The following is a 211,627-nucleotide window of genomic DNA, read 5'->3' as shown; positions in this document are numbered from 1 at the left end:
ACCATTATTTCATGAACTCTGCCCAATCCCCACCCATCCAGAACCATCACATCGTAGACTGTGCCCAATCCCAACCCATTCTCTGCCTTGCAAGACCCACCTTAAAGTCATCCAGCCCAACCTTTAAAACTCCATAAATACTCCACCTACTTCCCATTTTGAGACACAGTTAATACTGTCAGGGAGGGGCTCTCCCTTACTGTAGTAAATCTAATAAACATAGCTTTCTTGACCTACAGTTTTCTCTGGGGGTCTTTATGGGGACTCATCAGGTACATTATGTAGAAAAACTATCACGTGCACAAAGACAAGCACAAAGATGTTCACGGGCAGGATGACTTAGAGTGGGCAAGCTTGGTAGTCACCTAGGTGTCCATCAAAAGGGGAGCAGTTAAATAGCTGATGACCACTGGGGAGCACTTCACAGGACCAAGTGCTAACCGAGCCACAGTTACTGAAGCCGAAAACATTCTACCCCATTCTGAGATGTATTCCATACAAATCACTAATTTGCAAAATACGTAGAATATGATCCTCTTTTTCAAAAATCCTCCCTCCCAGACTATCGAAATGTACATTTATTTTGAAATATAAAAACACATTGGAAAAAAGACTGGAGAGTTACCCAAACTAATTACAGTGCTCATCTTAACACAGACTTTTGCTTTCTCAGAGTTATTGGTATTGCTTTCTCTTTAATTATACAAATAATACATGAAAATGTTCTTGCTGAGTTTTTTTTACAGGTTATTTTTCTCTCCTGGTCCAACATTGGGTGTGTCCCTAGCTTGTCCTCCGTCCCAGGTGACCCTGAGCGTGAGGTATGACATGGCTGGACACCTGTTCTGTGCAAGACCCTGAGCGTGACCCTCCACTTCATCCTCACGACAGTCCTAAGGAGAGAAGTAATTGCCCCTACTTGAACATGGGAAAACAGAAATTTGGATGTTGAATTTTTTGAAGGTCACCAAGATTCTTTTTTTCCACCAAAAGAAGCATCATAGAGACAAGTGTGAACCCCCAGTGTAAACCATGGCTGAGCTCAGGCCTGAGAAGGCCCCAAGGTCATTCCAAGGTTACCGCAGTCACATCCCCCACCCAGACACCTGTCTGACCAATTACAGCTCCGACATCTTGAAGACTCCTTAGAAATGCAGGAAGGTGTTTCCTGGAGCCCAGCGGAGGGTGCAGTTCAGGGGCCCGCCTCTGACCTTGTAGCAGCTCAGGGCCAGGCAAGGAGGCTGCCAAATTCCACCGTGTTAGTCAGTAGAGCTCCCGACCAGGGCTCTAGAAAGAGCATAACCTGTTCCAGGCCCGCTTTCTGTAAACAGCGGTACCTGAAGAGGCGGCCTGGGACGGCTTGGTGTTAAGCCAGCTGCGAGGATCTCAGGCAAGATTCTCGTTCCTGTTCTCGAATGCCCAGGCCGGGGGAGGAGGGCTGCATCTAGTCACCCTTGCCCCAGGGCCCACCACGCTGTCTCGCGTGTTGGCTGAGCAGCCTGTGAAGTGATGCAACTTGGCCCGGCATCTCCCTGGCCCTGAGCCCCAAAGCCCTTGTGGGTTTAATTCAGGGACTTCTCTTGGCTGCAGGCTCGGAGCCTTGGACCTGGAGCCAAAGGCCCTTCGAACGGGCTGGGCTACAGCATCACTTCCCCGAGATTCAGAACACACAGTTCATCAGCTTCAGCATCAAAGTCTCAGTCCCAAGCTCTGGGCTTTTCATCCCAGCTGTTTTCAGTCCATCGTGTGGATGAATGAGGTTTCATGGATTGGAGGCCCAGTGCCTTCTGTAGTGTGTGCCCCCAAAAGGAATGTTTTTAAAGCATCACCATCATTCGTGATTAAGAGCATGATCTCTAGAACCAGCCTGCCGGAGTTCAAATCCAAGATTTGCCACTTGCCAGCTGTGTGACCTTGGGCAAGTTCCTGAACCTCTCTGTGCCTCCTCCCCATCTTTAAAATGGGGATGATGATAGTAGGTACCCCATAGAGTTGTTGCAAAGATGAAATGAGTGACTGATGCCAGGCCCTGCATCGTCACCTGGGTGACCCTTGTTGATAATTTGTTTTTACACTTTCTGATGTTCTTTATATTTTTAAGAATATCGGTACAACAGGAAAGGAAATTCAAAGTAAAAGTCTTTCCTCTACCACCACCCACCTCTCCCCCTTCTCTAAAAACCAGTGTTAAGAGTCCTTTCTATTCTTCTGGGGAAAAAAATTCTACTTAATAATATACCATCACGTGACTGTGACAAGCTGTTAATCCCGGAGTTTTGGAAACACAAACACCCACGCTGCTGTGAGCAGGATACAGACAGCACTGACTTAGCATTCACTCTTCACTCAGGCCCTGGGAGATGACGCTGAAATGCATTATCTGATTTAATTCTCACCAGCTGATGATCTAGCCGCTGTTATTCCATTTTAAGATGAGGAGACTGAGGATTATAGAGAAGGGGCAAATCGTACGAGACTACCCCGCTCGAATATGGGGGCAGGGGTGACAGCTGCTTTTTCAGGCTGCATCCTTCATGCTCTTGTCATTCTACATCGAAGTTTCCTGATCCACACTGTCAGACTCGCTGTAGGAGGCTGACTCTACCATCTCTGCGGCCGCCCCTGGGGGTCTGAGGTCCCCTTGACCCTCTGTTGGGTGACTGCTACATGAAGACATCCCTCCCAACAGAGTGTCTGGCAGCATGGCCGTCGTCGTGATGCCTCAGGTCTGCAGGCCCTGAGACAAGGCTCGGGTGCAAGAGATTTATGAATGGGTTGTCCCCAGGAGAAGCCTGTAAGGGACAGGGGAAGCAGGAGAAGAAAGGAGAGGCGGCCCCCAAGGATGTGATGTCAGCAAAGTCCAAGCCTGACCCTGCAGAGCGCTCTGGAGTACGAATTATGCCTCTGAATTTGTCCCGACGCAGGCAAGGGACCTGGGCTTCTATACCCCCCACCAATCAGTCGCTGCCTAAGGGCTGCCCCAGGCAAACGGAGTCCCAGATACTTCCGTCTCTCTGCCAATGATGGCAGAGCAACTCCAGTGCCCCGTGGGTAATCTCCCCCAAGAGATTCAGGCCATTAGGAGCAAAGAGAACAGACGCCCAGGCATGAGGACTCAGGCAGGGTAAAAGGATCCTATGACCTGGGGATGACCCAGGGGTGTCTACTCCACGGGACGATTCTCAATCCTGGTTCCTCCCATCCTGGGCACCTCATCCTGCCCTGTGACCATCAAAGGGACCGCAGCGTGCACCAGAGCCCCCAGGCTGTTTCCCTTCTTCTGGCCACCAGCGTCCTTGCCCCAGGGCCAGGCACTTCTCGGCTGGACCTCAGGCTCCTCCTCTGTGAAATGAGGTGGCAGCTTGACTACAATGCCACGGTTTTTATTCCCTTCTCCCTTTCAAACATGGCAGAAGGATCTTTCCTTCCAACTGCATGTTACAGAGAAGCCTTAAATCTAAAATAGGAAAGGAGAGCTGGCGGTTTTCACCCACCAGATTCATTGACGCTTGAGGGGCTCATTCCCTCCCTCTCCTTCTCTCTCAAACTCAATCTCTTTCTTTCTCTTTCTCAATCTCTCTCCCCCCCCCCCCCCCCCCCCCCCCCCCCCCCCCCACAAACACACAGTAACACTCAGGCTGTGTGGAATTGGGCACTTCAGTGGACTATTGGAGAGAGAGAATTGCTGGAAACTTTTTGGAAAGCAATCTGATAAAATCTTGTAAAATTCCAAAATTATATGGCCTTTGTCCCACTTCTGGAACTCTACCCTAGAGAAACAGAAGTAGCAGTAAGTACTCAAAGAACATGACAAAGGTTTTGATTGTAGCACATTTTATAACATCAAAAAAACTGGCAAGACCTGCATGTCCATCTGTACAGAAATGGCTAAGTAATGATGATGCATCCACTGAATGGAATATTATACAGATCCTAAAAAGAATGAGGTAGCCCACAAATTTTAACTTGAAAAACATCCAGGACAGAGGTGGTGTAGTGGTTAAGTTCACACGCTCTGCTTCAGCAGCCCAGGGTTTGCCAGTTCGGAACCCAGGCACGGACCTATGCACCACTCATCAAGCCATGCTGTGGTGGCATCCCACATACAAAATAGAGGAAGATTGGCACAGATGTTAGCTCAGGGCCAATCTTCCTCAGCAAAAAGAAAGAAAGAAAGAAAGAAATGTCCTGGACATATCTGTGAAAAATGCACATTACAGAATAACAATATGGAGCCATCCAATTTTTGCAAAAGGGGAAAATCCGATGTGTGCATATATTTGTTATCTGGAGTATGGAGAAGACGCCATAGATCACACGTCCAACGGTTACTGTTGGTTAGCTCAGGGTGATAGGATGTCACAGCCGTCTGCATTTCTTATTTTTCCTTAAAGACATATCATTATCATTATTCAAAATTAAGTATTAAAACTAAGACCTTGAAGAGCTGCTGGTTGAAGGAGGAGAGTGGGGAGCAGGCAGCACTGGCCTCCCGTCTCCCCCTGCCCTCCGTCTGTTCTCCCAGGCCCTATCGTGGATTGCAGAGCGTCGCCCCCACCTCTCCCTGCCACCCCCTGGCCCTCCACAGCAGTCCTCCTGGGATGTCTCACGTTGACAGGGTCCATGCTGCCCAGCCCACCGGCTCTCGCAGGCCTGCTGCCCCGGCCCTGACCCCAGCTCTCCGAGAGGTTGAAAGGCCACCGTGAGATAACCCAGCTCCGCGCCCCCACCCCGCAGAAGGTCAGTCAGAAAGCATCCACGTGGAGGAAGCCCTGGCTGCCTATCTAGGCTCTCTCCAGAGCCTCCGGGGCAACAGCCCCAGCTGCTGAGCGCCTACTATGTGCCAGGTGCTGTGCTGATCCGTTCAAACGCTTTCCTGGGGCTCAGCCTCAACAGCAGAACTCACGGTTAAGAGCGTAGACTCTGAAGCGAGGCCCCCAGCAGCTCTGGGACTCAGTTTGCTCATCAGTGAAATGGGAGTCATGATAACAGTACCTTCCTCAAAGGGTTGTTGAGAAGACTAAATGATTGTGTGTGCGTGTGTGTAAGATTACACGTGTGCATGCAACTATTCACGGTCTCTGATCTCTGTGTGCATACATATTAATTTTGTGTTTAAGATAGGTTGGCTCTGTTCTAGTTCATCAACCAACTTACTAAGCGCTGCTCTTTCCCATAACTCGTCTTTAGAAGAGTAGGTAAAAACTCTGCTGTTGAACTCAGACTGCACCTGGAATCAAACCCCAGCTCCGCAGATAATAACCAAGCCTCCCAAGACGCCGGCCTGGGGGAGGCTGGAAGTGTCCCCCCATTACCACCCCTCGGAGAGCTGGTGTCAGATGGGAGTTATCGCTGCCAAATCAGGGGCCACTTGCATGAATTTCTCCAACAAGGGGCGTCCGCGCGGGCAGGACTTTGAAGGGGCTTCCGCTGCGCCGAGCAGCTGGGTCGCTTCGCTGCACAACCGCAAGGGGCGCCATTTACGCCGCATTCGAGGTGGCCAGTGTGAACGGCTGGTCTTGGGGCGGCCAACGTGGCCCCATGGGGACCTTCTCAGCGATGACATTGGGAAGCGCGCTGAGGATGAGGTGGGGATGGGAATCAACTCCTGGGCTTCAAGAAGGCTCAGGTCCCCTCCGACCCGTCAAAGGCTTAGCCTAATTTGTCTCCTACCATTTTCTATAAAACGGGGACATTAGCACACAGGGACCTTACAATCATACAAAAAACAAAATTATTTACAAATGGTTAAAACGTTAAAATTCAATCAACTGAATCTCTCGGCTGGGAATATTACGTGTGCCATCTCATTTAATGCCGCCCACGATCCCCATGAGCTGGGGTCTATTTTAATGCGCATTTTTCAGGAAAGAAGAGGGCGGCAGAATCGAGATCATTATGAAGACGGGTCACATACTGAGTGCCCCCCAGGCACCAGGCACCACACTGAGCACTTTGCATGCAAGGTCACTACGGTGATTAGATAATGGGGTCAAAGGGCTGCTCTCCCCACTTCTCAGATGGGTAAACTGAGGTGCAGAGAGGCCGAATCCCCTGTCCAAAGCCTCAGGGAGAGCGAGCGGCAGAGCTGGGCTGGAACCCAGTTTCCCAGCCTCCAGATCCCCTCCTCCCCCGGCACCGGGTTGCCTCTGTTGAAAGAGTGCGGGGGACCCCTTGTGGCAAAATTTCGCCTCACTCGAAAAAACTCCGACAGGAGGGGGGAGGGGTGATGGGGAACCGGAGGGGCGGTTGGCAGAAGCGATCTTTTTCCCTCTGTGGGGAGAAAACGGGAGACGCCCATGAAAGCAACTGACATTTCATCTCAGCATTGGTACGAAGGTGAAAAATTAAAAACAACACAAATGTGCAACAACACGAGATCGGTTACACTCGTTCATTTATATCATGCGATCCAAGAGGCCATTTCAGCTGATGTCACAGAACATTGAGTGATTTGGAAGGAAAATGTTCAAAAGGCTCGTGAAAAAGCAGGCTGGAAACAATCACGTGAGACTGATCCATCTTTGAAAAACGATTATCTACGTTTTACATCTTTTCAGTCCTACATTAAAGCCATGTCCCATGGTTACACTTGAATGGTAAGATTAATCATAGGCAATTTTTTATATTCTTTGTTCTTATTTGTATTTTCCAAATTTGATAAAAATGCTTTATTTTTTCTCTGGAGAAAAGCTCTGTCCTACAAAAAAGAGTGACAATTCTTTTAATGGTTCTGTTATAGGAGAAAGCCCCTCTTGGGGACCACGGTCTACTCACCTATAAAGTGAGATTGGACTAGACCTTCAAATGGCTCAACTGTGTTCCATCTCTAGACACATGCTCACGCTGTGGAATGTCCTAGAAGTTGGGGCACACCCAGAAAGCTCTCCTAGTTGGGGTGGAGGGTCGTGTAGTCCACGGCTCATTTCTGCCCCTTCCCTCCTGACGAAGGCGGTATGGCTGCCCCCCACCCCCTTTGACGGATGGGCAAGTCACTGGCCATGTGCACTTCTGGTTCCCCAAAGCCCATTCATGAGCTGCAGCTAACATCCCCGAAAGTGGAGACTTTGCAGCCCCCGCTGAACATGGAAGGGCAGGGTGGTCTGAGGACACCCTTCCAGGGGTTTCAGTCAGTTCTCTGATCTGGGTCAGTAGCTGCTAACATGACAAGGATTTCAATCGTATGGACACAGCATGCCTCGATGTTGCTTTCTGTTAAATGGGGCAACAACTTGCGTCTTGAATCCTACCTACTGTGAAGCGGAGGGGACTGGCAAAATTACCCCGTATGTGGCTCAACGAGGGGCCAGTCCTCCTCCTAAGCCTGTTAGGTTCAGGAGAGATGGGGGTCTGTGGAGAACGTGGTCAGTGTGCAATCTGGGAGTTTGATGGCACCTAGGAGAAACGCCCCTAAGTGGATGGCAACACACCCACTGCCTGACGCTCAGTAGGGGCCCTGCAGGTGTTTCCAGGAATCCATCTCTTCCTCACGCTCCATCACCAGCCCCCATGCTCAGGCCAGGGGCCAGCCCATTGCTCCAGCCAGCAAGCCCCACAGGCTCTGGCATCTTCCTCCCTTTTTCTGGCATCTTCCTCCCTCCTGAAGGATCAGCCTTCCCAGATTGGTAGGCAAGCTTTTGGCTACTCTAGCCTGCCACCTCTTTCTGCAGGAGTATTTTAAATCAATCTGTCCATCCATCAATTGGCAGTTCACAGGACGTGTAGGCACTGTGGGTAAAGGTTGGGCTTGGGTGTTAGAAGTCTCGTCCTAACCCCGGCTCTGCCACTTGCTATTTGTCAGACCTTGGGCACTTCCTTTTCCCCATCTTACCTGGGAAGAAACTGAGGCTCAGAGAGGGGCAGTAATTCCCACAAAGTCACACAGCTGCTAAGTGGCAGAGAGGGGTTTGAACCCAGGTCTGTCTGGAAGGAGGGAATAAATTGAACCACTTTTGCCTACATTTAGCCAGGAAGCAACAAGTTCTTCCCAGTCAGTGTCTGTCTGTCTCTCTCTATATATATGTACACACACACACACACATACATAGCCTCTTTCCCTCCCCTCTCCCACCCCACCTCTCCCTCTCCCCACTCCCTCCCCCAACACACACACAAATCTTAGCTTCTGATTCTTCAACTGTAGCGCGGAGGTGCTCACACTCCCTACCCCAGAGGTGTGTGGTGAGGATTAGAGGCGTCAGTACAGGTAAACCACTTAGAAGGCACTCATCCATCGTCATCCTCAGCACCATCACTATCACCCTTAAGCGCTCAAGGATGATGCGGCAGACTGGGTGGAGCCAGGCCCCATCCCAAATCCTCCGATCCCCCCATAACGCTCTTCCCATTGGATTCCATGATTCTTCGTGACAGAGTTTCTAATGGGACATCAGCACAGAGGTGGCTGCACGCAGGAGAGGTTTGGGAGGGGGATGAGGAGAGCTTCCCAGAGGCCTTGGAAGCAGCAGGAAAGGTGAACACAGCTCCATCCCCGCCCCAGACCCCGCCTCTCCTCAGACCCCGCCCTCCCTTGGCCCGGCCCCTCCTGAGAGCCGCCCTCCTCGGGCCACGCCCCCTCCTCAGGCCCCGCCCCTCCTCGGGCCCTGTCCAACCCAGTCCTCCGCCCCTCCAGCTTCTGAGTCCTCCTCTCCACTGTCCTTTCTTGGCAGGCGATGGTTTCTGCTTCCCTGCTTCCAGGGCCATGTTTCTGCCTGAGCAGCCCAGATGTCTACATTTGCACTCCTCGCTGCAGGAGAGACGAGCAGGAGGGCATGGAAAGCTTTTACCTCTGAGAATAACTCAGAGGCCACAGCAAACGGTAAGAGGAAAAGGAGGAGGCTCCTAACAGGAGAGGATGCCCAGCTCCCGCTCTGTGCACCTAGGGATCGCGAGACTCTCGTCACGGAGAAAGACAGGGAGAGGAAGGAGCGCCTGGACGGCTCTCTCCTGAACCGGCCAGAAGTTTAGGCTGCAAACCCCACCCGCTAAGAGTTTGCTCCGTAAATAGGTCTACACCAGAGACCACCAGTGTGTAAGGCTGAATTTACACGGCGCAAGATTCATGCAGCACGGAGGCGTAAAATACAGCCTGCGAGCTCAGAGGAACGTCAGAGAGCCTTCAACCTGGGCGAGCTGTAGAGACGGCTGCACCTCCCAGGAAGAGGTGAAGTCTAATTCTGCTCCCCTTGAACCTCGGCTGGCCTGAGGGACTCAGTGGACCAGGAGGGACAAGGCTCGGACATCAGAGGCCCTGCGCCTTCCCACCTGGGGCTCCTGAACGCTTGCTACAGGTCACCCCTGGTAAGAAGCCCTACTACCCTGATGCTGCCATGCTAGGAGGAAGCCCAAACTACCCGGGGAGGCCCTGGAAAATAGACCGCAGTGGAGAGCGAGGCAGGCCAAGGGGCTGAGGCTCCAGGTATACGAAAGAGGAGCCGCCCCAGCAGACCCCACGTGAATCTGCGAAACCGCCCAGCTGAGCCCTCCCTGAATTCCTGACCCTCTAAACCATGAGCGAAATAAAATGGGTGTTTGAAGCCACCAAATTTGGGGGCAGCTGGTTACACAGCCATCGATAAAACACACCATCATTTCTCTGCCATTTTGATAATTTTGCTGTACTAGCATATTATTATTTACTTAAGATTTTCCTTTAAATTGACTTATCTCTTTATTTTATAAATGAAAAGTTAATTTTTTATCAATACCATGAAATGGAAAACTAGGACTATTAGACACGCAAAGAAGGTAAAAAGAAAAGCTTTTTCTTGTTGTGTTTTCCTTATGCTTCATGATGCCTCCAGTGGTAAGCATACCACACTTTGGAAAAACTGGATATTCTTCTCATCTATGATATGAGGGATATGCATTAGGCTGGAGACCTAGAGAGGGGCAGTGCCATTGCCAAGATCATAGAGAAGGTCAATTGATAGAATTGGGATGAAAGCCAGGGCTTCTTGACTCCTGGACCACCGACCCAAACTGGCCTCCAAGGTCCTAAGAAAGCCCTTGTGGCCCTAAATGTCTCTGCAATTGATAGAGAATTTCTAGCATCAGACCAAGAGGACAATCTCTTAATACAAAGAAATAAAAGTTCACTTAAAATTGGAAGAAAGAGAACAGGGAGCCTTATTATGGTGTCAGTCACTAACACTTTAGTAAGAACTTATTGGTTGTGTTTCCTTAGTGGGATCAAGTCTAAGGCAGCATAGAATAGCTGTAAGTGAAGAACCAAGAGCTGAAAGGATGACAAAATCCCATGAAGCCTGAGAGGCTCTGCCGCGGGGAGTCTCGGCCAATATGGACATACAATTGTGAAACTTAGGATAGGTGTGTCACCCTGCACGGTCTATAAGAGACGTGAATATAATACTATTTCTGCTGTAATAATACTTCCTGAGCCCTTAGATGCGCTAGATACTTTACATGAATTCTTTCTTGCACTTCTCGTGATAACTCTATGAAGGAAATAATATCATTGTGCCCGTTTTCCAGAGAGAGGAAAATGGCACTCTCCAGCTGTGAGACTTCCAAAAACTGAGTGTTGGAGCTGGCATGCAGACTCCAGGAAGTCTGGATCCAGAGCCCATGCTCTCAACCTCTCCATCGTGCGGCCTGGGAGATCTGGAAATCATAATTCTCCACGTGACATTCCCTGTGTCTGCACTGTCCCTTCTTTTCTTTTTCCCCGGGTATTTTTCATTTGTCCTCCAAGATTCATCTCCAACATCACCACCCCTGGGAGGCCTTCCTGGACTCCCCTTTCCAAACATCTGGGAACTGCTTCTGTCTCCAAGCCTCAAGACACAGGAGAAGGGAGTGGGGAGTGCTTATCTAGCAGCTTCTGACTCTGAGAGTCAAGCGTCGTCCCGGAGAACGTTAACCCCTGAACTCTTGCAGGTGTGTGGAGGTGTCCAAATGGTAGGAGGATTTCTCCCTGTGGTCAGAGAAGCTCAGAGCAGAAACGAAAAGATGTGAATTCCAGATGAGGTGAGGTCCCGACTGGCTATGGCTGCTTGCAGCTGGTTTCCATGGCAACGGGATGCTGGAGCAGAAAGGGAGATGGAAAGGGAAAGAGACAGGGCTAAGAAGGAGCGTACTGTAGAGGGTAGGTCAGTGGCTAATCCACACGAAATAAAGTCCTAGGTTCAAATCCTATCTTCACCTCTGGCTGGCCATATCACCTTGAGGAAGACACATCCCCAGAAAGATGCCTTAGCTTCTTCATCTGTTAAATGGGGACGTTCATGGTGCTGTTTTCATAAGCTTGTTGCAAGGATGAGATGAAATCATGTACGTGAAGGGCCTAGCAGTAAGTGTTTAATAAAAGGAAGTTCCTAATATGGAAGCAACTCAAACATGCGTGTCGAACCCCACTGTCCAGGGAAGGATCTCTGCTCCACTCGCTCTCCCTTTTAGAAATGTCTGCAAAACGGACCTCAGCTTCCTTATCTGTGAGGTGGAAATAATGATAAAACCAACCTCCCAGGGTTATAGTGAGGAGTAAGTGAGAGACGGCATGTATGCATTTAAATGGGTATCCAGCACTTAACAAGGGCCAGGTCTTGCCACTATGATAACACTTTGTGTTCATTATATTAAGGATTAGCATCAGAGAGCACAGGGACTGGTGTGAGGCCAGAATGAGCCAAAAGCAGAGAAGGGCTCTGCCCCAGACTCTGAGGTGATGGGGACATCAGTACAGAGCTGATGGGGTCCTCTCGTCTCATATCCCTAGGGGAAGCTGGAAACCCAAATGGTACCTACAGTAGTGGTCCAGCTCTGTATACCAAAGGAGACATGGGGGACCCACAGGGATGCCTCTGAAGACCAGAATGCCAGTCCCTGCTCTGCCTCCCATCGCTGTGTGACCTTGGGTGAGTCCCTTCCCCTCTCTGCAGACTGCAGAGCAGCCCAGGGCTCTCCCAGCCAGACACTCCAGGATCAGTTTTCTTCTCTCTCTCACCTCTGTTCATCTCTTCTTCTTCCAGGGATGCTTGTCTGACCCTGGGAGGTCTCTACACCAGGAGCCTCGGGACTACCAGGTCCTGGCAGAGTTTGCCCATTATTGTCATCTGGCTACCGAGTTTTCACCACGGCCTGTCCAGTTGGACGTGGTGCGCCTCGGCCCTTTCTGCCTCGCCTCTGCCCTGTCGCCGGCTCCTCCCTCTTCCTTTCCCGTCTTACCTTTTCCCAGCCCTTGGCTCCTTCTGATCTCTGGATAACCAGTGCCACCCGGGGAACCTGAGGGACATTAGAAACCTCACGAGCACTTTCAAGATAGGTGGGATTTAAGCAGACCTCCACCTGGCCTGGCGGGATGTCACCCTGCCCTCCCCTTCCTCTCTGGAAGGTTTTCTCAAGGTAGGCGTAGTAACCATCGCTTTCTATTTGCTGTATTCTCTGATGTTTTGACACCCTGGGCCTTCCTGATCCTGGAGAGACTGCTCCTCCCAGGGCTGCTGGATTCCTGGAGATAGGAAAGGACTTACCTACAAGAGTAGCTTTCACATGCAAGCTAACCCACGCAGAGCCCACGCCCACCACCTCCCATATGGGCTCTCACACTCAGGCCTCAATCCACCTGCCCTCATCCCCCGGGGCTGGGTACCAGACAGCTCCTCCAGTCAGCACCCCGCCCCAGAGCCTGCTGACATTATTCAGACTAGCCAGACCTACGCCTGCCACCCTGCCTTGCCTTTCCCACGGAAACCACAACAAAGGCTCCTGCTCCCATTTACAGCTCACCCCCTCTGCCTCCTGACCGACCCTGGTGCGTCCCCATGTGGCCCTGCATAGTGGCCCTGCCGTACCTCCTGTTTCTAGGGATCTGCGAGTACAAACTTTCTCCTTCACCACAGGCATTTCTGTGTCTGTGTGCCTCCTCATACCTGATTAAAACAAATCCTAGGTACATTTTTAAACAATAGGATATATCATCTCCCACTGACGATCCAGGGTGGGACATAACGCATGGGCACCACGTTAAATAACATTGGGAAAGTCAATTCCACACTCTCTCATTCACTGTTTATCCAATCTTTCGGATTACCTGCAGGAGAAAGCCCGGCTTGGTGCTAGTGGGTTGTAAACACCTCTTCATCAGTTCATTGTCTCTGTTTAAACACAAACAAACTTAAAGACTTTGGCAGAAGGGCATCTGGTTAAAAATAAATAACATTATTTTCATTGCTTTATGAAGCAGGCATCTCCACAGTCATCCCAAGACAACCTCCCAGGGAGGGAGCCACACGAGTCCACACCCCCACCTCAATGTCCTTCTTTTTTCCTGGCACGGCTCCCTGTCGGCCAGAGCCAGCCAGAAGCCAAGGGCAGGGAAGCCCATTGGTGGGCCATACAGGTCAGCCGTGCAGGACACAGAGCAGGATGGAGAAGGATGGAGAGAAGATCTGGGGGTGGAGAGTGGGGGAAACAGAAGAGATCATGTGGAGAAGCATGGGGGGCGGGGGTGCCGGGACACAACCCGCAGAAACCAGATTTCCTGTGCCGGAATAGAAGGCAAGAACCCCCCCTCTCCTCCAGCGTATCCCTTAGAGAAGAGTCATTTGCCTAATATTTGAATAATTACAAAGTCTCTGTATTACAGGAGGCTTCTCAATGATTTTCCTTTGAACCACAAAGTATTATTTGGGAAACACATTAGTCTCAAAAAGGGTTTCTTACTCTTTGGCTACCCCTTGGAATCACCTGGGGAGCTTTGAAAAATCCTGATGCTCAGGCCCCACCCCCAGGGAAGCTGACGTCATTGGTCCGGGGTGGGACCCGGCATCAGGATGTCTCAGAGCTCCCCCAGGAGCCTAATGTACACCCAAGGTTGAGAACAACGGGCTTATAACCATCACGATCCCTGTGTACGATGCTCATGGAGCCACCCAGCATGTATACCTCCTCATTTACCTAAATCCCTAATTCTAACAGGGATTTAGTAAGTATTCCTAAGGGGATGGCCTCACCATGGCATGAACTGGATGTCACAGTCCAGAAGCTTCTTTAAAAATCACTTAATGAAATATAGAAAATGGTTGCATTTTAGACACTGAATATATCTCCAGGGACAAACCAAAGACTCAATCATCCTGAATTAGGCAAAAGGGTTCCTGTGGCTTCCAACACAATTTCCAGTGTCAATATCCATTACGGGTGGAATCGTGTCCCCCCAAAACTCATATGTGAAACTCCTAACCCCCAAAACCTCAGGATGTGCTGGTTTTTGGAGATAGGGTCTTTAAAGAAGTAATGAAGTGAAAATGAGGTCATTAGGGTGGGCCCTGATCCAATATGACTGTGTCCTTATGAGAAGAGGAAATTTAGACACAGACACAAACAGAGGGAAGACCATGTGAGGACACAGGGAGAAGACGGCCATCGGCAGGCCAGGGAGCGAGGCCTCAGAAGAAACCAACCCTGCCGACACCTTGATCTTGGACGTCCAGCCTCCAGGACTGCGAGACAATAACTTTGTGTTCACACCCAGTCTGTAGCCCTTTGTCATAGCAGCCTGAGCAAACTATGTAATCTCATACACGTATTTAGAAAATGCTGCACTTGAGGACACTTAGTTTTGTTAACACAGGGCTGCCCAGTCACCGAATCAAGGCTTTTCACACTGGGAAAGGAGGAGGAAAGGGGTGCTGGAGCCTCAGGCTTGATTCTCACTCTGACCAGCCGCATCTCCCATCTCAACGCCCCACCCTGCACCCAGAGCTCCCTGGCCTCACCTCCCGAACAAACCACTTCCATTCAATTTCTTGGCTCAGGGTCTGCTTCGGGGGGAGCCCAGCCCAAGACACCTCCCGACCTCAGGATCTGAGTCTTTGATCCGTCCTACCTCGGGGCTGAGGTTGTTTTTATGTGTGTGATATGCTTGGCTGGGCTTGCCTCAGCCGTGGCAGCTAATATTAGGAGAGGACGGTTGCCCAGCTTCCATCCTGAGCTGCGCCATATTGCAACCTTCCTCTGCAGCCAGAGGCTCCTCCCTTGCTCCTGTCCCACTTTAAAGAGGCCAAGCTCCTGTATTGCAGCCTTGACACTTCCCAGGTCACCGCCCCCCCCCCGACCCCCACAACATGCTACATCCTGTGCGAGAGTCCTATTCAAATTCCACTCAAACGAGAGTGACCATTAGCCTAGAGAGAGACTTATGGAGGAGAGGGGGTACACAGGATAGTTCCAGGATCTAGAGACCTGGAGATTACTGAAGCGACTTATTGGAAAAAGCTCTTACCTAAAAGTTGAGAAAGGAAAACCAAGTTGCCGTCAAGTTTCTTAAAGCACCAGGAAGAAAGGGAAAAAAAAATCGCTCTCCATCTGCCTCCCCAGGCAGGGCGGTTCCCAACCAAGGTGCACTTCCTTTGGCTGTAAGATTGTTTTATGGGTTGTTTTTGGAAAAGAAGTAAAATAAGGTTTTTGAAAATCGTCATTAGATGCCTCCAAAAAAACTCAGACCTCTAACCAGTGAGGGAGGCGGTATGGCTTTCCCTGAGCAGGAGCCACTGGGAGCCTGGGAGAGTCTGGCCAGCTCCGGGGGGGGCTGCCGGATCCCAGGGCAGAGGAGGTCACACTCATGGAGATGCCAATGACCACCTTGGGCAGGGCGGCCCTGCAGGACCCACAAGTGGCTCATTCTCTCTGAGATGGCTGGGCACCGGGCTGAGGAGGATGGGTGGAGACTGTGTATCTTGGCAAATCAGAGAAGAGGGCCTGGGAGATGGTCATTTCACAAGAAAGGCATCTGCATCAGCCGTGCTTGTAGGAGAAGAGGACATTTTGGAGTATATTAACCTGTTGTCGGATACATGATTTGCAAGTATTTTCTCGCAGTTGGTGGGTTGTCTTTTCATTTTGTTCCTTGTTTCCTTTGCTGTACAGAAGCTTTTTAGTCTGATGTAGTCCCATTTGTTACAGATGGTGAACAGGCACATGAAAAGATGTTCAACATCACTAATTATGAGGGAAACGCAAACCAAAGCTACAATGAGATATCTCCTCACACCCGTCAGACTGGCTGTAATTAACAAGACAAGAAGTAACAAATGTTGGAGAGGATGTGGAGGAAAGAGAACACTCATACAGTGCTGGTGGGAATGCAAACTGGCGCAGCCACCGTGGAAAACAGTACGGGGATTTCTCAAAAAATTAAAAATAGAAATACCATACAATCCAGCTATGTCATTACTGGGTATTTATCCAAAGAACACGAAATGAACAATTCAAAAATATTTATGCACCCCTATGTTCATCGCAGCATTATTCACTATAGCAAGACGTGGAAGCAACCTAAGTGCCCATTGACTGATGAATGGATAAAGAAGATGTGGTATATATATGATGGAATACTACTCAGCCATAAAAAAGACAAAGTGTGTCATTTGCAACAATATAGATGCACTTTAAGGGTATTATGCTGAGTGAAATAAGTCAGACAGAGAAAGACAAACACCGTATGATGTCGCTCATATGTGGAAGATAAACAAACACACGGACAAAGAGAACAGATCAGTGGTTACCAGGGGAAGGGGATGGGAGGAGGGCGAAAGGGGTCAAGGGGCACACATATGTATGGGGACAGATAATAACTGGACTATGGGTGGTGAGCACGGTGCAGTCTATACTGAAACTGACAAATAAAGCACACCTGAAATTACACAATGTTATAGGCCAACATGACCTCAATAAAATAATGTAAAAAAAGAAAAGGAAAAGTCAGTTCAAGGTACTCCTCTGTGAATCCTTCTGGGAATTAAACACCCTTTCGTGAAAAAGCAATAAAAAACACTCAATAAATTAGGAATATGAGGGAACTTTCCTCAATTCGATAAGAAACCCACAGCGAGCATCAGACTTCATGAGGAACGACTGAGGCGTCCCCTAAGATCAGGAGCGAGACGAGGGGGGCCACTCTTGCCACATCTATTCAATGTCGTCCATCTCTGACTGTCACTCACAGTGTCTGGAACAAAGTAGATGTCTACAAAACATATGTAGAATGCATTGGTGAGGGGGGGACCCAACGCTTCTGTGACTTCCCATTGCTCTTAAGTTAAAACCTGAAGCCTCTCCTGTGGCCCACGGGGCCCCGCGTGACTGGCCCTTGCCCGCCTGCCCAGCATCATCTCACACCATTCTCCCCACGCTCACTGCACTCAGCCACATTATCCTTCCTTCTCTTCCTCCAATGTCCCAAGTTCTGCCACCTCAGGGCCTTTGCACACGCTGTTTCTGCTCCCAGAATGCTGCCTTCTCTTGGCTAAGTCTTACTCATCACTCAGGCCTTGGTTTAATGCAGCGATTCTCAACCGGGGGGCATTTGCCAACGTCTGGAGGCATTTTTAGTTGTGACAACTGGAGGGCTGCTACTAGCATCGAGCGGGTCGAGGCTCTACATCCTACAGTGCCCAGGACAGCCGCCTGCCACAAAGAATTATCCCGCCCCCAAATGTCAATAGCGCCAAGATGGAGGAGCTCTGGCCTAACGTCTGAGTGCTCACCCTGATCCCCTTATTAACTGGAAGAGGTCTTCCCTGCATCATCCTCGCTCCTAACATGCCCCGCTATTCTCTCTCCTCATCTCATTGGAGCACAAGTGGGACCAGACCCATGGTAGATATCCCAGGATATTTGGGATGCTCAGAAGGGACTAAACGGTCCTGCTTATGTCAGGTTTGCAGAAGCAGGAACTGACACAAGACTCTTATGCAATTGATTTATGAGCAAGTGCTTGGGAGAAACCATCAGGCGATGAGGGGAAGAGCCAAGCCAGGGTGAGGTTTCAGCAGCACTTCGGCACAGCCTGATCCTGTGGGGAGCTCCGGAGTGTAAATTATACCTCGGGAGTGTAACTGAGTCCATGCAAAGAAGCTGAACTTTCACACTCCTGTCCCCATCGGTCATCAGCTAAGGGCCACTCCAGAGTGGTGCCTGGGGCGTGTTCTGTCTCCTGGCCCCTCTGCCCTCTGGGCTTGTAGGCAGAACAGCCAGTAGCCTGGCGCAGACTCAGAGACAGCCACAGGGGCAGAGGCAAGAGGCGAAAGGTCACAGAAGCCAGAGGACGTTCACAGAGATGCTCCAAAGAAAAGGAAGCTGGATGGAGCACTGACAGTGCGAATCTGCCAAAAACCTGGGCGACTGGTTAAAATGAATAGCCCCATGTAGCATTTTCTAGTCTGCAAGTGCCAGATCCTGTTGATATGTCCCTCTTTCCCAGGGGCTAGCAGAAAGGGGCAAGCATTGGTGAGCACCTCCCATGAGCCGGAAGCCGTGACATGACTCATGGGGCATTACTGGTACCAAAGCCTCGCTCACGGTTTCTGCCGCTCTCGCCCCTCCGTCATAAAGGTTACAGACTTCTCTCCCTTCTCATGATTTATGTTCCTACAAAGGTTGCTCATAAAAAGAACATCTGTAGGTCAAATCCACTTGACATAATCAGCTCGGAGATGCATCTCTACTCGTGCATGAAAATGCTCGCCTCTGTGAGGCATTAACCATCTCCAGGATGTCTCTAAAGCCAAGGATGCATTTGGGGATATTTGAGAACTTCCGAATGTTGTTTCCAGAATTTGATATGGATATGAGCTTTTTTGTACAGAGGGTCTGTTGTTTCATTTGATTATCCAAGTGGCCCGTGACCCAAAACATGTCCGAAGAAAGGAGTTCCTCTCTTTGGCAGCACTGAATTTTCTATTTTAGGGTGTTTGTTAGTTTGCTAAGTTTGCCGTAACAAAGTACCGCCAACTTGGTGGCGTATGCAACGGAGATTCATTCTGACAGTTCTGGAGGCTAGAGCTCTGAGACCAAGGTGTGGGCAGGGGTGGTTCCTTCTGAGGGCTGTGAGGGAGAACCTGTTCCTTGCCTCTCCCTGGCTTCTGGTGGTATCTTTGGCATGCCTTGGCTTGTGGACGCATCTCCTCGATCTCTGCCTTCATCTCCACATGCTGTTCGCTCGATGCGCACGTCTGTGTCTGACTTCCCATTTTCATAAGGACACCAGTCATACTGATTAGGGGCCCACCCTATCACAGTGTGACCTCATCTTGACTACTTATATATGCAACGACCCTATTTCCAAATAAGGCCATCACAGTTGGAGGCCCTAAGGGTTAGGACTTCTCTATACGAATATTTGGGAAACACAATTTAAGGATGTCTTAAAGTAGGGCAGGCCCCGTGTTGCATTGTCAGAGCAAAGGGTGGAAGGACAGTGTTCACCAGGGACGGGGGAGGGACGAGTGGGTGGGGGTGACCGGTTACTGTGGGGAGAGTGAGCCGGCCCACAGACTCTGAGAAGCATTCCCAGAGGCCTCGAGTGTCTCAGACTCCTTCGTGCGCATCTTCCATCTTCTCAGTCCCGCCTCTTCCCTCCACCACTGATGCTGTGACCAGTTCCAGGCCAGCCGTGACCAGCTTGGTGCAGGTGAAAACTGGACAGTGCCACAAGCCACTCAGTGGTACCTCTGTCCTGGGGCTTGTGGGTGCCCTGGGCAATGTGACACCCTCACCAATGCACAGCTTAGAAGGGAGCGGGGGTTAACAGCCATGGGACCGCCTTGACCAATGGGGGAAGGGAGCCAATGGAGAAATGCTTCCCGCCTTGATGCCCTGGACATACGCCTCTGAGGTGCATTCCACGAGGTCCCACAGAAGGCACCCCAGCTGCCAAGTCAGTAACACCTGCCCTCTTGGGCTTTCCCTCCTTCCCTGTCCCTTTTCCTGCTTCCCAGGGTTATTTCCCACATCAACCTCCTGCGCGTGAACCCTTGCCTCAAGCTCTGCTTTCGGACCCAGGCTAAGATATTCTTCAGGCTAAGACTACAAGGAAAGGGGAGTGGGCTCTCCCTGATGCCATCGGCATGTCCCCTGGAAGGACTGATGGAGCTCTGGGAGGGAGAGAATTGGGAGGATGAGAGGAAAGCCACGCAGGCAGGTGCAGGGGCCTGGTATCCAGTTCCCAAGGGCAAGCCACTGGCCGCTGCTTATCAGGAGCTCAGGGGCATCATAGAAGCCCCCTGGGCCATGGCACAGCGCTATTCCTAAAAGCCCTGAGGCGTTACACGACTATTATTTGTAGGCCTGCTTCTCTAACACGCCCACCCCTCCAAAAATTACAAACACTCCACCCACTCACTCCCAAGAGCACCAGCCCTACAACAGCAAGAGCTCGCAGTCCCGCAGCCAGGGCTTGAGGCGCTGCAGCCTCCCCGACCAACGCCTGACCTTGGGCAAGTTACTTGGACTCTGCACCGCAGTTTTCTCATCTGTAAAATGGGGATCATGACCCTGCCAGCCTCATAGCAGCGTTGCTGCAAGGTTTATGCGAGGCCAATGCCTGCAAGGCATGCAGTAAATAAAAACAAAGTTGAGCGGTGTCCATGGAGGGAGAATGACCGGAAGGGAGCACGAGGGAGTTTCCGGGGCTGGAAATGTTCTGTTTCTCCGTCTGGCTGCTGGTTCCAAGGGGTGAGTTCGGTTTGTGACAGTTCAGTGTGCGGATATGCGCAGGACTTCCTGTCTGGAGAACTTCGTTTCTCATGGGTCCAATAGAAATAATCTTTGCCTACTTCCGAAGTCAGGTTATGGATCTCCATTTTACTGATGGGGAAACCGAGGCCCAAAATGGTTCCGGAAAAAAAAAGTAGGCACTAAAGCTTTTGGAAAGATGCACTCTGTCATTCGCTCCCAGACCTGGCTCTAGGATTAAGAATGGCCACGCAGCCCAGCAACAACACCTGGCATTTGTGAGCTCTCCCTGGGAACCAGCGACTGTTCTGAGCGCCTTTCATTTCTTAGCTCATTCTGTCCCCACTTTATTATCCCCATTTTGCAGAGGAGGAAACTGAGGCACAGAGAGATGGGGTCACAGAAGCAAAGCTCCAGCTCCTAACAGCTGCCCTGCGTGCCAGGTCCCCGCAGTTGGGTGGGTTGCTCCCCGCTCTCTGTCCCCACCTCCATCCCCTCTCCTTCCCTTCCCCCACCCATGCATTTAGCTGGGCTGGGTCCCTGCCAAGTCTCGGCTGTCACAGCGTTCCCACCTTTGATCACCAGGCAGCGTTCTTGAAGTGCCGAGTCTCCCAGATGTTGGGCTGATCAAAGGCAGCTGTTGCCCGGACCCTCCCCAGAGCACACGCTTATAGACGCGCACGTAGGAGAAAGGCTGGAGGGTGGGAGGGAGGGACACGTGACGATGGAGCCGCGCAGCCAGCGGGGCGGGGCCTGGCTGGGCGAGGGGGGAGCACCTCTGGGAGGCCCTCGCCTGTCACAGCAGGTCTCAGAAGGACCAGGGTCCGCCAGCTCTGGGCAGAGAAGATGATGCCCAGGACAGATATAGAATGGGCTTCACTTTGAAAATACTGCAGCTGGATCCAGGGGCCTGAGCCAGGAAACGAGATCAGAGGCAAAATCTCGGCGATTAATGAGGAAGTTGCCAGTAGCTTTAATAATAACAATAATTCCCTTTGCTTATGTGACTCGAGCCATTGACTCCATCTTTTCTTGCTTCTTGCGTCGAGAGCTGAATTTTATGTTTACCATTAATTAAAGAATATAAAACAGCCGGTACAAGATCCTCTTGTGAGTTTTGATTTTTTAATACAATTGTAGGAACAGAGAGCCCACCCTTTTGTCTAGTGGTTAAGATTGGGCGCTCTCAGTGCCTGGGCCCAGATTCATTTTCTGGTGAGGGAACCGCACCACCCGTCTGCCGGTTGTCATTCTGTGGCAGCTATGTGTTGTCATGATGCTGAAAGCTATGTCCATGGGTATTTTAAATACCAGCAGGGTCACGCACGGTGGGCAGGTTTCAGCGGAGCTTCCAGACTAAGACAGACTAGGAAGAAGGACCTGGCCACCTGCTTCTGAAAAAACTGGCCATGACAACCCTGTGAATGGCAGCAGAGCACTGCCTGATACAGCGCTGGAAGGGGAGAGGATGGCGCAAAAAGGCCACTCTGCTGTCCACAGGGCCGCTAGGAGTCAGAATCTACTCCACTGGCACTGACAACTGAAAACTGGCAGGGTATACACCAGAAAATCTGTAATGGTCGCATCTGGGCTGGGAGAAAGTATTTCCTTTTTCTTTGTGTCTCCATATACTAATTTCACCAAGTTCATGGGCATGTCCTCAAATAACAGCACCTAAGATTGATTAAATGTTTGCTGGAGGGGCCGGCCTGGCAGCACAGCGGTTAAGTGTGCATGTTCCGCTTCGATGGCCCAGGGTTCGCCGGTTCAGATCCCAGGTGTGGACATGGCACCGCTTGGCAAGCCATGCTGTGATAGGCATCCCACATATAAAGTAGAGGAAGATGGGCACAGATGTTAGCTCAGGGCCAGTCTTCTTCAGCAAAAAAGAGGAGGATTGGCAGCGGATGTTAGCTCAGGGCTAATCTTCCTCAAAAAAAAAAATGTTTGCTGGATTCCAGAAACTGGCTTATCTTTATTTTTCACAGTTAATACATGCTGTTTTTCTAATACGAATTTTAAAATTTAACCAAAATACAAAATGGTGTATATCCCTAAACCCTCACTGACCACAGACAGCTCCCTTTTCCGAGTGTGGGACCTGTGCCGAGTGCCCTGCATACGTTATTTTTAACCTTCACAGCCACTGTTTTAGCCAGTGGTGCCATCCTGGTGTTACCAGCTGCAGCACTGAGCCACGGACGGGCCGGAAACAGAGGCGTGCAGGGCTGGCTATCCGGCTCTTGAGAGCTGATGGTTCAATTTTCAGGAATTTTGCAAATCGGTTGTTAAACACGGCCATTATTAAAAATTCAATTATATACACTTGCAATGAAACAAATTATATTAAAAACAAAGGAAATACTTGAAACTCATCACTTCCTAATTACCTTACTACGTTTTGCTGCTGTCTTTGCCCTTGAGCTTACTCTGGCTGGTGGAAATATTACATAACGGGGTGCGAGTGTGGATCTCCTCCCACCCCCACACTCAGTGACATCACCTCCACAGAAACCAGCCGTGGTAGGTGTATTTACACCATGGAAATTGGCAAATGCTACGTATGAGGATTTTGTTTTTTCCAGAGAGCGAGGATTTTGTTTTTTCCACAGAGCGACAGTTAAACATTTACCAGCACACTCCATAGTCAGTGGGAGAGGCAGGATTTGAAATATCTAAGAACAGAACCTGTGCTCTCAGCATCTACACGGCATTGCAGTCACCCCAGCCCCAGACAGCCCGCTGTCATCTAAGCCTGGCCTCAGAGCCACCAGGTGCCAAGTCTCCCAGGTACACGAAGAAATAAAATGCAAGTCTCAGGTCAGCAGAGATGAGTCATTCTGTTTGAAATGAAAAGGACACAAATCGAATCCTGCTCTGTTGATGCTACAAGCTTTCAACAAACAGCCCTCACTCTAGCCCTGTCTGCGGGATGGATAGTGGCTTCACTGGGCACATAGCTGAGAGCTACACGATGTTGATGAGAGCCATGGCTCTCTTTATTGAGCACTTACTGTATGCCAGAGGGTGTGCAGAGCCCTTTAAGGGAATGGTCTCATATCTTCCCCATAACAGATGTTTGGGTATTGAGATATGCTTAGGAAATGCCATCCACTTATTTTTCTTGTTCGCCTAGTCAAGGCCCAAACCTGCCATGAGTCACTAGCCTGGGGAACAGAAGGGCAACCTGAAGACATGTCCTCACTGCTCCTCTCTCACCTGGTGCGGTATCTGTCTTCAGTCCCCACATATGCTGATTCCTAAGACATCAGCGCAGCGGTAGAAAAGTTACATCCTGGGGCAGGCGGCTGCCTTCTCAGGTCCTGGGAACTGTGCACAGTCAAGGGGCTTGAAGTTAGATCTGCCACACCCGTCCCCTGCCCCAAGTCTGGATGTGGCAGCCCAAAGCTCTTTGGTGAATGTCCAAACTCCTCATCAAGGTCAAGGTCCAATATGGTTGGACCGAGGTTTGTGTGCCCAGGCTAATCTCTCGCAGTTCCCTTTGCCGTCCCTTATGACTCCAGCACACCAAGCATCTCAGGCCGTCGAATGCCAAGTCCTCCCACCTCTGCCCTGCACACACAGGTTGTTGTTCGTCCTAGAATCTTCTTCTCACTCCCCTCCTCAGCTGCCTCCTTCTCCCGCTTCCAGCCTCAAATCTGGTGTCTCCTTTCTCTCTCTTTTTCTCTCTCTCTCTCTTTTTTTTTTTTTTTTTGGTGAGGAAGATTGTCCCTCAGCTGACATCTGTTGCCAGTCTTCTTCTTTTTACTTGAGGAGGATTGTCCCTGAGTTGACATCCATGCCAATCCTCCTCTATGTTGTATGTGGAACGCTGCCACAGCATGGCTTGTCAAGCAGTGCATAGGTCCATGCCCAGGATCCAAATCTGCAAACTCTGGGCCACCAAAGCGGAACATGCAAACTTAACCACTACGCCCCCTGGTGTCCTCTTTCTACTTCCTCTCCATTTATCTTAACTGGCTGACCTGGAGAGGTAATGGCCTCCTCTGTGGTCTTCAGGCTCTCGTATAAACTGCCAAGAGTGAGTGATACTCGAAATATCTAACAGCCCGTAAGGCCAGGGTAATAACCCATCAAGATGGACTTTGAGTCACTCAGAGGGAACTGTTCCTAGGCAACAGCTGGTCCACCCACGCTGCCATGCGATGGCTGAGCATCATCTCTGCTTCGTCCTGCCTTAGCCCCCCTGGTCACGCTGCATCTCTGTCTGTCTCCCCTTCTGACCGTGAACAGCCGGAGGGTAGGAACTGTATCCCGCTATCTTGATCAATCAGTACTTGCTGAGTGCCAAACGGAATCCAGCTTCCCTGGTGACTAGCTCTGTGCTCCTAGCCTCGTCTGTAAAATGGATCAATAAAAATACAAGCCTTGTGGTTTGGTTTAAAAGGGACAGTGCCTATAAAGGGTTTAGCGTAATTAGCATGATCATTCAATGAATGGTAGTTGTTTAGTAGTATTTTGCGTGGATTGGTTTTAGGGCCTTGTCGGCTGAAAGGGGAGGTCTCTCCGGGATGGAAGGAGAGATGAACTGGACAGTCTGGAGGTACCAGCTCGGTAGCCCGCTGCTCTGCCTCGATGCCCCAGAGCTGGAGTCTCCTCGCCCCGCCCCCCTCGGCCCCCTAAGAGCATGAGACCCAAGAGGGGGCCGATCAGTCACCAGGACATTAAAGGCCAGTCGGCTTTCATACGCCGCGTCCCTCCCGATGTTTCTCTTAGCTACATGCTAACACCCGTTTGTTTAGAACTCACAGCAAATACATCTTGGAGGGGACTTTGATCCCTGGCAGCTGTGTACGTGTGAGTGACGCAGAGTCCCAAGGGCAGAGAGAGCCTGGAAAGGAGGCGGGCTGGACTTGTCTCTCTCATGCCCTCTGGGCTTGGCACTCCATCCCCCAAGCCCCACCCCAGCATGCTGCCCCCGGAGACAGATTCAAGAGCAAAGCCGAAGCTCCAAAGTGAAAAACCCCTTGATTCAAATTCAGCTCTAACGCTTTCCAGCTGTCTGACCTTGTGCAAGTCACTCAACCTCTCTGGGCATCATTTTCCTCATCTGTTAAATGGGCACAATAATAGTTCTTGAAGTTCTTGAGTAGTTTGCACAGGAATAAATAAGATCATGCACAAAAAGCGTTTGGAATAAGGTAAGAACTTAACAAATGTTTGAGCAAATGTTTTGGCTGTGCTTAAGAGAAAGGCAACACAACACTGTAATTAAAAGCACAGGGTCAGGTGCCAGATGGCGCCACTATTGACCAGCTGTGTGACCTTGGGCAAGTCACTTCCCCTCTCTGAGCCTCAGCCTCCTCATCTATAAAATGGAAATCACAGAGGTTAACATGGAAATTAACTAAGGCAGTACTCTAAAGTGCTTAGAACCTCCTCAGCATATTTTACACACTCAATAAATATGACCATCGTCGTCGTCATCATGTGTAGCAGTGGCATCATGTGATGCTGTGTGGCCACAGGCATTGCCCCCACCTCTCTGAGCAGATTCCTATCAGAAAAGGATAATCATTGTCATCATCATCATCATCATAAAGAAGAACTCACGAGTTGGGGAGGGCACTAAGCGAGACCACATTGGGGAGATCTCATTGTGGTGATCCCACGAAGACAGATGGCGTGATGGGTCGGGGGGTCATTCCACTTAACTTTTCCTCAGCTTCCCCGTTATGGAACATAGGAAGAAGTCCCCTCCCAGCCCTGCCCAATAACTCAGACAAGGCATGAGGTGTGGCCCTCTGCATGGTGGGTCCTTTCTCCACCCTGGTTGAGAACGTGCCCATTTCGCGGAGTGGAGAACTTCATCACGACCGTGTGGGGTGGCGGAGGGCAAGGAAGCTTTGATCTCATTCCTGCCCCTCCCTGTTCAGCATCAGGAGCAGGAAGCCAGGGGAGGTCTCCTGGACACTCAGACTCTGACACAGGGAGGACCCCACCTGCTCCTCCCCCTCCCCACTGCCACCATCCCAGTCAAGCTGCTGTCACCTCACTGGACAATTGTGGCAGCCACCTCCGTGGTCTTCTTGCACAGAAAGGACCCAACACCCATCCTTGTCTCTTTCTTCATTGATAGGACTCTGAGTTTGTCAGGAGTGGCAACATTTCCACCTAAAAGACTCCATTTCCCAGCATCCCTTGCAGCTAGAGAGAGCGGTGCGCCTGAGTTCTGGCTAATGGTAAGGTAGGTGGAAGCTGTGGGGGGACTTCTGGGAAGACCTTTAAAGCTATCTATCTCTGCTATCTATCTCTTCCCTCTTCCTTCCTGTGGGGATGTGGATATGATAGCTGGAGCTGCATAGCAACTTCTTCCACACTGCCCTTCCGTTTTCAATAAATATAGCCTCCACCTCATGGTCCATAATGGCTCCCCCAGCTCCTGCCTTCACATCTCCATTCCAAGCAGATGGAAAGGGAAGGAGAGAGCACTTTCTTTCTCTTTAAGATAAAACCTAGAAGGTGCAAGCCTGACTTCTGTTCACACTCCATTGGCCAAAACTAAGTCACATGGCCATACCTAGCTGCAAGGGGTCCTGGGAAATGTAGTCTTTAGCTGAGGAGGCATGTACCCATTGTTGAGCTTGGGGTTCCTCTGCCATGCCACCAAAGAGGAAGCCAAGTCCCCTTTGGTGAGCTTCCCAGACCAACTTTCACCCCTCCTTACATTAGTCTCAGCACCTTGGCCTGGTCCTGCACTCTGGTCCCAGGACATCATTCCAAATCTCCTTTGGAGGTTACTCCAAAATCTTATTTTGTCACCTTCCTGATGTTCCATGAAGACAGCCAAGCTCTCACTACCTTCTCCCTCCCTTCCCAATAAGTGTCACTGTCCCTTCAGTTTTCTTCCCTCCCCACTCCCCACTACCAGCTCTTCCCTAATGCCTGACACCTCAAGGGTGACCAGAAAACAAACCATTCTGTTCTCCCTTCCTACTAGTGGGTGGTGAGATCTTCAATTCCTTCTCCACACCTGAGAACTTAGAGTTTGGGCTCTAGGGGCAACAAAAACAGCAACAACAACCACAATAATAGTGATAATTATAACCGTAGATGACCCCTATTGAGGGCTTTCTGTAGACCTATTTCCAAATGCCTTTATGGGTTTATCCATTTAATCTGTCCAACAGCCTTGAGGCAGGCCTCTTACTACTTCATTTTAAGATGAGAAATGGGAGAAGGGTTAAAAGTCACTGCCTTAGGTCATTGATTCCAGAGCATTCTCCCCAGTGCAATCGCCTGCCTCTCCAGGGATAACCAACTGCCCTCTCCACCTGCAGCTTCAAAATGGCAGACTGAGCACACACCACCTTCCCCTCCCTCCACCCGTGTCTAGAAATGACAGGAGCCCATCAGCAGGCTAGAAAACAAAACAAAACAAAACAGAAAAGGGAACTATTGTGGGACCAGGGACTGGGGAATCCGTGAAAGATTGAGAGTGAAGAGGACAGGATTGGAGAAAAAAGCCACATTCAAAACCCACAGAGGAGAACAGTGCTGCAAAAAGTGAGAGGGACACCAAGGTCACCCCACGCCTGGAGGTGAAAGGGGCTGAATGTTGGAAGCCCCAGGGCCGCCAAGAGTGAACACACCACGGCCGTATTGCTCGTGTGATGAAACGAGGTCCCAGGTGCCGTCTGGCCACCTTGCAAGCCGTCCTTACCCCGGGGGGTGTACACAGACCACGGAGAAGAGTGGGATTTCATTGTTGGGCTTGGGAGAAAAAGAGAAGAGACTCGGACGATAGGAGATATAATGAAAAAATGGGAATTCTTGTGAATGGTATGTAATGTTACTCCTTATCTTCTCATAAACTTCCAGTAAAGTCTGTTAGCCATTTATGTTTGGGAGTTAGGGCTGCATTTTAGGGAGATGCCACCGAGTTCTGAGACTGGCCTCTCTGGACCTCGACGGAGCATCCATCAGCCTCCTCATCTTCTGGCTTCCGGTTGAGTTTGGCACCAGTGGGAGATCTGAAGTGAGGAGAAGAGGTCGGGGTGGGGGTGGGGGTTGATTCCCGGCTCCCTCCCTGCGGGGTGCAGGATGGAGGTGACTGCCTTCCTCTGCTGAAGGCCACACTTCGTGCTGGAATGCCGTCTCCTACAGCTGAGGTTCCATCTAGATTTGGACAATCACTTGTGTCAGCTTGGGGCCTCCAGGAAAATGATGCCAAGACAGAATGAGATAGTCAAGAGATTCCTTGAAGAAACGTCTATGAAGGACAAAGGGGAGAGAGTGGAGGAGGCAGGGAGAAACTTCAGACCAGCGTGCAGGTCTGACCCCTGGGAGAGGAGAGAGGGAAGGAAGGGGAACTGGGTGGGAGGAGCCTGCACACAGCTCTGAGAAAGTCTTGGCCTGGCCACCAGAGGAGCCCAGAGCAAAGACTGTCCATTAGAAGCATCCCACAGTGGGTAGAAATGGCGTGGCTCTAGGACCCCACCATGCTCAGTCGTCAGTGGGAGCAGCCAGAGGGGAGCGTGGCCGTGGCATGAAGGCTGCCGCAGACCCACAGGTGTGGCACCCGCAGGCGGTCCGACAACTGCAGCCCTCCAGCAGGCTCTCAAGGGAGGAGGTCTGAGGGCCTCCCCTCGGTGGCTGCCACCTCACTCTCTCCCCATACCTTTTCACACTTAAAGGAGGTAACAGCTGCCACTGTGGCTAAGGTTTCAGAGTGCCTGGCTCCAGAATTTGTTCTCTTGGCCACCACACTCCTCTGCCTGGAGTTATCCAGATTTAAAGAAAAGCACTCATGGCATCTAGGGAGAAGTCCCGGCATAAGCAAAGCCCTGAGGTGTGTGGAGACCTCTAACCAGACTGACATTGTTCACGTAATCTGTGAGGCAGGAAGCAGCAGGAGAGACAGGAAGGGGCAGAAGGGCACTTTGTATTTTCCAGCATCCAATAAGAGCCTGCCTGTCTGCAAGCAGCCCCTAGTAGGTTTTCTCCAGCAAGGCGACTCCTGCTGAGAAGAAAAGATGAAGCGCCAGGACCATAGCAACAGCAGGGAGCTGTTACCTTGTCAAGAAGCCTGATGCTTCTTTTTTTTTAATTTTTTTTTTTTTTGAGGAAGATTAGCCCTGAGCTAACTACTGCCAGTTCTTCTCTTTTTGCTGAGGAAGCCTGGCCCTGAGCTAAAATTGTGCCCATCTTCCTCTACTTTTTTTTATATGTGGGACGCCTACCACAGCATGGCGTGCCAAGCGGTGCCACGTCCACACCCAGGATCGGAACCCGCGAGCCCCGGGCCGCTGAGAAGCGGAACGTGCGAACTTAACCGCTGCACCACCGGGCCGGCCCCTGATGCTTCTTTAGAGCCTTGTCATTCATGGTCCAGCCATGGGTTGGTCACAGGAGGAGCCAATGGGCTTGTTGTTTTTGCAGCAGTGTGGTATTCCGTGGTACTGATGGACTGTCACCATCATTATCAGCATCATTACCATCACTACATCACTATCATCACCATCATCATCATCATTACCATCATCATCATCAGTATCACCATCACGGTTATCACCATCATCATCATCACAATCATCATCATCATCACCATCATCATCATCATCATCACCATCATCATCATCAGTATCACCATCACGGTTATCACCATCATCATCATGACCATCGCCATCATCACCATTACCATCATCACTGTCATCATCATTGTTATCATCACCATCATCATCGCCATCATCATCATCAGTTTCACCATCACCTTTATCACCATCATCATGATGTTTACTATCGTATGGAAACTCTCCTCAGAAAGGACAATCTTTCCACATCATACTGAGGAAGCTGAAGCCATCCCAGAGGGGACTATTCAGAAAGGTCTCTGGATTGTGACTCAGAACTGAGTTCAAATCGTGCCTCTCTATCAACTGAATGTGTGGCCTCAGGACAAGTCATTTCACCCTTTGGGCCTTAGAATCATGGACCACTGAAGCTCAAAGGGACCTTTGTTTCTCCTGTATGTTGAGAATGATTGACTTTGAGATCAGAGACAACAAACAGGCAGCCTACAAGCCAAAGCTAACCCATGGACTTGAATGATCAATTAAGGGATTGACTAATTGATTTGGTCCACAGAATTTTTTTCTTAGTTTCCAACACTGAAAAACTAGGACAGGTCATGTAAAAAATATCTAAATTTCTGGCTTCTCTTAAGAAACCCAGAAGATCTCCCAATATTGGGCCTGCCTTTCCACACGCCAGCACCTGCAGGAGCGGAGCAGTGGCTGCCCCCACCACGTGCCCATCGATGCCTGTGAAGCCACCTTAGCCCTCATGCAAATTACCATAAAAGAAGCGTGTGTGGGAAGGGGAGGTGTTGACCAATTTTATACGCTAGAAGTATCCTGAGCCACAGCTTTTAATTAATATCACATACACACACACTTTAGAAAATTCTTACGCAGTTATACTTGAATAAGTCGTATTTGCAAAGACTACGAAATTTTAAGGTCCCCAAAAGATTAATAAGAAATATGTCTCTCCCCACCTCAGTTCCCTCCCTGGAGAGAGAATCTTGGGCTGATGCCCGAGACACAGACTCTGAGACAAAGATTTGAGCGGAAGTCATTTACTCAGTAGTTGATCCCCGGAAGCGCTGGTTGAGGAGCGGGGAGGTGAGACGGGGAAGAGCAGGAAGATGGTACCCGGATGGAATGGGCTGGTTGGTCACTGCCGGCAACGCCCTCGCCACGTGGCACAGCAGCTACGGCGCCTGGGGCCCAGGATACTTTTAGGGGCTTGCAAAAATGTTTTAGTTTTGCTTTCCTTTAAAATCAGGGGAACAAAATGAACATCATAATAATGAACATAAAGTAGTGAGTCCAGCCTGGATTATATTTATCTTTATACCAACACAGTCATAGAACAGGTAGATGACTATTATAATAGTTATGCAACTATGTATAGTGTTACACGTAAAAGATGTATAACTATATGGCATACGTACATTATGCATGTATATATATAAAATAAATGTATATTTATAAAATAAGATATATGTATACCATATATAACTGCATGGTGTACAGCGATCTGCCACATAATGACGTTTCCATCAATGATGGACCCCAAATATGATGGCGGTCCCCTAAGATTAGTGCCGTACGGCCTAGGTGTGCAGTAGGCTACACGTCTAGGTTTATATAAGCACACTGTGATGTTCACACAACGAAGAAATTGCCTAACAACGCATTTCTCAGAACGCATCCCTGTCGTTAAGTGACGTATGACTATGCATACATTATGTATATATGTAAATATGACTATATGTATACATGTATGTGTGGTTAATTTACATATATACAACATATAGTTATACATATATATGTAAAATATATGTATACTTTATCCGCAGGACGTATTATATGTATGTTTCCACACACAAACACAGACACATATAATTTCATCTTTAACAGAGGAAGAAGTCCTTGAAGAGAGACGTGGCTATGGCCTGAGGCGTCGGGAGTCCCGATGTGGCCCTGTGACTCTGGGCAGCTGGGGCTCAGGCCAGCTGGAAGCATCTGGGGGACTGTGGCGATCTCCCCTCTCATCAAGGGATGAGGAATCTGGGATATTTATCCCTCAGCTTCACCGGGTGAGGGTGATGCTGAGGTCCTGCCTGGTGGCGGGGTGGCTGGGCCTGCAGCGTGGGAAGCCCTCGCGAAGGGAGACGCAGGGCTGCAGAAGGAGTCTGCCTGCCGAGCATCGAATGGGGCGGGCGTCGACGCCTCCGTTATAAATATCAGCTTTGCCCGATTCTTAGCTAGCCTTCCAGAAGTAATCTAAGCACATACAAGCATATGTGTGTGTATTTCATATATTTTACACAAGTGGGAGCCTACCATCAAAAATGTACACATTTATGGAGCCACCATGAAGATACATTGTTATAATAAAAATAAAAACGTACAGAACAGTTTTTAAACCAAAATGGAATCATACTCTACATAATGTTTTGAACACGCTCTTGCCCCCCCAATTAATGTATATCGAACAACTTTTTTCATGGCACAATTTTTATGAGTTCAGTGAATTCCATTGTGAAGATAAGCCATAGTTTTTAAAAAGTTAAAGTTTTAAACAATTCTTGATTGTTGGACATTTCTATCACTTTGATTTCTCACTGTTATAAACAACACATGCTCGAAGGTTTCATACATGTGTTCAATTATTTCCTTAAAATAAACCCCAAGAAATGCAATGGCTGTAAAAATAAAAAAAAAGAAAAGAAATAGTCTCCTGACATGGTTTCCAAATAATGTTTCTAGAAAATTGTATCATTTTGCACATCTTTTTCAGAGTATTACAGAATGCCCATTTCCCAACACCTTCACCAACACTGATTATTATTTTCTTTTTTCTTTTTGCCAAGTGAGAAATTATATCCTAATCTGAAAAAGTGTCTTCAGGAAAGTGTTCCCAAAGCACCAGTGTGATGGACATAAGGTGTCCTCTTGGAAGAGAGGAAAATCCACCGAAATATGGGGCTGTCCTGGAAAGTGGGAGATCTTGGCTGGGGACACCCCCACGCTGGGCACAGAGGGATGTGCTGGTTCTGGTCCACTGTTCTCCCAAAGGCCGCCCAGCTGTGTGCCCAGGAGTGGACCGTGTGGACCCCATCCCCCCGGGCTCCCTTATCTATCCTTCACCCACCAATGGGGTTCAGCCATCGGGAGGCACCATCAGCCATTGGAGGCCGGAGAAGAGGCAGTTAGATCTCCCCCACGCCCAGCTGTAGTGACAGTGTCACCAGACAGTGGCTGTGTCTCTATGCCCACAGCTCCTCTCCATGGATCCCTGTTAACTCCCTCCCTCCCTCCCGCTGCCTCTCCAGGGCTGGGGTAGCAAAGACTCTGTATTCATTTCCTGTAGCTGCTCTAACGAATCACCACAAACTTGATGATTAAAAACAACACAAAGTTGTTTTCTCACTGTTCTGGAGGCCAGAGGGTGAGATCAGCTTCACTGGGCCACCTATGCAGGTGTCAGTGGGACTTTGCTCCCTCCCGAGGCTCTGGGGAGAATCCGGTCCTTCCCTCTTCCAGCTTCCGGTGGCTGCTGGCCTTCCTGGGCTTGTGACCAGGCCACCCCAATCTGCAAGACCAGCGTCTTGAAATCTCTCTCTGCTCCGTTTCACTTGGCCTTCCCCTCTGTGCGTGTCAGATGTCCCTCTGCCTCCGTCTTGTGAGGACACGTGTGACAGCATGTAAATTCCACCCAGATCATCCAGGATAATCCCATCTGAAAATCGATAATCTAATCACGTCTGCAAAGACACTCCCCCCCCCCCCACCCCCCCCACCCCCGTAAGATTCTCGGGTTGCAGGGGCATGTAGAGGCGCCCCTTCTGCAGCAGCGGGCTCCCATAGCCACAGGTCCGGGTGCCCCACGTCCTTTCCTGGCCACGTCTCTGTCGATCGCCCCTCCGTCAAAGCATCTTCAAAACCCCAGGGGTCTGTGGGCTGCCTGGCACCCTCACCAGCACAGGGTCCTTGCACCCCGCGCACACAGAGCTCTCCCTCCTGCTGTCTGCATTTGGACACCTCTGGCTTTAACTTCCTCCGGGTTCAATCCATTTATTTATCCAGAAATATGTACCGACCAACCACGGCCAGGCGCTCAGTGGAGCAGGGTTCTGCGGGCAAGGAGGCAGCGTGTGTCTCCCTAAGGGGCAGAGTGAGGAATAAGCCCCATCCACTGCCTCCAGGCCGGGCCGGCACAATTCCGGGGCGTTTGCATCCCTTGAATCTTCCAGCCGCGCGGTCCACACGCGATCCTCTGGCGCCCCCTCCCGGCCGCGCTCCGGGACTGCAGGGCAGCGCGCAGCCGCCCCTCACCCGGGAAGGACCAGGACGGGGGGCCGGAGGGCGGTGGGGCCCCCGGCGGGCGGTTCAAAGCGCTAGGAGACAGACGTCCAAAACCAGGCGTCCGGCTGCCCCTCACCATTCCAGGGGCGGCTTCTGTCCGCGTGGCACAGTGGATGGAGCGTCTCTGAGTCCTCGCCTGCTGCTTCCTGGCTGGTGAGCTCCGTTGACTCATTGCACCTCTCTGTGCTCTGGTTTCCTCATCTGTAACATGGGGTTAATAACTGTACCTGCATCGCTGGGTCATAATGAGCTCGTCCATCCGAAGCTCTTCACCAAGGTAGGCACAGCAAAGTATGATTGTCGTTATTGCAATTGGCACCATGCTAGGCACCACGAATATGTTATCCCGGATCCTCATGATCACCCTGGAAATGGGCATTAGTGATCCTATTTCACAAATGAAGGATAAGGTTCAGAAAGGGTGATTGACTTACCCAAGGTCACACAGCAAAAAGTGTCGGAGATGGAATTAGAGGCTGGGTCTCTCCACCTCCGACGTCCAGGGTCCTTCCCAGGCTCCACGTCATCATCTCAGGATGGGTTAGTTCATGCTGCGATTTTCCAGGGCTCACCTCGGCAGCAGAAGGGAAGATGACAGGAGGGTAGAAGGTGGCACTGTTTCCTCCAAAAGGAAAGCCAGGAGGGGCAGGCGGGCACAGCTTCTGGTTTGGCTGGGGACTCTGTGCTCATCCAGAAGCAGAGAAATCAGACGTAGACCTTTGACCTGGGGAAATAAGGCCCCCTTCTCCTCCAAGATGGCACCTATGATGGTAAAGCGCTTGTTCCGCAAGGAATGGATCATTCGTGGGGCGATGACCATGATGGCAATGACGTAGCATGCCCATCACTGTCAGCCTCTTGCCCTAGACGGTAAGCTCCATGAGAGCAGGGAACATGTCACTGCCGTGGCCTCGGTGCCTGGAACAGTGCCTGACACAAAGCAGGTCCTCATTAAACTCATGAACTCGTTAACTGTGGGAAGGAAGGAAGGTAGGGAGGAATGCACATGCATGCTTCTGTCCAGCAGAGCTCCCTGTCTAGTTGAACCATGACCAAGTTCAGTAGCTGACTTGGGGCTGCATTTCCCACTAACACATGTTCCATGATAGAAGGACTTGGGGCTCAGATAAATTTGGGACATGCTGTGAAAAACTTGGCCGAAGGACTTTTCTGGGACATTAATGTCCTGAGGCACATTGAGAGGTTGTAGCAGTGAGTGAGGATGCACAGCATTTTCTCACCCTATGGACCCACCATTTCCCTCCTCCCCTCACAGGAGAGTGAGGGACATCTCACTGCACGCTGTTCCACAAAACACGATGTGGGAAGCGCTTTTCTAAGCCCACGGCGAGAGCACGGCTCCGAAGGTGAATCAGAAGGAGCCTTGTTTTCCTGGCCCTTTGGGATGACAACCTGAGCAGAGGGAACAGAATTAAGACACATGGAGGCCAGGGGGTGGCAAGCTGGCCCACGGCCTGACTTTGTCGATAAAGTTTTATTGGCATAGGGCAATGCTCATTCAGGGACGCACCGTCTGGGGCTGCTCAAAACGGCCACGTTGACTGATTGTAACGGAGACTGTGTGGCTCATGAAGCCTAAAATAAACACCATCTGGCCCTTTGCAGAGAGAGTTTGCTGGCTATTGCTGGACAAGATCCTTGCAAAACAAACCCGGCGAGGCTGAGCATCCCACGAAGGCTCTTGGAGGCAGACGAGGGGGCCTGGCCCAGCCCCCGGGGAGGCAGGTGTTTGGAGGCGCTGGGACCACAGCAGCTTGTGTTGCACGCCTGCCACGCGCCCAGCATTGGCACACTCTGGTGTGTGCCCCAGGGGGTTCTTGGGAGCCAGCTCAGAGGTGGAGCTGAGCACGCAGAGTTCATTTCGGGGGTGCCCCTGGGATCAAGGGACCCCTAAGGAAGGGCAGGGAAGGAAGCAGAGGAGAAGCGGGGCTGAGCCGTGTCAAAGGACACCTCGGCTGACCTGATGGAAAATCCTGAAGATGGGCTGAGCCTTCAGCATGGCCCCTGATTAGGGCAAGGAGGCTGGGCCTTTCTGACCCCCCACTTCCTGCAGTCATTGGATTGGGGCCACCCAGGATGGTGGTGCCCAGGCCGAGGCAGGTCTCTGAGCTGAGGAGAGCCTCTGCTAACTGTCCTCCAGGAGGGGCAGCTGGGCGCCCTTCCCCTGGTCTGCCACAGTGAGCAAAAGAGACCCAGCCCTTGCCAGGGGAAGCTGACCTCCTAGGGGGGCAACAGTCATCACACATGTGGACGACCAAATGCCTGTGTAATTACAGATGGCAGGGGAAGGGGGGTAGTTCAGAGGCAAAATCAGTGTGGACCTAATGTAGACTGGGGGGCCCTCTCTGAGGATGAGGTGTTGAAGCTGAGGCCCAAGGTTAGAGCCAGATGTGGTCAGATGAAAAGCTGAAGGACGAGCTCAGGATGTGCAAAGGCCCTGAGGCCATATGTCAGCTTCCTCGGGCTGCTGTAACAAATTACCACAATCTGAGGGGCTTAGAACAACTGAAATTCATCCTCTGACAGTTCTGGGGCCTAGAAGCCCAAAATCCAGGTGTCACAGGGCTGTGCTCCCTCGGAGGCTCCAGGGGAGATTACTTCCTTGCCTCTTCCAGCTTCTGGGGGTTGCTGGCAATCCTTGGCTTGCGAGTGCATTGCTCCAGTACTGCCTCCATCATCACGTAGAGTTCTCCCTGTGTGTCTGTGTCTCTACACGACCTTTTTATAAGGACACCAGCCACTGGAATTAGGGTCCCCCCTACATCCAGGATGACCTCATCTCAAGGTCTTCAACTTAAAGACATCTGCAAAGACCCTATTTCCAAATACATTCCCAGGTTCCAGGGGCTATTAAGGGACACGGTTCAACCCACAGCAGGTGAGGACGAGGGCTGCACAGTCGGGAAGCAGGAAGCGGCCAGTGTGGCCGGAGCTGAGCCGGTGGGGAGTGGGGGTCAGTGGTGCCTTTGCAGGATCCGGAGCCCAAAGTCAGAAAATGAGCTCACTTTTCAAAGCAGGCCTCGGCGATCCTCTGTACGTGCGAAGGAGGCATCTGCCTGCAGCACAGCTGAAAAGAAAAGGAAGGATGGGTCTGGGTTTACCCCCAGCCCATCCCCAGATCACCTGCCTGGCCCCTGGCCAGCATGGCAGCCAGCCCGGATTAGACAGACGCTGGAACTCGGAGCCCGCAGAACCCGGGAGAAGACCCCCTTTGGCTCGTCTTCTTAGCACATGGTCAGCCTTTCCCAGCCACAGGCTGTTTGACAAATGACTTGTGATGTGTGCTGTGTCTCCAGGAGAAAATTTATGGTCCACTCTGACAGCAGGAGGGGCCCCCATAGCCCTGGCACTGGGCCCCCAGCAGGGCCGATGGGGTGGGGGGGGCCGGGCTCGGCTGCCACCTGTCACAGGTGAGCTGCCTGACGTGCAGGGGTGGCTGAGGCTGGTGCACACCTGGCCTCCTGTCTCGAGTCACCCTGGCACCTGCGTCCCTCAAGGCTGCTCTTCCCAGGGGCTTCTGGGTGATGGGCAGTGGACTGCTGGGGCCACATTGAAGGTGCCAGGTGGCGACACCCAGGGCAACGGTCTCCCGCACCCCCTTGCTGCCCCCACTTCCTGACCCCTGGGGGTGATCACAGGTAGGGAGGAGCAAGAGGCACCCACTCCAACCTGACCTTGGTCCCTACTGTGTGATCTTGAGCGAGTGTCTCCTTCTTCTGAGCCTCAGTTTCCCTGTGTGTCAATGGATAGGAAGACAGGATGTGTGCGTCCCGATAAAAACTAAAGTTGACTATTTCTGAGCCTTTCTACACACTGGCAAAATTGCTAAAAATTAAAACTCTACAGAAGATGACGTGGCAGACAGCCCCTTAACCCGGCGACTGGTTACCATCCCTCAGTGCCCCACTCTGGGACAAATCAACATGACAGCCCGAATCCAGCCATAAGGAAATAGCATTCTAACCCCAGGAGAGACATCCTACAACACGGCCTGCCTGGAGCCTTCAGAAGCTCATGGTCCTGAAGGAAGGCTGAGGAAATTCTGCAAATAAAACAGTGCAGATTAAGGGAGTCTAAAGACATGTGACAGGAGATTGCAATGTGTCAGACTGAATCATTAGTCAGGAAAAAAAATGATTGGGGCATTCGTTGAAATTTGGGTATGCATTATTGGATACGTATTGGATTGATATCAGATCTCCCGAATTGATGATTGCACTGTGGTGATGTATCAGATACACACTGGAGTGTTTCTGGGTGAATGGCCTTGGTGTCTGCCATGTATCTGCAGATGGTTTTGTAATAACAATCATATATAAAGAGCCACGTCAATCAAATGACATGAATGAATGTTAATATTCAGTGAACCTGGGTGAGGATACATAGGTGTTGGTTGAGCTGTTTTTTGATAAAATGTTTTTAAAATTATAGTGAAAATATACTTACAGGTAATCCTGAATGCTGTTTTTTATGCATATTATCATATTTTATTTTTACCACATGCCTGGAAGCTGGATACTACTGCTACTCAATTTTATAGAAAAGAAAACAAGCTTAGAGATGAAAAGTTTGCCAGGATCACGCAGCCTGAATGTGATGAGCTAGGATTTGAGCCCAGGGCCATCCCCTGGCTGAGTTATGGGGTTTCACAAACCTTCCGTGGACCACTCAACATGCTGTTTCTTGCCTCCAGGCTTTTCACACGCTGTTCCCTCTGCTGGAAAGTACCCTCTCCTCCCCACCCCTTGCCTTTGCCTGAGAGCACAGCTGTCAAACCCCCTCCTCTGAGAGGCCTTCTTGGACCCCCAGCCTAAATCAGGCCCCATAGGGCCTGTAGCCCACTTCTCACAATGCTCACTGCACTTGTAACTATTTGTCTAACGTCGGCTTCCCATGAGCAGAAAGTTCCAAGAGACAGCAGCAGAAAGTTTCATATTTACTGCTATAGCCCCTGTACCTGGCAGCAGAGTCACTCAAATATTTGTTGAATTGTATTAAACTAAAAAGTGTCAGGAGCCCTAGAAAAGCTGCTGTTTGAAGAAACCTGTCCTGTGAGAAAGGTCCACAGAGCACTGAAGGCGATGGGGCAGCTCCAAGGCCACAGGCAGATACAGTGTATCAGTTAGCTATTGCCGCATAACAAGCCAGCCCATGGCCCAGGGGCCTAAAACAGTTAGCACCTGTTATTACTCATGAGTCTACAGTCAGCCAATTATCCTGGGTTCTCCAGAGAAACAGAACCAATAGGAGACAGATAGGAGAGAGAGAGAGATGTATTATAGGAATTGGCTCAGGCAGTGACCCAAGCTGAGAGGTCCCACGATCTGCAGGTGACAAGCTGGCCATCAGGAGAGGGGAGGGGCAAGTCCCAGTCAGAGCCCGCAGGCAGGAGGAGACCCATGTCCCAGCTTAAAGACAAGCAGAGAAAGAGAATTCTCCCTCATTTCACCTTTTGTTCTCCTAAGGCTTCCAACGGGATGGCTGAGCCCCACCCACGCTGGGATGGCCATCTGCTTTCCTCAGTTTACCAATTCACATGCTACTCTCTTCCGGGAACACCCTCACAGACACACCCAGCATGACGGTTAACCAAACAGCTGGGCAGCCACGGCCCTGTCAAGTTGACTCATAAAATTCACCGCCACAGCCAGCCGGTTGGTGCTGCTTGAGTGCGCTGGGGCTCCGCGGATCTGGGCTGGGCTCCAGAGATGTCTCTGGTCAGCGGGCCGAAGAGCAAGGGGCTGGGTGGTCTAGCATGGCCCCACCCACACATTCCGTGGTTGGCCAGCTGTCGCCGTGGGCGAGGGAGTGACCAGACCAGGAGCCTCTCGTCACCCAGATGATCAACCTGGGTCTGTTGTCAGGAGGTGCATGCTCCTCGTGGCCTAGGCTTCTGCCCCATTCTGCTGCTCCAGACAGGTCACACGGCCAGCCCCGATGCCAGAGGGTTGCCAGGGCAGGGTCTCTGTTGCAGTTTCTCCTCTCTGCCGTTGCAACACAAAAGCAGCCGCAGACCAGACATAAAAGAATGGGCGTGGCTGTGTGCCAATAACATTTTATTGATGGACATGGAAATGTGAATTTTGTATCATTTTTATGAGTCACAAAATGTTATTGTTCTTTCGATATTTTTTTCCAACCATTTAAAAATGTGAAAACCATTCTTCGCTGTCAGGCCATATAAAATCGGGCGGTGGGCCCAATTTGGCCCAGGGCGTAGTTTGCTTGCTGGATAGAGAAGCAAGGAGGCGGAGAGAGTCTTTTCTGCACCAAAGGGAGCTGCTTCTGCCCTTGGTTTTGCCCTTTATAACGTACTTGGCGATAATTCCACATCTAGACATACTGACCTCTCAAATCCTTTTAATTTTCAAAATATCTTTTTTTAAAAGTATTTCACTAACCCTTTTCGAGATCTTCCCCCACCGCTGGCCTGTCCCTGGTTGGAAGTTAATTCCTTGGGATCCAGGCACAACTTCCCACAGCTTCCCCCCAACACACTCGTGAAGGCGGCCGTGGATGGAGGTGACTTACACCTGCCTGTTTTTTAATCCTTGGGCGTAATCAGAGAGGCCAGCCAGGCGGGGTCCAGGTGCCCCCGGATTATATTTGCTGGGAAAGACAGAGGCAGAGACAAAACCAGGAGGAAGCAGAGCAGGAAGACGAATAATAATGTTACCACGTGGCTGTTTATTGAATGCACGGTGAACGCAGCCCAGGAACGGTCCGTCCTTCCCCGCCCGACATGTGGCGACCATATTTTACTGGGACGGGCCGATTGGCAAAGAGCATTCCACTTTCTTTTAATACCTTTGAAAGACCTTCTGATTTGTGAATTTCTTTCAGGAAGCCTACGTTAAGTTGCGCATTTTAATAAAGGCAGTTCATAAAAATAATAAAATAAAAGTATACGAAGCCAAGACAGGCTGGGCAGCCCACATGCCCTCTCATAAAAGGCTAATATCTCAGAGCTGCCTTGTAAAGCCTGCTCCAGCCCGCCTGACCAGGGTCACAGTGTGCAGAGAACAACCCTCTAATTGTCACTTAATTAAGAGCGCTTTCATACATATCAATAAATATCTGTTGAGTAAACGAATGACTTTGAAACACAGCGACCCCTTAAGTCCTCTACTCTCGGCTTGAGGGCACATGTTTGCGTGTGTGTGTGTGTGTGTGTGTGTGTCTTTTTGTTGCAGTCTACCTAAGACGTGGAGAGGGTGAAATGTGATCTTCAAAGGAACCTACTACAAAGCAGTAAATTCTCATGCAGTGGGTTGAACAGCGGCCCCCTAAACAGGTATGCCCACGTCCTAATCGCTGGCACCTATGAACGTGACCTTATTTGGACACCTAAAAATTAAGGATCTCAAGATGAGATCATCCTGGATTTTAGATGGGTTCTAAACCCACTAGCAGGTGTCCTAATTAGAGAGAGGAGAGAGGACAGATTTGACTCAGACACTAGAGGGGAGGTGGCCACGTGAAGACAGAGGCAGAGCCTGGAGCGATGCAGCCACAAGCCAAGGACACCTGGAGCCACCAGCAGCCGGAAGAGGTAAGGACGGACCCTCCCCCGCAGACTCCTGGGGCAGCGCAGACCCGCCGACACCCTGATTTTGGATTTCTGGCCTCCAGAACCGTGAAAGAACACCTTTCTGTTGTCTTAAGCCACTAAATTTCTGGTTATTGGTTACAGTAGCCCTAGGAAAGCCATACACCCCGTAATCCTACCACTTAAAACTATCCAATACTTAATACTACTTAATAGCTAGACGACTTTGAGCAAGCTGCTTCACTCGCCTGCTTCCCAGTTTGCCCGCCTTTCCACCCTACACGTTCTAATAAGCACGGGTGATGCTCAGTAATTGATTCACGGTGCCTGGCAGCCTCTCGGAGCCTCAGTTTCCCCATCTCTAAAAGGGAGGCAAGAACCCCTAATCTTCCCTCCATTCTCAGGGCCGTTTTAGGACTCAAAAGTAAAATAAAATAGTAAAGGAAAGGATATGGCAGTCTGCGAAGCACTCGCCGAGCCGGCCACGCGCAGCCCGCGCCGACGTCAGCATCCAGCGCCCTCTGCCGACTCAGCCCCTGCATTGGTCTCTCCGGGCGCCGCCCAATAGCCTGCGCCTGCGCAGAATGCAAGCGCTCAGGCCCGCCCCCTGGGGGGAGTGATTTCCTCGGGTCGCTCCTGTTTGGCCACGCCTATTTCCGGAAAGGGCAGGCCTACGTGCAGAGCACGTGACTTAGTTTCGCCTGGCCAAAGATGGCGGCGCCCAGAGAGGTGGCGTGAAAGTTGTTGGCGGAAGACGCTGTCCGTTCGTGCGGAAATTTAAACATCGGTCACCGTGCGCCATGTCGCGACTGATCGTGAAGAACCTCCCGAACGGGGTGAGTGCAGGGCCTGGACTTGGGGGTCTGAAATTGGGACCAGCCGGGAGCTGGGGTTGAGACGGAGGTTGCTGGGGAGAATCGAGGGGCTTTGGCTCTGGGGCAGCATTGCGGGCGGATTCGGAACGCAAAAGGGGCAGGATCTTCGGCAAGTCCCCTTGTGACAGTTGGGAGAGAGGGATAGTGAGTGCTCAAGGTTTCACAGCCGGCCCGTGGGTATCTGACTCCCAACCAGACAACTTTTTTCTCAGGGAGACCTCCCCCACTCCCTTGTGCTGGATGCTCTCTCCCACAGCCCCTCTCGTCCGACCCCTTTTTTGTTGTTGACACGTGGCTGGATCAGACACTGTATTTATATTTCTCTGCCACTCAGGAGACTGTGGGGGAGGCGTGTGGGGAGCGTTAGGCTGAGGACCTGCATTCCAATTTCCAGTCCCGCCTTTAGGGTAGGGAGCAATTGTTTAAGAAAACTGAGTGGGTGTGAAGGGCTTTAAACCATTTATCCAGTAAGTAGGGAGACGTGACTCACTCATGCTTGTCTCTCTTCCCCGAGAGCCCAGCACAGAGCCTGGTACGTGGTAGGCATTCAGTAGAAACATGCCGAATGAGTGAGTGAAGAAATAGATGAATATGTGTGGTACCAGCTGACTGAACGCAGTGCGCCCGAGTGGTCCATCCTTACCTGTTTCGCTATGCCTTTTTTTGGGTGGAGAGCTCCCACACCACTGGGGTGGCCAGTAAGCTCATTCCCAAAATACAGCATGTGCCCTTGGATGGCATGAGGGATCTTCTGTGCTCTTGACTCTGCCCCCCGGGAGCCTCCCTCCTTAGAAAGAGTGAGAACACAAGACCATTTATGCTTTCTTGTGTTTCTTTAACTTTATTTTTTTACCCCCAGCAGGTTGTGGGGGACCTATAACATGATTTAAAAAATTCAAACAGTACAGTGTGTAGAAAACGAGAAGCAAAGTCTTTGGTTCCATGCTACCCCCCATCTCTCTCCAGGTGTAACCATCTCAATAGTTAGTTTTTAGGATTCCTCATAGTCATCTCTATGTCCAAACAGTGTGCTCTCTCCATTTCTTGGTTTATATACCTCAGTGATTATCTGCTGACCGCCCACTATGAAAGATGAACCTAGCTTCTCTATTCCTCCCTTCCCGTCTCTATTATATGATTGTTTTTAATTCTTCCATTGTTTACCCTCAGCAGTATACTTTTACCAAATATATGTCATTGATCCATCCATCCTCTTAGGCGGGGTCTCTTGATGCCTGACTTTGGTGGATGAGGATTTTAGCCTGGCTGCCCTTCCTTCTTCGCCTCCCAACTTCCGTCTCATTGTGCTTCTCATTCTGTCTCATTGGCTGGTTCTCTTACCATTGGCTGTCCTGTCCGATGAATGAGAGAATTAATAAAAACAATATTAAATTAATAAATACCAATTAACTAGTTAATATTAAAATTAAATTAATAAAGACAATAGTAGCTAACACTTGGAAAGCTTAGTATGTGCCAGGCACTGTTCCAGGTGCTTTAGGTAAAGTAACTGAGTTAATCGTCACCCTAACCCTAGGAGGTAGGTTCCCTTATTATGCCCATTTTAAAGATGAAGAAACTGAGCTACAGCAAGGTAAAGTGATTTGCCGGAGGTCACACAGAGCTGGTGATTCGTAGAGCAGGGGTTGAATTGAGCGATGTGGTTCTAGAATTTGTATTCCTGACCACTACACCATCCTCTCTCTCTCAGCTGATTGCATGCCCTTTTCTTAGCTCTTTTCCGACGGACGTTTAGTAGCAAGGGCTTGTTCTGTTGCTGACATTGTAGATAGCGATGGGTAAGACGCAGTCCCCACTTTTACGGTACTTGCGGTCCAGCGGCAGAGACAGACACTGGATCACTGTGATGTGAGGTGCAGGGACTGAGGTACGAACTGGTGCTCGTGAGCACAGACGGGTTGGGTACCTAGCCCACCTGAGGAATCTGGGAGAGCTTTACTGGGGGAGCTGATGATTGAGCTGAGGAGGAGGAGGAGCTAGCCGGGGTCTGTCAGGGTGATTTCACCCAGAGGAAACAACGGTAGAAAAACCTCAGAGGTGGGAAGCAGAGAAGCCTGCGACGAATTTGTCAAGAGATGCTGCTGAAGAGCTGGGTCGAGGCCAGATCGTGGAAAATCTCCTGTGTTACCTTGAGTGCTTGTTCTTGAGCCTTTGTTGTTAGAAAGTCACCAGAAGGTCTTTGACAGAGGACTGATGGGGTCACACTCGAGTGTGGTCCCTCCCAGTAATGGGGAAGGTGAAGCCACTGCCTTTTCCATACCTGAGCTGAGTCACAAACCCTGATTCTGCAGACCCTGAGCAGAGCGCTGATCCTCTGTGAGCTCCATTTTCTCTACAAAATGCACGTCATAATTCCCAACTCACAGAGTGACTGTGAGATTTCAGTAAGGTCAGAGTCCTTAAGAACCTGCCTCAGAAAATGTCTTTTTCCTTTCTACTGGGCTGCCAAGGACTCTAGCTTCTTGACTTTTAGAGCTTGTTTTGGCCGTTTGTGGGGTGCTGGGTGCCCCGTCAACCCCACTGCCACACACACACAAATCTCCCCATATCTGCTTAGGAAACTCACTGAGTTCTGAGGGGAGCCAGGCTGGAGAGAGGATGGTGGAAGCCAGGAGCCAGTTTTACATAGTGTGGGGCTCCTTGACCAAATAATAGTAATAATAATGTTAGTGTATTAGTTTTCTATTGCTGCTGTAACAAATTACCACCAACTTCATGGGTTAAACAATACTAATTTATTATCTTAGAGTTTTGAAGGTCAGAAATCCTGAAATCACGGGGTTGGCAGGGTTGTGGTCCCTTCAGAGACTGTAGGGGAGGGTCTGACTCGTCTAGAGACCACCCGCATTCTTTGGCTCTTTGTCACATCCCACATCTTCAAAGCCAGTAGCAGAGCATCTTCCATTCTCTTGGTGCTTCCATCTTCACGATGCCTTTTCCAGCTCTGACCCTCCTGTCTCCCTCTTACAAAGATCTTGTGATCACATTGGGCCCACCTGGCTAACCCCAGCTTATCTCCCCATCTCAAGATCTGTAACGTAACCACATCTGCAAAATCCCTTTGGCCAAGTAGGGTCACATATTCACAGGTCCCAGCGTTTAGGACGTGGACGTCTTTTGGGGGCCTCCATCACTCTGTCTACCACAATTAGCAAACACTTGTACACCTTACCACGTTCATTTATTCTGACCTACTACTGTGTAGCAGCCACCATGCTGGGCTCCTTTTATAAGTGGTCTCCTTATCCTCCTGACAGCCCAGAGGGTAGGAAGATTTCATTGCAGCCGCTCGGAGTCTTGATTTCCTCATTGGTGACATGAATAAGGGACTTCCTCTAGGCCACGAGCTAGCAGGTGTTCCAGCCAGACAAAGCACACTCCGCCACCGCCTCGTCTGAGGTCACCCTGGGGAATCCCAGGGCCTCGGGTTTCCAGCTCGCTCTGTCCCTTAGGCTCTGAGGACTCCCCGGCTCCTCCCTCATTGCGCCTCTTCTGTCTTAGATGAAGGAGGAGCGTTTCAGACAGCTGTTCTCCGCCTTTGGCACGCTGACGGACTGCAGCCTGAAGTTCACCAAAGATGGCAAGTTCCGCAAGTTTGGCTTCATCGGCTTCAAGTCCGAGGAAGAAGCCCAAACAGCACTGAACCATTTCAACAAGAGTTTTATCGACACCTCCCGGATCACAGTGAGTCAGCACGAATCTCGCCCCTGCCTGCCCATTGAAAGTGACGCCACTTAATTTTTCCTTCTACCCCCAAGTCCAGAGGCTGTCCTCTTTCCGGCTGTGACGTCTTTGGTCTTCCTCACTGGTTCTCAAACTTCCATGCATATGAATGCCCTGAAGAGCTTGTTAAAGCTCTGGGCCCCTGCGCCTGGAGTTCCTGATTCAGTATGTGGGGGCCCCAAAACCTTGCATGCCTAACAAGCTCACACGTGATGCGATGCTGCTGGTCCCAAACCCACGCTTTGAGAACCACTGGTCTACATCATTTATTCACTCACCCGTTAGCAAGCCCTCAGTGAGCACCCACTCGATGCTGGGAATTTAGAGCAATGTTGTACCCCAGGTCCCCGTCCTCACTCACGGAGCTAGCAGCCCACAGGCAGGCAGGGGCCGTCAGGTAAACAGACTGCTCACAGGCAGGGTCATCAGTGCGTGACGGGGGAAGCACTAGGGACTGATGGAGGACAGAGGAGGCCCCTTCTCTTGCCAGGGAGGGGTCAGGAAAGCTCCCTGGAGGAGGAGGTCACTCACGTGCATTTAACAGCTTGGTAAAACACCTGTAACACTTTCTTGAGAAGAAAAAGATGTTGGACAAGTACATATCACGTGATCCCATTTATACACAGTCGTGTCCCTAAATCTATATGTGTGTGATGTGTGCAGAGAGAGCCATGGAAGGATTGTTACTAAAATAGTAATTCTTCTCTCTGGGTGATAGGAAGTGGGGACAAAACAAATTTTTTTCCCCTTTCCTCTGTTGTTTGAATTTTGTACAGCGAGCACATGTCATTATTACAGAAACAGCAGAACTGTTCTGAGAGTCCACACAGAGGGGTATGATGAGATGGCAGCCCCTTCCCCAGGGGTCGAGGTGGCCAGCCAGCATCCCCCTTGACTGGCAGGATGTGCCCATGCCCACTGCGGCCCCAGCAGGACCAGGTCTCACAAAGCCACCCTGGGGAGTGGGCCTGGCCTTAGCTGTCAGCACTCTGCCACGCTCCAAACAGGCCACCCCTTTCCTCACGTTCTCTGGAGCCAGGCGGGCTCGCTTCACGGTGATGACAGTGATGCTGGCAGCTGGCAGCTCAGCACTGCCTTCGCCAGCCCTCTGTCATCTCATTCCATCCTCTCAGCTGCCCGGTGGAGTGGGTGGCTACGAACTCAGGCTCCAGAGCCTGGCCCCTGTGTTCCAGTCTCTGCTCTGTCACTTTCTAGCTGGGTGACCCGGGGCTACTTCCTGAACTTCTCTGTGCTTGTTTCCTGATCTGAGAAGTGGGGAGAGGAATGGCTCCCACGGCCACGTTGGGAGGCTGTGTGTGCTTGCAAAGCTCTTAAGACAGTACCTGATGTGTGGAATTCTCTGGTAAATGTTAATGACTATAATGACTTTAAGGAGGAGTAAGCCGGAATTAGGAGAGGGTAAGTCATTTGCTTTAACCAACTTAGCCAGTAAGTGGCAGCTGCCTTTTAAAAAGCCCAAGCTCCCAGATGCTGAAGGGCGGCATCCGTGCTGGCACCGTGGCAGGTGTCACCATCACCGCCTCCTTCTCTCTCTCCCATGCAGGTGGAGTTCTGCAAGTCCTTTGGGGACCCAACAAAGCCCCGAGCCTGGAGCAGACATGCCCAGAAACCCAGCCAGTCCAAGCAGCCTTCAAAAGACAAAGACTCCGTCCCCCCAGAAACTAAGAAAGTACGTGAAGGCCACTCCTGCCTGCGTCCCCAGTGTCAGCAGGGCAGTCATCCCCGGGAGGGCAGGGCAGTGGCAGTGGAATGACTGGAGAATCCCTCTCGGATGGTTCCTGAAGGCGGGCCTCCCAAGGCAGTCTGGTTCCGTCTCCCTGCCCGTCACCTGGGACCCTCACTGTCTGCACCTTCTGTTTTCAGGATGACAAGAAGACAAAGGCAGCAGGTGAACTGGAGAAGGTGAGTCTGTGCTGTTGACCCAGAGGGGGGCACCCGGGGTGGTCCTGGGAGGGCTGTAGCAGGCCGGCCCAGCAGGCAGAGCCATCCTCTCATCTCCCCTTGCCACGTCTCTGTGGCTTCACTGTCTTCGTGTCTGAGGAAGAGGCCACTCTGCCCTCCCAGGACTGACCCAGCTGACCCCAGGGCTCCTCTAGAGACAGGGGGAACGAGTTCAGAAGATGCTCTTGCCTCCTGGGAGTCAGGAAGGGTGAGCCCTACTGTAACGTTCTCTGCCTCTTCTCTCCTCTCTCTGCTCCCCTGCTGCCCGCTCCCGTGCCACCAGCTGAAGGAAGACGGCGAGTTCCAGGAGTTCCTGTCAGTTCACCAGAAGCGGACGCAGACAGCCACCTGGGCCAACGACGCCCTGGACACCGAGCCCTCGAAAGGGAAGAGCAAGCCGGCCGACGACTACCTGAACTTCGACTCCGATTCGGGGCAGGAGAGTGAGGAGGAGGGAGCCGGGGAGGACCCGGAAGGTAAGGGCGTCCGCGCGCACGTGAGTGCTCCGTGCTGCAGTGCGTGCCCCCGCATGCACCCGGGCTGTGTGTGTGTGTGACAGGGGGCCCCTCGGTGCCAGACGCAGGAGATGGCGAGTCAGACACTGCCTCTGCTGGGGTCATGAGCCCACTGGCAGGTACTTAGGCCTTGACCGGCCCTGGTCACTCAGTCAGTCCATCAGTCAGATATTTACAGGGCACCTTCTGTATGCCAGGTGTTGCTTTAGGCATTGGAGATAAAGCAGTGAGCAAGAGAGAAGAACCTTTTCCTGTGGAGCTGTCGTCCCCATCAGGGGAGAGAAAGAACAAAGAGAGGAGTCCACTGTTAGTGTGTTACATGAAGACCTGTCCTCAGAGGGAAAGCTGAAAAGGGGACCGGAGAGTTCTCGGGGGAGACCTCAGAGTCGGGGAGGGAGTGAGCCTGTGTCCTCAGAAGGGCTCCTGGTATAGTGGGGGACACATGGGGATGTGAGCAATTGCAGTCCAGAATGGCAAGTGCGGAAGTGGAGGTCGGGAATAGATTGTAGTTTAAAGCGAGAGAATGGATTTAATGTGAATTTTATGCCTGGTCAAGTTTCTGTGCAAAGCTGGGGTCCGAAGGACTCACGGGGAGGTGGTGGGACACAGTAGGGAAGCAGACAGGAAGGGGGTTGCAGGCCGAGGGAACAGCGTAGCAAAGGCACGGAGGAAGGCAAGTGCAGGAGCTTGAGGGGGCTCTGTGGGTTCAGGATGGCTGGAGCGGAGGAGATGGGGCTGGGGGCAGAGGCCAGGCAGCTCCCGCACGCTGGAGCAGAACAAGTTTGGGTTTCCTCCTGAGAGCACCTGGAAAGCATGGGGGCTTCATCAAGGAGCGATAATCCTGCAGGTGCTCCCGAGCGGGCCGCATTTGAGAGAATGGATTCTCGAGAGCAGGGCTGGTGCGGGGAGCCACGGAGCTCTCAGCCTGCGGCCCGTGAAATATCAAAACTCTGGCGGTTTCACCCCATGTGACATTACTTCTCAGAGGACCCACTGGGGCTGCGTGGCGCAGGACCCCTGGTTGCCGTGGGCTCAGTGCTCATGCCGCTCGCAAGTGACACCACCGTGCTGTCTGCCGTCCTGGGCTTCTGGTTTGCTCACGACTGTCACTGACTCGCAGCCTCCCTGTCTTCCCAGAGGAAGATGGCAGCCTTGAACCGAAGGCAGCTGTGCAGAAGGAGCTGTCGGACATGGATTACCTGAAATCCAAGATGGTGAAGGTGGAATCGTCGTCCTCCGAGGAGGAGGAGAGTGAAGATGAGGCCGTGAACTGTGATGAAGGGAGCGAGGCCGAGGACGAGGACTCCTGCGCCATCACTGCCCAGCAGGACGGAGAGGGGCCGGGGTCTGGCCGACAGCAAGGGATCCCGTCTAGGAGTAGGAAACCACCGGAGGCCAGGGCCGAGGTGTGTGGGGATTTGGGTGTGCCTGGGAGGCTGGGGGGCAGAGGGAAGATGTCCACCCTCGCACTCACCCACGTTCCCTGCACACCAAAGACCTGGCTTCAGACCTTGGCCCTGCCACTTGCTTGCTGTGTGACCTTGGGCAGTCACTTCCCCTCTCTGAATTTATGTCCTGTACTGACGTGGAGAGGTTGCCTGCTTTCTGGAGTTGGGGGGCGTAAATGAGCTGCTGATGGATGTGAGCGTATGGTACTTGGTATTCAGTGGCAGTGTAGATAGATGTGAGCCCAAAATCGACAATAATAGATAACATTAATTGAGCACTTACTACATGCTAGGTACAATACCTGCTGTGTCATTTGTCGTTGGAGCTCATGACAATCTTGTCCTGTTTTATAGACGAGAAACTGAGGCCCAGAGGAGGAAAGTGTCTTGCCCTGGCTCATGGCTGGGAAATGGTGGGCTCGGATCTCAGACCCAGGGCTGCCGGGCCCTGGAGCCTAGATCATAAACGTGGCTGCTTCCCTTGGGGCAGCCACCTCGTGTCCACCTGGAGTCCTCTCTCCTTAGAGACAGTTTGTCACGGTGTTTTGGTCCCCATCGCCTCATCCCCCTGAGACCCCAGTGAAGCATCAGCTCGTCCCCTGCCTGGCCCTTTCTTTTCAAAGCCCCAGCTTCATCTCCCTCTTGTTTTTTCTCTTTCCCCATCCCCCTCCCTCCTTTCATTTTCTGCCCCTCTAATTGCCACACCCTGTCCTCTTCTCCTAAAAAGATATATTTGAGAGAGAATGTCAAGTGTGGTGATGTCAGAGAGCCGTGGGTTCAAATCTCAGCTCTGACATGGCCTAGCTGTGGGACCGGGGTGAGGCACTTCTCCTCCAGAGGCCTCTGACTCCCACACAGGATGGTGCTCAGAGAGCACTGGCTCTGTGGCCAATTTCCACAACCCCGTGCCTTGGTGTGTGCTGGAACTCAGAAAGTTTCTGGTTTCAGGAAGATACGCCTATACCTTATGCAGTGTAGCGCCCCAGTGGGGTCTGGCTAGCGCTCGCTGATCAACCACATGACTGTTTCTGCAGTGACACAGAAGCGGCGACTCCTGCTGCGTGGGACAAATGTAAACCCTAGTTTGCCACACGTCAGCTCAGAGCAGGCTCTGCTGGCAAATGAGTTCAAGTCAGGGCAGCTTTTATTGCCAAAAGAGTAACAAAAAATTTAGGTTTTTCAGAGCTGTTTATTTCAATTCCAAAATTAAAGAAAACGTCCTGAACCTGTAATCCCTCTAAGATTGTTTTAAGCATTCAGTAGGACAGTGGTGTCTACAGAGTGCTTTGCACAGAGTCTGGCACAGAGTAAGGCCTGAATCAGTGGTCACAAATATCAATATACCTCAGTCTCCTTCCTGTGTCCTCTGGCCCCCCTGGGAGCCTGGGGCCCCTGTTGGCACACCCGCGGTGTGCCAGGCTCTGGTTCCAGCCCTCATTTCAGGGGCGCACATGGGGTCTGGCACCTCCTGCCTCAGGCTCTGGCCGGTCTCCACATCCACGGCAGGCACAGTACTTTCCAGCATTCTCCGGCTTGCCCTGGCCGCAGGCGCCTCCCTGAGCTCTCCCCGAGGCGTCCAGGTCTGTAGCAGGGAACTCACTGTGGCCCTTCTGTTCTTCACCATCCCCCAGACAGAGAAGCCAGCACACCAGAAGGAGCCCACCACCCCCCACACGGTGAAGCTGCGGGGAGCCCCCTTCAACGTCACAGAGGTATGTGCCAGTAACTGGGACCAGGGCAAGGAGCCCTGGGGGAGCAGGAGACGAGAGCGGGGATGCCAGAGCTCTGCTGCCTGGGAGCTTTATGATGAGCTGAGGACTTGAGCTGGGAGGAATTGGGCCACAAAGGCTGATTAATAAGATCTTAGGCATTGATAGGGTCAGGAAACAGGGCCCACCATACCAAGAGGGAGAAAGACTGGTTTTACTCACTGATCACCTACACTAGGGATGGGCAAACTTCTTCTGTTAAAAAGTAAAAAAAAAAGATGAGCTGATAAATATTTAAGGCCTTGCGATCAATGTGGTCTCTGTTGTGGCTGCTCAGCCCTGCTGTTGTAGCAGAGGCAGCCTGACAGGACAGGTGATGAATGGGCACGGCTGGTGCCAATAAAACTTTATTTACAAACACAGGCAGGGGGCCACATTTGGCCTGCATACCGTAGTTTACTGTCTACACGGCAGAGAACACATTTTTAATTGGCCTCCTTATGACAGTAACAGAAGTTCCGTAGAGGAAATGTTTTAAATGTAGCTAAATAAAAAGAAGAAAGTAGAAATCCCCTTTAACTAGGATGGCTATCTGAAGAGTCATCCGAGCTGAGCTGAGCGTGTGAGAGGCTTGCTAACCAGATGGGGGCCAGGATGCAGGTCTCATTCCTGTGGGTGTAATTCCTGTCGGTCCCAGGCAAAGTGGGGCACCCCACCCGACACCTACATCCCACTCACTGACAACCGCTAATAAATTTCGAATATGTCTTCTTAGACATGTTTTTCTTTGTGTGCAAACATTAACTTCTGTCTTTTATTTTTAAAAGCAGTCCTACAGTAGGAACTATTTTGAAACATCTCCCCATCACAATATGTCATAAGTATCTTTGAATATTGAATACTCTGCTACGAGAGCAGTTTTTGTGTTGCAGAGGCAACATGTCCTTACTCTGGACACGCTGTGATATACTCACCCAATCCCCTAAATTGGGACCTGGCGGTTGTTTCCAGTCTTTTGGTCTTATAAACAGTAGTGCAGTCAGCTTTCCTTGAAGATCAGAGGTCAGCAGATTTTTTTCTCTAAAGGTCAGATGGTATGTATTTAGGCTCTATCGGCCATATGCTCTCTGTTGCACATTCTTCTTCTTTTTAGTTTATTATAATGTTATGAAATTTCAGTTGTGCATTATTGTCAGCCTATAAATGTGCCCCTTCACCCCTTGTGCCCAGCCCCCAGGCCCCTTCCCCTCTGGTAACCACTAAACTGTTCTCTTTGTCCACATGAGTGACACCATGTGGTGTTTGTCTTTATCTGGCTTATTTTGCTTAACATAATACCCTGAAGGTCCATGCATGTTGTTGCAAATGGGACGACTTTGTTCTTTTTTATGGCTGAGTAGTATTCCATTATATATATATACCACATCTTCTTTATCCAATCATCAGTGGATGGGCACTTGGCTTGCTTCCACTTCTTGGCTATTGTGAATAATGCTGCAATGAACATAGGGGGGCATGGGTCTCTTTGAATTGCTGATTTCAAGTTCTTTGGATAAATACCCAGTAGTAGGATAGCTGGGTCATACTGTATTTCTATTTTTAATTTTTTGAGAAATCTCCATACTGTTTTCCATAGTGTCTGCACCAGTTTGCATTCCCACCAGCAGTGTATGAGGGTTCCCTTTTCTCCACACCCTCTCCAACATTTGTTATTTTTTGTCTTGGTGATTATAGCCATTCTAACAGGCAAAAGGTGATATCTTCGTGTAGTTTTGATTTGCATTTCCCTGATGATTAGTGATGTTGAGCATTTTTTCATGTGCCTATGGGCCATCTGTGTATTTTCTTTGGAAAAATGTCTGTTCATATCCTCTGCCCACTTTTTGATCATGTTGTTTTTTTTGTTGTTGAGTTGTGTGAATTCTCTATATATTTTGGAGATTAACCCCTTGTCGGATGTATTATTTGCCAAGATTTTCTCCCAGTTGGTGGGGTGTCTTTTCATTTTGTTTCTGGTTTCCTTTGCCCTGCAGAAGCTCTTTAGCCTCAAGCCCCACTTGTTTATTTTTTCTTTTGTTTCCCTTGTTCAAGTAGACATGGTATCTGAAAAGATCCTTCTAAGACCAATGTCAGAGAGCATACTGCCTGTATTTTCTTCAAGGAGTTTTATGGTTTCAGGTGTTACCTTCAAGTCTTTGATGCATTTTTGAGTTAATTTTTGTGTATGGCGAAAGTTACTGGTCTGCTTTCATTCTTTTGCATGTGGCTGTCTGGTTTTCCCAGCACCATTTAATGAAGAGACTTTCCTTTCTCCGTTGAATGTTGTTAGCTCCTTTGTCGAAGGACAAGCTGTCCATAGATGTGTGGTTTTGTTTCTGGGCTCTCAATTCTGTTCCATTGATCTGTGTGTCTGTTTTTGTACCAGTACCATGCTGTTTTGATTACTATAGCTCTGTAGTACATTTTGAAGTTGGGGATTGTGATGCCTCCAGCTTTCTTCTTTTTTCTCGGTATTGCTTTAGCTATTCTGGGTCTTTCATTGCCATACATGAATTTTAGGATTCTTTGTTCTATTTCTGTGAAGAATGTCATTGGGATTCTGATTGGGATTGCATTGAATCTGTAGATTACTTTAGGTAGTATGGACATTTTAACTATATTTATTCTTACAATCCATGTGCATGGAATATCTTTCCATTTCTTTATGTTATCATCAATTTCTTTCAATAACGTCTTATAGTTTTCATTGTATAGGTCTTTCACCTCCTTGGTTAAATTTATCCCTAGATATTTGTAAATGGGCTTGTATTCTTGAGTTCTCTTGCTGTTAGTTTGTTATTAGAGTATAGAAATGCAACTGACTTTTGTAAGTTGATTTGGTACCCTGCAACTTTGCTGTAGTTGTTGATTATTTCTAATAGTTTTCCGATGGATTCTTTAGGGTTTTCTACATATAAAATCATGTCATCCACAAACAGTGAGAGTTTCACTTCTTCGTTGCCTTTTTGGATTCCTTTTATTTCTTTTTCTTGCCTAATTGTTCTGGCCAAAACCTCCAGTACTATGTTGAATAGGAGTGGTGAAAGTGGGCACCCTTGTCTTGTTCCTGTCCTCAGAGGGATGGCTTTCAGTTTTTGCCCATTGAGTATGATGTTGGCTGTGGGTTTGTCGTATGATCTTTATTATGTTGAGGTACTTTCCTTCTATACCCATCTTATTGAGAGTTTTTATCATAAATGGATATTAAATCTTGTCAAATGTTTTCTCTGTGTCTGTTGAGATGATCATGTGGTTTTTATTCCTAATTTTCTTAATGTGGTGTATCACATTGATTGATTTGTGGATGTTGAACCATTCCTGTGTCCCTGGAATAAATCCCACTTGATCATGGTGGGTGATCTTTTTAATGTGTTGCTGTATTTAGTGCCAATATTTTGTTGAAGATTTTTGCATCTGTGTTCTTCAGCAATATTGGCCTGTAATTTTCCTTCTTTGTGTTGTCCTTGTCTGGCTTTGGTATCATGGTGATGTTGGCCTCATAGGATGTGTTAGGAAGTGTTCTGTCTTCCTCAATTGTTTGGAATAGATTGAGAAGGATAGGTATTAAATCTTCTTTGAATGTTTGGTAGAATTCTCCTGAGAAGCCATCTCTTCCTGGACTTTTATTTTTGGGGAGGTTTTTGATTATGGTTTCAATCTCTTTACTTGTGTTTGGTCTATTCAGATTCTGTATTCTTCTTGATTCAGTTTTTGGAGGTTGTATGAATTTAAGAATTTATCCATTTCTTCTAGATTATTCAGTTTGTTGGCATGTAGTTTTTCATAGTATTCTCTTATAATTCTTTGTGTTTCTGTGGTATCCATTGTAATTTCTCTTCTTTCATTTCTAATTTTATTTATTTGAGCCTTCTCTCTATTTTTCTTAGTGAATCTGGCTAAGGGTTTCCCAGTTTTGTTTGTCTTCTCAAAGAACCAGCTCTTTGTTTCATTGATCCTTTCTACTGTTTTTTTTGTTTGTTTGTTTCAGTTTCATTTATTTCAGCTCTAATTTTATTATTTCCTTCCTTCTGCTGACTTTGGGCTTTGTTTGTTCTTTTTCTAATCTGTTAGGTGTAGTTTAAGATTGCTTATTTGAGATTTTTCTTGTTTGTTAAGGTGGGCCTATATTGCTATGAATTTCCCTCTTAGGACCACTTTTGCTGCATCCTGTATGAGTTGGTATGGTGTGTTTTTATTATCATTTGTCTCCAGATAGTTGTTGATTTCTCCTTTAATTTCTCCAGTGATCCATTGGTTGTTCAGTACCATGTTGTTTAGTCTCCACATATTTGTCACTTTCCCAGCTTTTTCCTTGTAGTTGATTTCTAGTTTCATAGTATTGTGGTTGGAAAAGATGCTTGATATGATTTCCGTCTTCTTAAATTTGTTGAGGCTTGCCTTGTGTCCCAGCATATGGTCTATCTTTGGGAATGTTCCATGGACACTTGAGAAGATGTGTATTCTGTTCTTTTTGGATGAAGTGTTCTATATATTTCTATTAAGTCCACCTGGTCTAGTTTTTCATTTAAATCCACTATTTCCATGTTGACTTTCTGTCTTGATGATTGATCCATTGATGTAAGTGGGGTGTTATGGTCCCCTACTGTTATTGGGTTGTTAATATCTCTGTTTAGGTTTGTTAATAGTTGCTCTGTGTACTTTGGTGCTCCTCTGTTGGATACATATATGTTTATAAGTGTTATGTCCTCTTGGTGGAGTGTCCCTTTTATCATTAACACTGTCCTTCTTTGTCTCACATTCTCTTTTTTATCTTGAAGTCTACTTTGATATAAGTATGGCGACACCGGCTTTCTTTTGTTTGCCATTAGCTTGGAGTATTGTCTTCCATCACTTCACTCTGAGCCTGTGTTAGTTTTTAGAGCTGGGATGTGTTTCCTGGAAGCAGCATATTGTTGGGTCTTGCTTTTTTTATCCATCCCGCCGCTCTGTCTTTTGATTGGAAAACTCAATCCATTTACATTTAGAGTGATTATTGATATATGAGAGCTTAATATTGCCATTTTATCACTCGTTTTCCAGTTCTTCTGTATTTCCCTTGTTTCTCATGCCATGTATTTCAGACTACCAATTCAGTTTGGTAGTTCTCTTTGATGATTTTTTAAATTTTCTCTTTATTTATCATTTATGTCTCTGTCTGAGTATTTGTTTAGTGGTAACCATGAGGCTTGTATAAAAAATCTTGTAGATGAGATAGTTCATTTTCTGGTCCCATCTTATTTCCTTAGACTAAGCCGATTCCATCCCTTTGCTTTTCCTCTTCCAAGTAATTGTCATATCTTATTCCATCGTGTGTTGTGAGTTTGTGGTTAAAATGATGACATTATATGTATTTTTGATGTTTTCTTTCCCTTTATCTTTAATGTTATAATTAAGTGGTTGCTAACTTGTTCTGATAGAAAGCTGCAATTTTCTGATTTTATCTACCTATTTATCTTCTTGCTCAAGGCCTTATACCCTCCCCCCCCCCCCGCCTTTTTTTTTTAGGTATTAGGGTCTTCTTGAGCATTTCTTGTACGGGGGATGTTGTGGCAATGAACTCCCTTAGCTTTTGTCTATCTGGGAAAGTTTTTATTTCTCCACCATATCTGAAGGATATTTTTGCTGGATAGAGTATTCTTGACTGAAAATTTTTGTCTATCAGAATTCTGAATATATGATTCCACTCTCTCCTAGCCTGTAAGGTTTCTTCTGAGAAGTCCACTGGAAGTCTGACAGGGGTTCCTTTGTAAGTTATTTTCTTCTGCCTTGCTGCCCTTAATATTTTTTCTTTGTCATTGACTTTGCCAGTTTTACTACTAAATGCCTTGGAGAAAGTCTTTTCATGTTGACGTAATTAGGAGACATATTAGCTTCTTTCACTTGTATTTCCAACTCCTTCCCCAGGTTTGGGAAGTTCTCTGCTATTATTTCTTTGAACAAGCTTTCTACTTCATTCTCTTTCTCTTCTCCCCCTGGAATACCTGTATTCCATATGTTGCATTTCCTCAATGAGTCAGACCTTTCTCAGAGAAGTACTTCATTTCTTTTTGGTCTTAGTTGTCTCTCCTCTTCCGTCTGAAGCATTTCTATATTTTTGTCTTCCTGACTGCTAATTCTCTCCTCCATAATATCAGCTCTGCTATTCAGGGAGTCCAGATTTTTCTTTATCTCATCCATTGTGAGTTTCATCTCCAACCTTTCTGATTGGTTTTTCTTTATAGGTTCAATCTCTTTTGTAAAGAATTCCCTCTGTTCATTAATTTTGTTCCTGATTTCATTGAACTATCTTATTTTCTTGTAACTCATTGAGCTGTTTTATGATAGCTAGATTATAAATTTCTGTGCTTCAGGAGTGATTTCTGGTTGCTTATCATTTTCCTTCTGGTCTGGAATATTAATATATTTTTTCATACTGTTTGACAGCTTGGATTTATGCCTCCGTGTAGTGATAGTATCTGGTTGCAGCTTCTACCTCCCACCACTGTGTGGGTGCCAAGAGCTGTGTATTCTGAGCCCGCCGCAACCCTGGCTCGCTTGCACACAGCTGCTGCTTTTCTGTCATGTGTGTGAGTGCTCTGGGCGCTCTGGCCAACCGGCTGAGCTGGAACACCAGGCAGCGGGAGGGGGGCCGTCTTTCCCCTGCGTGATCCTGGAGGCGTTCTTGCTCTGCCCTCACTATCTGCCCTCCTGGGGTGTTGGCTCAATGAAGACACCCCCGCAGTAGCTTAGCTACCTCTGTGTGGGGCTTTCCCATGGGGTGTAGGGGACTTGGAGAAAGAAGGTGTTCCCGCAGATCACCGCCTCGCCCCCTTCTCTCAGAGCTACGCGTCCTGGGTTGCTGCCGCTGGGGAAGGAGAGGAGATCTCCTTATCTCCTTCCACTTCCTTCAGGGGGTCCAGTACATGCACCTTCAGTGTCTGGCTGCCTGGGTCTTTCACACGTCATTTGTGTTATGTGAATGTTCTCTGTTAGTTTATGAGTGTCCTTTTCATTGTATCTTAGTGGGGAGAGTCTAAGGGAAGAGCTGACTCTGCCGTGATGCTAATGTCATTCCTTCTTTTTTTTTCTTTCATGCATTTATTTTTTTAGTAACCCTTCAAAAATGTAAAAACCATTCTCAGCTTGCAGGCCATACAAAAGTAGGCCGTGGGTGATATTTGGTCTGTGGGCCATAATTTGCCAACTCTTGCTCCAGATAAATATCTAACACAGACAAGCGTCTACATTTTTCAGGCTTTGACGTGGAATGTCAGTTGCCCGCTGAAAGCATTGCTCATTTATACTCCCTTTGGCAGAGTGTGTGTGTGCCCATTTCTCTGCACCCCGGATAGCAATCTTTATCAATATGACAGGTGATAATGGCATCTCATCTTAATTTATATTTTAAATTATTAGTGAGATCACTAATTCTTTGACATTTGTGAATCACATGTGTATCCTCTTTAGCAAAATGCTTTATCATGTCTTTTACCCTTTTTTCTCTTGAAGTGTTAATCTCTTTTTAATTTTTATTTATTTTTTGCTGAAGAAGATGGGACCTGAGCTAACACCCATGCCAGTCTTCCTCTACTTTGTATAAGGGTCGCCACCACAGCATGGCCACTGATGGGTGGTGTAGGTCCATGCCCAGGAACCACACCCGGGCCACTGAAGCAGAGCATGCTGAACTTGACCACTAGGCCACAGGGCCGGCTCCTAAGTGTTCATGTCTTTTGATAGTCTGTATCTTTACTAATGTTTAAAAAATTTATGAAACTTCTGAGTAACAAACACTTGGGTTATACAAGATTATCTGAGTTGTCTGATAATTTAGAGTTACAATTTTTTCAATACCAACATGCAGAAAATCACATGCTTTAATCAAGAAAGTAAGTAACCACTACACAGCTTTTTTGCAAAATTAATACACAGAAGATAGTCACTTCTTTTCCTTTCCACAAACAATAACAGAAACTATAATGGAAGAAAAGCCTCTTTTTGTATATCAACAAAAAAGAAATCTCTAGGTAGTCTAATGAATGTTATGTTATGTGTGTGTGGAGGGAGACTGCAGATGTTCTAATGAAAGTTTTATAGGTTCTATATAAAGAAACTGTTAAATTCTACTGAGAGATTTAAAAGAATACTTACTTAAACAGAAAACCATAGAGTCTTAGAATGTAAAAATGCCATTTTTTCCTGACTAGTGAATAAATGAATAAATTCAATTAGATCACAGTTTTAGTTTCCTATGATTGCGGAGGGGGTGGAATGTGAAAACAGCAGGAAGAGCCTGTGAGAGTAGGCCCGCGTAAGATACTGAAGCATGTTTTGGAGCTACAGTGATTAAAACAGTTTGGTTCAGGTAAAGTTGTTGACAGGTTAATAGAATAGAAGAGAATTCAGAAATAGTCTCATATGTATATAAGCATTTAGTTTAGGATAGGGCGTTTCATATGAATGAAGAGGAGAGATTTTTTCTTTAGATAGTAATTGGACAACCAGTTAACGTTTTTGAGGAAAAAATAAATATAGACCCTGTCTTACTCTGTATCAAGATAAATTTCAGATGCATCAAGGATTTAAGCTTAAAAAAATGAGACAAAATTATTAGGAGAAAGCATTGATGAAGTTACTTGTAATCTTGGAATGAAGAATGTCTTTGTAAGCAATTTGCAAAACTGTGTAGCCATAAGAAAAAGGTGGATTAAGTGGCTGCATAACAATTAAAACTTCTATAAAGTCAAAAAGTTACAGACGTGTAACACAAGCAACAGGCAAAATCTAGTTTCTTTAATTAACAAATAGATAAATAGGTATTGGGACCTATGACTGAATAAAAAAAGGGACAAAGGATAGGAGGTCTTCTAAGAAAAAAAATCCAAATGACCAGTGAAGACACTTGAGTCCACTCCTAATTAAAGAAATACAAGTCAAACCTGGAAGGTTACGTTCTGGAAAAACTTTTAAAGTTCAATCGTAAGTCACTGCCATGCACCGTTGGTAGACGTGTGCAGAGCAGCCTTTTGGAGGCAGCTTGGAAGTGTCAGTCAAAATTAAGAGCCTGCATGCCTTTGACCGAGCAGTTACCTTGCTAGGAATTTGAACCACAGGCGGATGGCCTAAGTACATGCACATTTCAATGCAAGAATGTTCATTGTAGCATTCTTCTATTACTGCTTTTAACTGTATTCTATTAATAGCTTGATGTGTTGATTTGTGTCATTTTATTTATAAAAACAAAGAACTGGAAACAGCTTTTGAGCTCTGTCACTAGGGAAGTGCCTAATTTAGTGAGTCTCAACTGGGGACCATTCCACGTCTGCCCTTGGCCCCCTGCTCTTGGCAATACCTGGAGATGCTTTTGATTTTTGCCACTGGACAGAGAGCGGGTGTTACTGTAGCGGGTAGAGGGCAGAGATGCTGCCAAACATCCCATAGTGCATGGGACAGGCCCCTGAGAGAATTATCAGTCCTGCAATTTCAGTAGTACCAAGGTTGAAAAACTCCAGGTCTCGTTAACTTGAGGTTCACTAAAGTGTGACACACTGAAACAGTAGACAGTGATGTGTCACTGAAAAGGCTGTGCTGGTGTGGAAGGTCCCCAGGCTGTATTATCCAGGGAGAGTGCCAGGCGTGGGACCGGGTGGACAGGTGGATTTTACTTTTTTTCCAGAAGGAGACACAGACACCCACACATGTTCTGCAGTATGCTGGATTTCCCAATAGCCACCTAAAAATGAGGGAAAAAAGTTTTTCTGGAAGAATTTGATAAATTGGCTTTTTTAAGAAAATTGAGGTACTAGTGGGAAAAACTCAGAACTTCGGTGTTTCTTCCTTTATTTTGTAGTGCTTTGATTTATGCGGTTGCCTGGGCGTTATGAGCTTCTTCCTGCTTGTTCTCTAAAGGGTTTGCCCCAGGACACAAATGAAGATGGTTTCACTGCTTTCACTTTTTAGTAAGAAGCCCACGAGAGTGGTCTGCCTTGGCGTTGTAGGCCATTTTTGTTTTCTTGTTTGTACTCTTCGTTATTTGCTAAAATTTCATACTCTGTGTGTTCGTGCATTTTTAAAAATGTGTTTAAATCGCTCTCTTGTCCAAACTAGAGAAATAATGAAGAAAATGGGGGACCATCTTCAGCAGCTCCTTAAGTTGATGTGCACCGTCACCGGGAAGTAACGCATATTCAGGCTTTAATGAGAAGGGAAAAAGCCAGACTTAACCCCAGTTATGTATAAAAAGGTAGTTAGGAAAAAAAGATCAGAAACAATGCCTCAAAATGCTGCTGCTGCTGATTTTGTATTTATATTCTTCAGTTCTTTTATTTAAAAAAATTTTTTTCCAGGGTAGTTTCATTTTAGGATGGAGGAAAGGTGTATAATTTAAAGGAGAGAAACCATAAAGGAGGAAACACTTTGGTAGCCTTTGTGAATTCAGAAATTCAGCCCACGTTTCTTTATTGGGTTGCGCTTTTGTTATTGGACTGATAACGGAGGAGAAAACTTTCCTGCTCCTTACAGAAAAACGTTGTGGAATTCCTGGCACCCCTGAAGCCGGTGGCCATTCGAATAGTGAGAAATGCTCACGGGAACAAGACAGGTGAGGGCTGGGGTGTTCCGTGTGCGCTGGAGCGGCCGGTGGTGAAGGTGGAAGGTCTGGGCGGCTGGACCGGGGAGAGGTGTTAAGGGTGGCTTTTGTTTTTCCTGTTTGTGGTCCCCAGTTCTGTGGATGTGGTTAAACTGCTCAGGACAGGGGGCTGCCTCTTGTCGCCTGCCTCTGGCAGCCTGGTGTGCAGTTTTCACTTCTCTCTTCTCTCACCTCCTCCCCCTCAGCCTGCATTTACACCAGTGGGCTCACCTGTCCTGTTTAAGCCGATGTCCCCGGTGCTGGGTTTGCAGGGCGAAGGCCGTGCACAGCTCTGCTGACACACAGTGCTCTGAGAATGTGTGGTTTCGTCCCCATGTCACCCTTTCCTCAGGTTGCCCTCTGGGCAGCCAGCCCACTCCCTGGGCTTCCGAGCCCTGGGTTCTGGCTATGCTGGGGCCGGGAACATGCTGGAAGGAAGGGTCTGAGCCTGGACGGGTGGGAGGCTGCCTGTGCCTACTCGTTGGCCAGGCCGGGAGGCTGCAGCACACGCAGCAGCAGAGTTCTTGCTCCTCAGAGAACCACACTGAGGCCCCCTGGCCACAAGGAGGCTGGGCTGTGCTGGGCGTGCAGGCTTCCTTGGCGGGAAGACACTGGCATGGGCAGAGCGCTTGGGATCTGCTGGGTTTGGAGTCTGTGTTAGGGGTGGTCTCTCCTTCGAGGGTCTACACTGCCTGCCCAGCTCTCCTCTCAGCACCAAAGCCCTGCCAACCAGGCACATCCGCTTAGTGGGTCATCCCTCTCTCCTTGCAAACCTCCCCGAGGGCCATACGGGGAGGAGTGAAGAGCCCCTGCTCGGGCTCACATCCCAGCCCGGCCCCTTACCATCACTTCCTGTGACCTTGGCCCGGCAGTTTAGCCTCAGTTTCTTCATCTGTGCGATGGGCAGTCCTGTCTCCTTAAGTTGCGAGGATTCATGAGTTAATACGTGTGCAGCATTAGAACAGTGCTGAACGCCTGTTGCACATTCTGTGAGAGCCGTCGTTAACATCATTGGTGGCCGTGGTGGCACCCCTGCCTTCATGGCACTTCAGAGACCAGAAGGGTGAGCAGGGGTTGGCGAGCGAGACCAGGAAGGAGCATGTTGGAGCTGTCAGGGCTGAGAGAAAACCATCTTGGAGGCCCCAGAGTTGGGAGAGCTGACATCTGAGCGTGACACTTTTGAGGAGCTGCAGAATTCTGTCCCCACAGAAGAGCTGGAGAGGAGGCAGGGCCTGCCCTCTGGCCTGGGCGCTCAGTAATGACTGCAGCCCGGGGCAGGGGCCCACTGGGGGCTTAAAGCAAGGGGAGGCGTGATGGGATTCAGAACGGTCCCCTGGCTGGGGAGGCACGGGTCCTGGGACAGAACCTAAATATCCTTCTGATGGAGGCCAAAACCCCGAGAGCCGTTTTACAGCCGTGACGCCTGCCCTGCTGCCTCATGGGGTGGGGGCCCGGTGAGGCTGGGGATGTGAGGCCTCCTGTGCTCTGGGAGAGACTCCCCATGTTGTTCCTGTGTCAGTCAGGCCCTCAGGCAGTCCGTGGCGGAGTCCCTGTGGAGATGGCCCCTCTGGTGCTGATCTGGGTCACAGTACGGCCACCACGGGCACATCTCCTCCAGGGAAGGCCGTGGAGCAGGCCCTGGTCATGGTGGGGTGGGCTGGGAGGTAGGCCTCCTGTGTTTGTGACTCCTGTCGTCCAGCATCTTCATCCATAAAACCGGCCCACGGGGTCTAAAGGCTCCCTGTAAGGGGAACTTTGGCCAGGCGGGTGGGAGGGAGTCTGTATTTTAGAGATGTGGCAAAAATAGAGGTTTTCCCCCACTTTCGCTCAGATTCCCGCAAACGGCTCGCACAGTGTGGGTGTTCCTCGGGGGCTTCCACGAGTGTCTGCGGGGCCTGCAGATTTCACCTTTGTCATTGTCTTTTCTCAGGGTACGTCTTTGTGGATTTCAGCAGTGAAGAGGAGGTGAAGAAAGCTCTGAAATGCAACAGAGAATACATGGGTGAGAACCGGGATGGCGCCGTCTGCACGGTGGAGGGCTCCGTTCAGTCGGTTGTTGACCCCGCAGGGTGTTCCTGAGGGTCCGCTGTGTGCCAGGCACTGTTCTGGGCACTGGGGATACCGTGGTGAGTGGAATAGCCAAGATCCTGGCTGCCCGAGAGCCAGCACGGAGGAAACTTCCGTGGAGCGGGGAGAGATGGGCAGTAATTGAGTGGGCCAGACTGTGGGAAGACACAGAGCAGAGAGGGCCGGGCTGGAGGGGGCGTGTTTTTGAACAGGACTGTGTCTGCTTGGGCCTCATGGAGAAGCTGATGTTGGAGCAAAACCCAAAGGAACAGAGAGTGCAAACTCTGGCCTTGTGGGGCAGGCTGTTCCAGTCCAGGAACAGCAAGTGCAAGTTCCTGGAGTCAGGAGGCTACCTGAATGACATCCAAAGAAGTGATCTTTGGTCCATCGCTGGCATGGACAAGTGATTCAGATCGAGCTGTTGATCACTAGTGAAGGCATGAATTCCGTTAGGGAAGGTGGGACACCTAAGGAGTCTTGTTACCAAGTCAGGAGGTAGATATTTATTGAGCACCTACTGTGTGCATGTGGCGACGGTGGTGGTCATGGTCTAATCAGGCACCCATGGCAGTGCATGTAAACAGTCATCAACAGTACAAGGTGACTCTGCAGTGTTGGGTCGTCACATGACACCCTTCCTAGGGCACAGCAGCGAGCACTGCCAGGGAATGTGCCGTGCCATTTAGAGGATGTGGCACTGTGGATTCGGATGGCCCAGGCAGGCTGCCCCCAGGGTTGAAACTGAACTTGTGGGAGAGTGAGAGTCTGAGAAAGGGCCTTTGGTTCCGGCATCGGCTCAGGCCGCCACCCCGGTTAACAGGGCCTCGTGTCGGCTGTAATCAGCCACTGTTGCCATGGCATCTGGCAGGCAGCAAAGAAGAGTTTGGAATTGCCAGGCTGGAGTCCCTGGCAGGTTCCGGGCCTCGCCCAGGAGCCCTGACTCCTCTCCTCCTACAGGTGGGCGCTACATCGAGGTGTTCAGGGAAAAGAACATCCCCACGGCCGAGGGGACCCCGAAGAACAGCGCCAAACCCTGGCAGGGCCGGACACTCGGGGAAAACGAGGAGGAAGAGGACCTGGCCGACTCAGGGAGGCTCTTTGTGCGAAACCTGCCCTACACCAGCACCGAGGAGGAGCTGGAGCAGCTCTTCTCCAGATACGGTGAGGGTGTAGCCCCGCTCGCCGCACACGCCGCAGCGCAGTGGCCTAGAGCAGGCAACCTGGGCTCGAGTCCCGTCTGCCTCCCGTCAGCTCTTGACCCTGGGCTAAGGACTTCACCTCTTGCCTCAGTTTTCTCATCCATAAAATGGGGCCAGCAATCCCTGAGCTGCTTGAGGATGCGACAGCAGAGCTCGTTGTAATCGGCCGCATTACCGGCACCTTCTGCTGTCTGAACCCAGCCTCTTAGCTTTCGCTCTCTGAACTCAGAACTAACAAGATGTGGATCCACTTTTCTGAGATATCTCTTGCTGTTTGAACTCTCGCCACTCAGTGTTGGAAATCCAACAACTATGTAGGTGTGAATGTGCGAGTGCCCCTCCATCTGAGCTCTCTGCCGGGTAAATAGCCTTGCCGTCAGAGCAGAGCATCCAGACAGATGAGCGTGAGGGTTATTTTTATTGTTGTCATCGTTGCATTCTTATTTTGCAGGACGTGAACTGGGGGCCCATAGTTCAGTTTGGCACACAGGCTGTGTATGTTTGTGAAGTCATGGTTGTTGAAGGGAAGGAAGTTGGGGTTCAGAATGGGGGTGAGATCTTGATGCTTTTGAGATCCCTGGAGTGTCTCCCCACTTCTTTCGGGAGGCCGGCTCTGGGTTGTGGATCAGAGCTCAGTTGAGTGCCTGTCGTGGGGACAGGGAAGCCTTGAGTAGGACTCTGCCATCAGGCAGGTGGGGTAGCCTCCCAGCCTGTGTCCACTGCTTGCCAGCCCCTTCCGCCCAGGTCAGTGCCTGGTTTATGTAGCAGGGCCGGGCTGCACAGGAGATGGGGTTGTTAAGAGACTGTAAGTGTTGGTTTGGGAAGACAAAGACCGGGGTGGAGGTGGGCGCACCCTGCTGTGCAGAGTGGAAACCGATTCAGAAAAAGTGCGTGTGAGTGTGATAATCATCTCATTACAAACGCTCCTCTGGCACTGGCATTGTTGAAGGCACTGCTTAGCACACTGTGCCTATCCGTGCGGCTGCCCTCCCAGCTGCCCCAAGAGCTCGGGGCCCTGTTAGGCCGTGTTACAGATGAGGAGGCTGAGGCGCGTAGGAGCTAGTGCTCACCCGAGGCCACAGAGGTACTTGGTCGGGGAGGGAGGATCCAGCCCGGGTGCGTCTGTTTTTAGGATAGATGCGTGAAGGATTGTGAAAGGACACCCTTAACCTCTGAGGCAGTCTCAGGGCACCCTCTTGCCACATCTTCCTGGGGCCGAGTGAGCGGCTGTGACCCAGAGCAGCAGTGCAACGTGCACACCAGTTAAAACCCATCGCCTGACGAGTGCCCAGCATGTTTCTTGCCCGGCATGCAGGCCCGGCCCTGGTCCGCAGGACACTGACACCTCTCCTGTCCGCAGGACCCCTGTCTGAGCTCCATTACCCCATCGACGGCCTGACCAAGAAACCCAAGGGCTTTGCCTTCGTCACTTTCATGTTCCCTGAGCACGCCGTGAGGGCCTATGCGGAGGTGGACGGGCAGGTGTTCCAGGTGAGTGCTCACGGCGGGCGGGGCTGCTGGGCCCAGGTGATGGGGAAAAGTGTGTGTGGGCGCGTGTGTGCGTGTGCACGTATGAGCACGTGTACCCACGTTTTGGGCCTAAGAAGATGCACCCAATGGTGTGCCAACCACCTCCTCACGCGAGCTCCTGGAGGGTGGTGCCCTGGAGCAGGGCTTCAGTCATGCTGTTCACCGATCTGTCATTGGCACCTAGAGCAGCCCCTGGCACATAGTAGGCACTCAGGAAGTGTTTGTGGAATGAAGAAGTATGCTCTCCATCTCCAGAAAGGCCACATGGAAGAGGAGTCAGGAAGGAGAGAGTTGTGATGTGGTCATATTAAATGGCCGCAATAGAATGTAGGAAACTCTTCTCTTTTGTCCCAGTGTGACCACATAACGTGCTTGGTGCACGTGGTCAGGCCCCACCTGTCTCATCTCCCATTCCCTTTTTTTCACTTGTTCGTGATTTCTGGATCTCCTTGTGGTCGCCAGGCCAGACCTGGCTCCCACCTGCATGGAGCTCACATGCAGAGACTTCTGTGTGCAGAGAAAGATGGGGCCCGGGCTTGAGGGGGTGGAGGTGCTGCAGGTGTCCCTTATAAACTGATCAGCTTCCCCTGTGATGCTCTGTCACCTGGCCCCCATCACAGTATCAGATGCCTGTGTCATGTGGCCACGGGGTCGTTCTGCCCAAGGCCCTGTCTTCCATGAGGGTTTCAGCACTGGGTCCAGCCTGCTGGCAGAGAGGCTGACGTCTTGGGGCAGGTTGTAGAAGCGCCCTCCCCCTTCCCTTTACCTGCTTGCCCTGCACCCCTCCAGGGCAGGATGCTCCATGTGCTACCATCCACCATCAAGAAGGAAGCCAGCGAGGACACCGACACCCCAGGATCGTCGTCTTACAAGAAGAAGAAAGAGTCTAAAGACAAAGCCAGCAGCTCCAGGTCCTTACCCACTCCTGGCCTCTGGGCCCTGACCCAGCTCTGCCGCCTTCGCCCCGCCCTCTCCCGGCCACCTGGGTGCTTTGGCTCCTTGGGGTGGGCTCAGCCTCTGATCCATAACCTCGCTGAGCCTCAGTTTCCCCATCTGCGAAGTGGGGAGAATCTCAGTGGTGCTTTACTTTTGCAGTGTTGTAAGGCTTCAGTGAGGTCAGTGTGCTCAGTCCCTGGCAGAGAGGGACTGTTGATAGCCTTGTAGGTGTCATCGTCACTTTCCCTCGGGTCTGGGGGGCATGGCCCGCAGAAGGTGACTGGGAGGAGGAGGAGGCTTGGGGGCTTAGAAGGCAGGCCGATGAGCTTCTCCTTAGAGGTTTTGCTTCTGAAAGAGCATTCCGCTCCAGCCGCGAGCTGACCTCCCTCTTCCGCCTCTGCCTCTCAGCGCTCACAACTGGAACACGCTGTTCATGGGCCCCAATGCAGTGGCCGACGCCATCGCACAGAAGTACAGCGCCACCAAGAGCCAAGTGTTTGACCACGTGAGTGAGGGGCCCGTGTGATAGACCCAGCTCGGGGCCAGACACAAGGGGAGAAGGGCAGGGGAGGGGGCGTTGTGCTGGGGGCATCTGTGAGCTCGGGGCCTCTGATGCTGACGTCACGGGCATCCTCTGGGGCCTCCCCTCTGGAACATCCCATCCACCCTCTGGCCCCAGCTCCTCGTGGGGTTGTGTGGAGCAGGCCAGAGAGCATGGTTGAGGATGATGTCTTCAGCCCACTTTCTTGAGCACTTGGCTGTGGGGTACTCCTCACCATGGCCCCCTGAGCTGGGTGCTCCTACCATCCCCACTGCCAGATGAGGAAACCGAGGCTCAGGAACACAGAGTAACTTGCCCAGGGTCACACTCCTGGGAAGAGGCAGAGCTGGGATGACGTCAGGTCTGCCTGACCCTATGCCCTTGCTCTGAGCCAGGGTGCACACCCCTCCAGGGGTTGTCCCCCACTTCCTCGGCCTGCCGGCCCGCATCTTTAACACAAAGAAAGGGGGAGTCATTGGTCTCTGTCCCTTCTCCTCTCCCGGATCTAACCTTGTTCCTCCTGACTTTTCCCGGTCCATCTCTCTGGCCCCTCAGATCACATACTTTCCTTCAAATGCATGTGTCTCCAGTTAGACCACGGCTAAGTCTGTCTTAGGCAAAACTGGTTTTTCAGCCAGTCAGCAAAGGATGGCCATGGATCTGGCCCATAAACTTCTCAACCCCCTGTCGTTCACCCTTCTGCCCGACACTCCAGGTCAGCGCTGTCGTTGAGAATAAATGTGAGCCCTATATGTGATTGTAAATTTCCTGGTGGCCACATTTTAAAAAAGCAAAAAGAAACAGGCACAGTTAAATTTCATCTGTTCTATTTAATTTAGTGCAGCAAAGATATTATCATCCAACATATGTGCAGTGTAAAAAATGACAAGATATTTTGCATTCCTTTTTCTCACTAAATATTTAAAATCCGGTGAACGTTTACACTTGCATACTTCTCGATTTGGACACGCTGTGTTTCATGTGCTCAGTGGCTGTATGTGGCTTGTGGCCACCCTGTGGGGCCGCGCAGCTCTAGGCCTGAGCCCTTTGGGAGGGCGGCGGTCAGTTCCGATCCCACAGCACCAGCAGAGCACTGGGAATGCAGCAGGGCCCTAAAGAGAGACGGTCCTGCTCTTCTAGTGCCTTCTAGTGGAGGAAGACACAAAAATAAGCAAAGGGGTGGCGTGTTGGTGTGATGGCCACGGGGAACAGTTAAGCCAAGCAGGGGGACAGGGGATGAGGGTGAGGACGGGCGGGGCAGCGAAGTGACAGTTCAGCAGAAATTAACGGGACGAAAGAGTGTGGCTAAGAGCCGTGTAGGCAGGCAGACTCATTCCTAAGGTGGGGATGAGCTTGGCATGTGGGAGGAACAACGAAGAGACCCGTATGACTGGTGGAGGGAGTGACGGGGAGAGGGAAGCTGAGGCTGGAGAGGCCGGCCTGGGGTCCTTGCTCTGCTGTGGGAGACGCAGACGCCAGAGCCATTGAGTCAGTGAGTAGACAGACAGGGGTGTCGCCGGCCCGTCTCCAGCCAAGCCTCCTTCCCAGGCTGTTGGGAGGTGGGAGGGCCGACTGTCACCTGCCCGATGGCCGATGGGGCCTCTTCCTCTCCCTGCTCCCACAGGAGACCAAGGGCAGTGTGGCTGTGCGCGTGGCCCTGGGGGAGACGCAGCTCGTCCAAGAAGTACGCCGCTTCCTCATCGACAACGGGGTCAGCCTGGATTCCTTCAGCCAGGTGGGTTCTTGCTCCGGGCTCAGCGAGCCACTTGACTGCTCAGCCAGCAGCTGTGGTGAGCTGGGAGCTGACCTTCAGATCAGGAGATGCTGCTGGGTCTGAGGGCCTGGCCTCTCAAGGATGGTTATCATTAACTTTTAAATTGTCTCTAAAGAAAATAAGAAATGTCGTATGGGCTCAGACAAGGGGCCTGTCGGGGGCCACATGCAAGAGGATCACTTTGCAACCCCCAGTTTCTCCACACAGATCAGAGGGGCCCAGGCATCCTGTTCCCCCACCCAGCGCCTTACTGGGAGCACCTCTGGCCTGTGTGGGGCTTCAGACCTTTCTGGGACCCGATAGGAACGCGTTCAGCACCTCCATGTGCTTCTCCACCAGGGAGGAATTCTTAGGTTTGAGGACGCTTCACTTTAGAGGGTCCAGTGAGGCCACCCAGCATCCTCCCCTTCATTTTACAGACTGGGAAACTGAGGCCCAGAGAGGGCAGAGGTGACTTAAATGTCAAACAATGAGTGTGTGGCAGGAGCCTGGATTCTATCTCAGGGCTTCTGACCCCCAAACAGCTCTTTGCTCAGCTTGACCAGGCCTCGGACGTGACCTTAAGATGATGGGTAGGAGGGGGGGATGGGCAGGTGGACGGAAGGTAAGTAAGTAGATGGAGGGATGCGTGGATGGGTAAATTAAAAATATATATGAATGGCTAACATTTGCTAGCAGAACACTCTTAGAAGCTTCTGTGTTTTGTTAACTCGTTTCACTCTCCTAACAGCCCTGGGAAAGCAGCACTTCTGTGCTCTTGTTGTTCAAAAGGGACCACAGTGACAGAGGTGAGGTCACTGGTCCTGGGTCACACAGCTCGTCACTGGTGGAGCTGGATTTGAGTGCAGGCCCTAGAGTCTGTGCCCCTACCCATTACACTTGCAGTGGGTGACCCGTGACAAGCCCACTCGTGCGCAGCCCTCCCTGCCTGCAGACGGCTTCCGCCCTGCTCGCCTCACTCGGCCCTCAGGACAGCGCCATAGGGCCGACAGCATGGGCATCACCCTGAGCCCACTTTGCAGATGAGAAAGCAAGGCCACGGGGAGAGAGTTGCCCCCGGGTTTGAGGTTAGATTTCTGGCTGAGCTGAGCTCGTCCCAGACGCTCCATGTGCTGGGAGGTCTCCCTGAGATGTTTTGGGCTCTTTTATGCCTCTCCAACGCTGTTTTTTAGTAAAGTAATTGCTGCTGTTTCCCAAGTGTTTATACTATACACGCATTGCTTTTAGTAACCCATCTAATTAGATCCTTTCCTGGAGTGACCATGAAATAAGTGCTGCGTCCTTCTGTGAGGGGCGGGCACTCAGGCACAGCTCAGGACATTTCTCAGGGCCATCTGTCTGTCCGGCATCTTAGTTTGGATTTTTTCCAAAAGCCGACCCTGAGACAAAGGTCCAAGAGCAGGCGGTTTGCTGGGCAGGGCCGACAGCACTGGCGAGAACGGCCAGGGGAGGCGGGGGCCCCGTACAGGGCGTGCTGATTAGGTCCTGCTGGTACAGCAGCGGGGGGAGGTTTATCGGGGGACACTGCAGAACTGACACCGCAGAACTGTCCCACCCAAAGGACAGGGGATGTGCCAACTCCTGAGAGCCAGGGCCTGCTCCCGGAGGTGTGAACGCTCGGCACTTCACTCTTGCCACCCGTGAGGCAGCAGGCGGCCTGCGGTTCCAGGGAAGGGCTCTCGGCACGGAGATGTGGATGCTGGACATGGGCAGACTGGGCTGGAATGCTCTGGAAGGTCCAGCGAGGGCTGTGGTTGGGCACTGCAGAATCTGCCACAGCTCAGAAGTGGCAGGGTCGGGCTTTGGCCCAGGGGTCCAGCTCTGGAGCCCTCACCCTTATCCATTCCTTGGAGCCGCCTCTCATCCACGGGGCAGCGTGCCCGCTTCCTAAGTGCCTGGTACCTGTTCCCAAGGGGCACCTGGTCTGGAATCCACCACGCAGCAGTGCTCATGTCAGGGGCCAAGGACCAGGGACCCTCCCTCCTGTGGACCCATGTGCATCCGTTTCCTCCCTGCAGGCTGCAACGGAGCGGAGCAAGACCGTGATTCTTGTGAAGAACCTGCCGGCGGGCACCCTGGCGGCCGAGCTGCAGGAGACCTTCGGCCGTTTTGGCAGCCTGGGCCGCGTGCTCCTGCCTGAGGGGGGCGTCACTGCCATTGTGGAGTTCCTGGAGCCCCTGGAGGCCCGCAAGGCCTTCAGACACCTGGCCTATTCCAAGGTGGGCTGCCCAGGACCAGCCTCAGGGGGAGGTTGACGGGGGCTGAGGTGTGGACAGTTTTAGCACAGACCTGGCACACGGGAGCTCTGCCAAAATCCACCTGTCTCTCTCAGGCTTGTGAATATCATCCCACCCCTGAGACTCTTCAGAAGGGGAGGATGCGGGGGGAGCCCTAACCACCCTCCAGAAAGCCCACCTCCGTTCCTTGCCCGGCTCTGGCTTTCCTTGGCTTGCTGTTCCCATGGGAATTTCAACTGTCATTTGTGGTCCTTTTGCTATCCTGTACCTGTGATAACTTGAAAGTCATTCTGTGGGTGAGCCGTCTCCTGTTTCTATATATATGTACACACACGTATATTTTAACATTAGTGTATTAGTTTCTCATGGCCGCCATAACAAGTTATCCCAAGCTTGCTGGCGTAAATCAGCAGAAACTTAGCGTCTCATGGTCTGGAGGTCAGACGTTTGAGATCAAGGTGGTCACCAGGGCCGCACTCCCTGTGAAGGCTCTAGGGGTGGGTCCTTCCTTTCCTCTTCCAGCTTCCGTTCGCGCCAGGTATCCTTGGCTTGTGGCTGCATTGTGCCAGTCTCTGCCTCTGTCTCATGTGGCCGTCTCCTTTTCTCCATCTCCACTCTCCCTCTGCCTTTCTCTTACGAGGACACTCGTCGCTGGATTTAGGGCCCACCCAGATAATCCAGGATGATCTCACCTTAAGATCTTTCAGTTAATGACATTTGCGAAGACCTTTCTTTTAATAAGGTCACATTCGCAGGTTCTGGGGGTCAGGCCGTGGACACATCTTTTGGGGGGGGGACTGCCATTCAACCTGCTACAAGTAGCTTTTGTTTATCAGGCACTATAACGCTGCTCTGCAGACTATTTATCAGTATCTTGTTTATCTTTTTTAAAAAAACTTATGTTTTTTTTTTGCACACATTTGAGCGTGCCCTGCCTGTGAGTATGTGTATGTGGCGAGAGAGGGAGCGCGTTCTTCCTCCGGGAGAGCTGCCCGTTGTCGGTGATTCTGCTCCCCGTCCCTCCTGCTCCCCATTCATACTCTAATGAGAGAAAACACGGGACACAAATGTGTCCAATGACGGCACATGCTCAGGCCTCTCCCCTGAGCCCCAAGCTGCAGCGGGGCCCCCGTGTGTTCTTAGGGATCAGGGAGCAGGCAGAGTTCTGGGCTGTGCTCCGCCTCCTGCCTCCCTTCCCTGGGGTGAGTCAGCCAACCTCTCTGAGCCTCGGGCTCTTCATCGACATCAGGGACTGAGTCCCTACCCTGCCCCTGTCTCCACAGTTTCACCACATCCCCCTCTATCTGGAGTGGGCTCCAGCGGGCGTCTTCTCCAGCTCAGCCCCGCAGAAGAAGGAACCCCAAGATACACCAGCGGATCCTGCGGAAAAGGCCAGGGCGGTGCCAGAACCAGGTAAGAGCTGAGTCTGAGATGAGGGCGTCCTGAGACGGGGGACGAGGGAAGGAAGGAGAGCAAGGGACAGCAGCGAATTGTTTATCAGGTGTTCGGCTTAAAGTCCTTATTCATCCTGGAGACCAGGGCATCTCAGACTCTTGGATTTTATAGGCATATAAAATGTCCTTAAAAAAAGAGCATAAACGTTATGGCTAGAATATAAGGTAGTCAGCTTTTTAGCTTGTCAGTTAAAGGATTTTAAAAAACTAGCGTCTGTCAACAGCAATTCAGAACAGAGCATGTGAAAACAACAGCATGCCTGGTGACTGGGGGTGGCTGGTGGAGGAGTGTTTATTCTCCAGGGTCCGTGGATGGCACAGCGCCCTCTGGTGTCCAGCAGCTGCAAAGGCAGGACAGGGAAGGGACAGTGGCCCCACCTGTGAGTTAATGCTTCGCAGTCAGAGCAGAGGGGGCGCCGTTGACCCTTGGCCATTGGCACAGTTCTTCCTTCTCGGGACTGTTCTGCAAATTGTGAGACATTCTGCATCCCTGGACCTTGTCTGCTGAATGTCAGGAGTGTCCCCAGCGAGCGTGATAAATTCCCAGATGCCCTCTAGGGGGCGGTGCAGCCCCTAGTTGAGAACCACTCCTTCTGGGGACCATGACCGCATCTTAGAATCAAAGACCTTTAGAGAAGTTTTGAAAAGGACCCTGGTAGTCCTTTACCCAGGCATTAAGATTTTGCACAACGGTAACACCCCTCTCCCCTACCGTACCGTTGGGTTACCAGTTTATTAAAATAAGGATTAAAAAAATAAGTCTCCCATATACCATCTCCGTTGTCCTCGTAAAAGAATGGGTGTGTTTTACAGGAAAAAGAAATATGAGGGGAGCAAAATTCTCAGATTGAAGAGCAGTCCTTTAATCAGCTAGACCCGTTGTCTGTAAACCTCCGGAGGCCGTCTGCATTTCTCATCTCCTCATGGTTAGCAGACTTTCAGGACTGGCCCTGACGTGCAAGGTGCTTGGGAACCACTGGTCTCGAAGCCTTTTTCTAGTTGGGAGGGAGGATGCTTCAATCTTTGAGGCTCTGAAGGTGTCCTGGTCGTTGGGGTTACTGATTATTGGTCTAACCCTTGCAGAGCCCCTCACTAGCCCCTGCCTGTGAGTTAGCTTGTCCCCAGATGGAGTTCTGCTTCCATCAGGAGGAAGGTTCCTGTCCTCTCTGTACCTGTGGAGGTTGGGGCGGGCCACACTTGTCTTTGTGCTCAGGCATCTGCACACAGTAGGAGCTTGGCCATGTTGGAAGTGAGCCAGTGTCAGAGCAGGAGTGGTGATGGTGATGTCACAGTCGCAGTAACAGTCACGGCTCCCACTATGGGTACCTGTTTATACCACCCCTCAACTTGCCCTTCAGTTCGTTTCATACACTTATCGCTTCCCAGGACTGCATCATAGGTGGGTTTTTTCCTTGGCGTCTGTCTGTCTGACTCCCCCACTGGAGTGTCTGTTTCACAAGGCAGGTACCTTGGCTGCCTGCTCACTGCTGCACCCCAGCACCCGTGAAGGGCCTGCACCTGGTGGGAGAGCAGCGAGTGGGTGCTGGGTGAAGCCCAGGGCAAAAGCGGCATTTGCTCCGAGCCAGGCCCTGCGCGAAGCACTTCGGGTTCCTCAGAATGTGGGGCTTATGGCTCCTGGAGGATTACCATCTTCCTTGTCCTCTGCTAGCTCTGCGACTGGGCAAGCCGCCGTCTCCTCTGGGCTCAGTGTCTGCGTCTGTAAAATGGGCGTGATAACCGCACCGACCTCTTGGGGCTTTTGTGAGAGTGCTGAGGTGCTGCCCGGCTGTCCCCACCGCTCTGACCCCGTTGTCGATGCAGCAGCCTAAGCCGGAGCGCACGGCCTTTAGTACAGCCCTGAATACCAGCCGCTGAGCTGGCGTGACCACGCTGGGCACAACACGGACCTTCTTCCCCAGGAGCTCCGGGCTGGTGGGGGACAGCTGAGATGTCACACTAGCAATGGACGTGGGCCCTGGAACAGATATGTTCTAGAGCGCGAGGGAGGCATTGCAGAGATAGTGTACCCGGGTCTGAAGTTGGAGCCCTGCCCGCCCCCGGGGCCCGTGCTCCCCGAGCCTGGCTGCAGTGTTGGGAGCATCCCAGACAGACTGTCCCCCAAGCCCTGCTTCTTAGAGGGCTGGTTTCCAGGGTCTGACCAGGACTCACAGAGGAGCCAGCTGACTTTGGCCCAGGAAGTTGTGTGAGTCTGTGCTGATTTCAAGCCCTGCTGAGTCCCAGGTCGCTGGGTGGAACCCCAGAGCTGCTCTGCCAGCTCTTTTTGCCCTTTCTGTTCCTTTCCTTACACGTATCACATAGACAGTCCCCTCCCCGTCCCCGTGCTGACCCTTTCCACCCACTCCTCCCCCCACGCCCGCCCTCTCCACATTGTTCCTGAAGCTTCCGCAGGCCCCATCCCCATTGCGCGGGGCCTCAGCCAGCCCCCCAGCCCTGGATTCAGAGGCTCCGAGGCAGGCGGGCAGGAGGGGAGTGGACGGAGCTTTCCCACCCCTTGCTCTCCACCCAGCCCTCCGTTCCCAGTGCCGGCCTCGAGGGAGGGGGCAGCGTGTTTTATCTCCCCACAACCAAGACCCTCACCTCCGGATGAAGGGCTCCGAGCTGGGGGAGGTCCTGGAAAGCTGCTCGCCGCTGATAACAGTCTGTACTGCCAGCGCACCGAGAGTGGGCAGGGAGGGAGCCTCCGCAAATTCGGCGGCCTGATTATAATAAAGCCCCATGTGACGCCGCGTGACCGGATTTTATTGTGCTCACTACAGATGGAAGCACATTCTCCCCGCCTCTCCCAGCCCGCCAGCCCACCTTGCTTTAAATCCTGCCTCCCCCGCCCTGCTCCTTTCTTACTTCTTCCCTCTTTTCTGCTTCCTGGTGATTTTGTTGGCAAACATCTGTTTGAGTTTCACAATACTGTGTTTTTTCTTTCTAGCCTTTCTTTGTCTCCCCACTCGGGCCAGGGACAGAAGTGCTTTTAAAAATGACCTTTGGCTTCGTCACTGTGGCTCTTGGTCATATCCATGCCTCTCTGGACGCGGGCATGGCCCCAGCAGGGCTTGACCTTGCCACTCGGGGAACAGGAGCTCCTCCTGGGCATGTGGCTGGCAGGGACGCCATCTCCTGGACTCAGGTGTGACGCTGGCTGCGCTGCTCAGAGCAGGCAAGCCACCCTGCAGCGGGGCGGGAGGAGGGCTGTGGGCTCCCAGCAGCCGCTGTCTTACTCTCATGGCTTCGGGCCTGCAGGGTTAGGGATGGACAATGTTTTCCCCTGGATTTCTCGTCGAGGCCTGGCTGGCCAGTGTGACAGCAGGGGTGGTGTGAAGACTGATGAAACTTGTGGGTGACTACAGGCCCAGCACTGTTCTGACAGGCTTCTGCATATTAATTCTCGTGATCGTCCTGCAAGTGAGCTCTGTTCCCATTGTCCCCTTTTCTAGATGGAAAGAAGGAAGCACAGAGAGGTTGAGTGACTTATGCAAGGTTGCACCTCTGGAGTGAGCCGGGATGTGACCCAAAGCCTCCAGCTCCCAGGTCCGTGCTCTTAGCTGTGACCCACAGCTCCTCTCAGTCCCACCAAGTGCCTGTTGCTGAGCACTGCCGGTGTTCCAGGCGCATGCCGAGGGCTGGACGTAGCATCACCCACATATATTTTTGGAGCGTGCACCCTGGGCCCAGAGCTGGGGATGCAGTGGTGCCTGAGGCGGATGTGGTCCCAACCTCAAGGAGCTCCCCTTCTACTTGAGCACACAGACAGAGAAGTGAACCAGTATGGTGATTTCAGAACGGGAAGGGCCTTGAGGAGAGGCACCCAGGGGAATGTGATGGACAGTGGCTGGACCTGGGCTGGGGACCCGTGGAGCTAGAGTGGACAGGAAGGGCTCTGAGGGGAGGACATTCGAGCTGAGACCTGGTGAGAAGCGGCCGGGCCTGGGAAGGTGGGAGACGAGGGGAAGGGGCAGAGGACAGCGAGCACACACGCCCTGCACTGGGGAGGGGTGGCAGGCTGGGCGAGCAGAACAGAGGCCAGTGTAGCTGGAAAGAGGGATAAGGGACAGGGTCGGGGGAGCTGGCAGGCCAGGGACCCGGCTGAGTGAGGAGGCTGCTTACTCGTGCAGACGAGAGGCAGTGGAGCCGTGGACCAGGGCCCACCACATGGGGACGCTCCCATTTCCAGACGACCCACAGAGTCCAGGTGTGTGTTCTAGCTGAGATGCTGAGGCACATGGTGAGCCGGTTGCCCAGCACAGCCAGGAGTGGTGTGGCCACCACTCCGACCCGCATTCCCCTCCTCTCTAAGGCCAGTGCTCCCCAGCTCTGTGCTGCCTCCTCACTCGGTCTCTGGGCCCCCTCCTCATTTTTTCCAGCAGATTTCAAGACCATGATGCCCTTGTTAGTCAGTCTCGTTAGTTCTCCCAGCATCCCGGGAAGAGTTAGAAAAGTGCGCGGAGGGCGTTGCTGTGGGAGCAAAGGTTTAAGGAAACAGTGGACATCTCTGTGCTGTTGGAGGAAGAAGGCCAGGCTGCATTTGGTCACATCTTTTATTGATGTTCCTCCTGGATTTCGGGGGTCAGGGATGTAGGTTGACTGATGAGAAGGGGGAGCAGCCAGGTGAGCCAGGCCAGCCGCCCACCCGGGCAGGTGATAGGTCCTGGCCGTCCTCACAGTCCCCCTGGCTCTAACTGGGCTGGGGTGAGGGCAGCTTACCTACCAGGGAAGGGATCCATCTATTCCCCGGCTGCCAGCCCTGACTGTCAGCTCAGCCCAGCTCTGTCGCTAAACCCAAGCACCACGCTCTCCTGGGCAGGTGCCTGTGATGCTTAAACAAGCCCCTTGAAGCGGGCTGGCCACTGCTCATGGGCAGGGAGGCGGAGTGGGGTGCACTCTGGCCATGCTCAGCCACTGGCTCCCCTGAGCTGTTGTCTTTTGGGGTTTCGAACCCCCAGAATGCTATGCTGGGAACTGGCTGGATTCCAGCCCTTGGGGGAGGCAGGGGGAAGGGTCTTCAATCTTGGCCGGCGGTCTGTGTGCAGGTTGGGTGTGGGGAACAGAGCACGAAGCTCTGATGCGCTGGTTTCTCTGTTGACACTGCCTGGTACAGAGGCCACATGCCATTGAGTTAGTTGCCAAGATTTAAACCCTGGGGGTTTTCCAGTAAAAACTGGATTTTCAGCTTCATACGAAGGGTCTGAGCATTTGACCACTCTGGGTTGACGTTCCCACATGGCAGCAGTTGGCCAGTGCCACAAAGGGACTCCCTGTTGAACTGGCCAGTAAGCCCTACTGGTCACCATCATCCCCACCGTTGTTTTCTTGATAAGAAATTTTTTTAGTCTCCCAGGAACCTCTCTACCAACCTGAAGTTGCCTGAGACGTGTTAGGGTTTGGATGCAGCAGCCCCCAGAAGGTTCTTTGGAACCCCCACTTGTGATGTGACTCCCGTGGTCATTAGTGAGACAGTACACTGACAGCGTCTAGCTGAGTGCCTGGCTCGTGGTGGGGTCTCATCAGCGTCCTTCCTTTCTCCTTTCATCTCCCAGATGTCAGATGCGAGGGGAGCCACTGCGGGGGAACGTCATTCCCAGCTGCAGATCGTGGTTTTCCTTTCCACTGAAGTTCTCCGTCAGAACCTCAAGTCTTAGCTCCTTTGCCTGGCTTTGCTTCCCCATCGTTAGTAACGCTTGTTCCTCCTGCTTTGCTTTGAAAGTTGAGTTTTGAGTACAAGTGGCCACCCCATGGAGTCCCTTGTTGGGTAAATTGTGTTAATTTCCTAGGCCGGGGGAGGCGCCTTTATGTAGATTTCTTCTTTTTGTCCTGGAGTGAGAGTCTGGGTTCTGGGGTCACCTCCGAGGGGCGAAGGCTGCCTGTTCAATGACGTTAAACAGACAACATTATCGCTGTGGCCGGTTCCATTAGAGCTTAAAAGGGTTGTTTCCTGACACAGTGGTTGAAGCTTAATTAGGACTTGCAAGTGCTAGGCTTGTGTGAGAAAGGGCAGAGGAGACAGAGGGCTTTGGTGCTTGGCCTGAGAGTGTGGGGGATGGATTTGAACCCCACAAAGCCTCCTTGGGTCATGCAGCAGTTTGACCTACTTGAGTGCGGGGGACAGCAGGTGTGTGCAGGTGTGTGCGGGGGAGGAAAGGCTTGTCTTCATCAGCGCCCGGCTGGCGCGCAGAACCACCTTGCTGGGCCCATGCCCTCCAGGTGTCGGGGCTTGGATCTTCCGGGAGGGCGGGCCCCCGCTCGCAGCCGTGAGGGCACAGTCTGATGACGGCTTTGGAGAGTGCTGGGGTGGGGTTGACTTCAGAAGCTCGCCTCTGGAGGGGGAGCTGGGAGTTTGACCCCAGGCCCCCATCTGGTGCCTGGGGGGAAAAAGGGGGAGGTTGAACCAAATCGAACACAAACCTGGCAGCAGGATTTCTCAAGAGGTCATGCCACCGTGACCAACCTTGGGAGGCTCCCGTCACCCTTGGGTGACATCTGCATTCGTCACTAAGGCTGACCGGCTCCCTCGTCTCCTCGTGACACACACATACACACGTGTACACACTGCCAGCTCACATCAGTACATTGCTCTTCCCTCCTCCTGAAATGCTGTTTTCTCAGAGTGGGACTGGAATAGAGGGTGGAGCGGGAGGACGAGACAACAAGCCTTTGTCATCCCATTTTTCCAGAAATAACCAGAGCGCCTCATGCATTGCCTTCCACTTTTCTCGTCTTGTGTGTGTTCCTCAGAAACTGTGTGTCTAGACTGCGATTGGGTTACTTTATATATTGTTTTATATCCTAACTTTTCTCTTAATTTTTATGTTGTAAGCGTCATTCCATGTTGTTAAACATTCTTTGGAAGCATCATTTTTATCAACTACATATTATTCTAGCCTTTGATGGCACTGTAGCTTTCCTAATCTCTTGTTTGTAAATATAGTGGGTTTTTAAAATTTTTTCACTATTATGCATAACTGAATTTAATGTGTCACGTATAGATAAAACCACACTCTTCTGCATATATGTTCCCTGAAGTAATGTATATTGGCAACTTCGATTGAATGTAACACTGCTTAGGTTCAAGAGGTATTTAGAATGTTCTGAGTTTTTCTTCCATTCTGTAATTTTTGAAGTTTTAAGTTGCATTTTAGTTTGAAAGTTTAGTAAGTGCTGTTTTTTTGAGGGAAAATATCATGTTTGTGGTTCAGTAAAACAGCTGATACACTGATTTATTTTGAGGTTCAGGTTGGTGTGGGGTAGTCCAATCCAAGGTTTTTGATCGGTGTTTCGTATTCCTTTCCCTTTAAAGCAGAGGCAGGAGGCGGGGCAGTGTCTGTGTCTCTCTCCTCTCCCCTCGCCCCCCTTGTCCTCCAACTCTCTCCAGCTCTCTCCAGAGTTGCTAAAACCTGAAACCCAGCACAAGCTAGGAATGTATCCCTTCCTGCCGCTGACTACACAGGCAGAACCCCCTCACCTAGCAGGTTCCGCGCTTTAGGCCCTGGGTCCTGGGCAGATTCGACGGCATTTAATGGATTTGTTTTTGGGGGGTGCCCGGTGCCAGATGGCAAGACCCCGGAAGGTGAGAAGCCGACAGAGGGAGGAGCAGACGACTCTTCAACAAAGATGGAAGAGGAGGAGGAGGAGGAGGAGAAGGAAGAAGAGAGCCTCCCTGGGTGTACTCTGTTCATTAAAAATCTCAACTTCGACACCACCGAGGAGACGCTGAAGGGGGTGAGTGATGTCTTGGAAGGGGAAGAAGGGGGCGTGGGCTGGGAACCCGGTCTGCTGATGGAGTCACCGTGTTATTCTGCCTGTAAACGCGACTTGTGTCAATGTGTAGTTTAACAACCAACGACTGCTCGCCTGACATCTCTGCTGGGCTGTCCGGTAGGCGTCTCACCCGGAGACTTGAGCCTGGGGCTGGGAGGGGCGCCCACATCCACGTGAGGGGACACGTCAGGGCGTCCAGGGAGGCGTATGGAATGAGAAGCTGCGCTCAGTGTTTGCATTGTATATTCACGGTGTTTCTGTGACATAAAATTACCCAAAAGCAAGTGTCAGCACGACCTCCTGGCCTGGCGTGACCACCAGGAGACACTGAGTGCGTGAGTCTGGAGGAAGTCCCTGGTGGGGTGAGGGTTTTGCGTTCATGGGAAGGCGGCAGAGGGTGAGCAGATGGAGAACTCCAAGTGAGTGTTTGGGAAATTCCAAATGAGTGCTGCACTGTGGGGTTGCGGGGCTTCTGGAAGGAAGTGGGCCAGAGATCAGGAAATGGGGTCTTGGTGCCTAAGGATTGGGGTCTGCAGGCTCCCGCACTGGCCTGAGAGCTGCCTTTGGGGAGACTCTTCATTTCTGAAAACTGGGCTTGGCACAGAGTAAACACTCGATGCTTTTTTTTAATGAATGAATCAGTGATGGTCAGGCTGACGGCCATGAGCTGGTTCTGGAAAGGAAGACGGCCATAGGGATTGAACTGATTGGTTTCTAAAAGTTCTTTGGAGTTCTGAAATTCCATAGTTGGTCTCCAGAGGAGAGGCGGTGTGCCCGGAGTCCCAGAGCAGGAAGGTGGCGGGGAGTGGGGAGGCCAGCCTGCGTGTGCAGGAAGGGTTGGGGTGGGGAGATGACGGTCTCACTCCGAGACCCTCTGGCTGAGTCCCCGTGCTGCGACTGTCCGCTTACCACTTACACAAGCCCCCAGAGCAGTGGAGACACCTGCCTACGTGGCAGCATCTTAAGGGCGAAGGCTCACCCTGCTGACCAGTGGGAGACGCACCCTTCTTGGTGACTTTCTGAGTCGGTTCTGGTTTGGTTTGGGTTTGCTTTTGAAATAAACAGGCACACACTGGTATCATCCAAAGGGTAGATGGCTTTGAGGAGGTCGAACCAGCTTGTAGTTCGTTTGTTTTTTATTTCTGGAGTACCAGCTCTCCCGGGTCTGGCATGGGAATGCCATCATCAGGAACCATTTTTTCCTGGAAAATGTGCCCAAGCTTCAGCCTAAGGCATCCTCAGAAGTAAAGAATTCTGGGGCTAGAAGGTGCAGCCAAGATGATCTAGTCCGGGTTTCTTCCTATTACAGGTGTGGAGACTGAGGTTCAGAGAGGTCAGTTCACTGACCTGAGGTCTCACAGCCCACTAGAGGCACTGTGGGGAGCCGTGCCCAGCTCACAGGGCTCCTGTCTCAGTGCCCTGTCTGATGTGGAGCCATGCTGAGGGGTCAGACTGCCTGGACTTGGATCCCGGCTTCACTCCTTACTAATGATGCCACTCTGGGCAAGTCCTTTATCCTCTCTGTGCCTCGGTTTCCCCCTCTGTAAAAGGGGGATGTTGGTAGAATTGTCTCGTGAAGTAGTTTTGAAGGTCTGATTGGGACACATGAGATGCTCAGAGAAGCATTTGACACATGGAATGAGAAGTGGTCATTGTCTCTGCCTGCAGTGCTCGGGCTGAGCGGGGTCTGCCCCTCCCCTCTGCTTTCCCTTTGCTCAGTCGGTCAGCACTTACTGGCGCCTGCCGTTCCCTGGGCCTGTGTGTGGTGTTCAAGACACAGCAGTGAAACAGAAGGATGTGAATTTGCCCTGTTGGGTTCAAATTCTGAGACAAAAAGTAAAGGGCAAAATAGAGTCAAATCTGACTTTACATGTTTTTAAAAATTAGTTGGCATTGAGTGCAGGGGCGGTTAAATGGGTCAAGGCTGGGGTCAGTAGACTCCAGGCTTCCAAACGTAGGCCCGGCTCCCCCACTGCGTGACCCTCAGTGACTCTGGACTGTTCGCTGCCCAGGGCCTTCCTGGATCCTGGAGCCAGAGCAGCCCCGCAGCGCTTGTGGGGAGCTCCAGGGGACCATGCACGTTGCTTCAAGTAGGCCGGGATCCAGCACCTGGGCGTGTTTTTTGGACCCTGAGATGGTATTCTGGCAAATTCGGGGAACCTAGTGTCTGCCCAGGGCACCTGCCTGCTTAGTGGTTTAGAGTCCAGCCATGGGGCACAGATGCCCTGGTCCAAAACGCAGCCCAGCGCCTCCCAGCTCTGTGACCCTGGGTGCCGTCTCCAACCCCTCTGAGCCTCAGTTTTGTCATCTGTAAAATGGGGCAGTAACACTACCTACCTCCCAGGGTCCCTGCAAGGACCAAATGAGTTCAGGCAGCACAGGGCTCGGGACAGGGCCGGCCCCACTCAGCACAGTCCAGGTGTGAGCTCTGCTTTCCTTCTTGTCCCTCTGCTGCCCATGGTTGCGGGCCTGCGTGGGCCTCCGGATTAGCCTAGAAATGCTGACAGTACGTGTTGATGTTCTTTTCCAGGTGTTTTCCAAAGTGGGCACGGTGAAGAGCTGCTCGATTTCCAGGAAGAAGAACAAAGCAGGTATTGTGTGAAACTTCGGAAAGACGCAGTGTGGCTTCGGGTGGGGTGAGGGCACTCTCACTTGCTCATTTTGAGGGTTGTCTCTTGTTCTGGAGCATTGTCCCCCTCAAAGTCTCATTTGGCCTGTCTGGGATGGTCCTTCCAGTGTCCCTGGAGGTCCTGCCTTTCGGTAGAAGCTGCCGTGCACGGCAGGCTCCTCTGAGTCCAGGCCCTTTGCCCCAGAGACGTCAGAGATGTTTCGGGGCAGTGCGCTTGGCAGACAGGCAGCACTGATGCTGTTCAGGAGCGGGGGCCTCTCCCTCCTCCTGGCGCCTCTGTGCTTTGGAAGTTTCCTAGAGAATAGCAGGAAATGACAGGTCTTGGGCTTCCCACTTCCCTTCCAAGAGAAATAACGAGACGTAGAACATCTTGAAAGTTAACCACGCACTTCCCTGGCCTGTGGGTGCCTGGGCCACGTGGACACCACCGTCGTCTCTCCATTTGGCCTCAGGTGTTGTCATGAACTCCTCAACCTCTGCTCTGCCTCTTCTCCAGCCCCGGCTTCCTGCCGATGATGGACAGGCCATAGTCCTTGCTTTTTCTCAGCCGAGCAGTCCCCATCCCTTCAGTTTGGCAGGATTTGTAGGGATGTCACCTGAGTCAGCCCATGGCTGTGTCCTGAGACAGATGAGCTGGTGGGCACAGCACAGTGCGGTGAAGGATGTGGCCCAGGGGGCCCTAGTGGGACAGGACCCAGCACAGGGGTCCCCACATCAGACCGAGGCTTGGAGGGTGGGGAGGCAGAGCAGGCAGCCGGCGGCAATGGGGGACGCAGAGGAGCAGGCGGGGGGACTGCAGCTGAGCACTGGCGGGAGTATGTTGAAGAGCCAGGAGATACGCTAGAAAGGCAGGCCCTTCCAGATCACAGACGGGCTTCTGTGCCGCAGAGGAGCTTGGGCTTTTTCCCAGGGGCCCTGGGAGCCTTGGAGGGTTTTAACCAGACACGTGGCATAGAAATTAGGGAATTCCTTTTATCCATTTGCTAGGGCTGCCGTGACAAGTCACCAGAAACTAGGTGGCTTCAGCAATGGAAATTAATTATCCCGGAAGTCCAAGATCGAGGTTTCGGTGGGTTGGTTCCTTTGAGAACTGTGAGGGAAGGATCTGTTCCAGGCCTTGCTCCTTGGCTTGTAGGTGACCGTCTTCACGTTCACAGGCGTTCTCCTTGTGTGTGCCTGCCCTGCGTTCAGATTCCTCCCCTTTTGTAAGGACCAGTGATAATTGGATTAGGGCCCATTCTGATGATCTCATTTCAACTTGATTACCTCTGTAAAGACCCCATCTCCAAATAAAGTCACATTCTGAGGTCCTGGGGTTAGGACTTGAGCATATAAATTTGAGGGGACACAGTTCAAGCCGTAACATCCCTGTTCTGCAGGAACTGCAGCTCTAGTTGGGGAACAAGGAAAGGCAGCTAGGTACCAAGTTAATATGTGAAGGCTCATTGCAGGGGCTTCAGGAGGGGAGGTGACTCCCGAAGTCCAGGGGGTGAGTCAGCCTGGCAGAGGTGTTACCACCCCCATCCCAGGCTGTGCCTGCAGGTCGTAGGGTCTCCGTGCCCGTCTCTGCAATCAGATGCCCCATGGAGCTGCCTTGCACCCCTCGGGCACTCCGCAGCATCCTTAGAAACAGTTCTCTGTCTCTCAGTGTCGTGAGCAGCTCTTGAAACGTGCTCTCTTTTCCAAGAGCCTGTGTGAGAGCCCTGCTCTGGGCTCGTCCTACACAGTTTCAGGAGAGTCTAGGAAGTGTCTGTATCCGTGAGGGCCGTAGCGGGAAACAGGAACACACTCAGCAGGGGCTGTTTAAGAGACGTTTGTGATGACGAGGCCAAGTGCCAAGGTGGGCACTGGGCTGCGGGGACCCACAGGTGCCCAGACAGAGGTCATGCAGGAGAACGCCCTTCCGCCGTGGGGAAGGGAGTGGTGTGACCAGAGCCGCAGACAAAGGGCCACCATGGGAGCTGAGAGTGTGGGTTGGACACCAGCACTGCCAGAACCACGCCATGGCAGGGAGCTGGTGGGGTGTGTGGAAGGAACAGTGCCCCAGCTCTCTTTTCCACCTGCCACTCTCAGATCAGTCAGCCTCAAAATTGGCCAAACTCAACAGGAAACCAGGTCGGGAGGCCCAGGCAGCCTCCCAGGGCAGGAGAAGGGCAGAGAGTGGATCTGCACAGCGTCTGTGACTGGGCAATGAACTTGACTGTCTGTAGTTGCCTTTCACACTATCTTAATGCACATTTTGAATATCCGGCACACACAGACACCACCAGCCCATCACCCACAACCTTGAGTCTCCCAAGGACAGCTTTCACATCCCCACTGAAGAACAGATATTTAAAGTCACCACGGGGTGGCACTGCCTGTCCGCTGACGGTTCTGTCTGAGCCACAGAAGAAGCGTGGGCAGTTCCTGGAATATCCTACTGCACCAGGCCCTCCTTTTATAACATGTGGTTGCGAATGGAAGTGCAAGCAAGCAGGTCCCCGTTGTGGGGGCACAGGTCTCACAAACAGGACAGAAGACGCCAAGACGGGGACCGCTGAGGGAGTCTTAGGTGGCGAATCTTGAAACTCAGTTGGATCCATCAGACTTGAGCCAATTCTCTTTGAGTTCATCTGTGAACAAACTAGAGAGTAAAATTAATGCACCCTTATGAAATGCCAGGTGGAGGAGGCACGCCTCACGTTCTGTGTCACAGGGATCTGATCTTTTTGAGCCCTGTAAAAACCCCTCCCCCCAGTTATGCATACATACGTACATATCTTACTATGTACATATCTGAAGTCGGGAAGCAAAAACTGGTGACAAATTTCTGAGAGATCAGTGCTCTCTGAACTCTTGCTGCTCGTCACCTGGAAGGAGGGAGCCAGATAGGTTCCAATAATGTGGTCACCCCCCCCTGCCCAGCTTTGTATCTGAAACCCGGGAAACGATGTAACCGGACGGTCAGAAACGCCTGTGAGAGAGCCTCACGTGCGTCTGACTCTCGAGCACACCTTCCTTCTACGGGGAACGCCCAGGCGGAGGATTTGCCGCTTGTCACAGTGATGGTCATCCCTGTTCGTTCCCTCTCCCTCCCAAAGGCGGAGTTCTGTTATGAAGTTAATTATCGTGTCAGTCATCTGTTAATTAATAGTCAGCTGGGCCTCAGGCGGCGGCTATATAGCCTCGGTGGCTGGTTCTTCAGGAAGGCTCATGATAAATGGGGAGGCAAGAGCTGACGCCTTACTGGGAATGAAGAGGGTGTGAAGAAATGAGCACGGAAGAGGGCGTCGGGGGCCAGCGGGGTCCTGGCCTGGGTCCTGAGCTCGCTCCTTCCCTCCCGCCCCGCACACTGCCGTGATGTCCGCCTCTCTCCCTCAGGTGCGCTGCTGTCCATGGGGTTTGGGTTCGTGGAATACAGGAAGCCGGAGCAGGCCCAGAAGGCTCTCAAGCAGCTCCAGGTAAAGCGAGGGTTCTGAGCCGAGGTCCAGCGGGGCCTTGGCGGGCGGTGGGGCGGGCGTCCATCAGCCCTCTGGAATTGAGCGGGAATGCAGGTGAGTCCACATTTCCTGGGCCCATCGCTTCCTCCAGTTCTCCAGGGGCCCCGGGCCCAGGAATGATGGAGAAGCTTCCTTGCGCTGCATGGTCACTAGTACATTCACTCAGTCCACAGCTCTTTATCGAGGGTCTGGTTTGTGCCGGGCACCGTGCTAGGCCTGGGGGGGACTGGCAAAGTGGACCTCTGAGTAAATACACAGACCGGGTTGTGGATGGAGGTGCCTGGATGGAAATAAAGCAGGCACCGTGACAGGGACAGGGGGTTTTAGATTGTCTGGTCGGGGAGGCCTCTCTGAAGAGGTGACAGTGGAGCTGACACCTCATTGACAAGGATTCAGCTACACTAAGATGTGGGGAAAGTAGTCTAGGTGGAGGGAACAGCATGTGCAAAGGGTCTGAGGCAGGGACGTAAGGCAGGAATGAGCTTAGTATGTTTGATAAGCAGCAAAAGGCCATTGTGGCAGGGGCAGGGAGTGGGATGGGAGGTGTGTGGGTCCTAGAGGCCTTCTGAGGACTGTGGAATTGAGCATCAAGGCAGTGAGATGCCATCAGAGGGCTTGGAGCACAGTGGAGAAGGATCTGATTTCTGCTTCACAGCAGTCTCTCCAGCTGCCATGTGGAGAGGGCATCGCAGGAGGGCAGGTGGGAGACCACTGAGTCACGAGGAAGCAGCTGGTGGTGACCTGGCCAGGGTGGAGGCATGCAGGCGGGAGAAGGGGACTGAAGTCAGAGGTGTCCTGTGCAGATGGAGAAAGGAGCAGTGCCCTCCTGCTAGGCCCGGAGTGCAGGGTCCTATCAGGGCCCTCGATATCAGGAGGGGAGCTGGGCCGCAGGGAGCAGAACGGGCAGGAGTTTGCAGCATCCCAAGGGAGCCAGGGCTCAGCTTGAGACGGTGTCCTCAGCACCCCTCCCTGATGTCCATGTCCCCAGGCCCTTCGGTGGCCGGGGACAAGGAGCACTGCCTTCCCACATGCACCTTTCTGCAGACCCACTTGCTCCCAGCTGTCGCTCGCCTGTGCCTTGTTCTGCAGGAAGGGAGCCACAGCGACCAGGCTGGGTGCTCATGGTTGTGTCTCTAGAACAGGCTTCTAGGCCCAGGGTCCGTGGAAGGGCCTCAGGGGGTCTGGGATCCTGTTAAACCACCTTCAGAGTGTCATGTGTCTTGTGTGCAACATACAAAGGAGGACACAGCCCTGCCCAGCACGAGGCCAGGCAGTGTGAAGGTAAAGTAACGTTGAATCGGGCTGAGTTGACAGGCCAGGGTGTAGCAGGCAGCACACCGTCCACAGCCCTCGTTCTCTCTCTCAGAGGTGCGCTCTGCCCAGGACGGCTGGGGTGGACGCAGGGTGGAAAGTGTGCCCAGACGGGGTCACCACCCTTCGCTTATTTATAGCAACTTTCCAGGCCACTGACTGTGTCCCCATGGAGCTTCCTGGTCAAGGCAAAGGCCTTGGGGGTTATAGGAAATGTAATTGGCTACTTGGCCAATACAGTTGCTTTTGTAGAATTTTGCTGACCTTCCCCAAGAGCTGTGTTGCGTTTGGTAGGATGCTGGGTAGGTGACGGCCTCTGGAGCTTTTGCCTTCACGTTGGGAGACGCTCTGCTCTCCACCAGGCCTCGCCAACTCCAACGCCCACGGGGGCCAGGAGGCAGTGTAAATGAGGGAGCGGCAGCCCCCCCAGAACAGAACCTGGACACTTGTGCCCTGTCCCAAGGGGCAGCCACTTCCTGGCTTCAGCCAGTTTGCCTCGTGGTAAAGTGGGCCCCAGCAATACCAGATCTTCTCCGTTTTGGGGTTTGTTGGTTGTTTGTTAAAGACACTGGAAATCCAACTTTGTTGTTAGATGCCATATAGTCACTTAGCTGGAATTCAGCTCTGCTCATTCAGTGTACGTGCAATTCAGGATTCTGTGAAGTTGCACCTTGCACCCTGTAGTGTTACGTTCTGTACCTCATTGTGTGCATACGTGCGTGCATATTGCCACAAAGAATTGTTTATACAAAGCTGTGCGTGCTGTATTTTATGGGAGATTTAAGGGGTTTTCGAGGGTAGTTTTGCTTTCAGGGCCCCGTGTAAGGGCCTAGCTTTCTCTGCAGCTCCTCTGTGATCGAGAAGTTTTTTTAAAGACCATACAGTCTAAACCAACTCTCTCCACAAGCCACATCGAAGGGGCTTCCTTTCCCTGAAAATGCTTGTAAACAGTGGAAAATTCTGTGCCCCTCGAGTGGCACAAAGGTCAAGCCTACTCGCAGCTCTAGAGGACTTTGGAGGGTTGGGTCTTTGTGACCCCCAGCTGCTGCCTGGCTCGGCGTGAGCCATTTCCGGGAGAAGCTGCTCCCTGTCCTTGCTTGCAGCCAGCGCCTCTGCCTGGGAGCAGTCAGTCCCCCTCCCAAGTTTCCTTTCCACTCACTCAGCTGAAGCCCACTCCGGGGAGGGGCAGGACCACGGGTGAGTATTTCTAAGAGGACGGAGGGACAGGCTGTGTTGTCTTCTCTCTTAGGGTCACGTCGTGGACAGCCACAAGCTGGAAGTGAGGATTTCGGAACGAGCCACAAAGTGAGTCTGTGGTGCCTCCCTCTTTACTTTGATCCGAGTCGGTCGCTCCCGCTCTGGTGCCGGCGCCCTGGAGGGTGTCTCGGGACCCTTTGTGTCCTCTGCACCCGCCCCCTCTCGCCATTTGGGACTCGTCCTAATTAAGGTGGTGTTGCATTTGCCAGCACCAACACCATTTCCCTGATGAACCGGTACTCACCAGTCCTTTGAGTAAATGTTTAATATGCATTTAATATAATAAAAGGAACGAGTGCAGGAGAAACCAGCCGATTCCGCTCCTCTTGGTGGTATAAATAACCAAGGGAGAGTGGTAAGTTGCTGGTGCTCTGGACGAACCAGAAAAGGCAATAAAACCTAGACGTTTCTCTTTATGGAGCTTTCCTTCTTGGAGCTCGACAGCAGTGCCCAGAGACGGCCTGCAGTTAATTGGAAGGAGATTCAGTAGCTGTTAGAGCTGGAGACGGACTCATCGGCCCAATGCCCAGTTCCCTGAAGTAGTGGAGGGTTTTTGAGGGTTTTAGTTTTGCTCCTTCACCTCCACCTGCTTGTGTGTCTAAATGAACTAATACACTTGAGGTGATTTGAACAGTGCCCGCCATATAACACGTGCCCGGCGTAAGCCATTATTATTATTGTCACTGTCATTATCATCTACCCACCTCAGGTGATGGAATGACTGCTTCTCACAGTACTGGCTGCGTTACCATCTTTATTTGCTACTTTTTGGCCAGTTGGTCATTTGTTGTGGTCATTGGGACCTGGAGCTGCTGCTCTGTCTTCCTTCTCTCCCTGTTTTCATGGTCTTTGTGAATCCCGCCCAGGTGTATTGTTCGCGCATCCCAGTCTGTGCCAGGCTGAGCATCCTGAGCGAGCAGAAGGCTTGGTGCGGGAGCCCGCAGAAGTCTAGCATGGGTTCCTGAGCTGTGGGGTAAAGGTGGGAGCCCAGGCTTTGAGCCCCACAGCTTTGGGTTCTAAGCCAGGAGCTGTGTGCCTTTGGGCAGATGACGTTGCCTGTAAAGCAAATTGTGGTAACTAGAGGTTGTGTGTGAAGCATCTGGCGCGTGCCATGTACATGAGCACCCAGCCAGTGGTGGCATCTTTCTTTTCAGTCCCCTGTCTCCAGGGAGCAAGCTGAAGTTACTTCACAACCTCTCAATTCCTAGTCAGTGTTTGTGTAGTTGTTCTTTTATTCAACAAAAAAATGTAGGAAGCCTACTGTGCGCCACTCTTCCCAGGTGCAGGGGAGGGGATTTGCCTGTGGAGTGCGCATTCTAGGGCCATGTTCTTGATCGAACCTTCTGCAACGATGGAAATGTTCTAAGATGTTCTACATCTGTGCTGTCCAGCGTGGTAGCCACTTGCTACACGTGGCTTTTGAGCACTTGAACTGTGGCGAGGATGACTGTATTAGTTATCGACTGCTGCGTGGCGAGATGTCTCAAGACTTAACAGCTTCAAACAGCAAACATTTATTCTCACAGTTTCTGTGGGTCAGGAACTCAGGAGCAGCTTCGCGGGGTGGTGCTGCCTCAGGGTCTCTTGTGAGGCTGCAGTCAGGATGCTGGCCGGGGCAGAAGGCTCCGCGGGGGCTGATGGATCCGCTTCCAAGATGGCGCCTTCACTGGCTGTTGGCAGGAGGCCTCAGTTCCTCACCACATTGGCCTCTCCCTGGGACTGCATGAGTGTCTTTACCGCGTGGCGGCTGTTTCCCTCCGGAGCGAGTGGTCCGAGAGAGAACAAGGAGGAGGCGATGATGTCTTCGGTGACCTAGTCTCAGAAGTTAGATCAGAAGACGATCACTTCGGTCTTCTCTTGGTCGCACAGACCTGTCCTGATGCAGCGTGGGAGGGGCCTACACGAGCATGACTACCGAGAGGCAGGGCTCACTGGGACCATCCTGGAGCTGGCCACCCCAGCAACTGAGTTTTGAATTTGGATTTGTTTTCATTTAGATTTCACTGGCCACATGTGGCTGGTGGCTGCTGTGTTGGACAGCATAGTGCTAGAGGACAGACGGTCAAGAGCCACACGCTTAAACATGTAACATGCTGTCAGATGGCGATGCATGCCAGGGAGAAGAATAAGGATGAGGGGTGGGGGTGAGTGGCCATTTAGTGGAGAGAGTCAGGGAAGGGCCCTGAGGAGGTGACGTGGGTCAGACTTGAAGGAAGTGAGTCATCATGATAGTCATGATAACAGCTGCCGTTCATTGAGTGTTTCCCACATGGCGGGCACCATGCAGAGTGTTTGACGTGTCCTCTCTCGTTAACTCCTCAAACAGTCTGCTGAGGTTGTCACTGTTATTAGGCCTATTCTGCAGTTGAGGAAACTAAGGCCCACAGAGGCCAAGTTTCTTGCCCAAGATCACACAGATCCTAAGTGGCCGACTTGGCATTCACTCCCAGATTGTTAACTCGCAGCCGTGCTCATGACCCTACCCTGCTTGGATGGAGCTGAGTTTTTCCCTGGGAGAGCAAGGGGACAGGGGAGGTAGGGCTGCATTAGGATGGACTTGAGCTTCAGGCTCAGAGTTTCCTGCCTCACCCTTGGTCCATCTGCATGCTTAGAAACCGCTCCAGGCTCCTGGATGATGCTCCCCGGGTTAGTGATGAAATGTCTCAAAACACGACCTCTGGCTAAGTTAGCCGGGGCGACGGAGGAGGTTAGATGTAGGGAGGAACCGGCCCCCCCTCGTCAGCATTCCTTTCTGAAGTCCCCGATAGTCCCTGAGTCTGTCAGATGAAGGACAGCAGGCACGCAAGGGGGGATGTGTCAGCCTGACGTCCAGAGCTGTTTTGGGGAGAAGATAATTATGCTCCGTGTCACCCAGGGGAGACTGCCTCCCTCCCCTTTCATCTCAGCCTCCTCCACACCAGCTCCTGGAATCCGTCCCCTGAAGGGAGGACACGAGCATTGGTGCTGGGGGAGGTGGAGTCAGTATAGGGCAGCAGCCACTGATGCCCCGATTAACCGGAACCCTGTCCCCGACCCTCCAGGCCAGCCCTGACATCCGCTCGGAAGAAACAGGTTCCCCGGAAGCAGACCACCTCCAAGATCCTGGTGCGGAACATCCCCTTCCAGGCTGACAGCCGCGAGATCCGAGAGCTTTTCAGGTGAGAAGCACTGCTTCAGTCCGAGGGGCTGTGGGCGGCCGTCAGGTCCTCGGGAGGGCCAGCGCCCTGGTCCTGCAAAGGTCGTCTTTGCTGCCTTTCATTTCTCTCCCTGAGTCTCAGACACTGCTCTCCAGAGCACTGTGCAGAAAGAATTCAGAACGGTTAGGCCTCTCCCTTCCCAGGCGGGACAAGAAAGGCGCTCAGCCTTCTCCTCCCCGTCAGTAACCCGGGGAGGGCCAGGAGCCCGGGGGGCTGAAGCCTGGCTCTGCTTATGAGCTGTCTGGAATTTCTACCCAAGTCATTCTTTGGGATGAAGCTGGGGATTCTCCACCCTGGCGGCACCATCCGGTTACCTGGCGACTTTCATAAACTTACCTTTGCTCAGGCTCCACCGCCAGAGAACTGGAGTCTGTGGGTCAAGGGTGGGGCCCAGACGTGGGTATTTTGATCAGAGCACCCCAGGGGATTCTAATGTCCAGCCAGGGGTGGGGGCCGCTGCATGCATTGCTGTCTATGGAGAGCCCCTTTTGAAATGAGGGTGAATCATAAAGAATGAAATCCAGCAGCACCTGCCAGCACAGGGGTCAGAAACTCAGTGATCTCTCAGGGGGCCAGGCAGGTGACAGCCTGGAAGAGCAGACTGGGTGGGGACTGATGGGCTGGAGGGCCAGCCGTGACTCCTCGCAGGAATGCAGATATAATAGGACCAGTTCTCCCGCGTTTGGAAAGAAACTGGCAGTCTGGATTCTCAGGGGGAGTAAGTTGGCGACTAATTCAGTTTCTGGAAATAAACACTGTGTGGACAAAGTCTGTCTGTGGGCCCGAGATGGCCCAAGGGCCAGCAGCATGCGGCCCCCGTGCCGGTCCATCACAGTGTTTGATTTCTCGGGTTGGTTAGGTCTACCCCAGCACCAGGCCCTGGATGGAACGTCTTTTGGGGGGGCATCCGTGGAAGATGGTTCAAGCCGACCACTCCCCAGGTGTGTGCTGGGTGGCGCAGAGAGAGGCCACCTGGCCCTTAGAATGTAACAGCAGGTGACATTAGCCCTAACTGGGCAGATTGTGGAGGCTTCGTTGCCATCTAAGAGTGCTCTGGGGGCCTCCAGCCTCGTGGTCGGCACATGGCTGAGCATTTTGGATTCTGCGGACTAGGCCCTGTTCGTTCAACCTGTGTTTGTCCACTTCTGGCCTGAAGATCGGGAGAGCTAAGTCCTGATTAGAATTACCAGTTAGCATGTCTCAAGTTCAACTGTGGGTGCAAAATATAAGTCCTATATTTTGGGGACTGGAAAATTGTATCTTTGTGTGAAATCTACTCTTTTTGCTCTCACTCTTTGGTTCAAAGAATGAGGAGCCATTTGGGGAATTTGCTTCAAAAATCAATATCCTCCTCCCCTCTGTCCTAAATCATACAAAGGGCACAGGTCACAACAGATGTGGTTAGTGGGTGCTGATGCAAAAATGCCAGCCCGCTCGGGATTTCTGAGTGCCGGGGTCTCAGCTGAGAGCCCTGGGGCTCCTGCGTGGCAGGAACAGCCTGGTGAGAGGGGTCACCTCCATTTCCCTGCACCCAGAGATGAGTCAAGAGGAGTCCATGAGCGAGGTTGTCCTTACGAGAAGAAAGAGATCCTCGGCCTCGCGCGTCTGTGGGCTTTCACATGCCTCTGCTCTTGAAAAAGAGTCCAATTTAAGAACTGCCAGATGAAAATGGGGTTGCTGCAAACGGCTCGTGTCGATCAGGAAAGAGGACCCCGCCAAATGACAATCTTGCTTGGTCCCACAGTCTGTGTAGGATGATGCTCAGCCTGGGAACAAAAGACCACGGCGGAAGGGGGAAACGCGCCGTTTGATCTGGCATCTTATATTCATTTCGAGAAGACAAGGCATTAGTGTCCACCGAACATAATTACGTGCGCCGTTTCTTCTCCCTGCCGTTGTCCTGATGGGTGCTCTCCTCACCCCTGGACGTGGAATGCCTTCTCCAGGGCTTCCCTGCTTTGTCACTGGGGCTGGGCTTGAGGCATTTCCAAAGGGTGGGCACCAGGGGTCGCTGTGAGCCTGCTCAGGGAGCCGGAGCTTGTCCAGGAAACTGGAGCCCCGATTTCAGACAAAGCCAATGGCCAGCAAAGTCAGAGCCAGGGAAGGGTTTCAGGGTTTAGGGGGACAGACTGGTCCATTTTGCCAGGCAGGTGTTGTGGGCTTGTCCTGCCAGGTGCAGTCAGAGCCACAGCTCCCTCTTATGGTGGTGGCGGCTGCACACTTCCCTGTTCAGCGTCTTCCCCTTTAAGCTGCACAGCACCCTGTGAGGGAGGGGGTGCTGTTATCCCTTGTTGCCCCCGGAAGGGAACTGGAGACTTAGGGAGGTGAGGGTCCTGCCCAGGACCACACAGCTGAGCCAGGATTGACGTTTCAGTGCTCTGCCCAGAACCCTGTCCTGGAACCCCTCCTCTCTGCAGCCTGTTGTCCTTCTCTTGGCTCTAGAAGGAGGCGTCGCCCCCCACATCGTTTGAGTGGAACCACTGTCCTGTGAGAGCGAGTGTGTCGTTGGTACCAGGCCCTGCTCTAGGCACCCAGCATGCCGCCGTTCCAGGAGAGACACAGGCCCTCTCTCGAGGAGTTTACTGTCTGCAGAGGCCAGGGAGGAAAGCGACAGTGACAGTTATGCTGTGACACTCCCAGCATGTGCAGGCATGAATGCAGGGCTGTGGGAGAGCGGGGCCAGGTTCTCAAGACGGCCTGCTGGGGGCAGCAGGCTGCCCACCCTCTCCAGCCCCCCAGGGGCCTGCATGTGAGCTGGGGCAGCAACGTTTGCCTGGGTCTCCCCTGGAGACCACCAGCCTTCCAGTCGGGCCTCAGCACTGCACTCCAGCGCCTCCACCTGGCCAGACAGGTGCCCGTTTCTGCGGGTTCATCTCCTGCGACAATTTGAGGCTCACCCTTTAGAAGTCAGAGTGGACACAGCCGTGGATTCGGAGCCGGCCATTCTCCTCTCTCTGCCACCCCTTTTCTGGGCCCCGGTTTGCCCTGGCATAAAGTAAGAGTAGTAATGCTAATGATAACATGTGCTGTGATCTGTGACGATGATGGAGGAACAAGCGTGACTGTTTATCATTGTCGTTCAGTACAGTTTCCAAGCCCGACCTCTGTGCCGGCCACTGTGGCTGACGGGCTTTTTGTTATTAGGGCTCTGTTTACCGAAACAGCCCTGCAGAATAGTCATCATCTCCATTTTCCAGTGAACATGCCTGCTCTGGAGCCCCATTCCTCCTGCTGGGTCGTCAGGGCTGGGGCTGGCACCCCGCTCCCTCACCACGTGGCTGCTTCCAGGGCCGTTGAAAGGAATAAACGCGATTTTGTGGGTGAAGCCCTGAGTGCGGGGCCTGCACGGAGCAGGTAGTTGGCAAAGGTGAGCTGGGGTCATTACTAAACTGCCCAACACCAGTGCGCCAGGCTCTGAGCCCTGGCGGGTCTGACTCAACAGAGCCTGCGTCTTTAACAGCAGTGCCGAATCCTGAAAATTCTCTGCAGCATTTTCTTATTTTTTTCGTCCTTCCCCTAAGTATGTCCCTCCCTCCCTGTCCTCCCAAACTGTAACCCTGTCCCCATCCAGCTGGGTTCTGGGGCAGAGAGAGTCCGTAGGGAATGGAGACCCAGGCTGAGCTGGTCCCCCTCCAGCCCTGAAAGGGAACATGGAAGACAAACGGGAGCCCAGGGCGTGCAGGTGTGTGCATGGGTGCAGGGAGCACATGCCTCCCCGACAATGGGAGCCAGGGTGGAAGCAGCCGTCGGCTCTCCCAGCGGGGCCCACGGTCTTAAGTTGGTATCTGTTCTGAAAGAAGGGTGTAGACTGGTCTCTCCCTCCCATCAGGGTTTGCTCTGGGGTAGGGGTGTGTGTGCGTGTGCATGCATGTGCGTGTTTTGCTGTGTTTGTCTTATTCTTTCCCCACCTCCATCAGAAAGCCTGGATTTGAAAGTCCCCAGCACAGGGGGCGGTTCCGAGAGCAGCCGCACGGATGGCTCGATGGGGCCTCCTCCGTCTCCCCTCAGCTGAAGCTTCCTCGTTCACGGCCTCGCATCCTGACGCGCAGGCGCATGTGTGCAGAGCCAGAGCGTTGGGCGGACGGGCCTCATTCCCACCCCGTTCCAGGTGGTGGCCCTGAGAGAGCAGAGAGCCCTTGGGAACCAGTTGGCACTGGGTTGACCACACCCCCAGCGCTCATGGTGTGGGTGCGTCTTCACAGCCACCCAGCGAGGTGGAGCTGCTGAGCGCCCATTTCTGCATGAGGAAACCGGGGCACGGAGAGGCACAGGGGCCGTTCTAGAAGGACCCTCAGCTCGCCCGTGTCTTTTGTACTCCGTGGGCAGCCTTGGGTTCTGGAAGGCAGTGATCTTCCCGGAAGGGGTTCTGCACACAGGGCTGGCCTTGTGAGCTTGTGACCTGTGAAGTCCCACAAGGCCCCACGCTTGGTTTAAGGCTCAACTGTCACCGTCTTAAAATTCTTACTTTTGAATAAGGGGCCCTAAATTTTCAGTTTGTACCAGGCCCTGCAAGCTACGGAGATAGTCCTGCGTGCAGAGCAGCGGCAGCTTAGAGTGTAGGTTGGCAGCCGGCCCCCTCCGTTCGCTCGTCTGGAGGTCCTGCCCGCTTCCCTCCGTCCCCAGCAGGGGGGGCGCAGTGCGAGAACGGGCGTACAAAGCCCAGGAGGGGGGGCCTTCTACAGAAGCGTCTCTCTTCATCGTCCTCGTCCCTGGTTCCCCCTGTGGGTCATTGCCGAGGAGCGCATCTCAGACTGACCTGCTCCTTAGGATGACGTCAGACCCTCCAGATGGCCCCCGATCCCGAGTGAGGCGGTGATGGCGTAGCGTCGGCTCTGGCAGCAGACGGCACGGGTTCCAGACAGTTCCCTTCTCTCCAAGGCTGTGGCGCTTCACCTCTTTGAGCCTCGGTTTTCTTCATCTGTAAATGGGGACAGTAAGAGCCTGCCTGACAGCTGGGCGGTGACATGAGTCAGTGTGTGTGAGACCCCCGGCCCGGCACCCAGCACGGCGGAGGCACCCAGCGAGCGTAGCTGTTGGTGCTGCTCCTCTGGGTGGTCAGCTCCTTCAGGAGCCCTGGATTGTGCTGTTGCCAGTGAGGCCACCGCTCGCTCTCCCAACCCCAGCCGGGCAGCTCGGCCTGTCCTGTGACCCCGCTGCCTTGTTGTCATCCCACCCAGCCTCACAGCTGCCTCAGAGTGCTGTCTGTGTGGGTGCTGGGAGTGCCTCACTGTGTCCACAGAGCCCTTGTCCAGAGCAGTGCTCGGTAAATGTTTGCTAAGCACGTAGGTCCACTGTGCAAAGCCTTGCTCCATGGAATCCTGATCAAGACGGGGCACGTGAGGCACAGAGAGCTTAAGGGTTTGCCCAGGGTCACACAGCTCTGCAGCAGCACACCCAGGTCTCTCTCACTCTAGAGCCCCACCCAGCCACCCTGGAACTGTCCCCGAGGGTCAGGTTGTCAGGGAGCTGCTGGCAGAAGCGCTGCCTCAGGCAGGCTGGACCAGGGCTGCAGGCTACAGATGGAGAGCTTTTCTTCTTTCATCTGAGCTGTTTTTTTTTTTTCCTGTTATTTTTTCCCCAGAAGTGTGAACCACCTGCGAGGGGTGTGAATGGGTGAGCTCCCAACAGGTGTCTGGAGGCCTTAATTACGCAGCTTGCATCTCCTGTCCCCTGTGTACCTCTCGTGCCCACCTTGTGGACAGCGTCTGTCCGTCCCTGGCCCCTTTCCTCCTCATTTCCTCTCGCAGTGACTGTGACCGTGACCGTGCAGGGAGGTGCCTGACAACAGCTTGCCTGCCGAGTTCCTCTCGAGCTGCCCCCGCCTCGGGCCCCTCGCCCAGGTGTGGGCTCCCTGCCCGATTAACCCCTGGTTGTCAGCAGTGCTTTTCTCGAAGCCATGAGCCCTGTGATCTGCTCTCCGCAGAGGCCTGGATGGTGGGGCCACTTTCTGTCCCCGGCTTCTTGGGGAAGCAGCTCTGCAAAACAGCCGTGGGCAGCTCCTGAGAGCCAGCCCAGACGTTCCCGAAGGCGTGTGTCGGGGAGAGAACCCTTGGCCAGGTTCTGAAAGGGCTGGGGTGAGGAGGGCGAGCCGACCCCAGGTGCTTCCCCCCTCGACAGGGGGACCTGGGCAGAGGCCGCGCCGCTCACTTTCCTCTCGTCTGTGCTGCTCTCTCACCGCGGGGCAGAGCTGAGTAGTTGTCTCAGCCCCCGAATGGCCTGCAAACCTGTGAAATGTTGACCCTCTGGCCCTGAATGGGGAAGGTTTGCTGAGCCTGGACTAAACTGAGCCCAGGGCCTCTGTGGAGATGAGGCCCACTCGAAGGGAATTCGGTTTTGTCTTCTGGTTTTAATTACACACTAAGGCATTTTTCCCTCCCCTGGTAAAGGGGACAGACGTTAGGTGACGCACCGCCCCGTTGACCCGAGGATGGCGTGGGAGGCCGCAGCTCAGAGAGTTGCCGCGTTCGCTCTGCGGGCCACTGCCCGGCTGTGACTGTTTCCTCCTCAGGGGTCTCCCCGCTCCTCCTGCTTTGCTGAGGTGTTTTGTTTGTTTGTTTTAAGACAGTTTTTTTAGAGAAGTTTGAGGTTTACAACAAAATTGAGAGGAGGATACAGAGATTTCCCACAACCCCCTGCCCCACACACGCACAGCCGCCTCCGTCATCTGCATCCCCCCGAGGGGACGTTTGTTAGAATCAGTGAGCCTCCACAGACACATCGTTAGCACCCCGAGTCCAGAGTGGACATTAGGTTCACTCTTGACGTTAGGCAGTCTATGGATTTGGACGAGCATATAGTGACACATATCCATCGTTGCAGTGTGTGTTTTCACTGCCCTGAAATCCTCTGTGCCTCCTCCATGCATCCCTCACTTCCGTTTTGCTGCAGTTTTGAAGGGTGGAATGAATGCATTCATTGTTCATTGTAAGCCGAGCTTAAGCACCATCATTGCATTTGGGACCTACCCTAGTCCAGTATGACCTCCCCTGACCTTGATCACGTCTGCAGAGGCCCTATCTCCAAGGAAGATCCCATTCACAGGGTCTGGCAGACATGAATCTGGGGGACACTGTTCGCCCAGTAGAGGGTGTCTTAGATGGGGTGGTCAGGGAAGGCTTCTCGGAGGAGGGGACATTCAAGTGGGGACCTGAGGGTGTGAAGGAGGGAGCAGCATGCAGATCTGGGGATGGCACGTGCCAGGCCCCGAAGTGGGAATGAGCTTGGCCTGCAGGAGAACGGGCAGTGTGGCTTGGGTAGGGGGAGCAGGGACAGAGGGACCGTGCTGAGATGAGACGGTGGACAGGGGCCCCATCTTGTGGGCCCTGATGAGGGCTGTGGATGGGTGTTGTTTAAACTTTTTACTGACGTGTAAGTTAATTACTGAGGAGCGCACAGACCCTTGGTGTACAACTTGAGTGGTCAGAATGGGCACCCGTGTCACCAGCGCCCTGCTCAGCCGCAGAGCTGCCCCTGCCTGCTCAGTCTCTGCCCCATCTCCCTGCCCGCCACTCTCCTGACTCCCCAAAACCTGCCTTTGCGCTGCCTGTCTTTGTGTGTTATGTAAAGGGAATCATAACATGTATATTCTTGGGGGTCTGGCCACTTTGCTCAATAATTTTTTGTGAGATTCGTCTGTGTGGTTACATTGTGTGTATAACTTGTTCATTCTCGTTGCCGTATGGTATTCCATCCTGTGACAGTATGACAATATGCTTAACCCTTTTACTGGTGAGCATTTGGGTAGTTGGCAGCTTTTTGGCAGTTTCGAATAATGAGCGCTCCTGTGAACATTCTTGTGTATGGCTTTTGGTGACTCTGTGCTTGCATTTCCTAGGGTGTACCTGTGCAAGTGGAATTGCTGGGTCGTGAGGGTGCGTGCTTCAGCTTCAGTAAATGTTGCCAAACAGCCTTCCAAAGGAGTTGTGTTGATTGACACTGCTGCCATCAGTATGTGTGTTCTGGTTGCCCCTCATCCCCGCCAACACTTGGTACTGTCTGTCTTTCTCTTAGCCTTTCTGGTGGGTGTATAATGGTATCCTTGCATTGTGATTTTAATTTGTGCTTCCCCTATGACTAAGGAAATCAGATGTTTTTTTGATGTGTTTATGAGTGTTTGGATATACTTTGTGGAATGCCTATTTGAGTCTTCTGCCCATTTTTTTAATTAGGTTGTCTGATTTTTTCCTTCCTAATTTTCTAATTACTTTTTCTATAATTTTGTATATTCTGGATTCGAGCCCTTTGGTGGACATATTATTGCAATTCCTCCCTCTCTCGTTTCGTGAGTAGCTTACTGGTGTCCTTTGATGAACAGAGGCTCCTAATTTTAATATTGTCTGTCATTTTCTTCTCACGTGGTTAGAACCTTTTGTGTCCTAAGACATCTTTGCCTCCTCCGAGCTCATGAAGATAGTCTCCTATGTTTTCCTTTGAAAGCCTTGACCTTTCACATCTGGGGATGCGATCCATCTGGAATTGATTTTTGTGTATGGCGTGAGGTAGAGATCAAGGGCCGTTTTCTCCCCACATGGATGTTCAGTGGGTCCAACATCATTTATTTGCACAGGCCGTTCTTTCCCCTCTGCTCTGCGGTATTGATTTTTTCATAAATCAGGTGCCCGTGCGTGTGAGGGTCTGCTTCTGGACTCTCTGCTCTGTTCCACAGGTCCATTCGTCTAGCCCGGTGCCAATACGCACCGTCCTAATTACTGTGGCTCTGTGATAGCTGGCGTCTGGCGTCTTTGTTCTTCAAGATCGCCTGGGCTGTGCTCCGCCCTCTGCACCCAGGTCTCCGGGTTTTATCCATGACCACGGGACGTTCTGAGCAGAGAGAGCAGTGGGATCTGATATCTGTAAAAGCTCTGTGAGGAGAGGGTCAGGTCAGCCTGGGTGTGAGGAGGCCAGCGAGGACGCCTTTGCAGTCCCCGGGCCAGCGGTGATTGTGGCTTGGCCCAGGTGTCAGCGGTGTCAGTGGGCTGCCGGGTCGATTCAGGGGTGTGTTTGCAGAGTCCTGCTGACGGCTTTAGTGGGGACTGTGGTGCTGGTGGGAACCGAGGACGACTTCCGTGTTTTGATGCTCAGCAGCCAGCTGGCTGATGTGTCGTGTGGGGTGGGCAGTCGAGGGAGGCGCCAGCCCTGCTCCGCACACCCAGCCTTTCCTCGCCCATGGTGCCTCACACGTAACCAGTGGCCACAGCAGTGGTACCGAAGTTGCGCTTCTCTGGTGATCCGTCGGTGCGCATGCGTGTGTTGAGGGTTCCGGCGGACCTTCCTGTCGGGAGCAGCTCTGGCTCAGGGCGGCCTCTTAGCTCGGCGGTGTCAGCTGTAGCATCAGCATCGCTGCGTCCACATTCCTTACTGGTGCATTCTCTGCCATGATGGAGGCGCTGTGGATGGTATCTCTGGATGTCACACAGCCCTTACCAGAGGGCGCTGCCAGGGCCTGAGGAGCTCTGTGCGCATGATTTCACCCATTCCTCCCCAACGGGCCGGGGAAACCGAGCAGGTGGCAAAGGCGGAGTAACAGCCCTGGTCACTCCTTCTGTGCTGTGTCTCCCACTGCAGATTCGGGGGGGGGGGGGGGGGGGCGTCCTTTTTAACCCTTTCACGTACCTGTCCTGCACATATCTGTTAAGCCCTTACGATGTGGCCGTCTTCAGCAGTAATTCCCTCGGAGATTTTACATGTTCATGGTGCTTGTCAAGGCCAGTCTGCAAATACTTCACACGTGCTCACTGTGAGCTAAGCCCCGTGCCAGTTTCACAGGTCCCACTCCTGTCCCCAGGATCGCCGCACTCTGAGGAAAAGATGGGCCCACCGGGGAAGATGATATCACTCACAAGGCAGTGAGTGAAAAATGCCAAGGAGTCGGTTCTTTCCTTAAGGGAATGCCCCAAAGACAGAATGTAGGAGTCGTTGCCTCACATCTTTTTATTTGGAACAGAGATCCTGGATCTGAACGGACTCCAGGGTTCGCTTTAGCCAGCTGTGGACTGCGGCTCAGCAGAATCGCATGGTCCGAACCCCAGATGTCCCACCCCCTCTGTGGCGTGACCACATCTTGAATCCAGCTGTTAATCTGAGGCCCCTTGGTTTAGGAGGGAGAGCCATGAACTGACCAGATATAGCAGATTAGAGGGTCTAGGGCTGGCCAGCCTGCAAAAGGAATGCCCAGGAGGAGACTCGGGGCTGAGACCCACAGCAGCTGTGACTGAGAATCGGATTCTGCTCAGAGTAAAAACAAGTGAGTACACACCTGTCAGAATGGCTAAAATGAAAAATAGGAGGAACGCACAATGCTGACGGGGATGCGCAGAAACCGGGTCACTCACACATTGCTGGCAAAGAGCATGGGCGGTTTCTGACGCACGCAGCGTGCGCTTACCGTGTGAGCCGGCAGTGCGCTCGTGGGCTTCTGTGCCGGAGAAACGGAAACCCGTGTTCCTACAGAAACCTGTCCTCACGTCCATGAGCTCCTGAGTGGATACGCAAGATGCGGTGTGTCCTACAGTGGAACGTTATTCTGCCAAAAATAGGAATGCAGTACTGACACACGCTGCACCATGGATGAACCTTGAAACATGCTAAGTGAAAGAAGCCAGTCGCAGAAGACCACATATTACATGATTTCCTTTATATGGAGCGTCCGGAATAGGCAAACGTAGAAAGACAGTAGGTTGATGGTTGTTGCCTAGGGCTGGGGAAGGGGGTTGGAGGCGATAGCTAAAGGATGTAGTGTTTCTTTTAAAGCTGATGAGAATTTTTTAAAATTGACTGGTGATGGGTGCACAACTCTGTGGAATATACTAAAAACCATTGAATTGTACACTTTAAATGGGTGATTTGTATGGTACGTAAATATATGCAATAAAGCCATTACCAAAGAAAGAAAGGGAAAGAAAGAAACTTGTACACAAGTGTTCACAGCAGCTTTGTTCATAACAGCCAAGGACTGGAGACAACCCAGGTGTCCTTTAGCGGGCAAAGGGTGAAATGAGCTGTGGCAGGTCCATACCACGGAATACTACTCAGCAATAGAAAGGAACTATCAATACACATGACCTGGGTGAGTTGCTAGAGAATTATGCTGAGTAGGAAAAGCTAATCTCAAAAGGTTACCTACTGCCTGAGCCCATTTATATAAATTCTTAAAGCGACAAAATTATGGAGATGGAGATCAGGCGAGTGGCTGCTGGGGGTCAGGGAGGCGAGGGGAAGGGCGGAAGGTGTGGCTATAAAAGGGTGGCCCGGGGGAGCCTTGTGATATAACCATTCTGTCCGTCGACCGTTGACTGTGGTGGTCACACAAATCTACGTGTGATAAAATTGCATAGAACGAAATATGCACAGTCGTACAAATGAATGCGTGTTACGGGTGAAATCTGAATAAGGCCAGTGATTCTCTTAGTGTCGATTTCCTGATTGCGATATTTTACTGTAGTTTTGTAAGATGTTACCATTGGGGGCACCTGGGTGAAGGGTATATAGGGTCTCTCATTATTTTTACAAGTGCATGTGAGTCTATAATTATCTCAAAATAAAAAGCTTTTAAAAAAGGAAGATCCTAATCCGTAAAGGATTAGGAAAAACCACTCCCTGCAGTAGCGAGTTGCCCATTAGCAGGGGTAAGCAAGCGAAGGCTAAGGCAACTGTTTGTTAAGGGTGCTACAAAAGGATTTCTGATGGAATGAGAGGCCAGACTCACTCCCTTTGAGACACTTCCACCCAGAAGTATGTCAGCAGAAGAGTCTGGGGGGTCAAAGAAAGGAGAGAATCCTCTGGGCTTTGGGGTCAGCCACAGCTGGTCTGATTCTGTGGTCAGAAGGAAGTTAACACTCAATAGTTAGACGCTATGTAAAGAGTAAATACTTTTTGTTACTGAAATCGAGGCTAATTGAACCCAGGGAAGTGACGACTGGCCTAGAAAGCCTGTGCTCTCTCCTAGGGTCTGTTTTCATTTAGCGGTTTTGTGCATGAACCTGGTGCTGTAGAAAAACACGAAGCTTCCGTTCTCTGCCGTGAGGGGAGGCGTTGGTCAGGTGTCCCCACACCCTTTCAGAGAGCTCAGGGCCTCCCCAGGCCCTTGTCGCCCCATGGCCCCCCAGACACTCAGCAGTGCATGCGGCACGAAGCCGCGTTCCTCAGAGCCTGCCTTCCCACTGAGGGTCCCAGGAACGAATGCAGCCCCGAGAGTCGGGTGGGACAGAAACAGATGCTGCTTCCTTCACTCGAGAGCCCACCTTGCAGAAAATCTGTCCCAGACCCGTCTCCTTCTCCGGCTCTCTGCCCACAAGTATGTTGCAGGGGAATGGGCAGAGGCTGCGGAAGTTCCTGCTGCTCAGAGCAGGGCAAGGCGGCCTCACTCTGGTAGAGCCCCAGGTTCCTGAGTTCTCTCTCCTGCTGTCCTTGCCCCTCAGTCATCGGGAGTTGGCTGTCAGCCTGGAAGGAAGCCAGTGGGATTTTCCAGGTGAGAAGAACACCGGCCCGGCAGTCAGGAGCCCCGAATTCTGGCCCAGCTCTGCCTCGCGCCCACCATGTTACCTTGGGCAGATACGTGACTGCTCCGAGCCTCTGTGTGTTGAATGAATCAGTGATGGGTGGGTGAGGCCAGCCAGGGCAGAGAGCTTCCTCCTTCCAAGGCAGCACAAACCTGTTGGTCACGGCTGCCTGGGACTCTGTGCTGGAGGATCGTGAGGTTGTCCGCGCTCTGAGGGCAACGGTGTTGTAATTGATTAGTGATGTCTGCCACCGGCGTGGGAACGGCATGTCTGGTGGGGGAGCAGCTGCTGGGATTTGCCTAAGAAGATGGTATTTTGTCCCTTATTGTCAGCTGTCCCATCGCCGTCCACCAGACTCACTGGTAGCGCCGTCTCACACCAGGGCCCGTGTGGAAGCCGACTTAGTTTTCCTCTTTAAAAAAATAACTGAGAGTCAAGAGGGTTTTTGTTGCTGGCTTCCCTTGTAGTTCTGCAGGTCGGTCTTCCATGGCAGCTGCTGTTTTCTTTCTCTCCAGGCCTGGTCTGATTCCAGAGTAGGTGACAAAGGCCCAGACAGTGGCACGGGGCGCCCTGGGAGGACGTGCGGGTCCCGGGCTGCGGTGGCTGTGCGCCCTGGCCCTCCCTGCAGACTTCTCCCCTCAGCCTGCGCTCCCCGCTCTCGGCCTCCTCTCCCCGTCCCGGCCTCTTCAGCGACAAGGTCTCTGCGCTTTGTGTGGGCTCTGGGGAGGCGCCGGCCCCCGTATCGCAGCCGATAATTGCGCTCTGTCTCCAGCATCCTGGGTGCTGAACGGCAGCAGGGAGCCCCGGGGCGTCTCGGGGGCTTCCGAGCAGGAGCAGCTTCTGCATCCTCACGTGTCTCGGAGCCATCCGTGGGAAGGGGAGTCTCCACACGCCACTTCTTGGTTAAGAAAGAGCTCGTTGGTTTAGCAAATATTTACCCAGCATCTCTAAGGAGGCAGGGCCTGTGCCGGGGGCTGGGTTACGGAAACAAACGTGAACTCCAGGAAGGGAAGGGACTGTCTTGGTTTCGGGGGAAGTGGATCCGAAGTTCACGCCATTAAAACCCTTTCGGTTGAGGCCAGGTCTTCTGCGTCGCTGGTCTCTGACAACCTCTCTAGGACTCGGCGTCCGTCTCTGTAGAATGGCACGGCCAACAGCTGTGTCTGCTTTGCTGTGAGGACAAGGTCAGTGACATTGAAGTGCTGCGCCTCTCCAGCCCCGGGCGGCTGTTGTATCTGGAGCCCCTGGAATACTCTAGAACAGTGCTGAGAGCCGGGGCTGGGCTCCTCCTGCATTCCTGCTGCTCACCCGCCACCTGCTCCTTGGGGAGCTCCCCTCTCCTTCCAGCCCTCCCCGAGGATGCCCTGAAGTGAGGCGGCGCCACCACACGATGGTGTCCGAGAGGGTTTGTATTCCAGAGGAACATTTCATAAAATCATGGGCCACAACAGCGTTTCTCAAACTTGAGTAATGTATGAAGAGCCCTTTTAAAGAAAAATATGCATCCCGTGGCCCTTCCGCCAGCGTGATGGTGTAAATACTTTTATTATTATGTTGCTTAACTATGTACAAATGTAAAACTCAGGGTAAACTGGCAACTTATGCTTATGGTTCTCTTAGGACCATAAAACCAAAACACATTTTCAAATTAAATGCAAGCAAAATTTAAAATGAATGAAATTCAAATTAACGGCATTATTTTCGTCTGATGGATGATGTTTTGCTGAGACTAAATTCAGAATGTGGGTTCTGATTAGGGAGATGTGGCCTGGGGTCCGGATCTGCGGTCGGTTTCGGTGCTTTGACGTCGGTGTTGCCGGGACAGACAAGGCCTGTCTGCGGAAGTGAGCGCGTGCACAGGCTCTGTCATCCGACCTGTTATCTGCATCTCAGCCAGGCTTCAAATGCCCCTTTTCGTGCAGCCCCGCTGCTTAGTGCTTCTGTAAAGCCGTCTTGATCCCTTAAAAATAAAGGTTAGCGTTGTCGCCTTACTGAAATTATCAATGAATGGATAGCCAATTGTTTTTAGAACTGAGAACAGAACAGTGTTTGCTTGTTCATTCTGGTCATCGATCTCTTGCTGCCAGTTAGTACGTGCAGACAGGTTCTGTGTGATCCAGTGTCCCCTCCCAGCCTGACACCCAGCACAGGCCTTTCGAGTTCATCGTGCTGGACCAATGTGTGCCCGGTCTCCCCACAGCGCTGGTATCAGACACATATTAAAAATGAGATTGTCTGAATACAAACAGGAAACTTTAAAATTATCCTACAGAAATAGCTGGGCCTCCCCACACTCTACCCTGCCCTCACACCCGTGCACTTGTACATGTGCCCACATCTGTCTGGGAGGCAGCAGGCGTTATTTTGGGAAACTCTGTCTGTTAGGTAGCCTCTTACCAAAGTACAAATTTCAGGTCCAAGATGCTTTCTGGGTCCACTTGGACCTACGAATCTTTTTCCCTGCCAAGCCCACTTGTGGTTGAAATGTCACCAGTTCTTATGAGTTTATACTGTCGGAGTTGGTCATTTTGCTGCTTGGTCACCAAGGTTAAATGAAGCTTTTGGAGCTCTTTAGCATGTCCTGCCAGTCAGAATTTACTGGGGAAAGGATGTGAGCAGAGGCCCCATTAAGGTGATCGTAGAAGTCAAAGCAAGAGGCTGCTCAGTGAAGGGGGCTGTGACAGCTGGAGGCTTTGTGCTGAATGTAACGCCAGCTGTTAGCTTAATGATTCAGAGCATCAGCACTGTAGTCTGTGGCAGTGGCACCCTCTAGAATTGTTGCAGTGTTCAACCTGTACAACTGAACATGGCAGCCCTGGGAGTCCATCAGATCAGTGTTCAAATGTTGGCTCCTCCATTACCAGCTATCAGACTTGGACAAGTCATTTAAAAACCCTGAATCTCAGTATCTGCATCTGTACAGTGGGGCCCATAGTGCATACTGGTCAGGGCTGTTGGGAGGACTCAAGCAGGACATGAAAGTAAGGCAGTTAGCCCAGTGCCATAGTTCCCAGACTGTGCACTGCAGCACCCAGGGGTGCCCCAGTGAACTCACGGGTACACTGTGGATGTTTTAGATTTTCAAGAAAAACGCAGTGACGTCTATCAGAGATGGTGCCAACTACTACTATGAAGTTGTTTAGACCTATTAATAGTTTGGACTATTAAGCTGTTATACCAAATGGTTAGGTATCTCTTTTGGCCTAGGAATGCAATGAAAAATTACTCAGACACCAAGGGCGCCATGCATGAACCAGCAAAGTCAGGGGTCTGTGGCCTAGTGTCTGGTGCAAATCAGCTCTCAATAAATAGTAGAGGGTATTTTATAGTAAAATAACCAGAAAGGCTGTGCCGACCCCGAGGTTTCATTTCGTCTCCACTCTGCACATGTTTCACTTGTGGGGCTGGGGATTGGTCCCAGGGTTTTGGGCTGTTCCTCCTGCCTCCCCATCCTCACCTCTGTTCGCTTGTAAAATGCATTTCAGAACATTGATTTCCCGGCTCAGATTTTGGAAAAACCCCAGGCTGCCTGCAGACGTCTCGTAGGGCAGTCACTGTGCATCCAAAGGATAAAAATCTTAGGAGAAAATTAATTCACTTGAGTGTCTGTGCCTCGCAGTGTCCCTGACAAGGGCCAGCGCCTCCGTCTGGACGCTGGAGTTGGGGGTGTCTTCCCCGTCAGGGGGCAGACTCTGGTGGTGCAGCCTGATTTCTGCAGAGGGTGGCCCGGACCACCCTGAGCCTTTGAAGCATACACAGCCCCGGCTGAGCGACCCCTCTGAGCTCGTGGGAGCATCGTGTGTGGTGGGGCTGCTGCGCTGGAGGACGCCCCGGTTCTCCCCAGGCTGGGCTCGCAGACGGTGCACAGTACGGGGGCGATGTATGGAGCTACCGCCCAGGGTTTCAGTTCACTTTCATTGGGCGCGTTTTAATTTCCCTCCGCCCCCCAGCCACTCTGGGCATCCCGCGGACGGGTGGTCTTTAGCCTGCAAACAGCATGTTGGACTGTGTAAGGATGCCAACGCGTGGTCATCCTTGACTTGTAAAAACAGCAAGTCAAGACTTTCCTTAGTCCAACCTGATAGGAACCGTTCGCCCTTTGTTAAATCCCTCCCGTGCAGCCAGAGCTCGCGCACTCTCTGTCTCTGTCTGTATATAGCTATATCTGTTTTTTCCTGTGTTTAAACAAAATTTAATTGCACAACTAAAACAGGAATGTGTTTTCCTTGTGGAAAGAAAGATGGAAGGCCAAAATGCCTTTTCCTCAGTGGCCACCCCTCGTGGCTGCCACCCTCCTCCCCAGAGAAGTTCATGCAATCCATTTGGCAGCTCTCCTTCTAGATGTTTTCTCTGTGCATTTTGTGCATTTGTGAACCTGTAGGCAGCATGTGCAGCTGTCTTGGGTCCATTTAGATGAAAACGGTGCCATGTTTTCTGTATTGTCGGGCTTTTTGCCCTTCTCGGAACTGCGTCTCGGGGGTCTTTCTGATTTAGTCCTGCAGCTCTGGCTGGTTCTTCTTAACGCCCTGCACTCTCTCTTCACTCGGAGGGAATCGTGTGGCCGTGTTACGGATGAGGAAGATGGAGTTCAGAGTGGGGAAAGTCACGCAGGTGGGAGCTGGGGAGCCGGTTCTGGCTCCCGCCCAGGCTGAATTTTTCCCCCAAGGCTGCCCATCGTCCTTCCCAGACTGATGTCAAACTCCCTTGAACCCAGCCGAGTTGAGGATGAGCTTCCTGGCAGACCCACCATTGGGGTTAATGGAGAGTTACCGTCGATAGCAATGGACGCCAGTTTCCGAGGAATTAGAACAGAATAAAATATACTTAACATTGGCACTCGGGTGGAGAGTAATTGAATCTTTGACGATCCAGAAGCGGAATCAGGGCCTGCAGGGCCCCAGGTCATCATTAGGAATATCAGTCATCACCGTGCGTGCTGGGCACAAGCCCTGCTAATGGGCCTTCCTGGCTGCTGGCCCAGGCGGCTCTCGTTGTGTACGGTGTCCCCTGCTGCCAGGCCTGTCCTCTGGCCGGAAGAGCAGGCTTGGAGAAGGGAACAGCCCTTGTCCAGTGTCAGAAAGTTCAGGGACATCTGTGGGTGCGTGGCTGTCCCAGCTGTGGCTTTAGCATCATCCCTCCAGGTGTGTCCCGCTCTCACCTCCGCGGAGCACTTTCAGCCTGAGCTTGGGTTCTGCAGTCAGCAATGGCTTTGAGTTCTAGCCCAGACTGCCCCTCGTTTGAAGGAGTAAATGTTTCTTCCCTTTTCGGCAAGATGAAGCTCTGAGAGCTGAAGGAACTTCAAGGTGCCAGCTTGCCTAGAATCTGTACTAGTTCCTTGTATTTTTTTCTTTATTTGCAAGTAGAGTCCTCACCTTATAGGATCAAGACTTCAGTCAGTGCAGAAGTTTAAGAAAAATGTCAGTTGGAAGAAAATTATATTACAACTCCCAGACTGAGGAGTCCTTCAGTAAAGGGCACTAACGTCTGAGCTCCGTAGCAACCAAAGCAAGAAGGGGAAAAGGTACCAGGGCCTGCTGATTCTAATCTACCACCCAGGCCCCTCAGGAGGCACTCTTCCCTTGGGGGCTCCCATGGGGCTGTTCTCAGGCTAGAGAGCATAGTCTGTCTGCTTTCTAGTATTTAAAACCATAAGATTAACAGTGATCATCTTCCTGCAAGCGTGTTTACTCAGTAAGATAGACAAATATTATATATGTTTATGTTTTTGCACAAATATGACCAAGTTGTGGAATAAAATACAAAGTTTGCGTGAAATGTTAAGGTAAGCGCCAGACAACTTTGTTACACTCCCCGAGTCTTCAGAAGTGGGGATTTATTCTCATCTGCCACTGAGGATCTGGTGCGTCGCTGGGAAGTTTTGAGAAGTCTTGACTCAAGTCACAAGGATGGAAGAAGGAAGATGGTGTCGGGTCAGGAAAAGGTGGAGGCCCTTGCCAGTCATCAGGGCCAAGCTCATCTTACCAAGCTGGCCCACGCTATGAGTTTGTGGTGTGTGCCGGGAGCAGCACTGTCCCATGGAACTTTCTGCAAGAATGGAAACATGTCCAGTGTGCTGGCTATTAACCCTGTGTGGCCACTGAGCACTTGAAATGCAGCTTATGCAACTGAGGAACCGAATTTCAATTTTGTTTCATTTAACCTTAAATAGCAAAAGAAATGTTTTTCCTTTTCGTTTTAAAGTCACATGCGGCCATGACTGCCATATTGGACAGCATGGTATGAAAATGCTCGTACCTTTTGATCTAGGTAATTCCGTTTTTAGAGTTTTATCCTAAAGGAGTAATTGGAAATTTTGACAGATATTTTGTATGCGAGGATCTTCCATGAAGGGTGGTTTATGACAGGGAACAATTGAAACACTGTTAATATTCAACAGTGAGAGACGATGGGTTAGATAAATTATGGATGAAATGCCAGAAAGGCATCAACAGTGTTTATAAAGAACGTCACTGAGTGGGGACATGCTTTTGATCCAGCAATTAAGAGAAGGAAGCAAGAATCAGACTAGGATGTCCAAACAGACACACAGAAAAATGACTCGAAGGAAATGCATGAAAATAACAGTCATTGCTGGTGAGTTTATTGGTGCTTTTTATTTCCTGCTCTGTATGACTGTGCATTTGGCACACTGCCTGCACTGAGCGTGGAGATCGCCTTAGATTCAGAAGGAAGAATATTTTTTCAAAATAAGACAGGTGTCCATTGCTCAATCAGAGTTGCCGGGTAGGGCGTGCAGGGGCTTCAGGGAATATTCTGGTTCAGTCTCAAGACCCAGTTCACTTGCCATAAACCTTCTGAGTGGCTCTTCGAAGTCCCTCTTCCCCGTCTCTCCTCGGTATTGCTCTTTAACTCCAAAGCCAGCCCTTTTCAAACCTGCTGCCTTGAACTGAAGCCGGGACCATGCTGCTTCAGTGCGTTCTGCCCAGCACTGTATTTAATGTCAAAACTCTTTCAGATACAAAAGTCTTTTCAATCCTTCTCTGTTATTAGCAGGTCAAAGTTTTACTCTTTCAAAATTCTTCCTTCTAATTAGAAGCGTAACCTCATTCCAGAGATTCTGGGAAATTGAGCAGAAGCGACAAGCCAGCCGCCCATGTCCCCCCGCGTGACACTGCTCTCCCCTTTACCTTTCAGGTGCGCCCTCGGCATCCTGTCTTCGCGCGCCTCTGTGGGCAGGGCAGGTGTGGGTGCCGCCGTTCCACAGACAGGAGGCAGCGGGGCAGAGAGGTCAGGTGCGTCGCCTGAGGTCTCGGAGCTGCTTAAGTGGCCGAGCTGAGGCCCGAGCCTGAGTCCTAGTCCGCGCTCCTTCCTGGCTCTGTGGCGAGGTTTGACGGAGCCCCAAACAGGTTTCTCAGCTGTTCGTGGGGTGCTGAGGGCCTCTTGTCCTTCCGAGCGTACTGCGTAGGAGCCTTGCCTACCGCTCAGCTCGCCGAGGAGGTTACCGCGGCTCATCCTCTCTGGATGGGAGTTTGCTCTTAAAGTAGGCCTGGTGACACAAACAGGGTGGTTCAGGGTGCGCCGTGTCACACGCAAGCGGAATAAGCCAGATGTTTACCCGACGCGTGGACGGAGGAATAAAGGCTTTCTGCGGGGAAGTGAGGGGGAAGAGAGAGAGGCCCGTGGGGGAGCCTGGAATCCAGGCAGCACAATTCTGCTTCCCTAGGACGGTTTTACTCTGCCTCCCTCGAATTTAAATAAAAGCCTTTAACAGCTTGTTCGCTAAAGCGCTTTTTTCACCCCAGCCTGAGCCATCACCTCAGCTTCTCTTAATCTAGCAGAGCTCAACCCAGAACAGTTAAAAAAAAAAAATTTCAGTGGCTTTTTACGGGCCTCTAAACCTCCTGGGTGAGCGTGGTATGTCCTCTGGGATTTGGGGAGGCGTTCTGTATCCTCAAGTAAATGAGTGTTCCAGCCCCTCCTGGTGTTCTCAGCCCCTGCCTGGACAAGCAGAGAGAGACCCCGGGCAAGGGCAGACCCTGGCAAATGAGAAGGAAGTTTCTGGTCGGCTTGCCTCTCTGCCGCTCTGAGGCCCCTGCATCCTGGGAAACCGGGAGGAGTGCTGACCACACACTTTGGACTCCCTGGGGCTTATTTCTGCTTTTCTAAACTAGTTGTGCTGATGTTGACTTCCCCATGGGAGAGACAGCCCAAGTTTTAGGAAAAGAGTTGGCTGGATGAATACAAACAGCCCAGCAGCCCGGCTGTGGGTGACGGGAGGGGGCGGGAGTTGGCGTGGTGTTCCCTGGGAAGGAGCCCGTGGCTCTCTCTGGGCTCCTGATGCAGCCTCCCTGGGTTGTGGATGGAGAGTACCCCTGTGGGTTGTGGCCACTCAGAGATTCCATCAGCACATCCAGCTGCATCTCAGAGTGTGGCATCCCTTCGGGGGAGGAATTTGGACCCGTTCTGAAGTCCTGTGGGCCCCCCCCCCCCCCCCACCGAGGGGAATGCAATGGGCACAGTCTTCCATGGCTGGCAGGTTTGGGTTATTTTTTAACACATCTCTCTACCGTGGCCAGAGCTCATCTCCAGCATCCCCGAGCATTCCGCGCCACGCTCGCTCGGAAGCTGGCGGGGCAGGAGGGAATGGCAGCGTGTTCCCACTCACGAAGAGTCATTCATTTGTATCTCATTTTCAAGTTATTATCGAGCCGCCGGTTGTGAGAGTATTTTGACAGCAGCTGTCAGCAAGGTGCAAGCGGCTGCCATCGCCTCCGATTGGCTGAAGACACCTATGGCAGTGTGCTGAATAATATGCAAGCCACCCGCCCCCTCCACAACAGGGAGCGGGGAGGATGGGGAGCCGAGGGAGGGAAAGGGAACAGAAGAACAGAGGAAGGGAGGCCGGCCTGCCCTCCAGGCCCACAGCCGGCCTGGCTCAGCCCGCGGCCACAGGATCATTAGCATTTCTCCCACTCCCGCTTGAGAAGGCAGCCGTAAAAGACTCAGATTGTGTCTCGTGTTTTATTTAATTTATTTTATTTGAGGTTTGGGGCAGTGAGGGAGGGCGGATGAGAGAGGACCCTTCCAAACAACCATTTAGGCTTGTCAGAGTTCATTTATTGAATTAGCAAGGTGACCAGTCCCGGGCTCCCAGCTGCCAGCCCGCGGAGCCCGGGTGGGTGCAGCCTGGAGCTGGGAGCTGGGGAGGGGGGCACCCTTCAGAACGAGCCGCTCTGATCTTGGCGGTTTCTTTCTTCCTTCTGCTCTGCTGAAGTGCAGAGGAATGCGTGTTCTCCCTTCTTCCTTAAGAGTCTTCTCTCCCCATAATATGAATCGTCCCACGTGCTGCTTTCTCAGCCCTGCGCATCCAGGCAGGGGAATAAATAATGCTTTGTATTCACTGCATTTTATCTAAGCAGTTTAAAATTCATTCTTCTCTTTTCTTTCCTTTTTTTTTTAATATGAAAAAAAAAAAATGTCAGCGACACCAGAAAGCAGATGTTTCGTGATTGGGAAGCGAGCACACTTCTGCCTTAAATTGAGGACCCGTGGGGGTAGTCTCAAATGCTTAGCGACTGCTGGAGAATGTAATCTTTCCGTACCAGACAGGGGAGACCGTGTGTCATTCTTGTTTCCTACCCAAAAAATTCCCAGATCAACTCAGACTTCCACAGAGGGGCCCCTCACTTTGGGTTTCAGCTGCTACAGGAAGAGCTGGGACCAGGATGTCTTGGGTGTGACGTTTGTGCCCCCACTGCCTTCCTCCTGGTTCTCCTCGCCTGTTGGTGCCAGAGAGCCGGGAAGAGCCGCCTTCTCAGGATGCATCTGTTTGTCTATAGCAGTAGTGTTCAACTGGGGGCACTTCTGCCCATCAGGGACATTTGGCAACGTCTGGAGTCATTCTTGGTTGTCGCAATGTGGACGGTGCTCCTGGCATCGAGTGGGTAGAGGCCAGAGCTGCTGCTGAACGTCCTCACCTGCACAGAATGGCCCCACAACAAAGAAGCACCCCACCCGAGACGTCAGCAGTGCGGAGGTTAGAGAGCTGGACCACAGGGAGAGGGCCCTTATCTGCAGAGGAGCGGTGAGTGCCCCAGTGTTTCTAAATAGCAGTGCTGTTGGCTTGGGGGGCTCTCCCGCAGCTCTGGGGTGTTTCACACGTGTGGCTGCCAACCAGTAAATGCCAGTAGCGCTCTCCATCACTGTGACAACCAAAAACAGCCCCCACACATTCCCAGAGGCCCTCTGGGGAGCAGTGTCCCTTAAGAACCACTGCCTTTAATTTTGTTTTTTAGTGATGACTGTGCTCACTGCCAAGCTAAGTTCTCACCCATCTCCTTTTATGTTTAGTCTCACCACAGTCCCCAGAGGCCTTTGTTTTTACCTCCTTTTAGACATGAGGAAGGGAAATGAGGCTTGGAAAGGGGACGGCCCTGCCTGCAGCCAAGAAGCAGGGAAGACGGGATTAGAACCCAGACCTGTCAGAGGCCAGAGTCTTTACCACTCTGCTCGTCACTGATGCTCCCGGACCCTCAGTTTCCTCATCTGTTAAATGGTACCCATCCTCCCACCTTGTACGTTTCTCTTGAGAGTCTTAAGAGAGAATGCATGTACAGAGGCTTTGAAAAAATTCAGAGTACAAACGTAAGGAAATTGCAGTAACCTTATTGTACCTGCCGAGAATCGAAAACCACGTGAATAGAGAGAAGCGTTCTTTGTGAACTGGAGCCGTCGGCTGAGTCAGTGGCCGTTGGAATGTGGACTCAGAATATCAGATTTAAAGCCAGGCTGGGTTTGGGCTGACATGTACAAAGTGGTCGCAAAGCAGCATCAAATACCCTCTGAGTGAGGTGACGCTGGCTTCTTCAGGATTGCTATGCATCGTGTCATTTAACAGACTGGTATGTAATGGCATTTCAAAGGGCGTGTTTTTAAAGCATTGAGTTTTACAAAAAGCAGTGTGGGCGAAAGGCCCCCGGCTCAGAATCTCAGTAGAGCCACGTTCTGTGCCCATCACTCTCCCCGGCGGGATGGGTGACGGTGGCAGCAAGTCCAGGGAACCCATGCCAGGTCTGGCTGCGCATCCAGATCGCCTTGGGGGCTTTTCAAAAGTCGGGAAGGCTGATCCCCACCCCAGATCAATTAAATCGGAACCTCTGGGTGCTGGCGTTTTCTAAACACCCCCCAGTGATTCAGTTCTGCAACCAAGAGTGACAATGACTTCCTCTGCCTCAGAGCTTGGCAGACTTTTCCTGGAAAGGGCCAGATAGTAAGTATTTTCAGCTTCTGGGTCAGATGGTCTATCTCGGTCACTCCCCTCTGCCCTTGTAGTTGGGAAGCAGCTTGCTGCAACAATAAGTATACAAGTGGGTGTGGCTTGTCCGATGAATCTTTATTATGGGTACTGAAGATGAAATTTCATATAATTTTCTTGTGTCACGAAATATTATTCTTTCAATTGTTTTCTTTCCAACTATTTAAAAATGTAAAGATCATTCTTAGCTCCTGGGCTATACAAAAGCAGACAACGACGCAGGTTGGCTGTAGTTTGCTGACCCATGGTCTGGAGGAACACTGAATTTTCTTCCAGGACAGACTTTCTAGAATTCTCTGAGAAAACAGGCTTTCTTCTCTCAATCCCACATGTTCTCCTGGCCAGACACCTGTGTCCTTGGGCTGCGTGGCCCTGCATGGCAGCAGGCCCTCCCCACCCGTATCATTAGCTTCACCCCCAGCTACGCTGGCCTCCCTGCCCCCTCCGCGCCTTTGAATTTGCCCTTTCCTGGCCTGGGACCCCCTGTTCCAGATAGGCACAGGCCTTGCTCCTTCATGGCATTCCCCATCTTCTCAGGTGCCACCTCCTGAGAGAGCCTTTCATGGCCACCCTGCATAAAACAGCCCCATCACCCCTCACACTCGCCCACTCCCTCTGCCTGAAGTTCTCTCGAGTTACCTGCAGCCAATCCTGCGTGAAATATCTGCTGGCCTGGCTGTGTGCCCTGCTTCTGTCCCCCGGTAGAATGTGAGCGCCTCGAGGCGAGGAGCTGTCTCTCCCACCTGGTCCCTGAGAGCCTGGAATAGTGCTGGGCACGTGGCGGGCACTCAGGAGCCGTTTGCCAAGTGAACGAAAGAGTAAGTCATTGAAGAAACAGATGAACACACTGGGGTTCCCTTTGTGGCTCAGCTTTTTGTCTTTACTGTTTGAGGGGCTCATGTCAAAGTGGGGACTGATGGAGCTCTTGGTGGGGCGCCCCCAGGGTCCCCGTCAGAGGAAAGTGGGTGTTTGGTCCTCACAGAACACAGGGGCCTTTGGCGAAAACATTGGGAAAAGTGCCTGTTCGAGTCAGACCACTAAGAAGGGCCACAGTTGCAGAAGCCCATGTGGCTGCTACAGGCCTGCTGAGGTTTACCTGGAGCAGGAGAAAGACTCAGGGGCACCCAGTAATGGGTCACTTTATTTGATTCTCTATTCAGAAAAGTCTGTAAGGAGTCTGTCCCTGTCTTAATACCTGGATTTGTCCCTGGTTAAAATGGGAAAGCTGGGAGAGAGGATATGAGCATGTATTATAATGGGAACTTTAAAAGAATAAATAAATTCAGACGTATAGAAAAGTTGTCACAATGTTATAATGAATTCCGTATACCGTTTACTCAGACTCCCCAAAACTCAGGTTTGTTTTATTATTCTCTCTTTATGTTCATACACACAAGTTTTTTCTGACCCATTTGAGAATAACTTACATACCTGACGGGGCCAGTCCCGTGGTTAAGTGAGCGGTTAAGTTTGCACGCTCCGCTTTGGCGGCCCAGGGTTTCACTGACCCAGATCCTGGGCACAGACCCAGCACTGCTCATCAGGCCATGCTGAGGCAGCGTCCCCCATAGCACAAGCAGAAGGACCTGCAACTAGAATGTACAACTATGTACTGGGGGGCTTTGAGGAGAAGAATAACAAAAAGAAAAAAGAAAGATTGGCAACAGATGTTAGCTCAGGTCCACTCTTAAAAAAAAAGTTACATACCTGATGCTTCTTTACGCCTAGATATCTAAGAGTGTATTTGTTCAAAAATAAGCTTCTTTTTATAACTGCAGTACAATTATCACAAGCAGGAGATTAACCTAGGTACCGTGTTCTTATCTGATCTACAGTCCTTATTCTAATTTGGCCAGTTGTCCTAATAATGTCCTTTATAGAAAAAACGATCTGATTCGAGATCCTAGCAAGGATCACATGTTGCAGTTAGTTTTCATGTTTCTTGAGTTTCCTTTGGTTTTAGAAGCATTACCTAGCATTTCTTTGTCTTTCACGACCCTGACAGTTTTGAAGAGTTGACCCGTTTTTTAGATGTTCCCCAGTTGGGTTTGTGGGTCGCTTCCCATGATCAGCTGGGCTGTGCTGGTGGCAGTCCCACGGCAGTGGCGTCCTCCGCAGCACATAGCGTCAGGAGGCGCATGCGGTCCATGCCGTCGCTGGTGGTGTTACCTCTGCTCACTTGTTCACGTAGTTGCTGCCAGGTTTCTCCACGAAGTTATTATTGTTCCCTTTGTAATTAATAAATCTCTTGGTGATGCTTTGAGACTCTGAAAATACCCTGTGTCTGGGCTCACTGTACTGCTTTTCACGTGCACTGACGGTTCTTGCCTGAATTAGTCATCACTGAATAATACCAAATGGCGATTTTCTAATTTAATCCTTCCTCACATTGATTGGTCGGTATTCTCCTCCTGGGAAGGGCCGTCCTTCCCCCCACCTCCCGTATTTATTCATTTATTTTCTTATTTTTATCAGTGTGGACTCGGGCTATTTTATTCAGTGAGTTATAACCGTGATTATCATTATTTTGTTGTTGAAATTGTCCCCAATTTGGCCAGTGGGAGTCCCTTCGAGTGGGGTTGCATCCTTTTGGCACGACCCCGTCATTCTTTTGAGCACTTCCTTATTTTCTGGCCTACCAAGATATTCCAGGCTCATCTTGTGCTTTCTCAGCTCCAGCCCTGGAATCAGCCATTTCTCCAAGGAGCCCCTATTCTTTTCAATGGGTGATGGTATTTAGAAACCACGATCTGGGTGCCAGGGGTGCTCATTGCTGCAGGAGTCTCATTGCCTCTGGGCCGGGTTTTTAGCACATTTCAGGCCGAATGCTTCTGTGCTATGGGGGGCAGTTCTGGGCATTGTAGGGTGTTTAGCAGCATCCCCGGTCTCTACCCACTAGATGCCTGTAGCATCCTCCCGGTTGTGACAAACAAAACATCTCCAGGCAATGCTCAATGTCCTGGGGAGGAGGTGGGGACAGGGGCAAAATTGCCCCTGACTGAGAACCAGGCCTCTTAGCAGACGATACTAGGAAAATAAACACACTCACACACACAAGCATACACACTTCTGTATCTATTTCTCTATCTCTATAAAAACCATGAGTTCACACTGACTCTTCCAGCTCCAGTCCAGGGTTGCGTTACAGGGTCCATTCTCTCCTTCTGCCTCCCATACTTGTCGTATCTGTAGCTCCCTTCTCAGGCAGTGAGACATCTGCTCCCATATCCATCCCACGTTTATTTATTTGCTCACTTCTGGCAGTCACATCACAGTTTCAGAACTGCTGGCCCATTGGTGGTAAACTTTTAAAGCTCATTTGTTTCTATTTTTCCTTTCATTTAAAATTTTTCTCCTCATTACTTGTATTCCTTGTGAAAAACATATATTTCTGAAGTATTAAAACATATAAAGAAACCAGGCACTTGGTCCCCCTGAAAGCAACGATGTGTCTGCCTTCTCACCGTCACATCCTCCAGTCCCCGGCGCCAGGCCTGGGACGTAGCAGGTGCTCCGTTACAAATGAGTCGGGGAGTGAATGGCAGACCCAGAAAGCAGTGACACCCAGAGGCCTCCATGGCTAATACAGCATTAGCTCCCTGGTCCTTTTTAGAAGTTCTTTCCACGCTTTCGTTGTGTTCACACTGCAGTTACCATTTTAAACCTGCTCTTGCTCATCTCATGTCATCGCAGAGGCACCTGTGTACATCATCAACAGCTTCGTCGACCTCCTTTTACCAGTTGCCAGCATTCCGTCTGCAAACAAGGACAAACGCCCTGGAATGCAGCGTTTAGGAGGCAGGCTCGACTTTGATTTGTCTTCCCCGGTGGAAGGGGATGGGCAGGTGTGTGGAAGCAGCTGTCCGGTGAGCTCTGGCCAAGGTGCAACCGCGTTCGGGGTGCAGCCTTCACTTTGGCGGCCATGGGGACCTTCTTGAAAACTCTGGATAACCCCGGCTCCAGGGCCTCCTCTCCTGGTGGTACTAAGCAGGCTACACCAGGCCTTTGTCCTGCGACTCTTTTTAGTAAGCCCTTAGACAGAGTTCCTTTAAAATAAAATACGCTGGTTTGGTACCTCTGGGGAGGAAGAATGTTGCCAGAACACAGAATTAGGGTGAATTGGGGTAATGCCTTACAGTTGGCAGGGCCCTCCTGTGAACCCCTGTGCAGGTGACCAGGCCACTCGGGCCACTACACTGCCAGGGGCAGTGACTTGGTCAAGGTCAGAGCTCGATGGGCAGGTTTCCGACATCTCTGAACAACTGGTTAAAACTGAGAAGCACGCCCTGCCCCAGGTGGCCTGTTACTCTATCGATCCAGGAGGAACATGGTTTTCTTCTTTTCACCCGAACCAGGAGGCCCCAGTATGGAGTGTCCCCCTGTACCCCTGCCATGTGCTGTCTCGCCACCCCAGCTTCCAGAGCAATCGCTTTCTCCCCTGAGAGGGAGAGACGTCCGCAGACAGATCCAAGCCGTACTCCGGAAGACAGAGGCCACCAGGACTCTGCTCCGCTGTGGGGGTCTGGAAGGTTCAGGCACGGAAGTTCTGCTGTGAGACGGTCCGGCCTCGGTGCCCAGGCCAGGTGCTTGGTTGGTAACGTGCAGTCCATGGATGCACCACCACGGGGCACAGGTGTGTGCCCCCGACCTGTGCGTGCAGAGTTTCCTTCCCTCCGTCCAGCAGAGTAATCGGGTCCCCTGGAGACATCCCCATCCCCGTGATTTCAGGAGTCAGCGAGGCAAGAGCACCATGTGGTTTGTCGAGCGAGTGAAGGGTTTTCTCCGGCCTCTTAAGCCGCCTCCTCTCCAGCCAGGGGGACGGGGCAGGGGTTCCCGGGGCCAGAGCCGGGGCTCTGTGCCTTGTCCACACCCACCGTCCAAACTGCCACTTAGCAGAGAAGGCAGCATTCCCGTCCTGTCCTGTTCCAAGCTTCATCTTCTCTCGTGCCAGGGGCCCTGAGCGGGGAGGAGCCAGTCAAGGGCTTTGGCGGGCAGGAGCTTTAAGGCTCTGGGTGTGAAAGGAAGGTGGCGGGCGGCCCAGCAAGACATGGGCTGGAGCAGATGCCCCTGCAGTTCTCCAGTTCACTCGCCTCCCTCCCACGAGGCAGACGGGTAAGGCAGCCCGCTGGGTCCCAGGGGAAGTGTTCTCACTCTTCCCTCTCTCCAGCCGGGGGCCTCCTCTGGCTACGGGACTTAGATGATTTTTGGAGGTGGGGACATCAGGCCCTACAACACTCGTCCTTCCTCCCTTCCCGTGACAGATTGTTAAATTATTCCAAGGGAGCCAGAGCTCTGAGGCCACGTTACCACGGCGGCCGTATCATGGCAACTGTGCCTGTCTCCGGTTCTGTCACTTTCTTCTGCAGCCACAGCCTCCGAGAAACTTGGTGGAGAGAAGTCATTATCGTGGCCGGCTGGGGAATCCAAGACAACGAGTGTTCTGGAGCTCCCCCCATCTCCACAAAGCCACCAGAGCAGCGCCCCAGTTGGGGCAAGCCTGGGGCGTGTAACAAAGCAAACTGGGGGGCCAGGGGCATCTCGGACGTGACGGGGTGCTTCTGTTGACAGGCTGAAATGCGGGGGCGTTTGAGACGAAGTGAAATTTGAAGACAGCAGTGTTTTCAGGAAGCGGCGAGGCAGACAGGGCCCCTTTCTTTCTGCTGTCCTGATTGTTACCCTCATTCCTTCATTTCTCGAATTATCAAGTGCACGGGAGGGCCGTGAGGGTGTATTGGTGGCCAAGACCACTGAGACCCCTGCCCTGTTGGAGCTGACACTCGGGGGTAAATGGACAGTACCGGGTGACGTCAGAGTGGTGCACACCATGCTGACTTGTTAGGGGGTGACCGGCTCGATGGCGCCTGGGAGTGTAGCTTGGGTGCCCGGGGAAGCCTTCCTTGAAGAGGTGACTGTGACCTGAGACTCGAATGCTGAGAAGACCTCTCCTCGCAGAGACCAAGGCGAGGGAGCTCCAGGTCCCCAACCCTGAGTCCGTGTGGCTCCCACCCAGAGTCCAGACATGTGGCGGCCACATCGTCCTGCTCGCCCAGAGAATTTGAAGCCACTTGAAAGATGACCCTCATGCAGTCAAACGCTCGGGACAAGGCTGGCAGGATAAGGACCTTCATGTATGTTGGGGGGCCAGCTGGAAACAGAATTTGTGAAGCTGCTTTAAATAATGAGGGGATTCCTTAGACGTGAGTGGGATTGTGGGACCCACAAGGAACTAGTGGACGGTAGGGGAGGAGGCACCCAGAGACCGAAGATAGGAAATCTGTCGCCACAGGGGTGTCAGATCTAGCAAATAAGAAGATGGAATGCCAAGTGCAATTTGAATTTCAATTAAAAATTTGTTCAGTGAGGTGTTTTTTTGCTTTTAGTATAAGTATGTCCTATGCAGTATTTGGGACATACTTATCCTAAGCAATTGTTAGTTCTTTATCTGAAATTCTTGGTTAACAGGGCGTCCTGTGTTTTATATGGCCGCCCTCGGCACTCCCTGGGGCCAGAGCGACAGGTGGGGAGCCAGCCTGCAGTCAAGCATGGAGGAGGGGCTGCCTAGGGGAGCCATGGTTGTAGAGGGCAGGACTGCCACCAGAAAAGGACGCTGAGAAGAAATACCCCAACCCTTCTCTCCGCTCACCCTCCAACCTGCCCACAAGCAAGTGGGGGTGATGCCCTCCATGGGGAATCTGGGGAGAAAGATCTGGAAGAGGGGCAGAGGAAGCCTTGCAGTGGAATATTGGATGGAGCCTGAGCTCCCTGGCAGCCTAGGGAGTAAAGGAAACAAGTGATTCTGTTGGGCACCATGCATAAGTGGATCAAGAGGGAATATATTATTTTCTAAGCAGTGAACTCTTAGTGGGAAGGCATGAACTAGCAGTCCAACAGTGGTTGAAGGGGCCAGTATTCGAGCTGTCAATGGGTCTTCTTTCTCCCCTTTAAAAAAAATATGTGTATACATATATATGTATATTATATATAAACGTATTTGTATATTATACATGTATATGATTATTTTTGTAGAAAACATCTACATAATATAAAAGCTATAAAAAGGATAGACCCAGTGGCAATTATGCATGTTAAATTGCTTCTCCCTAAACCAGAAGCTAAGAGGACTTCAGTGGAGACGGTGTAGGCAGGTGAGCCGGTGAGCGGGAATGAGGAGCAGGCTGAGCAGGACAGAGAAGAAGTCATGCACAGTGTGTTGCTCAGGCCACGGCTGTGAGCACCAGGGCCCGATCCCACAGACTCCTGAGAAATGTACAAAATCCCTTCTAGAACTGTCCCCCTGAGCTCCCGTGTCCTACTAGCTGGGGTGTGCCCCTGGGCCGCGGCTGCCCTGCCCCTTGAACTGAGCCAGCTCCCGGGGCAGGGTGGGTGGCCCCCAGGGGTGGGGCGCTGGCAGGGAGAGGGAGTCTGAGCGCTCCCGAAGACTGGCCGCACAGCCGCAGCTAAACACCACCACGAGCCGGGTGGGGGCACCCAAGGTCTGGCTCCTCGTTCTGCAGCCAATTTCTGGTGTTTCACTCCAGAAATAATGCTCCATGCACATGTACCCACCTGTGTACATATCCACTCCCCACCCCCAGGTGTTTTTTTAACTCTTTGGCACCTAGCTTTTTTTCCTTTCCGCTTAGTCACATATTTTGGCGGGGATCTAGTTTGGGGGGCAGTTCCCTAACACTGCCCCTCCCTCCAGGTGACCTTGGACTGCCTTCCTCATCGCTGAGGCACGGTGTGTGTTGGGTGAGGGGGTGTGTGTGGCGGGGAGAGGGGAGCCCTGCTCCTTCGGGACACTGTGCCTTGTCACTCCCGTGGCAGGGGCGTCAGGGTTTCCCTTCCCTCGGTCACTGCAGAGAGAGGCTGGGTCCAGCTGTCTGCGGTGGCAGGCTCCCGGGAGACAGTCCCTCATTAGGGCCCTCAGGTAGATGACACGTTGGGAGGGCGAGGTGGGGAGGCCTAATGAGGCCTCCGGCAAACCTCCCTCATTCCCGGTCCACTGGGATTTCTCACGGCCTCCAGTGAGCGCCCCGGATCTAAGAAGTACCTGATTCTGGAAGACAAACAGCTCAGGATCGAGGAGGTGGAGACCCCTGGTTTTCAGGGTGACGTGAGCAGGACATGGCCGGGGGGAGACCGGACGGTGGTGGCGTGGCACCTTGGAGCAGAGGGGGCTTGGGCTGGGGATGAGGTTGGTGTGGAACTGGGGTCGTCGAACTTCTGTAAAGAGCCTGTGGTGGTTAGTTTTCCGTGTCAACTTGACAGGGCCACCGTGCGCCTGGAGAGCTGGTCAGACATTATTTCCGGGTGTCTGTGAGGGTGTTTCTGGAAGAGAGCAGCGTTTGAGTTGGTGAAACAAGGAAAGCTGATGCCCTCTCCAGTCTGGGTCGCATCCTCCACTCCATTGTGGATCTGCTCTCTGTTTGAGCTGGGACATCCATCCTCTGCCCTCGGACATCCGTGCTCCTGGTCCTCGGGCCGTTGGACTCGGACCAGGGCTTATACCACAGGCCGCGGGTCTTGGGCCTTAACCACAGTTCTGTGGAGCGGGTACCATCACCCCATCTTACAGACGAGCTGGCTGAGGCAGAGAGGGGAGGAGGGGGCTTGACCCCCCCAGCTTGTGCTTGTAACCCTGACACTGTCTGCGCCTCCAGACTTCCCATCTCTCCCCCTTTGAGTGGTGGCCACCCTGAACATGGGGTGTGACCTCACCCCTGCTGTTGGAGGAGCCGCTCCCCACCGGGGCATGGGAAGCACATCCATTTCCCAGGGCTCGAATCCAGCCAGAGAAACCAAGTCTGGTTTTAATGATCTCCCTCCCTGCCCCATGAGGGCGTGAAAACCTTTGATTATCTTTCTCTAACAATGGTCCCCCCACCCCCACCCCAAGGTGCGCCTCTCCGCAGGCCTGCTGCCTCAGAAGAGCTGTGGCCACACTTCCTCGCCTTCCAAATGGAAGCGGAGCGGGAGGTGAGGACAGGGAGGCGCCACATTCACACAGAAGCCCCTCGCCTGCACGCCAGAGGGGGTGGAGAGATAAAGCTCGTCTGGGCTTTGTGCGTCGCCAGAGACACGATAATTTACTTTCCCTCCCCGCGAACTTTGCAAATGATGCTCTTTAACTCCCTCGTGAGATAAACAGTGGCTGCCGCAGAGGGGTCCCCTTCCCTTCTGACTGTTGATTTTCCTCCTCACCTCTGCCTGGGGCTGCTTGGTTTTCCCACACCCCAGTTCCTGTCCGGCCCTAATTGAGTTTCTTATCACGGAAACAGCCCTGCCACCTACACACACCAAGACACCGACGGCAGGACCCACCCCAGCTCTCACATCCACACACCGCAGACTCCCTCCCACCCCTTTTCCTGTAGCCAAAAACCAGCCCCCAGAACCCATTTCTCTCCGTCCTGGACTCCAGACCACGCATGGCCCAAGTCAGACCCCTTTGGGCCTTGGTTTCTGATGGACCATCCGATTCGAAATCCTCTTCCCTGCTGTAATTGAATCGAGTTCTGTGTCGGGTTATTTGGCCCCAAAGAAATGCTCCCCCTCGCAGATCCATTTCCACCTCTCCCTGCGTCTTAAAACTGGCCAGCCGTCCTGAGCCCGAGTTGTTTTATTGCTGTTTTCTTTCCCAGACTTTTAAAAATAGTGTTTGTCCCAGTGGGGCAAGTGTACCCCTCCCCCTGCGCACTGGCAAGCTCGGCAGCGTGAATCTCTGGTCCTCTGTCTCCTGCCAGGCCCCTAGGAGGGCCTCCAGGGCCTTGCATCCAGTGGTCCACGCTGTGGATTTGCCTATCGAATCTTCTGAGGAGATGTCTCGGCTGTCAACCCCTGGAGACCACAGGCCTGGCTTACTTTGGAAGCTCAGATGTTGAGGCTTGTCGGTGATCACACCCCAGTCTGAGCCCCATTGGGGTAGAAAAGTGGTCACTCCCCAGCTGTGACTTATCAGCCTGGGGCCTCCTGGGGAGACACAGTGACTGCACTCTCTGCCCTTTCCCGACTCAGGTGGTTGCTTGGGACTCTGGCCAAGGGGGTGAAGAGCATCCATAGTGGGCTTTCGAATGCTGCAGGAGGTCTGGAGTGTTCCTCTTAATGACAGGTGTCAGAAGCTTCTAGAATGCTAAGCACTTCAGAAGCTGCTCTCCATGTTTGTCATCATCTCCTCAGCCTCTTTTTCCACTTCGTCCATCGTTTGCCTGACGGCTTCCAGTGGCTGGCAGGCTCCAGCTGGAACCTGAGGAGTGGGTTCAAGGGCAGAAGTGAGTTACTCTGCCTGGAGTGGGGCGTAACGTGGTAGAGGAGGAAGTCGGTGTGCTGCACTGTCAGACAGCCCTTGACGCAAGCCCTGGGAGCCTAGACATCCCTCCCCTCAGTGTCACAGCACCCTGGGAGCGCTGCCACCTGGCAGCTGCTCTGAGCCCTGAATGTGGAGCATCCAGGGTGGCATCCTACTTGTGGTGGGCGCTCAGCAGACGCCGGTCCCCTCCACTCTGTTTCCTGTTTCTGGTGTTGAGGACGTGGGTCATGAGGGGGACCAGAAAGAAAAGCCAGGAAGAGACAAGCCTCCATTCGTAACACTGTCGGGCAGCGGTCAACAGACGGTTGGTTCTGAGTACCTGCTGCACACCAGGCACCCTTGGCCCTCCCCTGGGCACTGACCACAATCAGCAGGGGAGATGGACCCTAGACAAATAGAGAACGAAATGCACAACAGCATGTAGAGTTGCACGACACCGAGGAAGACGCATGCAGCAGGCCACAGCCCGTGCAAGGCCTTCGAGGTGGCCTCCTCTACCCTGGCATGCTTTTCCTCCCTAGCAGGGCGAGGACTGGGTTTATGGGTCCGCGTATTGGCCTCTGTGCCGAGTCCGTCCCTAGGCTGGTAGCGAGATGTATGGCTTTTGGCTCTCTGGGGCCCCGCATTCATCACTAGGTGCAAACAGGCCATAACTCAGCTTGTCAGCCACACAGTGCCCTCATTTCTCCACCGCTGGGGAACGAGGGGTTTTCCGGGAAGTGGCTTTGCCACCTGATGCCTTTCCGCATCAGTCCTCTCTGTTGACCGTGCAAGGGAAGTCTTTCTAAAATGTGCAATGTCTTTTCCTACCTGGGCAGAGGCCGCTGGGCAGGCTGCAGCACAGGGGCACCGACTGGAGCTGTCTGGGTGTCTGCTGTCGCCTCTGTACCTGGTAGCCCCCAGCCACTGCCCTGTTACTGTAATGTGTGTTGGTTTTTTGGTCTAATCCAGCGGTTGGCAAACCAAGGCTCCCATGGTGGCTCCCTGCTTTTGTAAATAAAGTTTTATCGGCACACAGCTACGCCCACTCATTTACATATTGCCTACGGCTGCTTTCAGGCTGGAAGGACAGACTTGAGTAGCTGCAAAGCCAAAAATATTTCCTGTCTGACCCCTTACAGGAAACGTGAGCCCTGGTCTGGCCCGAGGCTGTCAGTTACCCCTTCTTGAGGCCCTTCTGGAACCTGCCGTAATAACCCTTCTGCCCTTCTCAGCTGCTCTGGAACGAGACAGTAGATAAAGCAGTGTGTAAAGTATGAAAGTGAACAGACTTTCAGTGGGCGAGGGGACCGGGTCAAGGGCTGGCCCACAGGCACAGGCAGAAGCTCAGGGCAGGGCTTCGTGGCGTTCTGTCTGCCAGGGGACTCTCCTCTTCCTCTGGGTTCTCTGGGCTCTAGGTGAGTGAGTGACAGCATCTTGTGCAGGCCGCAGGAGCCATGTGGTGTTGACAGTGGAACTCGCTTTGCTCTGAGCCCTGTGTGGCCCACGTCTCTGTCCTTGGCCCCTAAGTGGTAGCATTGACTCACATCCCATTCATCTTCCCAAGAGGGCTCTGGTTCACTGAACCCCTGAAGGGGCTCCTGCCACCATCCCACCCTTCTGGAGATGCCATCAGGATACCGCCTAGACTTGTCTGGATGTTGAGGTGCCACTGTGCTTCTCCGGAGAGGTCAGAAGAGATGGGGCCCAGGGGCCGTGAGATGGGCACATGCAACGGTGCACCTCAACAGCCATGAGCTGTGGGTCGTCCCTCTCGAATCTCCCAGGATGCCTTCTGCTTGATCAGTTAAGGAGAAGGCGCTGTTAGTGGTTGTGGCTCGTGCGTGGCACTCCTACTGGGGGGACCATCAATAGGGAGTTTTCTAATCCCCCAGTGACTGGAACTTTCCACCTCCCCACATGTAGCCCTTAAGATCCCCATACAAGCTCAGCGGGAGTTCTCCCTGTGTTTGTAAGATCTGGCCTCTCTTCTCTTCCCTTCACATCCTCCTCATTCTTGTCTACCTGCCCTCCATGTTCCCACATTAGAAGGAGCTCGATCCTGGAAGACTGAGCCCTTAGCTTGAGGAGCGAGAACAGCCATGACTCGTTTGGGAGAGCCGTGGAGGCCTGATGGGAATCAACTCAGGAGAATCCGGATTCGGGATATGCGGTCCTCATTCAAGTCCTGAGCGTTGAAATGGATCCAGAAGAACTGCAATTGACAGGGCCCTTTCTGTGCATGGAGGAGATGTGGCAGGGGAGGGAGTGGGCCCTGAGCGGAGGTGGCAGGTGCTGAGACGTTGAGTGGCCGCCCTCTGTTCAGCCTTCTCGGGAGGCCTGGCTGTGACCTGGCAGCAGGCAGCATGAGGGGCTGGGCCAGTGGCAAGGAGAGTCCCCTGCTCGACACCCCAGGTCCACCCCGAGACGAGGGCTCCAGCTGAGTGCTCTGTTTGTATGGGAGCTCACCTCACCTTCTCCTGCCCCATAGAGACCCGGGGGACAGGCAGTTTAACCCTGTGTCAGAGGCTTCTGAGTTTGGTGGTGACATGGGGGCAGAGAGGGGCAGAGCAGAAGGCATCGAGTGAGACACGGCAAGAGTTTGACCACGGCTGGTGACTTCCTGAGTTTTCTCCACTTCTTTTCTTATTTCCAGAGTTACCACGGAGATGCTGGGCATGACGGAGATAGTAGCAATAAGCAAGATACGTGGCCGATTAATTCTTTAACCAGATTTAAGCTCGCAGAGAGGCTGGGTTTTTTTTTTTTTCTTTTTAATTTTTTTTCTTCCCCCTCTCAAACATTTCCTGTACTGAGGATAACACCAAAGGGTGTTAAATTGGTTCTGAATGTCCACCTCTGGCTGGCCACATTCTTGTAACGATTTCATTAGCCTGAATTATCCACTTTATTTTCTTGTAATGGGATTAGCTGTACTTGAGGCAGCTGAAGACCAGAGGGGGAGAAAGTGGGAGAGAGCGTCCGCCTCGTATGTCATTAACTTGCTCCGGCAGAGGCATGCAGCTGACCAGAACGCGCGCCCCAGGCCAGAGGTCGCGTCTTGATCCCCGTCTTCCTAAAGGAGGAGGGAACGCGAGCTGTCCCAGTGGGCTTGCTCGGCCCGAGGGAGGACTGACAGAGGTGCCTGGGTCTGGCTGAGGGATGCCTCCTTGGGGACAGTTTCTTCCAATTACCTTGTAAAACTAGCAGGACATGTGGGTAAGATGGAGAACTGATTTTCTCAGGGCTCCAAGAATCACAAAGTCATATCTGGCCCTCTTACCTCAACTGTTTCCTGGAAACCCCTGGGGTCCTCGAGGCAGGGCCAGACTGCTCCCTCTCCACTTTGACCTGAAACACCGTAAGGGCTTGGGAGGGGTCACTTGCTGGGCGCCGATACAGATGCTTCTAATGGACAAGGGCATATACACAACAGCTTCCATTCTTTCCTTCCAGAGGTATGCCAGGAACCCTGGGCTCAACAGCCTTGTATGCTAGGGTGATCATTCCCATTTTACAGGTGACAAACCCGAGCCTCAGAAAGGTGACATCCGTTGCGGGGCTGGATGAGAGCCCACGTCTGCCTCCAAACTTAGATTTTCCAGTGATGCTGTGACTCAGCCCCTCACTGTCAAAACTAGGCCCCTTCTGCAGCAGCTGCCACTGTGCACGGTCTCCGGGGAATTAGAGGCATCGCCTGAGTGATAAAGGCCAAGGCCTTTGTCCTTCACGTGTGTGCTCAGGCCCGCGGGATGCTGCCAGACTTCCCTTTCATCTCCCAGATTGTATTTCCCAACTGCGTGCCTCGCAATACCAGTGTCCTGAGAGATGCTAACAGGTTTTTTCATCTGGGGAGAAGAGGAGTCCAGCGGCCCAGCGAATCTGAGAAACACTGTGTCTTCTCCCTCACTCTTCCAGATAGCTCCTCCAAGCCCCTAATATCTTACAGGCTCTGACAAGGTCTGCAGCAGAGAAGACTGCAGCTGAGTGGTCCCTGCCCCCTCTGGCAGAGCAGTGGTCCTCAAGCTGGAGCAGACGCACACTTATCTGGAGGGCTTCTTACAACCTGATTGCCAGGCCCACCCCAGACCTTGTGAGTCGGAGAGACGGGGGTGGGACTTTGGACTTCTGACCAGCTCCTGGCTGACGCTGATGCTGCTGGTCCAGGGCCACACAACCACACAGCTGGACCGTTTGTGCCAGCTGGCGCCCTCTCCTGGCTCTATGCCGCCATCTGTCTGGCCCCCGGAGGTCTTTGACTTGGGGGCCAGCATCCTGTCCCTTCTGCTGACCTGGCCCTGGCACGTCTCATCATTCCCTCAGACAGCTTGCTCTCTCTCTCTCAGCCAGGGTCACCCGGCCAAGCCAGGCCAGGAGCCTCCATCTCCGATGCCAGCCCCCCTGGGCCAGAGCCTCATGGGAGTCTGCAGGTTCCGCCTGGAACTCGGGCCCCGACTGATGCAGAGACGCCATGTACTGCTCGCCCCCACGATGCCTTGTCTAGAGAACGAGAGTGTCTCGCTTGCCTGGAAAGGACCCCATGAGCGGCTCTTGAGAAAAGCTCAGTGCCGTCCTCCCACCTCCTTCCTCGCTTTCTTGGAAACCAGGCCATTCTTCAGCCTCTAGGAGGCAAAAATGAAAGGGAGTGTTGCGCTGACGGTGACAGCTGCCGTTCTCCATGTGCTCTCCCCACGGTGAGCGGTGGGTACTTGGAGCAGTGCAACCTAAAAGGCCGTCTTTAGAGAGGGCAAGAGCAAACACGCATGGAGGCAACTGGCCTGAATGTCCTCTGTGATTGGCCCCACGGCGCTGCCATTGGGTGGAGCAGCCCCCCTGGGGTGTGAAACACTCACCAGCACGGCCCTCTGGGCGTGGACACAGCGAGCTGCAGGTCCCACCCCACAGAGTGGCCCTGTGCACGTCTGCCCCTCGGCCAGGGCTGTCTGGGGAGGGAACGGTGTCTTTTCTCCCCTGCCAAGCCAGATACCATCCACAACCTTGTCTCGGCACGAGTCCCTTGGTAGATAGTGGAGTCGGCCCCCTTTTTGCTTGCTGTTACTGATTCACTGCCGTTGAAGGAGTAGATGGGGTCCTTTGGAAGGAGCGTTGACCCCTGGGGGCCAACTACTCCTGTACTAACTTGTGGTTGTAGTCCTTGCAAGAGCATCCTAAGGACAGACTAACCGAGTGTTCTGGCCCTAAACCTGACTGTGCGACCACAGCAGCATGTGCATTGCCTGAGATGATCCTGGGAAGGATGGGCTGGCACACAAGGAGGGCTCAGAAATGGTGCATTCATGAACTGACCGCACGTGTGGGGTGTTTTCTCCGTGCTAGGCACAGTCCTCAGTTCTGCAGCCACAACAGAGACTAGGGACCCTGCTGTCTTGGAATGTTTTCTCTGTTTCTAGAACAGGGAGGGAAAGACAAGTAAATAAGCATTTTCAGACCGAGCTTGGACATGACAGAGTGGCTGGCAGGGTGGAGGAGCATTGTTAAATAGTGTGGCTGCGGAAGGCCTCTCGGAGAAGGTGGCATTTGGGCTGAGAGTGAGTGACAAGGAGTGGATCATGGGAATATCTAGGTGGGAGAGTTCAGGTGATGGGAAGAGCAAGGTGGGAGGTCCTGAGGCAGACATAAATTTGGTGGCTTCCAGAGCGGAAGGAAAGCACATGTGGCTGGTTCGCCTCCGTTTCCCATCTGTGAGGCTGGAGGATTGGACAAGGCTGCCTTGACGAAGGCTTTGGTTTGTGTGGATGCTGGGTCCTGTCCTGAGCCTCCCCCACTGCAGACGTCTCCTGTCATAGATGGAGAGGGGATTGTCCCAGGAGTCCTGTCAGCCTGTCTGTCTCTCCACCCTGCCTCTGCCGGGCCCTTAGCCACATGGCAACTGTAGGGAAAGGAGGACACGAGACGGAACACCGGGCAAAGCAGCTGCCACCTGCCACGTTCATTCACCCAGCAGGAACTGCTCCGTGGGCCCATGAGGCCCTGTGGGCCCTGCTTTAGGACGGTGGGCGCGGAGTGAGAACAGGGCTCAAGCTGAGAAGCCCTGAGCGTGGCCCTAGGCGGTGGAGAGAATGGGTTTATCCCACAGTCCTTTTGGGCCAGTGGGACAGAGAGGCTTGCTCCTGCCCACTGGCTCTTCCCTCCCAGGCCAGGGTCCCCTGAGGACTGGGTGGACGTCTAGCCCACCCTGGACTCCCTCCGGGCACCTGGCACACAGGAGGCCCTGGTCACAGCTGACAGACAGGACAGTCCGTGTCAACTCCAGTGAGCAAAAGCACAGGGTCGGGACAAACCTTCTGCTGGGAGCCCAGCTCGGGGACCGTGGCTGTCCCTTCACTCCTGGGGTAGGTAATGACTCACCGAGGGACCTTGGAGAAATCAGGAGACTTCTTTGAGCCTCAGTTTACTCCATCTGTAAGATGGGAATGGCAGTGCCCGGCTCATAAATCTGCTGTGAGACCCTGTACAGCAGATACTTAATGCGCCATGGGACACGTAGCACTGAAGGCACCCGGGGAATGGCCAGATACGTCGCGTGTGTGTAAATGCATGTTGGAAAATTGGTGGAATGTCTGAAAGGCTTTTTAATGCCTTTTACCTTTAGCCTTTTTTTCTTATCACCAAAAGCCCATTCATCTTGTTGAGACGGCACTGTTGTTCTGACTCTGGGTCCCTTGGGTGGCAGCTGATTTTTTTCCCCTCAGCCATGTCTTGAGCGCAGGTGGAGAGAAGTCATGCCAACAGACCACGTGCCTCATTTTTTCTGCTGGGGCTCTGGTTCCTCCCACAGACCCATGTAGGAGAGTGATACGGACTTGTGTCCTGGGAGCAGAGGGGCCTAGGGTGTACCTGACCCTCACTTGGTGTCAGCATGCAGGCTAGAGGGTTAGGCCAGCCTCCCAGCCTGCCCATTAAGCCCTAAAACCCAGGCACCAGAGCAGCTGCAGAATTGTCCAGTTCAGCGTCTCTGGGGGGTTCTCTGTCTTCCCCCTCACCTTTCCTCTGACTCCTTTCCCCAATCCCCTCACTTCTCTCAGGGGAGATAGGACAAGTCATCCCTTTTCAGTAGCCAGAGCCCCGAGCAGTCGCCAGCCAGGGCTGCAGCAGGTCCAGTTGGGGCATGCAGTGTGTGCCAAGGGTGAAGTCCCCATGTGCACAGGGCATACACACACTGTGTCTGTGCTTGGGCCTGTGTGCAAACACAGTTTGCATGCCTAGGCTTGTTTATGAGGGCTCGGCGTAATTGGCTTTCCTCACTCAACACCTCGGCGCCCCCCCTCCCCCATCCCGTTAGCCCCCTCTGCTTCCCTCCTCCTCGAAAAGTCCAGTGGTGGAAAACCCACCGATCCGCCTCCAGATGCGCTCTGGCGTGGGGAGGGGCGGGGCTGCGGCGTGGTGGAGTAATTGGTGAACCTGAGGTGAATGAAATAATTGGAAAAGTGAGGTGTGAGTTTGTTACTGAAGTGTGAGCGAGGTGGGGGAGGGAAGGAGGCCACGTTTAAAAGCCCGGTGTGTCCTCTTTATTCACAGTTTCTGATACAGTAATTGCTATTTTGTGGTTTCTATTATCTACACAGTGGGGAGTGTGCGCGTCTCCTTCCCCGAGCGCAGTCTGGGCTCGGGGGGTGTTCCTGGGCGCCCCGTGAGTTGCCTCCCTCTCTGGTCCCTGGGCGCCCTGCCCAGCCTCGCCCAGGCGGTGGCCTCTGCCCCCAGGAGACAGGGTCCACACAGAACTTCCTTAGGAAGCTGCTCTTAAAAACGGCCCCGTGGACTTTGCTGTCAGATAAGAGCCTTAGTAATGGCTGGTATTTATATATATCGCTTATCTCCAAGGAGCTAAAGGTACTTCATTGATTTTTTTCCCCCAACCCTTTTTTTTTTTAATTCTCTTTCGATATCTCTCTGAGATCATTGCTGTTGGCCTTATATTATTCCTACTCAGTTATACCAGCAATCAAAGCCGTCCACTTTCCCAGCATTGTTCTTGAGCATCAGTGGGAAGAGCTCGCCTGGGTTTGGAGTCCTGGGCTGTGGGACATGTGCAGGTCACTTTGCCTCTCTGGTCCTTGGCTCTCTCATCTGTAAAAATGGAAGCAGGAGCACTATTGGCTCCCAGTTCCTGCGCTTAGGGAAGCATATATGTAAAAGGCCCAGCACATTGCAAGCACTGGGGCCTTAGTAGCTGGGGTTTTGACAGCAATGGTGGTGTCTTGAAAGCTCAGCTGTTCATGGCAAGGCTTCACAGACATCGGCAGTTCTTTCTAAGATCTAACCCTAATCTTCCAGCTGCTCTGTAAACTCCAGCTGTGTCTTGTCCTGTTCTCAGAAGGAAGGGGAAATGAGCTCACCAGAACCCTTTCCCCGAGCCCTGAAGAATAATGGGATTTTTTAAGCTACCGGCATTTTTGGACACAGCATTTCGTTTGCAGTGCAGATGACTGTCTGGAAACACCAGACAGGCTGCGACCTCCGCATGGCCTCCCAGCTGCCTGACACGGGATGCCCAGCTCCCTGATCCCTGCCCAAGATCCCTTATGGATCCAGGGTACCCCTCTCTCACAGCTCCCCCTGCCGAGCCCTCAAATGCCGCTTCTGCAGGCCACGTACACCCAGCTCCTTCAGCCTCTCCTCCTCAGCTTTTTTCTCCACCTTTTAATTACTTTCCTCGCCTTTTGCCGGACCCTCAGCTGCTTACCATGCACGGAGCATCCACAGCTTGCAGTGGGCTGCAGAGAGGGAGGAATTAACTGCAACAGTCTTTCTCTCTCTCTCTTTCACATGCACACCCACACATAGCCTGGCTCACTGGAAACTAGACACTGCTAAGAAGAAATGTGAGCAGAGGCCATTGAGACGGTGAAGGGACGGGATTATGGCCCCTTTGGGCAAAGACAGGAGGTTTGCACGCAGTGTGGGTGGAAGGAACTGGGACTCAGTCGGCCTCCCTCACCCTGGGGTGTTAGGCAAGTCACTGGACCCTCAGAGTCCACATAAGGAATTGGTAGCCACCCCCACATGTGGGGCCAAGCCTCAGAAAGAAAGAGACCCCAGCTCCGGAAAGTGGCCAGCCCCCTCCAGGTAACTGAAGGGGATGGAGCCTGGTGCAGCAGAGAGAGTGAGCTCCAGCTTGACATCAGCCTTGCTGAATTCACAGACTGGCCCAGCTGCTTACTGGCACAAGCTGCTGCCTCCCTGAGCCTCAGTTGCTTCATCTGTAAGATGGGGTGGTGAGACTGATAATTGACAGTGGTGCCATTCACGGGTACTCCCCGGCTCGCTCTGTGTAGTCCCCCACAGCCCTCTACGTCAGGTAAGGCACCTTCCAGGACTACTGTTCGCTTGTGTATTCCTCCCAAAAATGCTTTCAGGCCTCCACTCTGAGCCAGGCACTGGCTGCTTGCTGCAGATCCCATGATGAGCGACACAGATGTGGTTTCTGATCTCATGGAGCTGAGTTACAGCCCCAGGGGACGGCGGGGAGCTGCACAGGCGTCCACGCCACCATGCCCTGGTAGGGGAGCACAGTGCACCCTGACTGCTGGTGGGGCATCCCCCCAGCCACGGGGAGACCGGCAGAGGCTGCTGGAGCAAGCCACAGTTACACCGAGGCCCAAAGGAGGCTGGGGTGGCGGTGGAGAGCAGCAGAGAGATCAGCACACCCCTAGGTTGTCTGTGTCCGTGTCTGCAGCGCCCAGCATGGCCCTGCACATAGCAGGTGCTGGCTGAGGCCACCCTGTGCCTGTCAGCCTTCTCATACTGGGTCTGAATGCTCTCAGACTCGGGTCCTCATGGCCATCAGATCCTGCAGTCCATGTGGCTCTCTGAAGAACTTAGAGCCAAAGGACCATTTATCTGAAGGAGCTGACAAGAAAACATCCCTCCTGTGCCCTGCCCATCCAAGGCCAGCCCTGGCAGAGGCCCGGGCTCCATGTGTAAAGAGGCAGCGTGTCTGTCATGGGCCGCATCGGCCTTTAGGTGGCAGAAGAAAGCAGGGTTTGCGGGCTCAGCTCCTTTCGGCTCTCCCACCTCACCTTCTTGCTGGTCCCCACGTGCCGCCCTCTGGGCCCCAAAAGGCCCTCCCCCGAATTGGAGCCTCAGCCGGCAGCCAGAAAGACTGACAGGGCTCCGCTGGCGTCCTCTCCAGCCCAGCCCCTCCCCTCCCCGGGAGGCTGGCCTTGTCGCCAGCAGCCCGGTTTCTGTGGCCTGCTCAGAGAGGCCCCAGGAGGGGGGAGCGGAGCTGCTAGGGAGAGCTCCGAGGAGACGTGCAGATTCATTTTGAGGACTCATAATGCTGCATTTACACACCGTCCTGCCTTCAGAAATTGGGCTGGCACATGCCTGGTCATGCTGGCAGGGCCGCGGGTTAACGCCTCGGATTTAGCTTATATCATTTCACGAGAGCTTACGGCTTTTACCGTGTTTTTTACCCAATCGGTCTTTGGCCCTGAAGCCTCCTAGACTGTTGTTTGTGTGTGTGTGCGTGCGTGCGTGTGCGCATGTGCTTGCCCAGACCCCCGCAAGTGTGCATGGATTTTCAAATAAAATAATACCTCTCTTCAGATGCCATGCACATCAAATATTTATTGGCGGCAATTTGTGTGTATATATGTGATAAATGGACATTAGGATGGGGTTGGGGCAGGGGAGTGAGGCAGACAGCACTGGAGGTCCCATCCTTTTGTCCGGGACTTGCTCAGAAGTTTATCCAGGAGGCAGGGAGGTCCCGGGGATGGGCCGAGCGCTGTTTACCTGTTTGATCCCTGTCAGGAGCGCCAAGCCATTTCCTCCCACAGGGCTTTGCCTGACTTTGGCTTAGCTAACATCAAACGAAAGCCCAGAGGCGGGGGGCGTGGGGTTCACGGAGTAGCTGCGTCTCACTCGAGCAAGCGGAGCACTGAGGAAGCATCCCAGGCCCGTGGGGAGAGGGGCTCCTCCTGTTTGCTCAGGGCAGGCTCCCCATGCTCAGCTCAGTCGTGGAGGCGGGTTCAGGTCAGGAGACCCCGCTGACCCAGAGTCCGAGGCCCCAGCTCGCACGGGAGCAGCCCCTGGCCCTGGCCGTGCGTGTTCAAGGCTGGATCCCCTGCCAAAGATTTACCTGCATGGGCAAGAGGGGGACAAGTGTGCCAGCTTGTCAGAGGAGCTGAAAATTCTCCAGCAGCGTCTCCAGCCTGATGCTTCCCTCCCTGCCTGGCGTGATGGCCGGGGCCTGGAAGGAGAACACCACTCATGCCCCAAAGCTTGTGCTGCCAGTGGGAGCTGACATGTGTGGGTGCGTGTGTGTGTGTGTGCGCTCTCCTTCTCTGACGGGAGGGATTAGCATGTGGGAATGGGTCCTGCGCGTCCCCCTTTGCAGGCCTCAGTCCTGACCCTCCCGTGTCCTTTTGTCCCCAGCACCTTCGGGGAGCTCAAGACCGTCCGCCTGCCGAAGAAGCTGACCGGGACAGGCTCACACCGCGGGTTCGGCTTTGTCGACTTCCTCACGAAGCAGGATGCGAAGGTGAGCTGAGGCCCGGGGCCTGTCGCCACCCCGCGTGGTTTTCTTGTTTCTCCCCGACCCTGCTCATTTGCACAACACCCTTGGAAGAGACTGCCCTGGGTTTTCTGTTTGAAGGAAAGGCGATTCTGTGTCCCCCTCACTCCCGCATGTCACATACACAGGAAACTGGGGTGCAAAGTGGGGAAGCACGTGGTTTCCCAGGCCTCCCAGGGCAGACAGAGCTCCCCGGTCGTGAGCCCCCAGAGCGGGGAGAGGCCGTGCAGAATGTGGGGCATCCAGGGGACAGTGCTTGGGAAGAAGGCCACGAGGCACCCAAGTGGGAACCTGTGGGGACAACTCCTTCCCTCACCCTTCCTCCGGCGGCCAGGACTTCTGTTTTGTGTTGGTCACAGGTGAGGTCCACCCAGGCAGGTGCTGCCATGTGTGTGCCCCTGTACAGGACTCCACCAGGCTCCTCGGAGACATAGAACACCTTTTCTTTTTGAAGCGAGGCAGCCCCTCCAGATCTGGGCTCCATCCTGGCAGTGTGTGCTGGGTCCTCCCCTGGCCCCCGCGGCAGATGTGGGGCAGAGGTGGTGTGATTGGGGTTCCAGCTATGTCCGAGGTCGCTGCCCCTGCAGCACCAGGTCACAATCCCCAGGGGAGGTGACAACAGCACTGTCATCGTGGGCTCCCTACGTGAATTCTGTGCCCATGGGATGCCATCCCCCTTGTGGCCTCCCCTTTCCCCAAGGCTACGATAAAGCAATGGGCAGCCTCGCTGACAGCTGGCCTGCCCTCCACCACTGACAAGCATCCTCTGGAAAAGCACAGTGTTGTTGGCATCACGCCCACTGGCCTTTAGCAAGTTGGCATTGCAGAGGCCCCGTGGGTGAAGCCGAAGGTGACATCACAGGGACACAGCTGTGTCTTTGTGGGCCCTGGGAACATGCACAGGCAGAGAGGCACCCCCGGGCCCTCGAGGAGCCTTGCTGGCCACCTTTGTCTCAGCGTCTTGAACTCAAGGGCCTGTTTTGTTGACACGTGGCCACGTTTGTCAGGACATCTGTTCCTCTTTCTTCTCGCTGGCAGCCTTTCCCGCGTCTTCCATCATGACAGCAGGGGCAGCACCCTGCGTGCAGTGGGCTCACGGCCCTGGTTCCCATCAGCACAGCAGGCACCTTAGTGGTCCCTGCGTTGGCTCGGAGGAAGCCCGGGCTCTTAGTGCTGGCAGCTGGGCTTCCCTCACCCCGCCCCGTGCCTCAGTTTCCTCGTCTGTTAAACAGGAATGACAACAGGTCCCGCCTTCAGGGTGAAGGCAGTTGGTACACATGAAACCCTGACACCAGTCCTGGCAGAGTGTTCAAGACAAATGAGCTGTTCCCACGAGTCCAGGTCCCCTCCAAGCTGGCCGGCCCTTCACCCACAGACAGAGTGAAGGGGAGTGCAGGCAGTGTCTGCTCCGCTGCCTTCCGTCGAGCACTGGGCTTCCCGGGGCATTGGGCAGTGAGGCTGTAGGACCCTTGGCGTCTGTTTCATATGAGGGTTCCTGCGCGAGCCTGTGAGTCAGGGAGATGGGGGGCTTCACTCCCTGGCCCTAAGCAGTGTCTCATTAATGGCCAGGATCAAGGCCAGCTGTTAGAGTCCAAACTTTGAAGCCAGACAGTCTGAGTTTGAATCCTAGCACTGCCATGTACCTGCCGTGTGACTGTGGGCCAGTGACTTCCTGTCTGCATGCCTCAGTTTCCCCGCTGATACAACAGTAACAGGATTTTCCCTGTGGAGTTGTTGGGTGAGGAGATGATCTTAGAACAGGGTCCGCCCTGTGGGCTCTTCTGTTAGCCGTGAGGAGGAGGAGGGTGGCGATAGTGGCAGCAATGGCGACGACCCAGAAAGAAGGGACGAGGAAGGAGCGAGAGAAATGGCGGCGCCAGAGCCCCTTCAGCTGGAAGCCGCCCTTCCACACAGCGGCCTCTCTCCAGAGCCGAGGCTGGTGGCAGAATTGACACGGCTCCTGGGGTCTAGGGGTCAGACCAGGCGCAGGCTCCCAGCCTTGAAATTCCAGGCGCCCCATTGCCGGGACGCAGTCGGTATGCTTGTGTTCCGGGGTCGTAATAACAGAAGGGGGCTTCTCACAGGACGGGGCAGCGCTGAGGCCCAACTGGACCATGCTCGGCACCCAACGCCGGGCTGCAGATGTTAATTCTGAAGCCCAGCACAGCCCTCTGGTGATTTATGGAGGTGGCTGCCCTGCGCCATCCCTTCCCTGCCTTCGATTCTGGGCTCCAGGAGGAGAAAGGGCAGAGGACACCGAAGACTCAACCCTCAGCCCCTCCAGGTTGGCTCTTCCTGCCCCTGGCCTCCAGCAGGCGGCGGCCTGGCTCCGGAGCTATTTCTGGCCCCGTCATCCCCCTTCTCTGCCCCAGGTGATGCGGCGCCCGAGGGCCCTTTGTGCCCGCCAGCGTACAAGCTGGTCTTGCACAAAGTGAACCAACCGGGAGCGCCTCTCTCCTGCAAAGATCCCTTTGCTCTTTTTGCTTCCCAAGAAGCCGCCGTTGCTTCTCCTCTCCTTCTCCCCGTCTGCCTGAAGAACTTGATTGTCTTCCGAGTGGCACGTTTAGCACTCTCCACTGACCCGTGGAGCTGCGCGCACTGCATATTGGTGAATAGAATTCTGAATATTGTAAATATCTAGTTAGCTCAAGGGTGGGCGTGAGTTTGAAGAGGAGAGCAATGCTGCACAGGGAGAGTGAGTGACAAACCCCGCAGATCTTTTTTGCTCAGTAAAAGGAATTCATGGGAATCCCAGGATTGGCGGGGAAACCTCCCATGAGCCCCAGTTTCCCGGGGCCAGCTCCCCCTACGTGGTCCTCCTCCTTTTGAAGCACTCTAGGGAAGGAGTCCTCCTTTAGAAACCCCTCCCGGAGCTTGACTGACCCTGACCCACTGGAACCCTCACCAAGGGCTTTGTCCCGCTTCCTGTCATGGTGCCCTCCGTTAAGATAAACAGTCGGTCGCTCTTAGCATTGGCAGCAGCTTGGACCTGGAGATGTGAGCCTCCTGTGGGGGCCCCAAGCAGTCCTCTGATGGGGAAAAAGGAGAAGGGAGGAAAAGATGAAAGGGACTCCCAGTACAGTGCTCCTCCCTGGGCATCAACTGGTCCGCTTCGACAGCTGGCAGAGGAGAGAAGAATTAGGCTCCGATCAATCCCCAGAGTCATCCCCTTGTCACCACTGTCTCTGCTCAGGCCCCAAGCATGTGCCTCCATGCATCCAGGGATTCTGAGTCTCAACCTTTCTGCATGACACCATGTTCCACCCTGCACATCATCGGGCACTCCGTTATCTGCCAAGCCCCTCTGGGTCAAGCACACACCCCCAGACTGGAAAGAGAATCCTAGCGTGAGGCTCCGCGAAGGCTGTTGTGGCGGAGCTCAGAGTAACCAGGCAACTGATGACAATAGCCAGAGGCTCCCGCGACCGACGCACCGGCTTTGTATGTGACATGTACACCGTACACGCATTGTCTCATCCCAACCTGCAGCGGCCCCAGGATGGCGGGAGATTTGCATAACTCCCTCCCTGGTCCCTCCAGGCATTTGCTGCGCTCCCTCCATGCAGCTGCTCAGAGCCCTGGGAACCGAGCAGAAGCCCAGACCCAGCTCTGATCCTGAGATGCCAGATGAGGTGGGACCCAGCCTCTACCCTCGTCACAGGCTCCAGGAGCTGGCATGTTCTCCCCCGCAGGAAGAGTTACCAGCCCCCCATGTCCCGGGCAGTAAACATTGGTCCCTCTGAAGGCATCCTATCATCTAAACCTCCAGGTGTGGTGACTCGGCGTCTCTCAAAGAGCCTCCCCACGTGGTGGACAGGAGCGGGACAGAGGTCAATGCGGCGGACAAGAAGTCAAGGACTCGAAGGCGCCCCAACCGTGCTGGTCTCCCCTGGGTGCCCTGGGTCTGCACATGTGTGTACAGCTATCTGTAGTGTCTCAGGCGCCACAGGATTCTGTAGGCCCTGATGATGTTTCTGGAAGGGCCGCATCGTGGCGTTGATAAAAACTGTCAACTTCTACAAGCCTGTCTTCAGCAGGGACAGTGCTGGGCATTTGCCTATGTAATCTTTAATCCTCCTGGGACTCCAGGAGATAGGTGGTAGGGGGCCATTTGACAGGTGGGGAAACTGAGGCTCAAAGGGATGAAGTCACTTGCCCAGGGTCAAACAGCCAGTGCTGGGCAGAGCTGCAAAACTGCACGTGTCAATCTGATTCCAAAGCTCATGTATGCAGGACGTCTTCCCTCCTTGCCTTCGTTTATTCACTTGCATTGAGTGCCAGCTCCATGCCAGCTCTGCTGTGCCAGCCCCTCCTCTTTCCACCACACCCGTCACCTCTCACCCAGCCCCCACTCACCAAAGGAAAGGACTCTCCAAGTAGAGAAATTTTGGAGGAAGCTAAGAAGTTGGTCCTTAAAACAGATCTTGGGAATAAGCCCAGGATGAACTCAGCTCCTCGCAGCCCCCGGAGGAGGAGCGGGCCCCGACCAGCACACACTCGGTCTCCTTCCAGCCCTCCCGAGCCCAAGAGATTCCACCTGGGCAGGTGAGCTGGCTTCCTAGCAAGGTGTGCCCATCCCCATTGGCCGAGAGGCCACCAGCAGCCATTGGGATTCCATGGAGAAGCCGCCACATCCTTTCTCTTCACCCAGACCGGGCTTGTCACGGAGGAAGGAAGGAAGGGCGACACGGAAAGGAAAGAACGTAGAGAACAGACTTGCAGCCTGAAACCAGGATGTTAATGTCTCCCGTGCACGCGCATCTCCTCCTCCCCGAGCCCGCCGCGCCTTTGTACTTTTGCAGTGCAGCTGTTTTTATTTGCCGCCGCTGCTGTTGTTTTAAAAGGTCTATTTTCACATGGAATGTTATCCAATTAGCAGAGCAATGTGTTGGCTTAAATAAACACTTAGGGGGGAGCCGGCAGTAGGGAGACGCGATGGCGGCTCGCGTTGGCAGGCAGAGCCGTTCTCACCGTGGTGAATAGCCGTGGCTCTAATTGTAGGGTCATACGAGTTAACGGCTCCCCTCTCATTTCTCACTTTTGCATGGTGCCGGGGAAGGGGGCAGAGGGGCCATGTGGACACATGGCCCGGGCCCACCCTGTTGGGGTGATGCTCAGTGTTTCGTACGGGCTCGCATTAGGCCTCTCTGCACCCGTGGTCTTTGCCTTGCAGATTCCACCCATAGAAGGCCTGTGGGGGACAGAGGTAGGATGAGTGAGCCAGACGAGCTTCTTCAGGCAGGGGTACCCGTTGCCCAGCACAGTGCTGGGCCACATTGCACCCACGGTGAAGGACGATCGCCTTCAGATTATCAGCAATGTGTGTTCAACACACGTTTCCTTCATCGACCGCAAGGAGGGAGGAGAGTGAGTCCCCGTGGGGCCCCGTGATAAGGCAGCGGCGCTCTAAGGGGCCAGTGCCCCGAGGCAGTGAGGAGTCCATGCGCACGCGGCATCCTGGCTGCCCGTGTTCTCGGCCAACAGGGCTGCACAGGGTTCACAGCGTGGCCTGTGGGGTCAGAGCTGCCGCTTCCCACTGCGTGAACGTGGACGAGGGCTTCATATCTGGAACCCCAGGTCAGTCACACCACAGCGGGAAATGGTAATGCTGCCCCTGCAGTGATGGTGAAGATCACGTGGGACGATGCTTCCCCCAGGCCGTGGCACCAGCACCAGGGAAGCAGAGGCAGCTTGGTGTCCTGGGCCCCGTGGGCCCGAGGGGCTGTGGTCTGAAGCCCAGGTCTCCATTGTTCTTTGTCTCCTGAAATGTTAACTGGAAGCAAATTCGGGATTTAGGGTTTTGTCCCCGCTTTCCTATTTAGGCGTGTGTGTTAGGTGTGTACCACGTACCTGTGTTCCAGTTGCACAGTTTTGCATAGTTCCTATCATCAGAGCCCAGGGATAGAAGAAAATGTGTTTGAATCCTGAGCCTTGCATTTCAAGGCAGGGACTCAGGCTCAGCTAACACATTTATGGACTAAGAACCTGGGATCAGGACAAGCCACCCTCCTCAGACTAGCAAGTGCCCGTCCTTCATGGCCAGGGTGGAAGCAGCGCCACGACGTACCCCTCTGCTCTCTGCGTCCCTCCCTCCACCCTTGTGTGCACTGAGGCCTGGCCAGCCCCTGTGAGGTCAAAGAGGAGGGACAGGGCTCCACTGTCCTGAGGACGACTCAGGTTCGAGTGTCCTCCTCTCAGATTTATCAGGCAGGCAGTACAACTTACCAGGGAAAGGCGACAAGCCCAGCTGAGTTGGACGACCTTTCTCCCTTCCATTAGCACTAGTAATAACTTTTAAAAAACTATGCTACCAGTGGCAACCATCCAGGTCCCCGGCATCAGGCCCCCACTGTGTGCCAGGCACTGGGTGAAATGAATACGATGATGCGCTGTGTAACAATGGCTCGGTCCACACCGGACCACGTATGTGACAGTGGTCCCGGGAGGTGAGTCCCACACGGCCTGGGTGTATGGTGGGCCCTGCCATCTCTGTGTGTGTAAGCACACACTGTGGTGTTCGCAGAGCAATGAAATTGCCTGACGACGCATTTCACGGAACGTGTCCCCATCGTTCAGTGACGCGTGACTTTGATTGTGATCGTGTTTGTTCTTCCCGGCAGCCCCAGGAGGCTGAAGCGCCCCCACTTTGCAGTTGAGAAAGTGAAGACACAGAGAAGGTTCTCCCCGGGCCACACCTCATGACACCCTCAGAGCCCGAGCCCTTACCAGGCCACACCGCCTCGTTGCCTCATCACTTCTGACCCTTGGCTACCTGGGGTCGGCCGTCTTTTCCTGGTGGCTCTTATTTCACCCAGAGGTCAGAGGCGGCATGTCACCTTTGTGTCCCCTAATTTGGGGTTTGTCTCAGAGTAGGTCCTCCACAGCCGTTTAATTGGGTTGGAGGGAGCTGAGTGAGTGAGTGAATGGAAGAGATGTCTGTCTGAAAGATTTTGGACACGACAGCCTGGAAATGGGGCCCCGAGGGTTTCTCTTAGAAACTCCCCCTGGCTCCATGGTATCATGACTTGGGATGGACCGAGGTGCTGAGTGAGGCCCACAGTGGGAGCCACTTGCTGCTGTGCAGAGAGCCCAGCTTATTCCAGCACCAGCTCCTGCCTCCCTGCTGCCCTGTGGAGGCCGCGAGTAGCTGGCGGGCTGTCGAGCGCTTGCCTCCAGGGCTCTGGGAGCAGGGGGACAGGGACGAACAGGATCTCTTCTCAGAGCACAGGACGGCCCCCCAGGGGAGCTGACACTGCACATCCCGGGACGGCAGACCCTCCTCCCAGAAGTGACATGCCCCTGTTTTCCCACTACCTCGGCAGAGAGAAGGAGCCAGACCCCTGAGGGTCCCAGCTGGGGCCGGTGCTCCTGTTCCCTTTGTTCAGTCTCTGTGCTCCTGGGCACACGTGGTCATTCTTGGCCAGCTCAGGTCACACTTCCTCCAGGCATCAGGGGCACAGATGGCTTGGGACAGGTTGGCATGGTCCGTGCTCAGGTGCAGTGGCGTCTGCTGAGAGACGCAGGCCTCCCACTCTGCAAGACGCAGAGCAGAAGGAGCCGAGAGAGTGCCCTGGACTTCTGAAGGCTGGAGCCGTCCTCGGCGATCCCGGAAGCCACAGCCCCTGGGACAGGAGCCCTCCCAAGGGCACCGAGTTGGCTTTGTTGCCACAAGGAGAAGGTCTGTCTCCAGGGAGAGCCGTGGAAAGGTCAGGCCCAGCGCCACACTGGCAGCCTTCCAGCGCCTTGTCTGTTCTGTAAAGGTGGCCGCCAGGCCTGCTCACTCTTTAGCGTGCGACCAGCATTCCCCTCCGCCATCCCAGAGTTCCTTCCAGGGAGAGCACAGAAGGCAGCGGGAGGCCGGGCTCTGGGCACCGCAGTCGGTGGTGAGGTCAGAGATCAGAGAGGCGGGGTTCCGGGACAGCCAAGCCAGAGAACCGGATCACAGGGCTAGCTCTGGACTCAGAGCAGTCTTGTCGGGCCTCACGTTCTCTGAGCAGAGCGAGGCCTGAGACCTGCTATCTGAAGCGGGAAGTCCATCTGCCCCGGGTCAAGGCACAGGGACTTCAGCAGCCATCTGGGTCAGGACACAGACTCTACCCCCAGATGGTTCAAATGAAGAGAGATTGATGGAGGGGTAAAGAGGGCTCGGGGACTACTTGCCAGGGATAGTGAAGCCCCCAGACACCAGTGACAGTGGGAGCTGTCACCACCCTTAGGCCAAAGGGCTGCTTGGAGGGAAAGGTGAGAGCCAGAACTGTCAAGGAGGGGCTGCTGGCAGGAGCTGTGGTCCTGGGGCCGGGAGCAGGGAGAGAACCCCCCTGCAGTCTCCCATTTGCTTAACCTAAATAGAAAGCAGAGGGCAGGGAGGCCTGGTTATCCAGCCTATGGGGGCCAGCCCCACAAGCACAGAGCGTGGGCCCGGGGAGAGGAGCAGGAGTAACCAGTGCCGGCCCATCAGGCGACGGCAGGAAGTGGCACCAGAGAGCAGGGGTCCCCTCTTCTGCCATGCTCTCCTCTTGGCCGGAAGAATGCACCGAGCCTTCCTTCTAGATCTTGAGGTTTCTGCAGCGACACAAGCAGGCGATTGGGTGGTCTCCCAGGTCCTGGTGGCATGGTGCCTGTTCCCGTCTCCCGAGGTCCCAAAGTCGTGTCTGCCAGACCCAAGACTGTGTGCATCAGTCTCGTCCCAACCAAGAGGCAGACCAACCCAGTCATCTGGACAGTCGAGGGCGAGACGTGCTCCTCGCCCTGCAGCTCCATGGTCTGAATCCCAGAGTGTGCAGGAACTGTGGCGGGGCGCCTAAGCCAGCCGTCCATCTCCAGCCAGGACCAACCTCACTGCCCCTGCCAGTCTGGAGACGTGTTTTCTGGACCTCAGTGAAGGAATTTGCTCCAGAATGTTCCCTGAGCGCACTCTGTCCGGAGCATTGTGCTAACTGTAGCCAGGCCAGGGCCTTCCCTCCGAGGGTCGAGGTCGAGCTGGGGAGCAGCACACAGCGGCGTTACAGGGCAGGTGCCAGGATGGAGCCTGCGTTCAGGGCGCAGGAGGACCCCTGGCTGCAGCCTGTGTGAGGAGGGCGGGGCCTGCAAGTCGGCTGTGGCCAGGGAGCTCTTCCAAGCTGGCGCAGACGCTACAAAGGCCCAGAGACAGGACATACAGAACCTGAAAGGCAAAGGAGGAAGGGAGGTGGCCAGTGCTCAGTTTTCCCGTGGTTGAGATGGAAGTTAGGTGGCGGTCATGGGACTAGGCGACCCACGATCCACGATAGGAGAAGCCCTTGGCTCCGTGGGAGGACACAGGCAGCGAAGTGGGACTGGGAGAGAAGCGTACGGCCGGGAGCAACTCCCTGCCCCCTCTGTCGAGCCCCCAGCCCTGCACTGCCCCCGAGCGAGCGCCCCAGCATGCACGGGGCCGAGGGCTGTAGAGCAGCAGAGCCCGTGCCTGGGCAGAGGTGGAGGACGGCTCTTTCTGGGGAGGAGGTGGCTCAGGCGTCGGTGGAGCCAAGTGTGGCACAGACCGGGGAGCAGCTGCTGGCAGACCTCAGGCCTGAGGGGCCAGGGCTGCACGTCCCCTCTGCTGCCTGGACCTTCCATGCAGCTCAGCGTCTCCCCCTGCACGAGTCTGCAGCCCTCAGGGCCGGCTCTGTCCTCCTCCACACCCTGCCTCCCGTGACGCCCCAGTGTGACAGGCCTCATTCGGCTCTGTTCAGGACACGCAGTTCCTCAGCATTCAATCTAGGGTCCATTTTAGCCTCGAATCACTGTCCTCATGCCCACGACAGTTTGAGACCACCACAGTGCAGCCACCCAGGCAGTGGGCACTCAGGAAGGCACCCTGATTGCTTATTAGCCTGCAGGGGTTAGAACTATTTTTGGAGAACCACATATTCTGCTCTAACTTCACATACAAAAGAGCTTTTGTGTCCTACCTCCCGTTGTTTCTGCTCTTTAGCAGGATAATGGGGAGTCGAGTTGAGGGCATACATAATAGTAACAGCCCACATTGAGTGAGGCCTCTTATGTGCCAGCCAGTGCTGTGCTAGACTTAATAGTTCCTTGAATCCTCCCATCCATTCTCTGCTGCTGCCTCTCTTTTACACATGAGGAAACAGGCTCAGAGAGGGTAAGCAGCTTGCCCAAGACCACACAGCCTGTAAGTGGTGGAGCAGGGATTTGAACCAAAGTAGCCTAGGTCCAGAGCCCTCAGTCTTAGCTGCTGTGCCACCTCACCTCATGAGGTGAAGAACCCTTCCAAAGAGGAGGAGATGACAATTTGCCAGGGTTGATGTCAGAGGGAGGCCAGGAGAGGAATTGTCAGCAGCTCCTAGGATGAATGGAGACCTCTCCAGGCTTGTGTGGCACAGGAATGGAGCACGGGGTTCCGGGGGTAAGAAAGAACACACTGGAATCAGAGAGGGAGGCCGGGGTTGGGGCATCTCTCCTGGGCCCCCTCCCCGCCTCTGTTAGTCCCTTCCTCTGACGTCAGCTTAGCTTCCAGCCCCTTGCCCGCCCCCGCCCGAGCGTGTCCCGGGGACCGCAGCTCCTCGGGGACCCTGGCGCCAGGATGGAATACCCGCCACGCCAGACTCCCGACAAATTTCTCTACCCCGTCTCCACACCCCAGCTCCCGCAATCAGGCTGTTTCTCTGCCTCGCCAGCTGAGAACGCGTGTGTTTTAAAGCTCTGAATGGGCCATTTCGGCTCAGAGTCCAGATGCATTTTTATATCCACATGGAAAAAAATGCAGAGGCTCTGCTGGCAGTCGGAAAGAGTTGTTTAAATTAAAGTTAAAAAAAGAGAGAGAAAAGTTCCCTGCACCTGGCCCTTCTCAGAAAAGCACAGAAGAGAGCAAAGCGCTTCTTCAGTTTGGCCACGCGTCTCGTTTTAAAAAGATGCATGTCCCACCGCCTCCCGCCAGTGTGTGCTTCAGATGCCGTTGTTTATGGGATATCTGCCCTGCGCCCCCCACGGGGCTTGTTGTGTGTAAGTCCCGCAGTCGGCCCCATTTTATAGATGAGGAAACCGAGGCTCCTAGTGGGGCAGGTGGCTTGCCCACGGTCACTGTGTTATTTTGCTAGGAGGCCAAGCAAAGTACCACTGACAGGGGGCCTCAAACAACAGAAATGTGTCCTCTCACAGTTCTGGGGGCCAGGAGTCCACGATCAAGGCGTCGGCAGTGTTGGTTCCTTCTGAGGGAAGGTCTGTTCCAGCCTCCTCCTCGCTTCTGGTGACAGCGGGCATCCTGGGCTTGCTGGCATTGCTCCATCTCTGCCTCCGTCCTCACGCGCACTCGCCCTGTCTCTGTGTCCTCGCATGGCCGTCTCTCAGAAGGACACGGCCCCACTGGATTAGGGCCCACTCTGCTGCAGTGTCCTCGGCTTAATCTACTCACCACCCCTGCAGAGACCTTGTTTCTGAATAAGGTCACACCCTGAGGTGCTGGGCTTTGGGGTTTCGGCATCTCTTCTGTGGGGCACAATCCAACCCCTGACAGTCAGGCTGCGATTGACGGCCAGAGTTGCATTGGTTCTAGTCCCGAACCCTCCGGGGTAGCCACGGCCTGCTTGCGGCGCCAGAGAAGCAAGAGGCACAAACCCCACAGCTCCTCCTCCCGTGCCGGAGCCCAGAAGCGGAGAAGCAGCCGCCCCTGTGCGCCATGCGTGCTGCCGAGCACCCGGAGCCGGCCCTGCTCACACCCCGCGCTGACCGGAGGCCTCCTGCTGCGAGCAGGGGCTTGCAAATGTGATAAGCCCATGGCACCAACACAATGGATTCTAGCATCTATTGAGCGCCTACTCTGTGCCCCCACACCGCTCCAGGCACTTTCCCTGTTAGCTCCTCCTCCTCTCTAGAACCCTTAGGTTGGAGTACCATAACACTCCTGTTTGATAGATGAGGAAACTGAGGCCAGGGAGATGCGTTTAACTTGCCCGGGCTCTTGGAGCTGAGAATTCAGAGCCCGCCCTGCCCGGGCAAGGTGACTCCGGAGCCGCTCCCGGCCATGGCCTCTGCCCCACGGGAGCATTGCAGGAAGGGCCCCCGCGCAGCGCTCTGGTTGAGACCCAGCAGTGCTGAACGGGGAGCTCGCCGGTGCTGCAGGATTCAGTGATGTGAAGGGTCCAGAAGGGGCTAACCTGGAGGCGGGAAGTGGCTCGGTGCTGGCGGGGCAGCGACTGCTAATGAGTCCGCAGTTTCTCTGGGGTGATGATGATGAGAATGTTCTAAAATCGATATGGTGACAGTGACACACTCCAGATACACTAAAACCCACTGAATTGTGCCTTCAAATGGATGGCTTGTATGGTGTGTGAATTGTGTCTCAATCGAGCTGTTGGAAAACAAAAACCAGAAAGAGGGCAGTAGGCAGAGTGGGGAGGTCGGGAACAGCACAGAGCCAGCGGGAGGAGCGCATGGCGGGACCCAGGCCAGCGGCCAGGAGGGCAGGGGCTGGTGAGGAGGCCGAGGGTGGCAAGGAGAGATGGGGCACAGAATCCCTAGGGCTAGCGAAGGACAGTGCCACCAAGCAAGACGGAGGGGCCTGCGTGGTCGTCATCGAGCGGCTTCAGGCTCAGCTTTCTCACGTGGCACTGCCCCGACAGCCGGGTGGGAGGCCAGTAGGCTAATGGGGTTGCCTGCCCCCAATCGGATGTAACGTGGGATAGAAGGGGGCCACTGGGCCCAGGCCCTGACAGCAGATATATTGACTGCACAGTCACTTGCAGCTCTGTCCCTGGGAACGTAACCCACTAACTGAATAGATGTGCCCACGGCTCCCACACCCTCGCCAGAGATCAGGTGTCACCAGGGCGCAACCTTGCCTACAGGTTTTCAAGGCCGGCAGGCAGGAGGAGGGCAGAGGGAGCATCTGCGATGAGGTCTCAGCTGATGCGCTGTTTTGTTTCCTGTCCCCTGTCCCCAGAGAGCCTTCAACGCCCTGTGTCACAGCACCCACTTGTACGGCCGGAGGCTGGTCCTGGAGTGGGCCGACTCCGAGGTGACCCTGCAGGCCCTGCGGCGGAAGACGGCCGAGCACTTCCACGGTAAGAGCCCCGGGCTTCCAGAGAGCTGCCCTCCGCTGGGCGGGCCGCGGGGGCTTGGGCCCTGTCCCCTCCCAGCCTGTGCTGGGTGCCCCCGTCCGCCCCTCCACTCCCTGCCCTGTTTCCCTACTCCGTGCCGGGAGGCTGACCCGTGTGGACAGTGTCGGTGGCCTCGGTGCCTTTTGGCTTCTAGTCAGGACGGGTCATTGGGAGGCCTTGCCGGGAATCGGGGAGAGGAGGGGAGTGGGGTCAGGGTGTTTCTCCCCCACCTCCCTCCCCGGTGTCCCTCCCAGCATGGAGACCGTGTCGTTGTGCTCATCCGTGTCACGAGTCAGTTCCTCCCTGGGCCCCCGTACCTGGCACAGTGTCTGGCGCAGGCCGGGCCCTCAGTCCAAGGCTGGGGAATAGACGAGCCAAGGTGAATGAGGAATGGCAGAAAGCAGGGTCAGTGTGCTGTTGCAAGCTCACGACTCAATAAGTCCCCAGATCCTGATGGGCAGAAGGAGAGCCCATCCTATCGACAGCCATTGACAGGCCCAAATGCACCTGTCGGCAAATGTTTGTGTAAGGGACTCTCCTGGTCCCCCCGCAGCCCCAGGCCAGTGGCAGACGCCGGCTCGGCAGTTCTGCCTGCGTGGGAGAGCAGCCCCTTCAATAAATTGAGTTCCAGCGACAGCAGTGTCGCCTCAGCCCAGCGAAGCTGTGGGAGTGCCTGTCTCCACTCAGCTGCAGGCCGAGCCCAGCCGGCGGCAGGTAGAATAATGGTAATAAAGACAGTGGTTTGTTTGCGTTCGTCTTCCCGTTGATCCCCCCTCCGCAGCCCTGTGAGGTGGGCACGGTTAGCCCACTTTACAGGTGGGAGAACTGAGACCCACCAGGCACTGAGGTGACTCGTGACACCTGCTGTTGATTCAGGACTTCCCGTGTGCCAGGGGCCGGCCTGAGGAGGGCACGCGCATTGTCTCGTTGCTCCTCTCAGCAGCCCTAGCAGCTGTGGGCGCTGCTGTCCCCATCTTGCCTGGAGAGGTTAAGCGATGTGTGCGCCCAGAGTCACTCAGCTAGCAAGGGGCGGAGCTGAGCTTGAACTCCAGACCGACTGCAGCCCCTGCCCCCGTGCGCTGTGTTAGACGGCAGACGCCGTCATCAAAGGGTCCGGCTCCGTGAGATCTGAGGCGTGTGTGTGAGTGTGCCCTGCAAGGAGGGCCTCCTTCATCCTGACCCCCCCAGACCCTGAGCCTAGAATCTGCGGCCTCCCTTCCAGCAGTGGAGGGACTGAATGGTAAATCGTAATGAGAAACAACGCACAGCCCTTTAGTGTTGACACAGCATGTCCTCATAGAAGGCCTGTGGTGTGCGTGTTCCGTTGTCCCTGTTCACAGGTGAGGAAACTGAGGCGCAGAGTTGGGGGCTGGACGAGTCGGCACAGAGTGGTCGCTGGGGAAATGTGAGTCCCTCTCTCCCGCCCGCCCCACTGTCTAGTTGATCCCTTTGGGAGACGGGAGGCGCTCATGGCAGCCCTGAATGTTCGGAACAGGGCTCTGGCCTCCTGCCCTCCTGGCCGGACACTTTGCCCTGCTCTGCTCCTTCCCTGTGGCGAAAAGTGCCCAGCTCATTTGTGTTGAAATCCGCGCTGTTCGGAGCTTCCAGGCCCTGGCAGACTCGAGGGCAGGTGGGATCCATGCCCAGTCGCTCCCCCAGCCCTGGTCTCCGCCAGGCAGGCACTCAGATCTCAGGAGGAGGCCCCGAGCCCATTTGCCTGAGCACCAAGGCCACGACAAAGGGCTCCCTGTGGACGGTGGGCCTCGGAATGAAAGGCCGGCATCCCTGCCATTTGGCAGGGCCCTGCAAGAAGCTTGCTGGTGACGCCGTGGCCTCCGAGCTGCCCTCGGGGACAGTGACCCCAGCCAAAGACCTCATTGTGACCGTGTGATCAGTGAGAGCCACCCGAGTTTGCCCCTGCCCTGAGGCTTGCTTCTCCAGCAGACCAGCCACTAACCTGGGGCGACCGTGAGGACAGGATGCTGGTGGGCCGAGAGCATCCCAGCGCCCCTGACCAGGCTCTCTGTCCTCCAGGGGGTCCCTGACGAGCCTAGGTCAAGGTAGACAGCTCGCTGTGCAGTGCAGGCGAGATGATACTAATCATTGTTATTATTACTGTAACAACCTTCATCTGTTAAGCCTTACTCCGTGCCAGGTCCTATCAGTGGGCTTTTACAGGTACTAATCCTGCGGAATCCTAGGAGGTAAATACTCTCCTCGTCCTCTGTTTCACAGATGAGGAGACTGAGGCACAGAGCGGGCAGATAACTTGCCCAAGGGCACCCAGCCATGAGGGGCCGAGTCAGGAGTCAGACCTGCCTCTCAGCTGCCTGCTGCACCACACGTTCTTACGGCAGGTGTGCGCCACTGTATGTGTCCCCGTGCCCGTCTGTGACCTCGGGCAAGTCGCTCGGCCCCAGCCTTGTCGTCTGCACAATGCCCTGGGGTGCCCACCTCGGGAGGGGACGCAGGGCTCCGGGCGATGGTGCGTGTGGCGCTCCTGGCGCGTCGTGAGCATGCGGCCGTGAGGCCTTCTCCCTCCCCGTCAGGCTCTGTTCTCCTTCCTTCTCTGGGCCGCCGAGAACGCTGCCCACCTTCTGCGCCTTCCGGTCAAGGCCGGCGAAGGGGGATGCCCTCTGGGCAGAGGGCTGAGACGTAAGGGAGAGCCCCGGTTTTTACACACCTGGGCAGTAACAAACGTGCATGTGTGTATGAGAGAGAGAATGGATGTGCCCCAACACAGGCAGTGCTCAGGACAATGTGTCTGCCTCCGACTCGAGATGCCATCTGGTCGCCCATGTCTCGAGGGCGTCCCCATGCCTCGCACGTGGTGGGCGCTTATCAGTGCACTAGGCGATGCGGAGGAGGAGGGGGAGGGGGAGGGGGAGGACTCCTACAGGTAAGACGGCATTCAGACCATGTTGCCTTCTGCCACAGTTGTGGAAGCTCGAGTCTGGTGCTCACTGCTTGTCCAGCTCCCAGAAGAAGCCTGTTTTGGCCCTTCACCCTCCCTGCCCCCAGTGGGAGCCTTCATTCCGTCCTCTGTCCCTGGATGATGGCAGGGCGTTATGTTTCCTCTTACCTGTTGATGCTTACAAAACACCCGTCCCATCCCATTGAACAGCACAGAGCCGGTCTCTGAAAGTCATTTGAGAAGTTGCGCTGAGGACACAGACCTTGACCCCAGGCAGAGGGGGCTTTCTACAGGGACCAGCAGGCCGGCTGCCTCCCGCACAGCTCCCCGCAGGCCCGTCTTCCTGCCTCCCCTCCCGGCCCAAAATCAGCTTTCTGTCTCTATCTCGGCAAGGAGGAGGAGGAAGGGGAACAGGAGGGGGAGGGGGGAGGCAGGGGAGCAGGGGGAGGATGAGGAGCAGGGGGAGGACGGAGAGTGCTATTCTGTGGGAGGGTGGAGCGTACGATGCGGGGCAAAGGAGGAGTGGTGGTCGCTGGCTGTGTCCCTTTCTTCCCGAGCGTGTTACAAAACAGCAGGGTCGCAGCATCGAGAAGCTTTCAGGGCCTGGCAGGCCTCGGGGCCCGCGAGAGAACATAATGGGACGGAAGCAGCCCGCCCGCGCCAGCCTCCGTTTCCGAGTGCACGCCGCCGGGGGAGGCCGGGCAAACAGGCTTTTCTGTGGCCCGGGGGCGCGGCTCGCTGCCGGCGTTGTCTTACTCCAGCTGGGAGCACTGATGGGCTGTGGTTAGCCGTGGCACCTTTCACCTCCCGAGCTGGGAGCGCGGACATGACCAGCATGGCAAGCGACTGGCAGCGGCGCTGTCCCCCGCCCGAGCCAGGCCCGCCGGCAGAGAGAGGGGCTCGCCAGGCACAGACGAGCACCTGTTCCACGCCACTGGCCTCAGGCACGCAGCTGGAGCCCTTATCCTCCAGATCTCAACCCAAGTGTCAGAGGTCAGTTTTCCCCAACACGGCTGGTCCCCAGTTCCCTCATCTGTGACCCCCACACCCCGTCTTCCTGCCACTCTGTGTCCCAGTGGGCGATTGTCGACTCTCTCTTCTTCCCGCCAGGCTTTACCCTCCAGGGGACACGCCCTCTGCGTGTCCCCTGCCTAGGCCCTGCGTCTAGTGCAGGGTGGGTGCGTGCTAACTGGGGGGTGAGTACTCAGACATCAGTGAGACCTTAGCCATCGGCAGGGCCGGTTCTAACTGAGCACCTAGCATGTGCTGGGCACTGTGCAAGGGTCAGAGCTCAGTCCAGCCTCACTGTCACCCACAGGGAGGGAAACCGGCTCCAGGCCCCACGGCTAGTTAGGCAGGCAGCCAGCCCCGGGCCCTGTTTGGTCTTAAGCCGGATATTCCTAACCCTGAGCCAGAACACCACCGGTCTGGAAAGAGGCAATCATGTCACTTCTTACTAAAGATTGAGTCAGATGAAAGAGAAAGAAAGACAGGAGAGAGCTTTGTCGAGGACCTACTGTGTGCAGGGAGCAATGCCAATGCCAAGTGGTTTCATTTGAGCCTCCCAACTCCCTGGAGAGAGGTGCTATTCCCATTTTTCTGAGGTACAAACTGAGACCCAGAGAAGTCTAGTGACTTGCCTGAGGGTACACAGCTCTGCACACTGCAGAACAGACAACCCCATTCCACCACTCCCTATAGCCCCAGCAGTTCCTAAATCCCAGATGGTCCCCCTTATCGGACCTGGGCTCCAAATCCAGGTAGGGCAGTGGTTGCAAACAACGGCCCACAGGCAGATCCAGCCCACAGCCCATTTTTGTAAATGAAGTTTTCTGGGCACACAGCTATGCCTGTTCATTCACGCGTGTCTGTGGCCGCGTTCTCACACTGCCAGGCCAGAGCTGAGTCGCTGCAACAGAGACCCTATGGCCCGCGAAGCCTAAAATATTCACTGTCTCACCATTTATAGAAGAAGCTTGCAGCTGCCAGGCCAAAAATGGCTACCCTCATTTTATCCCAAAGCCTCTCACCATGACCCGCTTTTTTCAGAGAGCCTACAATTCCAGAGGCGTCGGAACCCCCTCCACCCCTCTGCCCAGAGTCCTCTGCTCAGGGACTCCAACTTTCCCTTTAAAGGGCCCCATTTTCCCTTCTCACTTGGCTCCACTTTCATTGGTTCCTTCGCTCAGTTCTTCAGTGGTAGCTGGTCATCCGGCCCTTACTCAGCACAGAGCACAACAGTGAACAAGAGAGAGGGTCCCTGCCCGCATGGAGCTTATGTTGAGGGAGAGACAGAGGACAACAAAGAGAAAGTTAGTAACATCACAGTTCTGATGTTGGCAAGCCCTGTGGAGGAAATGAGAAGAGAAAGGAGAATAAAACATACTCCTCAGGCAGGGAGAAGGGGGAGAGGTTTCCATCTGGGGGCTGGAAAAAGTCTTTCTGAAGAGTCAGCGTTTCTGTGTGATGCAATGGTGCCAGCCAGCCAGAGAGATCTGGGGGAAAACATTCCAGGCAGAGGGAACTGCAGATGCAAAGGCCCTGGGGCAGAAGCATGTTCCAGCAGGTCCTTGTGCCTAGAGAAATGGTCCAGACTGGAGAATGGTGGGAAGCAGAGCTGGAGAGGCCAGCAGAGCTCCCTGTGGGACCTTGTGGGGCGTGGCAGGGAGCGTGGCTTTTATTCAGGTACACTGGGAAGTCCCTCCAAGATTTAAAGAGGGGAGTACCCTGGCCTCATTTACACTGCCAGACCTTATCCTTGCTGCTATCTGGGGCATGCGTTGTAGAGAGGCAGGAATGGAGGTAGGAGTCCCCTTGTAGTTGTCCCAGCAAGCAAGCGCAGTGGCCTGGGCGGGGACAGAGACCAGGGGCAGAGAGAAGCAAGTGGGTTGAGTGTAGTGGTAAAGGTGGAGCCAGCCGGACTTGATTCTCAAGACAGGAGGAGTTAGGGCGGGTGCCGAGACTTTTGCTGGAGTCGCTCCGAGAACGGTGGTGCCCATGACGGGCGAGGCCCGGGAAGCCGGGGAGAGCGGGTGGGGGGTGTTGTGGGCAAGTTCGGTGTGAGACTCTCTCAGGCCTCCCGCGGGGTGTCACACGGATAGATGTATGAGTTCAGAGCTCGGGGGCGACGTCTGGGCTGAGATATAAATTTGGAAGTCCTCAGCACACGGATGAGATTTAAAGCCTGCCGCAGCTCACCCCGCCCCCACCCCGCAACTGAATCATTCAGAGGATGGCACGTTTGCAACAGATCGGGACCAGGAGAGCCCGTTACCCCCACAGCAGCCCTGGCAAGTGTGCCTCCTTGATCCTGGCCATGAAAACATGATCATCGGCCTTTAAAAACCACCGTCAGGAAAGTTCAGGCAAGTATGTGAAGTTAGAGAATTTATTATTTCAAATATCCCTCTGCTGTGCATCTCCCCAGCCATCTGGAGACAGAAGTTTCCCGTAAGCTCCCCGCCTCATTTTTATTCCTCAATTTGGGTGCCTCTCATTCCTTCCTTCTGACGTCACTGTGGCAGCCCTTCCTCGGGAGGTGTCGAAGGCCCAGCAGGAGGCAGGTGAGGGCGGACTGTCCCAGATGGGGGAAGGGCCCCTGCAGGGTCCAGGGGCATGAGAATGGCTCACCCCTGCCCTCTTGGAAGGGGGTTGCCTTCCCTGCCCAGGGTGCTGTGTTCGGTTCTTTACCTGCTCCCAGCCGCGTGGGTGGTGCCACCAGGAGAGAGGTTGAAATTGGCCTGGGAGACCCACTCTTCCTTGCACGCCCCCAGCCATCCCCGCTGGCAGAGGCAGAATTGAGAGAAGAAAAATCAAGAAGCTGGAGTGTTTTGGTCAAGGCGGCTCCTAGGTGGCAGCTGCTTGCAGGGGTGCAAATGGCTGGCCGTGGGGAGGGAGCCACATTCACAAAGCCAAAGTTTCTCCCTGCAGAGGGGCCGGCGAGGCTGGAGGGTCCGGGAGTGAGCTGGAGCAGGTGTCCTCCGGGTCACCCCCTCCTCCTCTTCATTCTTTCCGCCCCCCACGCCCCGAGCCTCTTGGAGTGGCGTTTTGGAAATATTTCCAGGCGCTTCAGCAATATCCTGCACACTGTCTTCCCTGTCCCCCGGGAACGGCTGTCCGTGCAGGGAAGGTACTTGCTCCCAATCCCGCTAAATTGTTATTGACTTGTGTTCTCTGCGTTCTGCAAACATTTCACTCAGCCGTCGCCAGCGAGGCCAGGAATCCTGCTAGGGCTAACGGGGAAACCAGCTGTGCCGGGCCATTTTTCCTGCTCTTCCTCATCGATCACGGAATTAAACTGACAGAAGGAGAATTTCAGAGCGACTTGGGAGGGGAAGGGGCTGGGCCCGGATTGGACGAGGGTTTGGGGACCTGGGGACCAGAGTGTTAGAAATCGGGGCAGGAGGAGGTGGACTGGCCTCCAGGGCTGTGGCTGGCGGCAGGGGCGGCCGGTTTTGTTTCTGAGCGGCAGGCTGGCCCAGGCCCGAAAAACCCGAGGAAAGCACACAGATGTGGAGGGTTTCGTTGCTTCTCCACAACCACAAGTAGAACCCGTGGGGTTGGGTAGAGAGACGATAAATCAGAGGCCGTGCAGGTGAGCCGTCAGCTGAGGCCAGCCACACATCTTTACTTTGCCTATAAGATGTGAAAAAAGTTTTGTTTTTTTAATTCATCGCCACTATTTTGCTACCAGAAAATGTGACCTGAAAATTGAGATTCTGTTCTCTCTTGAGAAATCTGGATCTCTCTTGAGAAATCAGGTCTGACCACCCTGAGGGTCCTACACTCCCAGAGGGCAGCTGGAGCTGAATCACATAGCTTGCCATTTGCCGCAGTCCACAGTCCTCCCTATAGTCACCCACCCAGACCATTTGACTCCTTCACAGTCCTGCCTGGCCCTTCCAGGCCTTTGCACTTACGGATCCTGGGGCAGCCTCATTCCCCGTGGGCCCCTTGAGGCGGTGCTACTGATCCTGCTTTCTGGCATCTACTCCCAACCCAGGGCCTGTGCCAAGAGGAAGGGGGCAGGCAGCTAATGTCAGCGGAGCCCCTAGAAGTTGAAAGATACCTCCAGGCCCGGGGCAGGGAGGTGGGGGACGCCTTCTACCATTTCCCACCTCGTTTTTCTTCTGTCCTCTGCAGCGAGTCACCTTCACCCGGACACCGGCTCCCCGCCCCCCCCCCCCCCCCCCCGCCGCCAGCTCCCAGCCTGCAGAGGCTGCTCCAGCACCTGTAACTAATGCACACACGTGCAGGGGCGAGCCCGAAAGCCCAGGCTCAGCCCGGCCTCACAGCCCTGCCGTGGGCTGAAGCCACCACAGTCCAGGCCAGGGCACCTTCACCGACCCCTGTGGACGAGGAGCCGCCAGTCCAGCTACCTGAAACCAGTGTGTGCCCAAGATGCCCAGAGGACCGAGCGAGGCCGACCCTGGCTGCACTGTGGTCCCCTGCTTCCCAGGGAGCCAGAGCCCTTAGCGCCCAGAGTAACAACGGCAGTAGTCACAGCAGTCTCAGAAGCCATTGCCCACCCAGGCCATTCACACTGAACCTCTGGGGGAGGGTCCAGGCATCAGTGGTTTTCTAGATGGTTCTATCGTGCAGCTGGTTGAGAAACACTGGCCTCTTGAGAGAACGTCTCCTGCAGCAGGGTGGGTGCTGTTCCACGCATTTCCTGTGGAGGAGCTCCCCCTGAGGAGGGCGCGGCCTGCGTCTCCCACCGCAGGGCAGGCAGCTGAGCCACAGGACCATAGGCGTTGTGGGTGTGACAGGAAGGCCCTGGAGCCAGCCCCGTCCCAGCTCAAGGCCCTGTTTGGGGAATCCGTGGGCACGTGAGCTCCCCAAGGCCTAGAGTAAGTGCTTCTGCATCTGAAAAATGGGACAAGGATACTGCCCTGCTCCTGGGGCTCTGGACGCCACTCTCAGAAGGCACCTGGGAGCCGCCCTGCTCCTGTCCTGAAGAGCTGGGCTCAAGACCCGGGTTGCAAGGGCTCCCTGCCTGCCGTTGGCTCGTCCTCCTCAGCCCTCAGCGCTGACTCAGCCTGCTGGGTGGCCGGTTGGTAGGGCCCTGCCTGCCCTCTGCATGTCCTCGTAGGAACCTCATTGTCCCTTTTCACGTTGACTCGACACCTCTGCTTGCCTGGCTCTGGGCCGAGGGCTTCCACACCTTATCTCGTCGGCACCTCTGCGGTGGGTGCTCCTACCGAGCCCTCTCTACAGAGAGTAAGTCCAGTCATCCCGAGGCCGGGCACCAGTGAGTGGCAGAGCCCAGACCTGGCCCTGGGGCCCCAGCATGGCCTCTGGCTGGTGGTCCAGTGTGTCCTTTGGGGTCTTCTTCACAGCTGTGTCCCTCGCACCAGGCCTGGCACATAGCACACACTCAGTGAATACTGGCTAGGATGACTGAAGGCAGGAACCCACAGGCCTGAGGTCTGGAGGGCAGGCCCGTCCCCATTTCGCAGACAGGAACACTGAGGTACGGAGTTAAGCTCTCCTTTAAGTGCCTGCAGCAGAGGGGCGGGGCTGGGGCCCAGTCTCCTGCCTGCAGGCTCTGAGCAGGGGCTCTCAGTCACAGCTGGTTCTTAGCAGGACCAGCCTTGGAAAGGCACTTCCTTAGAACAGCCTCCTTGTACCGATAAAGAGCCACTAACTTGGTCTTGTGAGCCGGGCCGGTCCTCTCCCTGACGAGTGCCCTTTATTGTGCGAGCATCTAGTGTGCACCTGCTCTAAACCGAGCCCCGGGGTGCAGACCCATCTGGGTGTCTGCAGGTTCTGCCCTTGGGGGCTGCAAGATATGGAGCCAGGAGGCAGGGGGACCCGGGCGCCGGCAGCTGAGGGGGTCTGGGGCAGGCAGCCTCACCCACCAGGCCAGCCCACTGCCCACACGCTGTGTCTCAGGCGCCCTAATTCCCACAGGGTGGGACTCGCAGACTGCTTGTGCCCCCAACAGCCCAGGACAGCAGGCCGCTGAGTCTGAAGGCTGTGGGTGCCTTGTTCCAGCCTGGAGTCCCGCCCTCCCCACTCCACCCTCCTTCCTCCCCTGGAGGGACAGACAGGAGAGAGAGCTGCATCTGCCCCCTCACCCCGCCACTGGCCTGTTGGAGTCGGCTCAGGCACGGGTTTAGCAGAGCAAAGCCTGCTGCGGGGGCCTGCGCTCCACAGTCGGCCAAGGCCTCGCCTGGCCTTTGTCTCCCAGGATAGCAAACCCAGGGCCTCCAGGAACAGGCCGAAAACACACCACGTGAGTGAGCCTCCCGTCTCCAGGGCCCAGTAGCACGCAGCCCATCGGCTCCCTTTAGGTGGGGACCTGGGCCCAGGGTGGCCGATCAGCCAGTTTCAATAGGAGCTAGAAATGGAGATCCTTGTGTAGCATCTCCGTGTGTTTACATATTGGTTACTCGTTTTTTAGTTCAGTGATGTTGGCAAATCCACATGCTCTTCGGTGGGCCTGTGGTGTGTGGCTCTGCTTCGTCCCGTTTGGTCACCTGTAGACCCTGGGGACTTGGTCTGGATCCCCTGGGAGCAGACCCTGAGACTTGGATTCTGGCACCAAGCACACCACCTAAGAGGTGAGCCTAGGAACGCACGTGGGAGGGGGAGGCGGGGCGCCAGTCCAGGGGCCTCGATGAGCACCCACAGCTCAGAACTGTCCCCCGTTAGTTGACGGAGCTGGGACATGTGTCCACCCGCTCCCCGTTGACCCACCTCACTGGTGGAGGATTTCTCCAGGGGCTTAAATCCCAGACACGTCCTGCCAGCCCTGTGCCAGGGCCACACGGCCCTCGAGGCGGGATGCCATTATCATGTCCCAGAGCTGCGTGCCCGTGCTGTGGGTGACCTCCAGGGTGGGGTGCCCAGAGCAGCTGCTGCATTTGTCTGGGGCTGGTTTTGCCACCCCCATTTTATAGAGGAGGGAGGTGACCTGCCCACAGGCTCTGTGACGGCTCCCACTGATGACAGCGAGAAGGCCAACCTTTGTGGAGTGCTTGCTGTGTGCAGGGCCCTGTGGTCCAGGCCTGACGCCTGTGTGCTCTTCCCAGGCTCATAAGCACCAAGGAGCGGGTGCTGTTCAGTAACTGCAGAGGCTGAGCACAGAGAGCCTAGGCTCCTTGCCCCGGGCCGCCCAGCCGGAGCCGCAGCCTGGCGCTCGGAACCGGCCTCACTGGGGTCACGCCTGCCTCCTCTCGGGGTTCTGGGTTCTGCCTCCGGAACCAAGCCCTGCGAAGCGCTTGCTCTCGTCCCCCCCGACAGCCCCCGCCCGCCCGCGCCTTTCTCTCTGCCCGCCTGTGCCTTCCACGCAGGGCGACGGCGCCAGCCAGGGCTGGGAAAGAGGCGCGGGCTGGCATTCTGTCAAGGAATTAATTGAAAAATAAAATCATTAGATGGGAACTCCAGAAATGCAGAATGGTGGTTGGAGGGGGAGGGGGCAGGACTAGGGGGTTGCTGGGGGCCGGCTGAGCTTTTTGTCAAGTTAATTTCCCGGGTATTGATGTTTGGTGACACTCACTCGTTGTTTATCTTCGGGTGCAGCTGTAAGACTGAAAGAAAATGCACAGCTTGTTTCGTTTATTTATTTTACACCTTCCTCTGGTTCCGCATTATGTTTGTTTGGTGAAAACCCACTGAGGCTTTTGATGTTGGGGAAGCGGGGTTTCAGCAGCTGTTCCTGCGAGCTGGGTGCTCTGCGCAGGCAGGGCCCGCAGGGAGTGCCGGGTGCTGTTGGATGGAAACTCGGGGCCCAACGTGACCTCTGGGGGAGCATTTGGGGACCCCACCTGGGCCAGACGCACCAGCCCCCCGAGAACAGCATTGGCTCAGGGCACCAAGCCCTCAGGAAGGCCCGGCTCCATGCACGAAGTCGCTAATCCTCACAGCCGCCCCACGAGATGGTCCTGTTTTCATCCCCAGTGTTCAGACGAGGCCCAGAGAGCTGAAGTGACTTGCCCAAGATCACGGAGCCCTTAAGTGGCAGAGCAGGGACCTCTGATTGTCTGACTTGCAAGGCTGTGGAGTTGGCCGGTCGCTAACCTGCCTTCCATGCCTCCCACCCCACAGCGGTCGGTGGATCCCCCTGGGCCTCCATTTCCCAACCTGGGGGGCGAGGGATCGTGCCTCCTTTGGCCTGGACGAGCCAGTTCATTTCCTTCACTTACCTAACGACTCGTTGCACGTTGCCGACTGTCTGTCCACCTTCCTCTGACAGCCCCGCCCTGTTGGTGCTCACTGGCCAGCGGCAAAGAGATGGGTGTTAAACCAGCCTCTCTGATGTGAGAGATGGTGACAGAGGTGTTGCCCTCAGCCCCCTCGATAGAGCCTCACCCAGGAGCTGGGCGTTGCTCTTTTCACTCCTTCCATCCCCACCACAACCACGATGTGGGTATTCATAGTGTCCCCATTGTGCAGCTCAGGAAACTGAGGCACAGTGGGGCTAAGTCTGCTGCCTCGGCCACACGGCCAGTCAGCGCCCGCGTGCCTGAGCGGGGAGACCATCAGTACTGAGGAGAAGCAGGGGTGCTCCGAGAGCCTCCCACAGAAAGGGAAACCCCTCGCCTGCTCCAGACGGTCTGGGAGGGCTTCCTCTACTCTGGGACCTGGGGTCACAGAGGGAGGGGTGGAGGAGCAGGCTGGTCGCCCTTCTTATACATGCGGGGTCGCATCTCAGAGGGGCGCCTGCCCTGCCCCGTGTCACACAGCTTGGGAGCCAGAGCCTAGCATGTCCCATCCTAACGTCAAGCGTGTGACCGCGTGCCCCGTTGTGGGCTCCTGTGTGGCCTCGACTGTGCCTCCGCCCCCGGCAGGGCCCCTCGGGAGCGCCACGTGGCGCCGCACAGAGCTTGTGTGGGTTGCAAATTGGACCCGCCAAGGTGGCTGAGGTGCACTGGAGGGCTGCCGCTGACTGTGGGGCCTTGGGGGTGCGCCCCCTGCGCCTCCACCTCCGCAGCTGGGCATTGGGGGACGCCGCCCGCCTCCTGAGGGGCTTGTGGGACTCAGATGGACGCTGCTTGTCACGTGGCCGTCCTGTGCGTGTTTCCTCTTCCAGCTGCATCCCCCTCCAGCTGGGCCTCAGTTTCCCCAGCCAGATGCCGTCTTGGGTGCCTCCCAGCTCTGACACTCTGTTTTATTGCTATTCCGAAAACAGCAGTTTCATTTTTTAAACGTTAGTGACCCTGATGCCCTAGGGCTCCTTCATTCATTCATTCAACAAATGATTCCAGGGCACCTACTATGCGCTGGGCCCTGGGACACGACAGCCAACCAGACAGACCCAGCCGCCGGCACACGGAGCTCGGGGTCTGCCAGGGCCCGGCCAGCGCAGTCTTGGGGACCCTCTGATGGCAGGCAGGCTCTCGAGGAGCTGGGCAGGCCCTCGAGGAGCTGGGCAGGCCCGAGTTACCCTGGGCTGCGCTTCCCTAGGAGACTCCGCGGGGGCAGGTGCCGGGGTGCCTGCTGGGCACTGGGGCACGCTGCAGGGAAGTCCCGGTCACCACCTGCAGGCACTCCTTGCCGGTTGGTGCTGTAAAAGCTCCCACGCGCCTGGCACGGCGGCAGAGGGCAGGTCTCCCTTCCACCATGTGCCCTCGTCCTTCTGGAATGTTCCTGTGCTCGCACCACCTGCTGGAAACTGCGAATGTGAGAAGGGCGTGTGCGTGGGTGGAAGTTCACCCAGGCGTAGTTAGCGCCAGCCGATCCGAGGCGCAGAGGGCAGCAGTTCCGTCCCCTCAGTCCCTCCCGGGCTCCTGCAGGACCCCTGGGCTGCCTGCTCCAGAAGAGGGAGCAGAGGCTCCGCAAGTGAAGCGCCGACCCCAGGGCCCCCACTGAGGTGGGGAGGGCCGGGATTGGAGCCCAGCTCTGGGTGGCGTGGGGTCTTTTCATTCCCCACGGCTGCCTCTGCAGGGCCTCAGAGCATGAGCCTCCTGCGGGCGGGAGCCTGTAGCCCCCATGCTGCCGCACGGGTACCCGGCTCTCTAAGTGATTGTTGGGTGACCAGAGGGGAGGAGTCTTTGGAGCCCAGGTGGCTCAGGGGAAGGTGGGCCCTACAAGCGGAGAGAGAACAGGGCTGGCATTCCAGGCGAGCATGGAGAAGACCTGGTTCACCCGTCTTTAAAGCAGTGAGGCCCAGCTCCTGGGCAGAGACAAGCGGGGTTGGTGCCCGTGGGGCTGGGGCTGAGGTTGAGAGGCGCCTGCTGTCTCAGAGGGCAGTTGATGCCAGGGAGGCAGCTGGGGTCTGGCCGTGTTGACGTCACTTCCTCCAGGAAGCCGCCCTGATAGCCCCGGCACAGGTGCCTGCCACATCCCAGTGTGGTGGATTCTGCGCTGAGCTGCAGTTGTCTGGTTGCTTCTCCATCTCCCCACGCTGGCCCAGGGCCCGCCTCGTTCACTGCCCTGCCCAGCCCGGAGCAGGTGCTCACATCTCTGTCGTATAAGTGCGGGTTGTTGCAGACTGCTCTCTGTGTCCTTCAGCAGCCTTGTCCCCCTGTCGTTTGTTCAGTCAGTCACTCAACAGATACTCGTTGAGTGTCTGCTGTGTGCCAGTCTCTGTCCCAGGCCCTGGGGATAGAGCAGTGAACAAAACAGACAAACCCCCACCCCCCGGAGCCAACGTCCTGGGAGGGAGTCAGACAATAAACTGCACAAGTAAACGTCCTCACAGAGGGGTCAGTGCTGCGGAGGGAAATGACCGGGAACAGGGCGTCACAGGGACTTGTGATTTTAAACAAGGAGATCAGGGAGAGCTCACCAAAAAGACGAGGCCCCCAAGTGGCTTCCTGGTGGAAGAGGATTTTAGACAGAGGGAACAGCAGGTGCAAAGGCCCTGAGGTGGGAGAGGTGGGTGCCAGGGACCAGGAAGTGGCTCGGGGTGGCTGGAGCAGAGTGAGTGAGGGGAGAGTGGTAACTGAAAGTTCAGAGACACGACGGGCTGCCTGTGTGGCCCTGGCAGCCACCCTCACAGCTTTAGCTCTTCCCCAGGTGAGATGGCGCCGATGGAGGGTCTAGACAAAGGAGCAACATGCTCCAATGTAAGTTTTAACAGGATTCCTCTGGCCACCATTCAGGACCAGATTCTGGGAGGGAGGGCAGAGGAGGCTGTGGCCATCCTCCAGGCCAGAGATGACAGCCGCTTGGGCAGAGGGGCCGCGGCAGAGGTGGGGAGAAGGGCTCGGAGTCCAGAACGGTTTCCGAGGTTGAGCCACGCAATGGAAGCCTGACACCTCCCCCTTGCCAGTCTCCCAGAGCCATGCTCGGTCTGTGCGAGAGAAAATGCTGCGGAAGTGAACGCTGCCAGCTGCTGCCACCCCCACCCCTGACCACCCCCCAGACCCCAGGCCAACTGTGGCCCGGGAGAGCAGGGAGCCACCGTCCCAGGCGTGGGGAGCGGGGCGCCAATGACAGGCCCGCACGCCATGTTTTGCTGCCCTTCTGTTTCCCTGCTCCTGTTACCCACCACGAGTTCAGTTTCCAGAGGCCCCTGTGCATCTTCAGAGCTGGCCGTCATAAGGAACCAAGAGCCACGAGGAGAGGAGAGAAGGCCGGGGTCTAAGCCACCTCACCCCCAGCCCCTCCTGTCCCCTCTCCCCTTCTGTGGTTAACAATGACAGGTGCAGCTGCCAGGCCGGAGGCTCCCCAGGCGGGCGGGGGCAGCCTCCCACGCCTTCCTGGCCCTCCATCCCTAGACCGCGCCATCCGCTCTTCCCTCGTCCAGCAGATACACATGCGCCCCCCCAGGCAGCGTGCTAAGGCAGGGACAAGGAACAGGCAGCGTCCCGAATGAAGAAATGCCCGCAGAGGGGCTGGGAGGGGAGGTGCTGTGTCAGACGGTGGCCAGGGGAGTCCTCTCTGAGGAGGGACCTGGGAGCTGGGGCTGGACTGAGGGGTCCGGGCCCTGTGGGTGCGGAGGCGTCTGGGTGGAGCGAGCTTCCCGAGCCTGGAGGGAGGGCCGCCCCAGGGATGCCGCATCTGTGTGGCGCAAAGCCAGGGAGCTCCGAGACCCCCGAGCGGTAGTACCTGTTCTCGAAGGATCCCTCGGGCTGCCTGTAGCCCTGGGCCCTGAGGGCGAGGCGGGAGGCGGGTGAGAAGTGCTTGGGTCAGGCGGGTGGCCGTGGAGATGAGAAGGGGTCGGTGTCCCTGTCGGTTTTGGAGGCACGAGATGGAGAAATTGGCTCAAGGAGGCCAAGTCACTCGCCCAAGATCACCTGGAAGAGACTGGAATTCTTCATATCTGGGCCAGGCGCCGGGCTGGGCTCTGGGGAGAGCGGGTGAGAAAGACATGCCCGCCACCCAGCGGGGAGATGGAGGCACAGGGTCACAGGGGTGGCTTGTTCCACCTGGAGGACTTCACAGAGGAGGTGTCATTTGAGCCGGGGAGGAGAGGGAATCAGGACGGCCTCTCTACAGCCGCATCTGTCCAGATCATGTGATACCTGTGAGCGAGGCTGACCACCAATGAGTGGTTGGACCAGCAGAGGGACTGACGGAGTGGGCCAGCCCTGAGCCCAACCTGCCCCCACCCCATTCCCTTCCTGGAGGGCCAAGGGGACCAGCACACCCTCTCCTGCCTCCCTTTGTCTCTCTGGCATTCTCTGGTCAGCACTGGAGACTTTAGTGAAAAGTGGGAAGACTGTGGGCTTTAGTGTGGCTTGAGTTCAAATCCTGGCTTCGCCCCTTCCTAGCTGAGGGATCGTAGGCTTACTGTCCGTGGCTCAGGTCCCTCACCTGTAAGAGGCAATAACAGTTCTTGCCTGTGGGGTAGTTGAGAGGATTGGAGGTGTAGCACATAGTAGATACTCAATCAGTAGTGTTTGGGGCCCAGGCTTGTATTTTGCTGAGCCCACCCTGCCCTTTCATACGACTGTGCTGTGCGCCTGCATCCCCTTACCCCTCTCCTCACAGAACTCCTCTGTATTCTTCAAAGCCCAAGTCAAATAGCCCCTCCTTTCTAAAGGCGCCTCTGATTGTTACTCCTTCCTTGCCTCCTGTGGGTTCCTTGAGCGTCTATTCACCCAGCATTTATTGAGCACCTACTGTGTGCCAGCTGCCTACTATACCATTAAGTGTCTGTGACCTCCAAGAATAGAGGAACAGCTACTTGTTCCCTCAACCCCTGCCCTCACTTGACTCAGCCCCTCTGAAGGTTTTCGGCTCCCCTAGCCTGGCAGAGATTCCTTACCCTCTGAGCTGCTGGGAAGGCGCCTTCCTCCCTCCCTTTTGAAATGGAGTCCTGTCCCCTGAGACGATGGGAGGGGGCGGCCACAGAGCAGGAGGGTTTCTGGGCCGGGAGAGGCAGCCCCATGGTGAGTGAGGCTGCAGACTGACCGCAGTGTTTCTCTCCCCTCTTCCCCGCCTTCTCTCATTCCTCCTCCTCTGAGTCTCTCCTCCCTTTCTTCTCTTTTCTGGTTCCTTCTGTCTCTCCACTTGCCTCCCTTCCTTTCTCTCCCTGCTCTGCTCGTCCCTCTTCCCCCCTCCCTCCCTCCCGCTCTCCCTCTCTCCGTCTCTCTCTTCTGCCTCCCCACCCTTTCTGCTCTTCTTTTCTCCTCTCTTGCCATCTGGGCTCCCACAGAGCCCCCGAAGAAAAAGCGGTCTGTGGTGTTGGACGAGATCCTGGAGCAGCTGGAAGACAGTGAAAACGACAGCGAGGAGCAGACCCTTCAGCTGTGAGCTGGCACCGAGAGGGTACGTGCTCCAGGGCCCCGGGGACCGGGACAGCCGCTCCAGCTCCTGCGCTGCCCGCCCACCCGCCACGTGCCCAAGGTCAGAGGGGACGAGGGCCTCAGTCCTCTGCCCCGTGCCCACAGGCTGTGCCCAGCACTGGAGGGCCAGGGCAATGCACAGCCCCCACGTTAGGGTGTCCCTCACAGCAGCTCGAGGACCTGGGAGCAGCAGAGACAGCACCCCGCCTCATGCCCAGGTCTGCTGCTCCCACAGATGTCCCCTCCCCTCTCGCCCAGCACCCTGAGACGCAGCCTGGCCCCGTCCTGTGGGAGGAAGGTCAGGCACACAGGGACTCACGACTCGCTCCAGGGTGCGCAGCCACGTGGGAGCTAGCCCCCCGTCCCGGGTCCCAGGAGGGCTGTAGCACCAGGGGTGACGGCAGCTCCCTGGAGTGAGGCTGCTGGGCACGCAGCCCCGCTCCACCCGGCACAGCCTGGGCACCCTGGCCCAGTCTCCTCCTCACTAACTGGTCCCCCCCTCGTAGGGCTTTAGTGAGAAAGAAAATGCAGTAACCCATGAACAACACCAGGCTCGGTGCTAAGCGTGCAAGACAGGCTCCAGAAGCTTCCGTCCTTGTTCTCCCCTCCAGGACTGCTGAGCTGGAGCCCCTCCTGCGTCTGTCTGAGGCCTGCTCACAGCGGGGGACTTGGCCTCTGTTCTGCTGCATCCTCGCCTCTTGGGACCGTGCGCCCTGGTCTGCTCACCATGGCCTCCTGGGTCCCCTCTGGCCACAGGGCCGCTCATGAAGCCGAGCTCCAAGCCCAGGCACCAGGCCACTTGGCCGAGCTCAGCTGTGTTGCTAATGCCGGACACCCTGTGAAATATATCGAGTCCCCGTCCTGGCAAACGATGTCCCAGGCTTGGGGCGCCCACAGGCGCACACCTCCTCTAGCCTGGAGACACGCCTCCCCAGGGGGGGCCTGTGGCCAGCGCACGCCAGGAGGCAGGGTGGTGGAGAGGAAAGAGCTGCGACCCATCCGCCCTGGGTCTGAATCCTGGCCTAGCCTCCCCAGCCGTGTCCTGGGACCAGCGAGGTCCCCTCTGACCCTCAGCTTCTCTTTCTGTGAAATGGGGGTGAGGGTGCGCCTACCTCAGAGACGGTGCTTGGACTCAGGCAGTCAATCCAAGTAAAGCCCAGAGAAAGCGCCCCTCAGCACTGTGGTTTCCTTCTAAACGCAGGGCGCCGGGCGGGCTCCAGCTGAGAGGAGCCTGTGACTTGGTGAGTGAGCCCTGGTCTGTGCCAGGTTGTTCTAGAAGGGGCTTCCAGTCTCCACCCAGTTTCCAGAGTTCCCTGGAACCCACACAAGGCTCCTCGGCGTTGGCAGCCCCCCTATTCCTGAGGGGCGGCATGACCTAATCCCTCCCACTCTCCTCTGAGAAGTAACGGAGGCGAAGACGCCAACCCCACGTGGCTCGCTCCCCAGCTTCTGTGGCGGGTTGACCCACAGCCTCGGGTGACTGCAGCGTCTGGTGGAGGCTGTCCGGTGGGGTTGATGTTAACCCTCACCGAGGCCAGACCCTCTGGTGACCAGGCTCCCAGTCGCTGTGGGTCTCGGGGTGACAGGGCTGGGTCCATCTGTTCCTCCCCACTGCTCCTCCTGTTTAGGGGCGCGTGGGTCCTCGTGCATGACCACACAGGTGGCGCTCAATTTCCACACCACCAGAGCCAGGGGGATGGTCTGTGCTCACCAAAAATAGGATCGTCAGACCTGTGGGCCTGACACGGAAGGAGGCATCATTGGCCCTGACTTCACTGACCAGATGATGGTCCTAGGGTGGCCTGGGATGGCCATCCCCAGGGCAGGATTCGCCACCTCCTGGTGCCAGCGTGCCGAGCTCGGGCCGTGCATTCAGACCAGTGTGGGTGCCGGGTACCAATCCGCCACTCGCAGCCTCACGAGCCTGGGCCAGGGACTTGACCTTCCGCATCCTCAGTCTCCTGTCTGTAAAGTGCGTCCGTCACGGTGTCCTGGGCCCAGAGAGCTTCTGGCACCTGCAGGTGTGGCTCTGCCTGACCCCAGAAACTCGGTTCTCCACCCTTGGTGCTTTCCTCCTTCCTCTGTCCACAAGGAAAGGCCGGGAGGCCACAGGCTGAGCCCAGAGGGGGCTCACCGACAGCAGGGGATGAGGGAGTGAGGTCCTGCTCATCAGGCTGACGGCCTGAGGGAGCAGCAGGAGGGGGCACCAGCCACTCGCCAGCCTGCAGACCCCGGGAGACCGTGTCCCCTTCCTCTTCCTGCCCCCACCTGGCCTCTGTGCCCCCACCGCAGGGGCTCACTGTCTAGACCCGTCAGCAAATAGGAGCAGTCGATTCAACTCCCCCAGAGGTCTCAGGGTGCCCATCACCCCGCCTTCACGCCAGACCTGGCTTTCTCGGGCAGCCACAGTAGACGCCACCCTCATCTCCTCCCGCCCCCTCCCCCAGGAGCACTGCCCGCTGCACGTGCAGCCTGAGCTGGGCCCGTGAACTGGATCCCGACAGTCAGAGTTGAAACCCTTCAGACCCTACACACACACACACACACACACACACACACACACACACTCACTCACTCACTCACACACACACTCACTCCTCACCCATGGGAAAGCCCTGCCTCGGCTGACCCCGCCACTCGCCCTCACGCTTGCTCTCTGGCCTCTCCCTCTACTTTCCCACCTCAGGGCCTTTGCACTCGCCCTTCCCTCCTGGGATGCTCTTCCCTACCGTTTTCCTGACTGCTTTCTTTTTTACTCCCCTTTGAGATCTTAGTTTAAATTCTCCTCCTCACTCAGAGACAGCCTCTGCCCTCTTTATGGAAAGCAGCCAGGCTCAGTTCCCCTTGCTCACCCAGCCCTGCCTCTGTGTCCCTGTCTCAGACGTCCCTGTCCCTTTCCATCACAGCACTCAGTGCGGGGACAGCCTGGGGTTTGAATGTCTGTAACCCTGAGCCCTGTCTGTTCCCCTTTGACAGTAATGACTGCTTCACACGTTAGGAACTCCAGAGCCGTCGTCATTGTTATTACTGTAGGCATCATTGTCATCGTCCTCATCTTCATTCTGGAAGGAAGGAAGGTGCAGGGAGGTATAAGAGCTGGGGAAGCACCCCACCTGGCCCCTTTGGGGAGGGGCTGAGAGCCTTAGGAGAAACGTGTCCATCCCCTGTGCGGGGGGACTGGGGGACTGGGGCCCTGAGCCACAGCCGCGGGGGGTTGGTAGTCACTGTTGTCACTGGGGGGGGGGGGGGGCTGGGCTGGGCACGGGTACGTTCAGGAAGGGGCCTCCAGTGGAGTCTGAAGTGATGTTGGGACATCAGTGGTCCAAACGACCGGAAGATCTAGGAGAGAAATTCCAGAATAAGCCACAGAGGTGGCGGCTGAGGAAGGCGTGCCCCCCGGGGTCCACGTGCTGCCTGGACGGGGCAGGAGACAGGCTCCCCCCTTCTTCAGAGGGCCTGTGGCCCCCAGAGGCCAGGAGACAGCTAGCAAGGGATGTCATGGAGGCTGGACTGGAGCAGGTGCCCGGGACAGGAGAGGTGATGCCCAGAGGCGCAAGGACGCAGGGCTCAGCGCAGCCCCTGCGCCTGGATGAGGCCCGTGGCTCAGGTGGCAGGGAGACGGGCCAGGCTGTTTCAGCGTCAGGGCCGGACCCCGCTGTGTGCCCTACGGCCATCCCCACCTGCCCTGGTCCCCGCAGGTTGACCTTTCCAGGCTCCCTGTCGACAGCCTTCCAGTCAGCTTTGGCCAGAGGTGGGCTCCAGCAGGGACCAGAGCACCCTCTGTCCCCCGTGACGGCGTCTCCACCAAGGCCCTCGCCCTGGACTGGTAACACAGCCGCCTTCCCGAGGCCCCCCTCCTCCTCGGAGCTGCTGTCACCCACGGGCCTCTGGCTCTCAGCTCTTCCGGCTCCTTTGGGACTAGTCCTCCCCTGAACGCCCTCTGGAGCTGCAGGACAGGCACAGCGGGGTCGGGGGCTGGCGAGGCCTGCTTGTGGGGGTGGCGGGAAGGAGGCGGCAGTGGCCTGGGCAGGGAGAGAGGGCAACAGAGTTGGGAGGCTGCAGCGTGGCTGGTCTGTGCACATGGGGCTCCAGAAGGCTGAGCAGATGGAGACCCGGGGCACTGCAGAAGCTTGAGGGTGTCGGGGGTGAGCCAGGGAGCTCCCCAAGGAGCCTGAAGGGGGACGGAACGTTCAGGATGGAGCGCTGGGCTTGGGAAGGAGGAGAGGCAGCCAGTGCCCCTGGGCCTGGCAGGGAGAGCGCTGCGCAGACCCCCGTGGACTGGTGAGGGGGCCACGCAGCCACCTGCGGGAGGGGCCGGGTCAGACAGGAGGGGCAGAGGTGAGTGCCAGGGAAGCGCCCCGAGGGGTGGGGGAGAGAGCAGAACGCACTGCCCGACTCCACCCACAGGCACCCCCTCCGCCTGGGTGAGCTGTCTCGAGGTTCTCAGCCTCGATTTCCATCTTTAAAATGGGCACGGGAAGCCTTCCCACCTCGTAGGGTTTTCATAAAGGTTGAATAGGTGGTCATGGGCGGAAGGCACTCAGCAGCCTGTCTCATGCTGGTACCGGGGAAATAGATGGTGGTCATCTTTGCTGTTAGTACCATTATTATTTAACAGAGGAAAGCTTGTGGGACTGCCCCCAGCGAATGACCAAGGGTGTCAGACCCCTGCTTGTGCGCGACAGGCCAGCTGGGCCGCATCCGAGGCACAGGCAGGATTGGGAGTCTCTAGGAGGTGGGTCATGGCAGAAAGGAGTCCGTACCCAGGAGGGTGGCCTGGAGGGAGTGCCCCAGGGCAGGCGGGCAGGCACAGTTGACCCAGTTACTTCTGTGCAAAGCCAGGCCCAAGATGGGCCAGTGGTTGCCGAGGTGCAGTTGGGAAACGGGCTAGCCCCTCCCCCAGGAGCGACTGCCCTGGTGTTGCTGTGTTTGTTGCTAACCTTTGCAACCCCGAGGGTCACCCACAGGCAGGGACGCCCTTGCCACCATTGAATTGCCTTTTCAGAGAGCCAGACTCAGGGCCTGGGTCAGCGTGGTTGGGTCAGTGTGCAGACTTGAGCAGTTTAAAGAAAGGCCCCTGTCCGTGGGGAGATCCCTGGGTGTAGGGGAGGTCCAGGCCAGGCCCGGAGGCTGCCTCCTTCCTCCTGGGAAACTCGAGCTGGCATCCTTGGGCCCGTTTGCACACTGGGCGGGGCTGGCGTGGAGGATCGCCAGACCAGGGGGAGCCAGGTTCCAGGGGACCATCTTGACCTGGAGGGCGGGGGCAGCCTGTGGCTTCTCAGAAAGGAGAGGGCAAAGGGCACGAACCAGAGGCAGAGGCCGGCAGCATGAGTCCTCAGGCCAAAGGCTAGTCCCCGCCTCCTTTGCTCATCATCAGACGCACAGCAGGTGCGCGAGGCGCTGTGTGGGCACCAGGGACCCCGGCACAGAAACGCCGCCTCCACACGAGGCTCTGTCTCCCGGCCCTGGAGACCCTCTCGCGAGGCGGAAGCCGGTTTCCAGCGGCCTCTGCCGCCTCCTCCGGCTTTTTGTCTTGTGTTCGGCCGCCTCGCAGCGCCTGGCTGTCCCCGCAGCATCCGGGAGGATTAGCGTGAGCTGGCGTGCAGGCTTTGGTGAACAGAGCCGAGTTTGGTTTCGACATCTAATTCAATTTGTTCTGCCGAGATTGAAATATGAAATGGTTGCCAGTCAAACGTTCAAAGGACCGAGCGGCAGGGAGAGTGGGCACCTGCTGAAATTTAAATTTTAATGAAAATGGCTTTAACCCTTTGGTGCGCCTCGCAGACATGAACACGTTCTCCCGTCCTGTGAAAAAGCTCTTGGGCTCTTTCCTCCTCCACTTCTCATTTGCTGAGCTTCACTAATAATATGTCATAATTTTTTCCTGCCGTATAAACAAAAAATGAGTGGAATTCTTGCTTAATAATAATCCACTCTCCCCTAATGTCCCAGCCGTTGAAATGGGCACCTTCCTGCAGATGCCCTTTGCAAACCCCATGCCGGACAAGCATAGGCGCCGGTCAGATGCCCCTGTCGCAGCTGTGCGTGGCCATCTGTGTTGCGTTGTCGTGTCTGTCCCCTCTCCCTGGACCGTAAGCCCCAGGAGGGCAGGGTCCCTCCCTGTTTTGTGCACAGCGCGTCCCCTGTGCCCGGCTCGTAGGAGGGGCTGCGTGAATATCTGATGGTGGAAGGAACGCTGCTCACCTTATCCTCCCACAGCTGCGGGAGCTCAAGTTTATGGGATGCATAGAAATGGAGCCTCAGAGAGGCAGGCGACAGTGCCCGGATGACACCGTGCAGACGGCTGGCACTGGGACCAGCTCAGTTTCAGTCCTGGCGCTCTCCTGCCTCTCCGGGGCGCCTGGGGCAGCACATACGTGCAGGAGAGTCTGGCCCTGTGAGGGGCCTTAATGCACACCCTCCTCTTCTCACCCCTGCGCGTAGGCTGTGCCACTGTCCCCATTTTACAGACCAGGAGCTTGGGGCTTGGGAGGGAAGCCCTGGCGTGTGCTGGACCAAACTCTGCCCTCCAGGCGGCTTGAATGAAAGGTGGCCTGCTTTTTCCCTGATGTGGCTTCTCCTGTTCAGCACCTACGTGCTCTGAACCCTGAATGTGCGAGGCCCCTGGGGCAGGAGCGCTCGCTGCGCTCAGGGGAGAGGCAGTGGGGCCCACTGTGAGGCTCGGCTTGGCTGCTGGGCGGGGGCCCTGGGCACGGGGAGCAGAGCAGTCTCCTGCAGCGCTGTGTTGAGAATCGGCTGCAGAGGGCCCGGGACACAGTGCAGAGGCCCTCGCAGCCATGCTGGGGAGATGGTGGTGACTGAGACCCGCAGAGGAGGCGACAGGCGGCCGTCCTGGACTAGTGGAGGTGGAGCCCCTGGCATGTACTAACAGTCTGGCGGTGGCATGTGCAAGGCCAGGGTTGACGCCAGCGGTTGGGGCCTAAGCCGTGGGAAGAATGCAGTCAGCGTGCACTGACACGGGCCGACCACAGGACACGCTGCTCAGAGGGAAGCCGGGGGTGGGTTTTAAACATGTTAAGTTGGAGGTGACCGTCAGCTGTCAGTGGAGAGGAAGAACTTCCGGTGCGTGTGTGTCTCGAGTTCAGGAGAGAGGGCTGGGCCAAAAGCTTAGTGGGAAATCGTCTGTTTTTCCTTAAGAAACCTGAGAGGCAACGTGGGGATCTCCCAGCCCCGTGCAGGCCGAGCCTGGGGGATCCTAGCTCACAGCTCAAAAGTTTGAAGTCCAGTTTGAAGCCACTTCTAGATGGTTCTAAACTCTTTGGGCCACAGGACCCCTTTTTCCAAACAGAAGTCTTATGCAGAACCCTAACGTAGAAACCAGATAAAGCAGATCTGCTCTGTTCCAAGTCGGGGCACAAGGCCTGGACCCCACGTATCCACCCTCCCCCCAGCCCCTGAGGGGTTTGGGAACCACTGATCTAAACGTGTCTCGAGAAGCACGGAATGCAGGCTTCCCTGGTACACAACATGATTTTAGGCAGCCTGTAGGCAGACTTTTAAAAAAAAATTTTAATTTATGAATTTATTTTCACATGTATGCCACCAATACAAATATGTGGCTGGTTCATCAAACCTGTGATGTCAGCAGGCTCTAAGGAGGGGGTAGAAAATAGCAGTGAGTTGGCATAAAGAAATTTATTAAAGAACATGAATGTGATGAAACAGAAGCGGTAAGGAAGGGACACGAATGATCTAAACCAGAGGTTGGCAAACTGCCCTGAGCCAGACCCAGCTGCTGCCTGTCTGTGTCAATAAAGTTTTATTGGCACATGGCCACGCCCACTGGGTCACCTGTTGTCCACGGCTGCTCCTGCGGCCCAGCAGATTGAGTAGTCACAGCTGTAAGGCCTGCAAAGCCTGAAATGTTTATCGTCTGGCCCTTCATGTCCAGTTTGCTGAGCCCTGATCCAGAGCAAGCCCCTCTAATTTCACAGCTCAAAGCCAGAGCCAGAGCCAGATCCAGCTTCCGAAGCAAGGTCACACCAAGGTGGAACTCCCCATTCTGGGCCCTTCTCCGTCTGCCACACTGTCTCTGCACAGATGGGAGCCAGGCTCCCTGGGCTCGAATCCTGGATGACCCTGGAGCCAGCTTCCTGACCTCTCTGTGCCTCAGTGTCCTGTCTGAACTGAGAACATAGCAGTGCTGACCCACAGGGGCTATAAGGATGGGTGAGTGCGGACGTGCCGAGGGCTGAAGATGGTGCCTGCCATGCACTGAGCACCAGATGAGTGATGGTGTTGCTGCCCCATCCTCACTGTAAAGGAGGGCCCCCACACCCGGGCAGGCTCTCACTGTCACCCGACCCGGGAGGCCCGAGTGCTCCAGCACGAGCCCCAAGCCCAGGGCTATCTGGCTCAGCAGTAGAATCACAGGGGCCCTGCCATCTCATTAGAGCCTCGCCAGAAGCCAGGCTGCGTCCCCTCCAGCCTCCTTAATAAACCCCACTTCCCCATAATTGCAGCTTTCATGAAAACGATCTGCTGGGGCCGCAGGGGCCCATCCTTGGGCTCAGGCCAACAGCAAACACTTTTCTGTTGTGCAGATTTCCGGATGGCAGCTGTTCCTGCTCTCCCTGGGAACTGTCAGGAGCCCTCCCTTCTCCTGGTCCCCAAAAAGATTCCAGGCAATCATGTCACCGCCACCTCGTATGTCTGTGTCGCCCTGCAGTTCACAAAGTGTTCTTGCAGTCACGAGTCTCGACTGAGTCACAAGGCAGAGACTGTCAATCCTGTCTCCCAGGTGAGGAAACTGAGGCCCGAGGAGGGGAGCCAGCCACTCATGGCTAATGGTCCAGGAAGGTGCTGGATGCAGGCAGGCTTCTTTCTCTCCAGGCGTCTCCTTCCCTCTTGGCTCTGTGGAAGGAGGAAGGAAGCAGGCCACATGCGACACAGCTGGAAACACTGGCTCCATTCATGGTTCTCAAGCTGCATGCCCCCGGGAGCTGACATGTGGGGCTGGGTGGGTTGGGTTCACAGCCCTTAACCTCCTCCTCCTTCCATTGTTTCTTGGGTTTGGTTGCCTTCCCCTCGTAGTATAAGCAAGATATTTTGTGGACCCTGAAATGCAAGCCAGTTTCTTCATCTGGTGCTCAACCCAAGAACATCCATCTGCCCCCAAGCTAGAGAGACGGTGTGTGGGTTCCAGTATGTTTCCACTGCTGTGACAGACCAGGCATTGGGTTTAAATAAGATGGGGGTTGACTTCTCTCACGTTAACAGTCAGAAGGTGAGCAGGCCCTGTCTGATGGGGCTGCCCAGTGGCAGGGACCCGGCTCCCTCTGAACTGTTGCCCTGTCACCCCTCCATGGGCATCCCGTCATATGGCCCAGGACAGCTCCCTGCTGTGCCAGGACCCTGCCAGCAGGAGGGGGAAGGACAAGGAGAGGGCCTGCCCGCCCTTCAAGGACGCGCCCTGGACGGTCTCACGTTGCCCCTGCCTGCATCCCTCTGCCCGGAACAGAGTCACGTGGTGGAACCCACCTGCGAGAGGTGCTGGGAAGTGGAGTCATCTGGGAGCCTGTCTGCCCCCCAGAACCTGGAGATCCTCGTACTGCAGGAGGCAGGAGATCAAGTGTGGGAACAGTGGGCAGCCCCTGCCACACGTGGAGTCGGGCTGTGCCGGGACTTCCTGGGGCCTTCTCAGGGATCAATTTGTCCCTGATTTCCACCTCCTGAGCTGACTTTAGAACTTACCCCACATTAGCACCACACAAAGGTCCAAAAATATGATGCTTCCGTGGATTCTTAACCCAAGCAAAGTGGGAGGCCCGCTTTCTCAGACCCAAACACGAGCTGTCCGTGAAAACCCCAAAGACGCGTGGGTCTTGCTGCTCACACGCGATGTGTCTGCTGCGGCCCCAGTGCCCAGAGCAAGTCACCTGGCAGAGCCCAAGTCAGCAGGGGAGGGTGCCAGAAGGCACGGATGTGGGGCTGGAAGGGGCTGAAAAACTGGGGCCGCGAGTGCAGCCGCCGTTCCAAGCACCTCTTCAGCAGACCGTGCATCCGTCCCCTCCTGGGGCACCGTCAGCCTAGATTACCGACACACCTCCCTCGCCCTTCCCTGACCCCTTCCCCCTGCGACCACCTGCTCACCTTCAGGTCTAGACACCTCTTTTTCTGAACGGTCCCCGCTGGCCACCCAGGACTCAGGTGCTGTCCCTCTGGGCCTCTGTGGGCTTGTCCCGGCCACAGTCCTTCCCTCGCTGCACAGTCTGTGTTCTCTCTGGAAGCCCTTCAAGGGAAGGGACCGGCTCTTGTTCACAAGGGTGTCTACAAAGGGGAGGCACCCACTAAGTGTTCGCTGGAGCCCAGGTTGCCCCCAGTCTGACCTCGAGAGACAGGAATTTCAGAGACCCTTCGTTGCCAGAACCAGAAAAATTCTAGCCAGGCCAGTGAGTCTGGCCTCCCGGGTGGTTTGTCTTCCCGCTTCAGGAGCATTCATGCTGCCAAGGGACCAGATGGCACGTCAAGCCCCCGGGGCCGAGTGGACCGTCGGGTAATTCCTTCCTGCCCGAAGGTTCTGTGCTCGTTGTCTTGCCTCTGCACGCTGGTCTGTCCTGCCTGATCGTCACAGCCAGGTGGGCCCAGAACCGCCCAGGGGGCGCTGGCAGATTCCCGCTAGCTGGGCTCTCAGGCCGGCCGAGGACTGGAAATGGTCCTCCTGCCCCGTTCCCAAGGTACCCACGTTCTTCAGTAGCCAGATCCAGTTCATTCCGGCTCCCGAGACTCAGTCTGTGCAAACCCCGTTTTCCTTGGGAAACGTTTGAGTTTAGAATTCAGAGTTGGGGATTTAGCCTCGTTTCTCTGCACACCGTCGCCTCTCCCAGCCCTGAGCCTCCCTGCATGGCTTTGGGGCCCTGAATCAGGGACGCCGCGCCACCCCGCTGGTGCGGCCGGGTTTCTGGGGGGACTGCAGAGCAGCTCCTCCTTGATCCTGCTCGGAGAAGCCCAGACCTGCACTTCCCAGTGTCTGAAAAGCAGCCCCCACTCCCAGATCTCTCTCTGTGCAGCCAGGTGGGCAATCTGCGTAGAAGAATGTGTACCCGCCCCTCCTTCCAGTGCCCCCCCACCCCCCGCGGCAAAGTAGTTTTGGGGATGACCTGGGTGGGGAATGGGGCGGGGTGCATGGAGCAACTGTATATGCCCTGAGTTCACTGTCAAGTATTTACTTTTCTGCATCTTGCCTGGGATTCTCAGCTTCTAGAGTGAAAGCCACTGGGCCCTCAGGACGAGGGGCCTTCGCAGAAACGCGAGCCCTTGGGGGTGTGAGGTTAGGCCCTCTCTCAAGCCTGGAAATACAGGCACGTGTCACTGCAGCCAAGATGCTGCCGCCTGGGTCCCGAGTCTCAGCATCGGCTTCCTCTGAAAACAGGGAGAATGGACTGTCCCTCCCAGAGGGTTACAGCCCCCCAGCGTGTGCTGGGCCACAGCCCAGGGCCTGGCCGTGGGGCGCGCTCAACCGTTCATCCCTCCGAGTTTGGTGAACGTGGCCCCTGGCCAGGCGCCGGATGGTGAGCCGAGCCCCAAACATCAGAAACGAGACACAGACTGTGCTGCCTTTGTAGTGTGTGCAGGGATGGGACAGGGCACCACGAGAGAGTGATGGGGGGGCTGGCTCCCATGGGGGCCACGATGGCGTCTCTAAGAGGCGTGGTCCCGGCTGGAGGAGGCAGAGGGGACGAGGCGGTTCACGGGGGGAACACTCTGCGGAGGTGGAGCCGTGGGAACTGGAGCTGCTGGCCTCCCTTGCCCGCAGCCCCCAGCACCCCCTCTGTCCCCCATCCCGAATGGAAAGCCCTGCTGGCACCTCCAGGTCCTGGCCACCATGGGGCACGGACCGCTGTCAGCCAGGGGCCACCCCCAGGGCGCTGTGCTGTCCCAGCCGGGCGCCGCGGCGGCGAGTCGGGCTGCTCAGGTCCCCGCGTCCTCGAGCTGCCTCCTCCCCGGGGCAGAGTCACATGGCAGCCGGCTGAGGTTTCAGATGTATCCACTCATGAATATCAATCAGGCCTGGTAATTCACAGTAAGTGGGATCCAGATTGACTAATAAGCAAGGCTTTCACCCCAAACTGGGTCCAGAGGAGGAGAGTGGCAGTGGCGTGCAGCGGCAGGCAGGTGTGGGCACGATGTGACCAGAATTGGGAAACCTGACAGCAGAGCCGCAGACGGCATGGTGGCCCGCAGCCGTTCACCCTCCTGAGGAGCCGCCAGACGGCTTGGGGAGTGGGGGCCTCCTCGCAGGCAGCAGCCAGCGCCCCTGGGGTGCTGGGTGCAGGCTCTGGGCCCAGGCTGAGACTTGAGGAGGGGTAGACAGGGCCGGGAAGAGGGCATGTAGCCTTTCAGGGACGCTGGTGTCCGCCCGGGTGTCTGGCTGGCGTGGGGCGTGGGAGCCCTGCCGGTTCCTCTCCACCCCGGCTGAGAGCCAGGTGACTTTCCTCTTTGTGGTCTCCCGACCATAACTGTGCGGTCCTACCGGCAACCACAGGAGAGACTGGTTGCCTGGCGCAGACGGTTTCCGGGAGGACCACGACCCTCATTGCCAAGAGAGGAAGATGTGGTCCTGGAGAGAGAGTGCCCCGAGGGCGGAGGATGGAGCCCGCTGGTCCTCCCACAGCCCCAACAGGAACCTGAATTACCCCGCCGGGTGAGAGCAGGCCAGGCTGCCGGGGTGAAACCCCACCCTACTGCCTCCAAGCTCCGTGACCTCAGGACCAACTTGCCCGGCCCTTCTGTGCATCTGTCTCGCCTCCTCTTTGAAGTGGGATGACGCGACCCAGCTCTGGACTCACTCAGCAGGCCGGAGTGGGTGATCACCCAGCCCTGTGACTCAGGCCAGAAGCTGCGCCTCCCTGACCAGGGCCCCGTCTGTAGGGTGGGTAGTAGGCTGGATGAGGAGCAAAGCCCCTGGCACACAGTGGGCACTGGGTGAGGGTCGCCACCCTCCCTCCTGCAGCCTCCCTCATTCTAGTGTTTTTTTTTCTTTTTTTGTTTTGTTTTGTTTTTCCGAGGAAGATTAGTCCTGAGCTAACTGCTGCCAATCCTCCTCCTTTTGCTGAGGAAGACTGGCCCTGGGCTAACATCTGTGCACATCTTCCTCTACTTTATATGTGGGACGCCTACCACAGCATGTCTTGCCAAGCGCTGCCATGTCCGCACCCAGGATCCGAACCGATGAACCCTGGGCCACCAAAGCGAAATGTGCACACTTAACCGCTGTGCCACTGGGCCGGCCCCAACCCTCATTGTAGTTGTGGTTCATCCACCATCCCAATGTGACCATTGCCATCGCTGTGCTAACCACGGATTAACCCTTAATCCTTCACCACTCCACAAAATGGGCAACGCTTTTGCCATCCTCATCTCCAGTGAGGAAGCAGAAGCCCAGAAAGGTTAGGTGCCTTGCCCAAGACCACACAGCACCGAGGTGGAGCCACAGCTGGGACCAGGCGGCAGGCTGACAGCCCTCAGCCTGTGGTGTGCCTCCGCCTGTCGTCTTTGAAACGTGGAAATGCAGCCCTGCCCTTTGAGAGGCTGGCGAGGCTCTGGGCTGACCTTCACACCCGTTCCTTGAGCTGGAAACTTCCCTCTGGGCACCCAGCTGCAGGCTGCTGGCCGTCAGAGTGTCTGGGTTTTAACAGGCGTTGCAGAGGGTCTGCAGCGAGTACAGCTGCCGCGTCCTGGACCTTCCCAGTGCGGCCTCCCTGGCGCCACAGTCCCTGATGTTTAGGAAGAGATCTGGTCCGATAATCAACGTCCGCCCTCCCGGCCGGTCCTCACAGCACCCCAACACTGAGGACGGGGGTCCTGTCTCCGACAGCAAAGTCGGTTCCATCAGGGACAGTGGTCAGCCTCGAGTAGGGACTTGAGAAATTTGGGGCTCAGCTGAAGACCCTGCAGCCCTCCAGAACAAATCTGGCAGATTCAGGGCCGGGGGGCCGAGTCCTGGCAACGCAACCCAGCCCCCTCTCTGAGAGAGCGAAGTTCTAGGCCCTGGGGATTTCATGATGCAATGAAGTCGAATGATCGGTGACTGAACCACTGCCCCCCCACGGCCATGTGACCCATGGGCACGGCTGTGTCCCCCCATTTTGCAGGTGAGGAGACTGAGGCTCCACACTGTGCAGGGCCTCCCCCAGAGCCCCCCGGCTTGGAAGAGGCTGGCGTTCCTGCCGGGTCCCTCTGACTTTCACCCCCGAGCCTGGGATGGTCCGCGAGTCCTGTGAGAGAGGGCGCGCTGGTTCACTCAGCAGAGCAGTCACCAGCACCTCCTCCCGGCTGGGCCCTGGGGTCCGGGGAAGAGGGCAGACACGGCCCCTGCCCCTCGGAGCCCACAGGTTGGGCAAGAGCAATGGGTGAGGCGATTATGGCCGATGGGGAATGCCGAGATGGGGGGACACCACGGGAGCAGAGGAGGGTCCAGCTGTGATGGGCCCAGCACGAGCCGCCACCTCTGCTGGTCCAGACAACAGCCAGGGCACCCTCCCCACCACACCAGCTCTCTCTCCGACACAGAACAACAGACAGATGGTTTAAAAGCCGCAGCCTCTGTGAGCCAGGGAGCTGAGGACTGTCACAGACCAGCCTGTGCCCCACTGTGACGTGTGCATGGTATGACGTCAGGCAGAGACGGGCTGGACATGACCGCAAGGTGAGGACACAGGAACTGGAGGGGAGCGCCTTCACACAGGCTCCGGGAGGCCACTGCCAAGGTGACAGTCATGCCACCCATGTCCCTGGGTTCTTGTGAGGACAAACGGAGATGGAGCGTGCCAGGGGCCTCAGCACAGAGCCTGGCATGCAGAACGTGCCGGGTAGAGGGCAGCCACCGTGATGGGGACTGTGGTGGTTATTGCACTGCTTTTCTTGGTCCCATCGAGTCTGATCACACACCGGTCAGCTCCGGGCCCCCTGGTGTGAACTGCAGACACAGTGACGTTCTCGAGGGGCTGTGGGGAGAGGACGAGCCAGCCTGCCCTGCTGCTGATGTCTCTTTGCATCTCAAGGGGCTGCGGGCCTCCAAGGAGAGCACAGCGAGGGCTCACAGTCTGCGCCAGCCGGGTGAGAGGGTGGCCGTCGGAGCCCGGAAGCCAGCCCAGCCCGCTGCCTCCCAGGAAACACTGAGTAGTTTCTCATTTTCCCCTCCAGCAGTTTCAACGGCCCGGTTAGACCTGCGGCTGGGACGGAGCCCCAGGCCGGGGGAGGGAGGGGCGGAGGGGCTGAGGGCACCCACAGCATGCCCTGCCCCGCCAGCAACAAACTGAGAAAACCAGGAGAGGCTCAGGGGAGAGTGTGCTTTACAGATGGCGGTCCTGGCCCCTCCCGGACGCAGTGCGAGCACCGGCCACCCACATGAATAGCACAGCACCGAGACTGCATGTTGGACGTGGGTTTTGCAAACCGGGCAGAAAACTGTACAAAGAGACCATGTTCCAGCTCCTTGTTTAGGGCAGAGGTTTGCCCCCCAGTTCATCTCCCTACACTGCGGCCCAGCCACAGATTTGTGTTTCTGACTGGGATCACGAAGTGGCCAATGGAGTCCCCTCCTCTTTCGTTTGCTGGAGTGGTCAGTGCTCCTGTGGAGAACCGGACCTGAGCCAGGCTCTGACTAATAACGCCGTCCATAACCTTGGGGGAGGAGGCAGGGCAGTGCTCCTAGGCCCACTGTTCAGATGCAGAAACTGAGGCTCAGAGAGGTGTAGTGGCTTGCCCAGGGCTACACAGCTCAGAAACAGCAGAGTCAGGCTTCAAACCTTGGGTCTGAAAAGCCAGTGCTCGTTCCAGAAAAAACCCGGATGGGTTGGAGCAGGGAGAGAGAGAGGCTGCGCCGTGCCCATCATCTTGGAAACCATCTCCCGGGCGGGCTCCGTCGGTCCCAGGCGCACGGCGGTCCTGCAGCGTCATTTTACCATTGGGCTCACCAGTCCCCTGTGCAGCCCCCCTTTCAGGCAGCACGAGCAGCTGGAATGAGACCCTCCCCCGCCCCGCCCACAGGCAGGCCAGACGCCATGTATGGGCATCTCCAGGTGCCTTCTCTCCTCGTTAGGACCCTGGGACTGGGTCTGACCAGGGCCTGTCCAGGCTGGGCTGCACCCCGTCCACCTTCGTGGGGTCTCAAAGCGTCACAGGCTTTGGGGGCCGAGCCCCCGTGTCCCTGCCCGCCTCTGTCCAGCAGTCTCCAGCCTCTTAATCCTCATAGCAGAATCGTCCACACCGGCCCTGGGCCTCGGCGCTCGGCCTTGCCCATCCTCTGCTGAGCGCTCTCTGCCCCTTGCCTTCTCCAGGCCTCTGCTACTGTGTGACCTCCTCCAGGAGGCCCTCCCTGCCACCTGTACGCAGTAGTTCCCCTGACACGCTCTGTCCCCCACTCTGTTTCATTTTCTTCCGAGCACACACCACCCTCTGACATGCTTCCTATTTACTCTCTTGTTTATTATCCGTGTCCCCTCCCTCCCCAACTAGAATATTCTGTGAGGGCAGCTGTGTTATCTTGGTCACTGTTGAGTCCTCAGAGCCCAGAACGGCACCTGGGACAAAGACCACGTAGCTACTGATGCCGTGAACGCATTGGGTAAGGGGAGTTCTCCCTCCTTCCATCAGAACGACCTACCGGGTGAGGCTTCTCACCCCACTTCCCAGACGGCGAGACTGAGGCCCCAGGCCAGGGTCATAATCTCAGAGATCCCCCTGTTACCCTCAGGGGTGGCCGGCCACAGGAAACTCCCCCACGGAGGAGGGACTCTTGGCCGGGCACTGCTTTCCGAAAAGAATAAAGGGGGACAGACTCAGATGAGAAGTTGGAAACCGAAGGGCCCAGCCGGCTCCCACCCCGGGGGCCGTGGTGCCGTCTGCACCCGAGTGAGCGAGCAGCCGCGGGGTCCTGGACTTGGCTGGCAGACAGCGCGGCAGGCTGCGCCCGACTTCGTTAGGATGCAGCCGCTCCATCGCTGCCCGCTCTCTGATGGCTGCCAGTGATTGACACTTACAAATTACCCAGCCGAAAGTGTCGAGTCTCTGACCCCTGAGTAACATCTTTGGCAAGCCTGAGATTTGCCAGCATTTTGTCATCTAATTACTACAAATCCCTTGAAAATTCACTGGCTGGTGAATTTTTAATGCGGGGCAATTTCAATGCGATGCATGGCCCAGATGGGGTCTTGCGTCTCTCTCACTCTCTCTCTCTTTCCTTTTCTCTCTCTCTTTCTCCCTCCATCCCTCTTTGCTGAACTTTAATGATCTCACAAACTTTCGGAGGAGCTGGTGGCAGGAGCCCCACCCGGAGGGCCCTGTTGGAGGATGTGCTGTCTTCGCAGCCGACCGTTTCTGGGCTCTGTTCTTTGCAAATGGGCATCCAGACCAGGTGCCAGGAGAGCGCCTCGGCCCTGCCTCCCAGGCAGTGCATGGGTCCGCCTCCCCCCCCACCGCCCCCCCCAGACTTCCCCAAATAAACGAAGCGGTGCAATAAACCAGCCCCTTCACGCCTTGCGAGTGATCACTCTCCCCGGGCACGTGGGCTGGTGGCTGTCTGCAAGGTTGGTTACTTTCCTGCTAAATCTTGAGCAAAGCAAGTGTTTCCCCACATTATTGTTTTTTTACCTCGTTCTTTAATCCTCCGATGGTGGGGTGCTCACCCGGGCAGGGGAGAGACGGCTGTCTTTCAAGTGGAGTGGAGGACAGATTATACCGTCCGCTCTTTGTGCCTGGACAACCTCCTGCCGCCTCTGACCCCCAGGAGGAAGCCGGACTTCCTCCGTCCGAGCAGCACGCTGACCCGCCCGTGCTGCAGAATGAACTTGGACGTTCACAGGAGGCAAAGCCATCTTCAAACCACAAGTGACAAGTGGCCCGTGCGCAGAAAATCCGGCTTCCATTCCTGGGTGGTTTTTAAATACTTCTTATTCTTTTTTTCCCCCGTTTTATATGTATATCAGATTTTTATTCCTAGATACAAAAGCAAGATGCCTTTGAAACCTCGTCCCCAGAGCAGCCGTCTGTGTGGACGTTTTCCTCGGTGATGACACGGGGGTGGAAACCACAGTCACAGCCGTGTTCTCGTGTTGACCTGGCAGAGATCAGTTCCCTCCAGCCCCCGCCCCCCGCCAGCCCTGTCCACCCCCCTCCACCCCCCTATTCAGGAAAACGAGCTTTTGCTTTTCAGCCCCATTCCTGGTTACATATGTACACGGCTGATAAAATATTCCACTTCACCCCTTCTCCCCGTGGGACCCGCCATCTTACGGGAAAAGGGTTTGTATGACAGCGACCGCGACAGCCCGCGTGTCGCCTGGAAACCGAGGTGGGGGCGACTCTCTCTCCAGCTCCTCTTTATGCACATTCCCTCTTCTGGTTCTGACAACGGCGTCGCTGGAGACAAGAGGCCTGGGCCGCCTCCCTGGGCTGTGGCCGAGGCCCAGATGGGGGCCCTCCCGTCCTTGAGAGGCGAGATGCCACCGAGGTCCCCACTGTTTGCTGCCTGGCAACACCCCACTCCCCGTGTCCTTCGCCTGGGGCCCCCCAGGCACGCAGAGTCGGCTCTGCCCCCCTGGAAAGTAGGCAGTGTCTGCGTCCCGCGCAGCAGGCTCCCTGGGTCCACACGGAGGGGGCCCGACTGTGGATGCTCTGTGTGCGAGCCCGTCTTCCCTGGACGGCCTCAGAAGTCGGGCTGGAGCAGGATTTGGGTAGGGGGAGGCCCTGAAGAAGCAAACCTGGCTGGATGGTTGGAACCCAGCGGTGGGAGGAGGGGCTGGGCGTTGCGCTGGAGCGGGGCTGTTACGGCTGTTGAGGTTGTCCAGGAATGGGGGATACAGCGTGGTCTGGGCGTTCCCAGAGGCTCCGGCAGTGAGTCGCACACTGATTCCTGCTGCTCTCCCCGCCTCCCTCACGTGTAACTGGTGTGCTCAAATCCAGAATATTCCAGAGGCAGAGCAGGGGCCGCGGGAGCCGTCTCCACGCTTCTTTCTCACCTCCTTTTACAGACAGCGGCAGCTCACCTCACTCGAGCTCCCAGGAGCCGGGTGCTTGCACCCACCTTCTGAAGTGTCCGCTCCTGCTGGGCCCCCGATGGTCCAGGCACCGAGGGCGGATCCCCACCCCCTGCGCTGGAAAGAGCTTCTGATGGCGGGTGGGGCTAATGAGAGGAATGGACTGAGGAGCTGCTCCCGGGAGCTGCAGAGTCTTCAGAAAGGTCAGAAGAAGCTGGGGCTTGGGATGCAACAAGCATCTAAAAAGCACCCACTGGGTGCTGGGCACCGGGGAGGCAAAGATGAGAGGCATGACCCCTGGCCTCAGAGGGTTGAAGTTGTGTAGCAAATGACCTTTGCATGGAGATGACCTCTGAGAGGGGGCATCAAGGCGGGAGGTCGCCAGGGCAAAGACGGGGCAGCCACAGCCGCCTTCGTGGGGGAGGCACCACCCATGCACTGAGCCCCCTCGAGGCTGACGGTCCAGGAAGGAGCCGTGTACCTTATGTGCAACTACAGCCCGGTCCCCCCAGGCCAAGGCCGATTAGCACGAGCCAGGACACGGGTGTGTGGGAAGAAAGGCATCAGGCCTAGAAATAAGAGAGCCACTCAAATGGCTCATTCTGGAAGCTGTCCACGGAGGCCGCTTGCCTTCACCTCGTGGTCCTCCAGACGGCAAGGAAGCCAAAGGGAAATCGGAGCGCGTCTTTCTTTTTATTGTGCCTCCAGTTCCTCTGCTTTATTCCTCTCGTCTTGCTTTGTGTTGGAGTGCGTCTGTGTGTGCGTGCACACGCGTGTCCTCCTAACGAGAGTGCTGTTGCTTAAGGTCTGGTCTTTGAGCCACGGTCCCCACTGGACAGTATCTGCTAGCGGTTCTGAGACCATCGGCATTTTTGTGCTCGTCTCTTTCACGTATTCATTCAACAAATATTTCTTGAGAGCCTGGCGTTGTGCTTTGCACGGGGACATTCTGCTAGGACAGAGAGTTCTTACCTCCTTAGGTCTCGTGGGAAAACGGACGCTGCACCGGGAACAAATCAATGTATGATTTCAGGCAGGGATGAGGGCTAGAGCAAGGGCTGATGGGTGGGGGTGGTCCGGGCAGGCCACGCTGAGGAAGTGACGTTTAAGCCGAGACTCAAAGACTGAAAGACTGGAAGTAGAGGTGGGGTGGGCAGCGTCTCAGGCAGGGAGACGAGCAAGTGCAAGGTCCAGGAGCAGGGGCACGTTGTGCCTGAGAACTTAAAGCTCCAGGGTTGCTGGGACACAGTCATGGTGTAAAGAATGGGCTTGACAGATATTTAAAGGCGACTGTAGAGGGGTCGCCATTCATCGAGACAGGAAAGACATAAAGGATGCAACAGCGAGGTGTGGCGGGGGGGGCGAACATGGGATGTGGCAGGCGCTGTGTGATAGCCGGTTGTCTCCAGTCCCCTTCCCCTGGGCTGCCTTCCGGTTGCTTTCCCAGCAGCTAGCAATGTCTGAGACACAGTTCTCACCAATCAGACTTAAGCAGAAATCTGCCAGAAGCTTTCCAGGAAAGCTTTTGTTTTCCTGATAAAAAGATAGCACAAGTGCAGGCCCTCTCCCTTTCTCCTTTCTTTTTTGGCTTTAACTCAGATGTGATGCCTGGAGCTGCAGCAGCCATTTTGCAACCTTGAGGGAAAGGCCAAGAGACTCACAATGACAGCCGAGCCATTTAATCCACACCAGCCACCTCCCTCCAGAGTTTTCATGATATGAGAAGAATGGCCTCCATTTCTTTAAGATATGCTTAGTTGGTCTTTCTATTATTTGTTGTCAAAAGCGTTCCTGGGCTGGTACATGGAGTAAGGAATTGGGACTGGGGAGAGTTGAATAACGGTATGGGTGAGTGTGAGTTCAAAAGCAGCAGCCTTGAGATCCTCAGATGGAGCACCAGGTGTGGAAGAGCCATCTTTGACGGGAAAATGAACCTGCTGTTCACTTGAACATCTCTACTTCGAGTTCCATCTTTATCGGGAGGGGTGAAGGGCAGATGAATCGAGACAGACACAGATCCTTTTTTCACCCAAAAGCAAGTTTGGGGACAGACATCACCATTTGAGGAAGATTGCTTTCTGCGGTTGAATTCATGTGCCTGTTGAACCTTCCTGGGGGAGGAAAGGGCCAAAGGCGATGGAGAGAGAAGGAGAGAGAGAGAAGGAGAGAATTTTCTGCACAAGCCCTGAAGAGGCCTCGTGCGCTCCCCTGGGTTTCTGGGGTTTGAGACACATCTTGACAATAAATGTTTTGTGCAATCGGAAAGAAAAATTACGAAAATGTGCAAATTCTCTACACAATGTTAGCAGAACAGAAAAAGAACATTTATTCGGCGTTCTGTGTTCTCTCAAGAGCCCACATAAATTCTTGTTAAGCGAAGGCATGCGTTGAAATAGAAATCACACAATGGCCGCAAATCCAGACTCCTGGAGTCGAGGCCTCAGAAAGGTGGACGGTTGAAAGCACGAATTACATGGGCTGAACGTGTGGGCCCGGTTCCAGGATCCGGCAGCAGGGCAGTGCCAAACCTGCCCCTGAACCTGGTCCCAGCTGAGGTCAAGGTCCAGTTGGACCAGAGAAACCATCGTGCCCCACGGGCGGGTGCCAATGCTGGCGCTTAAGGCTGAATTCACAGCTCTCTGCCTAAGTTCGCGGCGTGCGGATGTTCAATCAACAAACGTGTTGAAGACCTACTGTGCACATACTGTCCTGGGTGCTGGAACCGTCTAAGACCAAAGGATTATTCACATAAAAGATGGATGTCAAGGGAGCTGCCAGAAGGAAGAATCGAGAGCATCCTAAGTGCCACGTCCCCTGCGAGGAAGAGCGCCTTCAGCCCTCTTCCTAGGATGCCACCCTCCGGTGCCCGGAGAACTCCAGATGTGGCGTAATTGCTAAAGACGAAACTGATGCCAGTGTCAGCATCTGGAACGCCCAGGGACGGAGCAGTCTGAGGCAGTGGCAGGGCCTCCGGGTGACTGCAAACAGCGGCCTGCAGGGAAGAAGCGCTGAGGGGCGGAGCCACATGACCCCCACTCGCCTCTGCCCTCGGCCTGGCCCACAGGGTTGGCCCGTCTCGGGTGGCGAGGATGCAACCCCGCAAATTCTCACTTCCTCTTCCCGACTCAGATGAAGTGCTGGTGTGGACACGTGTACCATGAGAAACTGGATTTGGGGTGTCAGGCGAAGGGAGAAAGGATTAAAACAGGATTGAAATACGACTCCAGACTCCACAAGGGCTGTGTTCAGAGCAGCCTCGTTTGTGAGAACTGCAGACTGGAAGCAGCCCAGGGGTCTCTCGGTGGTGGGACAGGGAGACGCGCCGTGGTGGCGTGTCCACACAGGGGGACACTGGTCAGCGTGAAATAGCCCCAGCGGGGATGGCCGCACCGGTGGTGTTCACAGACGCGAGGAGCCAGCGATGCCATCGCGCGGTGACTCCACTGCTCCGAAGTTCCAGAAGAGGCAGACCCCACGGACGCTGATGGAAGTCAGCACAGCGGCTCCCCCGGGGAGGGGCAGTGACAGAGGGCCTGGAGGGGCCGCTGATGGGCTGGACAAGCTCCGCATCTTGATCGGGGTGGTGGTGACGGGGCTGTTGACGTGGTAAAAATGCATTGAAATGTGCACTTTGTTGTAAAAATGGGAAGACTCTGGACAGCCCCGGGAGGCCTGCTCCGTGGCTCCTCCTGCCCCCGGCTGCACGCTGGGTTTCCCTGGGGAGTCTCCTAAAAACACACGCCTTGGCCCCACCCCGGGGACTCGGGATAACCCATCTGGGACGTCAGGGATGGGTTGAAGCTTCCCCAGGGAGTTCCGATGGTCAGCCAGGGTTGAAAACTGCCCCTCTCATGAGCCACAGCCACACAGAGCTTCTGACCTGGCCCTGGGACTTCTGTCTCCAGAGCCACCCTACCCTCACCACCTCTCTGTGTTTGCTGACTATTCAGGGAGACAAGATACCAGAAATAATTAAAAGCTGGGATTATTTTTGGCTCCAAGAAATCTCAAAGAAGCTGGCATAAGCCTCATGTCAGGGAAGAAAAGGCTTTGTGGAGAAGATGGATCTCAAGTGGGATGGGTCAAGCCTAAGCAGGTGGAGAGAGGAGGGATAAGCCTTTCCAGGGTGGAATGGCATGAACGGTGGCACAGAGGCAGACCAGCGTCAGCGTGAAGTGCACGACTTCTCAGGGCCCAGCCCAGCCAGAATCCTCTCCCTGGATCTTCACTGCCCACTCCTCACCTCACATGACCCCTCACATGACCTCACATGACCTGTGAACATTCCTCGACTTAGCTCCCTGCAGTTGGGGGATGGGGCGGGGCGGGTAGCTGCCCCTTTTGCAAGTCTGTCTCCTAATAAACCATTAGCTCCCCAGATACCATGATTGACATGTTCACACAACTTCTAACCCAATTCCTCGTGGGAGAGAGGGAGAGAGGGATATAGTTTCCACCAGAGAGCTGGGAAGTCGGGGTGACAATGCTGCCAGATAGATCTCCCCCAAAGTCACTCGTAAGTGGTGGCAGTCAGCTCAGGAGCAGAGGCTGGACATCACCCGTTTGCCCCCAGACCTACCCTCCGCTGTTCCCCACCTGTTCCGTGCCCAGCGGGCTGGCCCAGAGGGAACACGTCCCTTTCAGGCTTCCCCTTGGGTTTGGCCAGTGGGGACCCTGGCAGAAGATGAGAGGCAGGAGGGGGCAGAGGCCAGGGTGTCCACTCTCCGGACCCCACGGGGAGGGCACCGCGGACCGGCCATTTCCCTCTACGGGGGCAGCTCCCGGGCGGGCGTCCTCTCCAGCGGCCACAGCAGCGTCTCGACCTCTGTTTCATTTTCATCCCTCTAAGGAGACTTTTTTCTCCTAATCACTCCCCCCCGTGAAATTATAATATCACAGACATCCTCTCTGTCTGTTTATGTATATTTGTGCTTCATACATAAAAAGAGTAAGATTTGTTTCACCTCCCAAGAACCAATTTTTGCCATCTTGGGGGCGATCCCGACCCCCTAAGAAGGCAGGAGCTGTCAGGGCACCTCGCCTGCTCCAGGCAGAGGCTGTAAGGGCCCTGCTGCTGCTCGTCCCAAGGCCCTTCGCCCCTTTCTGATGCTTCTTAGCCTCACCCACAGCTGTGTCCTCCTCAATGACCATTTCTTTCCAGCCAGCACCCTGACTGATGGAGTTCAGTGGCTGAACCCAAACCACACCCCAAGAATGTTCTGGAATGTTCTGGGAGCAAAGTCTGAGCGTCAAGATGCCCCCAGAGAGGCCCCTCATCCCCAGACCTCTGTCCTTCTCCTTTGGGGCCTGGCGTGGCACCCGCACGGCTGGCTTCCCTGGACCCTAGAGCTTCCTCGCGGCTGTGGTCCCAACCTCGTCGTTTCCCATGAACACCCAGCATCTCCTCAACCGGGCGGATGTGCTCCCTTCTCCCGGGGAAAGCTGGGAAGAGGGCAGAGGAAGAACTTCTGTGTCCGTACAAGGCAGACGGATGCCCTGATCCTCAAGCTCCAACCTGCGAGGGCATCAGGGCCTTCCGCGGGCCGGCCCCCGATCCTTTGAACCCCTTCCTTTAAGAAAAAGATGTTTCCTATATTAAACGATCTGTACTGGTTGGCCAAGAAACTTCCTCTCCTTCGAGGGCCAACTTGGGGTTTTCGCCATGTTCGTGGTCTCCCCCTAACAGGACAGCCAGCGTGTGCACTGTGGGCCCGTGTCTCGCGGTGCCGCCAACTCACCCTGGTGGGCACAGAGCGGCTTCTGCCGAGGAGTCCTTCTTGGCCTCCTTCCCGACCCCGCCTGCTCCTCCATTCGTTCTCTTTGCAGTCAGCCCCCATTTTCCACCCAGGGTAGCTAATAATCTGATGCCCCTTCAAACCAGATCCCACTAGAAGTATTTGCTCAGCGTGACTTTAAGAAGCAGAGAGCTCCCTGGGGCAACAGTGAGAAAGAGCAGCCCCTGGCGACGGCTCGTCCTCTCCGAGAGCCCGGCAATTCCACTCTGGCCCCAGACTTGCATGTCGTCCTCAGCAGAGCGGTGGCCTTGCAGGTGGTTACCAGATGCATGGGCCTCAGAAGGCAGGTCAGCAGGCGTCTTTGTTACTTAAGAAAATTCCTTGAGGGTCTCTGTCCCCCACCCACGATGTGCCCTATCACTGTCCAGACCCATACACGGCTCCCCTGAGAGGAGTTCTAGAAACTGCTATTTTCTCCATACTACTACATGACCATTGCTGATTTTGTGACCCTTCAGCTCCTGCCCAGCTGGCCTAATCCCTAACTCACCCCTTTTTCCTGCCCCATCTCCCAGGATGCTCCTCAGCCAAGCGCCCGCCATACCCCGGGTGGAGTCGGACGCTTCAGCTGTCCTGTCACAACCAGAGCAGTTCCCACAGAGGAGCAGTTGTCACCTTTTTTTTTTGAGGAAGATTAGCCCTGAGCTAACATCTGCTACCAGTCTTCCTCTTTTTGCTGAGGAAGACTGGCCCTGAGCTAACATCCGTGCCCATCTTCCTCTACTTTATACGTGGGACGCCGACCACAGCATGACGTGCCAGCGGTGCCATGTCCACACCGGGGATCCAAACCGGCGAACCCCAGGCCACCGAGAAGTAGAACATGTGAACTTAACCGCTGCTCCACCGGGCCGGCCCCCAGTTGTCACCTTCTGAGTCTCAGGACCCTGGACACTTAAAATAGTGAGGACCTCAGAGAGCTGCCGTCCAGGCAAGAGGTCGCTGTTGGTGTTTACTGTTTAGAAATTAGAACTGAGACATTCATAAATATCTAATTCATTTAAAAATAGTAATCAACTCAAGTACATATTCACATATTTTGTGGAAAGCTCATTTTCCCAAAAACATAAGTTTAGTGAGAAGGGTGGCCACGTTTTACGTCTGTGCCCGTCTCTGTGCGGCTGGCTCAGTGGGAACAGCCCGGTCCCCGACCCGCCTCTGTGGCCGTCTGATGCGATCTGTCGTTTCAGCTGAGGAGCATGAAGAAAATCTGGTCGCACAAAGATACAAGGCGGAAAGAGGAGGACCCTCAGACCTCTGCAAGGGTCTCGGACCCTGAGGCAGACCGCCGCCTGCCGGGGTTCGAGCCCTGGCTGCCCCGTAGGAGGGAAGCGGTCTGGTGGGAAGCGGAGAGCTCCCGTTAAGCCTCAGGGCTCCTTAACTCTTGGGTTAGTGGGCACGTCGAGTGATGAGAGCGAAGGATGTTTGCAGGCAAGAGGCGTTTTTAGTGGGTGCAGAAGGCTGTGCACGGGTATAACTTCAGGGGCTTCGCCAGCCCCACGCCGCCCATCTCTGACCTCAAGGTGACAGCCATGCCTCTAGGCCCTGAACAACAACACGGCCCCCCAGTCCATTCGATGCAAAGTCACATCCAGAGCTAGGAATGATCACAGCGCCCGGAGCTGCTCTTGGCGGCAGTCTGTATGTCAAGCCAGACACGCGGTCTGAGTTCCTCCTCACAAGACCCTCGATACTGTTATCATCTTCCAAAGATAGTGAAGCTGGGGCCCAGAGAGGCAAAGTCACTCATCCAATGTCACACAGCAGAGCCAGGATTAGACCAACTCAGTGTGGCAATAACATCCTTACTCAGACCCGGTGCTAGTGGCTTTACAACTGAAGATTGTGAGTTTATATTTTAAGCAGGAGAATCTATTTTCCCAAACAACTCACATTACGTAAAACAAAAGGGAGACTAGACTGATGATAATTCTGGGGTGAGGGGAGCATGTCTTCCAGCCTCTGCCATCTGAGACGCCCCAGTAGAGTCACAGGACTCCACAGTACATAATTTGAAACTCTAAAATAATAGCTAATGTTTATTAAAGACTTCCTATGTGCATGCACTAAGCATTTTACGTTTATTAATTCACTTTCCCTACAAGGTACAGTCCACTTTTGCAGATGAAGAAACAGAGAGGTTGGGTGACTTGCCTAAGGCCACACAGGTAGTAAGTGGCGGTGCTGGGTGAGAAACTCAGGGAGTCGTCTGTGTGTGTTTGTACACATTTTTATAACGATAGTGTTTGCATGGAAAAGTCTAGAAAAAATGGACACCAAACCATTAGCAGTGGTTACTTACAGGGTTGAGAAAACAGATGGACCTTTACGTGTCATGTTTGAAATTTTAAATCAGAAAAATAATGAGATTTTAAAAAAGAAAGTCGATAATATTTTCCTTGCTGACCTGTGAAGCGGGCCCTGAGTATGTGGCCGTGTGTGTATGTATGTGCAGTGGGGCAGGAAGAGAAACTTCCAGAAAGCCACAAGCTCGGGGGGAGGTTGCCCATCTCCTGGCACCGTGGGGCTGGACTGCTGGGTGATGCTGGAGCATACACAGATGACCCCGAGCATGCTGTCTCCCCTTGATGTCCTGGAGGTGAGTGGGCACTGGGGTGCCCCGGAAAACTCCGAGGGTGCCTCAAGCCCCTGGAACCTGCCTGGCCGGGCCCCGGCCTCCGGGCGCCCACGGTCCTCCTGCGAGTGTGAACACCCCCGAGACGTCCCCTGAGTTCACAGGACAGGAGAGTCTCATTTTCACCAGCGAGACAGCCTGTCTGCTGGGAGCGAGGAGCCTCCTGCGATTTTTTTTTTTTCTGAATGATAATTTCCCCCCTTTTTTTTGTAGCTAAAAATCACCCAGGCTTGTCCAGACGAGAGGGCAGAAAATTATGCGGTGAAAGAGAAGGAAAGATAATTTCTCTGGGTCACAGGCGTTCTCACTTGTCATCCGTCTGCAGGAGGAGAAGTGGAGGCGGGGGAGGGTGAGCAGGACGCCGGCTCCGGGATGAAAATGAAGGCTGGCCCGAATCCATCACTGTCCTTCTCGGCTCTCCCCGGGGGAGGGCGGGAGCGGGGACGGGGCCCTGGGCTCTGATCAAGGGGCCCGGAAAAGGGGGACAGTGGCCGAGGGCGGGAGGGAGGGCTGCCCCGAGGTCCCAGCTGGATGGGCCCACTGCCCACCTCAGGCCTCAGTTTCCCCATCGAGAAAACAGGAATCGTAACTCCCCCCTCCTCCACTCGCCACCCGCACCCCTCCCCCACACAGGACCTAACAGATGGGAACATTCTGGAGAAGCTGGACCATGAAAGCACAAGGTTTGGGAGGTGACAGCATTGGTGTTCACCAAAGGCAGACGGAGCCTGCAGGCTCACATCCCACGCCGTCCCTCGGAGGGCTTGGCAAGGTGCAATCCCTGTCTGGGCCTCAGTTTCCCCATCTGTAAACAAGGGATAACAACACCACTTGTCTCATAGGGTTCTTGTCGGGACAAGTGAGGCTCCTAGAGAATGAGTCTGGCATGTTGTCATCACTCAGTCATAATAATAATAGAAGCTGGAAAATTACACGGCAACTGGCGCCAGTCCCCCATTTGAACAACAGATCACGCCTCGGAGTCTCAGTTTCTCATGTGCAAATAAACGTCTCGGAAGCTTTTCAAGAGGCAGGTTGTAGAAAAACACGGACTCTAGAGTCCAACAAACTGGTTTGAGTCCCAGCTCCACCCCCAAATGTGTGACCCTGGGCAAGTCACTTTCCTCCCGTGGGCCTCAGTTTCCCCATCTGCAAAGAGCAGGTTGTGCGACCTCCCAGGGTCACTGGGAGGATTAGAAACACTGTGTGGGACGTGATATCATTTCTTCCTCCTCGACACAGCCCCTCCCCATGGGATTCTCTGTGTCCTGGGTGTCACGGGGAGAGGAGCCTGTAGACAGTGGGAAGGGCCAGCCCTCTCTGGACGGTTGGGCGCGAGCCCCTCCGCTGGCTCCCGTTGGGCATTGCTTCCGCCTGGAACGTGCATCAGCCTTCCTCGTGCACCTGATGCAGGGCCAGCAGACTCTTTCTGGAAAGGGCTACACGGTGAGTATTTTCAACTTTGGGTGCCAGATGTAAATAACACGTGAGACAAAATGGTGTGACCGGGTCCCCATGACACTTATTCACAAAAACGAACTGCAGGCCAGATTTGGCCCAGGGCCGGTCTGTCTACAGTTCGTTCCGTCGTCCTGGTCCGACGGAGCAAAGTCGTAGCTGAGAAACCCGCCCAGATCCGTGCTCTGTCCGGTTGAAAGGACCCCAGGTATGTGTTTGAGCGTCAGGACTGGGGGAGGGGCGGTTCCTAAAGCTGCATGGTCGCCCGCCACCTCCTCAGGCCAGCACTGGACATCCTCCACGCCCTGTCCTGCACCTGCTCCTCCAGGCCCCACCTGTTGTGACTCCCTCCTCCCCCTACCCCAGCCCCCTCCTGGCTGGCCCTGTGTCCCTCCAAAATTTTGTTCTTCGAAGTTTTCCATGGTGGGAATGCTGTCACTCTTCCTCTGGCTGGCCATTTTGGAGTTGACCTTCAAGAGTTGGCTCAAATACTGAGTTGGGATCTCCGAAGAACTACCGCGGCACTATCTGAAGCGAGATGGCAAATGGATAGCACACGTTCTGTAACTTCCCTCCCGAGGCCAAGGCAGACATTACTAATCAATCAAGAGAATCTTTCCTGCTTTAGGCAGCCATTTAGGCAAATAGAACTGCTTCTGAGATAAAAGCTAATTGCCATTCAGGCCCCGTCAGAAGAAAGAGAGTAGCTGGTTAGTGCTAGTTTCTTTTACGGGCCAGGGAAATCCTGAGATCTGAGATGAAAGTGTTTGTAAAACTCTTAGCACTGTGCCAGGCCCTTACTAAGAGCCCATATTGGAGCTCCTGTGGTTCTCAGCTCCCGCTTGGGCTTCCGGTGGCCCCGTTTGGAAGACGTGAGCCCAGCTGGGAGAGGCTGCATCTTGCAAATCCTGGGAGAAGGTTTGGGGGTGTTTAGCTAAAAGCTGGGATCTTCTTCCTGCTCCAAATTCAGGTCTCCTGGTTGTCCAAGGAGGAAGAGAGTGGGTATACACAGGAGCGGGGGTGACCCCACCATGGCGCCTCGAAGGCCTCCTGTTGCTTTAAAAAAAAAACAAGCAAAATCCCCTCCTGTCTCAGGTCTTGGCACCTGCTGTTCCCTCTGCCTGAAATGCTCTTCCATGCCCTCTTCGCCTGACTGATGCCTGCTCATCCTTCAGACCTCAGCTCAGACGTCACTTCCTCAGGGAAGTCTGGACAGCCTGCATCTCTGACCCCTGATACTGTCCCTCACGGCACAGAGAGTTTGGGATTTGATAACATCACCTCCCCCACTGGATGGAAGCCCCGTATGAACACGGAGGGGCCGTGTCTGTTCGTCGATTTCCGGATTCACTCTACAGACATTGACCGAGGACCCACCATGTGCCAGATGGAATGGTCGGGGGGACCAGGAAGCAGGAGAAAGCAAGATTCTCACCAGGAAATAAGCAGGAGGCAAGGCGGCTGGAGCAGAGGGAGGGAGGGGCAGGGTGGGAAGGGACAAGGTGCCAGGAAGAGTGGGTGTCATACAAGGGACGGGGGGCTGTATCAGCCAGCTGGGGCCACAATGATGCTGCGAAACAAATCGCCCGACACTCGGTGGCTTAAAGCAGTGGGCGTCAGCACCGCCTTGTGCATCCAGGGCCGCTGTCCTCTCTCCATCTGCGCTCCCTCAGGTCTTGGTCGCCGCGGGGCAGGCAGTGGCTCTGCTGATGAAGGCCGGCCCCTCCCACGTGGAGGACGGTCAGCTGGCTGGCACTAGAACGGCCTCCACTGAGGACTCGGCTCCTTCCATGTGGTCACTGCTTCAGCTGGCGAGCCCAGGCTCACTGTCCAGGGGGAGACAGGGCGCCAGGAGAGGGAGCCGAGGCTGCGAGGTCCCTTGAGGTCCAGGCTCAGAGCTGGCACCGCGTGACCTCTGCAGCGTCCTGTGGTCCATCATCTGTCTGTCCCCACAGTAACAGTGCCTGGCTCATGAGGGGATCTCAGTGCATGTTTGTGGGGTGGATGGACGGGTGGAGGGACGATGGATGGGTGTCCTCGGCCTTTGGCGGAGCCCGAATGGATGGGTGATGGGGTAAATCCCCCAGCCTGGCCGGTCGGGAGCCCCCGCCCCCTTCCAGGAGCTGCAAGGAGGAGAGAGGACGACGTTCTTCCTCCCGGAGTTTAATTAAGTGACCTGCCTCCACGGGGCTGATCCTGTTATCACTGCCCGGCGCTGGCCACAGGGGCGGTGTGAACTGTCAGCTGCCTGGAGGGCCTGGAGGGGCCCTGAGAACCACTGGAATTTGGGGACAGGCGGGGGTGGAGCGGAAGCAGCACCCCCACGGGGGCAGGACGTCCAATTTTCAGACACAATACAAAGGGGTTTTGCTGAGTCTCAGTCCTCAAAGGGGAGGAGGAGGAAGAGGGGGTCTGTAAGAAGTGTCCAGCTTGGACGGGCTTTGCTTCAGCCACTGCCCATCCCGGATGCCACATTCCAGAGGGGGCACCACCCCCCCCCCCCACGGCCTCACAGTCCCTCCTCTTTGGAAGAGGCGAACACTCCCTCTTCCCAGACACTCACACTGCTCCGGACCAGAGGAGCTGGGGTTTGGATTCTGTGTCAACCGTTTCCTGTGTGGCTCTGGGCAGATGACTTGACCTCTCTGAGCCTCCGTTGCCTCTTCTGTGCAATGAGAGTGGTAATACCTGTCTTCCAGGGTTAGTGAGAAGATGCAACGAAGCCCCTGGAACTGTGCCCCGCATGCCGTGGGCGCTCCAGACTTGCAGAGGGTCTCAAGAGCGTCGCTGTCCAGGAGAGAGACACAAAGTCCCGCATGCGGGTGGGGAGGAGGAAGTGAGCCCGGGGCGGTGGGGACACACACAGGGGTCCCCCTGACCCTGGAGTCATTACAACGGTCACCAGTGTGCACCCCAGCTTCCCGCTCGCCACGTGCCATCCCGAGCATTGACCTTCACCCTCCTGACCACCTCGGAGGCGGCCGCTATTACTGCCCCCGTCTTACGGACCAGGAAATGGGGGCCCAGACAGTGGCTCAGGTCACACAGCTTGTCCGTGGGAAGCTGGCCTACCAGCCCGGAGAGTCCAACTTCAGAATGGCCTGTGCTTTTATCCTCTTTGCCGTATGGCTTCTTGCCTCAGTTTCCCCACCCGTCAGGTGGGTCTCTCCGTACTTTCCCTGCAGACCTGACGAGGAGCGAGGGTTTGCAGAGTCCTTCCGCCGGGCGCTGAGGGCTCTTGGGGGGCTGAGCCATGATGAAAGGTGGTCAGACTTCGAGGCTGGGGGACAGGGGCAGCCAGACATCCACTGGAAACCTCTGTTTTCTCACCTGTAAAATGGGGAGGAGTCTCTGTACTGACCTCGAGGGTGGTCAGCGGCCGGCAGAGGGTGGTGTGCCTGGCACAGAGAGAGTGGATGAGGGGTTTCCCCCAGCGCGCGGCTGCCAAGCGGGCTTGAGTCCACGGGAGCCGCTGGCCAGAGATAGGGACCAGGCACCACTGCCTTCTGCCACCGTGGTCTCCAGAAGTCGCTCAGAAACAGCAACCCCAAAGAACTCCATAAAATGCAAGTGGTAGTTCAGTCAGCTGTCTGAGTGAGCGGGAGTAATTAGCGCACTTCCCGCGGAGAGTAAAACCCAAAGGTCAGACAGCACCAGGGCCATTAAAGCCGCCTCGGCCGCCACTGCTGGCCGGTCCCCACTCGCGGTTGACCTTCGCGGAGGCCGAGGACAGCACAGCGGGGGGCTGCCCAGACCTGGGGACCCGGCTTTGCCTCCTGCTCAGCTCTGGGACCCACGCCTCCTCGAGCCTCGTCTGTTAAATGGGTCCTATCCACCTCCTGGGGTCACAGGGAGAGGTGGATTTGGTCCCGGATCTAGAACGTTGGTGCAGGATAGCCGCTCTCTGGGAGGGAGGAAAGTGCCACCGGGCAAACAGTGCCCAACGCACAGGAGGTGGAGCCGGTGCTGCAGGCACGCGCCCCGCTCCTCTGTACCCACTGCACCCATCCCCACTACTGGGCAGCGGCTGAAGGCCCTCGGCCCCCTCCCCCTCCAGAGACATGCCCTCTACTGAGCGGAGCTGCGCTGGGTGGAGGCTTGCCACCCCGTCCCCCGGGGCAGCCCGCAGCCAATGCTCAGGTGACACAGGGGCACAATGGGCAGCCCCGTGCTTCAGGAGTGGGGGCGACTCTGCGGTGTCATTTGCACCTCAGAGCTCCCCGTGGACTCAGGCTGAAACAAGACACCAGGGCTTTGCACTCCACTTCGGTGGCCCCGGTTCAGTTCCCAGGCGCGGAACCACAGCACCCATCTGTCAGGAGCCATGCTGTGGCGGTGGCTCACATAGAAGGACCAGAAGGACCTGCAACTAGAATATACAACCAAGCACTGGGGCTTTGGGGAGAAAAAAAAAAAGAGGAAGATTGGCAACAGATGTTAGCTCCGGGCCAAGCTTCCCCAGCAAAAAGGAAAATAAAATTAAAAAAAAGAATAAAACCATGCCTTTGCCCAGCTCTTCCTCTGCTCCCTCCTGCAGCCCCATGTCTCACAGGGTCTCCTGCAGATGCTCCTTCAGTGAAACACTTCCCACGAGTCTGCATCCAAACTCGGCCTGCAGAGGAGTTACGCGAGACCCCAGGTGTTCGAGAAGGACTTGTTGAATCCTTGGATTGTCTGTTATCTAAACAACAGGGCCCGGACTGCGCTGAGGCAAGCAAGGGGACTCGGTGTGGAACTTAAGGAAGTGCTCACTCTTGGAGTCGTGCAAATGCCCGGAGCTGCCGAGAAACTGGAGACCGAAGAAACTCTGCTTGGTCAGAACCAGCTCTGTCACTCGTGGGACGTCCCGAGAGGAGGAAGGTCCTGGTTACGAGATGGATCCTCGACTCAGAGGGAGTTAGACCCGAGTTCAAATCCTGGCCCTGCCACATCATCACTGAGACTTGGGGCGAGTCACCTCGTCTCTCTGAGCCTCAGTTTCCTCATCTCTGAAACCCACATGCTAACACCTCCCTCCCAGGGCTGTCGGAGGGTCTGATGCGATTGTGTTAATGTGCTCGAGAAAGAGTAGCCCTGGCCGGCCTTTGAGAGCTCTGAGAGCAGTTTTCTGAAGGCGCCAGGGGGGGATGTCCCCGCCCCCACCCCGCTGTGTGGTCCCATCTTGGAGCTCAGCGGCACCTGGTGACTGAATCCCTGTTTTGCACAGCAGGATAAATTATTGATCTGTGATGACACATACATTCCCTCTGCTCACCAACAGGTGGCTGAACCATGTCTAAGGGATCTTTTAACTGAAATTATGATGAAATGATACATAGCCCAACCCATAAATTAGCCCAAGCAGCTAAAAGGAGGACCCCAAGAAGTGACAGAGACGCCCCCTCCAGGGGTGAGATGACAAAGCACAGGCGTTGAAGACCCACATCTGGCTGGGTCTGGTTCCACCACTCACTGTGTGGCCTAAAGCAAGCTGTGTTGCCTTTCTCAGCCTCAGTTTATGCGTCTGCAAAATGGACATGAGAAAGCTCCTGATAGCAGCCAGCAGTGCCAGAGAGCCCCCGAGGGGCCCGTGCAGCGGGCTGAATGAATTATTGACACGACCTCCAGAGTCTGTGAGGTTGGCATGATGGTGGTCTCCAGTTTCCAGATGAGATGGACAGGCCACCCAGGGAGAGGGTGGCAGCTTCCAGAGGTGGCGGGCATCTTAAATTCCAGCAGAAGCTGGGATGACCCTGGGGCGCAGGAAAGGCAGGAAGATCAGACCAAAAGCTGGCAGATGACGTGATGCTGTGGAGGGCGGGGTGCCCGCCTCCTGGAGTGCCAGGAGGGTGACAGTAAACCATCTTTCTGAGTGTCCCCTGTGTCAAGCAAAACCCCACTTGCTTTAAGGGGTGATTAAGGCCTCTTCTATTCTGGTCTTTTTGGGGTCAAGCCACAGGTTTTGCCTTTCAGGAATTCTCCCCTCTTCTGTAAATGCATCACCGTTTTCCTCCACTCTGGGTCCACAGGGCTTGGTGAGGCTGATCCAGCCTCACATCCAGGGCTGGTCACATGACTCAGGGCTGGCCAGATGCTTCATCCCGCCGCCTCACTGATTGGTCCAGGACGGGCATGTGACCCAGATTTGGCCAATCAGAACGTTTCAGTCTCCTGCCTACACTGATTGGTTCAGAGATGAGTACGTGACCAAGCTGGGCCAATTGGAGCTAATCCAGGGGTGTTTTTCTGGAGAGGCTGGGAAAGAGGAGTTTCTCCTTATTCCAGGACCACTAACAGTGAGGAAGGGATGGACTTCCAGGAGCCATCATGTGGATCCCGGGAACGGAAACAACGCCCAGGGAGCAGGATCAGGGAGAGAGACACACGCACCAAGCCCTGGATCCAGCTGAGCCTGAAGCCATTTATTCCTAGATTTTTGTCACGAGACAACAAATTTTCTCTTTTGCCTAAGTCGCTTCGACTTGGGTTTCTCCCACAGCAACGTAAAAGCTCTGTCTGACACAAACGTCAGGCCCACTTGCATTATTTTTCCCGGGGAAAGCTTTCCTCCTACCATCCCATTATGTCCCTTCTACGCAACAGTATGGAAGAGCAGAGAGAGCATGAAATTTGGCTTCAGACACCCCTGGATGAGGGTCAGGGCCCTGCACTTAGGACAGGCTCCCATTGTTCTGAGACTCAGTCGCCTCATCTGTCAAATGGGGATATTCATACTCCCTCACAGCTCAGATTCAGTGGGAAAATGTGGGTGAAACTTTTGCATATGCTGTTCCTTTCACCCAGAATGCCTGTCCTTGCCCTCCTCGCTGACTTAGCAGCTACTCGTCTTTCAGATTCTCCGCTCGGGGGCCCTTTTGTCAAGGCCTCCTCCCGTCCCCTCATGGGCTGAGGCTAGCTGCTCTATGAATCTTTCCTACCGGCCGTAGCTCTTGTCACAGTGTCAATGTGTCATTACAGGCAGGATTATGTGACTACGTCTCTGTCCCCTCAGGGATGTAAGTTGCGGGTGGGCAGGAAAATGTGCGAGCCTGCTCACCACCGTGTGCCCAGCGCCTGGCACGTCGCAGCCCCTCGAGAAATGCGTGTTGTATTCACTGCTGGTGAACCTGGTCTCCAGTCAGGACGTTCGAGGCGATGGTGTTTCTGCGCACTCTGCTGCATAAGGTGAGTGTCGGACAGGTGCTGGACGCCTGATTCCAGCCAGTGTCCATGTGGGTTCGTTTGACCTGCAACCATGGGAGATGAGTGGTCCGTCAGAGCCATGTAGATGGCAGATCTGCATCCATCAGCCAGTTAAAGTTCACTGTCCTGGGGGCCGGCCTGGTGGCGCAGTGGGTAAGTGGCCTGGGATTCACCAGTTCAGATCCCAGGTGCAGACATGGCACCACTTGGCACGTCATGCTGTGGTAGGCGTCCCACATAGAAAGTAGAGGAAGATGGGCACGGATGTTAGCTCAGGGCCAGTCTTCCTCAGCAAAAAGAAGAGGACTGGCAGCAGATGTTAGCTCAGGGCTGATCTTCCTCAAAAAAAAAGTTCCCTGTCCCCTGAGGACCGGGAAGGCAGGAACAGTGGCCTACAGAAGCGGGGGCCTTCAGAGACTCTGTGGAGGTTTGAGCTTCAAGATAAGGAGATGCCGTGCAACTGTGGGCTCTGCAGTAGACATTCCTCTGCAGGTTTCCTAACTCGGCTCGCCAGTGACTCGCTGTGTGGCTTCGGACAAGCTTGAACCCTCTCTGAGCCTTGCTTTCCCCATCAATAAAATGGAGATGGTCATCCCCGCCTCCCGGTGTTAGGAGGAGGCAGACCGGCTGAATCCAAGTCCCTCTGCTCCTGGCTTCCAGCTGTGTGACCCTGGACCCCGGATGCAGCCACTTTTGTGCCTCAGTTTCCTTGGCTGTAAGATGAGGTAGTCACGGAGACTAATTCATGAGGAGCTTGGAAGGATGAGCGAGTTTAATTAATTAAGTGCCAGGAACCAAGCTGGAATTTAATAGGGACTCAGTATATGTGGCTATTTTCCTGTTGTCTCTATATTAGTATTATTAGTCGGAATATTAATATAATGAATAAGCCGACTTGCGTCCAGCACCCAACACAGTGCCTGGGGGACCACTTGGCCCCACCCCTTCTCCCAGTGTGCGTCCTCGCTGTGTCCACTGGCTGACCCACCCCAATTAGGGGACTCTCGTGTTAATATTGACACACAAAGGGGCCAGCTGGTGACCTCTGACCTCATCTCACTCGGGATCACAGGCTGATTTCGGCCCAGCCTCAGCTCTGAGAGAGGCCCTCCTAATCTTCTTTGACGCCAGAAGGAGTTGGCCTCGGCCCGACCTCTGGCCCCGTCTCCCTGACCCCTGGTCCCCCGGCTGTGACGGGAGTCCCGCTGCCCGCAGCTCGGACGCGCCTGGACTGGGTGGAGGGGGCCTGTGTGGGCTGGCGTTTGCTGCCTGGGGAAGGGAGAACCCTCGGCTCCAGAAAGCTCACCTGGCTGCTGGGCAGAAGATGGATGGGTGGGGGTGGGTGTTCAGCCAGGAAGCCCAGGGAGGAGGGCCATGCAGCCCCCAGGAGGGACGTGCTGATGGCGTCCGAACTGGGCTGCGGGTGGGAAATGAACATGCACGGGAGGGGAAACCGGGGAGGGGAGACTTTAGGGCTTGCAGAGGGTGAAAGGGAGAGGCTGCTCCAGGAGGACCGTCCCTTCCCAAACACAGGGTTTGTCCACGTTGCTTTGGGCTCACAAGAGGGAGTCCAGGAGCCTCACCCGCTGCCCCTGCCCCTCCCTGCCTTGGTGACCGACTGGAACTTGCTCATCTGCATCAGAAATGGCCTCGTGCCTCTGCCCCGCTGTCTTCATCCAAAACCATCGGCAGCCCCAGCCCAGCCTACTCCCAACTCTGAGCCCAAGAAACACACCCAGACCCTGGTGCTGCCCGCCGAGTTGCCATGGCAACAGGCGTGCTGGCACAGTGAGATGGGCGTTTGGCTGACCCAGCCCAGCCCGCTGGCTGCCCCGTAGAGGGTCATGAACCGTCACCATCCTTGGAGCCAGCGCAGGGGCAGTTGGCTCTGGACGTCTCACCTAAGGAGAGGTTTGCCTGCAGACATGACCACTGACCGGAGGGATGCAGAGCACTGGGCCAACCTCCTGCTGGAGCGCTCTGGCTCCTTCCAGCTCTTTCTATGATGCCTGTGACTACGATCCCTTCTGGGAGACAGTCTGCTTCTGTTCTCTCTGTGGGCTCTCCTCTCCTGTGCCAATGGGGGATGAGGCCCCGAGCCCTGGACTGACCCCTGGCTGAAGCTCCCTTCTGTGGTGGGCCTGGTGCCCACAGGTAGAGGGGGAGGGGGTGAAGGAGGGCTGAAAAGAATTAAGGTTAAGGGTGTGGCCTCTGGAGCCAGACTGCCTGGGTTTGACTCTGGCTCTGTCATCTCCAGCTGTGTGACCTTGGCCCAGTTCCTTAACATCTCTGGACTTTGTCTGCAAACTGAGAGTGATCACACCAGCGCTCCCTTTATTGGATTGCAGTGAGGATTCAATGAGATAATGCATGAGGGTCTTGGAACAGTGCCTGGCGCAGCGTAAGTGCTGGTTCTCGTCACTCTGCCCATCACTGAGCTCGCTCATTCCTGGGAAGAGGGGAACACGTTTCCAGCCACAGAGCCACGAGGATTCAGAGGGTCAAGTAAAATTGTAAACAGGTGAATAAGTCAGGATTATGTGTTTTGGGAATTAGAAAGAAGAGTGCTTTTTAAATATAATCTGCATGAGACTGTAAGCGTCCAGGAGGTGGCCCACAGGTCTGTCTCACTCACCCCACTCTCCCCAGCACCCAGCACAGGGCTGAGTGCCACCTCACATCTCCAGAGTCCAAAAATGCCATCCGTGAAGAGGCACCATCCATTTGATCATAGTCTTTCCAGAAAATAGATGTGGATGTTCTATATGTAATATATCCCAGTTTCAAAATGTTAAAAAGGAAAAAAGAAAATGATCTTAAAATTGAGGAAATAAAATAATAGGTCATCAATAAATGGTAACTGACTACATGAATGGATGGATGGATGGATGGATGGATGGATGGATGGATGGGTGGGTGGGTGGATGGATGGATGGATGGATGGGTGGATGGGTGGGTGGATGGATGGGTGGATGCATGGGTGGATGGGTGGGTGGATGGATGGGTGGGTGGGTGGATGGATGGGTGGGTGGATGGATGGATGGATGGGTGGGTGGGTGGATGGATGGGTGGGTGGGTGGGTGGATGGATGGGTGGGTGGATGGATGGATGGATGGATGAAAGGATGGGTGGATGGACGGATGGGTGGATGGTTGCAGAAACAGTACAAGGCAGCACAGTCAAATGCTGTGCACCCCTAGCACAGGAACATTTAGGAAAGAAATGCACCAACACAAGCAGAGCACATCTGGGAAGGCTTCCTGGAAGAGGTTAACCATGAGTGGGAGTAAGCAAGGACTTATCTTATTTAGGAAGAGGAAGAAATGGTGGTTGGGAGCAGTTAGTGAGGAGGGAGGTCTTAATAAATTAGGAAACCAAGAGACCACCCCCCAAACCCACTTTGCCCCCCTCCTGAGGCAATGGAAGGTGGTAGAATTATCCAGGGAGGTGACTTCAGTGTTAGCCCAGAAGAGTCAGGACCAAACCAGACACGAGTCCCAGGACATGGCCCTGCACCAGCTGGAAGTGCATGGGACTTCAGATATGGGCCCTGGGGACAAGGAGCCCTGGGTTCAAGTCTCAGCTCTGCTTGCTGCCTAGCTGGGCAACCCCAGACTGGCCACAGGGCTCTCTGAGCCTCAGGTCCCTCCCCCAGGAAGTGGGAGAGCAACAGGGCTCTGAGGCCAGGCGTGCAGAGTCCGGCCTGCGGAAAGTGCTTCGTGAAGAGTAAATTCAGAAGAAATAGGGCATGGTTTCTTTTTTGGTAAAAGTTTTGGAAGTTGAAGGCCACCAGCCTGGAGGCGGGAGACAGACTCCCTGGCTCTCGGATTCTCCTTCCAGCCCTGGAACGGCAGAATTCCAGGTTCCTCGAATGAGTCACTGCCTCCCAAGCCACTAAGGGGTGGACCTATCGAGGGGCCAAGGCAGAACCCACTACACACTGCAGGGCCCAGCGAAAATGAAAATGTGGGTCCCTGTTCAAAAGTGATGACGAATTTCGAAATGCTGACAACAGAGCGTTAACCCGAGCTCTGGACCCTTCCAAGCCCGGGGCTCTACAGCTGCACAGGCTGCAGCTCACGAGGCCGGCCGGGTGTAGGACTGTGCCCTCCGAGCTGCCTCGTGGGGCCTCTCAGGGGTCGCCCCGCCTCGGGCTGGGATCCTGGAAACGCTAGAAAGGAAACTAGCATCTGGGGGCCTGCCGTGTGCTGGAGGGCACTTAATCTGAACACAGCCTGGTGAAATAGGTGATACTGTTCTCCCATGTTGCAGATGAGGAAACTGAGGCACCGAGGGGCGGGCCACCAGCTGGACCACCAAAGGGCACACAGCTGGGAGGGTGGCTTAAACCCAGGTGTCTGGGCCCCCACCCCAGGATCTGGGGAGCCCCACTAGCCCGTTCCTTCGGGAGGAGCTACAGATCCCCAAAGGCAGGCAGCCTCTGATGCAGTTGACCCAGGTGTGGGAGGCCGCGGCCGCCGGGGTTCTAGTCCCAGCCCCGGTGGCACCTCCTTCCCGCTGGACTCCGTGTCCTCCGGCAGGACAGGGTCTGGCCCGGCCGACTTGCTCCCCGGGCTGGGGCCGGGAGCTCCGTGGGAGAGAGCCAGGAGAGCGCGGAGCGAAAGGACATGTCAAATCAATCATATTTAAACAAAAGCCTCTCCCGCCCAAGGGCCCTTTTAAAAGCTGCTTATTTAATTAAAAGTCCCATTTTCCATATTTATGGCCCTTATTCAGTTAAATATTAACCGCTGGGGCCAGGGCTGCTGTGTGCTTTGCGAGCGCCGTGCCGGGACGGAGGTTCATTACCGCAGCCGGTTCATCCGATGGCGACGGCGGCCAGGATCAATGCCCCCGCCTGCACAAACACGCCGGCCGGCCGCTCCCCGCGCTCACGCTCGGTCGCCTGTCTCACATCCACAGTCTGTCTCTGCCCGGAGACAGAGACAGAGAGACAGTCACAGAGACAGAGAGAGACCCAGAGAGATAGAGAGAGACCCAGAGAGACAGAGAGACCCAGAGAGACAGTGAGAGACCCAAAGAGAGACAGTGAGAGACCCAGAGAGA

General features: G+C 54.5%; 1 protein-coding gene across 1 annotated transcript; it reads left to right on the top strand.

Annotated features, from left to right (window-relative positions):
- The first annotated feature begins 42,639 nt into the window (after positions 1–42,639).
- On the top strand, positions 42,640–171,667 carry RBM19 (RNA binding motif protein 19). The gene is made up of 25 exons (XM_046640636.1): positions 42,640–42,779; positions 46,341–46,523; positions 48,127–48,252; positions 48,447–48,485; positions 48,808–49,000; positions 50,177–50,445; positions 52,119–52,199; positions 62,736–62,814; positions 64,772–64,843; positions 65,866–66,069; positions 67,468–67,598; positions 68,427–68,548; positions 68,982–69,078; positions 70,739–70,849; positions 72,907–73,107; positions 74,409–74,538; positions 82,138–82,307; positions 84,877–84,937; positions 88,339–88,418; positions 91,018–91,073; positions 94,067–94,183; positions 139,683–139,788; positions 152,741–152,861; positions 170,363–170,475; positions 171,104–171,667. The coding sequence occupies exons 1-24, from the start codon at positions 42,744–42,746 to the stop codon at positions 170,458–170,460; spliced, it is 2,883 nt and encodes a 960-aa protein (XP_046496592.1). The 5' UTR covers positions 42,640–42,743; the 3' UTR covers positions 170,461–170,475; positions 171,104–171,667.
- The last annotated feature ends 39,960 nt before the right edge of the window (positions 171,668–211,627 follow it).

The sequence above is a fragment of the Equus quagga genome, chromosome 15 (assembly GCF_021613505.1).
Source record: "Equus quagga isolate Etosha38 chromosome 15, UCLA_HA_Equagga_1.0, whole genome shotgun sequence".
Taxonomy (NCBI): domain Eukaryota; kingdom Metazoa; phylum Chordata; class Mammalia; order Perissodactyla; family Equidae; genus Equus; species Equus quagga.
This window is presented reverse-complemented; position numbering and strand designations above follow the sequence as displayed.

What these genes read in the sequence shown, in the direction of transcription:
- RBM19 (XM_046640636.1), top strand. Translation starts at nt 42,744, where the DNA reads ATGTCGCGACTGATCGTGAAGAACCTCCCGAACGGG. An exon ending in CACCGGAGGCCAGGGCCGAG is followed by an intron (nt 50,446 to 52,118) that starts GTGTGTGGGGAT and finishes ACCATCCCCCAG; the next exon opens with ACAGAGAAGCCAGCACACCA. An exon ending in GACAAAGCCAGCAGCTCCAG is followed by an intron (nt 68,549 to 68,981) that starts GTCCTTACCCAC and finishes TCTGCCTCTCAG; the next exon opens with CGCTCACAACTGGAACACGC.